This window comes from Ostrea edulis, chromosome 7 (genome assembly GCF_947568905.1).
Source record: "Ostrea edulis chromosome 7, xbOstEdul1.1, whole genome shotgun sequence".
Taxonomy (NCBI): Eukaryota; Metazoa; Mollusca; class Bivalvia; order Ostreida; family Ostreidae; genus Ostrea; species Ostrea edulis.
Window position 1 is genome coordinate 12380544 of NC_079170.1, and position 288358 is coordinate 12668901.

Sequence of the window (288358 nt, forward strand, 5' to 3'; positions counted from 1 at the left end):
GGTATGTTTTCTTTTAAACTAGTGGAATCGGTGATAAATGTACGCAATCACACTAGCTGTCCCATTCAAAGTTGACAAACCATGTGGATCTAGTAAAACAACCTTAGAAACAAAGGTGTATAACAAAACAGTTATTGACTGGGTCCTCGGACAACAGCTGTGTTGTTGGACCCTCGAACAGACCAGTTGTCCTCAGCCTACGGCTTCGGGCAACAGATCCGTTCTTGGGTCCAACAAAACAGCTTTTGTCCTCAAGCCCATGCAGCCAATAACTGTATACTGTTAAGATTTACTTTGCAAGGAATAATGTTCTTCATGGTTATCATTATGACAAAATATGTAAAATGAAAAAGAAAATAGGAGCATTGTGCATTCACTGGAGATATTTTGATTTTTTTGAGAATTTTCACTAGCTGTCAGAGTGTACATCAAGTTGTTACTGTCAGTTTGTGTTCAGTACTGATTTTGACTTTTTGCGTGAAAAATTTGATTTTAAGTGACAATACATATACCTGTAATTTTTCATTTGTATATGATATTAAGATTAATTTTTGTAACTCACATTCTCATTACTTAAATACTTAATTTGATTGTAAAAAGAATACAGGGAGGGGGAATTGCTATAGATGAAGTTTTTGACATCGAAAACATTCAATTTAATGTTTTAAAGATATACTGTTTTTATACGCCCGTCTTAAGACGGGACATATTATGGTATGGCGTTCATGTCCGTCCGTCTGTCCGTCCGTCTGTTAGCTTTTTCATGTCCGACCCGTAACTTAAATACTACAAGGCCTAGAATCATCAAACTTTGTCTGTAGATACATCTTGGGTAGAAGGTGTGTCGCACATTAAAACCAGGTCACTGTGACTTTTCATTAAGAAGATATCCGTCTGTCTGTCCGTCTGTTAGCTTTTTCGTGTCCGACCCATAACTTAAATACTACAAGGCCTAGAATCATCAAACTTTGTCTGTAGATACATCTTGGGTAGAAGGTGTGTCGCACATTAAAACCAGGTCACTGTGACTTTTCATTAAGAAGATATCCGTCTGTCCGTCCGTCTGTTAGCTTTTTCGTGTCCGACCCGTAACTTAAATACTACAAAGCCTAGAATCATCAAACTTTGTCTGTAGATACATCTTGGGTAGAAGGTGTGTCGCACATTAAAACCAGGTCACGGTGACTTTTCATTAAGAAGATATGGCCATATATGGCAAAAACTTGTCCGGCTCATAACTTGAAAACTATTAGACCTAGAATCACCAAAATTGGTCGACTAATGCATCTTAGGTAGAAGGTGTGTCGCATCCTACTTTAAGGTCACTGTGACATTTAATTAAGGTGATAAAAAAAAAATGTTTTAATGGGTACAATCTATACTGTTAACAATATGTGACGGGCGTATCATGTGCCGTGGCGGTGCACTTTATTTTTTAATGCTCGGCATCATAAGAATACATTATTATAGTTCAATTCAATCAAATCTAATTTACATATATGTATACGTGCAATCAGTTCAAATGAGTTGCTTAAATTGTGTCATTGCTGGATATAGTAAGGGTAAATAAAAGTAATTAGTTGTGCATGAGCATATGTCAATGTTTTCATTTGAAATAAACTTCTGCAAAAAATACAAATTCTTGCAAGGATTGTGAATATTGGTATTTAAAGTCCACTTAAGGGAGATCAATCCTCATGTGATGTCATAGGTTTTTGCAAAAATCTTTATTATTTTAAACTTTGTGCATGATAGAAATATATCTTTCAGAGGAATTTTATTCACTGGATAAAATAAAAAATCTGGTAAACTATTGATAGTGAAAAAGTTGTTTTCCACAGATAATTGATTATTCATAATTCAAAAAATATATTGTCCAGGGCAAAAACTCCTATGCTGGTATTTTCTCTACCGTATGTCTATTGTACGTTTTCCCTAATATTCACTATAAATTAATACATATCTATAATTAAGCAGTTTTTCTAAACTGTTGACATTAAAATGTTGTCATTTAAACAAGTTTTTATCTATTTTTAGTATTCAGTTTTACAAGAATGTGTCATTTTTTTTATATTTTGATCGATACTTCTGTTTTTGTATGTCCGACATCTTAAAAAAAAAGGGGGCAACATACATACATGTATACATTTCGTTGGTTATCAATTAAATTAAGCTTTATTGAGTGGAAATTAATGCAGTTTTTCCACTTTCAACCATTAATATTAGTAAGTCACATAGGGTGGAACTACCTTAATTAATTTGGAATGGTAAAGTAATGGTCACTGATTGTACATGTAGCTATACTAAATGTATCTACATTTGTAAATACAATTGTGTCCATACCTTATAATGTAGAAGATGTCTTTGACATATATATATGAAAAATTGAAATATGAACATTTTCTGAATGTGTACAGTTGTCCAATAAACCTGGGATCTTCTAATATCTTTAAGACTTATACAAAAAAAAAAACCCACCACCATGACCGACAGAATCCCAGATGGACTGTAGACAAATTGTATGATCAGTGATTTATATCGTTGCAACCAAATGCAAATCAGGATTTCACAGCTTTCATTAATTTGAATATATAGAGATAATCTAAAAGGTCAACATTGCATTTTGTATTCTCCAAGTTGTTAATTTTTCACAGATTGAGATTAATGTTCTCTGTTGGTTGTGTCCAGCAGTCCATGCCATGCTTGATTCCCGCCCTTCCCTGGTGTTAATGAAAGCCGGATTACAGAGTGATTCAAAGTTTAACATTGTTAGCGAGGGAACATGACCTTGCTTGATCCAATACTTGGTACAATTTGAGCCAGTTTTAAAGACTTTTTTACACAATACACTTGGGATTTAAAACTAACTAAATTTCACTTCTGTAAAAGCTTTTTTAAAGAAATGAACAGTACTAGTAAGTTGTGTTTTGAATAAGGGTTCAGTTTGGGGATCTGAAGAGGAATAGAGAAATAGAATAGTCCTCACATTTGGATCTATGATGGACTTTTATCTGTTCATTCATTGGAAGATTTAGTATGTTATATAGACGAAGGACTAAGAATTTGGAGAAAGAGAGGAAAAGAAGAAAACATTTTGGGTAATTTTGCTAAACCAACGATTTGTTTTAATAAGAAAGAGAGAAAAGAAAACCTCACCAAGATGACTATCTGATTATTTGTGGTTTCAGAAATAAGTAGTTATGATTGCCAAGATGATAGGCTTCAAGGCACTATTTGTCTTAGTTCACTTACATCTAACAGTGGAATAAAATTCAAATGATAAAATTAATGAACTTGCATACCATAGTATATCAGACCAGTTTTCTTAAAATCATACTGGAATTGTCTCCCACACCTATACGAAAGTTACTATGGATATTGAATGTAATATTTTTTCTGCACAAGTAATTTTGTACAGGAAGTGGAAATGAGTAAAACGAAATAGACTATCAGATGCCACCTGAAGTATTTTTGAGGAGTCATCGAGTGATGGTTGTAAACCTGCCCTTTTAGATTTGGGAAAACATTGTCGTACATGTTAAGTCCCATTACCAAGACCCAATGCTTCTGGTCACATTGAGTTTTGCTTTCTCGACAGTCAAATTCCATTACAGTTTTTGGGATGTCATAATACATCCCACAAACCCATTTATTATGGTTCCAAAATTTCGATGTCTTGTTGGATAGAATTTTGAACTTGAATTAATTGAAGTCCGTTTTATTTTCCACATGGCAGTGAATACGCTCGTGAACAATGGATATGGAGCACATGCAGGTTTACGTGAATACGATGTCAATTACACAAATTCGAGTATAAAATCAAAGGAGTTGCATTTTAATCGATTATTTAAAAACAAAACCAAAATTCACATAGTGTATATTTCATGAAATTTGAAAGGCAAAATTTAAAGATTAGATTATCACATATTTATGATAATGGTTATTCAGCTTTTAAACCTGGGAAAATTATAATTCTGTTGTCGTCATGATGTTTAATGCCATAAAAAAATTGAAAAAGCTACACCCCCAAGTGCAAAAACCATTAAACTAAACGAATTAATTTAAACGGTCTGACTCACTGCCAAGCCAAATTGACCCTAGATTTCTATGTGATTTTGTAAATATACATTGTAACAGAGTTTAGTTGTGTTTCTGTCAATATAATTAATACCTCCTTAAACATATGTAATTATACAGAATGATCTAATTTATAATTAATGAATATTCACTAAGCTATACCATTACATGTGCATAACGTTCGTGATAGCCTAGTGTTTAGGGTGCTGATCAGAAAATTCTAGGTTCGATCCAAGGACTAACCGCAGCAAACCTAAAAAACCTGAAATAGAGAGTGACTGTTCCTTTACCAAATTTAGGATCTTTCAGATGAGACGTTAAAAACAAGGTCCTTTAAAACAATAGGGATTGACATAACTTTTGCAATTCTTAATCTTGTGAAAAACTTATGTATTTCTGTTTTGTAATATTGTGTTTTATGTGATTGTATACCAACATGTTTGGTCAAATCAAATAAGTAAATGAATAAATATGATAAAAAAAAAAACCACTAGAAAATTCGTGACACTGCACCTACAGCTGATAGCAGCTATGCATGAGTGAAATGAGACTTAAAGCAATAAACACATTTGGTCATCAAAATTGGTACCGTATATAAAGTAATCATCAATAAACAATGAATATTTACAGTATGTATGTAGTTAGCACACTGATTTTGACTACGGATAACTCCGTTTACCTGATCAGGATATAGGGCTCACGGCGGGTGTGACCGGTCGACAGGGGATGCTTTCTCTTCCTTGGCACATGGTCCCACCTCTGGTGTGTCCAGGGGTCCGTGTTTGCCCAACTACATGTATCTATTTTGTTGTTTATAGGAGTTACGAGATTGATCACTGTTCGTTATCTTCACCTTTCACGTATGATAAAGTACAATCAATAAATATAATGAATGTGTACAGTATATATGATAAAGTATACTCATCAATACACATAATGAATGTGTACAGTATATATGATAAAGTACTCATAAATACACATAATGAATGTGTACAGTATGTATGATAAAGTACTCATCAATACACATAATGAATATGTACAGTATGTATGATAAAGTACTCATCACATCAACATAAAGACTACATACATACAGAAAGCTAACTGTAAACCATGCTTATATACTACTCTTCAGGGATGTATAGGTATGGAGACCAAAAACGATCTCCGCACACAGGTACATTTACTATGTAAATCAACAATCCAGAATGTCTTTTGTGGGTTATACCTATGTATTTCATTAAGGTCCTAAAACAATTGTAGGGTTATTTCACTAATGACCCTCTCTGTTGTGACCGCTTTTTCATATGAACAATCCGCTACCCCTTAAAATAGTACCAATAGGTATTGCGGGTATCCAGGTTCATTCGTTATTACGGTTTATGGTCTTCTTTGTTACATTGGACTGAGGTAACCCTCTATTATCGACAAAAACTTGGTCTGATTTCCCAAAGGTCTTCTAAAAGTGGACCTGTAATTAAGATCTTCTGCATGCTTTCCTCTACATCCAAGATAGCGGCGACACGTGATCTGCTACAGCTATTGATTCATTATTAATGCTATCTTTTCATCCAGTCGCCTTGTTCCGGGAAAATTATTTCATTTCTTGTTCTGAAACTGTTGCAGTATGCACTCTTTGCTATCTGAAATGCACATGAGCTGCAAATGGATAAATGAATTTGTATGAAATTGAGCAGGAGACATTATCTATGTAATTGGATGCTATTTGTTTATAGTTCCCATGGAAACCATTACAGCGTTTTGGGAAATTGATTAATGGTTACTTTGTTTGAATTTTCTTGACGTTCCTAAGGTTCGCAAGGATGTAAGCTTTATTGCTTCAGATATAGGAATATCCTTTACATTATGATGGATCGATGTTCTACTGGAGCACAATTTATTATGAACTTCTTCAATCATAAGGCTTAGCTAACTGGTGTGAAGTTGGTGATTGTATTACTTTATGCAAGTACGCATGCAATGTTGTACATTGCCTCTTCATTATAATCGGCAAAAAGAAAAAAAAATCCACCTCGCAATGGATCCCGAAAGTGGCATTTAAATCTCCTAAAGTTTATTATTGATTTGAGAGAATAATTTAAGAAAATGTTTACGGTTCCGTATCGACCCATGCCTACCAGCGATGTTTATATGGTCTTGACGAGACGCCTGAAAAACAAGTCATCAGGTAAAGTTATTAAGGTTTAACCCATACACCTTATCAAATGCTGGTCATCAAATAGGAAACAATTTCATGCCACCTGTCTGGATATTTGTTTCATAGTGAAATTTGCAACTGTAATATTGCTCCTATACAGTTCCATGGGCTTTACATATTTTGAATTGGAATGAATAATCAATTACTCGGGATTGACAAAGAGATTTTTATTTTGGTTTAGTGAAACGGACCCTACTGCTAATGGGATATTTAAGCCATCAATGTTGTTGTACCAGATTTAAAGTCTTCTGAATAAATGCAGTGTATTTATGTTTATACGAAGGAAACTATAGTGCTTACACCGCTTCCATAAAAAATTGATGTCATGTATGTGAATTCGTTCTGTGAAGAAAACTGCATTTGGTTTTAGTCATATCGATTTTGATTTGTGAATATCAGTGTCGTCTTGGTCAGAAGCAATAAAACAGAGTCAAAAATGTAAAGAAAAAAAGAAATGAAAATGAATGTGCATCAAGTTATGCATTGTTTAACCGCAATACTGGGACTTCTCTATTCACTTGTTAGTGTTAATTTTGCAAATCTGCGACAGCGTACCTGCAATAATGTGGATGTTTTTATTTTATTGGTAGGACCTTATGCTCAGAGCAACACTGATATGGTTCTGAAACGCCATAAAACCAGACTGGTCAACCAACAACTCAAAGCGAAAGTCATCTCGGAGCTGGATGGTAGGTGTTTCTTTACAGCTTTTCATGAAGAGCTACTGCTATTCAAGGAAAATGGTTTAGTGATAGAAATGCCCTCTGTGATTGCTTCAAAATTGAATTGAAAATGAAATCGTTTGAAAATCCATTTCTTATGAAGTACATGTACTAGGTTGTGTATGGGTAATGTTGATTCTAGTATAATTTCAGAACTCGACTGAAGGTAGTTAATGTACCATTAGCAATTAATAATGCTTTAGATATAAAACATAGCGTTACTTATTGAATTAAATTAGGACAGGTTGAAAATTTAAAAACCTTGCCTAAAGTATTCCTTGTTGATAAACGCAAATTGGAGACGTGTATTTTGGATTATGCCTATTTCAAAATATATTCGGGAATATCTGTTACCTTTGTTGAAGCCTGGCCATTTAATCTTTGACCTACATACATGTAGGTACTAATCACAGAAACCAATTTCGCAAAAATCTTATTGATTTCATTTCTAAGCACGAGTTGTAAATATTACGAGACGATAAGAGTGTCTATTAATCCAGCATCATTGTGTGTCAAGATGGTCATAAACACACATAAAACAAAGTTGCTCAGTTTGTTTGGTCTAACTTATATCTAAGTAAGAGGGAGGGTTTGGAGCCTCAATATGAAATGAAATGCCCTGTACTCGACCACAACACGATGCATCTGAATGCCCTCCCTGTAATCGAACCAGCGACATGACTAAATGACTGTGACCACAGAAGTCACCCGCCCCACTGTACAAAATAAACACTGATTATTAATGGTTCCAAAACAATATCTTATCAAGTTCCCAACTGATAGCCGCAGTAAAACAAGGGGAGGGTGGATTGATTTTTAACACTAAGCTAATATTGCCGTCGGAAATAACCTTGTTTCCTATAGTTTTAAGATTGTATATCAAGATTATGATGGGCCAGTCAAACAGTATTCATTTAAAATAGATAAAACACGTAATCAGTTTGAGAAATAAATGCATACGATTCATAATTTAGATACATGTATTGAAAACTGTTAAGGAACGTAAGTAATCCATATATAAGATCAATACAACAATCTATGAATTAAAAAATACAGTCAAGGACTTCAGGAGAAATTATTTTCCCCCTGGGCTATTTGATTTAAAACAACAATGAATTACATAATATCCTTCAGCGAGAACAAAACACTAAGAATTTCTTAACAATGATGCAGTGTTCAGATAAACCCGTATTATTAAAAGCATTTAATGTGTTTTATCTACAAACTAGAAGTGTTGACTTTATCGTTCTAGGTTTTTTTTTATCTATTTGCCAGAAAGTTCAAACAATATATTTTTACAGATAATAACAAAGCTAAATCAAGAAGAAGGGGTATTTAAACATTGTGTTGTCTGCTAATATGTTGAATATAGCTTTATATTATGTGCATGGCATTGTCTTTATGACCTAGTTTAAATTTGCCATTATTATCACAAACGTTTTTGTTTTAGTCTAACTGTCACAAAATGCATGTAAATGTATATATACTAACTGCATGTAAAGTGTGTTTGATAAGAGTATTGAACTTTGACAATACTGTTTGTATTCTAGATTTCCCTGGGGATCCGGGTTAAAATAGGTTCTCAGTACCCACCTGCTTGTCGTAAGAGCTAATTGGGGCAGTCCTTTGGATGAAACCGCAAAAACATAGGTCCCGTATCGCAGCAGGTGTGACACAATAATGATTTCACCCTGCTCAATGGCCATAAACGCCGAGTATAGGCCTAAATTTTGCAGTCCTTGACCGGCATTGGTGACATCTCCATATGAGTGAAAACGTCTGGAGGGAGACGTAATAAGCAAATCAATCAATCAATCAATCAATCAAAATCCAGATATAACCATAGTAAGATGCATTTAGATCTTTGGGATAAATTTGGTTTTGACAGTGTGTGACTAAAGAAGTTTAAGAAAATATCAATGTATAAAAAGAAGTTAAGGATACTCATCGATTGCAGAGTAACCTCTACCACGAAAAAGTGATTCACAATATCCTCTCCTTTATTGTATACTTACAACATTTGAATAACCTCAGATAATTTCATAACCTGTGCATTCTGCGTCCAGAAAGTGTTCAGAGTATTGTACCATATTTTGATTTAGTGTAAGATTTTGGAGGGTAGTCAGTAGCAAATTCCTTATCAATAGTAGAACTGTTACCGAGTATATGATGTTATATGTTCAAGATAGAGGGCTAAACGTCGGGTGGGACTGATCAACAGGGGATGCTCACTCCGACGAGGCACCTGATATCACCTCTGGTGTGTCCAGTGGTCCGTGTTTGCCCTATTCTTATTTTTGTATTCTTGTATTTATATATGTATATATACTTATCTAATGTGATGGTAGCAATATGCAAGGTGCAATGTGTAAGGTGATCTGTTGTGTTTTATGTCAGTTCCAGAAGAAGGGGTTACCAATAGCGAAAACCCCGATAATTCTGAGCCCCAGTCCAACAGTAACGGAGGTAATGATTGGCCAACCCTAACCTCTAACCCCCAATTCACTGGCGTATTTGTCACAGAATGATTGTAATCTCTTTTGATTCAAGTAGTCGTTTGTTTCGAATTCATTGATGCTCGACATAGCGAGATTTATGACGAGTAACTTGCACATGTATAAAAAAGAAAGAAAACAAAACATGCAACTTCACTCAGCAAAGTTAATTTTAAAGATAGAAAAAAGAGTTGATCAAGGAAATAGATGCTTCATTTTTGAAAATGGAGAATCTTTGAACTTTCTTTTCATTGTCAAAAATAAATAAATAAAAATAAATGCCCGAATGCCTCTGAACAACAGGGTATTACTTCATTTTCTCTAGAACTTGCAAACTAAATCCACAACACTTGAAATCCGTGACATCAATTGTTTTGCAGTGTATCTTTTTACAGTCTTGAATTCTGAAAGTGTGTTGCGTTTATTTGATGTTGTCGATTTTTCTATATCTGTGACAAGTATGCATGACTTCAGATTAATCTTTGTAAATCCTGTCTACGTGCTGGATGGTGTATTATTTAACCGACAAGTGGTTTTTAACAAATCGTTAACTACATTTTTGCGTCTCATTTAACACTTAAAAAGTAAATTATGAAAAGATAATAAAAATCACAATTTGTTTCTCATTTAATATTGCTTCAGATGTAGATTTAAGCAAATGAATAATACCAGTCAATTTAATTTCACTGCTTTTAGGAATCTTATATCTGTTGAACAACGCATGCTTCATTTGTTCACGCACATAAGAAGGCAAGAAGATACAACTTAATAGCACAAATATTTAATTATATTAATTATGTTCTGTTCGGTATATGAATTAATCAATCTAAAAAAAAACATCTGTCTCACACTTGCATGTACTTCCAGTTAAAATTATGCTAACTGCATACATGTAAATTCGCATTTTATCTCACAAATGCTGTAACCAATTATCCACCCATATATAGGTGATTCTTAACTGAAGATGAATGGAACTGTAGTCAAAATTTAATTTCCTTTACTATTGGATATCATGATTTAAAAACATTTCCGTAAATATTTTTTTTATAGCTTGATTTTTATTAATATTGGATTCCTCAAATTAGGAAATTTATTAGCAACCGGAAATCAATATTCACGCTAGATAGACTAAGGTGTTTATTGAACTAATCAGGTATTTTTGGGTGTGCAGATCCGGAGGGCGATGTATCGGGGTCCCTGTCTAGAAGCAAAACTATGCCGTCCTTGGGGCGACCTAAGATCTCTCGAAAACTGTCCAACATAAACTGTAACTTTAACACTGATCGTCTGAAGGCAGCAAAAGAACAGGCGGAGAAAGCCATCAAGGTAAGTAAGGGATTTGGGTATTTAATAGCTAAGGAGATTGCTGAGAGACAGTACAGAATAAAATGATAGAATTGAATTATGGGAATTTATCCTTTTAATGACAACGAAATGGGTAAAAGTGCATTATGGACTTAAAGATCGGAGAAAATACCAAGGTTAAATTTAGAGAGAAGATGGAACTTCTTCTTTGGAAAATAAAACAGTCGGAGAAATTGATGGTGACAGAAAAAATAAGCCTATATTGTTAGTAACAGTGCAGAAGTTGCGATATATAATTTGCAACTGATTTGCAGTAATCAAGTGTTGAGGGCGTTCGCAAACGGGAGGTCTGGGTTCGATTCTCAATCCCAGCGACGTGTCAGACCTAAGATATTTATCATAGGTAGTGACTGTTTCTTCCCCGAGCACCTGTTGTTACAATAAGAGTCACGGTTCTTTATATGACCTTAGAATTGGAGGTCTCGTGTCACGGTAGGCGTTGGCATGAAAAAAAAACCCACCACTGCCATGACCATAATCGCCATGCATTGGTCAAAATATGTGGCACTTCATCAGTAGCTGGTGACGTCTAGACATGCATGAAAACATTTCGAATTGGACGTAAACAGTATGTAAAGAAACAACAAATTCGATAAATATTTTAATCGATACAGAAAAAAAAAATTACAACAGTGTATAAGCTCTTAAACGCCCCCACCATTTACAGTTACAAAGTTATAATACAGCCGGTATGCATACTAGTATGGATAGTGATAGTGAAAGGTACATTTCAAAATAAAGAAAAGAAGGGAAACACATGCAATAGAAGAGAAAACATACAAGGAATACAAACAAAATATTCAAGGAATACATATTTTATGTCATATGATTTAAGAGGTTTGAATACTAGTAATAAGTTTAATTAGAGGTTTTACTTTGGAATGTATTGGTATAACTCATGCATGCATCAACCATGTTTTGATAAATGTTTACTGACAAATCATCTTTTGCATGCAGAATCATTTGAATAGGTATTGGTACATCACATGTACATGTGCAAACAATTTAGTATCTTATTTCTTTGAGGTGTAAACGCAGCACAATGTAACCATTATTTTTATGATATACATATAGGCCATATTGACTTATGTTGTAAATCCTATTCCATTTGGTCAATTGCCATACTGACAGTTGTAAAACCTATTCCACTTTCTCTGTAAATTTGACATTTAGATAGATGTGTACTGTGTTAAAAAGTCACGGGGTATCTATATTTAAATTTTTTGCAATTCAGACTAGTAATAACTTGCTTTCACGAATGATATATGCCAGCGGAATAAAGTACTTTCATATCAAATTTAATAGAACCGGAAAGTGTTCACGATACAAGGCGGATACAACGCTGTAAGACAAAGCCTCCGGAAAAGGGGATGGGTAGAAAAATTTTACAAAATGGCCACCCCTCCAAAGAAAACACCAAGAAAACGTCGTAAAACGGTTGATGACAGCGATGATGATGATGATGACGACGATGATGATGATTATGACGATGATGATGACGATGGCGATAGTGATAGTAAGTTTCTCGTATCCATTCTGCTATGAATGTTTGATTCATTTCTAGGGATTATGTGCATTCATGTGTTTTACATATCGTTTTATTTTCACATTTTCATATCATTGTTGCAGATGATCAGCCGAAAACTCCGCCGTGGGAAGAGGACGATGGAATTTACGGAATAATGGTATGCAGTTGATGAATTCCTAACATTTTGTCTTAAAACAATTGCAGCAGGAAAATAAAATAACGACTCACCCGTTTGTGTATTTGTAGTCACGCATCGTGAGGAACGTAAACCCTACCTTTATCTGGGTATTGAAAAGAGATATCGTTGACTACAGATTTCTGACACGGGACCAGATGGTCAACCACTACGTAAAGGCAGGGTCCTTCACCACTAAGGTAGGATTAGCCAGGTCTTCTACAGTGCATACCATTTTACACCCACCATCCTAAAAATAACTATACAGTAGAAGTAGATATCTCCATTTGAGTAAGGAAATTCTCGAGAGGGACCTTAAACAATATGCAATCAATCAATCAATCAATTACAGTATACATGTACATATGTTCGTACCTTTTAAAAATGGTAATGACTCATGTGGGGTTGACGACACATACACTTATATATAAACTCAGGGAGTGTTTTAGGTGGGGCTATGTATAAACTTATTCATAAACATGAATGATGGTTTTGTAGTGGGATTATGTATAAACATGATTAATGTTTTGCCGGTGGAATTATGTAATGTTTCTGTATGTGGGATTGTGAATAGATAAAGAATACTATATTGTAAGTGGGGTTGTTTAGAAATATGAGGGATAATATATTGGTGGGATTATGTATACATGTATACTTGAGTACTGAATTTTGGGTGGGATTATGTATAAACATGGTGAATGTTTTGTAGATGGGATTATGTATAAACATGGTGAATGTTTTGTAGATGGGATTATGTGTAAACATGGTGAATGTTTTGTAGATGGGATTATATATAAACATGGTGAATGTTTTGTAGATGTAATTATGTGTAAACATGATGAATGTTTTGTCGATGGGATTATGTATAAACATGAGTAATGTTTCTGTATTTAGAATGAATGCTGTTTTAGGTGGTATAATATATAAGGAGTATATGAATGTTTTGTAGGTTGGATTGTGTATAAACATGAGGAATATCCCCTGGTTCGACAATTCAGACCCGGATACCTTTTATCCCCGATGTTACCGCCTGAGTCACGAGGAGGAGAAGAATTCTTTCATTGGTATAAACTGCGGCTTAGCAATATACATCATTACATGGAATAAATATCAAATACCAAAAAAACTCGATCATTTAAAATGTTGACTAGAAATGTTGAGAACGCTTAAAGCAGTTTTAGAATAAGGACCTTTTAATGAATATTTGAAAAGATAATGATAAGACTGTAATTATGATTCGATGAAACGAATGTAAAAAAAAAAATCCATCCCCTTTTTAAGGTTGATATGAAATTTTATTAAATCTTGAATTAATGTGAATGCTGTTACAGAAAATTCAAAGAAATCAATTCATTTATTTTTTCCGTTTTATTACAGATGACTATAGGTTGACAATGTGTGCAAATATACTGAAAATAGTATCTAGTCAGTACAAGAATGAAACTATATCTGAAGAAGAGGAAAGTAGAGAAAATGGAGAGGAAAAAAAGGATCTTGGATCAGAGAAAACGGAAAGTGAGAAGAATGAAGAAAATAGTGAGAAAAAAGACTCCGATTCTAACAAAAAAGATGTGTTTGTTTGCACTAACCCGGAGTGTACTCGATCTAGGCCTGGTGTGTCCTCTGGCAATATCTGTGCTCATGCTAAGGAACGTTTAGAAAAGCTAGAAAAAGAAAAAACGGACAGTGAAAATAAGGAAAATAAACCAAAGGAAAAAACTCCAGATATAGTTAAACCCATTGAAAGTGCTAAAACGCCATGTATGTAGTCCATATTACATATTTGGAATTTTTGATAACAAATATTTTAGGGAAAGAAAAATTAAACAGGAAAAGGTGTGGTTTGTGGCAAATTTATAAGGGCATGGAAACTTATCTAACTTTAAAGAGTTCAAATCTTGTTTACAGAATTCTATGTGCAGTAAAGTTATTGAATTATTTTTTTCCCAGCATCTAGTCGATCTCTAAAACAGAAAGGAAACAAAAAGAAGAAGAAAGTAACGGTACCTATGACGTGTCTGGAGAGAGCCATAGAGCAGTGTGACAAGTTCATACAGGAGAGATGCCATGATGATCTAGACGTTCTAAACGATGTAAGTTTCCTGACATGTTTACGATATGTCCCTTTCATTGTCCACGGGATTTAAGTAAATTTCTATAGGATATAAAAGACGGCCTTATTTTCGAGGTTTCTTTTATTACTTTGAGCGTATTTGAAATGAGAATTGCGTTTGCTCTTGATGTGTTTTTAAACGATTGTTGAATTTATTTCCTTTACCGTTTACAGCCACATGAATTAACACAGCAACAATGGGATGAGACTTTGAAGTGGTACTACCAGCTCGTAAAGTGAGTTCTTTTGAATGTTATATGAAGGTTACAAAAATTGACAAAATATTTGTTTTAATATTGGAAATTTACCACAATTTCCATTTGATGTACACTACTATATACATATAACTGTGTATATGGACTCTGATTTTACATGCTAGCGAAAATAGTTCTTTCATTTCATTATGACATGTGAAGTACTCGACTCGAGCAGTAGGCTATACAGGTTCGTTATGCTTTGATGACACGAAACTTCAGTTCTTAAAGCCACATACGAGTTGTCAAGCGTTGTAGTGTTAACTGCTGAGAGCAGTTTTAACCTACACCAACGTGTTGATTCGCCGGGTACAAATATTTAATCCACCACCTCCCGCTTACAGAGTTCGTGACTGGTATGAATAACAATGCTGAAAAACATTCTAAATTTGTAAAATATTTGTGTTTATTGTTTTTATTTTACTTACTCCATAAATATTGCAAGTGAGGTATTTTACTAAACAACGTGATAAGTATATTCATTGCAAAACATTTATAGGTGATTTTTTTGCGTATCCAATAAGTTAGCAAAATTGCGAAAAAAATATCTTTAGGCAAATACCAGATAGTGGTGATTAGATATTGCATTAGGGTACTTCTAGAATACATTATGAAATTTGTTATGATGGGATAGAAAGTAAATGAAACAAACAAGCATGTTGACTTTGATTAACAGCGATGGTGGCCAAATAACCAACGTGTCCGGTAGTCAGTTAGCAGAAGTAGATAGGCTTTTATACAACCTTAAACTCCACATGCCTCAGTATGAGATGGATGGATATAAAAATATCTGGATTGTCAAACCTGGAGCCAAATCAAGAGGGAGAGGTACCATTCTTTGACCTTCACTGTATAACAATTAGAAAAATTAGAAATTATTGATGTCAAATGAGATTGTCTCAAATCAGATATGCTTAATTGCCAATTTCCAAAATGTATTTGGTATTTCAAGAATTTTTTATTACATTATGAAAGAAACAAATAGCTAAGTCTCTTTTAACTACCCACGCCTGTTTAATCTTGATTCTTTAATTTACTTTAGGAATTGTGTGTTACGATAAACTGGAGGACATGCTGAAATTAGTTAGTAGTCAAGTTGTACGCAAGGACAACAAATATGTAGTGCAAAAATATATGGGTAAGTATTTCTGCTTTATCAAAAATGAAACACGTAAATTATAAAGATATTAACGAATGAATATTATGCTGATGTCTGTATGGCATGTATTAAATTCTATTGTTCAGTAAATAAAACCTTCAAATGACCTGGATTTGTTTTCAGAACGACCATTTTTGATATACAACTGCAAGTTTGACATCCGTCAATGGTTCCTCGTGACTGATTGGAATCCTCTGACTATCTGGTTTTACCAGGACAGCTACCTCAGATTCTGTTCTCAGGAGTACACGTTGGAGGACTTCGATGAGTCCATACACTTGTCTAACAATGCAATCCAGAAACACTATAAGAACGGCCCCAGGCACCCACTATTGCCGCCACAGAATATGTGGACGCACGAGGAGTTCAAAGATTACATCAAGTAAGATATCTGAGTGCTACTATTGAAGAGTGTCTATAATGATAAAGGCAAACGTTTTGATAGGTTCAAGTAACGATTTGAAGTCGAAAATGCATGTCAAAAAGGAAATGGATATCACGTGTCTGCATTTGAATAAGAGAAGCCAGAGATCAATCAAGCTAAAATATTACTGTTTTAACTTTGAAACGTGTTTCATTACTACTGTGGGAATAAAGATAATTTCTCCTGATGAGAATGAAAAAAAAATATTAGAAACTTTGAGAATGTACGTACCTGAACTAACAGTGGTCCTTTCTTTTTAGGGGTCAAGGTCATGGTAATCAGTGGGAGGAATTAATTTATCCTGGCATGAAGAAGGCCATTATCTGTGCCTTATTATCTACACAAGATGTCATCGAATACAGAAAGGTACGGCACTTTTCCTTACAAATGTATCATGGGGTGATGGTGCCATTTCCTTAGCCAATCTTGTAACTGTGATTTTGGGTTTAAATTAATACCAGGCACTGTTTTTTGTGACGGTCAGGTTTTCTCTTAATCGGAGTTTTTGGTCTATCTGTCTGCCTGTCTGTCCGGAAAAAATTGACCTTGGCGATAATTTTTGAATAGATGGCTTTCATATAAAAATTTTACATTTGTATTTCTTGTTACAGGACCTTTTTTAGCAAAACTTTTGACCTTTTGACCTTGATTTCGGAGTTTGGCCTATTTTGGAAAAACTTAAATTATAAATGATTGACGATAGGGCTTTTATATTTCATAGGTATATTCCTTTTGACAATACTAGCAAAATGTATGTCCACATGGCATTGACATACTTTTAAAAAATTAGGTAATAACTTCTGAAAGGTTATGATAAATTTATCATACTCTTCATTGAGTACCAGAATTACCTGGCTGCCGTACGGGGGCATCTGTGATTCACAAACACGTCTTGTTCATTATTGAAATTGTTTTGATGAATGTCAATCCTGTGCTTTGTAGTTATGAGCGTGAAATTCATTTTACAGTTCTGACAATTCGGTACTCGCTGTCAGTTTTTCAGACAAACTGATATGATCATTTTCATGTTAATATGCATTGAATGTACAAAATAAGCAAAGGATTGACATATTTGATGTAGCACGCATTCTATGTTTTAGCCGTCTACATTTAAGGTGAGTTGTAAAGCACTTTTAGGAGACGTTTAACATGATTAGCTTTCGAATACTTTACCTACTAGACAAGTATTTTGTTAACTGATATCGAATACGAATATCAAAAGATTTATTGTTTCATAATTTACAGTACACTAGTTTAATTGTTGAAGTATTCGGTGCCTGTACATCCTCATTTTAGCGTATTTCATGAATCTATATAACAGCTGGAATTCCCCCCTTTTTAGATTATTATTTTTGAACACCCCATCCTTCTATTATAGTTAGAAATGTAATCACACTTTTGAAATTGCACTTAGAAAATATGCTTTCAATTTCACTGGAGTTTGTGCACGTGAGATTGTTGTAAAAATTAAAACTAAAATATTTGATTATTCTAGAAATAACACTCATATGCCATAGAATAGATTTAAAAAAAACATTTAAAGTTATTTTAAAGCGGATTTGCATGTCAACTAATCATTAGAAAGGAAATGATTAGCAAAGAAAATAAGCACGCGCATACTTGTAACGAAGCATGTGTTACAGCTTTAACGTTTCCAATTTCAGACTTTCGTCCATTGATACTATTTCAGGATGAATTGATAATTTATTGTTGTATTTCTTTGACAGTCATCATTTGAATTGTATGGAGCGGATTTCATGTTGACTGAGGACTATCGTCCATGGTTAATTGAAATCAACTCTAGCCCGAGCATGGAGAGCAGCACGGAAATAACTCGTCGTATGTGTACAAACGTGTTGGAGGACTCCATCAAAGGTGGCTCAATAAACACGCCAATCCTATCACTTCTTAAGTGACATTAAAAAGAATTCGGAACAAAAAGTGTCATTTATTTTCGTTTCCTTGTTTCTGATTTTAGAAAAATGAAAACAATTTTGAAAATTGAAAAGGAATAAACATTTTTAGAATGGCAGAAAACTTCTGTGTTGTATGAGATTGCTATTTAGGAGAAAACGAAAATTTATTCCATCTTGTTGTTAATGTGTATATACCTTTTTTTTCAGTGGTGGTGGACAGGAAATACGACAGAAATTGTGACATTGGGAGGTTTGAACTGGCGTACAAACAACCGTTAGTAACAGTGCCCCCCTACATAGGCATCAACCTCTGTGTAGAGGGACAGACAGTCAGGAGACCCAACGGATTCAATTTACGAAAGAGCATGGATAACGATGCATATTTTACTCCACGCAAACCCCCGGCGTTCGCCACAGAAAGCAAAGAAATTAGCATCAAGCCAACACCCCCCACAGCAAAGCGACCTCAAAGCGAAAGTTGTGATGCAGGTCACAAGAACACGAACGCATCCAATAGCGCTCCTGCGAAGGGTAAGTCCGCGCCCGGCGAAAGTCAGGATCATCAGCACAAAAATAACACACAAAAACGGACTAGTCACAAATCACAAAATGATCAAAACCAAGTAACACCGTCTACTAGTCACTCTAGTTGTAACTCAGAAAGCAGTGACAGGACCATTAAGGGCATGAGGGAAACTAACAAAGACAACAAAGATAGAGATAACTGCAGTCAGGTCTCCTTGTCTCAGCCACAGACTTTCCCAAAGGCAGAAAAATCAGGTTATCTGCCCATCTCTAGCTGCAGTGCTTGGACTGGTAAGAAAATGGTCTCCACTACATCTGTGTCCAGCAACTATACGATTCCCAACTTGGACAAATTCGACCGACCCACCTTGGCTGTGAATAACGTGGAGTCGACGGACCTCCAGACCATTAAACCAGTGAATACAGCACCACCTCCAATGTCGTTGGCCGGTGCTATCACTAAAGGTAATGGGGATGTGCAGAGCCTTTACAACCTGACAGCCCTTCCTGTTACAAAGCCTCCCCGCACTTCAAAAAAGCGAACCCATGTCCATAGGCCATTGGGGCATCAGATTCGAAAGCAAAAGGATTATAGTAAACGACCTGAAGTTATGATAAAGTTCCCTCGCGTTCCCTACGCTAGCATAAACGTGAGCTTTAAGGGACTGCAGGACCAGGCACCCAAACTAAAGTATTTCAGTATTAATAGAGAAAATGAAGAAAGCTTCCGTCCTGCTCTGACGCCAGTATTATATAACTAAGATATTGATGGTAACACTTTAACAATGCATGTTTGTCTGCATGCTCTGAAAAATCAAGATAGGCTAGGATTATGCTAGACAAAAACTGTAAAGGAAATGAAAAAAAAAAATAACCCATTTACGAAGCAGATTTTAAAACTTAACGATGACAAAGTGAAATGAATTTGATATTACTTTGTTTTCTAGTGTTAACATTTTAAGTCTTGTTAACTTTTTACTCTACTTCATTTTGATATAACCTTGACTAAGGGAGAAAAGTTTTGCATGCATGCACTGACTGTTTGTACTTCATTAGTCTCTTGAGTGTTTACTCCACCCTACACACGAAAAATGGAATTGGTCAACAGGAAAATTCACGTTGGAAATGTGTTGTTACAGTTTGCTAGAATGTCAATCATATATATATATACAAACGTATAAGCTTCACTTTGTCATTAACATGCATGGCGTCATGATATCCCATGTTGTACACGCCGATTTTTAAAAGAAACATCCTTAAGCATTAATATGGTAACATTCATAGATTTAACACCACATTAACACTCTCGTACTAACAGCAATGATCAAATAAATCACTTTTGTTTATTAACATATTTATTTTATGTAATTTATCGATATGACACGAGGTGATTTCATGATATTAGGAATTTAGTTTCGGTCATTGATGACCTTTCGTTCTGAAAAAAAGAAGAAGAGATGATGGCAAGGGAATACTGGTATTGAGATGCGCTAATTTTCAATATCTCGTGTCATTACTAATCGGAGAAGTGTACAACATGGGTCACCCCCACTCATCTGTGAAATTGAAAGAACTAATACACTTCCCAAACCTGGCCCCCAACATTTGTGACTATACGCGTTGCATAACAATACATGGAAGTTATATTACTTGATGAAATATACAAATATCTCAGTATCGTTTTGTGAAACTTTAAAACAATATTCAATATTTTTAAAACACGTGTACATATATTTTGCAGAGCTAAATGTAACAGTTAGGTACATTTTGATTTAAAGAATGAATCTTTTTGAAGGAAAACGACGACGTAGAAAAACTGTGAATGGTTTGGGGAGTCCTCCACATCAATCCATCACGTCCAGAAGACTTTTCTCTCTTCCACAGTACGCTAGGAGCCCGGTCAAACTGAATATGACTAAAGCATCACCATATGTTATGGTTCAAAAGCTTCCCGTCATCAAGGTTAACGTCATAAACCAAATTCAGGGTTTAGACTAGGGCTTTAACTCCATTACCCGGTCACAGTATGTTACTGCATTGGCTTAAGTCTCACCTGGGTGGCGGCGTCTTTTTCTCTGTGTTTTATCATATTTTATTTTGAATTCACAGCTTTTATGATACCGTCTTTTAGACCATTGACGTCTACGTTTCAGGGGTGTGATTTTTCCTCTTTTCAGAGGAAATCTTCTGATTGGCTCAATTTTCGAAAAAATAAAAATAAAATAATGAAACACTCTAGGCTTGATCTAAAGTGAAATTAATATTTCCCAGGTAGGGTGGGGTGTTTTCCTCCCTTTTTGACCAGTTTTCCTCTGATTTCTGAGGAATTCAATCACAGCCCTGATGTTTTAATCGTTTACTATCAGGTGTTTAATAAATTGGATCTTGTAGAGATTTCACTGTCAATGTTTGGCTTTCATTGCTCCAAATTAAGAGGATTTTTAAATTTATCTTTACTTTGTATTTATAGCCGTTTAAATTATTCCGAATTTTGTAATATGGAGTAATAATTTCATCTTTATCAAGAATATTTTCATGGAAATATAAAAAATTGTTATCTATTTCGACCATATATGGTAGCTATTTTGGCTTTCAGATCAATATGTTTGTTGTTTTCCTGCATCTTCATTTGTCGCCTTTCACCGGTGTGTGTATAACGTCATCACTTCACAAAAATATTCTTCAAAGACAATTTTACTTTTATTTCAGCTTCAGATTTGTTAATTGTTAAAATATTTTCAGATTATATATCCTGCTGTTTTTTTTCCCTTTAATTTCTGCATAATTACTCTGTAATACTGTAGAAAATGGTGTATCACTTCCTAATTTGATATCTAAAGGAAGGGCAATAATTTCAACAAGTTTAGTAACACACCTTTTTCCCGGAGTGCTCTTTCTTGCTCACTGCTTGTTGAAAATACCCTTTACTGTGCATGCATGCATTTCTTACTCTTCCCTCGTTATATATCTCTTATAATCGGGATTAAATTTACAATTGCATGTGTTAAAATTCTGGTGCCTATCCTCAACTGTATAAACTTTAGCCTGCCAGACTAGCTGCAATGCTGTGTTAAATAGCTTATTTTCTACTAAATATTGTGTAATTATATTCTTTTGATCTTTAGATGTTGCAATTTTATCAAATATCGTATTTTTCTTCAAAATACATTTAACTTATTTTGTGGTAAATATGATTATACATGGTTGCCTAATATTTTCACTAGTGAAAGCTGTGTTTCTTCAGTCTCCTACGATTCTCGTTTGGTTTTTGTTAATACAACCAGTATTACGCTGAAGTAAAGACAGTTTAGCTAATTTACGATATAACAATTTGATTTGATGATAATTCATTGAAGTTCTGAAACACTCACAAAACTAATGAAAACTGATGTTTTAATATAATGTGACAGACGCTGCTTATGTGATCTAAAAAAAATGCAATAACTTTGACTTTAACAGAAATTCAATGAAACTTTGCCGATATTAATCACGCTACAGTTTTGATATTCTATAAAACTATTGGAAGTTTGATACAGTGTGTTGAAGTTTGGGATGCGTATGAAAACATGAGCACATCTGTCTAATTTTGCTACAACTAACCCTTTTTGAATCTGGCGTGTTATAATGTTTTAACAGGTTTGAGTCCGCTAATCGATGGTGCTTGGGGGCGTACCTGTGCCGAGTGTGGCAATGGAATGAATTTACACCTTGATAACAGCAATCCTCAATGCATATGTAAACAAGATAGCCTTTGTGTTCCTCCAGGATACTCCAGTAGCGAATCATACCGCGCGGCGCGGGGATTCCCCAGCAGACCCAAAAGTAGTTACTCGCCTCGCCCTCCGAGTGCTTCTGCCTGCTCGTTAAACTCCACTGGAAGTTTCAGTTCGACTACCACCAGTTTCGGCGTCATGCCGAGCAGGCTGAGAGCTGATAAGAAGCTTCTCCGCTACACTGATGGGGGGATTAAGCGGCCTGTGACGCCAGTGAATTATCCTGCTTCTAATGCGCTGCCCCGGCTTGTGCGGCGGTACATAGGGCGGCGCTCCATTCAATGCCACGAGCTGCCGCTTGTGAATGCGTCGTCTGCTGTGTTTATTGACACGTCACAACTTAATAACCCACTGTCTATCACGCCACACGGATTCCCTAACAGATGAAGACAGGACTCGCTATCAATTAATTTGAAATACCAAAAATGTTGTAAGAAAGATTTGTTTTTAAAAATATTTGAATTGAAGCATTTTCTTGCTTGAAGATGAAATATAATCGCTGGTACGACTCCTTGCACGTGTATTTTGTTTGATCACTTTTATACTCTTGTGATCTGATTAATATTCAATGTTATTGTAATGTTAGTTACACTGCATTAATTAACCTAACATGATTATTTACAATAACAAAGCACTTTCTTTGTTACTAACATATCAGGAGAAGACAAGATAGGAATTGGCGTTTGCTGTTGTCATAGAAACCTTTCTTGATCGCCCTTTAAAAGCAGCTAGCCCTGGATACTATAATTTCGAGTGCCAAAATTAGAAAATTTAAACAATGATTTTGTTAAGTCTGGTGTAGTTTTCAGGATGATAACGGGGGAAAAGCAGAGCTTTCTCTTTATAAAGACCCCTTTTGCATTTGAAATTGAATGAAGAATGTTTTTGAGTGTTGCTGGATATTCATATCCATAACAAAATCATATATACACCACGCTTTCGCTTGATTTTGAAGATGTGACCAACTTTATAATGTGTTTGTTGTTAAATTTCTGTGATATGAATAGGACATTGTCATCAAGCCATATATTTTCAAGTGATTTTGTAATGCATTTTTGTATTATTTTTCTATTGAAGAATTTTAGAATAATATGTATCTATATATGATTGTTGCTTGTTATAAATTTTATTTGTTATGATCTTATTTAATTGCTTGTTTTTAATGTAGTCGTTGTTGTATACACAGAAATATGCATTTAGCTCCTAGAACTGCACAGCTGGTTGTTTAAGAGTGTTGAGAGGTTTTGAACTCTGGTATACATGTGTGAAAGGATGTAATTCGGACAGTATAATATTCAGCTTTTGTTTGCATGTAATGCAGTCCTCGAACAGCTTGAATACCATATCATGTTCATAGTTTATAAAGGGCAAAAACTAATATGAAATATTTTGTAAAAGAGAATGTTGAAGTTTTGCTCATGCTGTACTGTGATAACGTGAAATTCATGCATCGGATACAGTATTTTAGTGACATTTATATCTTTTTTCAGTCCACTATTTTTTGAGAAATTCAATAAAATGCTGGTAAATCTTTTATGTTTCACTTCTAAATATATTTTCTAGAGCTGTAGGAGCTATCGAAATTCCGTTGTACTTATTGTTCATGTTTTGGATAGCAGTATGCGGCCGCGTATATTACAGATATATATAAAGTTTTTGAACTGATGGCACGCCTTAGCGTGCAAGAACGTTCACCTGTGCTCTGAACGTTTCGATACAGATCCTACTATTTCATGAAAAGTAATGGCTTAGGAAGTGCATGCTAACATTCTTTAGAATGTATAGGAACATTTTACGACTAAGATATTAGCTACATATATTACTGAAGGTGATATTAAGGTCAGTTGCTTCAAACAAATCGAGTTTATCTGTTGAAAATATTTCTAAATAAAATGTGAATAAAATATGCTAAACGTGTAAAACGAGTTAAGTCAAGTTAATCAAATTATTAGAGTTTATTGGGTATTAATTTTCAAGCTTTTCCGTATAGATACACACTTTAATTGCTTGAACTCTTCACACATTTATTTAAAAATTGCTCTAGGTGCATCATGTTGGTAAATGAAAGGTGAAGATAACGAACAGTGATCAATCTCATAACTCCGAGAAACAATACAAAATGAGTTGAGCAAACACAGACCCCTTTACATATCAGAGGTGGAATCAAGTGCCTAGGAGGATTAAACATTCCCTATTTACCAGTCACCCCCGCCGTGAGCCGTATGTCTTGATCAGGTAAACAGAGTAATTCGTAGTTAAAACCGGTGTGCCAAGAACGGCCTAACAACGGTATGAATAAATATAAAACGACTCTACAATAAAGAAACTTTCAAACATTTTTGTCTACTTATGTAAAAATTGGAACTCTTGAGGAGTTACAATGTAAAACTTATACGGTACCAATTTTGATACACCAGATGCGCATTTCGACAAATAATGTCTCTTCAGTGATGCTCAACCGAAATGTTTGAAATCCGAAATAACTATGAAGTTTTAAAGCTAAAAATAGCCAAAAACAGCGTGCCAAAAAAGTGGAGCCAAATTCGTCCAAGGATAAGAGCTATGCATGAAGGAGATAATCCTTAATTTTGAAATGAATTTCTCAAATGACAGTATAAATGTTTTTGTATCAAATGAAGCAAGAAACGAAAACGTCAATGAACAAACCGATGTCCAGTTCGAATATTTTGCAATATGAATTTAACTGATCTTTTCTGTAACTCTAAAATAAAGCAGCATGGAATTTGCAATATAATTACGAATCGCAATATCTTGCTTGCTTTGCTCACTGCGACGATTATAGACTGTAACGTACTATACAGCATCCGATTACTAAATTAAATCCATGTGCTCAGGAAACCGAAGTTTGATAGACGCGGCGAAAGTTTCCACAACTTAACAAACACGTGTAAGACACGACCATGTGTATAATAACAAAACAAGCAACGACAATGGTCACGTGGACAGGAACATGCCCGTAACGTAACATTACACTCGACTCTTGAAAACAAGCAGGATAATAGTTATCAATACCATTCAGAGTCTTCTTGTCTCTTATACTAGCACAGCATACAGAGATACCACGAGTGTAGCAGAATCTGGCCTTAGTTCTAGTATTTACACAGAAAACTTTTATAAGTTGGTGATATACTGTAATATTATTTCCACATCGACTTTATTATGCCTGTTTCTGATCATTAGAACTCTGTGACTTTGGCATGCTTCATACAGTTTCTCTGTGAACAATAAACTGATTAAACTGTTTTAGTGCGTGTTTTCCTGTTGGATAATAAACGATAGGGTGACTTAATGATCTAGTATTGGGTACTGGACATTAACGATGGAATATTCTGATGCCAAGGACGAAGATGGAAGTTGCAGAACAAAATGTTTGGCTAGTGAAAATGGCTATGACAAGGCATGAAATCCCCCACCACGCAATATACTGTAAACGTATTATATTTGGCGTGTACGATATTTGGCGGAAACCATTTTTTCAACAAGTTAGCGTAGATTTGATTTAGCGCATTCCTGAATTACTTTAAACATCTAGATTTACGGATGGCATTTAGCGATGTACTTGATTTAGCGGAAGCTGCGTTCCGCCAAAGGCGCTAAATAGAATACACAGCCAAATGTAATACATTTACAGTATGTTAACATCCAGGGCCTTTGAACATCGCAAACGTTCCTATACTGTGTTTTGTTATTAGTGATACATCTTGGTACACTGGTTTTGACTGTGGATTAGTCCGTTTGCCTGATCGAGATGTGGGACTCGCGGTGGCCGTGAACGGTTGACAGGGGATGCTTACTCATCATAGGCATCTGATCCCACCTCTGGTATATTCAAGAATCCATGTTTGCGCAACTCACTCTTTTGTATTCCTGAAAGGAGTTATGAGATTGATCACTGTTATCATCACCATTCATACAGTGGACATGGGCAGTTGCTACATGTCACTAATAAAAATACTAGATAATAGGAACTCTTTGATATCAGGAGATAGACAATTGCCTCATGGGAGTCCCCATTGGAACGGAAATTTAGTAATTGTTTTCATTTTGGGATTTTTGTACCTAGACGGTACACAATGCAACAAGAATAGTAATAAAGAGTTAGTTCAAGAACGGATTCACTTATTTGAAGTGAACTTCCGTGTCACCTTAGTGCACACCAATTACTAGAACCAGTCGAAGTTGATTATAAAGTTTCAGACATGAATTAGGAAGGATTGTTCCAAGATTCAGCGAAGAAGTCAGTCCAAATATCCAGTTGAACAGAATCTCGGCGGAGATTAGAGGAGATGATTACTCCTCCCAGACACCTAATCCCTTCTCTGACATTTCCAGTGATCTGTGTTTGCCCTACAACTAAAATTGTATCTTTATAGGATTATGAGATTGATAGCTGTTTGTTATCTTCACCTTTCTCCTGTATACGATTATGATTGCAATATAAGCACAGCAGTATAGGAATCCTAAATTGATAAAATACATGTATTTAGTAAGTCTTATTTAAATGTATCTCATTACAGCAAGTCTTAAAACATGTCAACTGAAAATTATGTTTGATTTGAAAATTGAATACAAAGATATACTGGGACGAGTTGTCTTAAAGTTTATGTTTTAAAATTGCGTTTCGAATGAGTATCTTATTTTATCAGCATTGCTATACGTTAATTCTGGAAATTGAAAAAAAGGTATTCGTACACTTTTCGGACTGATGTACAGCGAAGTATGCATTGCTTACCCAGACAGGCATGTGGATCAGAAGTGCGTTGTCAGTGTGAAGCTTTATGGACACCTGTTGTATAGGTAAATACTTTAATCCGTGCAAGACCCTCAAATTTAAATCTTCATTCGAACCGGCATTAAGAGGAGTGATACCTAGAATAAAGCATGCCTCTAACAGCAAGAGGGGGATTAAAATTTTTTCGGCGGGTTCAAAGTTGTGCCTAGATATCTGTATTATTCCTAATCGACCAGGATAATACAGAGAGTATTTTTTTTTATTCAGAAATTCTTTCCCTATCTCATCAACCTGGAAAGTTCCATTATAATGTTTTGTGCAAACAATACACTGAATAACTGATACGTTTTTAGTGATCTTTTAAAGTTCACGTAGATTGCGTGTGAAATTTACAGTGAACTATATCATTGCAAATTATGTGATTATCGCTATAGTTTGTCATGAACTTGTTCGAATTATGAAAATAAATGTTATTTATATAATAGAGTTTGCTGAAGCAATTGTTAAACTATTTAAAAAATATTATCACTGTTCGTTATTTTCACCTTTCATTAATGAGGTCCCTCTTGAGAATTTTTCACTCATATGGAGACGTATATATATATTCCTAATCGACCAGGATAATACAGAGTGTAGTTTTTTATTTAGAAATTATCACTAAGTACAACAGTGTATCACTCTTGTTACCAATGTAGATTATTGATACTTGTCGTTTTTTCGTGTTATATGTTTATGTAATATATGTGTTTTGATAAAGACGCGGGTTGCGTCGAAAATTTGAGTTTTAAATAACCAACAGTGTCGTGGCCTTTTCATTGCTTTTATAAATTTCTTTACTGGCCTTGTATCTTCTCAGATCCGACACTTTAAGAAAGTAGGGTGTTGTTGGGTTTTTCTGCTCTTATATATATATATATATATATATATATATATATATATATATATATATATATATTAGGCCCCGATTCGAAAGCTGATATTTTAGAAAGTAATGGACATATCTAGGCCAAAGCTAAGTTGCCTGTTATATATATACATTGTAAACACTTGTATACTGGGGTATTATTTTTTTAAAGGAAGACAGCCAAGCACTGTGTATATTGCTTTTAAAAATTTAGATAAATGCCGTAATAGTTTCATCTGACATATTAGTATCTCAGTGTTATTCTGTTCCATATCAAGATATCTTATTCTTTGACGAAATATTCTGTCATTTCATTTATATTCAAAAGAACGCAGGTGATGGCCCCGATTCGAAGCTGATATTTGAGAAAGTAATGGACATATCTAGGCCAAAGTTAAGTTGCCTGTTATCTGTAATTTCCCGTCTTTTAAAAAGTAAACTGGTACGGCTAGCCTTACAATCCATTCGACTCTTATAATGCAGGATACGGGAGGAGTCCGTTACTAGAATGCAAATCTTTGTGCAGATAATATCTGCAATTTGTTTTCAGTTTATTTGGCAATGTGTTATCGCTAAAGTAAAGAGAAACAGAATACACGCCAAACTGTATCATTATGAATACGTTGTTACTTTTTATTTGCATTATTAGGACCGCTGGTGAAAAAAGGAACGATTTATGTACATATTCAATTCTGCCAGGAGGAAATTTATCTTTTTGACCTACCGTGTATTTAATTTCAAGCCGGACGTTTGACCAACAATAGTGGGTAAATAATCCAGATATGAAGTAAAAAAAAATGCTTTTTTGTATTGCGTAATTCAAGCATTTAAATGATATAACTGACTTTCGGTCAATATCGTGCAAACACGTAAGAGCATTACAGGGAAACCAACACGTATTTTTGTGGGACTGGTTACACTATTGCTGAATGAATCCACAAAACACGTGCTAGCTTGTAAGCAGCGCTCATCAGTCGAGTAATTAGGATTCGTAGATTAAAAGTGGACAGAGACAACTCGCTGTGTTTGCTGACCGGAATATGTCCTCGTTTTGAAGTGCGTGTATTAACTTAAACAAATTTTTCTTGTGGGTAAAGTTGATGTGTGCGGTTTTATATGACAAATGGAGGATAACGGGCGATTACAACCAGGCACGGTGTTTGAATCGACGAATTTAAAACATGAGGCGGAAAACGAGCTCCTCGTCAAACTGGGAGCTAAGGAAGAGGAGGTATTCAATGTTAACTGTATTATCAATGTTAGCTTCATTATCAATGTTAACTGTATTATCAATGTTAACTGCATTATCAATGTTAATTGTATTATCAATATTAATTGTATTATCAATGTTAATTGTATTATCAATGATAAATGTAGTATCAATGTTAGGGGAATATTGTAATTTATTTCATTTTTCTGGTGTGAAATATCGTAAGGACAAAGGACGTTATTGGCTATATACCGCCGAGATTTTTTTCATTTTTTCAACTTTCATACTATGCTTAATTAATCTTTTTATTTACACAACTAGGATGTTCTTTTAATCCCACTTACATGAAAATGACGTAATATTTTATTATGACGTCATGCATATACGCTAAAGATGAGCTGTTTAGCGGAATCTGTTGATTTGAAATAAATTATGAATAAACTTTAGCAAAAACAAATACTTTTGCATGCAACAACCAGATTTATATTTTACATGTTTAATTATCCATTGATATTCTTCTTTCATTATCAATATGGTGTCGGTTGTTGGCTGCAAACAATATGAATTTTGAAAAAGAATGAATGCGGAAATCGGCCGTTTTCGTTATGCAAAGTCAATATTTTGCATGTTATAGAACTGAAGCAAACTGTTCCATCATTTAACCTCATAAACTTTTACTTACTTTGCGATTTAATAAATACATGTATGTCCAGTCAAACAATTAATGCTTTCCCTAGTTTGCCATAAAAATCTGCACCTAATAAATGCAGATGATGTCTGCCTTTCGAGTCACGGAGGCGGATCAAAAATCCACCGCATGATGAATGGAAATTATTCTACTTTCGTTTTTAAAAGTCACGGGAATATGTTTGGACGTCCTATCTTTTCAAAAAAAGATTATTTAAGAATAAATTGCATTTAAAAAAAAAAAAATCAAAGACACGCATAGACCTTTAATAACTCGAATTTATTTTCTTTTTACAAAAATTGGACCAAAATTCGTTCATTTTCGGCAAAAATGGGTACTGATACGTTATATCTCAAGAGCTAGAGAGTTGGGATGTTTATTACTTTTTTTCGCTAAATTTTAATCTATCTTTAATACAAATATATCAAATATAATGCATTAAACTTATTGCTAATAATATTGACGTGTTTGTGCGGGTTTTTTTTCTTGTGTTAATAAACATCAATTTTAACGAACATGCATGTATGTATATATGATGCATGTTGAAATTAAATATTACTACATTAGATATTGATTCCAAAGGTTCTTAAAACGGTTTAGATTAAAAATAAAATAACAGCAAATCATTATTTATATCTTCCAACGAGATGTGGTTTCTTTAAAACGTCGAAAACCTGTGATCAATTTGAAACTTGTGGCAGATTTTTTTCTATATCGCATATGATTGATTGGTTGAATATTGTTAAACGCCCCTCTTAAGAATATTTCACTCATGGATACCTCACCACTGCCGGTGAAGGGCTGCACAATTTATAGGCCTATGCTCGGCGCTTATGGCCATTGAGCAGGGAGGGATCTTTATCGTGCCACACCTGTTGTGACACGGGACCTCAGTTTTTGCGGTCTCATCCGAAGACCGTCCCATTTAGTCGCCTCTTACGACAAGCAAGGGGTACTGAGGACCTACTCAAACCCTATTAAACGACAGGGTTAATACGTTGTTAGCAATGAAATGTTCCTTCATGTTGGAAGATTTTAGCGTGTAATATTTTCGTCAGTCATGAACACCAACTTTTTATGGAATGATAAGTTTGGTATTTCTCCATATTGAATATCGTGTACATGTCGTTTAGAGATGTTACGTGTACATAAAATCCTTAAAAGCATGTAAATCTTAGTTTCTTAATCATTTACAATCACTCTTGCTATGAGATGTGAATTTGCTAAACACCGACGTTGAATATGACGTCACAATGCACTGTTTACATCAATTGCGTTATGTTTCCCGCGTTCAATGAATATGGCGGATCAAATGTCTCTTAAAGTTAGGAGGATGTTTTGATAGAGTTCTGTCTTCACACTTTAGCTGCTAACTTCGGGATATTTTTTGTTCCTGTTACGGATATAGATTCTATAAATGCCACAATACGTTTTGTTTCGCCCTCAAAAACGCTCACACCGTTAGACATATTATAGCTAATAATTTTTAGCGATAAAACGTTCCTTAATTTCAGAGAATTCTAGCGTGTAATATATTGTTGAACTAAGACTTTTCATGAAATGATAGGATCTGCATCGAAACGTTCCAAGTACAAAATGTCTGTAAGCAAAGATGGCGGACCAGTTATGGTGGCAGGGGACATTTGTCTTTTATTCTGAAACATGGGGGTAGTTATCTACATCAAAGAACTAATAAAAATTCATATTTCCCTTTCATGTCAATATATACGATATACGTGTATTTCATATTGGTGTTATTAATGGAATAGGACTCTAAATTACAATATATGCATGTAATCCATACATACTGGTGCAGAAAACATGCTCTGAGGAGATGCACCTTTTTATCTACTATGCACCAACGAATTTTTGCAATAAGTCGACCTGACTTACAGTTACGTATCAGCAAAAATATGTTGTCGGAGCGAGCGCATGTATTAATCAACGGATTGAGAATTTTCCCGAATGGATGTGGGTTCTTCTTTATGTAGTTTTAGGGTTCCAGTTGGAACTAATGACTAACATGTGGTATTTTACAACTGGAAATAAATTCATTTTCGAACTAGCGGACCCTCTATTCCCTCATATATACCTACCTAGCATCCGCTTGTAGAATTAAGATATATGATTTTTTTTAAAACTGGATAAAACTGTAATGTATTTAAAATTGCACAATTGGATAATTAAAAAAAATCATCAAGACTGACCATGTCATAGTAAAGCGGTGATTATCCTGAAAATTATTTTTAAAAATCCCCATGTATAGAGTGTAGCAATGATATATTTTAATTTAACACACCAATAAGATATTTCAGGCTTCCCATGGTAGTCAATAAAATCATCCTATTTTTGTGTTTATAATGATACATAAAATCTATTCACAAACCCAATATTAATTAAGTTGATCACGATACGATCATTTAATGTCAAATGTTTTCACAGACATATGTACAATAATGAATTTCGTTCAGTTTTCATAATGGGCGTGCATGTTAAATTCAATGTCCAACTCCAAATTTAAATCTGTCTTAGTGGCATTTAGGTGTATTGTGACGTCAAAACGCAGAGCGTGGTGTCACGTATCTATCATCTTGCCACGGTACATACGGGCATAATGCAGCGAGCTGCATTGTGTAGAGAACAGCAAGATTTGGATGAAATGGAGATAATTTACATACGTTCGTAATATCAGATGAAGGAGTTGTGACTTTGCGATACATCCGTCAATATGATGAGAGACTTCTGATATTCGTAATCTGAGATTCTGACAAAAGGTTTTTTTTCTACACGGTTGTGTAGCTTCAGCTCGGATTTTTCGTACGTTTAGGACATTAGAGCTCGCGATACATTGTACGAGCCAGCTCTGACTCACTATTATCATTCACAAATTGATTGGGTGGTTGTAAATAGGCCAATGTCTCTCTCGATATTTTTTCACTGATATAGAGACGTCACTATTGCCGGTGAATGGCTGTAAAATTTACGGCCTTTGACCAAAGACGAATCTGTATCGTGCCACACCTGCTTTGACACGGACCTCATCCAAAAGACCGACCCATTTAGTCGCCTTTTACTACAAGCAAAGGGTACTTAGAACCTATTATAACGCGGATCCCCTGGGAATTCATCTTCAATTTTAAACAATTCACAAGCATTGATCGATGCAATTGAATGAACGTTGAAAACTTGCGTAACTGTAATATACATGCATATTCATATATATTTAGGCTTTTTTAAGAAAGAAAGAAAGACAATGATTTTTGACCAAAAAAATGGATCAATGGAATGTTGTAATCAGTCAACCAAAACCTTATCTTGCTAAACACCACTCTGATTTTTCGAAGAGGTACTCTGAAGTTGATTTTAAAAAGCTGCAAGAGTTCCTATTTTCAATATCTAAGTAATCTTTAGTGATGAAGTCTTCCAACAATCTGTTGGAATTCCCATGGGCACGAACTATGTTCCATTATCAGCAGACCTGTCTCTATATTCTTACGAGACAGAATTTTATCAAAACTGAGAAAATATCTTACTGCCTACTTGAACTCGACATATAGATATATTGACGCTGTTTTATCAATAAGAATACTCATTTTCATTCACATGTCTATTCGAAATATCAACTTGAATTCGGAATAAGACACCACGGAGTCTTCCATATTTGCTTCATACCTGAATATTTCATTTAACATAGATGTTTAACGGCAAACTAACAACTAAGCTGTATGACAAACGGGGTGACATCATCTTCTCCATCGTCAACTTTTCACATTTTTGCAGCATTCCATAATAACCTCAATATGGTGTTGGTTTCTCTCAACGGATTCATCACACATGAGCATGTTCTGCGTATAATCTGTTTTTAAATCGCTACTGAAAAATATGCTGAAGTTACAGGGGATTCAACAGTTGTATTAAAAGTCAATATTTCCTAAATTCCATGATCATTTGTATGTCTACATATAAAAAATGGTAATGTATCCAACATTTCTTCACAGTTTGACTGGCACCCGGACATTTTATACAGACGACCAGAACGCCCCAGGTCAAGCATAAGTCTAGATTATCCTCTAGATCTGAAAGTAGGCCGACCAAAAACTGGAAATGCAATTCAGAACAGTAAGTTAGACACTCAGCAGGGGACTTAAGAGATAACGTGTTCCTATAGTTACTGTACATTTTCACATCTGAACTGCACAATAATTGTTATTAAAACAGAAAACTGCAGTTATGGGATTGATCACTGTTCATAGTATTTTAAAAAAATTTGTTATCAATATTTCATGATCAGGATTGGGCAGGATCGTGATTTGTAGTTTTAGCAATACTTACAGTGTACACGGTTAAACTATCATGACTGGATATGAAAGTATTCTGCCGTAATGTAGAGTCAAGGCAAACAGTATACGAAATTCTGAATAGTAGTGGTTGACAAAATCTATGACAAATTCTCAAAACCACAATAATTGGGGTCTAAAGTTTTACATCGAATAAAGAGGAAATATTAGTTCATGTTGCAGGGGTTTCAGTAGTCCCATCTAAAATCAACAACTCGTCAATTAGATAGTCTTTTTGTGATGGTTAGGCCGTTCTTTGCATACTAATTTTGACTTCAGATTTCTCCATGTACCTTATCAAAATATAGGGCTTGTAGTGGGTGCAGCCGGTCAACAGGGGATGCTAACTCCTTCTAGACACCTGATCCCATCTCTGATGTTTCCATGATACAACATTAAATATTAAAACGTATAATTCGTATCTGAATCTCAGTTTCTGTTCACTTCATGTACTTTCCTATTGGGCTCGAAATCATTGTTATCATCATGTTTTGTAAATTGAAAATATGTCTAATATTACAGGAAATCCTTGGATATGCAACAACCAGGCCATGAGACAAATAACACTGGTAAGGGTGATTAAATGGGTTACATTTGAAATTAAAGACACCACAGAATCGTCCACTTCTGACAGATACCTAGATATCTTATTTTCTAAATAAGTAGATAGAAGTAGATAAACTAGGCAAACTAACAATTGAACTCTATGACAAACGGGATGATTTCAGTTTTTCCATTGTCAACTTCCCATATCTATGTAGCAATATTCCATTATCATTCGCATATGGTGTTTATATCTCTCAACTGATTCGATACAAAAGCGCTTGTTCTGCGTATGCTGAGTTTTTAAATCGAGACAGGCTACTGACAAACAGGTTGATAGTGCAGGGGATTCAGCAGTCTTGTTTGAAGTCAGTATTTCGCAAAGTCTATGGTCGTTATAACAATCTTGTTTGCCAATACAACCTATCATTGGGTCAAATGCTGTCTGACGTGTTTCATACCGATTGATAGGCCGTTCTTGACACACTGATGTTGACTAGGATAACTCAGTTTACCTGATCAAGATATAGGGCTCACTGCGGGTGTGACCGGTCGACAGGGGATACTTACAGTGTACTCCTCCTGAGCACCTGCTCCCACCTCTGGTATATCCAGGGAGCGGTGTTTGCCCAATTCTGTATTTGTATCGCTGGTAGGATATTTAAGATTGATCACTGTTCGTTATCTTGACCTTTCGTTTGAGGCATGTTACATGTGCCACAACGCTTACCTAAGTAAACTTTGTGAAAGAAGAATAGAGTTCTAAACTATAACTGACACATACCTAGCCAATTGTGACCATTTCTAAAGCAACCTTTTTCCAGGGGTCCTTGTTTGCACTATTCTCAATTTGTTTTAAGAGATTGATCACTTATCGTTATATTCAGGTATTCATTTTTACTTGTTTGAATTATGTTGTTGAAAAATTTTGCTACATCTAACCACTAAAACATTTACGTATAACATACCTCTATAATGCTGAATAGCACTGTGTAAAAGTACCTGTTATCACCAAAAAATATATACTACTCAAAATTTGATAAGGATCATATATATTTTTTCTATTAAAAAAATTAATAACTGTATAACTGGCAATATTGTGTCCAAGTGAAATAAAAAATGTCTTCAAAAAACTTGCACGTGCATTTCATGCCATGGGAAATACGTTTCCATCACAGTTTATGCTTTTGCTACCATTGCACGATTTTCACTCAGGCATCGGTGTCTGATTCGTTCTAAAATTTCAAACTCACTTGATTGTTTACACTACGTTTATCAACACAATGCCCCCTCAACGTGTAAGGCGTGGCCTGACGGCAGAACAACTGGGCAGATGTATTGGAATGCTTGACGCTGGCTATTCACAACATGACGTTGCAAATGCACTAAACGTCAGCCAGAGCGTTGTAAACAGGGACTGGAACCAACAGCAAACTTTTGGTACAGCAGCACACCGACATGGGGTGGTCGTCAGAGATCAACAACCCAACGCCAATACCATTTTGTGGCTCTTCAGGCACGACGCCATCCCTTCTGGACAGCAACCAGCCTACGTAACGACCTCCTGAACGCCTTGGGGGTGAACGTGTCCACTCAGACGATACGGAATCGGCTTCACAATGCAGGTCTCAACTCGAGAAGGGCATGTGTTCGAGTCCCTCTGACTGTTCGACACCAGCGGGAGCGATTGGACTGGGCTGAAGATCATGTCACTTGGACATAGAACGATTGGGTTCAAGTTCTGTTCACCGATGAGTCCAGGTATTGTTTGGACTTTACAGACAGGAGGCACCGAGTGTGGCGACGACAACGTGAATGTTTCCATGATGCCAACATCAGTGAACATCACCGTTATGGTGGTGGTTCCATCATGGTCTGGGGTGGAATCAGCAGGGATGGAAGAACATATCTTCATGTCCTGGAGAGAGGAACAATGACGGGGGTGCGGTACCGGGATGAGATCCTCGATGTTTACGTCAGACCCTACGCTGGTGCTGTTGGCCCTGAGTTCATCCTGATGGATGATAACGCCCGTCCTCATCGCGCCAGGGTGGTGGAACAGTACCTTCAGCAGGAGACAATTGTTCGTATGGACTGGCCAGCGCGCTCGCCGAACTTGAACCAGATGAGCATGTGATGGAACATGCTGCAGTTTGCCCTTTCACGCCGTAAAGCACAACCCACGACTTTGGCAGAGCTCGGAAACGCCCTCGTGGAAGAGTGGAACAACCTTCCCATTGGAAGCATCCGGGTGCTTATTGACAGCATGGCTCGACGTTGTCAAGCCGTCATTGATGCCAGGGGAGGCCATACCCGGAATTGACACTTCATCGACTAAGTAATGATGGACTATCCCTAAAAACTGTGTAATTCTTTCTCTGGTTTGCTGTTAACTTTTTGTAATGAAATGCCTTTTGGTGTTGTTATCAGATTTCAAGCATTTTGTATTGATAAAAGTTCATGCCGTTCATGAATTTTCATTCATAACCTGAGTAAACACGTTTCTGAATCAAATTTGTCTTTTGTTATGTTAGTGGTAAATTACACACATATAACCTAGTGATCCTTATCAAATTTTGAGTAGTATATATTGAAATTGTGAGTCAACACAAACATTTACTGAATCAGTAAAGTTGCATGTGCATTAAAACAGCTTCTTGCATGATAAAACGATTTACTAAGATAAATCTTTGGATTTCATCACTAAGCAATTATAAGAGTATAGTTTGTTGGCTGCTATGCATTTTCATATAAATTCAGTATTTACGGCTTGGGTGGTTTATGGTTAAAACATCAGTGAGTAAGGTCCAATCAAATAAGAGCTGTCTGTGAATGACGTCGGCGATAAAGCAGCCAATGAAAACCACCCAAATCCAGACAATTTTTGAACGTAAATGCGACATAATTTAATATACGACCATTCGGCTTCATGTAGTGCAATTGTGTCGTGTCATTACAACAAGAATCCACAATCAACCAGCCTTTGTTATTGATTCAAAATAGTATTATTGCAAGTGATATTAGACATGTGCGTACATTCTCTACAGTGTGTTTACTGGTACATGTTCTTACTATGTTATTAAATTGTGATTTTCTCGTAACAGGTGACACGTCACGGCCCACGGCAGAGATTCCTAAACAGAGCACAGTTTTCTGCTGGCCCAGTTTCTTGTGTCCATATTCATAAAAGTATTCAATGAATTCATTACTAGTATCTAGTAGGCATGTAACGAAGATATTTTGAACTACGCCTAAGATATCCGACCTTAGATTGCTTTGTGAGCTTCCTTAACTTATAACATGCCTTCAATGTCCATCAGGACATCACATATCTACAGTCACCCGAAAACTTATGATCTGTATTATTCCTCTGAAAAACATCACCTTTTTTGTAAAAGATAATTTCCATTCAATTAAGGCTTGAACTTTCCCATAATCGCAAAGCTGACTACATTTAAAATCGTCAGAGGAAATATAAAATATTGAGAAAAAATATTGTTCAACAATTTGTAGGTTTCAAATGGAATATTTCTGAGGTGGAAACTGATGAAATGAATAAATGATATGTGAGTTCAGGAATTTTGTCATATGCGAAAACCGTGTGGACATGTTACAACGTTACAAAAAAGTCGTTATCATATAGCTTTAAGCATTTAATCAGCCCATGTCGCTGTATTATCTTCCATGTATCATTTATCAGTTTTAAATCTTGAAAGGGAATGTCTGTAATTAGATTCACTGCTAATGTCGCTTTGGACGATTAATTTGGTTTATTTGTAAAGGTCCGTCATGAAAAAAATGTAGCTTTTCCGCAATTACATACACCCTTATGTATTTCTTACATTTCTTGATCTTATTTTTGTTAGACCATTTAAAGCTCCATTTGGATTTCCTAACGTGTGAGTGGGTGTATTAAGATGGCTTTGATTGAATGAGATAATAGAACATACAGAGGTAAAAAGATGGCTTTGATTTACACCTTCAGAATAATCTTTTAAAAAGCTTTCCATGTTTCTAATTCTATTTTCATAAAACCTCCAAGAGAAGTTTTATTTTCATTAACATACCCGCTGGCCTCATCTAAACAGTAAAAAATTGAATCGTGTTTATCTTTGAGATATTCAAGTCGATATAATGTATTTGAGAATATGTGTGGTTTTAAAATAAATCGCATTATTGTATTCATGTTACGTCGACAAGTTGTTTTCATTTATATTTGCGTCCATTGTATAAATATCATTTCATATTATATGACTTGTATACTAGGTACTGACACATACTAAGTCTCAAGAAGGTTCATATCGTTTATTTTTAGAAATGTGTTTTGAAGTGTAAACACGTCTATCGTTTGTTATTTGTAGAATAGAACTCTACATTTTTGTGTTAGTATATATAAAGTATAGAAAACACTATGGCATTTATAATGATTAGTGCTGAACATTTCTTTTTCATCTGTGAAATGGTATATACGTTTTACTATAATGGTGTGCATTGTGAGATAACTAATTGCAATTTGTTGTTGAGTACACATTTTAAATGCATTTAATCATGTTTTGTTAGGTTCTATTGTGTTATGTTTCTAATGAGACTGCATGATGATATGCAAACATAGACTATGTATATCTTGTCACCTCATGCATTTGTTTGCATAGGGTCTTTCTAGGCGAATAATTTGTCTTGATTTTAAACGAATTTACACGAGAATTCTATCAGAACCAGGTAGATTATTAAAGAAGCATTTTGAAGTTTCAGCAACAATAAAATGAAAACAAACGAACAACTCACCTTTATAAAAACGGGATAGCTTTAGTTTCACCATCGTCAACGTCAGAAATTTATCTATAAATATTCCATTGACACCTGCATATAGTGTTGATTCGATTCAAAAGAACTTGGTCTGCGTATGATACGTTTTTAAATCTGTCAAAGAAATTGATGTTAAAGAGGTTTCAATAGTAACCTTGCAATTCAGCATTTCGCAGATTGTAGGGTCAGTATAATGGTCTAGTTTGCCAATACACATGTCATTTGGTCAAATACGGTTCAACGTGTTTCAGAAGATGAAAGTCTTCAAAACCATGCTTCAGGTTTAGGCACATTTGGTATCCCAGTCGGTGGGTCGAATGAATATGAGTTACCATACCTATTCTGAATTCCTAAAATACACAAAACCCTCACAAAGACACATCACTGGATCAAGTAATGCTCTACCAAGCCCCTATCTTTGATCTTCGCTAAAATATTAACAGATGTGAAGGAGAAACTTCAAACTTACTAAAAAATTCTAAAGAACTTTTAGCCAACTTGAAATCGCAAGCGTTTTTTCGGATCAACAACATAAAAATCTATGACTTTTCAACACTTTACACGACCATTCTTTACGATGAAATAAAGACTAATCTTTTTGAAATCATAGACAGTTGCTTCTTCAACAAAAATGGAAAACTCATACATGTATCTAGTGATCAGTCATCCAAAAATTACTTTGTTAAACACTATTTTCAATCAACGCACACGTATTTTGAAGTTGAAATAAAAAAAAAATATGCTAGAGTTCCTCATTGACAATATCTTCCTGGTCTTTGGTGATCAGGTCTTCCAACAATCTGTCTGAATTCCCATGGACACGAATTGTGCTCTTTTGTTAGCTGACCTGCTTCTATATTCATATGAAGCAGAATCAATTCAAAAACGTCTACGTGAAAAGAATAAAAAATCTTGCGTCGTCCTTCAATTCGACATTTAGATATATCAACGACGTTTTTTCTATTAACAATAATATCTTTCATTCATATGTCGATTCAATATATCCTTGTGAGCTCGAAATAAAAGACACCACAGAGTCGTCCCCTTCTGCATCATATTTAGACATTTTATTGACATTAATGGCAAACTGACAACTCATCTGTATGACAAACGGGATGGTTTCAGCTTCTACATCGTCAACTTTCCATATTTATGTAGCAATATTCCAGTATCACCTGCATATAGTGTGTCTATCTCTCAACTGATTCGATACGCAAGAGCTTGTTCTGTGTATGGTCAGTTTTCAAATCGTGGTAAGCTACTGACAAACACGTTCACGGTACAGGGGTTTCAACAGTCTCGTTTGAAGTCAGCAGTTCGCAAACACTGTGGTCGTTATAACGATCTAGTTTACCTATACAACGTAGCATTGCGTTAAATGACAGTCAAACATATGTTGAATTTGCAAGAGAAAAAGAAAAGTTATTTGATCAGTGGTTGAGATCTAAAAGAATTAATGCCAATTTGAACAACTTTCGTCGACTCATCTTAGTAGAAGAGTTTAAGGTGTGTGTTCATCAAGATTTGAGAACATATTTAGAAGATAAAAATGTGAGAACTCTTGAGGAAACCGCAGTTATTTCAGATACTTATATTCTTTCTCAAAAGAACAATTTTGTAGCAAAATATCAAGCTACTAGTTCATGAAAAAGTGTAGACACAGATAAAAAGAGCGCTGCAGCGTTTCAATCTAGTTCCCTGTCACCACCTCTCAGTGGTTCTACGTCCAATGCAAGGTCAGGACGTTATGAAGGTTCCTCTAGTGTAGAAACGCTTCCTACTTGTACTTATTGTAACAAAAAAGGTCATCTTATTAGTGAATGCTTTAAGCTTAAGAGAAAAAAATGACCTTGACAAACAACAGCGACATGCATGTACAGCATTTAGAAATGATAGGAAAGCCTTTGTTTCGTTTAGTTCTGACACTTCTGATGCTAAGGGTTCAAAGTCCTGTTAATTCTATGGAGGATTATAAACCCTTTTTGACTGATTTGTTTCTTACTCAATGACTCTAGTGAAGTTAAACCTGTTCAGATTTTGAGAGATACTGGTGCTGCACATACTTTGTTGTTAGAGAATGTTTTGCCTTTATCTGAACAGACTTCTACTGGTAGGTCAGTTTTATTAAAGAGTGTTGAGCTATGGGTCATTGATGTTCCCTTACATATAATTTATCTGAAATCAGATTTAGTTACTGGACCAGTTATCGTAGGTGTTCGACCTGCTTTTCCTGTTCAAGGCGTTTTGTTGTTGTTAGGCAACGATTTAGGTGATGGCAAAGTCGTACCAGATCCTATAGTTTGTGAGAAAATCATTTCCAATGCCGCGTCCTTCGAAGAAGACGACGACCTATATCTAGTCTATGCCGTTACTAGGTCAATGAAATCTTGGACAATAAATATTGGGGTTGTGTATCGACCACCGGGTTCAAACACCAAATGGTTAGAAAATTTGAAGGAGTATATCAAAAATATAACGAGTAGTGGTCACGCACGTGTAATAATCGGTAACTTCAAATTTGACAAACTGAATACATTAAATTTCAAACGATCCATGGAAACTTTTGGCTTAGAGCAAACTATTACGAAACCCAACCGAGTAACAAAAGATTCAAGCACGTTTATCGATCACATCTACGTAAACGTGCGTGAAGTTTACAGCTCATCTGGTGTAGTGCCAATAGGTCTGAGTGATCATCACCTGTTATATGTCGTCCGAAATACAAATAAGCGTGACACACAAACTGATGATATATATGTGAAAGACAATGATCAGAAGGAATTTGACAAAATGATTTTCTCAGGGATCTGCAGGATGTTGATTGGATTAGCATTAAATCTTTTAACAACGTAAATCAAATGTACTCAACATTTAAGAAGCTTCTAATGGAAGTAGTTGACGTACATATGCCAGTCAAAGAGCGCTGTATCCGGGCCGATTCCGAAAAATGGATTAACGATGACGTTCTATCTGAAATTCGTCAAAGGGATTATATCCATCGGAAGGCTTTAAGATCCCGCCACGAATCGGACTGGGCCATATATCGATCAGCAAGGAACCGCATTGTAAAAATAATCGGTGATGCTAAAAGGGAATTTGTTGACAATGCGATAAATCAATTCAGTGACAAACCTAAGGATACGTTGAAAATATTCAAACAATTTCTACCATCTAAATATGTAGGCGCATCACCATCCTACCTAAATGGATGGCGAAGTAATTTCAGACTCCTATAAAATTTCAAATGCCTTCAATAATTTCTTTTGTGGCATGACAAATTTTGATGATTCGCTCCCGAAAATTGAACAATTAATGCCGAAAGGCTCATCCACAATTCCAAAAATACAATGTGATTTGTCTTGTTTTCAGTTGACTGATTTACAAGGTATTCTACCAAACGAATATTTAACTTCATGGTCTAGTGACATTAAACGTATGCCAGATATCTGAAACGTTACAGTTGAATGACATGAAAAAAAGTATTAAATTTACCTGTACTAAAATCTATAATACTGTTAAACATGTTATTTTCTGTTAATAAATAATATATGGTACTGTTTCCTCTAGAACAATAAAATGTGAAATCACCTGTCTCATCACCTGTGTGTCTACCATTTACAATTCTTAATCCTGATGATTTACATAAATCTAACAATTGTCGACCAAAATTATTCATTTGTTTATCCGAGTTCTAAATTTGAATCAGATAGTATGCGATTCAGGTAATCTATTCTAATAAAATCATCTCTTTCACCTGCTCGGGCGTTTAAATCACCCCTGATATACACTGAACCTTTGTCTTTATATTTACAAACTGAATTTTCCAATAATTGAAAAATACATATATATCAATATCATAATATGCATAAAAAACGCTATTCTCTGGTGGCAGGTAACAAAATGCCAGGTATAGAACATTAATTTGTTCTGTCGTTAAAATTTTAAACCATATGATGCTGTCATGTACATTTTCAACAACACAAATATCACGTGTTAAATAAGATATACAAAAGATTACTATACCTCCTCCCTTTATCAATATTCTTGGAAAAACAAATTTATCATATCCGTTAAGTTCCATAATATCATCATCATTTAACCAACACTCACTCAAAAATATCAAATCATAACCATTAATTGTGGAGATAAAATCGGAGTTTGTCAATTTGTCACTTAGTGATCTGTAAATGTTCCATGCGATAATGGAAATGCCACTCACCGATTGCCCCTATGCTTCGGACGGACCCTCACGATTAGTTGGGGTGTGACTTTGTGAAGTACGAGCGGAAACACCTTGGTTAGCACCGTGTGCCAATCTATGCGGATCAACAATGTCAATATGTGGCGCGGGTATTGTCGCTTCACTGTATGGTCTACCTGGATGAACACCTTTTGTGGGCTTACTGGCACTTGCTTATCCATTACTGCCATTACGTGGCGCGGATCTAGCCTCTTCACTATGCATCGTGCTTTATTTGAACTGCGTGCATCATCCATTGGTTCAATATCCCTATCCTGATGGAGTTGTCCGTCTATATAAAGCTTGTCCCTCACCATTTTAGTCCTGTGTTTGGCTTGTTTGTGTCGTTTCCGAACAGGGTATAGGTTTCTGCGTCTATCCTCGATTTCAGAAGGAAATTGCTCATGCACTCCAAAAGGTTTTCCTTTGAGTTTATAAGCACTTCGTTTGACATTCAACATATCACCATGGTAGAGGAATCGTACGACTACGGGGCGATTTTTTCCTCGATTAGATAATTGTTGGTAAATGGGTGGTAAAAACCGGGCCGGGCCGGGTCACCTTCGTAAACCGATTTCTTTAGTTTTCTTCGTCGATATATCTTTGCTTGTTTTGAAACATACAGAATATATTCTTTATGATACATTTAGCACATAATATTACCTACAGACAAAGAATGCAATGATTGTATAAAATCTGGTTGGTAAAATGGGTAGCGAGACCAGAACACACATTATTGCATATTTTCTATAAACTATGCACATACTGCCGAAAACCTTGCATTTTTTCAATTCATAGAGAGTTGAATTTGATACTCAATGCATTACTTGCCTTTTATTTTACTTGTCGGCGATTTTCCAAACCCGGGCCAAGAGGAACCCGGATGCGGTTGACCCGGGCCGGCGTTATTTATTCCGATTTAGTTGTTACTGTTTTTGATTTATTAACCGTAATTGTGAGATCAAAGTGATATCCATTCATAATTAGTAATTGACGGGAAGCTGAATTACGTTCAGGATGCGTCGAAGATGAAAGTGACAGCTAACATCTTCAGTTTATTCGGAATTTTAATATTCGGCCATGGGTTATCCGTGTCCGGTTTACTTTTGACCCGGATTTTAATAAATCGTAAATATCAAATATATAAGACTCACATAACAGGTACTGCAACATTTTGATGATAAATTGTCATAATATTTATCTAAATTATGTCTAGTTTCATTGTTGTGTCACATATATTAGTTGTAATCACAGAAAAATGTGTATTTTTTCTCGCTACCCATTTTACCAACCTGAAATAAACAATCGTTAATATTTTCACAGTGAAGCAAAATTATGTCGTAATTTTTGAAGCGAAGACCCAATGTATCATCCAGATTAAGATTAAGAAGTTTCACATCAAACGAAAATAAAGTAACGAAGAAAACTAAAAAAATCGGATTACCAAGGTGACCCGGCCCGGTTTTTACTAACCATTTTACCAACTATCTTAAAATATCCAAACCGGTGTACATTCCCGAATTCTATAATTTTATGTGTTTCTATTTCCAGTTCATAATAGATGAACTCGTGTAATTTTTCCTCCGTATCCTCATTGCTCGTTTCACCACCTAGACCGGTAACCACCAGATTGTTTATCATGGACCTACATTTTAGATCCAAAACAGCCTCGTTCAAATAATTGATTTCACTGTTTTCATTAATCACCTTATTGAAACCCCAACGTGCTGAATCTGCTGCCCGTTTTTGTCCCTGGCTATAATTTTGCAGCTGGGTGAACATATCGCGAAATTTATAATCAAACTCGTCCATTTTTTGGGACAAAAATTCAACATTTGTTTTTTAAAATCTTCAGATTTTTGCTCAACTACTTTAACCCGCCTCTCCATTTGTGAAACTCTCGAGTCCATTCGATTCATGACTTCAACAATCCGGTCTAAGGTGTCCAATTTCTTCACAATGTAATGAAGTTTTTTTTATCAAAATCTTGAGCGCCAGCGGCTGGTAATTTCGTTGTAGTTGACATGCATGCATGTATTGGTGTCGAAGAGGCAATCGGCACATTGTCGTTGCATTTCCCTAGATTCATATAATTATTCTCTTATAAGACGTTATTTGCCTCATTTAACACAGCTTACGTCTGGAACCTCATCTGACTGGGACCTCCATGCAACATCGTCCTGTCGGTTCGGAACATGAAACAAATATTTTGTAGATTCATCTCTAAAGATGTATTTTTCCCAGTCTTCAGCCGTCAAATGGCAAATTTCAATCTCTTTTGCCCCTGTTTTTTTGTCAGTAGTTGATTTTTCGATCTTTCAAATGCCTTCCATTTTTTAACTTTTCGCAAATAATTATAAAGAGTTACATGACTTACATTAAAGCTTGAGTTCTTAAGTTCCTTGCTGCATTTTCTTGTTGATTTTCCTCTTTTATATTTTATGTTCTCCACTTTTTTCTTTACTACCCCCACTATTTTCGATGGCCGACCGGATCTCGGTTGATCGGTTAGTTGTTTATTTTGCTCTCGCCTTCCTCTCCACTTTGTTACCCATTGCTCACTTAGCCACATCCTTCACACTAATGCCTCGTTCACACGAAGAATTTAATTCGTATTAAACGTAAGTTAATGCGAATTAAATCTGAACCGCGTTCACACGGAGATTTTTTAAATGCGTATTAGTTTACTTCGAATTAAAATTGACGTCGCGATTTAATGCGAATTAAATTTACTTCGCATTAGCTCCGTGTGAATGCTAAGCGAAGCTAATTCGCATTAAATGTACACGCATGCGTAATGGCAAATTTGGGTCACATGCATCATACCCATGGTCAGCTATATATATTTATGTCAGTTTTGTACGAAAAACGAAGCAAAATGATGATATTCACTAAAAATATGTATAAACAGCATGTCATTAGATAATGTCATACGTAAATATGTGCTCTGCATAGGCATACTGAGTAATACATGTGGAAGGAATTGTTTTTAAATGCGACAAAAATGTTTTAAAAAAGTGATATGATTTTCTTTTTTACATTTTTTAAAACAAATATGCCGCTCATTGTTATTTTTTTTAATACCATATGATGTCATAGTAGACTTATAATACGTATTAGTATTTAAAAATTGCGTCACAACAATAGTCAGCGGAATGGTGAAAAAGACGTTCCGAAGTTTTAAAATTGGGCCCATGAAGAAACAATATATTGTCTAGATTGAATGCTGGTCGTCAGAGGAAATAACAAGTAATTTCTTAGGAACATATAAATAAACACGGCAAAAACTCCTTATGTGTAGATCAGCATGTAAATTCACGCTTCCACGCCATGCCCACCGATGACAACGAACGTCACATGTTTTCAGACTCCGTCAACTTGTGTAAACAACATGGCGGACGAGGCACCTGATCCCACCTCTGGTGTGTCCAGGGGTCCATGTTTGCCCAACTATCTATTTTGTATTGCTTGTAGGAGTTATGAGATTGATCACTGTTCGTTATCTTCACCTTGCATCTTATACAGGATACATTTTCAATCGCCTCGTTTACTCGTGAATTTTCACAGAAAAGTCCGTCAAAGGGTCTGACATACTTCAGAGAAGGTTATGTTCACATAATTTCAGTGAATAAAAACGCGGACGAAACAGTAATTATATTATAACTTATTTGTTAGCTCTAGATGCTTTCGTTGCATTTGAAGTAAAGAATTCGAAACACCACACCGTCTAACCATCGAATAGCAGGATCCGCTGCCATCGATGCTTACTGTTCGTGCACAGCTGGGTTAATTACGAAATGTTTTCCGAGTTTTGAATAATTGTTTTGTTACGGAATTGACGATGTTTGTTGTCCGGTTGAAACTGAATAACTATATCATATATGCTGAGTTGACCGGTTCAATAAAATGTTTCATCTGCTTGCTTGCTTTTGCATCTTTTATTTTACTATTATTTATGATTTACTTATTTACCTATTTTTGTACATTTCTTGCAAAGATAAAGATAAATTAAGTCTTTTATTACATGGGTTAATATTTTTCATTAGATAATCAAATGTAATTTCATAAGTTTAATATATTTGGTTTGCTGAAACTGACCGAAATATCTTCAGTACCTACCAGAGGGTCACAGTTCTATAGCATAGCTTGACAATTTGAGACAGACCTCTCAATACATGTACCTGGGCAGATTAAGAGTAAAAGGTAGCTGGACATTACCTGAGCACATGCAGGAAGCAGAGTTGACAGGTGTTAATAAGTATAGGCTGGAACCAGAGATGACCAGTGTGCCTGTTATTGTTATGAAAACATCACCAACCAACCCCCTCAAATGTTTATTCAACAGTTAAAATGAAGATTAATGAAACAATACTTATAGGTAGTTCTTGTTAAACTAAGGAATTTGAACAGAAATTTTTACATCATCCCCAATTCAACAGTCATTGTATACATTAGTTATTTAATATTATGACTTATAAGTATATTATAAACTGATAGTGCGTGTTATGAATTACAGTATTTACCCAGGGACCCTATATACTAACTAGTTAGTATATAGGTCCCTGATTTACCATAATGGTCACTTAAACATTTAAAATGAATAACACATACTATAATGACCAAATAATTTTCAATCGACCAGTATTAACCACTATTGACCGGTTTTAACCAGTATTGACCACTGACCCGGTCAATACTCATATTGACCACTTTTTTGCCAACCCTGCACCATCAGTTAACAAAGGAGTTTGTAAAATCCACTATTCTCTGTAACAGCGACATCTGACATTGATCCAGTAAATAATTCACTAACAAATATGATAATAATAATAGCCTTTATTTATCCAGGATAACACAAATTAGCATACAGCTAGTTTCCATTGTGTCCCCTAAAGGATCACAATCCACAAGTCCCCTTCAGGTTGTAACTGATTTGTAGTCAGAATGTATAATTTGTAACTGCAGTTTTAAAGAAGATGGTTTCTGTGATTTCCTTTCTGCACAATCAATGATAGCGATGGTTGTTGGGAATTGAGCTTTTATTCAGTTGTCATGTTGTTAATATCATTCCTATAGGACTATATTGAAACACAACCTAACACAATATAAGGTCAATTCAGGCACAGAATATATCACTGATACACTGAGTTGAAATACAAAATCTTGATGCCAAGTCCTTGATTTCAAAATAATGTCTCAGCCTCATCAGTGTTAATAACAACTGAGATTGTTTTGTCATATTTGTTATGTCCCTCCTTTTTTACACACTGGGGAATTTACTCAGATGTATATAAAAAAAACCTCTTAACAAAGTACAAAATGTGGCATGTCTCAAATTGATATAATATGAAAACAACCCTGGTTTATTTTTCTTTTGCTGTAGAGTACTGTTAATGTCAAAAGGGGTGGCCTGTTGGTGGGGTTAATCTTGGGCTTCCATTGATGACTGGAGTTGCAGATGATGATTAAGTATGCTCTTTAGATGAAAGACATTTTCTGCTGTTGTTAACTGGTCTTGTGAATTCTCTGACTCGTGCTGCTGTTACAAGTATATCCAATGAATCTATAAAGAAACAACAATTTTTTTTTAGCATTTGGAAGTAAAACATAGATGCTGAGAGGGGCCATGGAATTTTTAAAAGGTGACCTGACCTATTATATGAAAGTTCCTATGCATACATTACACCCAACAATCTATTAACTACTTATTTCAGTTTGCTCTAATTATTATGAAATCTAAATTCTAATTTAAAACCATTTACATGTATTATAAAATATATATAGACATAAATTCTATTGATATTTAAAAACTTTGACCACTGAATCAGTCTGATTACTGAAACTTTAGAACTTTATTCCCTGGTATGATCTATTGTAGGAATCATGGAAAGAAAACTTTGAATATGGCGCTCTTACAGTCATGTTATGATATACATGACTGAGCAAGGAAAATTTAAGACACCAGACCAGAAACTGCCTATACATTGGTGTAAACATTAAATGAATTGACTCTAGATATGACTGAAATATTTTAGATATGGGATTCTTTTTAATAGATAATATTATAGTAAAAAAAAAAGGTATTGTGTAGCTCTTAGCACAGGTGCTTGGGTTCATGACACCGCCCCCCTTCCCTTGAATAACCTAGCTAGACGAATTGTTATATCCAGTGGGGGTAATTTTTAAAAAAGAGCTATTTTGGGGTATGCAAGACATTGTTGACATGCAGTAGTGAGATTTTCAACAAGAAATAATTTAAATCAAGTCGTGTAGGTTATTCGGGAGAAGGGGGGGGGGGGGTGTGTCTTAAACCCAAGCACCTGTAGCTCTTAGTACATTTATACACATGGCATGGGCATGTATTATTATCAGTCCCTGATTTAACTATTACTATTAACTAATACATAAGTGTCTGCTAAGACTAACTTACTTAGTGTGCCGGTCCATTCTGCTCTTACTGTGGGGCCTACCGCACGCCTTTATCCAACGTAAACATCAATCTTTTTGTGATTTTGGCTTTGGAAATGGGATAAACATCACTTTTAGTATCCTTTCTGGGTAACGTGAATCACTGTTGCATTTCCCCGACGCACAAAATTCCACCAATTTTATGAGAACTCGAAGTTAATCAGGCTAAAACATTTGTACCTCAAAACCTCCGTCATCACAAGTTTTGACGGAGGTAATGGCGGACAATTCTTCCGCGATTCTGATTGGCTGTGCGAAGATGATAACCGCACCTCCCCTGACGACAGTGGAAGCGTGAATTGTAAACATGTAGTATACTACATGTAATAGCGTTTTGAACAAAGAATTCTGTATCTACTCAATATTCATTAAAATATCTATAAAAATAATTTCAATACCATAGTCTATTCTTCAATTTATTTCGCGCACCCTTTAAAGGGACTGATTCACGATTTCCCCATAAATTTTGTTTTATCACTTTAAATGATCAAAATCTATAGTCTAATATGTTTAGAAGGTTTCACAAAAAAATGAAGGTTATTATTCAAGACAGAAGCTCATTACAGAGAGTTTATTATTTCTTTTGAAAACAAAGATTGAAGTGTGTTATTGTTTACGAAGTTTTCAAAATAAAGGGATATTGATCCAAGTTTATTAGATATATCACATTTCAAGTATACTTTAAGTAAAACGTATAATTTAAAAGTTAAAATTTGAGATTGTACAAAATGAATATGCTTTAAATTACAAAAATTAACGTTTCACTGGTTTGTTTGTTTATATAAAAAGACTCGAGTCTTTGTTTACAGAATCAAAGCTAAGATACTGCTCTTATCCTTGCATTTAGACGGTCCAAATTTTGGTTGTCAACATTAAATGAGTTATATTTTTAATTTTTAACATAAAAAATGATAAACATTTCTTTCAAAAAACGTGAACCAGTCCCTTTAATAGAGATGCATACGAATTTAATGCGCATTAGTTTACTTCGCATTAGATATTACCGCCGTGTGAACGCTATTTAATTCGAATTAATTAAATGCACAGTATTTTTATTCGCATCAAATTTGATGCGAAGTAAAATTTAATGCGCATTCGTGTGAACGAGGCATTAATCCTGCATCTAATAAAGCCAAAGCTTGAGCTCGTTCATTAATTGTATCGTCACTTGTACAGGACGTCTGCATTTTCAACGAACTAGGCATATTTATTTCATGACGTAAAAGACATTATATTTACATAACTCCATAGTAACACGAGAGAGTGCACATAGGGAAGGATAACTACAGATATAATGAAAAAAAAAATTCTAAAGTGTTACCAGTAAAAATTTGAAACAAAAATATTTCGTTTTTTCCATTTAATGTTTTAAATTTACAAAGGGAACAAATTTTCTTAACACCCTTTAGAACCGGTGACTCTTCTTGAGAACGACTCTAATCTGCACTATCAGCACTATTCCTTTTTTTGTTTTTATGTTTCCCCATATTTGTAATTTTCATTCACAGTCACGGATTGATAAAGTTGATATAAGTTCCGTCAGAAGTTAGCAGACATATAAGCATTCCGTTGTAAATGCTTGTTTTTTGTAACGAATTCTACGGAACAGTATCGAAACACGTTCAGCTACCTTGACTTCTACTCACACCACCTTTGAAGTTGCTATTTCTGTGTCAACCTTACATCCGAGAATCCTCCGTGTAACGCAATGTTTCATGCTGTGTTTTCACGGAGTCACACGGAGGATAAAATTTAGTTCTTTAATATAATACGTTTACAAAATACTAATAAAATATTGATAATTTAAACTTTCAGAATCTGTATTTCATGGGCGATTTTTAATTGTTTGGATGAAGTGATTTCGTTGTCAAATTAGTAATTTTGTAGATTGTCCTTCTTGCAGGAGGTGTATCAATCACTATTATGCTTTTACAAGAACCCTGTTTTGTATATTTTTATTTTATTCTACTTCATTAAAACTTTCATTAAGATATTCTTAAATTCACTCTTTCATTAAAAAAAAGGTAATGATACATATAACTTATCAAGAACTCTAGCTCTCTCGCAATTGTGATTTTATTTTATGAACAGTACTGGTTTCATTATTGTAATTCGTCTAACAGAAAGTAGTCCAGACTGGAACTTAGAATCAGTTGGTAATTACCAATCGAAGTTAATCAATAACGACAGAAACTGGCATTATATATAAAGAAAATCAATGTATGCATCCAGGGGTGCATGAGCCGAGTTGCATGGGATACATTGTAAAGTCAGGAATGATGTGGCATATTTATAATTGTGAAGAACTAATTTCAGTTTTAAACTTTTCGAGTTACTGTCCAGAAACCATATTTGTCTGAAGTTTTCAATCTATTTTTGGTCACTGTGACCTTGACCTTTTTTCCTCCAAAATCAATAGGGGCCTTGCTTTGCTGGTATCCAACAATATATCCAAGTTTCATTTGATTCAAATAATTTTTTTTTCGAGTTATCCTCCGGAAACCAATTTTTTTTAAATTTTGAATCTATTTTCGGTCACCGTGACCTTGACCTTTGATCTATTTTCTCCAAAATCAATAGGGATCTTCCTTACCTGGCTCATAACAATATCGTTAAGTATCATTTGATTCGGATTTAAACTTTCTGAGTTATCATCCGCAAACCAAATATTTCTGAAATTTTCATTCTATATTTTGTCACTGTGACCTTGACCTTTAACATTTTCTCTCCAAAATCAATAGGGGTCTTGCTTACCTAATTTCCAACAATATATCAAAGTTTCATTTGATTCGCATTCACACGTTATGAGTTATCATCCGGAAACCAAATGTTTTTGAAATTTTCATTCTATTTTCGGTCACTGTGACCTTGACCTTTGACCATTTTTCTCCAAAATCAATAGGGGTCTTCCTTACCTGGTACCCAACAATATATCAAAGTTACATTAGATTAGATTGTAAACTTTTCAAGTTATCATCCGGAAATCAATTGTTGACGCCCGCCCGCCCGCATCACCAAAACAATAGCCGAGTTGAACTTCGTTGCAACTCGGCTAATAAAACAATCATATATGCATTTTAGTCATAATTTTTTTTTTCATCCATAGAATAAGAACTGTTTAGCAAAGTATGGCAATTTTAATGGTAAAGACGGCAACCACCAACCCCCACCCCCAATTTCAGGAAGTTGGGGGGGGGGGGGGTAATTTAAAGGCAGTCATAACTGAAGACTCCAACCCAACTCAACCCCCCCTCCCCCGCCCCGATGATTTTCAAGATCGGGTTAAACACCAGGGGCGGGTGAGGTTTTTTTTTCTTGTCAAGACTTTTGAAATGTCACCCCCCCCCCGACACACACATTTGGAAAAACGATGATACGTGTCTGATTAGTAAGTACAGTTACATACCCATATGAGTTAAAAGAATGTCGAGAGAGACGTTAAGCACGATACAATCAATCAACAAACTTATTATTCACCAAGTGTATATAACTGGGCGTCATCCTCATGCATTGTAATAACATGTACGTACATACTATACAGGCCCGTAGGAAGCAATTTCACTTGGGGGGGGGGGGGGTACCACACCAAAGTAATTTACGACAAAAAGTGATATCGACAAAACCATTAGTAAAAAGATAACTGCATACATATGTGCAAGCATTGAGGTGTACGTTATGTACATAAATCTTGTTATGGGCCTTGGTATTATTATTGATGAAACTTTGTCCTGGAAAAGTCATATAGAATCACTTATGAACAAGATTTCCAAGAGAATTGGCATTTTAAGAAGAATAAGATATTTTATGTCAAACGATGCGCTGCTGAAGATTTTTAATACTATGATTTTTCCACATTTTACATATTGTTGTACTATATGGAGCAATCCAAGAAATGCTGAAAATGTGAATAAGCTTTTTATATTGCAAAAACGAGCTGCAAGGGTAATTCTTAACATCAGAAATTTTGAAACACCATCTAATGTCATGTTTACAGAACTTAACTGGTTGCCTCTATCAGATTACTTTGTCTATAGAAAAGTCATTTTAGTGTATAAAGTTTTACATGGTTTAATGCCAGATTATTTAAATGTTTTTAAATATGTATCCGAAGTCAGTCAGAGGCAAACTAGAAATTCTTATTCAAATATTTTGTATATACCCAGGGCAAAAACAGAATATTATAGAAGATCTTTCAGCATTTCAGGGAGCACAGTGTGGAATGCCTTGAGTCAAAACATAAGAAACTCAACGAGTGTTGCGTGTTTTAAGAGAAATTATCTTAGAGATTATCACCATACTTTTTAAGCTTCATTTTGTATTCTATTTATCTTACATTCATAATTATTTCTTAAGTTTATATGTATTCTACTTCTTTTAATCTGTGTTTATTTTACTAATATATGTCTGTATGTATGTTATATGCAGGACCATATTGAAAACTAGCGTTATCGCTAAATATGTAATCCTGGTTAAATAAAGGTCTTATTATTATTATTATTATATATTATAATCTAATTATTTTCTCAGAAAACCCCTCAACTTTAATTTTAAGTTTTGTTGGTTTTTCTGGAGGGGGTGTTAAGGATTTTTTAAAATCTTTTTTTTTGTTTATATCTTTATCATTTTGTTATCAATCATTTCTGAGTTTTAGTGCTCGGTAAACTTTCCAATAATCGCCAGTCTGTGTTTACTTTCACTTACGAACTCTTCAACTATTTTTTTCTGGATTCAGTTCATCAGTCTCATTTTTATGAACATGCAATAAAAGCAAATTGTTTATTCGTATTTGGCTCATTGTTGATCTCAGTGATGTTTTCAATCTTTTCAAGGCGCTGAATGAGCGCTCGCTGGTAGCGTTAGTTGCAGGAAGTACCAAAATTAGTTTGAGAATTTTGAGGATCTCGGAAAACAGACTTTTTTCACTTGAATGTCTGAAAAATTCAACCACACTTGGAATATCTGGCGTAAAGTCTTTTGGCAAAACAGTCTTTAACATTATAAACTGGCAGTGAAGATCCTTTGGCTTCAAATCTGTATCATATAGGGTCGTGACAAAATTGAATTCTTCAAACATTTGACCTCTGCAAGCCTTAATGACGAGGTTGTCACGATTAACATAAGCTTTGTAACCTGGCTGGTCAAATCTTGATTTTATGCCAGCTAAAAGCAGATCTAATGCCTCGTAGAAATCTTTCCTATACATATCTGCACACGATGAAAAAGTATGTGCTGTTGTCCCATCATCAAGTTTACGAGGAATTTTGCGTTTTCTAAGAAGAACAGGATCATCGATGTTCATCTGTTTTGCTTTTTCAACAACTTCCTCGTAAAACTGAGTGAATATTGTCTCATCTCGGAGACTTTGCAAAGCACTCATTGTCGTTGATGCCATTTTTTGACCATCACTCGCCGAGAGATTTGGAGCCCGCAGAGCCCTTGCTAAATTATCACTAAAACGTAAAAGGTTTTCACTCAGTAAACACCCAAAGAAGAAATCAAACCTGCACATATAAGCAGCCACTCCCCTAATTCTGTTTCTCATTTCTACCTCATGCACGTATTGGAGGCTTTCATCCCAAACATTTCTTAGAGTTTCATAGTTTGACAAAATGCTCAAAAATGTGTCGACTTTTGTTGTCCATCTTGTGGGACACAAAACCCTTATTCCCACTGACGTTTTCTCTAGATTTTGGGCATTTTTTAATGTTTTGAAAATCATCTCCCTTCTTGGAGATTCTTTAATCAACTTTGTTATATCCTTTGCAATGTCCAGGGTGTCTCTAAGCAACTTACATCCCTTAATAAAATCACTGCAAGCTAGGTTAAGAGCATGACCATAACAGTGTATGTAAAGGGCTCTGGGTTCAAGTGCATGAATTTGTGTTGCAACACCTGTCTTTGAACCAGCCATAGAAGCAGCCATGTCATAACACTGGCCTCGTACTTTGTTGATAGGCAGATCGAACCTCAAAAGGGCATCTTTAATTGCTAGGGTTATTGAATTAGCCCCTATGTCAGAAAGACAGCACATCCCTAATAAATCTTCGTGAGCGGTAAAATTTTGATCAACCCATCGAATGCATAAAACAAGTTGCTCTTTGTTGGAAATATCTCGTGTTTCGTCTGCCATTATTGAAAAGAATTCAGACGATTTGATGAAAGCAACAATTTGTCGCAAAACCTGCAACCCCATCACCTGCAAAATTTCATTTTGTATATCTGGAGCAACATACATATTTGTCTTGCGTTGTAGCCATTCATGAAGCTGGGGATCGCGTTTAGCCTCTAGCATAAGAAGTTGATTAAAGTTCGAGTTTTGCTCGTCTTTGTCACCCCAAAGAGCAATTCCTTGTCGAGCAAGAAACTTCAAAATGTTTGTGATTTCAAGCAAATTCTCTCTGTTAGACTTTTTCTCCACTTTGAGCGTCTTTGAAAGACATTCTCCAACATCTTTAACCTCCTCCTTTATCGTAAACTTCCTTTCCATTGCCTCTTTATGGCAATCACTTTTTTCGTGTGCGGCGAATTTTGTGGTTGCTTTTTTCCAGTTTTTAAAACCACTTGATATGAAAGCTTTTTCTTTTTTGTGACAACTGAGTCTTCTTCTGAAATAATTTTATGCAAGGAAAACAGAATACATCTTTGATTTCTACATAATGTAACCAAGACCACCGATCAAACCAGGAGGCATTGAAAGATCTCATCTTTTTACCAAACTTTTTTGCTGGAAAGAAAATATTCCTTGGCTGATTTGGGGTACTACCGATCTCTGGTGTATGCCATTTTTCATGTACAACCTGGGCCTTTTGAACTGGTATTTCTGAGATATCATCTTCTGAAGAAGAAGAAGAATCAATAAAGGAAGCAACCCTAACATGTTTGTCTGTTTCTTTGTTTGCAGTTTCCCCCAATTTGCCTGTTTCAATAGACTCCTCATTTGTGTTAGACTCCAAGAGTGGGGAAGGACTATCTTGTGATTGTTTTGGTTCAAATGAGCGATGAGATTCAGAATCCTCAAAGGATAACCTCGAACACTTGAAAGAGGTTCCTCATGCTTGTGAATACAGGCAACAAAATGATTAGGTGTCCAACCATCTATTTTTGTAGCAATTGTTTGAGTCCACATGATGTGGTTAGCATCCTGATATTCTTTAGCATCAGCACGGTCAAGAGGAACAATAAGCTGATTATGATCTTGTCTGTTTACACCAGGGTTTTGCACCTCGGGGAAAATCGACATAATTGGTTTCTGCAAAACGTTAGAAGCTACGAACATATGTAAAAGGTTTGAATAGTAACCGTTCTAGGTTGTTTTTATTGTTTCCTTTTGTAACGAAGCAATCAAATCACCAGTAATTAAACACTCTTCTGACAGGGAACTTTCAAAGACATATTGAAGTGAACTTTTGTTTGTAGACATGGTCACAAAAGTGTTTTCATTCGTGTAGCGCTTCAGATTTGAAACAAGTTCAAACACAATTCGTACCCTCATTTCCTTAAAATTGTCCTCATGTCCAAACACTAAAAGAGAGAGAGTTCTGAATAAACAATTCCCATCACCATATATCTGAATCGGAATAAGCCCAGAAGGAGCATCATTTGGATAAAGCTCTGAGGAAACAGCATCTTTTCGAATATTCGAAGTTGGGATATTAGGTATGCTTGTTGGAAGAGGATAATTCTTAAAAATTTGCCCTTTGAGTCTAACAAGAAAATTTAGTGCTCCCCATCCCTTTTTTCCTGCATTCCCTGCTTCTTCGTGCACTTTTTCGAAAAATGCCTTTCTTTCGTCCGTCTGGGCATACATTGTGAAATATAATCACAGTTAAAACTGTGCGGAAGGTTGATCTTACACTGATACGATAGTGTGAAACAGGTCTTGACAGCCTGAGACTTTACAAGCTTTGGAAAAGTTGTTACAAGTCATGACCTACGTCACATTGGGGGTGTTACGTCACTGATAAATAGTACTTCACTCATTGTCGGGTTTACCTTTACCATAAAAACTGTGATTATAAAAAATTCAACAATTCATCATATTAGCTTTACAAAAAGATTTTAAATATATACAAACGTTGAACTGGTATTAGGGCAGTTGGGCATAGACATTTTTGTATCAAGACGAAGTTTCTATGAACAAGCTATCAAATGAATTATTAGACCTTGAAAGTTAGTCAAGGTCATACATATTATATACCTTTTGATCAGTCGTCCCTTGCGAGATTTTTTCACTCGTATGAGTCGTCAACAAATACTGGTAAAGGACTTTAAACGACACTAGTGCCGGGCACTTGGCAAAGGAACAGTCACTACATATCATAGGTTTGACGCCAGATGCGGAGCTGGGAACGAGAACCGAACTATTACCTGATGATTACGACCTTTTGGGTGATGCCTTAAGAAATGTTAAGGCATTAAGTGCTTTTCATAATACATTTTTTTTATTTAACCTAAAGGACAGTCACACTGACTGACTCTGAGTCTCATTGAATTAAATGAACTTTCTGTTTGAAAATAATTATAAATTACACTATATGTGGATTTTACTATATGAATTTTTTTAAAAAAAAATATTGGGGGGGGGGGGCATATATAGAAATGAAAGCGCTTGCGTTAAATTTTTAACTTTGTGTACTGTTTATTCTATTTCAATTTTTATATATATATATATATATATATATATATATATATATATATATATATATATATATATATATATATCAATGTTATCTTGCTATCAAGACATGTCTTGAACATTGTAAGGACACTTTGAAATATGAATATACTATTAAAATTAAAAAAAAAATAAAAACTTCTTTCATGCTATCAAATTTGAGAGGATGCCTTTGATTGACTATTTCATTTATCGAGAAATTATTCTTATGTTTAAAGTTTTACATCATATGACTCCAGAGTATTTGCATGTTTTTAGATTTGTGAATGAGGTAAACACAAGAAATACAAGACAGAGCTCTACTAATTTTATTTATGTAACAAGAGCCAAAACAGAATATTATAGAAAATATTTTATCATTTCAGTAGCAATTTTATGGAACTCATTACCAGATTTTATGCACAACTAACACATCTTTTAAATCAGCCTATCTAAAACATTATTTTGATCCTCAATGATACTCGTGTGTTTATTGTCTCTTTTCATTTAGTTCTTATCTGTATGTATATAAATTGTGATATTTCCATGCTTTGTGATTTATATGTTCTCGATATGTATATACGTTATAGACAGGGCCACAATGTAAACTAGTTTATATAACTAATTGTGCGTTCCTGTATAAATAAAGGATATTATTATTATTATTACCAGAAGGAAACAAGTCGAGGCTGACCATGTACAACCCTTCCACACAGTTGGTTCATCTCATGATCAGTGACACTTTCCTGTTTGACATTGATGACAGTTCATATGAAAACTGACAGCCATATAACAGTGAGTCTCCACTGAAAACCAGTTACAATGATAGTCCCAACATACGGTTAGACCAGGGCAAGGATACCCTCAGTAGAGAGCAGCTACTGTCTGAGCAAAATAAAGACCTTGATGTTATCCAACTGAGCAAGAGGGAGCTTCCACCAGACGAGGCCGCCAAAGTTGGATAGTTTTTCTATATCAACAATGGGATCCTTATGCTAAAGTGGCGACCATCTGATACACCACCGGATGAAGTATGGCGGGTCGTTCATCAGATAATGGTCACAGTGATATATCTTAGGGACACCATGAGTTTGCCTCACGATATACCCATGGCAGGTCATTTGGAAGTCAATAAGACTTGTAACAGGATTTGAGTCATTTTTATTGGCCCAAGTTAAGAAAGAATGTTTCTGAATTTTGCAAGTCTTGTCATGTTTGTCAGATAGTAGGTAAACCTAATCAAACAATTCCATCTGCCCCTCGACAACCTATTCCAGCATTTGAAGAACAATTCAGTCGGTGTTAATAGATTGTGTAGGACCCTTGCCAAAGACTAGGTCAGGGAACCAGTATTTTCGTATTATTATATAGCTAATAAATAGTCTATCATAAAATCTGTGTAAAATCTAGAGAATGTTAGCGTTCTATATCCTGAGAATTTATTGAACGCTAACTTTGCATTGCGTAAATTCTGTGCGCCCGAAACATTCCGAGTATGAGCGTTCAATTTTGACCTTACCGCAAGGTGGCAGGGGACAGTTTCTTTGGTTCTGAAACATGTGGATGGGGGTTATGTAAGGTGAAGGTAACGAACAGTGATCAATCTCATAACTCCTATAAGCAATACGAAATAGATAGTTGGGCAAACACAGCGGACCGCTGGACACACCAGAGGTGGGATCAGGTGCCTAGGAGGAGTAAGCATCCCCTGTTGACCTGTCACACCCGCCGCGAGCCCCATATCCTGATCAGGTAAACGGAGTTATCCGTAGTGAAAGTCAGGTCCACACATCAAAGTGAGATTATGACAGACTAATGAAAAATCATATTTCCCTTTTATGTCCATACTTGTATTTCATATTGGTGTAGTTAATCAATTATGACCCTAAATTACATGTAATCTATAAATACTGGTGCACAAAATATTGTCTCAGCAGGTTCCCCTTTTTTCAAACACGGTCAGGCCGTAAGATATAATAATAATATCAATGAAATATATTTCAGATTCATTAACTTTTTTGCTTTCATTTTCTCTCATTTGGAATAATCCGCACCCCCCCCCCCCCTAAACACCATCACAGTACCAAACATGGGGAATTAGACATTGTGCATAATCAAGAACCCTATCTGCCCTTCTCAAAAATCTACCTTTCATATGGGGCCATCCACCTTCCCTCTCAGCTACAGAGCTTTTGCTGGACCATGCATGTTTTCACCGGAATTTCTTCAGCAACTGACCACGTGTCTTAGTTTCGTATTTGCACCCATCTATATGCTAGGGATCATGGTGACACCTACATGTTGTACATCAACATTTTTATTAAGCACTCAGCTACATTTGATATGCATCCTAAAATTATTGTATACATTTTTACACATGTAATATCACTTCAAATATGGGGCATTTCCATTTTTTTAAAAACGTTGACCGGGCCTATAGTGCGAAACTCTCCCAAGCTACCTAACGACGTAAACAAGCCAAAATGGCAGACAACGGTCATCCGAATCTGACAGAACCGGTGTTATAGAGCCAGACTTCCCCCATAGTGAAACTTCCCCCAGGAAGTATGGCTCTAAAGCCAGGCTTCCCCCCAGAGCCAGCCCCCCGCAAAAGTCTGGCTCTAGAGTGAGCCTTCCCCCTGCGGAAGTTTGGCTCTGGAGTGATCCTTCCCCCCGGAATTCTGGCTCTAGAGTGAGCCTTTCCCCCGGTAGGCTCGCTTTAGAGTGAGCCTCCCCCCAGCAGAATTGCTCTAGAATAAACCTTACCCCCAGGGGGGGAAGACTCACTCTAGAGCCATAGCACCCTCTTGAAGTCTCGCTCTAGAGGGACATCCCCGCTTTCATCCCCTCCTGCGCAAACTATGAAATAAATTTTAGTTTATCGGACAGGGAATTACCTACCTACCTAACCTTTCTACCTACCTACCTACCTACCTACCTGAAGTTGTACAAGTTTAAAAGCATAACCGATATTTGTACGCAGATGAGAAGATTGATTGATTAATTGTATCTTGCTTAACGTCTCGCTCGAGACATAAATTCAAAATTTCCTCATTTGATTTTTCAAACTTCTAAAACTAACCAAAGCATAGGTATTGTGTGGGTCAAAGTTCAAGGACTATGGGTCAAACAAAATGACTTATCAATTCTAATGTGTTTAATTCACAATTTTCTTCTCTTGGGTTTAAAGAACGACTTAAGGAGGTATGCTACACCAGAGAAATTTGATATGGATGAAAAATGGAGGATATGTATAACAATATTTTGAAATTGTAAACTTTCAAATTTACTTTAGTTAGTCAAAAATGCAGTTTTAGTAGAAAGCAATCTGGGAAAAATCTAAAACCCATGCTGAACTCGAACACACGATCTACAGTTCAGCAGTCGACGTTCTTTTTCTCTCTCTTTTATTGCAGTCGATGTGCTAACCTACTGAGCTACTTAGCTAGGTCAGAATTCTTTAAATGATTAGACAAATATTGCTGATATTTATATTTCCATCCATGTTTTAAAAGGAAGTCAGCCATTATGACGATGTAGAGTACTTCCTTAAGCAAAATAATTTAATGCCCTGCGGAAAAAGGTCTTGGTATCTAAACAATCTCCATAAAGTGATAGTAGTTTACCAGGAATAAATGAAGGGGGAAGTCCTGCTATGGAGGGAAGTCTGACTCTACAACTAGTGATAGAGTAGGTCTTCCCACGGGGAAGTCTGGCTCTAGAGTGAGACTTCCCCGAGGGTTATCATGTTCTAGAGTGAGCCTCCCCCCCTCCCAGGGGGAAGGCTCATTCTAGAGCCAGGCTTCCGGGGGAGGCTCACTCTAGAGCCAGGCTTCCGGGGGAAGTCTCATTAAAGGGGAAGGCTCACTCTACAACACCGATATTTGATTTTTACTTAAAGACCGAGAAAATAAGCACCGCTTTCAAATTTACCTGACCTGTGAACCCTTGTCAATCAGGGGAAATTGAGATTCAAAGTGGATGCTAGAAATTGATGGACATTTAGTTACTAGTCTTTGTGTATACCTTATCTATCTTATCTGGCGATCGAGGTGTTCGTGCAATCTTTTGATGCTTACCGCGTAATACAACTGGAGAGGGAATTTTCATGTAGAGACAAGGATACAATAATAGTAGTAAATTTTGCATACAATTACATCAATTATAATAGAATATAGTAGGTTATGCTCAGGAATGGGTACGATTGATAATAATTATGAGTTGTTAGAATATGATTTACATGGACATCGATTTTATGCTAAATAGATTAATTATGAGTAAATACATTGTCCATTAATGAAATTTTGTAGGCGTAATTTCCCCTCGAAACATGGCGACAAACGTACAAATTAAAATTAGATGTTAGATCCGCTCGCGTATTCGCATACATATGTATGTGAGTACGCGAGCGGATCTAACATCTAATTTTAATTATATTGATGTGCATGTAACTGTCAACTTATCGGAAGAGAAGTTAGCCGCTATAAGGGCTCTTTCTTGCGTATAATGGTTGGAATTGGGATCCAGAGGAAGAACGAATTCTTCGTCTGGACCAGTTATCGGAAAATCCGAATGTCCTGACTGTTTTGTAGGTCATGCGTTGTGGACGAGTCACACAGACAATTTTGGTAACCAAAGAATTCTGGATTGCCGTCCAGAAAAAAAAACTAATTAAAACTGAATACAACTTTTTGAGTAGTTTTGGAATATATACATGTGGTCATCACGGGTCGTGGCACGATGATCAGCTGTACATAACCAGAAAATCTACCGCAGTACGCAGGAACGGAAACTGTATGTTTGGCAGTCCCTCGTCGGATACCGGGTATCTGATCATGACAGAGAAAGTCAAATGGATACAAGAAAACTTAGAATAAAGAATATTCTGCCTAATTTTTCAATGGCTAACGTTCTCATTTATATAAGATAAATTCATCGAGCTTTAATTTTTACATGTTTGATTCATTAGATTTAATTATCAACCTTTTGATTAACTTGCACAAGAAAAATGACTACTATGAATTTTTCAATCTTACAAAAACGTACAGGTAATGCAGGTAACACAGGTGACATACTGTGTATTTGGGAGGGTATATACAAGGTAGCAGGGTTTCCTCGGGCTCGGGGCTTCACGCCTGCCTTAAATTAGCTCCACCGCGCACTTGACTTACCTGATAACAACCGACCCGTTGAAAACCTCGAAGTTAAACAAAATGTTTTACTGTACATAAATTATGTCCCCATTCCCAAAATCAATTTGCTTCATGCGTCAATGACAGGTTTAATATTGAACAGTTAAGAAACGCATGCTGATTACTGCACACTTTCACCTTACATGTAGATGCCAATATAATAATAATAATAATAATAAAAGTACACTTATATAGCGCCTTATCTAAAAATACTCTAAAGCGCTGTACAACATACTAAAATTTACAATTGATAATTAAAAGAAAAACCATAGAATACACAACGAATAATCCTTACACATATAAGCATGAATGCAACATTATGTCATAATGGATAAAAAGTACAAATCAAAATAATTTAAAGTATGAAATATGATTCAAGCATACAACGTCCTAAATATATGAAAAACAAACAAGTAAAACCACTCAAAGGAATCTAAAACACAAATGTGCCCAAAGTTCATTAAATTCAACAGTACATAGCTATTTAAAGGTTATAGGATTGAGAGAAAAGATGAATTTTTAAGAGACATTTAAAACATTCAAGCTTTTTGGCGTTTCTGAGCTGGCTAGGCAGATTGTTCCAGAGTGTGAATGCAGCCTTGTCGAATTTGCGTTCACCGTAGGTCTCAGTTCTGACTGATGGTACAGTTAATAGATTTGCGGTTTCTGAACGCAGGGCTCTTGTTGGGTTGTATGGAATAAAGAGTTCCGTTAGATATCCTAGAGCCAGGTTGTGGAGACTTTTAAACACATAAAGGAGAATTTTGTACTGGATACGATAATCAACGGGAGACCAATGAAGATTGAACAGAACAGGTGTGATATGATCGTGTTTGCTAGTCCGTGTAATTATCCTTGCAGCGGTGTTTTGAATTCGCTGGAATTTGTTTGTGAATTGTTTGTTGATTCCATACAATAAAGCGTTACCATAGTCCAGCCTCGATGTAACGAGAGAATTCACTAGAATTTTACATTTTTACATTCCTCACGATAAATTAAAGGCTAGACTTTTTGACATCATAGACAGTTGCTTCTTCAACAATAACGGAAAACGGAAATATTCATATCTAGTGATCAGTCATTCAAAAACTTACTTTGTTAAACACCACTCTGATTCCACGCACAAGTACTCTGAAGTTGAAATAAAAAATATGCTAGAGTTCCTCATTGACAATATCTTCGTGGTCTTTGGTGATCAGGTCTTCCAACTGTCTGTTTGAATTCCCATGGGCACGAATTGTGCTCCTTTGTTAGCTGACCTGTTTTTATATTCATATGAAGCAGAATTTATTCAAAAACTTCTACGTGAGAAGAAAAAGTCTCTCACTGTGACCTTCAATTCGACTTTTAGATATATCGATGACGTTTTGTCTATTAACATTGATAGCTTTCAATCATATGTCGATTTGATATATCCCTGTGAGCTCGAAATAAAGGACACCACAGAGTCGTCCACTTCTGCTTCATACTTAGATATTTTATTGCAAATGTACATTAACGGCAAACTAACAACTCAACTGTATGACAAACGGAATGATTTCAGCTTCTCCATCGTCAACTTCCCACATTTATGTAGCAATATTCCATTATCACCTGTATATGGTGTTTATATATCTCAACTGATTCGATATGCAAGAGTTTGTTCTGCGTATAGTCACTTTTCAAATCGAGGTAAGCTACTGACAAACAAGTTGATGGTACAGGGATTTCAACAGTCTCGATTGAAGTCAGCATTTTGCAAATTCTATGGTCGTTATAACGATCTAGTTCGTCAATACAACCTCGCATTGGGTCAAATGCTGTCTGACGTGTTTCATACCGATTGTTAAGCCGTTCTTGGCACACTGATTTTGACTGCGGATAACTCTGTTTACCTGATCAGGAGATAGGGCTCACGGCGGATGTGACCGGATGGATCACTGTTCGTTATCTTCACCTTGCATTCACATCGTATGTCGAGCGTTTGGCGATGAAACTGTCACTACCTATTTTAAAGACTTAGTTCTGTCGCAGCTGAGATTCGAACCCCGGGACTTCCGCAATCGGGGCGAACGCTGTAACCTCTCGGCCACTGCGGCGGGGGTTTGTTGTGTACATGTATAATGAAAGGTGAATATAACTAGGAGTGATCAATATCAGAACTCCTACAAGCAATACAAAAAAAAGATAGCTGGGAAAGCACGTACCCCTGGACAAACACTATTTGCACTCAATTGACCTGGATGGTTCTGGATAGCTATGTTTATTTGTCATTGACACCTGTGACCGAGATTGTTCTAGAACATGCTAGTTTTAGTAGGAAGTTTACATAATGGTTGCATCATCGTCTTCCAAGATTGTACTAGAAAATCCATTCCAATTATATATACACTGAAATTCTTTTGATAAAAAAGCTCTGGTTAGACATTTCTATTCGTTCAGATTTTATACTGGGAACTACGATTTTGGATTATTATTTTTGTGTGTTTTGGATTTATCATTCAACTACCGTAAGTGAGTATTTTTCTATTGTTACAATTATCTTTAAATTATTAATTGTAAACAAATCTCATTCATTGTGTAATTGTTTTTTGTTAGTAAATTCTTCTGCGCTATATTAAGGGTTTGTTCTGACCCATAGCAAAATAGAGTGAAAACAATGATCATTAGTGCTTTATTTTCATTATACCTCAGATACGTGTTCATAAGAAAATCGTAGTGATTGTCAATATTAAAAAAAAATGTTAAGATAAATATTTGATTTTTAAAGCTAGGTTATGTTATTTAGCATTAAATGGACATAGGATTAGAAAGATAGTTCACTCAAAATGTCAATGACAACTAATCAACTAATGGTCCTCTCATTTGTTTTTGCTCAGGAACGCTTTTATCAGATGCCCTTTGCACGAATTGGATCGCTCTTTCCATAATTTTCCATATGTTGTATAAGGTTATCAAATCTTTCCCTACAAAAGAGGTGGTCTCATCGCAGTGGTTGGCCTGGGGTAACACATCGTCCAGAGGAACTCCAAGGACGGAAGATGCTATTTCGCAGCACTCCTTCACTCGTCTATCGTAGCACACCTGCACAATGTGTCTGATACCAAGTCGGTCAATCTTTGTCAAGAGTACCAGCTGAAGAGTACCTACAAAAAGCAAGATGAGAATACGAATATGACGAACATTTATCAATCTCATAACCCCTATAAAGGATATACAATTAAGAGTAGAGCAAGTACTGACCCATGGACACCCCAGAGATAGGATTAAATGCTAAACTTGTCGACCCCTCTGATACAACCTGTTAGTGGGTAAATGCTGTCTGATGTGTTTCATACCAATTGTTAAGCTAATTTTGACTACGGGTTATCTCGGTTACCTTAGTAAAATTTAGGGCTCATAGTGAGTGTGACCTGTCGAGAAGGGTGCTTACCTCTCCTAGTCACCTGACCCCACCTCAGGTGTTTGTAGTGGAGCGTGTTTGTCCCTCTCTAAATGTTTTAATCTTAATGAAATTGATTACATTTATAACTATGTGTTATCGTGACCTTTTCAAGAGGCATTCGATCTTGTGTGACAGTAGGTGTTAGGAAAACAAGGAACCCTCATTGTGATACATTTCAAAGTTTTTTACCCTTTACCTAAAACTTTTGACGTCTCAATATGAATGCAAAATCGTCAAAAAGACTTAGCACTGTCATACAAGGTAATGATAATGAAGAGTGGTCAATCCCATAACTCCTATAAGCAATACAAAATAACGAATTAAGCAAACACAGTCACTTGGATAGAATCAAGTGCCTAGAAAAAGTAAGAATCCCCTGTCGACCGGTCACACCCGCCCTGAGCCCTATATATTAAAGATATAGCCAAAATATATTGTTATATGATTGCATAATTCCTAGTTCTCTAATTGGCTGAGATACAACAATGTAGAAATCATACTACGTTATGTTTACCTGCACGTGACCTTCCAGGTGAAGATAAAGAACTATTTTTTCCACATAGGACCAAAAATAGGTCGGACACTTCGAATTTGATGCGGTCGATTATACTTATTTTTACCGTCCAATGAAATTCCGCGTTTCTCACTGGGTTCGGCTAAGATTTCAGCAGGTTTGTTTTCCGGTCGTCACATAACAATCTTAAAGGTTTTTTTTAATCATATACATGTAATAAAACTTTTATTGCTGTTTTTGAGGTCAATAAGATGATTTAGCCACCTTTGAAGTACAATATTCACCTCGCCCTTCGGGCTCGGTGAATATTGTATTCCTCAGGTGTCTAAATCATCGTATTGACCTCAAAAACAGCAATAATTGTATATTATTATAGACACTGATATATATGACATTATTGCAAAGTTACACATTATGTAAATAGTGCATGTAGTTGAGGGTAACATTAAAAATTTTCACCCCGCGAAAACCATTGTCAACCGAGGCGTAGTTTGGATGCAATAACTGAGGTATATTTATAGGAAATACAGGATGTAGACTTCATATTGAAAGATGTTGGAATACAAAATTAGTCTTTCTATCAGTAAGGTTATCTCTGGTATTTCCTTCTTTACCGTTGCTGATCAAAACTATGTACATATTTTCGATTTGATCACGTGACTAAATATGTGTGATATATCCCTCTATATTTTTGAAATTATTTATTGCTGAGACTGGAGAACACACTTGTTTGTCTCGTATACTTTATTTCTCCGGATGTGTCTTCGGGTATGTTATATCATGCTCTCCATTTTGTATATTTTCTAGTGTTTATGAGATTGATCATTAATGGTTATCTTCTGTTTTCATACCTCTTTGATATTATAAACTTACGTGAAGTATGTAAGTACTCCTTCACTTTTTTAAATTGCTCTTTAACAGTTGACCGTACAAAGTTGTCTCCACTCTGAATTTTTTTAGCATCTAAAACGTATACAACACAATGCATCTTGTTCTTTTCTCCTGGGTTTTTAAGGAAGTTTTCGTCGTTGGGATTGATAGGAGTCCCAGGTTGTATCTAATGAAATGCAAAAACAAAGTTAAAATGGGTCATATCTTTCTCTTGAATATTAGTATCTTCGCAAGTTAACCATTTGTAACAATTATGGCACAAGTCGGGTCTGGTGGTTGTAAAATGAATGATATCTAATGTGAAATTTCAATAAAATATTTGGGTTTCTGGTTTAGTAGCACTACGTCTAATTTTAAACACCAACACTATTTTCACTGTTTCTTTAAAATCTTCTATTTAAAGGCTTTTGTCTGAATTAAGAACCGAATCTCTTTTATTTTATTTTAAGTTTGTGCCAGGTTTGATTTGAACAGGATTGGTCCTGTCGGTTTTGGAGGATATGGAAACGTGCGAAAACATGCTAGACAGATTATGTTTATTATGCGCAACGGTTTAAGTAATAATGTTCTCATTGAAACTCGCGAAGAAAACGAAAATAACACCCATAATACACTGTTCAATATTATGAAACAGAAGCAAAATCAATACTGATTCACTAATAGGCTAAGCGTACCTTATAATTGTCTTGTATGTGGCCATCACAAATACTTATGATATCCTCAGTTTGCACTCCTCTTTTTTTATCCAACAGTCTTCTACAGTAAAACAGTCGAACAGGTAAATGTGTATGTGTATCGCCATCCTCGATTTCCAGGTCATATGCTGTTAACTAGAAAAAAATTGCACTAATGATGAATAAAATGCATTGATATAAGCAAGTCATACTGTAATTAATTTCAGTTCCGGGTAAAATGAATCTTCTGTTGATAAATCCCTGGTGGGAAACCCACATGTTTTGTTACAGAGTCCGAACATCCTTTGACAACATCTGCTATTTGAGAAGTGGTAACATTTCGTCCTAAAGCAGTTTGACAGGACTTTATGAAGGAAGACGCTCCACTCGAGCCTTCACCCAGAAGTAGAATATTGAGCTTTGTGTCTATTTCACGGCAGCCGTCACGTATCTTTCTCAGGTAGAAGTCTTTGTTCTAATGAAATATATAATGCATATAAAAAAGTAATGTATTTATATTCTAAATCATGCTTACTGTATGCAGTCTACTAACATCCCTAATTGATCATTTTTGTAAGCTGTACAAGTATGTACATCTACAAGAGAACATTCAAAGTTAGAAAATTGAAATTAATGTTTCCATTCGTATTCTGCTTTAGCATCATTTGTGCATTGTACTCCATTTCAATTTCATAATTTTCCGCATGATCTGTCCATATATATTTATAAAAAAATCGTTTCTTAATACTATCATTTACGTTTGTAGTCTATATTTCTCATTGCACACTATACCTTTTCATTTTGATCCGTATTCATCAATTTACATTCCATGTGAAGGTTTGTCATTCCTATGCTACAATTTTCCATTTATATTTCCAATTTTTTAAAAAATACTTTCCTTGTTTGAATATGTATATGGTATTTAATGCGTTTGTTTTCTTTGTTACGAATGAAAAGAGTGGTTTTGGAGTTTTCGATTGTGACGTAAAGTGTAAACATTTTGTGGGGTATTTTATGAAAACAACACGTAAACCTCACGCGAAATGCAAGATTGCATTAATGCATTAATTAATATTGGAATATCCATCTTCTCAATTCCTATTTTTTGACCGTTCAGGTTGGCACTAACGTCATTATTAGAATTTCTTGATTAACAATCCTGCATAATTTAAGTGAAGTTTATTAGAGTTGTTTCGCTTGTATTATTAAAATTCATTGCCAAAAGGGAGACATTAAGGCTGTCACCTTAATTACTTTTTTCACGAGACCAGCCCTCGACGAATGCAATTGACTGTATTGTTTTGGATAATAATTCGGATAAGAATTAAGATTGTCGTAAATATGAAAATAAGATGATTTAAACATGTAACAAAATCCCAGGTCTATCTAATGCAACAAACAAAGTTTATGAAAGTGACCTGACATGCTGATGATACTAACTTCTTAAAGTTGTATGATTCGAATTTCAACAAAGTTATTCGCCTTGTAAAACGCTGTTAAATTATTGCATGAACATATCTTGATTGATCACTGTTCGTTATCTCCCCCTTGCATCTATGAGGCTGTACGACATGTTATACATTATTTCACCTGTTTTAACCAGAATTATTGGTTTTAAATCGGTGTTTACAAACAACCGTCACTCAGCCATTCACAGTCACGTTACCCGTTCAGATCTGTGTGAAACTGTGCATTTTGGTACAACAGTATCCTGCCATAAGTTTAAGAGAAATCAAAATATTGAATACCTCTTAGCAATCCCTTGTTTTACGCTCTTTCAGCCTTAAATTTAATACATTTGCTTTTGATTTATATACCTCATGTTGGGATTCCCCTGAACCGCGTGGAACTATTTATACACGATGTATGATTTATTCGTACACGCTACTATTTACTTTTAATATAATCGTCACACTGTTTTCTTTTACATGTACATGTTTTCAAATGTTTTCAAGCATGTAATTAAAGGAAAGTTGATAACTTTAAAAACTAATGAATCAGCTTTATGTACAAAAATTATACATGAACATCGGATCATACAAGCTTTAAAAGCTTACAGAAACTTATTTTTAAAGGAGTCTTTATGTTACAATCAATAGGGTAATATCGATAGGGGGTGTTTACTACTCTTAAGCACCTGATTCCATCTCTGGTATATCCAGGGGGACGTGTTTGCCCAATTCTTAATTTTGTATATATTCCATATAAGAGAAATGATATTGATCAGTATTTTTATCTTCACCTTTGCATGCTAGTAAACTGGAAACAAAAGACACCACAGTCTTCCACATTTGATTTATACTTAGATTTAATTCAGCGTAGATGTTAACGACAAAATAACTTGATAACAAGCGGGATGACTTCAGCTTCTCCATAGTCAACTTCTTATATTTTAGTAACAATATTCCATTATCATATGTATATGGTGCTTATGTCTCTCAATTTATTCGATACGCATTAGATTGTTCTGCACATGATCGGTTTTCAAATCAAGCAGACTACTGACAAACAAGTTGATGTTACAGGGGTTTCAACAGCCTCGTTCAATGTCAGTATTTCGCAAATTCTATTGTCGTTATAACGATCTACTTTGCCAATGCATCATTTCATTGGGTTAAATGCTGTCTGACTGTTTCAAATCAATTGTAAGTACGGATTACTCTGTTTACCTGATTATGATATAGGACTCACGGGGTGTGTGACCGTCAACAGGGGATGCTTACTCCTCTTACTGTGAGAACTGTAATGCTATACAGGCTCTAGGAGTATTATTTCCTTGTAGCCTTGACTTAAGTGATAATAAATTTTTGTATTTGATCCCGGCCAAGTTCACTTTCAGCAGGGTACACAATCTCGTCTACATAATGATAATGAAATCCTAAATCCAATAATATGAAATTGATGCTCACAAGCTTGAATGTCCTTTCTCGTTTCGTTCATTCACGATATGAACAACAATATATTACTTCCTTTGACGAGATCAATCTATAACTATGTATAAATTAATGAATGAATTAGAATTCATAACATTAATCCTTTCCATAAGTAACACAAAAAAACCAACTGTTTTTTGCAAACCAGCAAGAACGTTTGATTAAATTCTCTTGAAAATTGTTTATGAAACATTGCTGATTTCCGATATAAATGTATTTGTACATGCGGAAGTTCCCACCGCAATTGTGTACGGACACTTGCTACCCTGTTAGGTTCCAATATAGAAATAAAAGTCACGTCATCGAGCTTCTAAGCAATATGAACATCGGTCGGTCTTTTCCGTCATTTCGAGAAGAAAAACTTGGTTTTAATCAACTTGACGGAAAAGACTGAGGGATGTTCCGATGGGATCCGTTGAATAGTAGTAATAATGATACTAACTAGTGATCCTAGTTGTTCGCGAACAATTAGAGGGTTTTCCACTCTCACCAGTTTTAAAAATCATAGAAATGTTTTAAGTGATGTAAGAAACTTTAAAAACTGAAAGCATTTTGTAAAGGAGGCGTGATTTTGTTAACCTCGTAACCTCACAATTTCTATTTTGAAATTCAAAAAGAGCAGTACAAACTCTTGATGTCCATGGCCTTTGAAATTGACCTAAAATTCAAGGTCAGCGATTTATAAGCGAAAGTTGATACCTTTGCAGATTGTCTTTAATAATATCAAAGATAATAAAGTTGAAACATAAAGCATTAAAGCATAAAGCATATTTTATTGAAAGTAGACATTAACGGCAAACTGACAACTCAACTGTATGACAAACGGGATGATTTCAGCTTCTCCATCGTCAACTTCCCACATTTGTGTAGCAATATTCCATTATCACCTGCATATGGTGTTTATATATCTCAACTGATTCGATATGCAAGAGCTTGTTCTGGGTATAGTCAGTTTTTAAATCGAGGTAAGCTACTGACAAACAAGTTGATGGTACAGGGATTTCAACAGTCTCGATTGAAGTCAGCATTTCGCAAATTCTATGGTCGTTATAACGATCTAGCTTGTCAATACAACCTCGCATTGGGTCAAATGCTGTCTGACGTGTTTCATACCGATTGTTAAGCCGTTCTTGGCACACTGATTTTGATTGTGGTTAACTCCGTTTACCTGATCAGGATATGGGGCTCACGGCGGGTGTGACCGGTCAACAGGGGATGCTTACTCCTCCTAGGCACCTGATCCCACCTCTGGTGTGTCCAGGGGTCCGTGTTTGCCCAACTATCTATTTTGTATTGCTTGTAGGAGTTATGAGATTGATCACTGTTCGTTATCTTCACTTTGCATTAAAGGGGAAGAAAATGTGTCCAAAATGATCTAAAGGTCGATATAGGGTCAAATAACATTTATTGTGTTTGAAACATTCTAAAATACCTTGAAAATGACTAAAATTTCATTTTCATGAAGTCATGGGGCTTAATGTAAGTGGTCCAATGTGTCTATTTATATTAATGTAAAAGGTATAAGCTTTAATGATGATATTATATACTTTCAAGGGCAATAACTATGTTTAAGGGTTCTTGAATGCTTTCGGTTAACCTCTGACTGAAAGGGTGTTTGAATGTCAATCCATCATCAAAGGTTTTGTGATCCTGAGTTTTGGTTTAGTAGTGAGTCATTGTCATTCGCAGAAAGGTCAAAGTTCAGAATTGTAATCAATTATATTGAAATCAATAACGAGGTCAATACTTATTATGCATGTGATGTTTTAAAGGGTACCTCCTGCAAGAAAAAGGACATAAAATGCTATTTTGTCGAATTTTAGGATGACTTTGACCTTGACTTTAATTTGAAGATCAAAAGTCATGGAGCTTAATGTCTCCATCTAAATTAATGTAAAGGATATAGGGTTAACGAAAGTGAACATGAAAATGTAACAAATGGTTTTAATTTGTCATTTTGATGTATATAATGAATACTGAAATCCTTTTAAGATGTAACGTTCTTCAGTAGGGAGATATTTCATAAAGATTAACTAATCTTTTCAATCCATGGGAACCGCCATATTGAAAAAAGGTATTCCCTTCCTGCTGGGCATCTCTTAACATCCACCAGAGGGCAACACTGATGCTGGCGTCAGAGGGGCACATTGTTTATTTTTGTCACATTGTAAGAATCAACGTTAAGATGTCATCAGCAGATAGTGAATTAAATGTGGGATATGAGTTTGAACCTGATGTTACAGAGGAAGAAATTATTTCTCAGAATAACACTTCCTCACGAGCATTTTATTTCAATGAGAGAGGACTTTTCTTTGATTGGTGTGCTTGTGGAAATCGTGGCTATGTAGAATTAAGAAGTGCCTTTGTTGTTATGAGCTTGAACATTTTGTGTCAGATTACATAGATATACACATAATTTTGACATGGTGTGTAAGGTGAAGATAACGAACAGTGATCAATCTCATAACTCCTACAAGCAATATAAAATAGATAGTTGGGCAAACATGGACCCCTGGACACACCAGAGGTGGGATCAGGTGCCTAGGAGGAGTAAGCATCCCCTGTTGACCAGTCACACCCGCCGTGAAGCCCATATCCTGATCAGGTAAACGGAGTTATCCGCAGTCAAAATCAGTGTCTAAGTCCTGTTATAATTGATACATCTTACATTTATCCATGGATTTATGTATACAGAAAGGAAGATCCCCAGAGGACTTAAATAACAACTTGTTTAAGAAGTAAAAATATCACGAACATGAAAAATACCTTCTGTATTCACAAGTATTAAAATCTAAACATAATATGGCATTTGTGTGTAAACATTTCCAATTACACCACACGTGATAGAATACAACAACAATTCTGTTGCAGAAATGCTATCAAGATTTTTGGCCTACAGACAGTTTATCAACTACGTCAGACGCGGTCAGCCTCTAGGGGAAACAATCAGTGTAGTTTTACCATTATTTATTGTGGCATACAGTCTTCACGAAAACATTTAAAACTTGCTGGCCAGTCAGACCAGTGAACTGTCTGAATTTACTGTCCCACAGTGAAATTCACTGCCCCCCCCCCCCCCCTAAATTTTCATATGTTTATCACATACATTATAGAATGCATTGTAAAATTGTACAATTAATTTACTGAAACTGTGGTTATTACTCGTATTTATATCCACCCTAAGACATCCTTTCTGTCGATTCCAGAAAAAATAACACCATACACGGTATTTTCTCTCTCTTCACCTGCAAACAACAACACTACATCTTCACATATTTTTCAACCATGAAAACAGGCCGAGTGCACCTTAGGAAGTAGCCTTCTCTACCAACATCAAAGTAGTCTACTCTACTAACACCAAATGTAAATGATTAATTCTATAATTATAGAAATTGCATAAAATCAGAGATAACTGCACTTGACGAAGTTTGTTTTAATTGGACAATGCAATAAAGCAGCAATTACTGGCGTGCTGTGCGATATAGAATGTGGCCATTTTTGTTGTTTCAACAAGTTGTTCGTTTAATATTCACATGATCAACGTACAAGTTATCTTGACAATGACAAGTATAGTTATCGTTCTTTACGAAATAAACAAACCACGATGTCCAAACACTAACTTTATGTGCTATTTTTTATTTATTTTTATTTTGATACTAAATTTAAGCAAAGAATACTTTAGAATATCTAAATCCAACATTATAATTAATGTGACTTACAAAAAGTCTACAAGCACATCAGACTTCCTGATCTTTAATTTTTACTGACCCGACCGTAAAATTCACTGGTCTCGGTCTTCGGACCACTGAGTTTTCGTGAAGACTGGGCATAGATTAAAGGAACATTGCAATTAAGAAGGATTTCCTAAAACTTCAGACTTTAATACAGATTCTGAACAAAGTTTAAAAAAAATAAATAAATGATACAATCGTACATGGCATATCCAAAAAAATTGCTGTGGTCCATGTATTCAAGGTGAAGATATCGAACAGTGATCAATCTCATAACTCCTACAAGCAATACAAAATAGATAGTTGGGCAAACACGGACCCCTGGACACACCAGAGGTGGGATCAGGTGCCTAGGAGGAGTAAGCATCCCCTGTTGACCGGTCACACCCACCGTGAGCCCTATATCCCGATCAGGTAAACGGAGTTATCCGTAGTCAAAATCAGTGTGCCAAGAACGGCTTAACAATCGGTATGAAACACGTCAGACAGCATTTGACCCAATGCGAGGTTGTATTGACGAACTAGATCGTTATAACGACCATAGAATTTGCGAAATGCTGACTTCAATCGAGACTGTTGAAATCCCTGTACCATCAACTTGTTTGTCAGTAGCTTACCTTAATTATCAATTATTGTAAGATATATAAATTACATGCCAATATTGCAATACTTTTATATGACACAGTCACCTGAATTATCTCAAAATATTTTAAAATCTAATAAAAGTAATTGATTTGGAATCTTCAAATATACAGTGCTTCTGATTAAGTTCAGAAGTTGGAGGAGCTGAATATATTTTGTGTTTCTTAATGCATTGTAATATTTAATATGATTTCAATTCTTTTTGCTCCAAAACATTATTCATCCCTTTTGATATGCATCTTTAGACTTCTTCTGCTGCACGGTCAAGTTTTATCTGTTTTACGTAGGAATCGTAAAACATAAGTGGCAATAACTCTCAAAATTGGACATTGAATCCTTTTGTTTCATGTACCTATCAAGTTTACTGGATGACCTCTATAGTTCAGTAAATGTTTGATGTTCATTGCATTTACGGTTAAAGAGGAGTAGTGCTAATAAATTTTTTAAGTAAAGTCCAATAACTCCGCAAGGGACAAAGTTCAATTACGTTGCGTGATATGTGATCGATTCTGGAGAAGTACTATATGATGAACTATAAAGGTTTTCGATAAGTCTTAAGGCAGTTATTTAGAAGACAGGAAAATAACAATAAGAAGCAGAACAACAACAATAGGACTTTTCACAGAAAGGTGAAAAGACCTAATAATAATAATAATGAAATTTACATAAGGCCTTTAAAAAAACAAATTACTCTAATGCGCTTTGTAAGGGTAAGAAGAGGAATAAAAAGCAATAAACTACAATTAAATGACAGTAGAACATGAAACCTTATATCTGTAAAATTATCAAAATAAAACACTATGATTAAGATCAATAGCGAAATCTTTTTAAAAAGTTTTTTTTATTTTGTTTTTGCTTTGTTTGTTTTTTTTTTTCTTTGTTATGGATTTTTTGGCTTTTTGAATATTAAGCACTATGCAAATAGTTAGATATGAACAAAATCATTAACACTATTTAGAAATGTGCATTAGAAACGGTCATTGAACGCTCATTAATGGTCACAAAAAGTCAAGTAAATAAATTTTAAAAAGTGGGTATTAACTGGCTGCAGTTCAACGTGCACTCACACACTGACTTTTCTCCATAACATCCAGTTTAACCTCGCTTATTTATTTTCTACGTGGACCTCAGGGTTCATGCAATAAATGATATATTGAAAAAACAATACCAAGTTGCATAATAATTTGTGGAGATAGATTACAAATGGGATTTTTACGATGAAGATTTGTGGAATACAAATGGAAAACATCGCATGCAACAACGCTTATTATGTGATGCATTTACGTAATGAATTGCTCAGTTGATTAGTTAAATTAATGTACATGTATATCGATTACAAAGTTACCTCTGAATTGTCTGTCTCTGTTGGGTGGATTATACGCCATGGTTCAGGAAGCAAATCTAAAGTAAATCTGAATTTGTATCAACAAATGTCGTAAAGTACATAAGGAAGTGTTTGTATATCTGTTGGTTGACCCGATAGAAGAGTTTAATACGTATCATGTAATGGGAACAATAGGTAAACCCTAATGCAAATATATCTAATAATTCTATGGAAAAGATAACGGCCTAGAAGTGTATATTTTATCAGAAACTAACACTAAACTACACTAGAAAAGCTTAAGAAAACAGAACGTCTACCTGTTGAAATTATCGAGTGTAATATGGAGGTATAGAGAACGCCTGTTCTGAAGGGTAATGCCAGTTTGCATTCTTATTTCATATAGTTAGATTTCATTTCTATGTACGTACTGACGAACGGTCAGGTCGTCCACAAAATGCATATTTTATTGAAAGTAGACATTAACGGCAAACTATCAACTCAACTGCATGACAAACAGGATGATTTCAGCTTCTCCATCGTCAACTTCCCACATTTATGTAGCAATATTCCATTATCACCTGCATATGGTGTTTATATATCTCAACTGATTCGATATGCAAGAGCTTGTTTTGGGTATAGTCAGTTTTTAAATCGAGGTAAGCTACTGACAAACAAGTTGATGGTACAGGGATTTCAACATTCGCGATTGAAGTCAGCATTTCGCAAATTCTATGGTGGTTATAACGATCTAGTTGGCCAATACAACCTCGCATTGGGTCAAATGCTGTCTGACGTGTTTCATACCGATTGTTAAGCCGTTCTTGGCACACTGATTTTGACTGCGGATAACTCCGTTTACATGATCAGGATATAGGGCTCACGGCGGGTGTGACCGGTCAACAGGGGATGCTTACTCCTCCTAGACACCTGATCCCACCTCTGGTGTGTCCAGGGGTCCGTGTTTGCCCAACTATCTATTTTGTATTGCTTGTAGGAGTTAAGAGATTGATCACTGTTCGTTATCTTCACCTTGCATTGACGTAAGATAGCTGTTATAAATAGATCACGAATGTACCTTAATAGAAAATGAAAATGAATAATAATAATGATAAAATAATAATAATAATAATACCATATTAATATAGCACCCTTTTCATACACTATGTACGCTCAGAGGTGCTTTACGATGCATATATACCTTACAACAGAATGTTATACACATAATACATAGAAAATAAATAAAACATTAAAAGTTGTACCTATCTTGATTGTACATATAAAACATGAAAACACCATAAATATGCTAGATAAGAATAAACATCAGTTTCAGGGCGTATCAAAATAGTAATAATAATGAAATACACACACTCACACACAGCATATAATGTCTCAGGTATAATACATTAAAGCATACAATTCTTATTTTTTTCTTTTAATAAAACATCACAAAATGGTACTCGAAAACTAAGACACGCAGTCTTTAGTTTTCAGTTTTTCGCAGAATCTAACCTACAGGAATGTCCTGGAAAACTTGTTGGAAAAATGTGTTTTCAGTGAGTTCTTGAACGCACACAATGTTCTACAGTCATTTACATGTACTGGAAGGGCATTCCACAGTTTTGGAGGTATTGTTCTGAAACACTGATCCCCGTACGTTACGGTTCGACTTTTTGGAACAACTAAAGTGACTGATTGTTTTATAAACCTAAAATTTCGGGTAGGCTTATATACATCTAGTAATTGTTTGATATAAGTTGGGGACTCATCATGAAAGGCTTTGTAAGTATAAGTAAGTATCTTATATTGTGTCTTATACTGCACAGGTAACCAGTGTAGTTCTCTTAGTAAGAATACCATTACCCCAAGTTTAAACATTAATCTAACTGGTGATGGGAACGAGAAAATACGTGGTGGCAAAACTCCGGTGGTTGCAAACCACCGTCCATATGTGTTCCCTACCCAAAAATTGCACTTTGCACTCTTCACTGACGAGTCAAGATTCACTTTTTCCTATTTCTCGCCATTAAAGCATGTGTGGGCCGTATAAAATCGACGCATTTCAACGTGCCCAACTATACCCAAGAATCTACCCACTGTGCGTTAGGTACTTCAGGAACAGTAGCAGATTATATCCATGGCGGAAATAAATGCGTAATGATCTTTATGCATCGCATAATTTGAGCAAGAACAAATGTTAATAGGGACAGATTCGTTATTTAGAAAAATGTAAATGGCGGTATCCTCTTCAGCCTTGATATTTGTTTGTCAACGTGATGATGGCTATCTTTATATTCATTGTATTATCCAGGCGAATATATGTATATGTTCTATGAGTTGTAAAAAGTATAAAATGCACATTTAAAATAAAAACAGGATTATTACTGAAAATGGGTGGTTGTGTTTTTTTTCCGTGTCACTGATTAGAAAGTAAGAATTTGATTTCAGAATATGCATTACGATCTAGCTTGTTTTGTTCTTTTGCATTTTACTTGCCGTACCGTTTCAATATATTTCACATGTTTACATACGTCGCTTTTTGTAGGTGAAGTCTCACTAATTTTGAACTCTGCATGCAGCTTATAACGGTCCAAATGAGGATTGCTAATGGTGCCAACACCCACCGTGACACGTCACATCCGAAAGAACCGTGACTTTCACTTTTCATGCCGGCCACGTGCCGAAGGAAGTGTCACTATAGGACTTTTACGAGAAGGGCTGACTTCAACAGTCAACGGATGTCTTGGACATTTGAGCTTGAGTATTGCGTGGAAACATGATATTGTTAAATATATCATGTAATATCGAATTGTTGGTATATTATACGGTATGTCTGTTATGTTTTGAACTCGATTTATGTGTAAATTTTACAAAAAGTCATTTCATTTCGAATGTAACTTTATCATGCAGGAGCTTTATGTTTTCTTTTATCATAAAAATGTATAAAGTTGACTTATAGCTTTATTGAATCAAACACTTACGAGTACAAGAATTCAGAATTACATATAACATTTGTATTAGCTGCAGATTTGTACCTCTCTGAGAAAATATTGGGACAGACCAAACAGCAACATACTCACTCCTTATGAAAACCCTTGATTTAAGGCGCAGAAGATTTTATGCACGGTTGAGGCCTTATATCGCTGTGTTTTTTTTTTTGCAATGGCGTCTCAAAATATCAAAAAAATCACAACATAGTCCACTATCCTTGTGTTCAGGCATTCATTAAAACCTCATTGAGACAGGCTACTGACAAAAAACAATGGTACAGGAGTTTCAACAATCTCGGCTAAAATAAGCATTTCGCAAGTGTTATTATCGGTATAATGATTAATTGTGCCAATACAACCTATAATTGAGTCAAATGCTATCTGACGTATTTCATACCAATTGTTAGACCGTTCTTGATACACTGATTTGACTACAGATTATTTCGTTTACCTGATCCCACCCCTGGTATTCCTTAAAGGAGCTTTGAGATTGATCACTGTTCCTTATCATCACCATTTATTAAGTGAAATCTCAAAGCTTCAAATATTTGATTTGATATCTATGCATTGTATTCAGATGAAATATACACTCGGTAATCATTGATAATGAACAGTAATACTGAAATAAAAATCTTAAAATACGTTCTTGAGTATTGAAAAATAATCCTGGTACATCATGAAGCCTAGTCTCATCCCCAAACCCCGTTAATCCGTTTTCAATAATGGCATGCAAAACAGAACTTGGACAGGAATGAAGACCAGACAAAAGAAAGCCGTGAATCTAATTCAATATTCACATCTATTCAAACAACTATCATTTTTCGATTTTTAACCGAACTGGAATTGTTTCATCCAAAATATTTGCCGAACAAGTATTAACAAATATGCTATTTAAATGCTTTATAATCATATAATCATTATATAATAAGCTTGACTTTGCCCTGGAGTCAGAACATTTACCCTGGCGATCATAAAATTTACAATTGCGGTAGAGGCCTTCCTGTTTTACATGACTATGCGTTTAGTTTCTCACAGATGTGACGTTGCATAGGAAATTTATAAAGATTCGTCAATGCGGGTCATTGTCCTAAAGATGCTTCATACTAATTTTGAAAAGAATTGGAATGGTTGTTATGAAGAAAAAATTAAACTGTTCAATTGTTAATGAAAGACACCGGACACTGACAAATTCTGTAGGTCACCCGTGTGGCTAAGGTGACCTAAAATATTTGTTGGGATACTAGTTCACATAGAATTTACTGTTTCAGAATAAGTACGAGTATGGAAATGAACCGGGGTTCGAATTAACCGGCTACCAAAAATGGCTACATCAACAAACAAAATCATTTGAAACTACGAGTTTTCAGTTCCCATGAGTCTTTAATGAATGTTTGAAGGTGTGTTTGGACATAAGTATAATGGGAAAGTATATTGAAATTTTTTACATTAAATTTTTGAGACGGCGATGCAAGAATACAGTGATTTATGACCTTAACCGTGCGAAGAATTTTCTGCTCCGTAAATGGAAGGTTTTTATCAGGGGTAGATCTGATCTTCCCAGTTTCACTTCAGATATGCAGCTACATCTGTATATTCCGAAAAACATAAATTTTTCTTCTTCAATTAATTACGAAAAATCACAACTTTTTATCTTCACAAATGATAAAAAAGAAATTTATTAAAGATTTAAAACAAACCATGAAGTGATAGCTACTCTGCCATAAAATGGACGAAAAAAATCAATTACGAAATTCAACCAAATTTAACCTCAATTCGAGAGAGAAAAATTCACAAAGTCCAATGAAATGACTCAATTTCCAATTTTTCTAGACACGAGATCAAATATTCGTCGTTGTGCATACATCATTAACTTTTCCAGGGTACTTAAAGGACACATCTCGTGTTTTCAAAGTATACAGAATTATATGCATTCTGTCTTCCTTATGCTTATAGAAATTAATTGTAATAGTTCGTTCGCTGAAGTATTGCGATAATTAGCCACAATACGGACTTAAATCTAAGCCCCGATTTCAAAAAGCCTAGTTAATTAGATAGGTAGTCACGTGGTACAGTAACGTCATATGCGACCTTCGTCGATCAACTTGTTGTAAAAGTAGTGTTAGATATTTTTAAAAACTCGGGTTTTAGGGGCCTAATTTATTTACCATTGATAACATTTATTTCGATGTTGACAAATTTCCCGAGTCTTATATCTTTTAGCCACCAGTGCATACAAATAGCGACCCAAATGTAGCGAGAAAAGCGAGTATGAAATCTGCATAAATTTGCGAGTATATAATGTTTACATGGGATCACTGTCTAAACACAATTTGGTAATGCCATTTCTGTAAACAACTGTAATTAGCGTAGTTGCTTTTCTAAAATAAACAGTGCAATTATTATTAAATTTATTTTTGGAGAAGTTAGATAGGCCTAAATTATGATACGATTATGTATCATTGACAACTAGGCCTACTGCCACGGGTGCATTTCGAAAAAAAAAAGAAAGAAAAATAATAATAATGATCAAACTTAATTTGAAAATCACAATACATTAAATTATTTTATTAAAGCAATTGTATTAGGCCTAATCATTATCTTTTGTTATCAACACGTTGTTACTTAGGAAGTGGGAGCGCGGCGTGCTGTTGTTGTAAACACGTACACGTTCCTTAAAAAAAATGAAAGCATTATAATTCAATTCAAAGTCGGGAAATATTATATTTTATCATTTATAATTGAAAGATCAATTATCTTTTATTTTTAAATTTCTCTTTTTTAAAACTACCAGTTGGTAGACACTGCAAGCAAAGTTCTGCCTATATGTTGTTACAAGGTGAAGGTCAGTTGGTGCGAGTGTGTATTGAATTCGAGAGCAAAACGGAAAGCATATGCCGTAGGCCTATATGTAACAGTGCGTAGCTTCGATAGAACCATTTTCTCGCAGTTTATCTACGTCTTTGTTCAAGTGCTTGTTTGAAAAAGTACAGGGATAAATTCTACTGGGGGGTTTTATGGCAAAGTCGTTGTGCCGACAAAATATATTCACGTCTTGTCCCTCATACCTTCCTTCGAAAATTGAAAAAAACACAGTCGAAATCCTCTCTACTGACAGCAAGTACACCCTTAAACGGCACAAAACACCCCAATGCAGTGTTATTTACAAGCTGTTAATGTGATAATTGTTTGTTTGTCAATTAAATCTAATCTGTTTATGAAATGGCTTTCAACTGTTTTCAAATCTTCTCGTTCGAGGTCGCATATGACGTCACAGATAATGGCGCGTAAAATATCGAAGAAAATATGCATATCACAAGATTTGAATTTCATCGCTTTCAAGCTCGAAAACTACGCAAACTGTTTCATTTAAAATACATGTAAAGTAGTTTTAGGCATGAAATGAATTAATTTTGCTGAAAAAATTAAAAAGTTTAAAAATATGCGATGTATCCTTTAATCACTTATGTACTCAACAAACTTGACACTGATTACTTATATTTTATACATTTGAAATAAAAATGAAGGTATGCATTCTTTAAGATTTGAAATACACGTTACATTCTTTGTACATTTCAACAGTAAGTCCTATACTGACTCCTTGACACGCGTTTATTTATAAGATGATACCATTACAACTAGGCATCTAAGGCCTATCACAGAATATACCACAGTAGGAAATGTAAATACAACCGAGAAATAAACACGTAAACGCAGAAAATCGGCGTATGTGAGGACTGAGTGAATACTTAAGAAATAAGGTATCATTTTAAAATATTTATCGGGATATAAATACGGGTTGGTCACGTGATCAAATTCCATAAAGCCCGAAAATTTGATCATGTACCAACGCGTATTTATATCCCGATAAATATTTTAAAATGATACCTTATTACTTATATTTACATTTTTTGGTCGGTAACATTGCTGAATTGTGTTAACAACACGATTTCATACATTTCAAATTGTTGACGTCCACAACGAAGCGTCATAGATGTTCAAAATGACGACAACACAAAACAAAGTTCCATAAAATGAAGAACTCTCTTAATTATTAAGACGGCAGAAAGCAAGTATATCAACATATACTTATACATTTACTCGGGAGTATATAATGGGAAATTCTTTCATATGTCTAAATTTAGGGGGTGGGGGAATTATAATTTAAATGGGGGGGGGGGGGTGCGCAATGTTACACTTACAGTTGTTATGCGCTTTCACTTTTGAAAAGTGAAAGACGTTGAAGACCGACTTTGAAAGATATTCTGTGGATATTACGGAGTTAACACAAGACTGAGATGGAGGAACATGAAGAACAGGTGGAGGGGGGGGGGGGGGGGAGAGGGAGTCGTCAGGTGTAGGCAAATCATTTATAGATATGACAGAGAACGCAGCTCAGATGAATCTCCGGAAAGAACTGAACATCGCAGAGAATGTGGAACTACACGAAGGTAAGGGACGGTTTGGATTTGGATTATAATTGTTGACAAACATGAGCTAACTGAACGCTTCTTTTGACTCGATAAATTTCTTTAATAGGTTTTTAACGACGCCTCGCTTCGATGTCCCGACATAAACTTGGAAACCGACATCAATCACCTATGGCTGCTGTGGCACGGAAGCAGTGTGGTGTGTGTTATGTATTCACATAGGAATTTGAGTTATCTCTCTTAGACCATGTTAGTAATCAAGGCGATCCGTCTCTGTTTGAACGTTATTGGTTCCGTAATTTATAATTCGTAGTTCCTGCGCACGAGATTTGCTTGCTCCAAGCACATATGTAACAAATTATGGATTGATGCCTCCCTGCACTATGTGTAAGTTGCATTTTTTCTCAACAAACATTTTTTCATGATATTGTAAGGTATGAAGTCTTTTAGCAATATATATATATATATATATATATATATATATATATATATATATTGGTGCAAGTGGTTTACTATGCTCAAGGCTAAATATTTGTTCCATGTCGGTAAAGTTAACTTTCATATACATTGTTTACCAGATTTTGAACCCAAGTTTATCATACCTAAGATGCCTTGTATAAAAGTAACTCGGGGATTATATGTAGAATATTTTGATTATTTATTTTAATTATATCTTTGTCGATGTAACGTTCATGTTATTGTCTAAATTGGAGTGTCTTTGTATCACAAATACAACATATTGTGAACAATTTTTCATTTTGTGTATTTCAGTTATTTACCACAATGCACAGTACGACTTATATAGTAATAAACTTCATTGAAAGAAAAAACATGCTGACTATATTGTGGTTAACATCTGCAAAAAGGCAGAACAGTAAATAAACATAACCAGGATCATTGAAGATATGACACTATCTTCATGATGGCAACAGAGACACCTGAAACCAGGGATCCCGAAATTCAAGGACTACGGATGGTGCGGCATACAGAGAAGGCTAAAATATTGTTTGACGAACAATTTGTTAATCTTCGGGATAAATTTGTGACATCATGCAGGGATATAGAGGACATAATCGATTCGTTTGATAGTGAGTGTTTTGATAGAATATATCTTCGTAAGATGGAAGACAATATGAATAGTGCATTTAAGCGATTCATACTTATGTCACAGAATTTCATGAATTTCCTAGGAAATGCTCAAACAGAACGATCTTTCAAGGAAATGGACGCACATGTTAAGACATATAACAAGTATTCAGAAGCAGTACAGATTTTCCGAGATAGACTTTCTCAAATTTTACTGGAAGTTGTCGAACGCCTATCCGATCAATTCGAGACGAGGTCAGCTATTTCAGCATCTAATCGTTCTAACGCCTCTTCAGTCGCAAAGCAAAAAAGGATCCATGCAGACAAGCAACATGTACGTCTAAAATTTTTTGAGGAACAAGCTACTCTAGAAAAACAGAAAGTGTCAGCAGAAATAAACATAAAGCTCTCTCGTGAAAAGGAGGCTGCTGCAGTTGCACAAGCTGAGGCAGTTGCATTTGAGCAGTATGAAACTGATAGTGTTTGTGACAGTTTTAGAATTAAAAAAAGAACTTGATGCTACGTGTATTAAAACTTCCCGAACTGAAGACTATGTCAAAAGTCAGGCGACATACGCTAGTGATTGTGCTTCTCACCCCGACACCAAAGACATTCCTCGGACTTCATCTCAAAAATTGAATCCTAATGCTATTCCATACGAAGGACCCATTACAGAGAACCAGCATTCCGTTATTCAGGATATGAGCAACTATTTGCTTAAAAAAGACTTATTAATACACAGATTTAGTGCCTTCGACGATTCCGCCATAAATTTCACAGCTTGGAAAGTAAGTTTCCTTTGTATTATTAAAGAACTTAAGGCTACTCCCCTTGAGGAACTTGATTTACTTACCAAGTGGTTGGGCCAGGAGTCCAAAAAAATTGCATTGTCTATCAGAACAGCGAACGTGTGCGATCCTCAAAGAGGACTTGATTTGATATGGAACAGATTAGAGGACAGGTATGGGAAACCAGAAATGGTTGAAGCATCATTAAAATCAAGTTATCAAGATTTTCCTAAGATAACGGAAAATGAGCCCCGTCGGCTCTACGATTTGCTGGACAATTTATACGAGATCGAATCAAACAAGAGTGACACAAGCTATTCATTACTACTCGCATATTTTGACTCATCATCAGGAGTTTTACCTATCGTTACCAAACTTACGCATCAACTCCAAGAAAAGTGGGCTTCCAGAGCTTCTCAGTACAAGCGAATTCATAAAGTAGCCTTTCCCCCATTTTCATTTTTCATCACCTTCATTCAGGAAATGTTTGATCTTAAAAATGACCCCGGACTTTCAGTAAATCAGAAAATTCAGAACGAGAAGAAGACTACTCGTGTCATTACTCGTGATTCACACATTGAGGAGGAAACTTCACCTCCAAAGGCTCATGGTAAACGATGTCCCATACATAAAGCCGATCATGCTTTAGACGAATGTAGAGTATTTCGTGATATGACTTTAGATAAGAAGCGTGAAACTGTCATGCACTACAACTTGTGTCTTCGATGTTTCAAGGGTAAACACAAGGCAAATAAATGCAAATCGAATGTGAAATGTGAAAAATGTGGCAGTCGTTTTCAAATGACAATTATGCACTACGACAGTGAGCGAAAACCAAAAGTAGATCATCAGGATCATGGCGGGGAGACTACTCCAATGGTTATAAATCAAACCATACAAAATCGTTGCACACAACTTTGTGGGAAAATCGAAGGAGGAAGATCCTGTGGAAAAATACTCCCAGTGAACGTATATCCGTCAAATGAACCTGAAAGGGCTAAAAGAATGTATGCTCTTATTGACGATCAAATAAAACACTTGCAACGCCTAAATTCTTTGATTCATTCGACTTGGAAGGACAAACATGTATGTACACACTATCATCATGTAATGGAACCATAACCATTACTGGAAGGACAGCAGAAGGATTTGTTATAGAAACTGTATCGGGAGATCAAAGACTTAAGTTACCTAAAGTCATAGAGTGTGACGAAATTCCAAATATTTGGTCGGAGATACCTACACCTGACATCGCAGAGGCTTACTTTCACCTTCGAGATATTTCATCACTCATACCCGAATTTGACAATTCTGCAGGAACTTCATTGTTGATAGGAAGAGATATGACTCAGGTTCATCATGTTTTGTCACAGAGAATTGGTGCTCCAAACGAACCATTCGCACAGAGGCTTATTTTAGGATGGACAATTATTGGCGAAGTGTGTTTGGGAAAATCTCATATTCCAAAGTCGGTCAACGTAAGAAAAACAGTAATTCACGATGGCCGTAATACCATGTTTGATCCATGTGACTCTCAATTCACCATTACAGAGAAAACATCATTTCATCAAGATGTATTTGCAACGACTCCATTTGATGAAACACCAGGACTTTCAACAGACGATCGAGTCTTTCTTGATATCATGAGCAAGGAACTGCATGTAGGACCAGATGAAAAATGGACCGCCCCTTTGCCATTTCGACCTGATAGACCTGCATTACCTAGCAACCGTGCTCAAGCCTATCGAAGGGCTGTGATATTGGACAAGTCATTTCAGACGAACCCGTCAAAGAAGGACCATGCTATAGAATTTATGAACAATATATTTAAGAAGGGACATGCGGAGATTGCACCCCCTCTACAACCAGATGAGGAACATTGGTTTTTGCCAATATTTGGTATTTATCACCCGATGAAACCCGGAAGGATTCGTATGGTTTTCGATTCGTCTGTGAAATATCAAGACTTGTCTTTGAATACAGTGCTTCTATCTGGACCAAATATGACCAACAGTCTCATTGGAGTATTAATGAGATTTCACATGGAAAGCATTGCAATGACTGCAGATATTGAACACATGTTTCATTGTTTTGCCGTATCCTCACACCATCAAAATTACCTTCGTTTTTTCTGGTACACGGACAATGACCCAGATAAACCCCTTACAGAATACTGAATGTGTGCCCATGTATTTGTCAATACACCTTCCCCAGCTGTTGCCACCTTCGGCCTTCGACAAGCAGCTATCATTGCAGGACCGGAATTTGGAAAGGATGTTTATGAATTCATACAGAGGAATTTTTATGTGGATGATGCTCTTGTTTCATTACCAAGTACACATGAAGCAGTGGATCTATTACAACGTACACAACAAGCACTGAACCCATGGAGGACTTAGATTGCACAAAATTGCATCAAGTAATCCTACGTTGATGCAACATTTTCCTACTAAAGACTTAGCAAGGGATCTCATAGATCTAGATTTTACCAAGGAGGAGCTACCTGCGCAAAGGAGCTTAGGTCTAGTATGGGATCTGCAAACTGACTCATTCGGATTCAGATTGAATTTGGAAGAAAGGCCATATACTCGCAGAGGGGTACTTTCATGTGTAAACAGCCTTTATGACCCTCTTGGCTTTATCGCTCCGATAACCATTCAAGGGAAAATACTCTTAAGAGAGATGATGCAATCACCATGCATAGATTGGGATGCTGACTTACCCGAAGAATATCTTTCGACATGGCTTACATGGACACACTCGCTGAGCATTATTGAGGATTTGAAGGTTCCCCGGAAATACTTATCCATTGGATTTTCAGAACTTGGGAACAAACAAGTTTTGATATTCTCGGATGCATCAGAATTAGCTATATCGGCTGTAGCTTACCTACATGATAACAGAGACAGCTCCCTAGGATTCATCATAGGAAAATCTAAAGTTGCTCCAAGGCTAGCTTCTTCTGTGCCACGTTTGGAATTATGTGCTGCAGAGTTAGGAGTCGAGATTGCTTGTATTATCCATGATCAATTGGACATTAGCGCTGATCATTTCCAGTTCTTTATTGACAGTAAGATAGTATTAGGATACATCCACAACCACACTAAGATATTTTTTTTTACTTATGTGAATAACAGGATTCAGCGCATCCTCAACTTTACCTCAGCAGATCATTGGAACTTCATTGCAACCAATCAAAATCCTGCCGATCACGGTACTAAGCCTACCTCTGACAGAGCTGTCTACGACTCATGGATTTGTGGACCTGTAGAATGGCTACAATTTCAGGACATAAACTCAATTCAAGCTCCAATGTTTGAACTTGTAGAACCGAACTTGGACAAGGAAATAAAGCAAGAAGTTCTCATTAATAAAGTGCACTCATCTAGTCCACCATTTGGTACTCACCATTTTGAAAAGTTTTCTTCATGGAGGAATCTTGTACATGCTATCGCCTCATTGAAGTTATTGGTCAGGAGAAGGAAACGGCGCAGTGAGAATGACAAACAAATAGGAGATACAGAGGAAGTCAAGATACATGCTCGCAAGGACGCGAAGGAATTCATAATTCGTTTAATTCAGAGTCAAAATTTTGGAAAGGAAAGAGATGCACTTAAAGATGGCAAAATACTCCGTAAGGATAGTTGCATTTCTAAACTGAATCCATTTTTGAACAATAAGGATATATTGCAAGTTGGTGGCAGACTGCGACATTTTGAATTTGACCTGGGTGAAAGAAATCCAATTCTTATGCCTGGAAAACATCGTGTTTCAAGCCTGTTAGTTGTACACTATCATGAGGAAACCCATCACCAAGGTCGCCATATAACCGAAGGTGCCATAAGAAATGCGAGATGGTGGATTACAGGTGCCAAACGTTTGATATCCTCCATAATACATAAGTGTGTGAAGTGTAGAAGAGGACGCGGGAAGTTTCTCAACCAGAAAATGGCTGATCTTCCAACTGAGCGTTTGAAATCATCGCCTCTTTTTACTTATGTTGGAATTGATTGTTTCGGTCCATGGAATGTGACAACGAGAAAAACACGTGGCGGCAGCGCAGACTCCAAGATATGGGCTGTGCTCTTTACATGTTTGTGTTCAAGGGCTGTACATATAGAAGTGATTGAACAAATGAGTACACCGTCATTTATTAATGCCTTAAGACGTTTCTACGCAACCCGTGGTGCTGTAAAAGAATTCTACTCAGATAGAGGAACGAACTTCATTGGAGCTGTCCGTGAACTCGGAATCTGCTCAATAAATGTGGAGGATCCCCCTATTCAGAACATGTTAACAGAAAGAAACACTGTGCGGAAGTTTAACACTCCCTACTCTTCACATATGGGAGGAACATGGGAACGCCTCATAGGAATCACACGTCGCATTTTAGATGCCATACTACTTGAAGTAAAACACACCAAGCTAACACACGAAGTGCTCTGTACATTTTTTGCCGAGATTGTTAATATTATCAACAATAGACCTCTCGTACCGGTGTCCAGTGATTCCGATTTACCATCCGTACTTACTCCAAATGTTTTGTTAACACAGAAGATTGGGGACTTGTCCGATGCCCCTTTGAACCTTAATGTGCGCGATTTATACACTTCCCAATGGAAGATTGTCCAAGTCCTTGCTGACAGGTTTTGGGAACGTTGACGCAAACAGTATTTACAGTCTCTACAGTCGAGCAACAAATGGAAGGTCAAACCAAATATTCAAGTTGGTGATGTCGTCATTCTAAAGGACAATGAACAGCATAGAAACTTTTGGCCTCTAAGTCGCGTTACCCGAGTGTTCACTAGTAGGGATGACCTAGTTCGCAAAGTGGAAGTTGTCACCTTCGCAGATGGAATTAAACATACTTATGTCCGACCAATTACTCATGTGATTCCACTACTTTGACTTTACACAGACTAGATGTATTCATCGCTTTACGTATTTTGTTGTAATGTTTCACATTGTGTCTTCACATGTTTCATGTAAATTTGGGAAACTTATGATATTTCATATCAGGCGGGGAGTGTTATGTATTCACATAGGAATTTGAGTTATCTCTCTTAGACCATGTTAGTAATCAAGGCGATCCGTCTCTGTTTGAACGTTATTGGTTCTGTAATTTATAATTCGTAGTTCCTGCGCACGATATTTGCTTGCTCCAAGCACATATGTAACAAATTATGGATTGATGCCTCCCTGTACTATGTGTAAGTTTGCATTTTTTCTCAACAAACATTTTTTCATGATATTGTAAGGTATGAAGTCTTTTAGCAATATATATATATATATATTGGTGCAAGTGGTTTACTATGCTCAAGGCTAAATATTTGTTCCATGTCGGTAAAGTTAACTTTCATATACATTGTTCACCAGATTTTGAACCCAAGTTTATCATACCTAAGATGCCTTGTATAAAAGTAACTCGGGGATTATATGTAGAATATTTTGATTATTTGTTTTAATTATATCTTTGTCGATGTAACGTTCATGTTATTGTCTAAATTGGAGTGTCTTTGTATCACAAATACAACATATTGCGAACAGTTTTTCATTTTGTGTATTTCAGTTATTTACCACAATGCACAGTACGACTTATACAGTAATAAACTTCACTGAAAGAAAAAACATGCTGACTATATTGTGGTTAACATCTGCAAAAAGGCAGAACAGTGTGTAGGTCTTAATGTACTTTGACGACTTATCGGCCATACATCCTGTGAATGACCTTTTTACTAAAACCTAAAGTTTAGCAGTAGGTACAATTCCGATGACCAGGGTGAAGTTGTAGCAGACGGAATTTTAGACATACAATAATAAAATATTGTTTACAGAAATGCTTTTATCAATTATGGATGAAAGTCCACTGCTTGGAATATAAATAAAACCGTAAATACATTTTGTGATGTTGATTTCATCTATTGATAGATTTCTGTAGTAAGTGAGAGCATGAATGGTATTTTACATGGTTCACGGTGTATTAGATTCAGGCTCCTAGAGATCGGTTGGTGTCCGTTGGAGTTATGAGATTGATTACTGTTCGTTATCTTGACCTTGCATTTAACCATCGAGTTTGTATCTCTGCTGGTGGACAGTCTGTTCCCGAGGATATTTGTCGCTCGATGAATGTACACAATAACGAAACAATACTGGCCGACACTATTAATAATTGTGTATCCTGTTGCATATGTGGGCCTTTCAATTAATTCCAACATTATTATCACCACTAGCTATATCTGTACAATGTAATTATAAGCCTATACGTATTTCTGTGAATATGTGTGTTGCATCATACATGTGTAGAAGACACGTAAATCAATATATAATACTTGTATATATATGCCAGATGTATAGTGCTTGTGTATAATATATAGTGTATAACATATGCTAATTTATGTGTTGAATACGTGTGCTTATAATTCAGTGATGTATAAAACATTTAAGTGTATCGAAAATCAATATATACATCTACTTATTGTATATCAGTTGTTTGCGTAAGGTGTTTTAATAATAATAATAATAAAATACTGGCTGACACGTCGCCCAGCAATCTCTCACCAGAGGGCGTTACGCTACGCTCCACAACACCTCTGTTATCGTCTAATTTACAAGAATTTTGTAAAACAGAGCGTCTTTGAAAATGAAATAAATCTGCATCATTTTCATAAATAAAGCATACATTTATGAGTTAAAAACACATTGGTAGGTATCGAAACGCTGCATTACGTTTGTGCAACCTCCATATTTATGGAACTATTTTGTCTTGTCAAATGTATTATTTCATTTTCACTTCGTAACTATGGACTCTACATTAAAAAAAAAACTAGCGAGATTATAATGATGAAAATCTGACATTGCACAAAGAACAGAAACGTACCTTTCTGTTCGAGTCAAAGACGTCATTTTGTCCGTGCGAGATCATGTGGTTAGCCGAACTATTTATCAGACGATAACAGAGGTGAAAGTGAAGCTTGCGTAGCGCGCCCTCTGGTGAGAGAATGGTCGCCCAGTATAAAAAGGTACCACTCTGTGGAGTTTATAAGGGACGCAGGCTCCTACAGATCGGTTGATGTCCCTCGGAGTTATGAGATTGGTCATTGTTCGTTATCTTCACTTTGCATTTTAATAAACGATAACTGGGTTAAAAGAGGAAAATTATACGTACAAGGTCTCTCACTTGGGAAGGACTTTTCTGCAAAAAGAAATATGTACACCTTTTAAGCTGACCGTGATGAATTTAAATTCGATGGTTTTATTTCTTCTTTCTTCTACCTTACAGGTTCGTAATAAACTGATTACATTTTCATCACACAAGTAATTGATAGATAAAGGTTTTTTTTTTTTTTTTTTTTTTTTTTAGATAATCATGGATATAATATCTCTATATGAGAAATGGGAAGAGGGAAATTGAAATGTATCGAATTTCTATGGAATATGCTAGTACCAAAGGAAATAATTCATGTCAATCGTTCTTAATATGTCTTCACAGTTTGATTATATAGGTTTACCTCAAACCGAAAACTGAAAAGTTGTGCAATATACAAAATTATATTCATAGTTGCACTAAAATATGTGCAAAATCCCTTTTCGCATCGAACCTATTTCTATCTTGTGAGAAGAACATTTTGTAATTTTTCATTACTAGCATTGCGATTTGGAATAATTCTAATGATTGAAAGAGATTTGTGTAGCATATGAAATAACTATTTCTATAAACTATCTCCACCCTAACCTAAATAAAGTAAAAAAAAACAACAAACAAACCCCAAAACCCCAAGGTACTGTCTCCACTGCATTGCACATTCAACGATATAATATGGAGCTATAGAGTTGAATCATAACTTTCTCTTCGATAATTTCTGATTTCTAATTTTCTTAACAATGACAATGCAACCTGTCATTAGGTAAGTTATTGTCTGACATATTTCATACCAGTTTAGACCGATAATTACATCACTGTTCATACATTTTACCTTTTCACAAATGTTGTCATACATGTACATTTCATGTATCAAATATCCATTGAAAACTTGACCTATGTTAAAAACAAATCTTGCGCCAGTGACATTTTGGAATTTACAGTTTATGTACGACTTACTTACATCCTTTAATCTAATTACGAATAGTTGCTCTCTCGTGTTAGAAATTATATAGGAAATGAACTTTCATCCTGTTACAGAACATTTACTCTTCCTATGCGCTACAGCACTAAAATGTTATCATGCTTTTGGGAAGATCAACAACAACGCATTCTCATCAGCAATAATGTTTAGTAATATCAGACGATTTGATAACTTTGTACATAAAATAGTGCCATCTTACTTTGCATCATATAAACCAGAAACAGGAATGCTCCACCACCCACTGCTGCACCAATGACCCGAGCTGAAAGTTATTAATGTACATGTAGAACAGTAACAACATTCTATGCATCTCTCGTTATCGCTCTATCTCAAGCAAAATTACCGTAGTTGTGAATGCGAGCGAATGCATTTAAAGAGGTGCGACATGATTTTCAAATTTGGAAGTACAATTGTAATATCTGCATTGAGAGGAATTGTCAAACGAAACAATAACACTGGGACACAGCTTGCTTTTGGGCTAGAGTGAGTTAAAATTGGCCTGTTGCACTTATAAATCTACTTTTAATGTCGACATCATTCAGCATAAAATATGTCTTTGAGCCTTTTCATCGCCCATGGCTTACGTCTGTCACGCAGATTACTGCGGTTTGTGTTTATTGTGATGTCATACACTGACTAAATATTGCGTCACTTGGTCAGACGAAAATGCAAATAACAAACAAATAAGAATCAAAATATGACACAATGTTTTCAAATACATTTGATTAGAATAATTGGAAATAACTTAACTTGTATTGTATCTGTCTCTGATTGGTCAACTTCCAAGTGAGAAACGCAGGTTATTTTTATATAGCCTGGTTTGGTATGGGGACACACACCCTTGGCAACCATATTCCGGACTTACTTCTCTCTCTCTCTCTCTCTCCTCTCTGTCTGTCTGTCTGTCTGTCTGTCTGTCTGTCTGTCTGTCTGTCTCTCTCTCTCTCTCTCTCTCTCTCTCTCTCTCTCTCTCTCTCTCTCTCTCTCTCTCTCTCTCTCTCTCCCTCTAACTTTACATCGCAGCACTGTGAACGTCAACATGTACAATACGTTTCTTCGATTTGATGCACATATTGTTTTCTCGTTGTCAATATTAATATCTACTTGTATGCTGTTGTAAAACATCTTTCTCTGTATGATGGTCGAATAACGAATAATAAGATTAAAACAAAGATATTATATTCGAATTAATAATTTACCAAGTAAGCATTGCCCTATTCCTTTGGAAATATATTTCTCAAGAGAGGGGGGGGGGGGTGTTTCATTGCTTCATCCGTCTTTCAACAAAGCAAGCAAAATGCATACGTCAGATTTTATCACATGACGTCAGTCATCTTGACGTGTGGATCGCAATTTGTCACTTGCTTATAAATATTTTTGTGTGTCGGATTTACTATTAGCAACAATGTTGCGTGCAATGGTAAGTTTTCATTTAGTAAATGTTTTCACAGAGTTAAAAGCCGCAAATTATTGCATTTTCTGATATTTGAAGATTGATTTTGGGTAGGCCTAAACAATGCAAATTTCCCGTATTTTCTCAATCTGTCGGAGATGAGCGACTTCAAAGTCGATCTCTATCTCTATAGGGCAGCGAAATACGCATTGCATGCATAGTCTAAAGATATTTTCTATCATGTCAAACTTCACATTCGATAAAATATTTTGATAAATAGATTAGGCTCCGTAGAACTAAGATTAAAGATGGCGACCTTCACAGGTAGATGCTTTCTCGTTGTTGCGAAGTGAATCATTGAGCGGCTCAGTCGACTTGTATTTTTCTAAGTTAATGTACATTTTTATAAACGAATGTTAGTATCTTTGTCTCTTTCATTAAATTATGAGGAATCACTTTAATTATGGGACAAATTATACGAGTATAACCTAGTTTACGCTTGTTTAATAAAGTTTCAACTGACCCAAACTAGGTTATACTCGTACAACTTGCGCCAGAATTAAAGTCATTCCTTAAATAATAAGAAAAATGTTTCTATTCATTACTTTTATAATCTTTAAATATTTACAAATATCAATCAGGATAATGAAGAAATATTAATAATTGATCGTGACTTCGTACATATCCAATCCTAGCACGATGTATGTCTGGTCATTAGCAAATATTACATGAAGCTGACTGAATTTCCAAGATCTTCTCTCGCATTCATGTTGAAATTGAATTAATCTATTACTTTACCGTTATTTTGTAGAAATTTCCTCACTGAAAAGGTACAAAAATATATAAATCTACAGTCATTTCAAAGCCCGAAAGATTATTTTTGCTATCATCTGGTATTCGTTCTTTTTATATAACTAGCGATGTATAGAGACAGATGCAACATCAAACCGGGTTAACCCTTTCTCTACCGGCACATTTTAGAGGTTTTTAAAGACTAAATGACAATATTTTTAAATCGAGTTACCTTTACATGTATCACGATTTTAGGTAGGCATGTGACATTTAATTTTGTTACGAATTGGATAGGAAACATTTTTTTAATAACGTTTGTCATGTTATCCCATGACCCCAAAGAGTTATACGGGATCAAAGGTCATTTAAGTGCACATTTTTGCTAATTTTTTTTCTCTGGAATATATATATTACGACCCTACTCACTATATTCAAGTCAAAAATAGGAAATTCTAAATGTATGAGCTGATGTGTCTTTTAAAGTACTACAAAAACATCACAATCAAATTAATTAATTTTATTGAAAAACAAATATTTTTGGTTGCTAAGTAACAGCACTCATTGTGTAATTTTAACCATAATTTGCCTTTCTACATCCATTCGACACAATTTAAACATGATTGCATTGCATGATGATTAGTAAATGTCACATTATTTTAAAAATATAATCTTTGACTAGATCTCAATCATTTTAAAAGGTTTTTAACAAAAACATGGAATGAAGGAAATGAAGGTCAAAGGTCATAAAATGGAAATTTCGTACTTCATATACGTCTTCATCATTTTCTAATAATATGACGTTTTGCCATTATGTTTCACTAAATAGTATAAATATTACAACATTAAAACAAAGATCTTTACTGTTAAAATCTAAAATAATCTATTTTTTATATTCAAATATATTTGGTTGCTAAGCAACAACACCATTATGATATCAAATGTTATGAGAAAGTAATACCCGTTTTTCCTCCCCAAGTTCATTGTATACGAATGTTCAAGTACTTACTTTCAATCACTAAATTTAAATATACTTGCATTATATTTAACAAAAATGTTCTTCTTATATTCAACTTCTTAAAACATATTTCTAGACATAATTCTTGATACTGGGTTGTTCTGATAGGGGCATGCTTTGACCAATATCTGTTTATCGACTGGAACTTCTCAGCAGACATGTATAAGATAATGCCCAAAAATCTGAAGGAAAAAAAAAAGATTTCTTTATACTTAACCTCAAATACTGATGTTTTCTCAGAGCTTTTGAATACTCAATTGGCTCTGTAAATGTTTTCTATAATCAAGGCCCTTTGAAAATCATGCATTTAATTACTTTTAAAATTTTACCAGGAGTAATTGTAATACACATTTAATAGATGTGTTAGATGCACAGCCAGATTAATTTTGGTAAAGGTAATCTTATCAAAATGCATTTTATTATTCATTTTAAACTGGAAATCACTGTTACAATATCGGTACTTTAAACTAGTAATATATGTACAGTTTCTCTTCAGTGAGAGGTTGTGAACTTCCTTGGGAAGCATAATGACAATCCTTCCTCCTAGATTTGACCATCTCAGCATAATGGTTGGTGGCAACACAGATGGAGAAAACCAAATCTTTTGTCAAAAACAGCTTCATAAAATCTGCGATTCTCTGAATAATCAGGTCCCATATCTGAAAGAAAATTGCAAATAAAATTAGCATTGGCCATCATACCTTATTTGTCAGCATTTAAAACACTTATCATACCTTATAATTAGAAACAGAATAATGATGTTCCATGTTTGTCTCTTTTTGTGTGCATGTCATATCTAGTAATGTAACGATAAACAGTAAAATGGTACAGGAACACGCATATCAGTGCACCATGATGTCATGATTCCATTTGTGAATGTATTATCTGGATTCATTTGAATGTTAACCAAATGTATACGGATTTAACCCTATATTCAACCTCAAAGAGTCCTACCAACTGAATGCCAGGTTGTCACTCCGAATGAAATGCCACAGTTCTTGGATCAGGTGTCCCTGTGTCCTCCACATCAACAAGCTTCCAATGCATGTCTGGATTTGCCAGTAAACTGTCACTGGCGGAAGATACCAGGAAGTTTCCCACTAAAGATTGGGATGGCAATAACCTTTTTAAAGATGAAAAAACACAATTAAGAATTATTGGTTTATATTTTAAAGCAAAATATAATCTTTATGATAGTAAGGGACAGTTTCGCACGAAAGTACTGGTCATATTTATCTAAAAATAGAGATGTCCTATATTTAAAGTGCCATTTAGTAAGGGATATTACATACATGTGTTAGAAATCAAATGAATGGAATATTTCATTATACATTGCGAGTGTAGCAGAGTGCCTATTGACAAAAATGCATCATGGAGGCGTTAGTATTATGCCCAACATATAAATGGGAGCAAATACTGAAGAAATTCAGGTTAAAACATACAGTGTCCAGCGAAAATATTGTGCCTCTGAGGGAAATTGAATGGCCCCTGATTTAAAGTAGAATTAAATTGGTTCTTCATTGTACACAGTGTCTAAATCCCCTGGCATGGTACTCTGATGGGGTGTGGATTTAGTCGAAATTAGAGAAATCCAAGAAGTGGGCACATGCCCATCAGTTCATAGCACACCAATATGTATGGATCATATAATTAAATGATTTTTCAATAGCCTGTCATAACCAGATTTTGATTGATGATACCCCCCCCCCACCTTTTGTCCCAAACATACATTTCGTTTATATTTCTGTTACAATATGAAGAAACAACTCCAATTATGGTAATAAATTCTATTATTACGATAATACAATAATGTAATATATGCTTTCCTAACAGATTGTGATTTCTTCTCATAGAAAGATATTTTTTTTTTATAAACATAGAAAAATCTTGGAAAGTAGCCTACGCATCAATGGTCACGAATGCCCAGTCTGATTAAAACCATCCCACCCCTTCTCATCGTACACTAAATCCACCCTCTACCACAGGGTTTTGACACAATAGGAGCAAATTGGTACATATAGTATAATATTATATTATATATACCAATTTGCTCATATTGTGTCAAAACCCTGTGCCCTCCACTTACACTCGCGCGTCAGGTGAAGATATACTCTCCCCCAAAAGAGGGGGGGGGGGGGGGAATCAGACTGACTAATGCCGGGCCAGGAAATATTAATTGATGTAAGATATGTTCAGCTCTTAATAAACAATTGGGTCTTATACACTTGGTTTAGATATCATTAAATATAAATATTTTCTTTCATGAAACGATAAAATTATGGCATCAAATCGCGGATTTTTCATAACATGACCGCGAACATTCTTTTTTTCCTAGTCGGCCTATGTGCCTACATCAACTTACATGTTTATACTGAATGCATGATCGTGTGGGTCATCCTGCAACAGGATATCCAGGCCAGGGTATCTTCAGACTTCTTCATCTGACATCAGGTCGTTTTCAAGATGTAAAATACATTACAAGCGTTTGTTGTGTTGTTTTCGTTGAAACGGAAACACGTGTGTTGCCCGTGCACACAGTCAGAAAACCCCGCGGCCACGATCCGGATCACGGAAAAAAAAGTATATATACAATATATGCAGACTGATCTTTTTGTTTTCTTTGTTTGACAGAAAAAAAAAATCTATTTCTATTCCGAACAAATATTACATAACGTTTATATTTGAATATGAAGTTTTTTTTTTTTAATTTACTCTACCGATGTAACATTCTCATTAGCCCAAGTGTTTTATGAAGTTACAAGTAGGTGGAGTAACTGTTATTACTTTACCAATAATGGTTTTATACTTTAAAAAAAAAGCAGAGAATACCTGGCTGATTATTTGATACATATATGTGTATATTGTTTTAGTGTATAAAAAAGTATTTTACCAATAGAGGACAACACAGATAGTTTTCACTACTTTATTGTGCGACGTGCGTCGATCACTTTCAGAGACGACGTTTTGTCGCTAATTTTAAAGAAAACCCCGTAGCATGTCCCAATTTCATTTTATCGTAATATAAAAACTACCAAGAATTATAACACGAATAAGGGCCCATCAAAAAGAAAATTTCCTTTACTTTTACAGGCTGTACTTACTTTTCCCTATTTCCATATATGAATATTGGTAAAACGCCGATCTATTTAAACATTGAGAAATAAAATCGTAAGAAAGCGTACATGTGCCAGAAATTGCTATTTTCTCATAACTTTGCCAGGCATTAAAAATAATTTTTATATGTTCTGAAAGCAGGGAATATATGCTTTTCAAAAATATGAAAAATAGTGCATTCATACGGGAGATTAAAAAAAATCGTATCGAGAGGGAAAATGGCCTTGCGACACAGCGTTGCGTCATATTTAGACGAAGCCATCCTTCACTTTAAATGCTTTTTTTAATTTAATGGCTTTATTTACTTAAGGGGATATGATTGTGACGTTTTTGAAGTCACTGCGCAACTCGAACTAACGTACGTAGGTCATGATTGTCGTGACATATATTGATTATGACTTTGACAATAGTAGATATTTTCGAAATACAAAAGCATAAATTATAACAGTTGGGGCCTTATTTTGATTAAATAATTCTGTATGAATGCCGTTATGACGTGCTTTTAGGAAATATGAGGTAACGACATAAGCGTGTGATTTTTGACGCCATAGTTATGTTGTTTACGTTGACAGCAAATAGAGTTTGACAGATGTCGTGGTACCGCATGTTATTATATATTTCTAGACCTGTGTATTCTGTTCAAAATAGACTCGAAATAGAAATGAAAGACGGAGTCTCAACACGTCGAACAGAATCTCTGCACAATTTTAAAAGTACATATAGCCAAATTGAACGACAGGTAAAACAGCTAAAACATTCTGCAAAATTTTTATCATGCCAGAGTAATAATATATATTTTGTTTTATATTCCGAGATTTCGTAAATAATAAAAACAAGTGAAAAAATATGTTTACCCGAGGACTAAACATTTTGTCGGCACATAGGTACATGTGGTACCGCTCACGTATATACATTTGTACCTCTACCGGTACATGTATATGCTGTGTCTGCGTCTTGTGAATTATTTAATGCAATTCATTGGTTCATCTATGATACATGTAAGCAGAGATATACAAAGCAGGTTATGTATTATTTAGCACTGATTTCTGGATATACATGGCGGAATTTAATTACCGATGAATTTACTCATCAGAGAAAATGAAGTCCAAATGAGGTGTGCATGCATGCATTTTTTTGCAAAAATAATTGAAATGTACGTAAGTTTAATTAATTATATGAATCAAAATTATATATTGTTAGATGTTTGGATTTGAAATTAGATCGGCCGGTACGTGTCGATACACCTAGATGTCATAAAACGGAGGGAATGCGGAATAGGCAAAATCAAAACTTACTTTATCATCCTGAAGCTGCTCTCATCAAATAATGATTGTATACTTAAAATATAACATAGTAAATGTATTTTACTCATCTAATTTTCATTTGCAGATCAGAGAGGGGGTGGGGGGGACTTAAACGAGTGTTTTTGACTGCCTCTCCTCTACTTTGAAACGGGCATATTTGTTACGCAAATTCCATATTCAAATAGAGCCAATCCCACTCCCTCCCTAGATTGCGTAGAAAGAAAACCAAACATTTGATTATAATTCTTGTATACATTTTTTAAATAATAAAATAGGGGATCTAGAGGAGATGAAACACTAACACCCCCACCCACCCACACCCGCCCCCTAGGCATCTGATCTCACTTCTGGTATGTCCAGGGATCCGTGTTTGTCCAACTCTTTATTTTGTATTCCTTATAGGAGTTATGAGATTGTTCACTGTTCCTTTTCTTCAAATTTCATTAATAGTTTTATGAAAATGTTTAGTGCGCCCAACTTCTTACACCCCCTCCCTTTTCAAAACATTAATAGGTTTCCCCACAATATAAATTGAAACTTTAGAATAGTTAGAATCAATAGCAATCAAATAATTTACACATACATCTAAAACAATATTTGCAGTTTAGAGAGGTACATAATGTAGATCTGCGATACGTAATTCCTTTACGTGAATATCTAGTTGAATCATTAATGATCTAATTAGTATGTGTCCATCATCCGTTGATTCATGTCATTTCTATTGTATTTTTCACAGTTTACACTTTTACTATAATGAATTACATGCAATGATTCAATTACAACTAATGGCACAAGACTATCTCAGATGATTAAATACTAAGGCGCAATTACGATATCAATATCGGATGTCAGATTGCTACTTGTTTGAATTGTTTTTTCAAAGCAAAATAAGGCTGTGTTCAAAACAATTCGAGCCAAACATTTGATTATTGTGGTTAAAGATTCACTAAAGTATTAAAGTTTTAATGAGATCAGAACATTTAGGTTGGTCGGTGATATTATTTTAATATGCTTTTAAGTGGTTTTTTGTTGTTTGGTTTGGTACCTTTATGCATTCCTTATATGAAATTTCAAAAATTCTATATACATTCATACAGGATATGATTTTTTGGTGTTTATCTGAGGAATTTAGGCTCAAAATGCAAAATTTAAAAAAAAGACAGAGGAAATTCAGACTGTTTTCTTTCCAAATTGAATTCGTTTTCATACCAACTAAAATATTTTCACAAATTAACCACTTTTAAGAACATAAGATTTAAACGTTGTGTTTGATGTTTTTTTAAAAAAAGTTTTAGAGAAAGAAAAAAAAATCAGTCCGATTTATTTGTAACATTTTTCGATGACCTCAAATGACCTTCGGTTCATCATATCTTTTTATCAACTTCATTGACATGCCAATATTTTTAGTACTCATGTAGCTATGGATGCCATCTTTAAATCATAGTAAAATAATTAAAATCTAATTACATTCAGTAAATGTTTTTGACCATTTTCCTAGAAAACTCTATCCTCAAAAAGATATTTTTTAGAGACGCTGAGGAAATCCGGACTGAATTTCTGCCACATAGACTGTTTGTATGGTGACCATTAAATATAGCCATATCACAACCTGTTTGCTTGTTGTACATATTTTTTGGATCTACTACTGCTAAATTTTGGCCTTTTGTGTTTTTTCAACATTGTTAGGTTCAGGGGTTGTTTCCATGGAAACGAACTCATTTACATATATAAAAATTGTCATTTTTCAAACAGGAGAGACCTCCTTTCTATGATAAAATGATTTTCAGAAAAATCTAATTACTTTCATCTCAGCATCATATCCCCTTAACTGATTTTTACATAGTTAAAAAAATAGAGAAAATTTCCAAAAATATGATATATAGATCATATATCTTATGGCCGTAGTTTCAAAGATTTAGAGGCACTCTGTTTGTTCTGCCCTGTTTTTATGCGCCACCGGTCAATTTGACCGGTACGGTAGAGAGGGGGTTAAAGTGTACTCGCATGTGGGCATTTCGTATAACACAATGTCTGTGAAGGCTTTTTTGAGTCTTTGCAAAATCTCTTGAATTCTAAAAAATGAAGAACATAAACGGAATAATCGTTCGTCAAATTTAGTATGAAAACAACGACATAGCAATATGTTGAAACACGTCAGAAGATATTCGATCCAGTGGCGGCATTTATTTGCAAATATGATCATAAAACTACTGACTTTTTTTGAAATGCTCAGCTTCTCCGAGGTTTATCGAACATCTTTTACATCAAGTTATTTGATAGTAGCTTACCTCGATTTAGAAATTTATCACATCCAAACATGCTCTCTTATATCAGTTCAGAGGAGTAAACAATATAAGCAGGGGATAATGGAGTATCTCTTCATGAATGTGGGAAATCGACAATGCAGAAGCAGAATTCATCTCATATTTATCATAACGTGGAGCTCTTTTGTGGCCGTTAGCGTCTATGTTGAGTAAAATACATCAATAGTGACCTGGGCCCGGTTTTTCGAAAGCTGGTTAACTTTAACACAGTGGTTAAGTTTAACGCAATGTTAACTCCTATCCAAGTGATTAGCTAACACAATGGTTAAATTCTGTTTATCGAAAGCAATTTAACACATTGGTTAGTTAACACTGTGTTAACCGAGTTAACCACTTGCTAATCATTTGATTACCCATAATGCACATGCACTTCTTATGTAAACAATAAGAATGGAGGAGTAAATAAAAGTCTTGTTTGTGGGATATAGCTGATAAAATGTTCATGTATTGGTTAGTTTCGAAATACATGACAGTGACTGTGAGCCATGCACTTATAGCTGTATAAATGCATTCATTAGTCTAATCAATTTGAATAATCATAGAGGTATTAGTGCATTATATAATGATATATACTATAGGCCTTGAGGAACCTAGTTAAGAAAAACGGTGCTTATGTTGTAGAAAGCAGGCTCATTGCATAGTTTATCAAAGTGGGAGTAGAACAAGTTGACTTCACAATTGTCTGAAAATACTTGAGAAGCCAAAACAAAATAATTTATACGTACACCCCTAAAATGAGTTGTTCTGTACGGGCCGAACCTAAAATCCTAAGTTGCGTGATGGGGGAGGGGAGGGGGGGGGGGGTCGGTTTCATCCTTTATCAGTAAAATATACGGGTTCAGTTCAAGCTTACATCTCAACTACCAATCACTGGTGTTATGATATGAAAAATCGGGGAAGGGGGGTGTCAGACTTTGTATGTAAAAATAACAGAAAACGTATGTTGTCAGAATAAGGGGGTGGGGTGCTCCATGTTTTGACCTAGGAAGTAAAACAAATGGTTTTTTATATTGTTTGATTCTTAATTGGACAAATTTTATTGGAGGGGTTTAACGACGATGCTAGCCTATAAAAAAATTCTAAATTTCTAAGAATATATAACTTTCTTTTTTATTATTATTATTATAGATCTAGGCCTATACTCTTAGTCTTATTTTCCCCAAAACAGTTAAAAATATTCACGAAGAAAATGATAAATTAATTTACCTTATGATAGTCTGTTCACATACCTATCTATAGCATTTTATATCTATGTTCTTTTTATGCATTTATTTATTTTAATATTCGTTTTATTTCAAACATAACACTTGATCCACCACTTCATTTCTACTAAGGGAGATTAATCTGGAATATCAACAAGGAAAAACTCTTCTTCCTAAGTTTGTGTTAACAACTATTCTGTATTAGCCTGAATTGAATACTGCTCATATTAGACAACCTTAAAAAAAGAAAATACATGTATGTACGTTTCATGCATGGAAATCTTCATTTGAACCAGTTTTAAATGATACAAGAGATTTTCAAAAGGTCAAGGCCAGTGCAGACGATAGTGTTTTTAAAGTTGGTGTTTCAATGAATATTATCATCATGACCTAAGGGCCTGCATGCACTTTGACATTTGGAAGCCAAAAAAATAGGTAAAATTACATCTTAAGCATGGGTCCTGTTGCAGGACTTCATATAAGTGAATATAATATGAGTTTTATTGACAACCCCCGCCCCCCACCCTTTATTGAAAGTTTATGGCGAAAGTATTTGTAGATGCGTGGAAGATATTGCCACTGACAGAAAAGTGTAACACCATCATCCAACTGTACTAGTTTTTCCATTAGCTGTTCCCCTTAGGTAAATTTCATGAAATTTGACGAATATATCTATTTATGACAACATAAACAACACACCGTCATAGTTCAGCATCAATACACACCTCAGAATATCTGAGCCTTTGAAATTTTCATGATTTTTTGTCTGAGGCGGACAGAAAAGGAAGTTTACGGCCATTTTTAACCACTGTGTTAAGACTTAACACAGGTACTGGAGGTGGATTAAAGTTAACACAACGTTAACATAGTGTTAACGCAAACTCGCATTTTGAAAAACAGTTAATCACATGATTAACTTTAACACAGAAGTTAACACCGAGTTAACACTGTATTAAAGTTAACCAGCTTTCGAAAAACCGGGCCCAGATGTAAACGTATTGGTAGTGTCTTTTACTTTGAGTTTCATAGGGGTATATGAAATCGACATATGAATGAAAAAGTCCTTAAAGATAAAACGTTGTCGTTGCATGTAATATGGAGTTGAAGACCACGACAACACTTTCTTCTGAATAAGTTTTACCTCAAAGGATTATAAAAGCGGGTCGACATATAAAGGGGCATAATTTGTCCCTATGGATACTCTAACACAACATTGGAAGAATAAGTTATATGACTATAAACTAACAAGAAACTTACGTAAAAAATCGATATTATATATGTAGTTGACTCGTTAAAATCACGCTCATAATTTATTGATATACTGAATCGTTTCTAAATTATACTCTCATCTGACTGATGTTTTATGGATATGTCTATTTGCGAATTTGACTTCATTATGGTAATAATGTCCAGTCTTATAAGACTGCACAACTATGTGAATCTCCATGATCAGCATCTTTTTAATATCAATTCCACGTAGAATTAAAAAAAAAAAATGCAAAGAAATTATTGTACTGATCTAAAAAGAAATATTTCAGAGTTCCATTTTAGTGACGAGGCAGCTGTCTATGCTTATCAAAAAGCTTATTCTGTGTTAATCGTGAAAATGGTTACTTAAAGTGTTGAACAGATGCTGTAAATTTTGGAGGAGATGTGAGTTAAAATCTCAATGCGGATTTCGAGAATGCAAATTTGATTTAGACATACATTTAATCAATGCTAATACATAAATGTATATTGACAATTTTTACATGTTAAACCACAAATTCTAATAGTAACAAGAGTGTTTTGTACATATATTAATTAGCTCTTATCCTTAGATGAATTTGACTCCACTTTTTTGTCACGCTGTTTTTGGCTATAATAGCTCTAAAACTTCATTGTTATTTCGGATTTCAAACATTTCGGTTGATCATCACTGAAGAGATATTATGTGTCGAAATGTGCATCTGATGCATCAAAATTGGTACCGTATAAGTTTTATATTAAGCTTATAATTGACTATAATAACGACAGTAAGACATTGCGTCTTAGTTGATGATTGTAATTTCACAACTGTTCTTCAGTTGAATGAATTCAAAATCGAATGCTGTCTCATTCCCTCTTGAATGTTGATTGATACTTACCTTTAAATTGTTCTTGCGTTTTCTGTAGGACTATCTGTTCTAGACCTAAGTAGAATATAGGAAAAAATAATAAGTCACAAAGTATCATGAGCAATATATGTTTCATACAAAAGGATGTGAAGGTGAATATTAATCTCGAAAATCACCCTGGAGAGATGAGAGATGGGATATTAAGAAGAGCTGTGCCAAATATTCCAAAAGTAGCCTATAGAAATGGAAAATACATAGGTCATGTGGATATCTATTCCGCAAGGATGTACGCCTACTGAAAAAAGGATATTCTCATGTGTAGAAAATTGCTGATCACTGCACTTCGTCGGAAACGAGAAGGAAATTGTGCCACCAATACTTTTTCGCATTTACTTAGATTGATGAGAAGTTATTTTGGTATTTGGCAAGCAACTCTTACATTTCTGTCAACTCCTTTGTACAAGATTATTATACACATTTCAGCAATGAAAGGTAAAGATAACCAACAGTGATCAATATCCTATAAGGAACACAAAATAGAGAGTTAGACAAACACAGACCTCGGGATATACACGTACCACGCGGGTATGTTAAGGCAGGTCATGCTTCATTTATGCACGTAAACTGCATAATTTTTAAAATCTGTCTTACATAGAGAGAGGGAGCTACTAACTCTTAAAAACTATTTTGGTTGTTTACATGAGAATATTTTGTATCATAACAACATGACAAACATGCGCTTCCGTATGACGTCATTGCATGACTGTTATAAATAGATCATGGAGGTACCATAATAGAAAATGTAAAAGTAACACATTATCCCAAGGTTTAAATATTGGTCTAACTGGCGATAATGATGGTAAAATACCCATAGTATATAAGAATTACTGATAGAATCCTACCACTTTCAATAAGAAATAATCATTGAACATTGAAACACGAAACCATCTAGCCCATGTTTTACATTTTGCACTGATGCTATGTAGTTTTCTTTTAAAGTCTTCTTAACAGACGATTCTATCAGTAATTTACGTGTGCACTAGTTTATGACCTTTCAAACGGTGTATAAAAAGTCTCTAAAAGTATGCGGCCTAATGTGCTACTTTTGCAGTTTTATTTCAGTGTGTGACAGAGGAAAATCGGATCGACATGTTAAATGGAATGTTTTCTCCGTTAAACAAAATTGTCAATGAATGATATCAACATACCTTCTTAATATCAATAAATTCTCAGCGTTTCACATATATATTCCATATATCCCATTTCATATATTTCAAAAACTCCACATTTTGTCGATATTTGCATGGTACACATAAACAAATTCCTTGCATGTGTCAACGTCACTCGATGTATAGTCATGATGTCATCAGTTTACTTTCATATCAATCAGAGAGAAATTACACAACAGCAGTATAGCATTTCTAATTTCGTTGGATCTTAGTAGCTGCATGGTTTATTTTATGCATAAATAAAACTTAAATAAAAAATCAAATTGGAATTTAATATATACTTAGTGATATACTTAATTCAATTATGATGTCACCTAGTTAGCGGATTTCATCCCAGTAAAAATTTTCATAACCTGCCTTAACGTACCCGCGCAGAGGTGGGATCAATCGCCTAGGAGAAGTAAGCATCTGCTATCGACCGGGCACACCAGCCGTGAGCCCTATATCTTATTCAGGTAAACAGAGTAATCTGTAGTCAAATTAGTGTGCCATGAACAGTCAAACAATCGGCATGAAACACATCAGCAAGCATTAACCGTGATAGGTTGTATTGTTAAACTAGATCATAATAACGACCATAGAATTTGCAGAATGTTTGCTTAAAACCCTTGTACATGTGTAACATCATCTTGTTTGTCATCCTGTTTCTTAGTAGCTTCAGTAGCTGATCATACACAGTTCTCTTGCATATCAAATCAGATGAGAGGGATAAACATCGGGTAGAGGTAATGGTGGAATATTGCTACATAGATATGGGAAGTTGACCCCGTTTGTCATGAAGTCGAGTTGTTAGTTTGCCGTTGATATTTATTTTCAATAAAGTATCGAAGTACGTAGCAGATGTGGAGGAATTTGTGGTGTATTTCATTTCGAAATCCTAGAGATATATTAAATCAACATGTGAATGAAAATCATTATTGTTAATGGATAAAATGTCATCGATATATCTAACTGACGAGTTGAAGGTCATAACAAGATATTTTTTCTTATGGTGTAGGATATTTGAATAAATTCTACCTCATCAAAATATAAAACTGGTCAGCTAATAAAGGAACATAATTCGTGCATGTGGCCATTGAAATTACAACACACTGTTCGAAGAACTGGTCACCAAAGACTACGAAGACATTGTCAATAAGGAAATTCAGTATATTTTAATATCAACTTCAATACAAGGTGAAGATAACGAACAGTGATCAATCTCATAACTCCTACAAGCAATACAAAATAGATAGTTGGGCAAACACGGACCCCTGGACACACCAGAGGTTCAATATCAACTTCAGAATACGTGTGCGTATAATCAGCGCGGTGTTTAACGAAGTAATCGTTTGAATGACTGATCACTAGATATGAATATTTCATTTTTCCATTTTCTGAAAGAAACTTTTGTCTATGATATCAAAAGTTTATTTTTTTATTTATTGTGACGGATGGTCATGTACTGTTGAAAAGTAATATGTTTTGATGTTGTTGATTTGAGAAAATTTTGTGATTACAAATTTAATACAAGTTTCTGATTTTTTTAAAATCCACATGGCATTTACACTACATCTGTTGTGGCACATGTTGCTTCGCTTTGAGCGAAATATATCAATAACCTGGAGTATTTGCAGGAGAGAATGGTAGAAAAGGTTAGCTGGGAATATATGGTTGTAATATGATGTGTTTTGACTTGAACAAATTCCAAATGATCAGCCAGTACTTCAATGAATGATAGAGAGGTATGGGTGAAATGTATCTGAAAAACTGTTTATTTTTTTTTAAAAAAATATGTTTTCCAACACCTTTAAACAATATTATCAGTGTTTGAAAATAGTTTTTGAGAAGTTGGCAAACATTGGATTCAAGCTAAAACCATTAAAATGTGCATTGATGAAGTTTTTCCTTCACATTTTGGATACATCATTGTGGAAGTCGTATTTCAAGAAAGATATCCTTAGGAGATACCCGCAGTCAAAGATTAGCCGGTGTCTATCAATTTCAAGGAACTCGGACAGTAGTTTAGGTTCATTGGCTACAATGGACGATTCATTAAGGATTTTGCCACTGAATGCCTTGCTGAAGGAACATGACACCAAGAAATGAAAGAAACTGCAGAAATCCAGCAAAGATATAGGTCAAGGTAAGAATAAAGCCGTGGTTGTGAAGCATAGCACGTGATTGTATACAAGCTTGCGTATGCAAAAATACATGTTTATCTGGTTCGGCAAGGTTTCGTATACAATTTTTGATAGAATCAAAGATAGTTTTTCCGTATGGTTTGTGAAGAAGTTTTCTTGTTCTTATTAAAACGATTAATACTATGTGGTCTAATTGATTTATTTATACATAGTAGATGACACATCACCGAGGCCAATGTGATGTCCGTAACACCACTAGATGGTTACGCGATTGAAAATTACGATCGTTGATCTTGTAATGATAAATGATTACTCTTCCGTGCTTCACGTTTCCATGAATATAAAAATGGAATTGAAGAACTCAACCATACAATATATTGAAATAATTAGGGTAACTGTAAAAAACAATGCCCGTAACTGATAAGAAAACCCAGATAAAGAATGTAGATAACTGTTGATTTGTGTTATTTTTGTGCCTTGGTATTGTCGATTCGAAGTCTCATCTGTAGCACAATGATATATACATGCCAAAATATTCCAATACAATAAATGTAAATTAGAGCGTTAGTGACGTTTTACCGTGTAATTGCTCCCGAAATGCCCGTGATTCTCTGGCTTGTTTCTCCAACTGTATTTGTAGTCGATCAAAGTAATCTGTATGAACATTTCACTTTTGTAAAAAACATGTATGTGCTAAAAATGACTACTAAAACTAATTGTCTTCAAGAGTGATCCTTTGAAGGTTCTACATTTTGTAAAGTTTGAATGTTTACATTTAAAGTAGATTATCACATTCTTTATACTAAATAATGTTGCTATCCAATGATTCAATGAAACAGAAACACAATTGCATTGCTTGTCTTTATCCTATTTGACTTCCTCACTTACATTTGAATGTAAGGGTTTCTAAAAGAAATATATGAAAGGTGAAGTAAGTTTCAACATGTGAATAAAATGTCGTTATTACCTTGAGAAGACCATCCGTTCCCCATTGTAGCCTTTGAAAAAACAAAGGTATATATATATATATATATATATATATATATATATATATATATATATATATATAAGCACTAAAGTTTCAACAACACCCGATACCTCAAAGTGTCGGATCCATAACATGGATACAAGGTCAAATACAAAAAAATATACAAAGCACTAAAATGACCAACGACACGAACAACGAGATTGTCAAATTTTCGGGACGACCCGTCCCTTCTTCAGGACAAACGAAAACAATTACATAATGTGGTCAATATCAACAGAGCATAATAACAAAAACTACATATAAATACATCTAGCACTACAACTACACTAATCTACAAACGTATTTACAACGCAGACTACATGTTTTTGGTCTTTAGGCTTGCCAATCAATGTTAAAAGTGGAGCGAATTAGGACATGCCTTATTCGTCCAAAGAGCTGATCCAAAATGTTCGAAAAGAAAAACAATAAACTTGATTAATCTCAAGTGGAACGAGTTAACCCAATTACGTTGACAAATAGTAAAGCTAACTTGTACCCAGAGAGATTCTATTTTAACCATGCATAATTTATAAAAGATAATAGTAAGTAACAAATACAAAAAAAAATAAAAATAAATAATGAATAAATAAATAAATGAAAATAAGCTATGTAAACGAAGTAAGAGATGAACAAAGTTTGAGAGAGAGATAATGTAAACAACAAGTTTGAATAAGTTAACAAAATGGACCAACTCCAAACAAAAACAAAGAATAGGCAGCCCAGGAAATTGAATCAACATCAGACATTCCCGTACTGATCATGTCTAGGGTAGATGTGTAAGAAAAACATAGAATCACGGAAACTGATAAATGGGTTTTACATGTAAGCAATCGGTTATGAAGTTCAAACAAATTAAAAAAGATGGACTGATTGTAAACAGAATTGGAAAGAGAAAACAAATGTGTTCAAAAATGGTCATAGTACCACTGTTAGGGACATGATCAGACGAGTAGGTCTAGATGATGCTTAAAATCTAGTAAGGGTTTAGCCCGTATTCATCCTGGTGAAGTCAGTAGGTTTGTTGATACCATGCGGTTCAAATGACTTCAACCTGTACATCCAGAATTTTTCCTTCTGCTTTCTTTCGGTATCTGACCAACTAGGGTCATGATCAATAACCACTACTGTCATGTCCTCCCATCGGTGGTTATTGCCATTGAAATGTGTTGCTACTGGCAAATCTTTTTTGGTGCTGATGGAGGACCGGTGGTTGTTGACCCGTCTGCGAAGGTTTGTTGTTTCTCCTATGTACCGCTTCTGGCAGATATCGCAAGTGATGAGATAGATGCAGTTATTGGTTTTGCAGGAAAATTTTCCCAATATTTTATAACTGCGACCCGTGACAGGACTGCTAAAACCCTCAGTGTCTGAGCTATATTGGCATAATTGACATCTGAGGTCTGAGCATATTTTGAAACCTCCATTGGGTAAAGGGTTATCCAGTTTGGTCCTTACTATCATGTCCTTCAGGTGTCTTGGACGCCTGAAGGATGCCATTGGTGGTTCCTTAAAAACACCAGCCATTCGTTTGTTGGCATGCAGGATGGGCAGGTGTTTCTTCAGAATACCGTTGATGTTCTTGAGGGCTGGATGATACGTAGTGACCAATGGAACCCTGTCATTTTGAGGTTTTTCTTTATACTGGAGGATGGACTGTCGGTCCAGTAGTGACATCTCATCAATCGCGGACTGTACCTTACAAGGATCATATCCTCTGTTAGTGAGATGAGTTTTGAGGATTGCTCCTTGTTCTTGGAAAATAGTAGGAGTGGAGCAGATGCGGCGGATTCGCGTAGCCAAACATTTAGATACACCTTTGGAAGTGTGGGGTTGATGACAACTAGATGGCATAATGTCCACTTGAGATTAATTAAGTTTATTGTTTTTCTTTTCGGACATTTTGGATCAGCTCTTTGGACGAATAAGGCATGTCCTAATTCGCTCCACTTTTAACATTGATTGGCAAGCCTAAAGACCAAAAACATGTTGTCTGCGTTGTAAATACGTTTGTAGATTAGTGTAGTTGTAGTGTTAGATGTATTTATATGTAGTTTTTGTTATTATGCTCTGTTGATATTGACCACATTATGTAATTGTTTTCGTTTGTCCTGAAGAAGGGACGGGTCGTCCCGAAAATTTGACAATCTCGTTGTTCGTGTCGTTGGTCATTTTAGTGCTTTATATATATATATATATATATATATATATATATATATATATATGTATATGAATGTATGTATGTATGTATAACACAGGCACATCAACATTAAAACAACATTGTCTTCCTGTTGTAATCAAATTGATCATATTGTTCCTAGCTTGTAACATGTTTTGAAATAAGATAACCATTGCGTATGACCACACTTAGCCTAATCAACATGCACATGCAGGCTAACAATCAAACGATAAGAATGTAAATAAAAAACATATAAACTTTCAATTGTATATGATGTGATCTAAACACCGAATTCTGATGAAACCGCTAACCCCGAGTCCGCATGTCACAGTAGGTGCGACACGATAATGACCCCTCTCTGGTCAAAGACCGTAAGTGCCGAGCATAGGCCAGGATTTTTCAGCCCTTCACTGGCAATGTCCATATTCTCGACCTGGACGTTAAACAATATACAACCATCCAACCGACATATATATTCCATTGCGTGCTGGACATATTCCGGTAAGAAGATGTTTGAGGCATGCCAATGTTGTAGCATAGACTTTATCTCGTATAGAATTTCCCTAAAAAAAGGGATCAATGTTTTACCCCTCCTAGAAAAATGGACCCTATATAGAATCCCCCTTGGAGAAATAATCCGAGCTTCATTTTCTCCTCTAAAATCCCCTTCTCCGTTTTGATACTAACCAACATTGAAGTTAGCTGCTCCAGCGTCTATACTACAAAACCACAACGTTTACAGATATATTCTAACTTTTTGAAAATGTTTATGGATATCGGCATTTATATATATATGTCTAGCCATGCTAGTCTTCATTATGTCAATTGACATTTCAAAACATATGACATGAAAATAACGAATATGGATAAATCTCATAACTCCCATAAGTAATACAAAATATACTAGCGGAAAAAAGAAACTGCATTATTAAATTTATCATCTTTTTTTTCTATTTTTATTGATTATGTTTATAGAATCTAAAAACTCGATGAAGGTGATGTTTTTGAACAATATCGGATAGTACCCGACTCAGATACACGGACCTTTTCATGGTTAGTGAACACATGTTGTTTATTGAAGTGTTCGTACGCTCGAGTTTTACTGGCCAATACTGTTTGGAATAAGAAGTGTAAAAGGTTTGTTTGGACACTATTCGTTAATGAAGGCACGTTAGTTTTGACAAAATTTACCGTTCTGTCATGCCACGACTCAGTGAAAATCAACGTACTCGTGCTGTTGGGATGCTTCAAGCTGGAATGGCAGAAAATATCGTTGCAAGACACTTTGGAGTTCATCGGAACACCATCAAGTCACTATAGAGATGTTTCTAACAATCTGATAACACTCGGGGTCGACCGCGTTCTGGGAGTCCTCGTGTGACGTCGCGTCGACAGGACAACCACATTGGACTTGTGCACCTGAGAAATCGTTTCCAGACAGCAAGTTTGACTGCTCATTGCATTCCTGGACTTCGACCAATCAGTCCAGGAACTGTTCGTAACCGTCTGCTCGAGCACAACATCAGACCAAGACGTCCAGCGGTGCGCCCAATACTGCTTCAACGTCATTGTATCGCTAGACTAGCGCAGTGTAGACATCTGCGACTGAGAATACAGGACTGGGCCAATATTCTGTTCACTGATCAATCCAGATTTCATTTGGGTAGCAGTGACAGCCGATATAGAGTGTACCGTCGCGTTGGGGAGCGGTACCAGGACGCTTGTGTTGTGCAACGTCGACAATTCGGTGGAGATAGCATTATGGTGTGAGTGGAATAAAAGCACGTGGAAGGACCCCTCTACAAATTGTCAATGGAAATTTCACCGGCGTACGCTATCGATACGAACTTATTCAGCAGCGTGTGATATCCCTCATACAGAGACAGCAAAATCGCATTACTCTACAGCAAGACAACGCAAGGCCACATTTTGTACGTGTAGTCAGGGACTTTTTTGTTCAATAGAATGTCAATGTCTTCCCTTGGCCAGCTGTTTCTCCCGATTTATCGCCGATCGAGCATGTCTTGGATGAAATGGAACGACGTCTACGCCGTTTATCAAATCAGCCAGGCTTTAACCACGCAACAAGGTTAAGGGCTTCCATGGTAAAATGTACAATAATCATGGGGTGAAATTACACCTCAAATTCACAGGTATCATTACACTTGTTACGGTTAAACACTGAAACGATACTACCCATATGTTGACTGTGACTGAACTACCATAAATTCCCTTCAAGGTAATTTCCCGTGACGTCGTTTGAATATCACGTAACACTTTATTTTTGGAAAACAGCAAGAGACCCTACTTGTGAACAAAAGTTCAGGTTCATACGGGTAACCAGTTGAATTTTTAGTAATATACTCAGAAAGAAATAAAAATCCCTAACATGAAAAGCGTTGTGAACAAATGTATACTTAAACTAAACATGCTATAAGTTATCAACATATGAACAGTCATCAGCGAATTACCGAAGTTGTCCACATTCCTATGTATTACGTGTTGTTAATATACAAGACAGAAATTGCTCCCCGCACTTTTCAAATGCATAAATATATCGAGATTATATTTCAGAAAAATTCATATGTTTATTTTTTTTATTGCAGATGAACTTGAACTTTGCCACTGTTTCTGTAGTATGAGATTATTTATGTACATGGGGGAATTTTTAAACGCATTGGTCATTCAGATTAGGAGCGATTTCAAGGTCACAATATAATACGGATATCACCTTCGTGCATACTATATATTAAAAATGGAGAATGAATTGATATCATAAAGGAATGATATATAATCATTTGACAAGAAATGTTTTCACGTATACAGCTGATTACTTGATAACAGTAGTAAATATCGACAGAATATTATGACATTTTCCCCGCGAAACATCTATCAGAACATGTACGCCCGCGACGTACTTTTACATTGTGACGTCTTATGGTGTGAAGTGCACAGAGGTGCAGCACTGTGATTTTTCTTGGATAGCCTTAACTCAGCTGCGCAACATCTGGAACAACATCCCTCAAACATTTCTGAACACTTTAGTGACATCAATGAGACGCCGTTGTCAAGTATGCGTGAATGCAAATGGTCGTCGCACGCGTGATTAACTTTGTTAATTCAAGTTCGAATATCAGTGTCTTTAGAGTGTGCAGAAATTGACGTCATTCGACGTTAACATTAATGGGTTATGAAATGTTGTAACGAATACCTTTGTTAACATTATTACAAAAAATAAAATTTGTTCATTGTTATTTTTAGCCACTTTTTCATATATTAAATAAGGCACAGTTTCTTATTCCCGCTAGTATATATAGTTGGAGAAACATGAACCCTGGACACAGATTCATTAATTTTCAATGACCTATGCAATCACTACCTTAAGTAATTTCTCCATATTGTGGGTAGTATACCAAATTTCAAGATGAACTTTGGTAATAATGTAGATTGTGTAAATATACCGGAATACAGAGTAGAATTTTATGGACACTCAGATAAACTGCTGGGAATTGCTTATAAGGAAGCTACATGTAAGCACAGCATAAACATTATGTTCTGGTCCGTATGTTTTCACAAAATTCACACTCGCACCTTGGGGACAAGATATGAACTTGTAACAAAATACAAAATACACATCTGCTCAAAAGGCAAAAGGTCAACTCGTAGATTTACATAATTGTTAATATAGAATATAGTTGAATTTGTTTTTTGTAATAATTAGTTGTAATTCAAAAATTAATAGAATGCTCACAAAATGCGGTCGAAGTTATTCTAAGAAATGAACTCAAACAGCAATTTGTGAGATTGATGACTGTTCGTTATATTCACCTTTCATCAAATAGAACAGTATGTTCACATCTGCCAATGACGTTCTGATCACATTAGAAAAAAAGAAAATTATATTGCTTCTGTTCATAGTAAAGAAGTTTGGTTTGTACTTTAAATTGGACATATATGCATCTGTGACGATAGATGACAACGATGGTATCATGGCATTTCCCCCGTGAATGCTTAGTTATTGACATTTTATATTACACACATTGCTATGATCGGGTGTGATATAAAACGAGTAAATAAGAACAATGGGCTATCTCATAAATCCCATACCCTACTGTTAATTTTGTGTTATTCATAGGATTGATGGAATTGATCATTTCATTTTCGTCATTTGTTATATACCAGTTGTCACAAATCGGCCAGTAATTCCAATCCAATCCCAATAATTCAAAACAAAATGTAATTCTGTACAGTGATTACTACCAGGAAATTTATAGTCTATTTATACTAAAACTAAATTCTTGAGCATTCATTTTCTGGGAAGTGAACAGTACAAATAAAAGGTGTTACATCATCATTCAAACATCGTTCTAAAAATAGAACGCCTACGAGACTAGATCACACATATCAGTCAAGTACAATGCATTACACAAGACTCTCCAAAAATGAATAAAACTCAGTTCTAATCCGAGCCCGGAATACGCATGCTTATATATAGTTGTATATGTCTGTATAGATCATCAAAGCTTGTTTCCGTTCAATGTGTACTGTCAACACATCTAGAAAACCAAACACTGTTCTAATATACATATCACTGTTATACTGTAGTTAAATTTATAGGCGTTCATATAGTGAAGTACTTACGTTGTGTTCCCTGTCATCAAAACAGTACAGAATTATATCGAGAGGACATATACTTTACATCACGAGTACAGTGTATATGCGTTATCTGGAAATCGCGTGATATCTACTGATTAGTGAACTTATTCACAGAGTAAACATAAAATTGATAATCATACAACATTTCTCTGAACCGTTGCGACATGGGCTGGTGGTCTGATGTATTATGAAGTTATATAATGTCAAGGTCGTATAATTTGGGCTTTGGTGCAATATTAACAATTTCTGAGCATCTTTACTTTTGACTTTTATATGAGATATGAATTTTACTATTACCGTGTTATGTTATATCAATCCCACTATCGAGTTGACAAACTCTGTGTACATGACGGGCGTAACGTTAACAGCAGTGTAAACAGTGCAATCGTCTTTATCTGTTCACTATTAAAAGATAAATTCACAAATTCACGACTATTCTTAAATGATATGACACTAAAATTAACTAGTTTGTGTCCACAATCAAAGTATTTAATGTACTCATGGGAGTTGAACGTTTTAGAAAAAAATGGAAACAAAAAATAATTACCGTAAAAAGGTGAAGCTGACAGTGCTCAATCATATAATTCCTGTATAAGAATAAAACATAAGTATAACAGCCACACGTCATATCTAGTAAATGGATGTAGGGATTTTGGAACCATGGTGTTATTTTGAAGGGTTCAGCAAATAAAAATAATTCACCATAGGAATTATCAAAATTTTGTTTACTACTTGATTTATTTTACATTGAAGTGTATGGGTAAAGCATGTTTTATCAAAGTATTTTCAAAAGAAATTATATATTCATACAAACCTCTTGGTAGAAAGTCACATACACCTTTTTTATGAAAATACGAAGCATTTATCAGTTACTGCACACATACTTAGAAAAGTAGATTGTTTTAATTTTTGTAAAGGACAGAGAGTTCTTTAAAAAATCTCAAGTGTAAAAAAGTAAACTTCTGAGCATTTATCTATTATTGTGTTATGTAATATCAGTCCCACTATCGAATAGACATATGGTGCTTTTGCTTTTGCTAAGTACTTCGTAACTAACTTGAAAATACGGATGCATATTTAATTGCTGGGATAAAATTCAGAAATTTATTTCAAAATTAAGGATTATCTCCCTTATGCATAGCTCTTATCCTCGGACGAATTTGGCTCCACTTGTTTGGCACGCTGTTTTACTTTTAGCTTCTATAAGTTTATTGTTATTTCGATTTCCCAAAATTTCGGCTTGAGCATCACTGAAGAGACATTATTTGTCGAAATGCGCATCTGGTGCATCAAAATTGGTACCGTACAAGTTTTACATTATGGCCCCTGGGTCGAGGCCTCTGTTGGTGGACTGTTAGTCCCCGAGGGTCTCTACAGCCCAGTAGGTAAGTACTTCGTTACTAGCTTGAAAATACGGATGTATATTCAATTGCTGTTATAAAATTTAGAAATTCATTTCAAAATTAAGGATTATCTCCCTCATGCATAGCTCTTTTCCTTGGACGAATTTGGCTCCACTTGTTTGGCACGCTACGCCACTCCGTAAATCCGTCATCGTATTTATTTATACGTATGTATATTTAATTGCTGTTATAAAATTTAGAAATTCATTTCAAAATTAAGGATTATCTCCGTCATGCATATCTCTTATCCTTGGACGAATTTGGCTCTATTTTTAGCACTCTCTTTTTCCTTTTAGCTTCTACAAGTTTATTGTTATTTCGATTTCCCAAAATTTCGGCTTGAGCATCACTGAAGAGATATTAATTGTCGAAATGTGCATCTGGTGCATCAAATGTTGTACCGTATACGTTTTACATCAATGGAAGTTTCTCTTGTTAATGGACAAAACGTTGTCGATAAAACTAATTCCCAATGGCACGAATTGTGTTCCTTTTTTAGCTGACCAGTTTTTATATTCATATGAAGCAGAATTTATTCAAAAACTCCTATGCGAGAAGAAAAAATATCTCGCTGTGACCTTCAATTCGACTTTTAAATATATCGATGACGTTTTGTCTATTAACAATGATAGCTTTCATTCATATGTCGATTTGATATATCCCTGTGAACTCGAAATAAAGGACACCACAGAGTTGTCCACTTCTGCTTCATACCTCGATATTTTATTGAAAGTAGACATTAACGGCAAACTGACAACTCAACTGTATGACAAATGGGATGATTTCAGCTTCTCCATCGTCAACTTCCCACATTTATGTAGCAATATTCCCTTATCACCTGCATATGGTGTTTATATATATCAACTGATTCGATATGCAAGAGCTTGTTCTGGGTATAGTCAGTTTTTAAATCGAGGTAAGCTACTGACAAACAAGTTGATGGTACAGGGATTTCAACAGTCTCGATTGAAGTCAACATTTCGCAAATTCTATGGTCGTTATAACAATCTAGTTCGTCAATACAACCTCGCATTGGGTCAAATACTGTTTGACGTGTTTCATACCGATTGTTAAGCCGTTCTTGGCATACTGATTTTGACTGCGGATAACTCCATTTACCTGATTAGGATATAGGGCTCACGGCGGGTGTGACCGGTCAACAGGGGATGCTTACTCCTCCTAGGCACCTGATCCGACCTCTGATGTGTCCAGCGGTCCGTGTTTGCCCAACTATCTATTTTGTGTTGCTTGTAGGAGCTATGATATTGATCACTGTTCGTCATCTTCAACTTGCATTTAAATGTCGAATTGAAGACCACAACGATACATCTTTTCTTCTCACGTACAATGTAGAAGTTTTTGAATAAATTCTGCTTCATATGAATATAGAAACTGGTAAGCTAATAACGAAACACAGTTCGTGCCCATGGGAATTCCAACAGACGGTTGGAAAACCTGACCATCAAACATCACGAAGATATTGTCAATGAGGAACTCTAACATGTCTTTTTATTCCAACTTCAGAGTACTTGTGCGTGGAATCAGAGTGGTGTTTAACAAAGCAATTTCTTGGATGACTGATCACTAGATATGAATGTTTCCGTTTTCCATGTTCGTTGAAGAATCAACTGTCTATGATGTCAAAGAGTCTAGTCTTTAATTTATCGTGAGGAATGGTCGTGTAAAGTGTTGAAAAGTCAAAGGTCTTGATGTTATTGATTTAGGAACAGTTTTGCGATTTCTGGTTTACTAAACGTTTATTAGAATTGTTTAGAATCCACATTGCATTGACACCACTTCTGCCAAATGTAGTCGAACTGTTAGTTTAAAGGTTTTCCTTCACAACCGTTAATATTCTCGGGAGGAGCAAAAAATGGGGTTTGGTAAAGCACTTACTTGATCCAACAATGTATCGTTATTTGTAAGAATTGTATGTAGTTTAGGAATCCAGTATAGGTACGGTAACTCATATTCATTCGACCCAATGACTTGGATATTAAATGTGTCTAAAACTGAAGCATGGTTTTGAAGAATATCATCTTTTGGAAAGGGAGCTGGAGTACAGTTACGATTACTATATGTAAAAGTGGAATTAATGCGAAATTCGTCTAAAACACAGTTGTAATAATGAGCCTTAGAAACAAAGACATTTTTGTTACATGCTTTGTCAGCTGAAACCAAAACATATTCCTCATGTAACCTACCTAATTGTTTTGTAACTTCTGGTCTATTAAACAAAAGAGGATAAATGGTAAGTGCTTTTGTTTTTATATGTCTTATGCGGGGTTTTATGTAAATGTACTACTCAATTTTTCATCGCTTTTCAACAATAAACATTTATTCTGATTTGAATTAATCGAAATTGCTTATTATCCTTTAGTTATACATTGAATACTCTGAGAGCAGGATAAACACGGACTGTGGATATAAGTACTGTTCAGCAGAGAATAATATGATGTAACCGTCTTCAGAATTTTTAAACTGTAAACAAGTGGAATTGCATGTACGTTGTTACTGTGTATAGAAGACAGACAACTGTTAAACACACATGTATCTTTCACACATGTGAATTTTTCAAAAATAAAATTGTCAGGTGCCTAAGAAGAGTATGTAGACCGGTTACATCCCCCGGTAGACATATATCTTCCTCAGGTATATGGAGTAATCTGTAGTCAAATTCAGTGTGCAAAGAAAGACCCTATAATTGTTGTTAATTCGTATATATTAAAGTAATTTCACCGTCTTTTTGATTAAGTATTGATTTATGTTTCTTTGCGCAGGTAGCATTGATTTAATGCATTTATTGCATGGACACCGAGATCCATGCAGATAACGTATGAGGGAAGTTAAGCCGAATGCACAAGTGTATACTATTTGAATCGGGATTCATTTGCTGTTATGAGAAAAACTTTAGCTAGATGATATGACCTCTATTTCTAGATTAGAGCCATAATAAAATTTGTTGCTGCCGTACAACATGGCGAAGAAATCAGCTTGGACATACACACGTATCTATGATGCGAATGCTGGACAACTCGCCTCCTCTCATGACAAATCGCCTTCTCTCAGGACAAGTCGCCCTTTCTCTTAAGCAACTCGCCCCCAATATTATATATATATATATATATATATATATATATATAGTGTGTGTGTGTATGTGTGTGTGTGTGTGTGTGTGTGTGTGTGTTTGTGATAGTACAAAAAACTACACTTAAAACCCTATAAAGATTTGAATTTCCATCTTATACTTTAACACAAATGGTAAATTCTAACAGAAAGTATACATATATTTAATTATTGCATTTGCGAAAAAAGTATATTTTTCATAATTAATTTGGCAAAGTAAATTATATTTACTGATCTTCAGGTAATTGGCTAAATGTCTCCAATACTGAGAACATTTTTTGGGGGATGAGAGGTGTATGTGTGTGTGTTTTATCGATACAGTATACAAAGTGTAAATGTGAAACATGGATAATCTGATACATGTAATTATCTTTTGATGCGTTTCTCAAGTAATTTCCGTTGAAAACTCATACGATTCTCATGTTAGAAATTTTATAACGGCTTTACTTTACTGATTCTTTTTACGCAACGAGTTCAAAGTGTAAAGTACTCTGGTGATGAATTCCTTAACTTTACAAGTAAATTGATAACAGCTTGGGGGAAATCAAACAATTAGATTTAACAACAGACGCAGAATATAGATAATCATACTACGTCATCCATAGACCAAGCTAATACTCTTCCTACCAAGAGCGTACTTGCTTCCACTGAACTTATATATTTTACATCTACATAAAGGTAATTTGAAGATAGGTTTGACATCATTACGTTTCGAGCTAGTGGCAGATGCAGTCATATGTCTTAATCAAATAAATAGAGTAATTCGTAGTTAAAATCAGTGCGTCAAGAACGGCCTAACAATCGATATGAATAAGTATCAACAAATAATCTACGATAAGGAAACTTCCAAACGTGTTCCAATTTTGTCAACAAATGTAGACATTGGGAACTATCGAGGAGGTAGATATGTTTTTGTATCAAGTGCCTTTGAAGCAAGAAACGAAAACGTCAATGAAGAAATTGACGATTGTTCGAATATTTTGCGTTTTAAATTTAACGGATCTTTTTTGTAACTTCACAATAAAGCAGCATGGGATTTGCAAGTTAATTACAAATCGTAATGATATCTTGCTTGTTTTGCTCACTGCATCTGATTGCTAAATTAAATCCATGTGCTCAGAAAACTGAAGTTTGATAGACGAGGCGAAAGTTCCAACAACTCAACAAACACGTGTAAGATACGATCATGTGTATAAGAAGAAAAAAAAACAAGCCACGATAAAGGTCACGTGCACAGACTCGATCCTTTAAGACAGAACAATATTTACCAATACAATCCAGGGTCTTCCTTTCTCTCACAATGGCACAACAAACAGATATACCACGAGTGTAACAGAATCTGGTCTTAGTTCTAGTATTTACACAGGAAAACGTTTATAAGTTAGTGAAAAACTGTAATAGCATGCCCACAGCGGCTTCAATATGCTTGTTTCTGATCATAAGAATGCATGTCACTTTAACATGATTCGTACATTTTCTGCGCTATCATTGAACCGGCATTAAACATTTTCTAGTGTCTGTATTCCTGTTGGATAAGAAATGATAGGATGATGTAATTATTTAGCATTGGGTACTGAGCTTTAAGTGTGAAATTCTAATGCCAGTGAAGATGGACCTGACCAGGCACAAAAAGTTCATCATGCAGTATTTGTTGAAATCCAGGGGCTTTTAACAACGCTAATGTTTTTCTTTATACGTGATATGGACAGTTACTACATATCACCAATAAAACAAACATACCATAGGAACTATCAGGCGATAACAATTACGTCATGGGATTCCCCATTTGAACGGAAATTTAGTGACTGTTTTTTGTTGTTGAAATTTTGGGGATATTCATACCAAAACGGCAAACAATGCACCATAAGTAGTAATAAATAATTAATTTGACAATAGAGTCACTCATATGAAGTGAATCTTCATGCCACCGAAGTGCACATTAACTACTTATTTGGAGATGACCTGACTCATCCACGTTACATATGTACATTGCATATTTGAGTTTTCATTGTCATTCAAACCTTTTTAAGGTGGATGCTGTGTACATGTATAATATTATTTGAACTCAATTGACCTGGATGGTTCTAAATAGTTATGTTTACTTGTCATTGACACATGTGCCCGAGATTGTTCTAGACCATGCTAGTTTTAGTAGGAATATTACATAATGGTTGCATCATTGTCTTTCAAGATTGTACTAGAAATCCATTCCTATTATATATACACTGAAATTCTTTTCAATCAAAAGTTCTGGTTAGACAATTCTATTCATTTTAATTTTTATACTGGGAACTAAGATTTTGGATAATTATTTTTTGTGGGTTTTGGATTTATTATCCAACTACCGTAAGTTAGTAATTTGCTATTGTTACAATCATCTTTCAATTATTAATTGTAAATTAATCTTATTCTTTGTATAATTGTCTTTTATTAGTAAATTCTGCTGCGCTATATTAAGGTTTTGTTCTGACCCATAGCAAAATAGAGTGAAAACAATGATCATTAGTGCTTTATTTTCATTATACCTTAGATGTGCTTTCATAAGAAAATCGTACTTATTGTCAATATTGAAAAAAAAGGTTTTAAGATAAATATATGATTTTCAAAGCTAGGTTTTGTTATTTATCATTAAATGGACACTGGCTAAGAAAGATAGCTCTCTAGAAATGTCAATGACAAGTAATATTCTTCTCATTTGTTTTTATGCAGGAACGCTTTTATCAGATGCCCTTTGTACGAAATCGTTCGCTCTTTCCATAATTGTCCATATGTTGAATAAGGTTATCAAATCTCTCTCCTCAAAAGGGATGACCTCATCAGAGTAGTTGACCTGGGGTAACACATCGCCCAGAGGAAATCCGAGGAAGGAAGATGCCTTTTCGCAACACACCTTGACTCGTCTATCGTAGAACATCCGGTCAATGTGTCTGATACCAAGTCGGTCAATCTTTGTCAAGAGTATCAGCTGAGGGGTACCTACAAAAATCATGTTGAGAATGTGAATATAACGAGCATTTATCAATCTCATAATTCCTATAAAGGATATACAATTAAGACTAGGACAATTACGGACCCCTGGATACACCAGGGAGAGGATCAAATGCTAAACTTGTCGACTATTCTGATGCAACATGCTAGTGGGTAAATGCTGTCTGATGTGTTTCATAACAATTGTTAAGCTTTAATTGAATTGAATACGGGTTATCTCGGTTACCTTAGGAAGATTTAGGATTCACAGTGAGTGTGACCTGTCGAGAGGGGTGCTCACCTCTCCTAATCACCTGACCCCACTTCAGGTGTTTGTAGTGGTTCGTATTTGCCCTACTCTAAATGTTTTAATCTTTATGGAATTTATAGGAATTATCTGTCTGTTATCTTTTTCAAGAGACATTCGATCTTGTGTGACAGTAGGTGTTAGGAAAACAAAGAACCTTCATTGCGATACATTTAATTTTTTCTATCCTTTATTTAACATTTTTGACTTCTCAATGTTAATGCCAGATCGTTAAAAATACTTTACACTGCCATACAAGGTGAGGATAATGAACAGTGATCAATTTCATAACGCCTATAAGCAATACAAACAAGAGAGTTAAGGAAGCACAAACTCCCGAATAGGATTAAGTGCCCAGGAGGAGTAAGAATCCCTTGTCGACATGTCAAACCCGTCGTGAGCCCTATATCTCATACATTGCTATTGCAGAAATATATTATTATAATTTAATTCTTATTGTATCCTTGTTTCTGTTTGGTCAAATTCCAATACTTCGTTCTTAATGAGTTCCTCATTAATATTCATAACTAACCGAAAACGAGGCTATCGGGTTTATCGGGTGTTGTCAACATATACAATATGGCGGAACATATGAAAGCGTCTAACAACTCGACCCGAGATTTGCAGCTTATTCCTGACGGTATAACATTCGGATTTGTAGAAGATTCCATCAAATCGACATCTTCAAGCCTGGGACAGAAAGAAATAAACAAAGGCTACAAGTATTTCAGTGAGAAATACATTTCTGATATAAAAGGTTGGTAGATCGATCGATCGATCCCTTAGTCACTAAGTTAGTGAGTCTTACTTTCACTAAAGTGTTTGGTAACGTACGCTTCGTAGCGACAATTATTTTGCATTTAAAAGTTTAGATCTTCAAGAACAAGTCACGTATAAATTTCTGCTTTGCCAAATTTCTCCTACACCCTAATTTATAACCAAATATTGCATATGTGATTATGCAAACAGCTTACCAGATTACATTAAAATGCCTCTGGAAAATCTTTTTCAAAAATCTTTTGCATTCCTATTTGTGCAAAGAAAATAATAATGAACTTTTCAATTTTAGAAACTGTCAATATATATAATACATAATGTACATTGTCAACTAAGAAACAATGCAACTAACTTGAAAGTAGATCTATATATCATCACAGTTTATCAGATACTCCAATGTGTACAAATTGTATTAATTCTGTTGAAAATGCCTACCATTACTTTTTTTTGTTTATCCAAATTATACACATTGCAGAAATGCATTGTTACAAGCCATACAAAATATTACAAATTGCTATTATCCAACAACCTACACTTGAACTGCTGTTATTATAGGGTAGTCCTAATCATGGAAAAAAGAATTAATATAAAAATATATGAAGCATCATTGCAACTAAACGTTTCTACTTCTACTATTGTTTTCCTCTTTCATGGTTATTTTCTTATTCATATATTAGATCTACATATGTACATGTGACAGGAGAATGTACATGTGACAGGAGAGGGCTGAAATAGGCTATGCCTGTTGACCAATCTCATTCACGTATTAGTGAATAAAATATTGTTGGTTTTTTTAAATCAGGGTACTGTATATAAAGCATAAGTAGAATAATGATTTATCGTAGAAGAAATATTGTTGATTGGGTTGTTGGCTTCACAAAAAGGCTCAGTAAGCAAAATAAAAAAAAGTTTATATGCCAATATTACATATATGTATATTTATATTAAAAATGTACGAGAGTCTACATATTATGTACAGGTATATATATATATATATATATATATATATATATATATATATATATATATACATGCATTACATATACATTATGGTTTTCAATCTCTTTTTTACAAATGTATGAATATTCTTGAATCCCAACTTTTGGTATGAGGTGGATCAAATCTGTTTACCTTTTTATGATTTACAAATAGTTGTCATGATTGAAAGGTGTATGCAAATAGATTATATACAATAATGATATTTATGACTATATGACAGTATACATATTCCCTATGCATAGTCCCTTGGTACCTTTAGTTGTTGATCAAACATATCTTACTTAATTGCAATGTTTATATGCCCCATTATTTGGCAATAAACTATCTGTATCTGTATATAAAGTGTAAGTACTCTCAAGGTGAGATCTGCCATGCGTGCAGCTAACCAGATACCTGGAAGGGGTCCCACTAGTGTGGACGTTACCCGGAATTCTGCACAGAAATAAAAAGGAACCGACAACAACAACTCTCCGGGGGGTGTTGGGTGTTGGGGGGGGGGTGTTGTTACCCAATATATTTTTCATTTGGATTACAAAATAACAAATAATATTTGAATTGTCAAAAAGGTGACTCTATGTGCCTGTACTTACATAGAGCAAGATCCTGCAATTTAATTATTCCTCCCCACACCCCTCCAAACACTATCCTGTTGCATCATTAGAATGGTTCTAGCTGATTCTGATAAATGTATTTATATCAAGTATTTTCAGTACTTCATTTTTTATTAGGGAGAGATTTAGAATAGGCTGTGCCTGCTGCCCAATCTCATTGATTTTGAATAAAATATTTTTTATGTGTGTACTATCAACATGATCAAGTGAATGCTTTTCTCTCAAAGATACGTAATATTGTTTGTACATACAATATATAATTGATTTCAGGATGTTTGGATACTAGGGTGCATCTATCAGTATATTATGCAGTTATTTCTGTACATGTTTAGTTTTTTGGGTTCACATTAGATTACAATTAAGTTGTTCATGATTATATTTTGTTCAGAAATAATATGAAATCTAATGTTCTTATGAAAACATAGAAAATTTACAATTGATTTTTCTTTACTCTTTAGTGTACCCAACAGACCTTGGCTGCTTGATACGAGCTAAATCCTATCGCTCACAAAGGAAAAATGAAGCACCACATGATGTAGAGGTATACATGTATATTCTTTTCAATGTCATTTGATAAGGGGCAGGATCAAAAGATCAATGTCGGTTAAAGATCTAAATTCAAATAATTAAAGGGAAAGAAGGAAAAAATCCTGTAAGTTTCTGCCATTCAAAATGGATTATATTTTAGTGGAAAAGGATGAGTGACTGTTAAAACCACAAAATAATATTACATTTTAATGAACATCTAATAGTGTTAATGTGTGAGTAAACAATAGAAAAGATATAGTTTTATTTATACTCATATGTTCTTACTTGTTAATTTATTAGTTTCAGGATTCATCATTTAGTTTCGGGGGGGGGGGGGGTCTTGGTGAAAACTATGTGAATTTAGTTTTTTGTCAGACACTAAACTTTTGATCTCACCCAACTGTGAATTTTTACAGGTTTCACATTTTATTTCATTTGATCATTCTCATCTCTCAATTTAGACTTATTACTATATATCAGTTATATATCTTTTGAATGTAATGAGTGTCTTATGTTATGAGTTCAGGGAGTAAATTTCTAGCATGACACATATACTGTGGTTCATGATAGTTGCACAAGTTACAAACCAGAATTATGCTCTCTGAACTAACAAAATAAGACATTCATTTCATAAGCATGCATAAAAGCCCTTATCTAATTTCATGTAATTGTAATATTTTTAACAAAATTTTCAATTTTACTATACAATGTATATATGCATGAGGTGCTTTGTAAGAATTACTGGGAGTGTTTTCTTTTACATGTGTGTACAATATTTCTCTATAATGTTATTACAGGTTGTAATCAGGAATGGTCCATCATATGACAGCAAAGCCAGCAACTGTTCTTGTGCCATTGGATCTGGAGGATGTTGTGGACATATTGCTGGTCTGCTATATTCGATAGCCCACATGAAGACAACTGGAATGTCAGCTATTCCATGTGATGTGGCCAAAACATCCCTTCCACAAACATGGCACATTCCAAGAGGTGAGAGGATTGCTGGGTCAGTGTCCGATGATGTCACAGTCCAAGGATATGACACAAAATTTCCACAAAGACAGACCAGAGGACTAAGATCTACTCTGTACAACCCAATTCCATCTAGTGCAGAGAAACTTGATGTTTATAAATTGTGTGAGAACTTAAGTGTAGTGGACAAGACATGTTTATTTCTCTCTAATGTCTCCTTAAGTGCCCAAAATAAGGATGTGGATACAAGATTTGGCAAATTCCCTAAAGGCTCTCCACTCGCCACACAACAAAAACTTCACAGTGACTATGTATTGAGTATTTTGGATGCAGGGGATTTTCCAAATATACCCATGAAAAATCACATGGATAACGAACTTCAGGTAGTCCTCAACTACAACAAGAGCATCCAATTCCAATCATTAACTTTATCAGAGAATGAATGCTTCGAAATAGAAAAAAGTACCCGTCTTCAATCCCAGGATCCAAAGTGGCACAGGATTCGAAAGGATAGAATCACTGCATCAGTAGCAGGGGACATCATAAAAAGAAGGAAAGGTAACTTGGGACAGCATACAAATAATTCTGTAATATATTTAATCAAGAAATGATAAGTAACTTGCCATATTATATCCTATAGTAATTTTCCCTGATTTACACCCATGAATCAAATTTGATAGTTATCTGTATTACACCATGTGTATTGTTACTATTGAAATGAAACAGATGAAATTTAGAACGATAAGAATTCTAATTTGATGATCTTTATGTTTATAATATGATGGAAATGTAGTTTTACTTTTCAGAGTATGGTCCACTAGTTGAAAGACTACAGTCAACTAGAAAGGTTGTGACCTCTAGCATGCGACATGGGATAGCCTGTGAGCCTCTTGCAGCAAATGCCTATGTTGAGGTATATAAAGACCTAAATTTAATATTTCTCTCACAATAGTTAGACCGACTTGCTAAAAACAAATTTCATTTCAATTTACTTTTCAGAAAATTGATGATAGCTGTAAAATGTTTTAAAAGTTTAATTTTCATTCAAATTTTTTGTCTTATAACTTCAGAAATGTCAGATAATATATGGATCTACTTATACAAGTATATCCTAATGCAAGTTCTAAAATTTGTTTTTAAAAAGTTCAAATTTCATTTGCAGAAAATGAACAATGACCTCAACATCTACCCTTGTGGATTAGTGGTGAATCCTTGGTCCCCATGGTTAGCTGCTACTCCAGACCGCAAGGTGTATTGCCCAACACTGAACCCCAAATATGGACTCCTGGAGATCAAATGTCCAGTAAATCCTTTGTCAGAATGCCAGTACCTCACCAAGGATGAAAATGGATACAAACTCAAGGAGAACCATGCCTATTTCTTTCAAGTCATGATGCAAATGGCAGTGACAGGAATGGAATGGTGTCATTTCTTTGTGTGGACCTCAGAGGAGAGCCATTTGGAATTGATTTGTTTTAATATAGACACTTGGAAAGTAATGAAAGCAAAGCTTGATGATTTCTTTTTCTACCATTATTTGAATTAAATATAATTGCTATTCAGCTATTTGATACTTTATTTTTGGTCAAAGCTTAATATATTTACTAGTAAATTACAAATGTACATGTTGATTCTTAGGAATTATATTATTACGGCAATACATGAGCAAATTCAGATGGCTGATAAAGACTTTGTTCGTTTTTATGGAATACTGGTTTTGACTGTGGAGTATTTGACTCATTTAGTGACCTTGACATTAACGATGACCTTATTAACCTTGACATTAACGAGGACCTTATTAATAAACTTCACTTGGGGATAAATTGCATCAGAATTGACCTCCCATACAAGTTTTATGGAAATATGCATAGTGCTTGACTTACATATAATACATGATTAAGTAATATAAATATTTAGGGTTACTTTGACCTTTACATGTACATGGTTTTGAATCTCTTAACTGACCTTCCTGCAAGTTTCATGAGAATGTGGTTCATTAATGAAAATGTAACTGACAGGCAGGAAAACAAAAGTGATTCCTTTGTAAAGATACTTGTGCATTACTTCAAGGAATCTACTTAGACCAATCTTTCACTAGAGGACCTTTAAACAATGTTAGCAAATTTGCTACTGTCCACAACTGGTTAATAGTACCAACCATTGATAAGGGTATAACACTATCAAAGAGATGGTACTCTTTGACCCGACGGATGTGTCTTTCCACATGTATCCTCAATTTTGCAATGATTTGTGTTTGTTCTACTTCTTGCTTTGTGAACTGGCCTTGACTCATAAGAAAGGGTGGGGTGTTGATTGAGATTCGAGTACCCTCTAAAACTTTGTTAAGAACAAAGCCTTTATCAGCCATGATAGAATCTCCACTTTCCAAAAGATCTATCAAACCACTGAGTTTTGTTATCTCAACATCTGACATAGACCCTGTAAACAAATTAGAAACAAAACTTAGAGCACCATGAGGGGCTATGCCCACTAGACCTTTCCATGTGTATGCACTTTTATAAGAGGAATAACATTTAGAACCAAGTGCAAGAGACGATGGTCTTTCTGTTTTGATCTCAGTACAATCAATGATGACGCGGGTATGTGGGTAGAGCGATTTAAATGACTTTGGCATTTTTTCATCTATCTGTTGTCTACTTGGCCATATGTTGATGCATCCCAATGCAAAGTATAAGAAATTTGCCCAGGTTATAATCTTCCTACTAACAGTTGAAACATGACAATTAAATCGAATGGCAAGATCTTGTTCCATAAGCCCACACTTCAGTCTACACAAGAACATAAAAAATTCATCAATGAGTAACATGTTTCTTTGCCTTCCCACAATGCTTTGCTCATTTACCTTCTCACTAGCTTGGTAGTAATAACTATGCAAAGAATTAGCTGCTGGTTTGACATAATCAAAAACTGCTGTAAACATTGACAAAGAAACAAAGCCAGTGTAAAAAAGAATCATGGCATTGTCAGCAGAAAATCTTTGCACCCCAAATCTTTCTATTTCAATTTTGTCTTTTAAACCTCTTATTTCATCTTCCCTTTTCTTTAATAGTTCTTCTAACTCCTTAATGTGCTCACTCTTCTTCTGTAATTCCTCTGTTTTACTATTTATAAAAGATTGATTCAACACTTTCAATACATATATATAAATAATACATATAGATTGATATATATACTCACATGTCATGACCTAGATGATCCAGCACCCAACTGTCCAGCAGTAAATGATCATGTTGTGAGTTAAATCATCCAAAATAGCTATTTACAATGACAAACTAATGCTCAATTTCATAAAGTATGTCAATTGCATAACCATCTTGAGAATGATTCATAATGAAAAAACATTCTGAATAAGTAATAAATCTGGAAAATAAAAAGCTAAAATATTGTGTCATTTGATTTATCAGTAGTATTTATATGACCTGTCATATACATTTTGTAATTGTATATAAGTAAGTCAGTACTATATTTTCTCAAACATTTCTCACATTAAACTTTTACATATCAAGAATAAAAGTATTAAATAATACACCTCATCAGAACTTTAGGCCAGTGAAAAAGATAATTGTTTCTTGTAACAAAAACAAAGAAAATAAATTATATAAAATTGTATTATATGTCTGTGCTGATACTCCATATGAATATTTTACTGTCAATTTCATGACTAACTTGGTAGACAACAAAAGGCTTAATGTATAGATTGACATTTTATAGAAATTACCCATCCTCATTTGTAGTCCTGTCCAAAGCATCTGTGTCAACCTCCATATTGTCCTCATTTTCAACATCATATGTTAGTTCCCTCCTTGCTCTTTTCTCTGGTAAAGGATGCTTGGATATATCCCGCCTTGGAGTTGTTTCATCTGTCCAGTTGAAAATGGATGGAACACTGCCTGGTTTCAATGTTTTTCTTAATGGTGTCCATTTAAAATCTGTATTCTTGAAATGTCGTGAACACACTACTGTATGCTCAGTTATCTGCAATGATAAGTCATGCTGGGTTCCTCATGTCACTTATGCTATTTGACCTAGTACTGAAAAGATTGTTCTTTAATTGCCAAATGTGATTATTATTAGGCACGTAGCTGCCTATATTTAACGCAAGTACACAATTGTGTACACACCATCTGCTAGAGAGATATACAATTGAAATATCTGTACCTCAAGAATACATCAGTCATTCAGAAGTCCAGTTTGAATTTCAAATCATGTCGAATACCACTTTAATGTACATCATATATGTACATGTCGTAGACATATCTAGGCTATTCTTTGTTATCAATGATATTCATATAAGTAATTTAAGATACATGCATAGCTTTATAAAGTTAATGTTTATATCAAATCAATTTTTTTTAAATTCTATGCATTTGCAATTACAAATTCAATGTAAACTAGCTTAATTAAGCTATTTCCATTAAGCTTAATAAAGCTATAGGCCTATAACTAAAACTATTGAGATTGTCCTGGACCTGTAAAAACAGTTCTGTATCAAGTGAAGTATGTGGATTATCATATAGATCTCCGAAATTTGGAACCTCAACATTTACAGGAGCGACCATGACCATGAGTAATCAGTTATTGAGCAAGTTGATCTCAGTGAGTGAAGTGCAAAGTTCTGGCTTATGTGTGATTCCCCTACATCAGATTATCAGCAACATCATCAGCTGATCATGAGATAATATTATGTAATTTCATTGTAAACTGAATTGTAACATTTGACATCATGGATCTATGTCCTCTATGAAACTTTCGTGCAACTATGGGCACATCCAGGTACAGTGTATTAGGCTATTATAAAAATACCGGTTGAATGCATGGTATGGTATACGCCTATATCGTAAACTTGCAGTTAATATTACGCCAAACCTTAAACAATGGGCCCGGGTCCCTCCTTATAGCATATATCCACGCCTTCTTCGTTTCATCTTGTGAAGGAAATCTGTGAAATGACAGCTCTGGATGGAGTTTACCGTTGCCGTTACACTGCGGAACACAACAGTGTTTCCCAGTCCATGCAGTCGCCATTGTTTACTGCGTAACCCTATAGCCTCGTTTTCGATTTTCTGGCGCGGCTTATGAATATTCTTCGAGAATGGAGTATTGAGGAACGCAGGTTAATTTTGTATAACTCGGATTGATATGGGGACACACCCCCTTGACAACCAGATGCCGGAGATATTTTTGTCTCTCTAAATTTACATCGCAGCACTGGTTTTTTTTTAGAAAATGAACGTGTACAATAAGATACTTCGGTTTGATACATATATTGTTTTCTCGTTGTCAATGTTAGCATCTACTTGTACACAAACCAGTGTTGTGAAACATCTTTCTCTGTATGATGGTCGAATAATAAATCAAAACAAAGATATTATATTCGAATTAATGATTTACCAAGTAAGCATTGTCCTGTTCATTTTGAAATATATTTCTCACTGGGAAAAGAGGAGGGGGGAGGGGATATTGCTTGATATGCCTTTCAAGAAAGGAAACAAAATATGCATACGTCACGTTTTATTGACGTCAGTCAAATTGACATGTTGATCACAATTTGCACTTGCTTCTGCATATTTTCTTGTGTTGTATTCAGTATTAGCGACAATGTTGCATCCTAGGGCAAGTTGTCATGAAAGGTGAAGATAACGAACAGTGATCAATCTCATAACTCCTATAAGCAGTACAAAGTAGATAGTTGGGCAAACACTGACCCCTGGACACACCAGAGGTGGAATCAGGTGCCTAGGAGGAATAAGCATCCCCAGTCGATAGTAGTAGAAATTTTCACAGAGTTAAAAGCCGCAAATTATTGCATTCTCTGATGTTTGAAGATTTATTTTGGGTAAGCCTAAACAATGCAATTTCCCGTATTTTCTCAATCTGTCAGACATGGAAGATGGATGCGGTGAATAGGAAGGATCTGTGTTCGCCCTACTCCTAGTTTTTTATTTTTTGAAAGATTTATGAGACAAGTTGATGGTACAGGGGTTTCAACAGTCTCGATTGAAGTCAGCATTTCGTAAATCATATGGTCGTTATAACGATCTAGTTCGTCAATACAACCTCGCATTGGGTCAAATGCTGTCTGACGTGTTTCATACAGATTGTTAAGCCCTTCTTGGCACACTGATTTTGACTGTGTATAACTCCGTTTACCTGATCAGAATACAAGGCTCACGGCGGGTGAGACCGGTCAACAGGGGATGTCTACTCCTCCTAGGCACCTGAACCGATCTCTGGTGTGTCCAGGGGTCCGTATTTGCCCAACTATCTATTTTGTATTGCTTATAGGAGTTATGAGATTGATCACTGTTTGTTATCTTCACCTTGAGTTGATCACTGTTTGCTATTTGCATTTCCATGAACCCAAAAATACTTTCCCCAGCAACACCGAGGATCCTTTTCTCTCTTGGCATCTAATACTATCTGTATTATTTCCTTGAGTTCATATTTCTCCTACTGTAAATGTTGTACTCCTTAAAGGATTTGTGAAATTGGTCAATTCGTTTTCTTCATCCTTTTTGATATACATGAATGAAATTTATTATGATGAGATACATTTTAATTGAAAGGCTAAATAACGAACAAGGATCAATCGCATAACTCCCAGAAGGAATCCAAAATATGGAGTTGAGCAAACACGGACCCCTGGACATACCCTGTCGACAAGCCACACCCGTCATGAGGCTTATGTCTTGATCAGATGAACGGAGACTGTTGAAACCGTTTTAAGATCAATTTGTTTGCCAGTAGCCTGCCACAATCTAAAAACTGATCATACGCAGAACAAACTATTGCGGATCGAGTCAGTTGAGAGATGTAAACACCATATGCAGGTGATAATGAAATCATGTTACATAGGCATGGGAAGTTGGCGATGCAGAATGTGAAATCATCCTGTTTGTGATAAAGTTATTTTGCTAGTTGGCCATTAATATCAATTTGCAATAAGATATCTAAATACTAAGCAGATGAGGACTCTGTGGTCCTTTTTATCTCTTTCACAGTGGTGTATCGAATCGACATATGAATGAAAATGACTATTGTTAATATATATAACGTTTTTCAATATATCTACATGATGAGTTGAAGGTGACAGGAAGATATTTTTTTCTTCTCATATAGAAGCTTTTTAATAAACTCTGCTTCATCGAGTATAAGAAGAGGTTAACTAACAAAACAACCGCAATTAGTGCCCATGGGAATTCCAACAGAATGTTGGATTGATTGATTGATTGATGGATGTTTTTCGCCACACTCAACAATTTTTCAGCTATCTGGTGGCGGCCAATTTTTATTGGTAGAAGAGAGAACCCAGATACAATGTAGCTGGGAGGAGACTACCGACCTTCCGAAAGTAAACTGGGAAACTTTCTCACTTACCGGCGCGAGCGGGATTCGAACTCGCACCGACAGATGTGAGAGGCCGTGTGATTTTGAGCACGATGCTCAAACCTGATCATCAAAGCAATTGTCAATGAGGAACTTCAGCATATTTTTTATTTTAAATTCATATTACTTGTACTCCACGTGATGTGTAACAAAGTAATTTTTGGATGACTGATCAATAGATACGAATATTTTCTTTTTCCATTTTTTTTTTTGAAAAAGCAATTGTTTTTCATGTCAAAAAGTCTGATCTTTAATTCATCGTGAGGAATGTTAACAATTTTTTTATGTTGTTGATTTGAGAAATATTTTGCAATTGAAAATCTACTAAAAGTTCTTGAGAATTTTGTTAGACTTCACATTTGATTTACACAATCTAATTTAAATCAGATCCCAAGATACACTCACAATCGCTGCAATAGGATCTGACATAATCCCATACGGGGTCATTCCTACATGACTTTTCGCTTGGAATATTCATGAGAACTATCAGCCAGTCAGATTGCGCCATACAAACAACGATAGTTATTCAGGCGGTTCACGGCAATTCATAAATAATTAGCAGTAAAATCTTTCCCACGAAGTTTATTTCTCACTATAAAATTGTTTAATTTTTAACATTTGGAATAATGCCTAATCCATTTCGTCCAAACAAACAATAAATCGTACGATATAAAATACACCCAAATTAAATTAATTATGTAATGCGATTTATGTATGAATAGGGATGGGTACGATTTGAATAGTTTTCAAGATGGTTTATTTAATCAGCGCGAGGAATATAACGCCAGTCGACGTAAACGGTACATTGTGACGTCACATCTATCATCATGTGCTTTCTTTTAAACCAAACAATCGGATCCATTTTCCTTGAATTGTTAACGTCGACGATTTCATTGGCGATGCGCTAATTGGCTAACATAAAGTTCAAATGAACATGACCCCTAGTCGGGTTATGTCAGATCTTTTTAGGCAGTGTATACGGCGCACATCTAAGAAGTCTGATTTTAATTAGATTGTTGATTTACACCACTTCTGGTATATATGATAGCTCAGTACCTTTGCACTTTCTCATTTACAGTCGCTAATATTTTCTTGTAGAGTTAAGATAAGGGCTTGGTAGAACATGTACTCGATCCAGCGATGTATCTCCCTTTGGAAGGGGTTTCGGAATGTGTAGAAATACATAATTGATGCGGTAATTCATATTCATCCATCCGATTGACTGTGATATAAATGGGTGTAAAACTAAAGCATGGTGTTGAATAATTGTATCTCTTGAAAGGACAGTTGGAATATCAGTACGTTTACCAAATGTGGAATGAATGCCAAGTTCGTTTAAATTACAGTTGTAGTAATGATATTTTCAAAAAAACAACCCACCAATGATGTTACAAGCTTTGTCAGCTGGAACCAAATCGTACTCCTCATGTAACATATCTAATTATTTATTTCTAAAAAAACCCAGAATAATATATGTTACGTACTTTTGTTTTGATGTTTCTAAGACGGGATTTTAAGATCCCTCTTATACCTTTACTCTATTCTTGCAATGTATAAAGTTCTTCTTTTTCATATTTAGCCCATAGTCTGGCTTAATCTGCGACATAATTTATAACAGAGATGGAGTTATGTCACCAATTGAAAGGCCGAGGTTATCTGTACTTAAGACCTTTTAAAATATGTGATTTCAGGTCCTCATTTTCAACTATATCAACAGCACCAGTTCTGACGTGTCCAGCTGGATTATAGTTGAAAGAAGACGAAGAACAAAGAACACGTTGGTGAATTAAAGGGACTGATCCATGACCCCTCCCTCCAATTTTGTTTCTCACTTTTAATGACCAAAACATACTGTTTAATGTGTTTAAAACGTTTCGCAAAAATACGGTTATACGTTATCAAAAAAGCTCATGTTAGAGAGTGTAATATTTGTTTAGTAAACAAAGATTACTGTATGCTATTATTTACGAAGCTTTCAAAAGAAATAAATATCGGTCTAAGCATGTCATATTCATCGCATTTCAAGTATTGTTAGGTGAAATGTATCATGTAATGGTTAAATGTATGATTGTGCAAAAATGAGATGCTTTAGAATACAAAATTTATAATTCACTTTGTAAAGTGAAAACGACTCGAGTCTTTGTTAACATAACACAGAGTTAAGGCTAACATATTGTCCTTACAGTATCCTGGTCTTCAGAAGGTCAACATTTTGTTGTCAACATTAGAAATAAGTATTTATAAAACGAAAAATATTTATTTCAAAAAAGGTAAACCAGTTCCCTTCAGTTTGGATACAATAGTTGAGAAATGCAGACTTCACAATGAAAGATGTTGGAATACAAGATTGGAGTGTATATCAGTAAGATTATCTCTGGTATTTCTTTCTTTAACGTTGTTGATCAAAGCTATATATATATTTTCGATTTGACCACGTGACAAATTATGTATGATATATCCCTCTATATTTTTGAAATTATTTAATTCTCAGACTGGAGAACACATTTGTTTGTCTCGTACACTTTATTCTTCCTGATGTGTCTCGGGGTATGTTATGCCATGCTCTCCATTTTTTATTTTTTCTGGGGTTTATGAGATTGATCATTGAGGGTTATCTTCTGTTTTTCATACTTATTTAATATTGTAAACTTACTTGACAGAGAAGTGTGTAAGTACTCCTTCACTGTTTCAAATTGCTCTTTAACAGTTGTCCGTACAAAGTTGTCTCCACTCTGATTTTGAGCATCTAAAACGTATATAACACAATGTATCTTATCCTTTTCTCTTGGGTTTGCACGGAAATGTGGGTTGTCCGGACTGATAGGAGTTCCAGGTTGTATCTAATGAAATGCAAAAACAAAGTCAAAATGGGTCAAATCTTTCTCTTGAATAGTAGTATCTTCCCATGTTAACCATTTGTCACAATCATGGCACAATCTCGGGTCTCGCGGTGGTAAAATGAATGATATCCCCGATGGTCTCTACAGTCCAGTAGATAAGTACTTCGTTACTAGCTTGAAAATACGGATGTAAATTTAATTGCTGTTATAAAATTTAGAAATTCATTTCAAAATTAAGGATTATCTCCCTCACGCACAGCTCTTTTCCTTAAACGAATTTGACTCAACTTTTTTGGCACACTGTTTTTACCTATAATAGCTCTAAAACTTCATTGTTATTTCGGATTTGAAAGATTTCGGTTGAGCATCACTGAAGAGACATAATTTGTCTAAATGTGCATCTGGTGCATCAAAATTGGTACCGTATACGTTTTAAATTATGACCCCTGGGTCGAGGCCTCTGCTGGTTGACTGGTAGTCCCCGAGGGTCTCTACATCACAGTAGCTAAGTACTTCGTTACTAGCTTGAAAATACGGATGTATATTTAATTGCTGTTATAAAATTTAGAACTTCGTTTCAAAATTAAGGATTATCTCCCTCACGCATAGCTCTTATCCTTAGATGAATTTGACTCCACCTCTTTGGCACACTGTTTTTGCCTATAATTGCTCCAAAACTTCATTATTATTTCGGATTTGAAAGATTTCGGTTGAGCATCACTGAAGAGACATAATTTGTCGAAATGAGCATCTGGTGCATCAGAATTGGTACCGTATACGTTTTACATCTAATATGAAATTTTAATAAAATAATTTGGTTTCTGGTTTAGTAGCACTACATATGATTTTAAACACCCAACATTATTTTCACTGTGTCTTTGAAAGCTTCCCTTTAAGATTTTTATCTTAGCTAACAATCAAATCGCTTTTATTTCATGAAGTTTGTGACAGGTTTGATTTGAACAGGATTGGTCCTGTCTGTTTCGAAGGATAAGGAAACGTGCAAAAACACGCTAGACAGAGTAACAAACGCCAGAAAAATATATATAAGAATTAGAACACATTCACACACACACACACACACACACACACAGAGAGAGAGAGAGAGAGAGAGAGAGAGAGAGAGAGAGAGATGATCTTTTGATTTATCTATTAACAATGCACACATACACCCCTACCACACATAGACATGACCTCCGGCTTGACGTACAACATCCAGAAAAAAATAGTAAATCACGATCAAATGTCCGTATATGAAAGAATATGAGATCGATTAATTCAACATATGCATTGTCAATTGTAGAATTGCCCAATAATGATATATAGACTGAGGAGGAAGCAGACGTAGGGATGTGAATTGGTATTTTTTTGTTTGGCAGAAACTATCAGATTTTAGATTTATTTTACCTTTAATCTGATTACTTTCACGGAATAAATGTGCATCGATAATCCAAACATGTGTTATAACGTTGTACCTGCTAATCATCGATGGGTTTAATTATCATTCATCAGAATATGTTGTGTGAATTAAACCGGAAAAGAGTAATATATCTTAAATATATACTATACAATGATGGATTGTATCAAATTGTTGTGTTTATGTGATATTTCTATCAGTGTTAATTAACATTGATATCCATGTTTGTGCATTTTATTAGACTATAACAATGTATGCTTAACAGAAAAACTCATTAAAACATGCATGTACTGCAACCAATTATGCATACAACTTGTGCACCTATTTAAAGTGGCTTGAGATATTTATGTTTCGATGTTGATAATTAAAATAAAATAACATTCATATTTGATAGCAAATAATTCGTTATAAACTCATTCTGCTGCGTGTTTATTATGTGTAACAGTCCAGGTAATAATGTTCTTATTGAAACTCGCGTAGAAAATGAAAGTAACATCCATAATACAATGTACAATAGTATGAAACAGAAGCAAAATCAAAACTGATTCATTAATATGCTCAGCGTACCTTATACTGGTCTTTTACGTGGCCATCACAAATATATTTGATATCCTCAGTCTGCACTCCTCTTTCTTCATCCAACAGTCCTCTACAGTCAAATAGTCGGACAGGTAACCGTATCTGTCCATCACCATCTTTGATTTCTAGGGCATATGCTGCTAACTAGAAAACAGTTACACCAATAATGAATGAAATTGTATTGATATAAACAAGTCATACTGTAATTAATTTCAATTCCGGGTAAAATGAATATTCTGTTGATAAATCCCTGGTGGGAAACTCACATGTTTTGTTACAGAGTCCGAACATCCTTCTAAAACAGCTGCTATTCTAGCAATGGTACCCTTTTGTTTTAAAGCAGTTGCACAGGAGTTAATGAAGGAAGACTTTCCACTCGCGCCTTCACCCAGAAGTAGAATATTGAGCTTTCTGTCTTTATCACGGCAGATGTCACCTATTTTTCTCAGGTAGAAGTCTTTGATCTAATGAAATATATAATGCATATCAAAGACTAACGTATTTATATGGTAAATCATGGTCAACTAACAACCCTAGTTGATCATTTGTGTAAGTTTTACAAATCTGTAGATCTACAAGAACACATTCAAAGTTAGAAAATTAAGATCACTGTTTCCATTCGTATTCTGCTTTAGTATCATTTGCGCATTGTACCCCATTTCAATTTCATAATTTTCCACATGATCTGATCAAAAAGGTTCATAAAATTCATTTCTTAATTCTATCATTTACGTTTGTAGTCTATATTTCTCATTGCACGCTATATCTTCTCGTTTTAATCCATTTTCATCAATTTGCATTCCATTTGAATGTATGTCATTCCTATGCTACAATTTGTCATTTGTATTTCCAATTGTTTGCAACACTTTTCGTTGTTTTAATATGTATATGATTGTGGATGCGTTTGTTCTCTTTGTTACGAATGAAAATGGTGGTTTTGGTCATATCCGATAATCTGGTTTGCATTCAAGATCACGGTGAAATCACAGGATATTTTGATAATATATATTGGGATGGTATATGTAAAAGTTCAACTTAAACACGTCACTTTTAGATACCGGGATACTTTTCCGAATATAAATATTACACTGTACATATCTTTTAAAACCTCCTGTAAATATACTCACTTGCCAACACCGTGTATGCCACGTATTTTTAATTAAAGGACAAGTTGCATAAAAGTAAAAAAGCCGGAGATAAAAGGTCTTTTTAATCTATGTTACCCTCAGCTGCTTGCACAAGTTGTTTAATTACTCTCAATTACATACATTGTACAGTGTATGTGTTAAGGAAGCAACACTCTGGAATTTGGGGCAATTGAGCGAGCATTAACGATACGGTGTTTTCGATTTTGACGTCAAACGTGAACATTTCGTAAGACAATTTATAACAGAAGATGTAAACATCACGCGAAATGCAAGATTGCATTACTATTGGAATACCCATCTTCTCAATTCTGTTTTTGACTGTTAATGTTGGCTATTAAAATTTCTTGATGAACAATCCTGAATAATCTAAATTAACTGTATTGGAGTAATCTCGATTGTATCATTGAGATTCATTGTCTAAAGGGATATATTAAGGCTGCCACTCTGCATGTAACGGAGGCATCACGAAATGTCCCCCTTCACGTGACCAGCCCTCGACCAATGTAATTGACTGTATTATTCTGGATGATAATTCGGACAATAATTCAGATTGTCAGGGATATGAAAGTGAAATGATTGGAAACTGGAACAAAATCTCAATTCTATATAATTTTGCAAACAAAATTCAAGAAAGTGACCTGATATGCTGATGATACTTAAAGTTTTATGGTCCGAATTTCAACAATTGTATCCGCCTTGTAAAACGCTGTTAAATCATTGCATGTACACATTTATGAGGCTGTATGACCTGCCATACATTATTTCATCTGTTTTAACCAGAGTTATTGTTTTTAAATCGGTGTTTACAAACAACTGTTACTCGGCCATTCCAAATCACAGTCACCTGACCAGTTAATACTTTTATATCATCTGTGATCTTTTCTTTGTGAAGCTGTGAATTTTGTTACAACAGTAATGTGGCATGAGTTTTAAGAGAAATAAAAATTTCAAATACCTCTTATCAATTCGTTGTTTTACGCACTTTTAGCCTTAAAATTAAGACAGTCGCGTTTGATTTATATACCCCATGTTGAGATTCCCTTTAACCGCGTAGGACTATTTATAGACGATGTATGATTTATGCGTACCCGCTGCTGTTTACTGTTTAAATAATCTCATTGCTGTTTTCTTTTACATGCAAATGTTTTCAAGCATGTGATTAAAGGAACGTTGATAACTTTACAAACTGATTAATCTGCTTTAATGTAATTGTGTAGGAAAATTACACATGAACATCGGGTCATACAAGCTTTTAAAGCTTACATAAGGCTATTTTAAAAGGAGTCCTTATGTTACAATCAATAAGGTAATATCGATAGGGGATATTTACTCCTCATAAGCACCTCATCCCAACTCTGGTATATCCAGGAGGCCTTGTTTGAAGAATTCTTGATTTTGTATATATTCCTTATAAGATATATGATATTGATCACTGTTTGTTATCTTCACCTTTCATTGATCAATATTGGCTATCTTCACCTTTACATTCCAGTAAACTGGAAACAAAAGACACCACATTCTTCCACATTTGCACCACACTTAGATATCTTACTGAACATCGATATTAATTACAAACTAAGACCTCAACGTTATAATAAACGGGCAGACTTCAGCTTTTCCATAGTCAACTTCTCATATCTTAGTAGCAATATTCCATTGTCACCTGTATGTAGTGCTTATGTCTCTTAACTGATTCGATATGCACGAGCTTGTTTTGAGTATGATCAATTTCTAAATCAAGCAGACTACTGACAAACACAATGATGTTACAGGGGTTTCAACAGTCTCATTTAATGTCAACATTTCGATCATCTACTATCGCTACATAGCAGATGAGTGGATCATAGGATCCAATTTTATTTACATTGTATCATAGTGAAAATTACAAGTTCATGATTTTTTCTTTATAAAAAATTTAAAAATCTGTGTTAAATATAACTCCAATAACAATTATTCAGGTTCTATCATGCATAAATCCAAATGACTTATTCATTTTTCAAAATATGGCTGCACATTAGGGTGGAATTACTTTAATGTCTTCATTTTCTCTAGGTAATAATTAGCATGAAGAACCCTTTTACAAATTGTTTTTATTTTCCTCTCTCTCTACAATATATAAACTTGTGTCTGTTGAAAACATGACATAATTTCAGACTTGTTTTAAAAGACTATAATACACTGTGGCCGTTATAACGATCTAGTTTGCCAATGCATTCTGTCATTGGGTTAAACGAGTTTCGAGCCAATTGTAACTACGTATTACTCTGTTTACCTGATCAATATATAAGACTCACGGTGTATGTGACCGTCAACAGGGGATGCTATACAGGCCATAGGAAAATGAATTACTTGTAGCCTTGAATTAATTAAGAATTATTTTTGTATTTGATCCGGATCAAGTTCAAATTCAATAGGGGACACAATCCGGTCGTGATAATACGTTCTAGTCTCATACCTAAACTCAACATATAGGTCTGGTATTTATTAAAAAAATCCTAAATCCAATAATATATAATTGATGCTTACAAGCTTTAATGTCTTTTTTCGTTTTGTTCATTTAATATAAAGGACACCACAGAGTCGTCCACTTCTGCTTCATACTTAGATATTTTATTGAAAGTAAACATTAACGGCAAACTGACAACTCAACTGTATGACAAACGGGGTGATTTCAGCTTCTCCATCGTCAACTTTCCACATTTATGTAGCAATATTCCATTATCACCTGCATATGGTGTTTATATATCTCAACTGATTCGATATGAATCAAGAGCTTGTTCTGGGTAAAGTCAGTTTTTAAATTGAGGTAAGCTACTGACAAACAAGTTGATGGTACAGGGATTTCAACAATCTCGATTGAAGTCAGCATTTCGCAAATTCTATGGTCGTTATAACGATCTATTTCGTCAATACAACCTATCATTGGGTCAAATGCTGTCTGACGTGTTTCATACGTATTGTTAAGCCGTTCTTGGCACACTGATTTTGATTACGGATAATTCCGTTTACCTGAACAGGATATAGGGCTCACAGCGTGTGTAACCGGTCGACAGGGGATGTTTACTCCACCTAGGCACCTGATTCCACCTCTGGTGTGTCCAGGGGTCCGTGTTTGACCAACTATCTAATTTGTATTGCTTGTAGGAGTTATGATATTGATCACTGTTCGTTATCTTCACCTTGCATGAAAGACAATATATTACTTTCTTTGACGAGTTAAATATATAAATATGTGTAACTTAATGAATAAATTATAATCCATAACATTAATCCTTTTTCTAAATAACACAAAATACCCTTGTTTCTCACAAACCATCAATAACTTTTGATTAAGTTTTCTTGACAATTGTTTATTAAACATTCTGATTTCCGATATAAATTTACTTTTACATGCGCAAGATCCTTTCATTTATTGTGTACGGACAGTTGCTACCCTGTTAGGTTCCAATCTGGAAATAAAGATCACATCATCGAGCTTCTATGCAATCGGAACAACGATCGGTCTTTTCCGTCATTTGGAGAGGAAAAAGTTAGTTTTTATCAATTTGACGGAAAAAGCTGAGAGATGTTCCGATTAGCTCCATTGAATAATCATAATAATGATACGAACTAGTGATCTTAACTATTCGCGAAGAATTAGCGGGTTTTTCACCCTCTGTTGATTTAAATATGATAAGAATGTTTTAAGTGACGTAAGAGTCTTTAAAAACTGAGAAGAATTTTGAAGAGAAGGGTGATTTTGTTTTAACCTTACAACCTCAAAATTTCTATTTTGAAATTGAAAAAAGAGCAATAAAAACTGTTGATGTCCTTGACCTTGTATTTGACCTAAAATTGGAGTTCAACGATTTTTGAGCGAAAGTCTAAATCTTTGCTGATTATCTTTAATAGTATCAAAGATGATAAAATTGAAACATAAAACATTAATAGGAATGTGAATGTGTCATATAAGGTCAAATGACATTTATCGCAATCTATGATACCTTCAAAATGAATGAAATTTCATTTTTATGATGACCTTGACCATGACCTCAATTTGAAGGTCAAAGGTCATTGGGCTTAATGAAGTGATCCAGTGTATATATCCATATTAATGTAAAAGCTATAGGCTTTAATGATGGTATTGGATACTTTCAGGGGCAATAACTATGTTTAAAGACCGAGGAAATAAGTACCGCCTTCAAATTTACCTGGTCTATGAACCTTTTTCAACTAGGATAAATTAAGCTTCAGATTGGATGCTAGAAATTGATGGACATTTAATTATCAGTCTTTGTGTATACCTTATCTATTTTATTTGGCGATCGAGGAGCCCTTGCAATTCTTTGATGCTTACGGCGTATACCAGCTCGAGAAGGAAACGGTTTTGGCTGTTTTATGTAGGAATAGTCACACTGTAACAGTAGTATTTTGCATACAATTACATAAATTATAATATAATACAATAGGTCATGCTTAGGAATGGGTATGATTGATTATGATTATTATGGATTGTTGAATATGATTTACACGGACATCGATTTTATGGTAAACAGAGTAATTATGGATTGTATTAATTGTACATTAATGAAATCTGGTTTACATTGAGTTGAAAATTTAAAAGCGTAATTTCCCTCTCGAAACATGACGACAAAAGTACATGTAACTGTCGACTTATCGGCAAGAGAAATTAGCCGCTATCAGAATAATATCTTCCTTTAGACCAGTTATTGAATGAACTGTCTGTAACCTTAAGAATTGATTGTATTATCACTTATATTAGCCTTGCATTATCATTATCGATTATATTAGCCTTAATTACCGATTATATTATTAAATTTACAATGTATGTGAGTGATGCAGGCCTGTGGAATCGCACTGATCATATTTAGTCATTTTAGCTGATGTAAGCCGCATTGCAAAGAAATACATAAAGGTCACCATGTTTTGTACGACCTTTATGAGTAAAACTTGTGATACTGTTATTCCAGTACCTGCATCACCCATAGATGATTGGCAGTTGGGACAGTTTTGTTACCAAAAATGTACACTACTGCAGCTGCGTTTATTATAGCGCATTAGTGTCAATAATGTTAATCACATACCTATTTCATGTATATTTACGTTTGTAAAGAGCAAGGTACGTTAAGGCCCAAATTTCGCCACAAAATTAGGATAAATTTAAAATGTGGTTTCACTTGGTTTAATCATTATGATTATGCACTAGGGCATTGGCCCTGATGATACATGTGGAAATTAGTGACGTAATATGTTCTGTGACGTCATTTTCCTTATCTCCGATTGACACGATTTACCGAAATCGCCGAAATTAGCCGTTTTTTTATGCATTTGAAACCATTTTTAAGATCGAGCACATGCAACAACCACAAAGATGTTTTGTGTACAAATTAATCATGTTGAAAGTCAGTAATGAGCAAGATTTCGACTTGGTTGATAAATGTGCAGACTATTAAATTTAATGTTTAACCATTTCCCGCGTTCATCTGTAATACAAATTTCAACGTTGATGGTGTTCATATATACAAGTTTAATGAATAAATATGCATGTGTACAGCTTGTTAAATTTTATAAGACTCTACGTAGTTTGCATAGAAGAAGATAGTGTGTAATCAAAGAATTGACACATATATTTCCGATTCCAATTTTACTCGTTTTATGTTTGATATAGATACGCAATGATATCAACGCAATTAATGTAACACATGACAAAGTTCAATCACATATTCTTTTTTATCATATATAGTTTATGATATGAATTATCCCTCTAAATTGATATACTGTGGTGGCTACAATGCGTATCTAAATATATGTCTAAATATGCCTTGCCAGTCATAATATTCTAACGTACATGTAGGCTAATTATAACTTATTGGATATATTACACGTGTAATTTCAAATGCTATTCTAATATTGTATTAAGCAATATATCAGACACATCTAATGATTGTCCATCTGAATAAAAAATCCACTCATGATACATAATATGTATGTTATTAAGTAAGAATTTTATTATTGCTTTGGCTTGGCTTTTTAAAAAAATGCACGTCTGCAACCGAATGCAATATTTGTTTATAAAATAAAAAGTTTAATAATATCGAAAATGAAAGCGCGATAGCTCAATCGGTACCTTTACATCCGAGCATAATAGTGCGAGAGTTCGAATGCAAAATTCGGTTATATTTTCCCCGTAAAAATTGAATTAGTAGCAAGTCAAACATACAGGCTATAAATATATACACTTGAAAATCAATTCATTACAATATCTTTTTCATAATTTACATGCTGCAGTACCTGTAGTTTTATGACATGCATGCTTCCTATCAAAACAATTCCAACTTCATCGATCTGTCGTTTATTTTACGAAGTCGTCGAACTCATTTAGGAGAGGTTACTCCATGATTATATATATGGTAATGAAATATTCGCATCTACCCTGCTATAAGAGTGAATGTTGGTAGTTGATAGATGAACGATGTAGTATCTAGATATCTAAATTATTACATATTTGTAAGCTAAAAGATAAAGTATACATTTGTATTGTGTGTTCCAAGAGGACAAAACCCGGTGAACCCCAATCATTACATGTAAAAAAAATAGATAAAAAACATTTCTTAAGAAAACATTTTTAGTACAAACGAACGACTCTGACTGCATTTGCAATCAATGTCAACAGATCTACAACTCTAATCTTTTCGCAAGCATTCAGTACTACCATAAAGGGGGGGGGGGGTAAATCAAAATTCGCACGTAAAATTTATGGAAAAACTACATTCTCAAAACAAAAGAATGTGTGGGCCAAATTCCCCTGTTGCTACGTCGCTGTAATAATTATTTGTTTATAGAATCACCTTACGTTTGTCGATAACTGACGCACGTGTTCTGTGACATAGTCTTATTTAAAAAGACATGATAGCTAGTCATTGGTTACTATTTTCATCATTAAATCGTGGAACTGGTGTTGGAGTATTAGAACGCGATTTTCAAACATAAGGAGAACTTTCTTTTCGTGCATTTACACTCTAACCATCCCACTAACCGTCGGTCACTTAGCATTTAGTGGCATGTGCACAAAACATCGCTTAATGACTAATTCGGACCTCCACTCTAGATCCGCGCATGATTCGGATATAGTGATTATATCCGAATCATGCGCGGATCTAGAGTGGAGGTACGGACAACCCCTCCCCTTTGGAATTAAAGTTGCATGTAATTTGTGCGCAAAGTAATGAGGACTAAAACAGAGCACAATGCTATCATTTGTATAAAACTGGAACGATTGTTTGATATCCTTTTCCCATTTTACATAATTACCGGTGATTAATGTAAACATTCTAACCAAGCAGTATTCTTGTTTTTTTTTTCAATTTCATTTTCACTAGAAATCTGTGGAAATAATGCAAGTTCTCAACAAAGCACAGAAATTTGGATACAGCGCAGTAATAATATATTAATTTTAGCAAAGCATGATATTTTGTAGCATTAAAGTTTGAACACTCGATATTTTCTTTGTTTAAACTTCAAATAATTCAAATAGCCGACGTTATAGAAATAAAGTAAAAATATTGAGCAATTGTTCAATGTGTTGTAATCGTACACTACCATTATTTGGTGACGGTAGTGAAATGAATTCAAACATAACTCTCCGAAATTTCGCTGCATTTAGATAGATGAAGTATGTCAATCGTATGTCCTTTAATACAAAAGAAAATCGTATATTTCCAGATCCATGGAAATCGTGCAGCATGCAGAAAGTACCCTGAATAGGTGTCTGACAAAATCAAGTGACGAAGTCCTTGTACACAACGATGGCTTCGAAAAACATGTACCGGTCATGGTCACTGTCTGATGATATCGTGGCACTTTTGCACGATGATGAATATCTAATATGAATGTCAGATCGAATGAAACTTAATTGGCTGTTTTATAATAATTTAATTATGTACATATTGTTAAGTATAATATTTTATACAATTTTACGTTCCGTAGTAATTTTCTTTAAAAAAAAGTGTTTATCACATTCGACAAAATACGGTACTATGCTACACATCGACGTATTCTTCATGATATTCAAGCATAAATATGATGGTTTGATGAGAGAATCAGGAAGAAGAGGTTAGATTTGGTCATAAAATTTTCCTTTATTTGTCTGAAATGAACACTTTATATCTAGATTTTGAATTTCCCCCCGGATCCCCACCCTCTTTAAGAGGAGACAAGCCCCTCCCGCACTCGTCCCCTCATGGTATCGCGACTCGGCCGTCTACTTTCAGCAACCGGACTAGTCACAAATCAGCAGGACTTGTAAATTATAGATTCTAGTAGTCTTTTTCACTAGTATAGTGGGAAAAACTTAGTGTCAAAAACTGATTAGATCTTATACACCTTTCATTATTTTGACAATTGCTGGAAAATATAAATATTTTTGACTGACGGCGTTGATGCACTGTCATAGTGATTGACTTTGGTATTGTTAATAGACAGTCTCTGCTTCATTCATCATTAGAAACTGGCGGAAAAGGAATTGTTGAATGATTTATTAGACAGGAAAACCAAGGTTGTTTTCATATCTCCGACTAAATCGGCATGTATCAAAAGGTAGAAGGGGGGGGGGGGGGGGTTGTTGGGTTTCAAAAATATACGATCCTCTCCCATGCGGACTTCGGACGTGGTTTGAGACAATGAATATGATTTATCATTCAAACTTTTTTCCTTTGCGTAAATACTAATGCATTGAAAGATTTGTTATATAAAGATAATTGTCAGGAACCTGTACATATTTTTTCAAATAAAGAGTCTAATTCATAGATGCAAGTGTATATGCTAAAACATTGAATATAATACCGACACGATTATTTTTTGTTAGGTTTTTCATGGTGTCAGTGTCAACTATTGTGTAGAACTTATCACATTGTTTATAAATCTTATCACATCCTATAATGTTCACATTCGGTCCCATTGTCATGTGTTGAATTTAAAAAAAAAAGTTCGTTTAATAATATTTCTTTTCACATATTCTGAATGGATTTCATGTTCTTTTTACTACATGTACAATCCAATGTAGCATTGGTTAGTGCGTGTTCCTTCGCTGAAAACATTCAGTGCGCTCGAAAAAAGAACAATATGTTGTACATATACACACAAGAATAACTTAAGGTACGCGCTACGTACATATATGATATTCGTTTGATTTAGATTAAAACAATGCAAATCGGATGCAAATGTAAATACAATGTTAAAATTGAATGAATATATATGGGTTGCCCTACAATTCTTAGATACAATTACACCAATCTTCCTTCAAATCACAGCATCCGCCGCATCGAACCATCTACAATTGATTAAAACTTTCCGAAAAAATCAATTAAACTTTTCAAATAAAAATCAGAGTGCACATTTGTTTAATAAAACTTTGAGAATATGGCGACATAAATTGGATTATTTTCATATTGAGTTCATGACATAGCTTTCTTGTTCATGACGTCGCATAAAGTAACGTCAAAATGGCACAACGTTATCGTAAACTATACTGTATTTATATATGTTTTATACATAAGTAAAGCTTTTTATGAAGACATCATAACCATTTTATGGAAGTATACACCATATGAAAGAATTTTGAGAAATATCATTTAATTTGGACGTAGGGCCAAATTTGGCCCCAAACGTACCTTGTCCTTTGTTAAAAGGAGAAGAGAATAGAACCTGGTATTGTATTTGAATGTTGCTTAGTTTGTGTTAGAAATAAACTCTAAAAACACAACGCGAGTTGAGTATAATTAAGACTTTGTTGGTAAAAGTCTTAGTTACAAGACTTTGTTAGTATAAGTCTTCAAATTAAGACTTCATTGGTAGAAGTCTGGTAATAAGACTTTGTTAGTATAAGTCTTCAGGTTAATACTTTGTTGGTAAAAGTCTTAAACAAATAATCCGGTTAAATATCGGATCTACGAATATCCTGTTATTGTAGGTCATGCGTTATTGACAAATCGCACAGGCAACTTTGGTAACCAGATAATTCTGATGTGACGTCCAGCAAAAACAAAATCAAACAGAACAAAACTTTCTAAGCTGCTTTGGAATATAGGCATTATGAGGCGTGGGACGATGATCAGCACATCAGCTGTACATAGCAAGAAAATCTACCGCAGTACGCAGGAACTCCCGTCGAAAACTGTATATTTAGCAGTCATATATCCCGGTATCCGACGGAGATAGCGAAATGTATACAAGAAATCTTGGACTAAAAAATAGTATGTCAGTTTTCAATGGCTAGCGTTCTCCTATATATAAGATAAATTAATCGAGCTTTAATTTCTACATGTTTGATTCATGAGATTTAATCATCAGTGTTTCAATCAAAAGAAAAATTACTACCATGAACATTTCAATGTTACAAAAACGTACAAGTATTGCAGGTAACACAGACAATACCCTGTGTATTTTGTGAGGGTATACACAAGTTAGCAGGGTTCCCTTGGGCTCGGGGTTTCACACCTGCCTGCAGAAAACTGACCGGTTGAAATCCCCGGCCTCTAATGACTCTTAAATACCTTCGGTTAACCTTTGACTCCAAGGGTCTTTTAATGCCAATTCATCATCGAAGGTTTTGTGATTTTATAACTTTTGGTTTAGTAGATGTATCGCTTTTTGACGCAAGTCATTGTTATTCACAGAAAGATCAAAGTTCAAAATTGTAATCAATTATATTGAAATCAATTAAGAGGTCAATACTTGATATGTATATTATTATAGGAGTTATGAGATTGGTCACTGTAATTATCTTCATCTTGCACATAATTAATTCTGAAATCATTAAGATGTAGTTTTCTTCAGTAGGGATATATTTCATAAATTTAACTAATGAAAGGTGAAATACAAAATAGATTGTTGGGCAAACACGGACCCCTGGACACACCAGAGATGGGATCAGGTGCCTAGGTGGAGTAAACATCCCCTGTCGACCGGTTACACACGCTGTGAGCCCTATATCCTGTTCAGGTAAACGGAATTATCCGTAATCAAAATCAGTGCGCCAAGAACGGCTTAACAATAGGTATGAAACACGTCAGACAGCATTTGACCCAATGATATGTTGTATTGACGAACTAGATCGTTGTAACAACCATAGAATTTGCGAAATGCTGACTTCAATCGAGACTGTTGAAACCCCTGCACCATCAACTTGTTTGTCAGTAGCTTACCTCGATTTAAAAACTGACCATACGTAGAACAAGTTTTTGCATATCGAATCAGTTGAGATATATAAACACCATATGCAGGTGATAATGGAATATTGCTACATAAATATGGGAAGTTGACGATGGAGAAGCTGAAATCATCCCGTTTGATATACAGTTGAGTTGTCAGTTTGGTGTTAATGTCTACTTTCAATAAAATATCTAAGTATGAAGCAGAAGTGAACGACTCTGTGGTGTCCTTTATTTTGAGCTCACAGGGATATATCAAATCGACAAATGAATGAAAGTTATTAAGAGGCTGTCTACGATAGAACCATGCAAATGGCTATTGATAGACATGTGTCGGAATTTCATGAAACTTGATATATATCCTTTAGATAACATAACTTGAACGTAAAAATAATTATTTTCATTGCACTCGATCGGTAACCATGGAAACGAGAGATACTTGGTTTTCCCCTATTTCTATATTTAGATCTCTTGAAAAAAATCAGACAATGTACTTTCTTTTTGGTTTATTGCAAAACCCATGTCTTGCAATTTAATGATACATATTTCAAATAGGAATTAATAACACATAAGCAATCAAAATTTAATACACAGTGCAATAAAATATCAAAGTTTCAAAATGAAGGAAATGCTGAAATTTTACTTAATTTCATCTATTTGCACTGAAACAGGTATAGTTGCCTAAGAAACGCTTCAATAGACATAATATTTAATACATGTGTAGAACCTATCAATTTCTAATACATGTTAAAGGGAATTTGGTTGCAAATGAAATTTAGTGGTATATTGGGGGAGGGGGATTTATGCAAGAAAAAAAAAGGGGTGGGGTAAGAATGTCGGTTTTGTAGAGTTAAAATCTTCAGATAACGTAATAATATCATTGCACATGTCATGCATGAGCATTAATGAAGGGTGAAAATTATTTTTTGTTGTACTTTGACCCAATATTGGAGGGAGAGGGGTTATTTTGAAAACATCTTCCACCATTACCTTCCACCAATAAATAGTACATTTATTGTAGCCATGTAGAAGAATAGTGTATTCAAAGCGTGTTTGCTTTCTATCAAATTCAGCAGGCAATTACAACATATGATATATCTTTCATGTTTTAAATTCACTCTGCATATGTAATTTTATTGTAAGTAAAGCCATAAAGGATGGGGGGGGGGGGTGTGATATTACACTGTAAGTCAGGTAATGTAAAAAAATTCATGAACGTCACATACAAGATCATGAAAGACACATTCATTATAAACATACATATTTAATCATTGCAATTTTTTTTCTTCTTTTTTGTTGTTGTAACTTTCAACTGAACCTATTGGCAAATATATCCCATAGAAGAACATTCACTTTTTCTGTACATTTATACCAAAAAAAAAAAAAATTAAAGCACAACTGTGAGTTTTAGGAAATCTGATATCTAGAAAATCCTGAGAGATGTAAAATAACCTCCAAGCAGTAAAAAAAAAATTAAAACAGTTTTCCTTAACCACTTATGAGTTCAGTCATAGATAATATATATTGGATAATAATTGGTTACATTCAATTGCAACAATATCACTGATGACATTCTGGAGGTCTTTGTCATTTTCTGGACCCTCCCCATTTTTCACCATGTCAATACAAGGAAAGTAGTTGTTTGGTTCCTTGGAAAGCAGGGGTATTGCCGTCTTACTTCAGAAAACATCTGCAAAATAACAAAACCATTCTTATTATTGCATGAGTTTGCCTCTTGTCAGGACCCCGGAACCCCCCCCCCCCCCCCGCCCCCCGGTCATATACATAACCCAGACATATTAGCATCACATGTGTTTTGGACGTTAAATAACCAGAAAGTTATTATAATATTTAGAGGTTTTATGGCTACGTTTAACCATAAATTACAATTTCAGCAGCTCACCCTTTGATATTAAAATCCTCCTTGCAATTTGTTCACTGTTTTTATTGCACAATAATATGCATCTCTTTTAATCATTAAATTTGAATTTAGAGACCGAGATAAAGATTTTCATTTTATTGTGAGAATTTTCGTTCTCAAATGAATATGCACTGATATACTCTTTGTGATCTAATAAAATTTTAAATTTGATAATTAATTGATTTATAGATGGTGTTTCCTTTTCTAATGTTCTCATAAAAAACAATATTTCATGGGTCAAGTTGTCTAAACAAGGGGTGGGTTGTCTAACCAAGGGGTTAAGTTGCCTAAACACGGCTTGCCTGAAGCATAAAACTGAAAGTAACACAAGATGTGAAACACTAATGGCAACAAAAAACTATAAACAAGGTCCAAAATTTTGATTAGAAAAGAGAGGTCTTGTCACAGGGATTGTTAATATGAAATATGACAGCCTATCATTCACCCAGTTTTAAAATTTCGGTCAAATTCCAAAATTAAGGTCACAAGGTCAAAAACTTTAGCACAAAAAGTAACTTGACTTGTAACCCATTGATATAAATGCAGGTGTATGAATTTTCAAATTAATAGTTGCAGACACATTGCCAAAAAAGTCATGAAAACTGTTAATGCACAGATTTACACACAGGCTGAGGCCTGAGGCTAGATAAAATAATATGTGGTTCTGGCTACACTCCCTTGAAAAATATGGTAGATGGGTAGGTATTTTATTTCATTTTTTTAAATTTACTTTTTTAATGATATATTTTAGATGGAAACACAATTTTCTTTTACTTTCACTTCTTTGCATTTACCATTTATATATATACCTATGAAAATTGGTAGGGATCACCCTAGTTTTGACAATTCTTATATATTTATTTCAAATAAAAAATAAATATAGGGGAAAAAAATCAGTGCAATTGCCTAAATTATGTTTTTTGAACATGAAAGTAGGAATGATATTTCAACTAGAGTACTGTTTTCAAGCCCTTCCAAGTTTTTAAATCTATCGAACTTTTTCAAAAATAAGGAGGGTGATCGCTTAGTATATTCAAGCAACCTGAAATTTGCACTATTGTTTATGTAAGCACTCTTTAGTTCTAAGTCACTTTCTGTCTAATGTTAGATGACTTGTAATAAATGTTTACAGTTTAGCATTTTAGTGGTATCTATATATTGGCTGAAGGAAAACGGGTCAAAAACCTATATATATATATATATATATAGTGTGGTATATACTATACAATCTTGAAAAAAGGTGTGCATTATATTCGGCAAAATACGGTAACTGATTTTGGAAATGGTCAAAAATGTTTAGGGTTGGGGGTAAAAACTAGGGACGGTCGGGTAACTGGAACCACACGTGTTCTTTAATTTGGCCTGTTCAGTGTAGGGCTCTTGACTATAGGCAGGTTTTTAAATAAAACAAATATCATATACTCTTAAGTTTTTTTTTATTTGGCTGCAGAGATATTTATACAATACTACATATACATATGGTATATGCTACATCTATAATGTGAACTTGTTGTCTTACATAAAACAAAATTTTATTTATCGAAATCACAGGAAAGTTTCAAAGTGATTAGAAGCATTTCACATTACCTAAACCTACATTTATTATTAAGTATGCAATAAATATGATACAATGTAAATAACAGAATCATTAATAAAATCTTACTTCTTTCTGATTTTCAATTCATTAATCACAGATCTCACAAATATCTCCATAGACTCATATATAAATATTTAATGACATTTGATTTTATTTCAAAATTGATTTTTAAAATTATCTTGATTCCAATATGCACTGCTAAATAAATTTTCTGTTTATAGAACAACAACAAACAAACCTAGTAGTTAAATTACAGTTACATTAATATTTATGCACACCCCCTCCCTTCAATCATTTCTATTATCGTTTTCTTTAAAAGTTAAAAAATGTCTAAAAACTACAATATAAATTGCTCTAACATTCTCCAGAAAAATCCATAATTCTATCAACTTATATGTTAGTTGTTAACCTAGAAGGTGTCACTTAAATTCCTATTAGATTTTATTCAGATATTTGTTTGCATCATACCTTTCAACTCTTTCTTTTCATCTGTCTTAATATGGACACAATTTTTGTGTTTCTCAATGCATTGTCTTGTCTGCAAACACCAAACACATATATTTCATTATATTTCCTAAATATATTGTGACAGTATTTTAATCTAGAAAAGTGTGCATTGAGCAAATTAATATCTTAAAAATTTCAAATAGAAAAATAGAAGTAAAATCTTAAAAATTTCATTCATGAGTATTTATTCATAAGCGCATATTTCAATATCTGTTAGTGCAGGAAGATATAAAAACAATTTAACTTACCAGAATCAATGGAACATGTGTTGTCAGCTTGAGCAATGTGGCAGATCTATCGGTTTTGGAGTCACGGAGTCAGCCCCCCCCCCCCCTCTTTCACATCTGAGTTAAGATTTGTCATGTAATAGGTGAAAACATGTTGTTCTTTATTCAAAGTGAATGTCCATGATTGGTATAGGCATGATGATGTCTGTTAAGTCTAGATCATAGTTAATGCACACCAGCTGTGCAGTGCAGTGAACAAATATTCTGGAATTCACACAATTTCGGATGGACATTTAAAGATCTCAATTGTGCTGAAGTATACTTCTTGCAATCCTGATGTAAATAAACACCCTCTTTCCTTGAAATTTTCACCAAGGCTATAAATTCATCTTCCATCACTTTCCACCCATTCCATATTGTTGTCATCTGCATTATGAATCATTCCTCCTTACCTTCTTCCCATGAGAGTTCCACAAAGGGAGATAATGTTTTGATAAAATTTCCGAATTTCATACCCAAATAAATGACTTTCTATTTATTTGCAACCAAATTCCTGTTTAGTAGTGATAATTTATGCATAATTCTGTGTTTTAAACCACGAAACTATTTATTTTAAGCGTTTCTTGGAGTTTATGACACACTAAAAATAGCATTTAATTTGAAAGTTACATAATCTTACTAGTTCAAACACTATACGACTTGAATATGGAGAATGAATTTTAAAGTTATGTTCACCAACTAAAAGATAGACTATGCGGAACTGAAATTATATGTGATTATTCTGCTTTTGATATTCTAATGACTAGCTGAAAATACACTATTTTTGCGTGAAATTGATGTGTATATTGTGCTAAAAATAGAATGGCCCATTAGGTGTTAGTTCGGGAGGTACTCATCGATTTTGCCACAACATATGACATAACTAGTAAAATACTATAAAATATCATAAAAAGGTCTGAAAATTTGACAACACCTTCCATAATATTTTTTGGTTTTGCATGGTTCTATCTTAATGCTAATAGACAAAACGCCATCGATATATATCGAAATGTCGAATTGAAGGCGACAACGAGCGACTTTTTCTTCTCACGTAGAAGTTTCTGAATAATTTTTTAAATTTTTTCTGAATAAAATCTTAATAATCCCTAGGAACTGCCATATTGCAAAATTATTACCTTCCTGCTGGGTTATCTCTTTGCAATCACTAGAGGGCAGCACTGATGTTGACGTCAGTGGGGTACATTGCGTATTTTTGGCACATTGTACAGCATCAACGTTAAAATGTCATCAACAGTAAGTGGATTAAATGTGGGGCATCACTTTGAACCTGATTTTACAGAGGAAGAAATTGTTTCTCCGAAAGATACTCTTTCACCAGCAGTTGATTTTAATGAGAGACGAATTTTCCTTCATTGGTGTTCTTGTGAAAATTGTAGTTATGTACATTCAAAGAGTGTCTTTTTCGTCATGCATTTGAACATTGTGTGTCAGATTACATAGATATTCGCATGAAGTGCAATTCTCTACACCCATATTGTGACATGGTGTGTCTAAGTCGTGTTATAATTGAAAGAGCTTACATTTATCCATGCATGTATGTATCCCGAAAGGACGAGCTCCAGAGGACTTAAATAACAACTTGTTAAACAAGTAAGAAAAACAAAAACCAAAAAAATGAATAATACCATCTGTAATTACAAGTATTAAAATCTAAGCAAAAGATGGCATTTGTGTGTAAACATTTCCAATTACACTACACGCTAACGAATACACAATATAATTCTGTTACAGACATGCTATCCAGACACATGGCCTACAGACAGTTTATCAACTTAGCCAGATGCGGTCTTCTGCTGTATGTAATGTAAAACTTATACGGTACCAATTTTGATGCACCAAATGCGCATTTCGACAAATAATGTCTCTTTAGTGATGCTCAACCGAAATGTTTGAAACCGAAATAACTATGAAGTTTTAGATCTAAATATAGCCAAAAACAGCGTGCCAAACAAGTGGAGCCAAATTCGCCCAAGGATTAGAGCTATGCATGAGGGAGATCATCCTTAATTTTGAAATGAAGTTCTAAATTTTATAACAGCAATTAAATATACATCCGTATTTTCAAGCTAGTAACGAAGTACTTAGCTACTGGGCTGTAGAGACCCTCGGGGACTAACAGTACACCAGCAGAGGCCTCGACCCAGGGGTCATAATGTAAAACTTATACGGTACAATTTTGATGCACCAGATGCGCATTTCGACAAATAATGTCTCTTCAGTGATGCTCAACCGAAATATTTGAAATCCTAAAAAATTATGAAGTTTTAGATCTAAATATAGCCAAAAACAGCGTGCCAAACAAGTGGAGCCAAATTCGTCCAATGATAAGAGCTATGCATGAGGGAGATCATCCTTAATTTTGAAATGAAGTTCTAAATTTTATAACAGCAATTAAATATACATCCGTATTTTCAAGCTAGTAACGAAGTACTTAGCTACTGGGCTGTGGAGACCCTCGGGGACTAACAGTCCACCAGCAGAGGCCTCGACCCAGGGGTCATAATGTAAAACTTATACGATACCAATTTTGATGCTCCAGATGCACATTTCGACAAATAATGTCTCTTCAGTGATGCTCAACCGAAATGTTTGAAATCCGAAAAAAACTATGAAGTTTTAGATCTAAATATAGTCAAAAACAGCGTGCCAAACAAGTGGAGCCAAATTCGTCCAAGGATAAAGCGATGCATGAGGGATATGATCCTTGATTTTGAAATAAATTTCTAAATTTTATAACAGCAAACAAATATACATCCGTATTTTCAAGCTAGTAACGAAGTACTTAGTATAACAGTTAACAACAGCAAAGTGTCTCATCTGATGCATGTTGGAAAATGATGGATGACCTCCGTAAACCTTTAATTTCAATGTTGAATTGGTCAAATCACGTTATAGAATCAAACAAACACTATTTAGTTTGGAGAAGTATTTTAATTTTATTTTGCATCAAATATGTTTTCATGTTCAATTCCTTTAAATGATAATATTGGTGAATTTCAGAGAGCAATAGCTATGTTTTATGACCCTCAGATCCTTCATATGGTTTTGATATGGACTTATCATTAAATATTTTGTGTCTCTATGATTTTTGGTTTAGTAGGAGTAGTGCTAACAAGCTATTTGACGCGATACATTATAATTCACAGAAAGGTCAAAGTTCAGAATGGTAATCAATTTTATTGAAATCAATTACAATGGCAATACTTATGTATATCATGTTTCAACGCTATCTCTGTTAGGAAAGATAGTAAAATAATGCTATTTTCTAGTACTTTTGGATGACCTTGACATTTAACCTTGACCCAATTTTAAAGACCATCTGTCGATAATCGCAATTCAATTGGTCAAGCTCGTACAGCCAATCGTTTTTAAGTTTCACCTGTTTTACGTAGAAATAGACAACAACTTTCAAAACGTTTCATTGAATCCTTTTGTTTAATCAAATTAATGTACCTATGTTCATCGCATTTTTACGTAAGGTCAAATAACAAGGCAAGGGGTCAAAGTTCAATCACGCAGGGTGATATGTGATCGATTCTCGAGAAGAACTATATGATGAACTATTAAGTCTTAAGACATTTTTTTTGACGGCAGGAAAATAATAATAAACAGAACAATAACAATATGACTTTCCACTAAAAGGTGGAAAGTCCTAATAGCAATAATGGTAATGATGATAACAATGAAATTTACATAGCGCATTACAAAAAACAAATTACTCTAAGGCACTTTGCAAGGATAAGAAACGGAATAACACAATAAAACACAATTAAAAGGTGTCCGTGTTTGCCCAACTATCTGTTTTGTATTACTTATAGGATTTATGAGATTGATCATTATTAGTTATCTTCACCTTTCAATTAACAAAATATCACATTTAATGTCGTATCTGTAAAATCATCAAAATAAAACACTATGATTAAAAGGACAGGGGCACGATTTGAGCTAAAATTTTCAAGTTTTATTTTTCAGTGTTTATTGTTTACAATGCTTAACTAAAGTATTTCTAATGGTCAGCCAAAATTTTGACATGAGTTGTTGAGCTATAAGCGAGATACAGCCCTCACGATTCTTTGATATGTAAGCAAGACTCGTGCCATGTTTTCGTTTACATTAGACTATTTGATAAAATAATAGCGTGTTCAAAACAAAATGAGATGTGTCAAACACTAGAAAATATTTAATTGTGTTGATAATTCAATTATAACTTGGAAAAAGAGGTACTTTAAACGAAATTTTTACTAGTTTATTCAACATATGAAAAAAATGGCACGAGACTTGTTTACATAATAAAAACTTGTGACATCTCTATCTCCCATGTACCTTGACTATGATATCCAGATTTTTGTTGATCATTAGTAATGTCTTAGTTAAGCATTCTAAACATTAAAAGTCAAAAGAATTGAAAATTTTCAGCTCAAATTGTGTCCATATCACTTACAGATTAATAGCTAAAGTTAATTTTTTTTTTTTTTTTTTTTTTTAATACGGTTTTTTGTTTTTGTTGCTTTTTCTGTTGTTTGTTTTTGGGCTTTTTCAATGTCGAGCACTATGCAAATAATTACAAATGAACGAAATAAAACAGTACGCATGCAAGGTGAAGATAATGAACAGTGATCAATCTCATAACTCCTATAAGCAATACAAAATAGATAGTTGGGCAAACACGGACCCCTGGACACACCAAAGGTGGGATCAGGTGCCTAGGAGGAGTAAGCATTCCCTGTTGACCGGTCACACCCGCCATGAACCCAATATCCTGATCAGGTAAACGGAGTTATCCGCAGTCAAAATCAGTGTGCCATGAACGGTTTAACAATCGCTATGAAACACGTCAGACAGCATTTGACCCAATGCGAGGTTGTATTGACGAACTAGATCGTTATAACGACCACAGAATTTGCGAAATGCTGACTTCAATCGAGACTGTTGAAATCCCTGTATCATCAACTTGTTTGTCAGTAGCTTACCTCGAATTAAAAACTGACTATACCCAGAACAAGCTCTTGCATATCGAATCAGTTGAGATATATAAACACCATATGCAGGTGATAATGGAATATTGCTACATAATGTGGGAAGTTGACGATGAAGAAGCTGAAATCATCCCGTTTGTCATACAGTTGAGTTGTCCGTTTGCCGTTAATATCTACTTTCAATAAAATATCTAAGTATGAAGCAGAAGCGGACGACTCTGTGGTGTCCTTTATTTCGGGCTCACAGGGATATATCAAATCGACATATGAATGAAATCTATCATTGTTAATAGACAAAACGTCATCGATATATCTAAAAGTCGAATTGAAGGTCACAGCGAGAGATTTTTTCTTCTCACGTAGAGTTTTTGAATAAATTCTGCTTCATATGAATATAAAAACAGGTCATATTTAGAAATCTGTAAACGGCCATTAAAAGTCAGGAAAGGTAATTTTTAAAAAGTTGTTTTAACTGGCTGCAGCCCAACGTGCACGCATGCGCAAGCTGACTTTCCCCCATAACATCCAGTTGAGCCTCGTTTATGTATTTTCTACATGGACCCCAGGGTTCACGCAATAAATGATAGATTGAAAAACAATTACCGAGTTACATAATAATTTGTGGACATAAATTACAAATGGGATTTGTTACGATAAAGATCTTTCGAATACAAATGGAAAACATCGCATTCATTGACGCTAATTATATGATGTATTTACGTAATGCATTGCTTAGTCAAATTAATATACATGTATATCAATTACAAAGTTACCTTTGGAGTATCTGTCTCTGTTGGATGGATTTTACGCCATGGTTCAGGAAGCAAATCTAAAGTAGATTTTACTTTGTATCAACAAGTGTCGTAAAGTGCATAGGGAAGAAGTATTTGTATATTTGTTGCTTGCCTCGCTGAAATTAGTTGAAAACGTATCATTTAAAGGGAGCAATGGGTAAATCGAAATGCAAATATATCTAATATTTTTTTGAAAAAAGAACCGCCACGTAAACTAGATGTTAGAGCGTTCATCCCGCATGCGGAGGGACAGGGTTTGAATTCCCGTGACGACAGACCTAAGTTGTTAAAACAGGTAGTGACAGTTCCATCGCCAATCGCTCGGCATCAGGTTTGAATGTCACGGGTCCTCGGAGATGACCTTAAAAAGGGAGGCTCCGTGTCATAGTAGTTGTGACACGCCCAAGAACCCTCACTGTTCAATGGCCGTAAGCGCTGAGCAAAGGCCTCTATTTGAAGCCCTTCACTGGTCTCCATATGAGTGAAACAAAATTCAGTGAGACGTTAAACAAGATACAATCAATTAATCAATCAAACAATCTAAGAAGAGGATAATGGCCAGGACGAGTATATTGTATTAGAAGCTATCACTAAAACTGTGCTAGATCAGCTCATAAAAACGTTCTACCTATTGAAATTATCGAATGTGATATGGAGCAATAAAGACCGCCGGTTCTGAATGGGTAATGCCAGTTTGCATAGTTTATATAGTTAGTTTTCATTTTTATGTAAATATTATGTCGTACTGCGAAGGGTAGGGTCGTCCAGAAATTGATAATTCCATATTGACTTAATATGGCTGTTACAATTAGATCACAAATATAACTTCATAGAAAATAAAAAGGAATAACACTATCCCAAGGTTAAAACATTGATCTAACTGGTGATGAGAACGAGAAAATACGTAGTGTCAAGACTCCGGTGGTTGCAACTCACCGCCCATGTGTTCCGTACCCAAAGATGGCACCTTGTACTCTTCACTGACGAGTCAAGATTCACACTTTCCTGTTTCTCACCAATAGAACATGCGTGGGTCGTGTTAGATCGACGCATTTCAACGTGCTAAACTATACCCAAGAATCGACCCAATGTGTGCCAGGTGCATCAGGAAAAGCGGTAGAACATACCCACAATGCAAATGCATTGCATACTTTTAGCAAGAATAAATGCTAATGGAGACAGGTTCGTTATTGAAGTACAAAAATATAAATGGCGATCTCGTCTTCAACCTTGATATTTCGTTGTCAATGTGATGATGGTTATCTTTACAATCATTGTATTATCCAAAGGAATAGATGCACATCTTCTTTGAGTTTTAAAAAGTAAAACAAAATACATATTTGAATAAATGATTACTGAACATCGGTGATTGTGTTTGTTTTCCGTGTCAGTGTAATTTCGAAACCAAGAATTTGATAACAGAATATGTTGCATTTTAAGATCTAGATTGTTTATTTTTTTATTTTGCTAGACATCTCATTCGAATAATTTCACATCTTTACAGACGTCGCTTTCTGGAGGTGAAGTATCCCTAATTTTGAACTCTGCATGGAGTTTATTGCCGTACCAGTGAAGATTCCTAATAGTGCTAACCCCTACCGTGGCACATCACATCCGAAAGAACTAAAGTCGTTATAACGAACTAGCTTGCCAATGCAGCCTATCATTGAGTCAAATGCTATCTGTGTTTCATATCGATTCTACGCCATCCTTGGCACACTGATTATGACCATGGATAACTCCATATACTTGATCAAGATTAAAATTCTCATAAACATTCGACAGGGGATGCTTACTCATCATAGGCACCTGATCCCACATCTGGTATATCCAGTGGTCCTTGTTTGTCCAACTATATATTTTCTATCACTGATAAGAGTTAAGAGATTGATCACTGTTCTCTATCCCCACCTTTCATGCATTAGGTGCGTAACTATATTTTTAATGTTTGGACAACTTGATCGCTTCTGTCAATTGAATCGGTTGATGATATAATTCACGTATACGGGTATGTCACGAAAAGGTATGATCGTGTCCAAGTCAGCCGTTAACTGTAAAAATCATCACATCTCTTAAAGGCCCAATAGTCAATATTCGAGATTATTTGAGTTTATATCAAATAGTCCGTATTAATTTTGATACACCCTGTAGGTCGGGTCTACGTGACTTTAGCGGATAGATGGTACAAGTTAATTTGTATGCACTACGTCACACTCGGTACTCCCTGTGATCGAACCCATTCATTACACTTTTTCCAACCGAAGCAGCAACGTGGTTCTTGTATTAGAGCGGAAACCAAGCACGTGGCCGAAGTTTTTCTCTCCCCTTTTTGGATTTATTCCCTACACATAGCTTTTTGACAATTTTTCCTGCATTAGGAATGCCACCTATAAAACGAGCAGCGACCCAGAGATCCCCGGCCAGGGGGGTCGGGCTGAAACGTAATCGTCGGACAACAGCTCAACTCCGGGAACGAAGTCCAAATCACACGGCCACACCTTGGAAGGATCGACTAGCCCCTGCAGAGGGGCAACCACAGCCCCCTGAGGAGGTCCCTCGATTCCCAATCGATAATACATGTACACCGGATAACCCGGGTGAGTCTTGCAATTTTTTGTTGAACCAAGCGTCATATTTACCCTTGGCTTTACCTTGTCAAATTACATCTGCATGCGATGATATCGGCAGTCATGTCTCGCTTAAACTCAAGCAAAAAATATGGGAGGGGGGATTTATTGATCTGTCTGTCCTACTCAAATCTGCTACGGAATTGGAGCAGTTTGAGTCCCACGGGGATTTACAACTTGTCAATGGCAAGCTATGCGTAGTCAAGCGCCAACTTAACTCCTTTTTGAGCATTGAAAAGTGGACATCAGCCTTCATGATTTACATGAGCATTGTACTTCAACATAGTCAAACGGTCCAAGAAATGCTTAAGTACATGCGAGATATAAGGCTTGCAGCTAATCGTTCACAAAATTGGCAAAAGTATGACGACCAATTCCGACTCCGTAAGGCCTCCAACCCTGCTATGTCTTGGGGCAAAATTCACAGCGAATTCTGGTTGATGTACATAAACAACCAATCAAATTTCTCTCATCCCTAGAAGGTGTCAAGCGGTTTATAGGTGTCTCAATATATCAAGACTTCCTATATCTTATTATTTTCAGCAGCCTTTTCATTGGCATTTTTACGGTTTGCGCAGTCAGTAAGTTTTGTCATCGTCGATTCCACAAGTTTCTCAAAACCAGCTAGGTCAAGCGTTGATATTTTCACGTAGGTCCAAGACCAACCAAACCGGCAAACCCCTAGTTTGTCAAATTATCTGCCCAACACTACTAATTAAGGCATATTTATAGCCCCCCCCCCTCCCATTACTTATATATTGCTCTTTTCATGCAGATGGCACTCCTACGACACGTTTGCAGTACCTAGAACATATTGGCATGATGCCCATAGTTGCATGATAAAAATTCATGGCTAACCAGGTTAGAGGTTTGTACATTGGACACAACCATGTCATCAAGGCTACTGAGATTGAGTTGTTCCGAACAGATGGCACTCGTCTGTATGTCGGTCCTGGGAAATCAATTATTTCTCAACAATATCAAGCGGCCTTGGAATTTTTTCTCTTTTTTTTTTTTCCTTCAAATGTTAAGGTTTTTCTTACCCGCCGCACAAGTAATTTATCATTTCGTGCTTGTTGCTGTTTGTCAATTGTGCGTTTACTGTAATTTTTGTGCAACTCACTCCAGTTTCAAGTAAAAAGAGGGGGCATATTGTTTTGCACCTGTCAGTCGGTCGGTCGGTCGGTCTGTCGGTCGGTCTGTAGACCACGTGTTGTCCGCTCAATATCTTGAGAACCATTCACTTGATGATAATGATATTTCATATGTGGGTCAGTTATGAGTAGAAGAGGATCCCTATTGTTTTTCAGGTCCAAAGGTCAAGGATCAATCTACTCTGGACATAGGAATATAATGTCCGCTCAATATCTTGAGAACCCTTTGCTTGAAAGACATCAAACTTGGCACACTGGTACATCCTAAGGAGTAGAGGACCCCTATTGATTTTGAGGTCACATGGTCAAAGGTCAAACTGAACATAGTAATATACTGTCCACTCAATATCTTGATAACCTTTTTGCTTGACGGACATCAAACTTAGTACACTGGTACATTTTCAGGAGAAGACGACCCATATTGATTTTGAGGTCAAAAGTCAATTGTTGAACTGGACATAGTAATATCTAGTTTCCTATATTTTAAGAATTGTTTGCTTGATTGACACCAAACTTGGTACACTGGTACAGCATAAGGAGTAGATGACCCATACTGTTATTTAGGTCACATGGTCAATTCACTCTTGACGTAGATAGATATTGTCTGCTCAATATTTTGAATTGATGATACTACTATCAATTAAATGATGTGTGTGTATAACCCTTTTCAATTTTGCACCATGGGGGGCATATGTGTTTTACAAACATCTATTGTTGTATTTTGTGTTTCACTCTGTTTTTAATCCTACAGGTTTTTTGTGGGGGACATTGTTCCAATGTCTGTGGCCGAACTGGGGAGTCGGTAATGGTATGTGATGACTGTTTCTGCTCCAAAACCTGGTTGTTTCCCCCACCTGCTTCTAAAGCAGGGGGTAATTTACAGTACTAAAAGTCGTACAAGTTAAAACAAGTAAACTAATAGTGGGGCCACCACCGGGGACGGTTGGGCCCACATCCACCTCACTTCAGTGAGGGGATGCTACAGTCTGATGCATGTTTGGGGCTTATGTCCAACATGATAATGTACATACCAGGTAGCACTGCAGGAGACAGGGTGAGAAGGGCGGGTCTCGCTTACCTCCTTAGAACGCTGGCGTCCGTTCACGTCTGGGCACTGAATGTTTTACTCGGGCCCCCCAGCTTACCCCTTACAAGTTAAGTTAAACTGACTCACTGGGCGACTCCCCAGTTACCCCACAAAAGTTTCACATGCGGCCGATATTGTCCATTTCAGTATATCCCGGATGTGTCATTGCTGTTATATGAATACATTGGTAAACGTTGCTTGTATCTGCTATTCACTACAATGAGTCATGGACTGTTATTACAGCCAGTTTTTTGGTTTTATCTATCAGGCGGATTCTTTAATTAATAGGTGTGGTGTTGCATCACGATAAGTATTAAGCACGGCGCTTCTGATTTTGAAATGAATGCACTTACTAAGCTACCGGGACCAATGAGATTTAGATTATCATTGCACTACTGTACATTGTACTACAATACAGAACTGTAATGACAACGTTACAAACAACAACCTTTCAAATGCCAGTTTAGTATCGCCATGTAGGCAAACAAATGCTAGTAATGCAGGGAGGTAAACAACAACGAGGTTCCTGCATTGTCCACGGTCATCACCTACAACATGTTCTTGCTACCCCAAGACATATCATGTACGATTATTCATGATATAGGTAAATATGATATGTTTCAGTGGTCCATACAAGTTCAATTTTAATATGAATCTGTTATATACATCTTTACAAAAAACAAAAAACAAAAAACAACACACACACACCCAAAAAACCCACCGTTTACATGGGAAACATATAGCATTAATGAATGGTATTCTACTTGGTTCACGGTATATTAGATTCTAGTAAACGAGAAATGGATTCAAAGAGGAAAATTATACGTACAAGAACTCTCACTTGCGAAGAACTTTTCTGCAAAAAGAAAAGATGCAAACATTTTAAGCTGATAATTGATAGATAAAGTTTTTTTTTTTAATATACATGGATATCATATTTCTATATGTGAAATGGGAAGAGGAAAATTGGAATGTATCGATTTTCTATGGGATATGCTAATGCCAAGGGAAATAATTGTTGTAAATCGTTCTTAATATGTCTTCACAGTTAGATTATATGGGTTCACTTCAAACCGAAAACTGTAAAGTTGTGTAATATACAAAACTATATTCATAGTTGCACTAAAATATGTGCACAATCCCTTTTCTCGTGGAACTATTTCTATCTTGTGCGAACAACATTTTGTAATTTGTCATTACTAGCATTACGATCGAGAGTAATTCTTATGATTGAAAGCGATTTGTGTAGCATATGAAATAAATATTTCTATAAACTATCTCCACCCTAACCTAAATAAATTAAAAGATAGCAAGGTATTGTCTCCACTGACTTACACATTCAACGATATGATATGGAGCTATAAAGGTGAATCATAACTTTCTCTTCGATAATTCCTGATTTCTAATTTGCTGAAGAACAACAATTATAACGTAACCTTTAAGCAATCATTAGGTAAATAATTGTCTGACATATTTCATACCAATTACTTGCACTACTGTTCATACAATTAACCTTTTCACAAATATTGTCATACATGTGCATTTCATGTATCAAATATCCATTCAAAACTTGACCTATGTTAAAAACTAACCTTGCGCCAGTGACATTGTTCAATTCACAGTTTATGTACGATTTACTTACACCCTTCAATCTAATTACGAATAATCTTTCATCCTGTTACAGAACAATTACTCTTCCTTTGATCATGCTTTTGGAAAGATCAACAACAACACATTCTCTTCAGCAATAATGTTTGGTAATATCAAACAATGTAATAAGCTTACACATAAAATACTTCCATCTTACTTTTTATCATATAAGCCCCAAACAGGATTGTTCCACCACCCACCACTACTGCACCAATGACACGAGCTGAAAGTTATTAATGTACATGTATATCAGTAACAACATTCTCTGTGTCTCTCGTTATCGCTCTATCTCAAGCAAAATCACCCTAGTTGTGAATTCGAGCGAATGTATTTAAAGTGGTGAGACATGCATTTTCTAATTTGGAAGTGCAATTGTAATATATGTATTGAAGGGAATTATCAAACGAAACATTAAAACTGGGGGATACAGCTTGCTATTGGGCTAGGGGAGTGAAAATTGGCCTGTTGCACTTAAAATCTACTTTTAATGTCGACATCATTCAGCATAAACTATGTCCTTTGAGCCTTTTCATCGCCCGTGACTTACATCTGTCGCGCAGATTACTTCGGTTTGTGTCTATTGTGATGTCATACACTGACTGAATAGCGTGTCACTTGGTAAGACGAAGATGCAAATAACAAACAAATAAGAATCAAAATGTGACACAATGTTTTTAAATGCATTTGATAAGAAAATTTGAAAATAATTGAACTTGTATTGTATCTTTGCCTCTGATTGGTCAAATCCCAAGTGAGGAATATATTTGTATAACCTGGTTTGGTATGGGGACACACCCCTTTGGCAATCCGATGTCGGACCTCAATATTTTTTGTGTTGGATTTACTATTAGCGACAATGTTGCATGCAAGAGTAAGTTTGCATGTAGTAAAAGTTTGCACAGAGTTAAAAGCCGCACATTATTGCATTTTCTGATATTTGAAGATTTATGTTGGATAGGTCATCTCAATCTGTCGGAGATGAGCGACTTAAAAGTCAATCTCTATCTCTACAAGGCAGCGAAATACGCATTGTTTGCATAGTCTAAACATATTTTCTATAATGTCAAACTTCACCTTCAATACAATACTTTGATAAATAGGTTAGGCTCCATAGAACTAAGATTGAAGGTGACGACACTCACAGCTAGATGCTGCGTCGTTGTTGGTAAGTGAATCATTGCGCAGCTCAGTTGACTTGTTTCCGAGTTAATGTACATTTTGATAAACAAAGGTTAGTATCTTTGTCTCTTTCATTAAATTATAAGTAATGCCATTAATTCTTGTGGAAATTATACGAGTATAACCTGGTTTGAGTCAGTTTACGCTTTTTAGACGGGGTCACGTGACCCGTCTCTTAGTTTACTGTCAATCGAGGCCTCACAAGGGAAGTCGTTCCTAGAACACATGAATTGAGTCTACGTGGAAGAAAAGAGTACATAAATTGCTCTGATCATTTTGTACACATATTTCAAAAGTATAAAATGAATATTTCGAAAACAAAACAATCTTGTTATTCTTCATTGATTTATTAGACGAATTTGAATCATCTTTCAAACAGAAACGACTGTTGTTTTCACGAGCAAATATTATTACTCTTTTTTATTCTTACTTTTTTAAGGAAGAAACCGAGAATATGCGAATATATCCGGAGTTTGTCTTGTGTTGTTATTTATTCTATGCAGGCAAACAATGGTTTAATGCAAGCCAACAATATTACCTCCGATATCCGTACAGACGAGTTCTTTTGGACGTTTTTCTTCTTTATTTTGAGATCAAAAGGTCAAAGTCTCTTTTTCACTAAAAACTTTAGATTTGGGTTTGCCTCTAACTTTTATACATGTACTTGCTGGTGCATGTTTATCAGATTTCAAATCCTGATGATATTCAAGATTCATGTTGCTTTTGAAATCCAAAGGCCAAAGGTCAAGGTTATTACCACACTAAATACATATTGCAGCCACTCAGAGCTTCACATTTATAAAATATATAAAATGTGTACATGTTTTACTTCGTGAATGCAAACGTGAATAATTTGCCAAACTGCACTCAAGGAAAGGCATCTTTGATGCATAGTATTTTGAAATTATATAATTTACAGCTCTTTATATTATATTATTTTTTTTAAAAAGTTGTCCTGCTTGTGGACTTGTATATTTATGATTGACTATCACATGTATATATTTTTCATTGCATAGGAAATTTCTAATCCTAATGTGTGTCAAAGATTTGAAATTATGTAAATAATCTATTACAATGTTTACAATTTACATGCGCATATTTACAGGTCTGGTAGTTTAGAAACTATTTTTATGCCCCCTAGATCGAAGATCAGGGGGCATATTGTTTTTCTCCTGTCTCTCATTCTGTAATTCTGTCTGAAACTTTAACCTTGCTAATAACGTTTGAACAGTACGTGATAGAGCTTTGATATTTCATATGATTATTCCCTATGACAAGACTTTTCCATGGGTATAAACATTTTTACCCTGTGATTTCCACCTTGGAGTTTGACCTACTTTTTAAAAACTTTAGCATTGCCAATAACTGTTCAACAGTAAGAGCTAGAGTTTTGATATCTCATTTGAGCATTTCTTGTGACAAGAACGTTTTGTGGGTAAAAACATTTTTTACCCTGTGACCTTGACATTTGAGTTTGACCTACTTTTTGAAAACTGTAAACTTGCTAATAAATTTTGAACAGTAAGAGCTAGTGCTTTGGTATTTCATATGAGTATTTCTTGTGACAAGACCTTTCTGTTAGTACTAAACATTTTGACCTTGAGCTTTGACCTACTTTTAAAAAGATTGACATTAGTCATAACTTCTAAATGGTAAATATTAGAGCTTTCATACTGCACTTGAGCAATTCTTGTGACAAATCTTTCTACTGGTACCAAGATACATGTATGGAATTGGCCATTATCGGGGGAATTCTGTTTTTCACAAACACGTCTTGTTTTATACAAGTTTGGAGTGTTTACATATCCATCTCATTATAATCTTTTCTGTGATACTGAAAATAGCGATGAAAACCCAGCATTGCAATTTACTTAACCCTGATTAGGCATCAGTATGTATTATTAACTCAAAATCTCACATTGCAACAGTATTGCATTCTTTACACAATCATAATTCACTGTTCTGTATCCATGTTATTACTATTCAACAGTAATGTTTTTACAATTGTTACTTGTCCAGATACTGGTACATTGTATGTTCATAATGTTCTATAATGACTGAATTTGCAGCAATTCATGTTACATTGTTTTACTTGAGAAGACAGTTGTCTGGCTTGTGGACTTGTTAATTTATGTTGGACTGCAACATGTAAATATTTGTCATTGCATAGGAAACTTCTAACCCAAATGTACATTAAAAAATTGAAATTACTACGTTTCCAATTTTGCTACAATGTTTACAATCTACATCTTCTTGTTTACAGTTATAGCCGTTAAGAAAACTTTCTATACTAAATAAAGAATTGGAATGTTTACATATCCACTTGATTTTAACCTTTCATGTGTTATTGACAGGTTTTATTGTGCACTCCCAAAGCATGCCATTATCAATTTTATCTTTAACATTTGGTTTCATTATGTTGGTTCATAAAAAAAAATGAGCTATTAACCGCATGCTGTAATGCATCAACCTATCATATGTTATCTCTCTGTTCTGTTGACATACTAAACTTTGCTCTATGCCTTTATTTATCTTTCTTTTCATTTACTTTGTTATAGCATTCATGCATTTTTGACAAGAGTCCGCACCTGCTTTAGCTATGAATAGCTGAAGAGCTAAATGCACAAGTTAAAATGGTGACCCTCACTATACGATAAAAACCAAGAATATTGAGATTAAATAAGGAAGGAACTATCACGGCGAAATGATAACTAAGAATATCGATTTCTGGATCATAGTGTTTAAACAAAACAAGACTAGGAGGTCACAATACAAGCATTCCTTTAGATATTCGTTTCGGCCTCACAACCATAAAACAGGAACAAACTTCAAGAAAATTTCGATTTTGAACATTTATTTTCTTGTATCAAAAACACGAATAGGAAGATGTACGTAAATCTGCAATTCAAGACTTATGTCTGATTGAAGTATTTGTGTGAAGAGTTTTCATATGAATTGTAATATCAGCATAGCTGCACCATTTCTGAAAGTTATGCATCTTTCAGTGCTTTGATTTATAATCCGCTTCGTGGATTATAAAGATTAAACTTACCCAAACCAGGTTATACTCATATAACTTGCCCCAGAATTAAAGTCATTCCTTAAAAAATAACAAAAAACGTTTCTTTTCATTAATTTTATAATCTTTGAAAAGTTACAAATATCAATCAGGATTATGAAGAAATAATTATAATTGATGTTGACTTTATACATGTCCAATCCTAGCAACCATATATGTCTGTTCGTTAGCAAATATTACATGAAGCTGACTGAATTTCCAAGCATACACGGGTACGTTAAGGCAGGTCATGAACATTTTTACTGGGATAAAATCCGCGAAACAATGTGACGTCATAATTGAAATAAGTATAGCACTAAGTATATATTACATTCCGATTTAATTTTTTATTTAAGTTTTATTTATGCATAAAATAAACCATGCAGCTACTAAGATCCAACGAAATTCGAAATGCTATACTGCTGTTGTGTAATTTCTGTCTAATCGATATGAAAGTAAACTGATGACGTCATGACTGTACATCGAGTGACGTTGACACATGCAAGGACTTTGTCTATGTGTGCATGCAAATATCGACAAAATGTGGAATATTTGAAATATATGACATGGGATATATGGAATCTATATGTGAAACGCTGAGAATTTATTGATATTAAGAAGGTATGTTGATATCATTCATTGACAATTTTGTTTAACGGAGAAAACATTCCATTTAGCATGTCGATCCGATTTTCCTATGTCACAGACTAAAATAAAACTGCAAAAGTAGCACATTAGACTGCATACTTTTAGATATTTTTTATACACCGTTTGAAAGGTCATAAACTAATGTACACGGCAATTACTGAAAGAATCGTCTGGAAAGAAAACTTTTAAAGAAAACTGCATAGCATCAGTGCAAAACATGGGCGCAGGGGCTAAATGGTTTCGTGTTTAAATGTTCAATAATTATTTCTTATTGAAAGTGGTAGTATTCTATCAGTAGTTCTGATATACTATGGGTATTTTACCGTCATTATCGCCAGTTAGACCAATATTTAAATCTTGGGATAATGTGTTACTTTTACATTTTCTATTAAGGTTGCTCCATGATCTATTTATAACAGTCATGCAATGACGTCATACGGAAGCGCATGTGTGTCATGTTGTTATGATACAAAATGTTCTCATGTAAACAACCAAAATAGTTAGTAGCTCCCTCTCTCTGTGTAAGACATATTTTAAAAATTATGCAGTTTACGTGCATAAATGAAGCATGACCTGCCTTAACATACCCACGTATTTTCTTGCATTTATGTTGCAATTGAATTAAGCTATACTTACCGTTATTTTGTAGAAATATCCTCACTGAAAAGGTACAAAAATATATAAATCTACATTCATCTCAAAGCCCGAACTATTATTTTTGCTATCATCTGGTATTCGTTCTTTTTGCAAAAGTACGTCTCAAATTCTTTAGAGGAAATGCATTTGCAGCTGAATAATCCTAAAATATCATTTGTAAACGTGCCGAGAATTTCAAGTTCTATTTGAGGAAATTATGATTATTGCCTTGAACGGTAAAATATTCAGATCCAATTTAGAATATTACAGGAACAGTTTAGATTTATTTTTCTTGAATACGACATGTTTATAAAATTTGACAAAGTACAAATAGACCCAAAAAGAGAAACACCTACCTTTAATTAATACAAATATTTCAGCACCTTGATACCGATGAGTTCTATGTGAAGTAAACTTACAACTGGCTTTACCAACAAGAGCAGAGTAATGTCTCTTATTACACTATACATGACATTGTTCTTCATGCGAATGAATCATATTAGCATGCTGTGTATTGTGATTCATCCTAGATTACTAATGAAACCTTACCGTCTTGAAACAGCCTTACAGTCTTGTATTCTTCGGCAATCTTCTGTTGTTCTTGAATTAGTGGACAGATTAATAAGTCACAAAATATCATGAATTTGTTTCGATGAAACAGTTATGAAATAGTGAAGAAAACGAGCAGTGCGTGATCAATCTCGAACATCCTATGAAGAATACAACATTATAGATCATTGGCTAGTAAAGGTAATGGGAAACCCTAATGATTTTTGCAAACAAGTATTTTTTGAAAGTACATAGTCCCTTGATTATAAATCAAGTTGTTTGGATTTTCTATGTGGGGCCGTTTACAAGTGTGGTGGCGAAAACATGAAATTTGTAAAAAATGATGGCCGAAAATTAGAAAAACTCTCCAGATACGATGTAGATGTCAATGACATTTGCAAACAAGTATGTTGTGAACGCATGTGACCCTTTACCCCCCCCCCCCCCCCCCCGCGCGCGCCAGCATACATTTGTCAAACAACCTTCATTTACCTTTATTTTATACAAACTTTCAAAAAATCATAGTGTAGATAAATCCCTAGATGGGGAGGTAATGTGTTACTGGCCTATTGTCTATTAAATGTTGGGCAAACACGGACCTCTGCAGACATCAGGTCCCGGTATCATGGAACTGTCTTAAACTTTAATCTTGTCTTAAATCAATAAACTTGCACTTAAATCTTAGGATTGGTCTTAAAGTTGATCACAAAAAATGACTTAGACTTAAGATTCGTGTTTTGTCTTAAATTTGAAAACTGCGTTAGAGCCGTCTTACCTTTCTAAGATTGTCACTAAATTCGTTTAAAAAGGCTGCACTGATAACCTTTTTAAGGCAAGTAAGAGAAAATGAGCGTGATGTCCGTCGGTAAAAACTTCTGCTCCAACCAAGAAGAGGACAAATCATTTCTTTAACAAAAATTAGACCGTCGGTACATCGTAAAAACAGTATCTTAACGTTAAAAATCATATAATGAAAAAAAATATATAAGACCACTAGCACGGAAAAATTGAGAGCAGATGTATTCAAGCATATACGCATTTATAAATATGACTTCTTATGTGAGCAAAATTACGCAGGATTGATTGTCCGTTTCACTACCTGTTTGTAGTTCGTAAAGTAGATGTAAATGTGAAAGTAGCACATACACGCATTGTTGTTTCACTAAAACGTTTCGACTACAAAAGTACATGTATTTACTTGACTGAGTTTGTTGACAATTTGGAAGAAGAAAACAATCATTACTTGCAGTCTGCATTTGCACACGAATAATGCGGAGTTCGAGCCCGAATTTGAAATAAATTAGAGTTATCCTTCTTTTCTACGCACGTAGTCGACAAAATAATTACAGGCATTGGATTTAATAAAATTATCCCTTCAGTCACTCTTACATTTCCACTTTCATTCATTATCACATGTACTTTTAAAAAGAGGGAGGCGACGGAGTCAATACATGCATGTGCCTGCGTCAGCAATAGTGATCATAAATTAGACGTTTTAGACACTGACTATGTTGTTTAAGTCGTTTATTTTGTATATCATATTGTTACCTCTACACAAAAGAGTCTCTTGTTGTCATAATAACAAGGAACTCTAGACTTAGAATTAAGTTAAGACAATCTTAGGTAATATTTGCTTCAGTTCGTTTTGTGATCCATTAAAGTCAGCAATCTTAGCTAAGTTCAAATCTTAATTTAAAGTCAAAATTTTCAATTAATTTTGAGATATTTTCATGATCCCGGAGCCTGGAGTGGAATATCATAAAGAGATGGATCAAAATATTCAAAGTATGACTTATGACTTTCGAAAAAAAAAATTAACCATTTGCATGCATGTACAAATGTGCACTCATGGTTGATACATTTTTGCACTTTTATGATGACACACACACACACACACACACACACACACACACACACACACAGATATATATATATATATATATATATATATATATATATATATATATATATAAGCCCTAAAGTTCCAACAACACCCGATACCTCAAAGTGTAGGATCCACGACATGGATACAAGGTCAAATACAAGAAAAAAACAAAAACAACACGAACAACCAGTTTCTTTTTTTTCTGGTTATTCGTGTTGTTGGTCATTTGAGTGCTATATATATATATATATATATATATATATATATATATATATGCACTGAAAAGGCCACGACACTGTTGGTTATTTAAAACTCAAATTTTCGACGCAACCCGCGTCTTTATCAAGAGACATATATTACATAAACAAATAACACGCAAAAACGACAAGTATCGATAAACTACATTGGTGACAAGAGTGATACACTATTGTACTGGGTGATAAAAATGGTGGTGGTTTCGTTTTAAAGCGTGTTTACTGAATATGGTTTAGAGAGTTTGTACCATGGTCGGGTCGGGATGAAAATAAAATTATTCTTGAAAAATTACAGAAATCAGATAAATTTAAAGGGAAAACTTACAAAAGAATGTCATTATGGAATAAAATGGTGGGAAGATAATGATATGGAGTGATTAAGTTCAAAACAATATTAGGTAGTCCGTACCATTGATGATTCGGATATGGTGAACAGCGAAAAACAATGATTGCCAGAATAACTCGATTTAACAACAAACAAAGTCAATCAAAGGACACTGATCTAGCATTAAAATCAACAATCGAATAGGTGAATGGGAGAGAAGTCTAAGGAAAAAGATTCAGTATTATTTTTCAAGGTAATATATTTTTCAAGGTCAGACAAATTGAAGCCGCTTCTAGAAATTCTGATATCGCAACATAAAGAGCTATGCGAATCCGAATTTATGTTGATTTAGAATAATGTTTTACCATAGTTTAGAGGTCTTAAGATGATATATTAATAAAATACTAGTCTTCAAGGTCAATATATTTTTCCCCTTATTATCATCCCCCCTTTTTTTTATTTCAAAATTTTAAAAATGAGAGGGAGAGAGAGAGAAAGAGCTATATAATTTCATAATTGTAATGATGTCTTATGATGATCTAACATAATTAGGAAGTATTATGTATATATATATGTATTATATATATATATATATATATATATAAGCACTAAAGTTCCAACAACACCCAATACCTCAGTGTCGGATCTACAACATGGATGCAAGGTCAAATACAAAAAAATATACAAAGCACTAAAATGACCAACGACACGAACAACGAGATTGTCAAATTTTCGGGACGCCCCGTCTCTTCTTCAGGACAAACGAAAAGAATTACATAATGTGGTCAATATCAACAGAGCATAATAACAAAAACTACATATAAATACATCTAGCACTACAACTACACTAATCTACAAACGTATTTACAACGCTGACTACATGTTTTTGGTCTTTAGGTTTGCCACTCAATGTTAAAAGTGGAGCAAATTAGGATATGCCTTATTCGTCCAAAGAGCTGATCCAAAATGTCCGAAAAGAAAAACAATAAACTTAATCAATCTCAAGTGGAACTAGTTAACCCAATTACGTTGACAAATAGTAAAGCTAACTCGTACCCAGAGAGATTCTATTTTAACCATGCATGATTTATAAAAAATAATAATAAGTAACAAATGCAAAAAAATAAATAAATAAAAAATAAATAAATAAATGAAAATAAGCTATGTAAATGAAGTAAGAAATAAACAAAGTTTGAGAGAAAGATAATGTAAATAACAAGTTTGAATAAGTTAACAAAATGGACCAACTCCAAACAAAAATAAAGAATAAGCAGCCCAGGAAATTGAATCAACATCAGACATTCCCGTGCTGATCATGTCTAGGGTAGATGTGCAAAAAACATAGAATCACAGAAACTGATCAATGGGTTTTACATGTAAGCAATCGGTTATGAAGTTCAAAGTAATTAAAAGGGATGGGCTGATTGTAAACAGAATTGAAAAGAAAAAAATTATTGAACCATTTTTGAACACAATTTTTTTCTTTTCAATTCTGTTTACAATCAGCCCATCCCTTTTAATTACTTTGAATTTTATAACCGATTGCTTACATGTAAAACCAATTTATCAGTTTCCGTGATTCTATGTTTTTTGCACATCTACCCTAGACATGATCAGCACGGGAATGTATGATGTTGATTCAATTTCCTGGGCTGCTTATTCTTTATTTTTGTTTGGAGTTGGTCCATTTTGTTAACTTATTCAAACTTGTTGTTTACATTATCTTTCCCTCAAACTTTGTTCATTTCTTACTTCATTTACATAGCTTATTTTCATTTATTTATTTATTTTTTATTTATTTATCTTTTGTATTTGTTACTTATTATTATCTTTTATAAATTATGCATGGTTAAAATAGAATCTCTCTGGGTACGAGTTAGCTTTACTATTTGTCAACGTAATTGAATTAACTAGTTCCACTTGAGATTAATTAAGTTTATTGTTTTTCTTTTCGGACATTTTGGATCAGCTCTTTGGACGAATAAGGCATATCCTAATTTGCTACACTTTTAACATTGAGTGGCAAGCCTAAAGACCAAAAACATGTAGTCAGCGTTGTAAATACGTTTGTAGATTAGTGTAGTTGTAGTGCTAGATGTATTTATATGTAGTTTTTGTTATTATGCTCTGTTGATGTGACCACATTATGTAATTCTTTTCGTTTGTCCTGAAGAAGAGACGGGGCGTCCCGAAAATTTGACAATCTCGTTGTTCGTGTCGTTGGTCATTTTAGTGCTTTGTATATATATATATATATATATATATATATATATATATACATATACTTCTCCAATGCAAAAAAAAACAACAACGCCAGAGTTCTGTAGCGCTAAAAATGTACTAATATTACCATGCGTTGTAGGTAATCATAAGGTTATTTGATTTTATCAAATTTTAGGGGCCGAACCATTCATTATATGATCAAGTGGGGTCTATAATCTCATAACTCCTATAAGCAATACAACATAATTAGTTGGGAAAACACGGGCCCCTAGATACACCAGACGTGGGACAAGGTGCGTAGGATGAGTAAACATCTCCTGTCGACCGGTCACACCCGCGGTGAGTCCTATATCCTGATCAAGTAAACGGAGTTATCCGTAGTCAAAATCAGTATAATGGCTATATAATGCATATCAGCACGTAAATATTTGATACCCTATTATGACCCTATCCTATACCTTGGGGTATGATAATAAAACAAATGAACCTGCACTGTGTCAAGAAGCTTTCATGTAAATTTACACTTTTCTGGCCCTGATGGATTTTGAGAAGATTTTTAAGGATGTATCTTATGTATCCGCACACAAAAGTTCATTCTACCCCCACCCCTCTGGAGCTATGATTGGAACTTGAATTTGTAGTATGTTAGGAAGCTTTAAAGTAAATTTGAACTGTTCTAGTCCAGTGATTATTGAGGATATTTTCAAATGACCCACCTTATTTTTGCCTTTTCTTTATTATCTCTACTTTGCAAGGGGTATATATCTTTATTTAAACAAACTTAACGCTTATTTGCCTTAGAATAATTTGTACCCAGTTTGATTGAGGTTTGCGAAGTGATTGTGGAGAAAAAGATACAGTTGTGAAAAGTTTAAAGACGGACAGACAGACAGACAAAATGCAACCAGAAAAGCGTTCAGCTCAGGTGAACTTAAATGTCAACATGACACTACTATGATTTTGTAATTTACATTACATGGTGAAGCAAACTATTTTGTATTGTTTTGTTCATATTTCGATTTGATGTAGATTTCTGGGGGACAGTTTTCATTTTAGAGATTTACTCACAGTGTGAGCCATTTCGGGCATGCTGTTATTGTCTGTCTGATTAGTTGTTGGATTTAAGTTCAATGGTTTTGCAAATGTAGACTTTTCTAAAAGCTAGGAACGTGATGCGAAAAATGTGAGTAAATTGTCCTTCATTTTGTTTGCATGTGGGCTAGTGGAATGCGCCCCTGGAACAAGATTCGTTCTTTAGAACTCGACAAAGTCTCGTTCTAGACTGTAAATCTTGTTTCTTCGATGGAATTTTCAAATATTATAGTCGTAATGATCAAGATTACAATCCATTTTTCATGAATATTGATTGGGATTTTAGGATTACCCCTGTAGAAATAATGGGCATTGCTCAAAATACATTATCGGCATGGGTTACATAAGACACCTTAATTGCAACGTTGGAGTTTAAGAAGCAACTTTTTTTAAATTGTAAAAGAGCACATAACTTAAATTACTGGTTGAATAGTTTGGAATCATGGGAGCACCTTTTGTCGTACATTTATTATATGTATCAAAAGATAAGTTAACTTCTTTGAGTCACACACCACATGTGGAAGTACAGTGCACCTCATTATTACAAGAGAGGGGCTGATTAACAGCTAAATATTTCACTTCAATGTAAATGAAAACACATGATGCCAAATGAGTTCTTTTTGCTTTTATTTAAAATTGATAGCATTTCTTTTCACTCCTCTGCGTAGTGATACTGAGAAGTATTTCTGATAACATTAATTTATTAAAGTGTCCAGGTGATTGATATCCTAGCAGCAGATTAAAGTATTCCGTTCTCATAAAGGGGAGAGCATGGCAAAGGGATATATTCAATATGGCTGCAGTTAGAAATCATAGCATTTTCAAATATGGACTATTAGATTTTATGAAGATATATAAACATTTAAAGACTTACGTAACATAAGATAATATCGAATATATCGTGACTTACTTGAATGTGACTTCTATAATTTCGGATTTGCAGTCTTACTTTCATAAAAAAGAATCATTTTGACGAATTACAGGTATGGTAAAAGTAGGTTTTAATCTTCCAAGTATCTGATACGTGTGATATGTAAAATACAACGTTTTGAAATTAAAGGATTCATTACATCGAATGCTTTCATGTAATTCCCACCAATTGTAGGTTTTACACACTAATTTTGAATACGAGTTATTCTGCTTACCTGATCAAAACAGAGGGCTCACGGCGGATGTGACCGGCCGACATGGGACTCGTATACCACCTAGTTACAAATGTATAGGCACCTGATCCCACTTTGTATGAAATGATATTGTCATCCAATGATTTTATAAAATAAGTCGAAACACATTTGGATTAATTATCTTTAACTTACTTACTTCCGGTTATTTGTGCAATTCAATAACCGAAACGTTTCAATGTAAATATATTCCTAAAACGTTTCATTGGAATATTTTACTTCAATTAAAGGTGAAGATAACGAACAGTAATCAATCTCCTATAAGCAATACAAAATAGAGAGTTGGGCAAACACGGACCCCTGGATATACCAGAAGTGGGATCAGGTGCCTAGGACGAGTAAGCATCCACTGTCGATCGGTCACACCCACCGTGAGCCCTATATCTTGATCAGGTAAACGGAGTTATCCGTAGTCAAAATCAGTGTGTCAAGAACGACCTAACAATCGGTATGAAACACGGCAGACAGTATTTCACCCAGTGATAAATAAATAAATGTGTATTCTGTATGTGCATACATACAATGATAGATACATAAATACCAAGGATAAGCCGTCAAAGTGCAAAAGCTTATTGTCAATGGGATCCTTCGACGCACGGATGTGTGCACTAGGGGTTTACTTATGGTGAAGGAAAAACAGTTTATTTGTTGGGTGGAATTGGCAAACTAGATCGTTATAACAACCATAGATTTGCGAAATGCTGACTTTAAACGAAACTGTTGTAAACCCTATTATTAGGAGCACATGTGAATTATTAACATGCAGTGCATTCTGATTCTATTAAGAGTGTTGATGTTATCTTACCTGTTAATTCTTCTTGAAGTGTCTGTATGATCATCTTATTTTGATCCATTGTCTGGTTTACTTGTTCGTTGTTCCCTACATGTATTTTACGTTAGTAGAAAGATTGATACGTCACAAAGCTAAACTAAGATTTTCGTAAACTAATTCTAAGCAATCAAATACATGTAAGTGGACTCACTAAGGAATAAACGTTTCATATTCATTTCGAAATCTTCAGGTAACCAATAACATAAGGATGCAAGGTTGCCGTGAAAACTAACAAAATTAACGATAACCACTCTCTGATTCTACAAAATTTGATTGGAGTTTATTGATTATTATTCCATGAATATATTTGATGTTTGTCTATAATTTCAATGCTTTTAATGTTTTAATGCTATGAAATGCAAGTATACATATCCAGGCATCATAGATTGAACAAAAAAAATATGAACGGAATTAATTAAAGAAAAACTTTACTATTTAACTTATATGAGGAAACACAAGTACTGAATTTGCTAAATTTGACAGATATAAAGTATCAATCGCAAGACGAACTGCAAATAATGTAAGTTATTCTGTCAAAAGATGAACATATTTTATCATACAATTAGCACTGATTCATATGCCATGAACTTTTTAAGCATACATGTACATCTTCTTTTCCAATATTTTGAAATATATTATCCATGATCTGTAAATCTGCACTTCCTGATATCTTTGTGACGTTTATAACAGTAAAACAATACAGCTGATATACAGCTGTTTCCGAACCCAATATCAACTATTTAAAGAATTACAAAAGTCCATGGCATTCGGATAGTAAACATCGAATTTTGGAATTTTTAAAATAGATATAAAATAAATATATCCAAATTTATAACGTTAGTATTGTCCATATTTTTGTGATTTTACCTTCTTGTTGTGTTTCAGTCATTGTGTTCAACATTGTTGTTGATCTTACCTTTTTGTACTGTAATGCTGCATGTAGAGGTTTTAGTGATATAAAAAAAGTTTCAAGTTTCAAAAAGTTTTTAAAGATGGACTGGGGGTTATAAACCTTTTTTGAACACGTTTTCATACTCAAACTCGAACTCTGTCCTGGGGGTTATAAAACTTTTACCGCACTCATACTAAAAATCAGCCATGTTCGTTTTGAGTACAACTTTGAGCAAGCTCCAAAGCACACTTGAAAAATCTTGAGCATGAACTCCACTTGAGTAGGACAATAATGTTATGAAAGTTTTATAACTTTCACTTCTGAGTATGATTACGATTTGGAGCATGGCGTTTGAGTTCGAGTATGAAAAAGTGCTCAAAAAAGTTTTCTAACATCGAGACCCGATCTCTAAATCGTATTTTTGTAATTTAGTAACATTTAAAATGCGTTTTCGTCTGCAATTGGAGTACATGACGATAATGAATTCTACATGGAAGATCTACGATTGAATAAATTATTAGCATGGTGTACATTATTATTTTATTTAGAGTGTTACTGGAGCCTTACCCTTCATTTGCTCTTTTAGTGCCTGTATGACGACGTCTTTTTGTTCCATTGTGATTTGTAGTTGATCATTTTGGCCTGCATGAAGAAAAATTAAGAATTACGACAATAATGAAGTTCGCAACTAGCTGAATAATATGGGACTTTAAATGAAAATATAAACCTACAGTGTAATTAATCGAAACGTTTCAACAAAAACATATAAATGGAATATTTGACTGCCATGAATTATACAAGTATGATCTACGATTGAATAAATTATTAGCGTACTGCATATTCTGATTATATCTAGAATGTCATTGGAGCCTTACACTTTACTAGCTCTTTAAGTTCATCCACAGTCATGCTACTTTGGTCCAGTGCGTGTCGTAGTTGATCATTGTTCCCTGCAGGAATATTTTACATTCGTAGAAACATCTATGTGTCACAATTTAGTACTAAATCTATTTTTTTGAACAGTTACGTTCTGTGTTTCGTAAAGTTTATTAAGCAAGATACAATCGTAACCTTCAACTGTGTAAATTCAAAGTACAATATCATGATCTTTATACTCATACACAATGTTCATATCCAATGAGTTTATGAAATAGAAACACAATTGAATCCATTGTCTTTTATTTGTTTTTATTTCCTCTTTAAATTATTCGAGTGTAAGGATTTCCACAAGAATGATATTTAAACTTACTTTGTAAATTAGTGATATCTTCACTATCAGTTGACAGAAGACCGCCCATTACAGTCTTAAAAATATCATAAATGAATATTATTACAGCAAGCACATCACCGTCATAAACACAATTTGTTTCGAATCTGTTAATATACCCGCCTACCCGCTGTCAAATTGATATACATATATTAACTACCAATTAATTATTAAATATGTTATATGCACTTAAATGTATATTCCATATATTCACATTCAATTTAACGACCTGAAAATGATAGTTAGCTTCTTATAAACTTTTGAAATACGGTAGTCTATGCGTGTGAACACACTTGACCTAATCTGAATGTATGTACTTTACCATTTTCTATTTCATTTTTCAGAAGACGTGGAACTGAAAACGTTACCACATTCAAGTCGACTTGTTGCAAACATATTATCTAATCTAAATGCATTACTAAACCAAACGTAAACTTAGTTTACAACATACAAAACCCCAACGTGTACAAAAAGAATATCTTCTGACTTCTTCAAATATTTCAGAAAAAATATTCTTTTCATACCTAAACAGGGTAGTTTGCATTATGTCCATCAATATTTCAAAGCACATCTATTTTCTGCACATTGACAACTGTTCGTTATCTTCATCTTTCACAATTATTTATATTTCATTCAGTTTATTACTTTTCAAGTTTTAGATGATGGCTATTGCTTCAAAGGGGGTTACTGTATATACATGGGAACACCGGCGACAGAAATTTGCAGACAAAAAAACCATGGAAGTGGAGTTGCTTTATTATCAAAAATCATATGTGTATGATTGTAAACAGTTTTTGGGAAGTTTTTTTTCAATAATATGTTGTGCTATATACATTATTAAATAGTTTATGTGCACTTAAATGTATTTCCCATATATTCACATTCAATCCTAGTTTTTTTTTATAAACTTTTAACTTTTGAAATACGGTAGTCTATGCGTGTGAACACACTTGACCTAATCTGAATGTATGTACTTTACCGTCTATCTATTTCATGTTTCAGAATATGTGGAACTGAAAACGTTACCACATTCAAGTCGACTTGTTGCAAACATATCATAAAATCTAAATGCATTACTAACCAAACGTAAAGTAAGTTTACAACGTACAAAACCTCAACCTGTACAAATAAAATATATTCTAACTTTTTTCAAATATTTAAGAAAATAGTTTTCCATGCCTAAACAATGTAGTCTGCACTATGTCAATCAATATTTTAAAGAACATTTATTTTCTGCACATAATTGTTTATATTGTGGATATGCGGGCGCGATTCACAGAATTTGCCTCAAATCAAAATCCGTTCATATTGACGATGAACAGCTCAAAAGTGCTGTTCATTTCTTTAATGTATATTCCCGTAATAGGAATTAACACGGTATCAATATAAACTACCACATATAAATAAATATACCAAACGCCATTTTTCAAAACAACACTAGAGCAACAGTAGTTGTTTTATTCACATTCAATGAATTTAGCTTCTGCGCATGCACAGGGATCACTCTAGAGTTACCCGAGTTTTCCCCGATCAAACGAGCCCTAAAAGTCCTTCATGTAAGACGACATGTCCATTGAATGCTCCGGTGTATATTCATGGCATCACACGGAGTACTAAATTTTACTCAATGGGTATAATGTACATTATATTTTGTTTTTGCAAAGTACTGTTAAAATATTGATTATTAAAAAGTATAAAGATCTATTTTGCATGTACAAATGAGAATTGTTAAATGGGGTGAATTTCTGTTTTAACTTTGTTTTAACTTTCAAATTATTTGTAATTTGAGGAGTAATTCATATGATATTAATTGGCATTGGTCTTTGTAAGACATTCATGATTTGTCTGTTGGTTTATTTGAGGGTATCAAGGACGATGTTTGAACTAATGCTCCAACTTACCAAGCCCATCAGATCAAATCTACATGAGGTGTTTTTCTAAAGCAATTATCCCATCACCTCGTGAAATTCGGTGTCTTTGATAGTATACACATTCCACGAAGCGGTGAGTTTCCTCCAGCAGAAGATAAAGAACCGCTAGTTATACTATCATTATTATTCTATGTAAGTTGCGTGGATAGTTCAAATCAAAACGGCATCAATTGGTCAATGTTGATAACGGCAACAATTGCTTTGAGATAGCATCAAAACAGTAATTGGAATTAGCTGGAATCACCACATTTGTTGTCCACTTACTAAACTCAAGAACCTTGTTCGTGAGTTCGACAATGCATGTACATTCATCTATTTTAATGTTGAAACAACCGGGTACTTTCCAAACTTTCACCTGTGAATTGAATTGAATAACTGCAATAAATATATTTTTGTGCCTTCGAGAAAATTTGTAATAAAGAAGTTAGAAAAGCCCATCACATGCTATAGTATTTCAGTTAATTTAAACATTTCCCCCCATAAGGCCATGGCAAACTAAACTTCTCAATCAACAAGTGTCAGCTGATTGTCAAATTGAGCACGTGGATCCCGTGTATAAAACAATCGGGAAAACTTTAGTTGCCTTTTGCTAAATAGATAGATTAAACTATTTTGCTGTCTCATCATGGAATTCGAATAATGACTGTAAAATAATTTTCCATAATACTTAGTTAATTAATATTCAACTAGACATGTAAATCAGATATTACAACACTCATTCTTTCTATCAGCACTAAATGATATGAAAACAGCTTTGTAAATACGTACATCGATCGTTTACCTACTGTTTCGTTTTACATATGTACTACAAAGTCACTGATTAATTACATTGTAACATACAATGTTTTTACGAATTGAATTGATAATAGTATACAGTTGTAATTGACAATAACTTTGTTTCAAGGACCCGCTGATCTTCAATGTTGAATAAATGTTTGTTGAATATACTATTGTGCCAAAGTCTTTTCTGGTCATTAACAACATTTGGTACACAAGCATTTGTATAGATTTACATTTGGGTGAAAGCAATTTAGATTCTCTCTCTCTCTCTCTCTCTCTCTCTCTCTCTCTCTCTGTATTCTGGATGCATCGTTTGAAATCATTCCGTCCAGGTGGAATGAATAATTTGAATGATTTCACGTGCTTGAATCCAGGATAAAACCTTAGTTAAAATCAGTTTCCACAACCTAATCGCCAAAATTCACCCGATAAGATATCTTATTTCACCGTGTCAAACCGCTACTTTGGGGGAGTCGCAAAAAAGAACAAGGGGGGTCTCTTTTAACGCCAGAGGGAGTCGATTGTCTTCGCTTCGAAATTCGCCGAAAGGTAGGTCACAGTTTTTTTGTTGCATTTATAACTAGTATTTGCACAAATGCTATATTGCCCGGGACAATACGATAAATAAGCTACATGTACATCGAAAGTTTGCAAGACTTAACCACCCGGTATGCTCAAACACTTTGGATCTATTTTGCAGAATTCATAACTTTTAATACATTGATGACAAAAAATATGCATTAATGAATATTTAAGCAGTATGACTAGATAGTAGGTGATCTAAATGTATGATTATTTGACAATCTTTATTGTTTGACAATAAGAATTTGGAAAATACTCGTTTAAAGAATGCACGGAGACGATTTCTTATTGCAATGCAAAGGTAACGGAGGGGGGAGTAGAACTTTGTTAATGATTAAGAAAGGGGGAGTCGCAAAATACTTTGGATTCAAAGAATAAAATATGGTGCACAATATACTTTTACCTGTTAATTTGATTTTAAGATACTTTTTAATTTATGTTTGCATGGATTATATGATGATATAGATGGAAGAGCATCCAAATAAGATTATCTTAAAATTATTAATTCCTATCATTTGATCTCTCAACAATGTAAATTAACTAGATATATAATTATGAAAGAAAATACAGATATTTTGGGCGGATCTCATTGCTTGTTTTTCTTTGTTTCTTGATCTCAATGAATTTGAATAGAGATATTAGTTTATATATCCCGGGGAAAAAGTCGATGTATTTATATAGTCGTTCCAATATATAATGTATAATGTGTAGTAATCGGTGTTGATGTCATGTTAAAGATATCATCTGCAAATAAGATACTACTGTGTTTATGTATGTGTAATGTAACATCACTCAGTGCATACACGTAATATTATATCAAATATCGTTTATCAAAACAGGTGTCCTCCCTGTGCTTCTACAGTTATCACGATATATCCAGTGTGTGTATGCAAGGAGTATAAAGTATTTGCGTGTAGAACAATGGTAACCAAGCACCAATAACGGATACACTGGACAAGGGGGCCCACAGTAGGCTAATAATTTGCATGTACATTGTCGTCTATCTATTTCATTTTTCAGAAGACAATTCGACTCTGTTATCCTAGTATTTTTCTCCCAAACGGATGAAAGTGCCCAGCCCAAACGATTCAAATATTAATTCTGATCAATATTAATTCAACAAAGCACATACACTATCCTAATAATAAGTCTGTATAAAGACACACCGCTCTTTATATGGTTTTATCTGCACCATAATAGCACAGTTGTTTAACTCATTTCTACATCTCTTGAGCAGTATACGGAATTTCGGGATGAACTTTGGTAATAATGTAGATTGTGTGAATACATCAGAATACAGAGTATAATTTTATGGAGACCCAGATGGACTGCTAGGAATTGTTTATATTGAAGTTAAGTACAGCATATGTATTATATTCTTATCCGTATCATTTCACAAAATCCATACTCGCATCTTGGGAATAAAATATGAACTTGTAGCAAAATACACATGTGCTCACATTTCCTACCAACTTGTAGAGTTACAAAATTGTTAATATAGAAAATTTTTGAATTTGGTTTTGTAATAAGACATTGTAATTTGTACATTAAATAAAATCTTATAAAATGCGATCGAAGTCATTCTAAGAAATCTACTCATAACATCAACGAGAACGGTATGCTCTCAGTAGATAAAAGAAGAAAAATATATTGCTTGCGTTTAAAATAAAGAATTATGATGTCTACTTTAAATTCGATATCTATGCATCTGTAACGATAGATGTCAACGATGGTATGACGTCTCCCTCTTGAATAAGTATTTATTGACGTTTTATATTACACACAACACAATGGTCGTGTGTAATATATAACGAGCATATAAGTAGTAGTTACCCCATATACTATTGTTGGTTATGTGCAGATACCCGATGGGAGTGGTCATAATGACAAGAGGGAGCTGCGCCCATCGGATATCTGAACATAATTAACAATATTATATGGGGTAAGTCATTATATCTTAATTTAGATTTCTGAAGCGCGGTCGCCTGTTAATAACATGGTGACGATTTTTTGTCTTTACATTACACTTTGATCACTATATATTTCTATTGAAATGACTTTATATCACCAAAACTTGTATGAACGTTAACTTTTCTTTTAAAAAAAACGTTTTTTAATAAATGCATCTAAATGTTTGGACTGTTGGTTTTTAATATTTTTATTTCATATTTACTCATTTTCCGACTACTAGTACCAGCATTTGCTTCAAAGAATTGAAAATAAATACAATTAAAATTCTAAGAAACCATATTTATGCATTTTTCTGTTTAAAAAATTAGCAACATATTTAATTGATGATGGTAGTTACTCTTAATTTAAAAATCATATTTAATAGTCTTCAATGTAATAATATTGTGACTAATTTGGTTGATAAACATTTACATGTATATAACATAAATTTTTAAAAAATCGGTGAAAAATAAGCGAAACAAAACAAAAAATTAAGAATTGTATAGCGTGAAACCATAAAAGAAACACGACAAATATGATTGGCCGCCGCTGTTCTCTCGAACGCGTTCTTATCACGTGGCTGGGTCTTTTATAAAACCTTCATAAATGATACTCATATTTTCACTTACACGTGTTTCTCGACTTGTTCGCACACGTGGAGGAGAATAGGGGAATAAAAAGTATTTGGGACGAAACCGTTGACGATATTATTTTGTCTCAAGCTACAAATGAGATTGAGTGTGAATATCTATTTGGAGAACTTAGTCCGAGTCATTTATCCGTGTTTAATATGGGCAATTTTGATCTCGAGGAACCTCATACAGTGGTCTGGACAGTGATGTTTTTTTCGAGCTTGTGGCCGGAGTTTGAAGGAAAGTGTACAGATAACCCACACTTTTAACAAAAGAAAGCCATCTCATAAATCCTATATATCCTACTATTAATTATGTGTTTTTCATGGGATTGATGGAATTGATCATTTCATCATTTGCATTTATTATACGAAATTCTAAACTGTAGGGTAAACACGAATGACTGGAAATACCTGTGTAACCAGGTGCATAGGAGGAGTACCCCCCCCCCCGGTTTACAATACAGAACGCCGTAAGCCGTATATCACGAATAAGATAAAGATTGATCACTGTATATAGCAATAGAAATCGATTCCCAATGTGATTTCTTGTTCGAGATCAGCATAACTCAATCACAAACAATTCAAATACATAACTATGTGTTTTCAGTTATTTACATTGAAATATGAAAACTAATCAACTTGCAGGCGGCCTTATCACAGTTCACAAAGCGGTGTTCGATTTATGTTACCACCCAGCTAAATTCTCATAGGAATATCAGTTGTCAACAATCGGCCGTTAATTTCAATCCAATCCCAAAATTTCAAAACAAACTAATTCTGTTCAACGATTACTATCACAAAATTTACAGTCTTATATACATATCACTGTTATATTGTAGTTAACTTTATAGAATTCGGAATTAGTTAATGTGTAGTGTAAACACATTTAGAGAACCAAACACATCACAGTTACATTGTATGTAAATTTATGGAGATTCATATAGTGGAGTACTAACGTTGTGTTCCCTGTCATCAAAACAGTACAGACTTATCTCGAGAGGACATCTACTGTATATACTTTATATCACGAGTACAGTGTTTATGCGTTATCTGGAAATTACGTGATATCTACTGCTCAGTAAAATCATTCACAGAGTAAACACAAAATTAATAATCATATATCATTTCTCTGAAAGGTTGCGACATGAACTGATGTTTTATCAAATTGTATAATATCAAGGTCGTATAATTTGGGCTTTGGTGCAATATTCTGAGCATCATCACTTTGGACTTTTTTATGATATATGAATTTTACTATCACTGTGTTACGTAATATCAGTCCCACAATCGACTTGACAAACACAGTCTACGAGACGGACGCAACGTTAACAGCAGTGTAAACAATGTGATCTTCTTTATCTTTTCACTTCTAAAAGGTGAAATAACAAATCCATGATTATTCTTAAGTGATATGACACTAAACATGTAAAGTTTTTGTCCACAATCAAACGACGGAATGCACTCCTGGGAGTTGACCTTTTGTATAACAAAAGGAAAAAACAGTGCTCAATCTCATAATTCCTGTATAAGAATAAAACATAAATATAACAACCACACGACATATCTAGTAAATGGATGTAGGGATATTGTAACCATGGTGTCATTTTGAAGGGTTCAGCAAATGAAAATAATCCAGCTTGGGAATTTTCAAAATTCTGTTAACCATTTGATTCATTTTACATTGAAGTTCATAGGTAAAGCATGTTTTATCAAAATATTTTCAAAAGAAATCATATATTTATACAAATCTCTTGGTAGAAAGTATCATACACTTTTTCTTTGTGAAAACACGAAATAAAATTTATAATTTACTGCGCACTTATTTAGAAAAGTGCATTGTTCTTATTTTTATCAAGGGCAGGTAACTCTCCAAAAAGTTTCAAGCGCAAAAAGTAAGCTTTTAAGCATTTACCATTCATGAAAGGTAAAGATAACGAACAATGATCAATCTTATAACTCCAATAAAGAATAAAAACAGATAGTTGGGCAAACACGGACCCCTGGACACACCAGAGGTGGGATCAGGTGCCCAGGAGGAGTAAGCATCCCCTGTCGACCGGTCACACCCACCGTGAGCCCTATATCCTGATCCGGGAAACGGAGTTATTCCGTAGTCAAAATCAGTGTACCCAAAACAGCCTAACAATTGGTATGAAACACGTCAGACAGCATTTGACCCAATGATAGGTAGTATTGACGAAATAATTTGTTATAACGACCATAGTATTTGCAAAATGCTGACTTCAATCTAGATTGTTGAAACCCCTGTACCATCAACTTGTTTGAAAGTATCCTACTTCAAATTAAAAACTGACCATACGCAGAACAAGCTCTTTGCGTATCGAATCAGTTGAGAGATATAAACATCATATGCAGGTGATAATGGAATATTGCTACATAAATATGCTAAGTTGACGATGGAGTAGCTGAAATTATCCCGTTTGTCATACTCTTGAGCTGTCAATCTGTCGTTAATGTCTACTTTCAATAGGATATCTAAGTATGAATCATCAGTAGATTTCTCTGTGGTGTCTTTTATTTCTAGCTCACAGGGATATATCGAATCGACATCTGAATGAAAGTTATCACTGTTAATAGACAAAACGTCGAATTTTATCTAAATGTCGAATTGAAGGCTCCAACAAGAGAATTTTTTTCTCACGTAGACGTTTTTGAATGAATTCTGATTTATATAAATATGGAAACAGGTCAGTAACAAAGGGTCACAATTCGTGCGCATGGACATTCCAACAAACTATTGGAAGACCTGATCACCAAAGACCACGAAGATATTATCAAAGAGGTAATTTAGCGTATTTTTATTTCAACTTTAGAATACTTGTGCGTAGAATCAGGGTGGTGTTTAACAAAGTATTTTTTTGGATGACTGATCACTAGATATGAATGTTTCCGTTTTCCATTTTTGTTCAAAATGCAACTGTCTATGATGTCAAAAAGTCTAGTCTTTCAGTTATCGTGAGGAATGGTCGTGTAAAGTGTTGAAAAGTGAAAGTTTTTGATGTTATTGATTTGGGAGAAGTTGTGCAATTTCAAGTTTGCTAAAGTTTTGTTTTAGAATATTTTAGAATCACTTCTGGCATATGTTATCGCACAGCAAATTTGATGTTTCTCCTTCACAGCTGTTAATATCTTTTGTTAGGAGCAAGGATATGGTTTGTTAGAGCACTTACTGGATCCAACAGTGTACATATGTATCTTTGTTTGGGGGTGTGGTTCTTTGTAGTTTAGGAATCCGGTATGGGTAAGGTAACTTATATTTATTTGACCCATTGCCTGAGATATTAAATATGTCTAAAACTGAAGCATGGTTTTGAAGAATTTCCTGTTTTGAAAGGGCGGTTGAAGTATACGAACGGTTACCAAAAGTGTAATTAATGCCAAGTTCGTTCAAAATACAGTTGTAATAATGAGGCTTAGAAACAAAGACAATATTGTTACAAGCTTTGTCAGCTGGAACCAAAACATATTGCAGGGAAATCAGCCTGGGCATGCACACGTATATATGATTCAATACAATGAGTAAATGTTGAAGATAGGTGTGATATCATTACGGTTCGAGCTAGTGGCAGATACAGACATATATGCTATATGTTTTAAACAGGTAAATGGAGTAATTCGTAGTTAAAATCAGTGCGCCAAGAACGGCTTAACAATCGGTAGAATAAGTATCAACAAATACTCTACACTAAGGAAACTTCCAGACGTGTTCCAATTTTGTCAAAAAATGTAGAAATTGGAACTCTTCAGGAGGTAGAAATGTTTCTGTAGCAAGTGTCTTTGAAGCAAGAAGCGAAAACGTCAACGAACAAATTGATGTCCGGTTCGAATATCTTCAGTTTTAAATTGAACAGATCTTTTATGTATCTTCACAATAAAGCAGCATGAAATGTTCAAGTTCATAACGAATCGCAATGATATGAGAGGTGAAGATAACGAACAGTGATCAATCTCATAACTCCCACAAGCAATACAAAATAGATAGTTGGGCAAACATGGACCCCTGGACACAATAGCGGTTGGGTCAGATGCCTAGGAGAAGTAAGCATCCCCTATCTAGCTTGTTTTACTTACCTCGACGATTATAGACTGTGACGTAAAACACAGCATCTGATTACTAAATTAAATTCATGTGCTTAGGAAACTGAAGTTTGATAGACGCGGCGAAAGTTTCCACAACTTAACAAACATGTGCAATTATGACCATTTCGATAGCGGTGAGCGTGAAGTGTTGATTTGTTCACATTAAGAAAATTTGTCAGTTTTCTATTTTCTAATTTGTTTTATTTGTATGACACAATATACCGGACGTACTCAAATATTTAGTGTGTACTTTGGATATGTAAAAATACGACTGTCACTGTGGAATTATCGGGGGTCATCTGTCTGTGTGCTGTATGGCTCGAGCATGTGCTTGTAACTTGTAAATACTGCGGTGTTTGGTGGTCAGTGTTTGAAAACGACCTATTTGCACAATAGCATGACGACTACAGAGACGTTGATTGAATTATGGACAAAGTCTAGCAACGGTTATGAAGACAACTAACAAGTGTGTTGTGGGAAGTATGGTCATTCTTTGATCAACGTACTTTGTTTCGCCATCCTGCGTAACTTATTTTGATTTCATGAGATAAGTCTGTTGGTTTCCTTACATAAGGCAACATAACTAAACATTTAGCTTTGGTCGAGTACACGTGTAATCGTCTTTAAATTTATTTTTTGTTATATATGAGTGGTGTATGTTTGCGTATATGTGTGCATGTGTGTAAATGTTACTTGCGAAACAAAGTTATTTACACATACTCTTTGTTTTTCTTTAAATAACGGTTTACAGCGAGGAATTATTTCCATGTCATTATCACAAATTGTGACAATCATAGTGTAGAATGCACAAAATGATCATTGGTGCTTCATCTTCATTATCTATTACATACTTGTTCATATATTGATCGTAGTGCTTGTTAGTATTTAGGGGAAAAAAAGCACAAACCTAAATATATTTTCTCAAAGTTGCATTTTATTATCTAGCATGAAATGGTCATGAGATAAAAAAAAAATCACTGATTATTGTATCAGAAGTATGTCAAGTGCAACTAATGGTTTTCTCGTTCGTTTTTACATAGGAACGCTTTCAGTCATAGCAGATGTCTTTTGTACGTAACTTTTTGCACTTTCCATAATTTTCCATATGTTGAATAAGGTTATCAAATCTTTCTCTACAGAAGGGATGACCTCCTCGCAGTAGTTGGCCTGGGGTAACACACAGCCCAGAGAAAATCCAAGGAAGGAAGATGCCATTTCGCAGCACTCCTTGACTCTTTGATCGTAGAAAATCTTGTCCATATGTCTAATACCAAGTCGGTCAATCTTTGTCAGGAGTGTCAACTGAGGGTTACCTACAAAACGAGGATACAAATATGAATATAACGAACAGTTTTCAACCTCTTAACTCCAAAAAAGAATACAAAATCAACAATAGGGCAATCATGGACCCCTGAACACAGCAAATGTGGGATCAAGTGCTACCGATGTCGATCATGCTAACCTGCTCTGAGCCCTATATATTCAAACCTTGAGGAAATGGAGTGATCCCCAATCAAAATTAGTATGTAAAGAAAGGCCTAATAATTGGTATGAAACACTTAAAACATTCGACTTAATGGCAGGTCATATTTTGTAAATTAGATCGATATAATGATGATAGAGTTTGCGAAATACTGACTGTAAACGAAATTGATGGAACCTTTGGCATTAATACGTACGACTTTTGAATCACACCAACATTCCTTACGTAAATTTAAAGACAATGTATTTCAACTTTATAGCCAACAGCGTCTCCATAATGGAACTTTAATAAAAAAAAATACCTAATGTCCGGTCATAAAAAGTGCTTCGATATACATATTTCTGATTCTACGCATGATTGAAGGGCGAAGATAACGAACAGTGATCAATCTCATAACTCCTACAAGCAATAAAAAATAGATAGTTGGGCTAACACGGGCCTCTGGACACACCAGAGGTGGGATCAAGTGCCTAGGAGGAGTAAGCATCCCTGTTGACCGGTCACACCCACCGTGATCCCTATATCCTGATCAGGTAAACGGAGTTATTCGCAGTCAAAATCAGTATGCTAAGAACGGTCTAGCAATCGATGTGAAACACGTCAGACAACATCTGACCCAATGATAGGTTGTATTGACGAACTAGATCGTTATAACGGCCATAGAATTTGCGAAATGCTGACCTCAATCGATACTGTTGAAACCCCTCTACCATCAACTTGTTTGTCAGTAGCTTACCTCGATTTAAAAACTCACTATACGCAGAACAAGCTCTTGCATATCGAATCAGTTGAGATATATAAAGAAAATATGCAGGTGATAATGGAATATTGCTACATAAATATGGGAAGTTGACGATGGAGAAGCTGTCATACAGTTGAGTTGTCAGTTGGGCGTTAATGAATTATTATTATTATTAATGAATATTATGAAGTTGATGTTGCAGATATTTAAGGAGTTCATCATTCAAAGTATCTACATAGTCTTAAGAGATAACATAGCCATTCTCTTTGAATTTCCATGGGTACAGATTGTGTTCCGTTTCCCCCAGATATATTTCGTGTACTCTTATGTGCCATATTCACAAGCTTTTAGATAAGAAGCAAAATCTTGTTTTGGTGATAGACATTTAGAAGTGTCGATCAAGTTTCATCTATTGACGGTATTCACTTTCATTCATATTTCAATTCGAGACCTGCCAGTGAACTCGAAATAAAAGGCACCATGTGGTGATTATGAATAAGTGGGGAAGTTTTTACAAATGTACTCAAAACACATGTAAATTTATGTACGCTTAGCAATACAAGTTTGTTTCCTATTGGTATATTGTTAATAAAGAATTATTTTGATTCCTGCCCATATAAAGAAAAGTAAACCATGCTGCAGCTTAGAAAAAGTTAATTAAGATGTAATAAACTTTCTGCCACATTGACCTTTAAATGAAAGGTGAAGATAATGAACAGTGATCAATTTCATAACTCCTATTGGGAATGTTTGCTTTAAAATATACGTAGACGTTAAAGGCAAACTAACAACTGATCTATACGACAAGCAGGGTAACACCAGCTTATATATAATAATGTAGCAATATTCCTTCATCACCCACTCATGGTAATTTTGCATTTTGATAGATTTGATACGTGAATGCACTTATGTGTGTGGTCAAATGTTAAACCAAATTCTACAGTCGGCATAGTCATTTTATTTGCTGATATATCCTTCATTAGGTCGAAAACTGTCTAAGTTGTCTATCAATTGTCCGACCGTTCTTTAATCGATGTGCGCTACTGATAAATAAATTGAGGTTACAGGTGTTTCAAAAGGTTCAGCTTTTCGCAAATGTTATAGTCGTTATAACTATCTAATATACAAAGATAACCTGTCATTAGGTCGAAGACTGTTTGATGTGTGTCGTACCGATTGTTAGACCGCTCTTTACGTATTGATGTTGTCTACGGGTTACCCCGTGTAGCTCGTAAAGATATCGGACTCACAACGGATTTGACCGATTGACAGATAATTTCTACTCCCCCTAGGTGTTTCCAGATGCACGTTTGTTGCCCTACTTTAAAGTTTGAAATCTTTATCGAATTGATTAGGTTACAACCATTGATACATTGCTGGTCCCAGTATATGAAGGCCCTATCTTTGCTCCTTGCGAAAATATATACAGCTGTAGAAAACATCAAACGTGTTGTGTCACGACATATTACTGAAGTGGTGTAAATCAAATATGAATTCTAAAGAATTCTAAAAACTTTTAGGAAATTTGAAATCACAAAGTGTTTCTCAAATCAAGAACATCCATGGTTTTCCACCAGCGCTATGACAATAAATTAACTAATAAAAAAAAATAAAGAACTTTTATCAAACGTGAAATCACCAAACATTTCTCAAATCAACAGCATTAGAACTTATGGCTTTTCAACGTTTTACACGATCATTCCTCACGATGAATTAAAGAGTAGACTTGTTGACATCATAGACAGTTGCATCCTTACTCTGTTTCTACGCACAAGTGACAAAACTTTTCTCAGATCAACGGGATTGAAACATACGAATTTTCAACACTTTACACGACCGTTTCACAAGATAGATTAAAGGCTATTCGTTTTGAAATCACAGACAGTTGCTTCCTTTTCCTAATTATGTGCACAAATAGTTTGAAGTTGATATGAAAAAAATGCTAGAGTTCTTTCTTCACAATATGTTCGTAGTCTTTGCAAAACCTGTCAGAGTTCACATAAACACGAATTCCGCTCCCGTATTCTTATGAAGCAGAATACATTAAAGCCTTATACATTAGAAGAATAATGATTTTCATTTATATGTCGATTCAATATAATTCAATGAACTCAATTGTATGACAATCGGGGTACCCCGACTTCAGTTTCTCCATCATCAATTTCCCATATTTATAAAAGTAAGATTCCATTCTAACATGCATATGGTGTCTATGTCTCTCAAAGTATTCGATACGGAAGAGCTTGTTCTGTGTATGATCATTTTTTAAATCCAGACAGGCTACTGACAAATAAGTTGATGTTAAAGGGGTTTCAACAGTCTCCTTTAAAGCCAGCATTTTGCAAATCCTATGGTCGTTATGATAATCTAGTTTGCCAATACAAAATTTCATTGGATTAAATACTGTCTGACGTGGTTCATACCGATTGCTATTTCGTTCTTTATACACTGATTTGACTACCGTTTACTTCGTTTACCTGCTTATGACACGTGGCTCTCTGTGGATCTGACTGGTCAACAGGGGATATTTCTCCTCCTAGGCACCTGATTCCACCTCTAGTATATCCAAGGATCTGTGTTTGCTCAACTCTTAATTTTGTATTACATGAGTACATATCTGGTGTGTCCAGGGCTCCGTGTTTGTCCAACTATCTATTTTGTATTGCTTGTAGGAGTTATGAGATTGATCACTGTTCGTTATCTTCACCTTTCATGAGTACTTACAGGAGTAATGATATTGATCATTGTTCGTTATCTTCCCACACACGTTCAATTTTATGTCGAATGTGTTGGCAGAGTAAGTAACCTTCCTTGTGAAACATTTCAAATTTGTAACCTTTCACCTAATTTTGTGACGTCTGTATATGAATGAAATATTGTTAAAGGAACTTAGAACTATGAATAATCAAACATGTTATTATTGAAATTGTTTACCATGTTTAACGAAATCGTAGCATAAAGCGATATTTCCAAACGTTTTACTGCATGAAAGGTAAAGAAAACGAGGAGTGATCAATCTGATATATTCTGTCAGGAATACAAAATAAAGAGTTGGACAAACTCGATCTCCTAAACATACCAGAGGTGGGACCAGGAGCCTAAGAGGAGTAAGCATCCCTTGTCGACCGGTCACACCCACTGTGACCCCTATGTCTTGATCAGGTAAACGAAGATATCCGTATGAGAAATCAGTGTGCAAAAACGGTCTAACAATTGGTATAGGCAGCATTGGACTTAATGACTCTATTGTCAAACTAGATCATATAATTTAAACGAGACTGGTGATATCCCTGTTACATCAACTTGTTTGTCAGTAGGCTGCCTCGATTTGATAACTAATCACTTGCAGAACAAGTCCTTGCTTATCGAATCAGTTTAGAGATTTCAACACCACATGGGAGTGATAATGGGATATTGCTACAGTATAAGTTTTACATGAATATGGGACGTTGATAATGAAGAAGCTGAAATCATCCCGTTTGTCATACCGTTGAGTTGTTAGTCAATTTTCGTTAAATATCTAAGGACGAAGCAGATGTGGAGGACTCCATGATGTCTTTTATATCGAGTTGACTGGGATATATTGAATTAATGCTGGTACATGAATATTCATTAATCATGAATTGTTCATTACAAATCCATCTCTTATAAAGTCATTTACTTGGTGTTAATGGTTATGCGATGGTTTATCCAAGATATACCAAATAAAGTATAATCCCAGCTCTAAAATGTAGATAATTAAGGTAGCGTCGGATAGCAACCACGTCATAAGGAAATATTGTGTATTTTCACGTGAATGTATTTTTCGGAATTCATTACTCCGTCATAAAATAGTTGGAAAAACAAAAAGGGGATTCCGAAAGTGTTTTGTTGCAGTGATTGACTCGACGACAGTAGGCTGAGTAGCACATACCACATTAGTATACGTCAATGTCCGTAATGATAGTAGATCAAATGTTTCGTCCGTCTGGTACTTTTTACCAAACGAAATGTTAAACCAACAATCCACGCATAGCTGTGCTACGTAAACAAAGTTGTTGATTGATATATCGTAATGTCCAAGCGATGCAAGATTAAAGGCTGTTTATACATTCAATGAAAGTTTCTTCAGTGAAGGGGAATTTGGTGGATGCATTGAACTTGGACAATATATGAATATAGAAACAGATCAGCTAACAAAGAAGCACGATTCGTGTCCATGGGAATTCCAACAGATTGTTGGAAGACCTGATCAACAAAGACCACGAAGATATTGTCAATGAGGAACTCTAGCATATTTTTTATTTCAACTTCAGAGTACTTGTGCGTGGAATCAGAATGGTGTTTAACAAAGTAAGTTTTTGAATGACTGATCACTAGATAGGAGTATTTCCGTTTTCCGTTTTTGTTGAAGAAGCAACTGTCTATGATATCAAAAAGTCTAGTCTTTAATTTATCGTAAGGAATGGTCGTGTATAGTGTTGAAAAGTCATAGGCTTTAATGTTATTGATTTGGGAAAATTCTGCAATTTCAAGTTTACTAAAAGTTCTTTAGAATTTTTTTAGAATCCACATTTGAAATGTTTATCCAAATTGAGGTGGGGTGGGGTTTGCAACCCCCAAATCCCCTCTAAATCTACCACTGATTTTGAATTCATCAATCAAAAGCAATTAACCAATTTCATACACAGACAAAAATTATTATATTTTTCGTAATATACATTAGAAACTGCAAGAATATTTTGCATGGTAATCAAGAATGATATTTTGTCATGATACGCCTCAGTAATATATAAAAAAAAGAAAACAAAACAAAGTTTGAAAAACAAAATCTAATTTGAGTGTCTGCAGATTTGTTTCAATTGTTTTCTCATATTCAAAGTCAGTAACTCAGAGATACATTTTTAGCGTTATAGGGTTTGATCACTTCATGTCATCTCCCAATAACATTCAAAAATGGTATCTTATTTCTTAAATAACTTCAATTCAAGTGATATACATTTATGGTTACTCTTACATGTATATGTTGAAAAATAATACACGCACCAGAGGATTTGAACATATTACCCTCTGTTTGCAGAACAAGTGCGTTATCCACTGCGCCATCGTGACTTGTTCAATAATGTGTATGAATTATATGTAATTGTTCGTTAAGCTACAAGGTATATAAAATATGTGTGTAACATTCAACAAGACATTTTTGTATCATAAACATTACATTATAAGCAGGTATTTTGACATTATTTAAGAACATACAACATTAATTTCATATCTATATTTATCGGCACGGCTGAGTTATAAATAGGCTCGTCTTGCAACTTCAGTCGTCTGCGAAGTCATACATGCAGCCTATCTTTATGTACACTAACTCGATATGTTCTATATTTGGGGATGGGTATTAAACATGGGAAAAATACGATACTGTACTTTACTCATGACTTCAAAATATAATTATTCGATGATCATAAAACTAGCCCATGTACTGAACACGGCATGTTGACGCCCAGTCCCGGCCATTTGTTTACATGATCTGTCAAAACAGTGACGGATCTGTATTCTTTGTTGATCATATGTTTACATAAAGTCAAGTCGTTAGATAATGCTATCGTAAAGTCCGCGGATCAAATAACATGGTTATCCATGTTTTTAGAAAATCAAATGTAATCTCTTACCTAATAACCCTGGAATTCTGGAAGAAAAAAAATTGGAAAAATTCGTGCCGCTGAATCCGGCCCATTTACAATTTTGATTTTGTAAATTGTTTACATAACAACAACTATTTAATTAATTTTCGATATGAACAAGATTACAAACCACGAACATTTTTATACAGAAAAATATTATGTATTCAGACAACTCATTGTCCATATATCGTCGTGGTTTACGTTCTTGCTCATAGTAAAACACTCAATACAAATGCTTGAAAATCGATAAATTCCCATGATTTTCCAAATTATGCTAAAATTGGAGCCCAATATCTTGTTAAAACAAATAAATTGGACCCCCCTCCCATCCACCCCCCTCCAAAAAAAAATCTTGTTACAGCAAGGTAGGATAAAAATTAAAAGATTTCATCCATTGATTATAATTTTTACACATGTGAAATTTTCAAGGAAAATGAGGGCCATTTTTTGTAGCTTGTCCTATCTAGTCCTTTACGGGTTATGTTAATCGACTTATCTCCCTTTGATTGCATTGCGCTTCAATGGTTACGGAATGCATGTGACAGTTAAACATCAATTCATCGGCGAAATAAAAGCAATAAGAGAAGATAATTGTTGTCAAGTCTTTTAACTACATGTATTTTATTTGCAGATTCAACATTTGAGATAAATTGGACCTATGTTTAAAAGCAAAGGCATACAATGTTGTTGATTATTGTCATCACAGATTTTCGACGATGATCATCCGAAATCTATAATTCATTCCTCGATCAATTATGTACATAAAACTTTTCAAAATAATTGAGATATATGCTTTGAGATCCTATGTAAAAATCTATCATTTTATAATGTTTTATAAGGACACGTCTATTTTCAAGATGAGAAACTCATCATTCGTGCATAAATTATGTTTGTGAAAGACCTAAAACAAGATATTTACGTATGGCCCCTTTCATCGAACAAATTAAATCCAACATTGATTTGTGCAGTTTTCATTTCTTTACCCATGTTAGAATTTTTAATTTGTTCGTTTAATGTGGCCAAACTGAAATTTTGAATCAAATTCGATCCAAAATTTGTCATTTTTAGAGAAATTTGTGCAAACATCACGTGTAATGACATCTACGGCGGAATTAACATTTTGATATGAATACATTTACTACGATGCATATTGACAATATTTAGTGCAATATTTGTTTGTGAAGTTTCAGATAATTTTTCATAAAAATACCAACCGATTTTGATCCTTCGTGGCTCTAGCTCTTTAAAAATGTTTTATCAAGTTCCGAAGATAAAAGAACTACTGCAAAATTTGGGACTTGGATGGAAAGCATTAATGCTCTTATTAGTTCAGAGCAATGAATATTGTACAACATAGTTAAATTGTGAATTTAAGGGAAAACAAGTACATGTACTCATGTATTACTTTGTACACATGTATTACATAAGCATGCATTTTGAAAGACAATAACATTGTATAAATGTTAAGGGGATTTCAGTGTTGTCAGATTATCCTTTCTTTGATATATATCAGTAAAAAAATGTGCACATGATAGAATATCAATTTTATAACTTCAATCAATGTGTTTGAATGTTCCTTTTTAATCAAATTTAATTGACACATACATCATTGATACATTAATGTACATGCAAATGTTTAAAAAAGTGTCATAATGGAACTTATTCAGCCCACCCCCTATATATTACAGTGAACATAGACCTTCACCTGGAGAAAATTACAGTTAGTTAATGCAATATGAATGCATTCTCAGTTATCCACTAGTGAGTTTTTGGTTCATTATGAAACTACAATTAGATCTCTTAAACTTATGAAGGACATATCTGTGAGGGCAAGATGGCTCAGATGGACTTAGTGATCCATGGGCAGTCCATGGGTCTTTTTCCATTGATATTAATTATTTATTGAAATATAAAATGGTTGTTTAAAAATATTTTGTCCGTGTTTGCCCAACTATCTATTTTGTATTGCTTGTAGGAGTTATGAGATTGATCACAGTTCGTTATATTCACCTTGCATTATACTGTATAATGATACCAATCTCTATCAAGAAATGTGTATAGGTAGTATACTGTATCCAGTTATTAAAAGAAATATTATGAAAAATAACTAAATATTTAGGCAGTCATTGTGAGTGCAAAGAGGTCAACTGCAAGAGCACATATTATAAATCATTCTTAAAAGGCGCATAGAAATTCTAGTATTGTGATGTTGGATGCTCTAAGATATAAGTTGGGGATGATTAAAAAATTAAGCCATATAATGTCAGTATTTCATCTCTGCTGACTGTATCTTTTAAAATTCATTTCTGGGAGGGGGTAGGGTTACAAATTTTGACATAGTTTCAGATTTAACCTCATTTGATATATTTTTTTCTATGTAATATTTTAGTTATGATCATAAAGGGAAACGTGGCTCGCATGTTTTCCATGCGTTTTCCTTTTATGCGAAAATCATTTAAAAATCGTGCGAAAAATACTTCATGCGAATTTCATGCGAATGTGTTCATAAAATGCAAAATTCATTCGATTTTCATTCGACTATAATTTCCGGTTTAACTTTAATTTCAATTTGCAGATATGTGTATTTCCCCTTATCTAAACCACTACATGAATAAGAATGATGTACATATATCGCTGCATAGATGTAGTACGTCAAATGACCAAAAATTCATTGTGAAGTCATCAACGGTCAGCGATATTCACAGTGATATGATAAGTGGTAAAAAAAAATGTTAAAATCAGACAAAATAATACTGTTGAATTTTTAAAATGAAACATCCAAAGAGATAAAATTTTAACCACAAATACATTTCTGATAAAAATTTATAGCAAATATGAATATAAATTATGATTCTAATAAAGTATCTAAAACATCGATCAGGAGAAAGATACAGGTTAGTCATTTTATCAAATCCTAAACAATCTTGAATTACTTATTTTAAAAAATGAATATTATTTCTTTTAGACACATTGTTCAAAGAAAAGCATTACAAATAATAATTATTTAAAAAAACAAGAAACATGTCCATAGGACATGGATGCCCTGCCCAATGTTCATTAGTATTGCAACATGAAAAACTAACAGGGTAAGCTCAGGAAAGTATGACATGATTGAATATATCTCATCAATTCTAATAAGTTTATGGCGTGTGCTAAAAATTATTGAATACTTTCTTTGAAACTGAAATTTGAAGGCAACAAATAGTATCATTATTCCTCAGTATGAGAATTCTATGCAACGCGTAATCTGATTGGTCTAGACGGTCACATACCAGGGATAACAAAACTTCATATCTCCCCCTCAAACATCATATCTCCCTATCATATTTACCGCTTGGGTAGCCTCGTGCAATTTCCATAAATTTAACGTCAAAGGCGACGAAATGTATTGTGACGTCACAATAAGTCCGAGTCATTCTACTTCCATAATTCGTAAGGCACAAAATATGCGGGTCTCTGATGCACTGTTAAATCCCCTGGTTTTGGTTGATACAAAAACAAGCAAGTAAATCAGCATTCAAGGAGAATTGTAAAACAAAAACTGGTTATCATATCACTGTATTTTGCTGTTTGTACCTTCTGATTCGTTGAAGCGCGGTGTTACCGTTAGGGCAATCTCAGCTACATACATGTAAAATGTATAGATGAACGGACTCCAATCTCAAATGCAATTTTGTGGTCTTGCTTTGTTTCGGTATAATAAACAACTTATTGCATGAATGTTCGGGAGATATGAAGATTTATTCACCCAAGAAAAATCATATTCCCCTCGGGCGTTGTCCTTGGGAAATATGATTTTTCTTGGATGAATGTAAAACTTAATACGGTACCAATTTTGATGCACCAGATGCGCATTTCGACAAATGATGTCTCTTCAGTGATGCTCAACCGAAATCTTTGAAATCCGAAATAACTATGAAGTTTTAGATCTAAATATAGCCAAAAACAGCGTGCCAAACAAGTGGAAGCAAATTCGTCCAAGGATAAGAGCTATGCATGAGGGAGATAATCCTTAATTTTGAAATGAATTTCTAAATTTTATAACAGCAATTGAATATACATCCGTATTTTCAAGCTAGTAATGAAGTACTTATGAATAAATCTTCATATCTCCCTCACTATCATGCAATAAATGTATAAAGTCAAGGACCACAGGGAATGTCTATTAAAAAAAAAAAGAAAATGGACACATTTGCTAAGTTCGCATCATTATGTATCAGTATATGTGTTTAGATAAAATATCTTGAAAAATTTCTTTGAAATTGAGTGAACACATTTAGAATAGTATGGTCAACACAGAGTTTTATGAAACTTTTCATTAAGTTTTTTTAAAAAAATTCAAAGTCCAAATCAAGTCCTAGCATTGAAATGCATATACTACACGAAGTTCATATGCAAAATATAATGATATCCGCATAATATTTGCATGGATATCTTGTGGAAAACCTAAATAGTAGGTAACAATAATATTAGCATGGATATCGTGCGAATTAGTTTTCATATAATAATTTTGCAAATTTCTCATGAAAATCGCATGTTTTTTTTATGCGAATATCATGCGTGCCAATTTCACATGAAGTTCATGCGAGTGACTTGTTCCTGTGTAGAAGCATTGTAAAAATGAAATAAAAATTGTTGTAAGAAAATTTATGCATGATAGTCTCTGAAAAACTCCATATTTAAGGTAAATTTGGCCAATTACCAAGTCAAATCATCCCAATGTTTTCCTTCTATGCATTTTTGATAAATAATTAATGTTGATTAATGTTGTATATTTGTGTTTATCTTGCATAACTATATATGACAGGCAATATTTCTGGTGTCAATGATTTTTATTGGCCTCTTTGTTAATTTGCTCACTTTTGGCATTATTTTCCTTTGGGGGATACAAAAGAGGGGATTTCAATCTTACTTTCCTCGAAAATTAACCTGATTACTTATATTGGTTTTTTTAATATGTTTTAGGATAAAGTCTAAACATTATGATAAATAGAATTGAAAAAAAAAATCAATGAGTGGTTTTTAAGTCCTCGCTATCAGTAGGTACCTGAAAGTGAAGATACATAGATACATATAAATGACCCTATAACGCAAACATCCGTGCATCAAAGGACCCCATTGGAAATAAGCTTTCGAGCTTTCATGGGTTATCATTGGTATTTATTCATGTATGTCTGTATGTATGTATATACCGAATACACATTTATTTTATTTTATAGACATAGAAATAAATTTGAAATCACTACATAATTTGTCAAATTGAAATTTATCTAATCAGCTGAAATCGAGGTAATTGGTGTTGCTAAATATCACATTGTCAAGATAATTTGCCATACCCTTCATAGAGATGTAGATGTTTTGTTTGTTATCTTCACCTTTCATCATTTTGGTAAATTAGGCGTGTTGCCTCTGAACCTATTCAATGTGTCTATTAAAAGTTTAGTAATGATGACAATAACTCATTGAGCTATTGTATCGGTAAGATTATCTCTTATTTTTTTCCTTTCTCGAATGCAATCAAACTTATTAAACCGGCCCAACAATCGGTATAAAACACGTCAGACAGCATTTGACAAAATGATAGGTTGTATCAGTAAACTAGATAATTATAACGACCATATAATTTGTGTAATGCTGACTCCAATCGAAACTGTTGAAACCCGAAAACCATGAATTTGTTTGTCAGTAGCCTGCCTCGATTTAAAAACTGAGCATACGCAGAGCAAGTTCTTGCGTATAGAATCACTTTAAAGGTATATACACCATATACAAGTGATAATGGAATATTGCTACATAAGTATGGGAAGTTGACGATGGAGAAGCTGAAATAATATCGTTTGTCATATAGTTAAGTTATCCGTTTGCCGTTAATATCTACTTACAATGAAATATCTAAGTATGAAGTGGACGCCTTTGTGGTGTCTTTTATTTCGAGCGCGCAGGGATGTATCGAATCGACATTTGAATGAAAGTTATTTTTGTTAATAAACAAAATGTCATCGATATACCTAAATGTCGAACTGAAGGTCACAGTAGGTGATTTTTTTCTTCTCATGTAGAAGTTTTTGAATAAATTCTGCTTCATATGGATATAACAACAAGTCAGCTAACAAAGGAGCACAATTCGTGCCCATGGGAATTCCAACAGACTGTTGGAACACCTGATCACGAAACACCATGAAGATATTGTCAATGAGGAACTCTAGCACATGTTTTTTTTAACTTCAAAGTACTTGTGCGTGGAATCAGAGTGGTGTCTAACATAGTAATTTGATAACTGATGAATAAATATGGATATTTCCTTTTTCATTTTTGTTGAAGAAGCAACTGTATATGATGTCAAAAAATCTAGTCTTTAATTCATCGTGAGGAATGGTTGTGTAAAGTGTTGTGAAGTCATAGGTTTTGATGTTATTGGTTTGGTTTGATTATTTTACGTTTTTGAATATTTCACATCGGTTGTGTCCAGGGGTCCGTGTTTGCCATGCTTTTCATTCTGTATTGTTATTGCGTTCATGAGATTGATCACTGATCTCTTTATACTTCTTTGGTATTGTAAACTTACCGGATCTTGATAGATATCGCTTGACTTCCTCAAATTGGTCTCTAACCTTTTGCCCTACAAAGTTGTCTCCATTCTGATTTTGAGCATCCATAACGTAAACAATACAATGTATTTTGTCCTTCTTTCTTGATTTCTCTCGGTATTTTGGGTCGCTGATATTAATAGGAGTGTCAGGTCGTATCTAATGAAATAAAAACAAATAAGATGAAAATGGCTCATATCTTTCTCTGGAATAGTAATAATTTCCCATTTAAAATATTTATAACGATTACGGTACAATCATGGTGATTGTGGAAAGAAGAATCGTGTAAACACATTAAACGATAATGTTTGCCTATGCATTTGGGCTATGGAAACTGATTTTAACTAAGGATTTATCCTGGATTCATTTTATTCCACAATCACATTGTTTTGGAAGTTCTCCCTCTAAATTTATCTGATTTCTGTAATTTTCAAGAATAATTCTATCTTCATCCGGACCCGACCATGGTACAAACTCTCTCAACCATCTTTAGTAAACACGCTTTACAACGAAACGACACACCATTTTTTTCACTCAGTACAACAGTGTATCACTCTTGTTACCAATGTAGTTTATCGATACTTGTCATTTGCGTGCTATTTGTCTATGTAACATATGTCTCTTGATTAAGATGCGGGTTGCGTCGAAAAAAATGAGTTTTAAATAACCAACAGTGTCGTGGCCTTTTGCAGTGCTCTTATAAATTTCTTTACTGGTCTTGTAACTTCTCAGATCCGACACTTTAAGAACGTAGGGTGTTGTTGGGTTTTTGTGCGCTTATATATATATATATATATATATATATATATATATATATTAGTTACTTTTCGCAATGATCGGTAAAAGTATAGGTAAAAAATAAAAATGAAACACGAAGACGTTTAGTAAAGCTTACTAAACGTCTTCGTGTTTCATTTTTCACCTATATATATATATATATATATATATATATATATATAAGTTCAACTCCGGGTACGGGCGGAAGTGGGTATCCAAATAAAGTGCAATTTTCTGTGCTTTATATTAAATATTTCTTCACTTTGGGGGGTTATGTTCATTTAAGAGTTCATTGCTATTTCTGTGCTTTGTATAAAATATTTCGAATACAATGTGTATCATGTATGATCCTCTTAAATGTACGTTAAATAACTGTATCCCATTTCCATTCTCAATGACCGTGTAGCGTGTGACAGCGTGGCGAGAATTCCATCGTCATCGAAAGCAAGCTTTTTGACTTGCCTAGATGGTCGAGCGGTCTAGCGCACTGGTTACATGCTGCTAGGAGATTTCGTTTCGCAGGTCGTGAGTAAAACCCCGGGTAGGGGCGGAAGTGGGTATCCAAATAAAGTGAAATTTTCTGTACTTGATATCAAATATTTCTTCACTTTGGGGGCTTATGTTCATTTAAGAGTTCATCGTTATTTCTGTGCGTTATATATATATATATATATATATATATATATATATATTCTTGGCACACTGATTTTGAGTGCGGATAACTCCGTTTACCTGATCAGGATATGGGGCTCACGGCGGGTGTGACCGGTCAACAGGGGATGTTTACTCCTCCTAGGCACCTGATCCCACCTCTGGTGTGTCCAGGGGTCCGTGTTTGCCCAACTATTTATTTTGCATTGCTTGTAGGACTTATGAGATTGATCACTGTTCCTTATCTTCACCTTGCTTATATATATATATATATCGTTATTCATACAGAGAATTATTCTTTAACTGTTACATCTGCATAGTATCATATATTATGAAAGGTTTCAGTTTGTTATTCTGAATTTACAATCATAAAATTCTGTATTATAAAACCTTTACTGTTATTACTTTATATATAATGAATACCATAAAATTCTGTTTCCCTGAAAATGCACTACTTCCCCATCTGAGGATTACACCCTGTAAAATCAGAGCTACTACCTTGGAGTACTTCCTCATAAATATTCATTAATATTTTAACCAATCAAATTTTGCGGTGAGAGGAAATTCGAAGAATCTCGAGTTTGTGATGTAATGACATTACGTCAGAAACTGCTGATATGATGGACGAGGGTAGATTTGATCGTCTGACTGAAGAAAAACTACAGTCGATTATAGACAACAAATCGATTCTAAACACAAAAGCTGTTGTAAAAATTGCTTTAAATGTACTAACAATTTATCTCATTGAAAGAAATTTAGGAAACATTGCCGATTTGGTGAGTGTCAAACCAGAGGAATGAAATCAGTGCTAGCGGATACTTATGTTAAGAAATGCTGACGGCACCAAATATGCTAGAAAATTTATTGTGACTATTCGATATGGACTACAGCAACACTTTATGAAAGTACTAAACGATGATAGATACACAGCACCTCCGGTGAAATGTTCAAGACCGTTTTGGTCCAGCTCAAGAAAGCCGGTGTCGGTGACACTAAATCTAAATAACCTATATTTACAGAGGATGTGGATATGGTTAACCTTAAACATAACCCTCCAAGATAAAGTGGTAAGTTGTAGTCAACATTATCCAAGAAATGAATAAATCTGGTTTAACAAAACTTTTGAAATTGTTACGGTATAATGAAAGAGTTATGTAATGGGTACTCGAGAAAATAGCAAATTTATGGTCCACCTCGGTAGGAAACTATTTTCAACACACAGACATACGCACGCAATATGCCTATATTGGAAGTTGATAACCAAACAAGTTACATTCATATGTAATAATAAATAATTCTAAAAAAAGACCTTATTAAACTTTAACTTCATGTTTATCATGCGCAAATAATAATGTAATGATTGCAACTCGTGTAAAAAACTAACACGATACCCATAATACAATAATATGAAACAAGCAAAATCAATGTTGATTCACTAGTATGCTAAGCTTCTATACTTATGAACTAACAAATTTACCAATAAACTCCGAAACGCTTGCTCCAGAGTTACTGCTTGCACCTTTAATATTATTTCATATGTGAGGCGAAGTAGGTAAGCCATAATAGAATCTTACTTGGTCAGTAAATATCGTAAAATTAATATTAAAAAAAAACCACTTCCGTTTTTATAAACTACGCTAAAATAGCACAAAGGAGAGTATCGTGGCGGGATACGCTTAGGTGGATATCAGCCAGTTTTTTTTTTCTTTTTTGACAACTTAAGATAATACGATATGACGTAAATCCGTTGTTTATCGATGTTTGGATTTGATCTTACAGAAAAAATAAGTTTGATAATTGTTGAATAAATAAAGCATGCCTACTAGTTTAATCGATACATGCTTTTAGTTTTGAATGAGCCTTATGGAAATCTTCCGAACAGAGCGCCCGAAACGAGGCAACATCATAGCCACTTAGGTCTACAACCCATCGCACATTCTCGGGCATTTCCGGGAAGCCGATAAGTTGCGATTGTTAACATGATCAGCATAAAAAAAATGTGTAGGTGTTCAGTGTTAGTTGCACTTACAAAAGTTTTAACGAGGCTCATATTTATCATTTTATGAATATCGCTTATATACATCTCAATTAACGAAGGATACACCTTCCCACGATCAACGATCTGGCTTATCGATCAATTTTTAAATACGATATTCATCTAATATATTCGATATTCATGATTCTTTCCGTAATTATAGAAGTCACTGTTACGACTTTTTGTAATAATTTATTATCAATTACTGATATGTATAAGCACATAAATAAACACAAACAGTTTTGTTTTCGTTGAAAATGTTTGGCGATTACACATATTTTGAACGTAAGTAAAGAGTCGAAAGATGTTCAAAATGTCAGATATCGAATGGTCCGGGACTGTTCTGGGGGAATTTTCGTGTTATAAATGTTTAGCGTTTGACCAGAAGAAACGACATGTGTTCAGAATTTTGCCCTTGGATTGTCGCACAGGACAAAAATTACCACTAGAAACACATTCTCAATACCTTCATGCTGAATTACAATTGCATTTGTAAAATCATATAATTTTTAATACGGAAAATATATTATTGATGCTTCATAAATAACATTTAATTTGGAGCTGCAAGTAACTTTATATTAAACAGGTTTTATTTACCGTAGATGATATCAATGAATATAACGCAATTATTCAAACGTGTTTCTTAAAATCTTTTAAATTAAAGATATTTTTCATTCACTCCATGTGCGCAACAATTCAAACCCGCATTTGAGAAGTCCATCATATATGTAATGTTATTCAATTGTGATTTCTTGCGCGGGGTTTATCCAGTACCTCATACTTGTCTTTTACGTGACCATCACAAATGTTTATGATATCCTGCGTCTGTACTCCTCTTTTTTCATCCAATAGTCCTCGACAGTCAAAAAGTCGGACAGGTATATGTTCCTGTCCACCGTCATCCTTGACTTGCATGCCATGTACTTCTAACTAGAAAATAATTGCACCAATGATGAATGAAAATTTATTGATAGAAATAAGTAATACTGTAATCAATTTCTCTTCCGGGATTATGGATGCATTATGGATCTTCTATTGATAAATTCCTTGATGGGAAACCTACATGTTTCGTTACAGAGTCCGAACTTCCATCCAAAACAGTTGCTATTTGAGAAATACTACCACTTTGTCCTAAAGCAGTTTGACAGGAGTTAATGAAGGAAGACTTTCCACTCGCACCTTCACCCAGAAGTAGAATATTGAGCTTCATGCCTTTATCATGGCAGATGTCAACTATTTTTCTCCGGTAGAACTCTTTGATCTAATGAAATATATAATGCATATCAAAAAGTGATGTATTTTCATGGTAAAGCACGCTTGCTATATGCATTTTACTAACAATTTAATTGATCGTATTTATAAGTTGTACAAACATGTACATCCAAAAGATAATATTCAAAGTTAGAAATCTAAAGTGAATATACTCTATGTTCTCAATCGTATTTTGCTTTAGAATCATTTGCGTATTAATTTTGTTTGTGCATTGTACTCCATTTCATTATAACTTTACGTATGTAATCTACATGATCTATTTAGATGTTTGTAGAATTTAATTTCTTATTTCTATCATGTAAAACTTATACGGTTCCAATTTTGATACATCAGATGCGCATCTACGTTTATATTCTATATTTGTCATGACACATCGCGTAGTCTTCTCGTTAGATCCTTTATTCATCCATTTGCACTCCATATGTATGAAAGGTGAAGATAACGAACAGTGATCAATCTCATAAATCCTATAAGCGATGTAAAATAGATAGTTGGGCAAACACGGACCCCTGGACACACCAGAGGTGGATCAGGTGCCTAAGAGGAATAAGCATCCCCCGTCGATCGGTCACACCCACCGTGATCCCTAGATCCTGATCAGATCAAAGTTTGCCCTTCCTATGCTATAATTTTCCTTTGTATTTCCATTTTTTTTCAATAATAATCCTTATTTAACACAATATATATACGCTATTGGATGCGTTTGTTTTCTTTGTTACGAATGAAAATAGTGGTTTAGGTCATATCCGATAATATGTTGTGTATTCAAGATCACGGTGATAATCCTGTTTATATCCTCTATCGAGAAAACGATCCGTGAAGTTTAAAATCATGGATGAAAAGACCAGCATGCAAAAGGTATGAGGATTGTCTGTAAATCACAGGAGAATCGTTAATCTACATTGGGATGGGATATTAAAAAAACCCATAAACCATCATTAAAATACTTTCAGATGGCGGTATACTTTTCCGAATATGAATAATACACTCTGCATGTACACAGGGATGTTGTTCCAGATCCTGGTTTAAGTCTGGCCTAAATCAGCCAATGTCACTGGCTGATTTGGTAAATGACGTAGACGTCCTTCCATTTCATCCAAGATGTGCTCAATCGGCGATAAATCGGGGGAAACAGCTGGTCAAGGCAAGACATCGACATTCTGATGAAGAAAAAAGTCCCTGACTACACGTGCAACATGTGACCTCGCGTTTTCTTGCTGCAGAGTGATGCTATTTTGCTGTCTCTGTGTGAAGGGTGTCACATGGCACTGAATAATTTCGTCTCGATAGCGTATGCCGGTGAGATTTCCATTGACAATTTGTAGAGGGGTATTCCACGTGCTGTTATTCCACCCCACACTATAACGCTACCTTCACCGAATTGTCGACGTTGCACAGCACAAACATCCTGGTACGGCTCCCAAACGCGACGATACACTCTACAACGGCCATCACTGCTATCCAAATGAAATCTGGATTCATCAGTGAACAAAATATTGGCCCAGTCCTGTATTCTGAATCGCAAATGTCGTCTGCACCACGCTAGTCTAGCGATACGATGACGTTGAAGCAGTATTGGTCGCGCCGCTGGACGTCTTGGTCTGATGTTTTGCTCGTGCAGACGACTATGCACAGTTCTTGGACTGACTGGTCGAAGTCCAGAAATGCTACGAGCAGTAAAAATTGCTGTATGGAATCGATTTCTCGGGTGCACAAGTCTAATGTGTTTGTTCTGTTGACGCGACGTCACACGAGGACGCCCAAAACGTTGTCGATCCCGAGTGTTACGTCTCCATAATGACTGGGTGGTGTTCCAATGAACTTCAAAGTGTCTTGCTACGATATGTTGTGCCATTCCAGCTTGAAGCATTCCAACAGCACGATTACGTTGGTTTTCGCGGAGTCGTGGCATGACAGAAGGGTAAATTTTGTTAAAACAAAGGTGCTTTCCTTAACGAATAGTGTCTAAACAAACCTTTTACACTTCTTACTCCAAACAGTATTGGCCAGTAAAACTTGTGCGTTGTCACATTAAAATCTATTTGCATGTTCATTTTCAGTTTTGTTTTGTCAAATCAAACGTAGTTTTATCCTGCTTGGGACCTCTTTTAAATTGTAAATACCCATTTATCAAACCTCAATCTATTGGAGCATAAAAACCGCCAGTCCGTGCTCTCAGTAGGAACTGGGCTGTCCAGCGAGAAGGACGCATTGATAGAGCACGCTTCAACCAGAATGTTGCCATCAACTATAGAATAACTTAATTGTAGACACTTTGGCATTGTTGCAAATGTTGCCCGTGTTCGGCTTGTTCTGAGGTGAGTTTTATGTAACGATTTTTACAGAGTATTTTCTGTTTAAAGGTCCTAAAGCTTCCAAGTATCTTTATTCATACTTTGTGTTTTGTACTTGTTTCAATACCAGTTTCCTTTTTCAAAAACGTGTTCACTATATAGTCCTGTTTGTAAAGTTACGGCGTGTAGTACTGGCCATAATTGTTTCGCTGTAAGAAACATTGTGTAACTCATATGCATAGAATTGCTAGAGTTTTAGTGTATCTTGTTATAATATGAAGTAACTTATATGTATAACAGTGTATGGTATATATATCCATGGATAATGTAAAGTAAGGTTTCAACCTGAAAACCCGTGTGTATGTGTACGTTTATATAGTATAACTTTATTGTCGTAGGTGCTACCTTGTAGTGTGTACCAAGTAACCACAGTATCGAAACCAAACACTGGGGAGCATCGACATGTGTGATATCCACGTATGACAGCAGTCATCAGTGTAGTGGATCCGTGTTTAAGCCAGAAACACTGAGGAACTTTACGCTCAACGCCATAAAACCGGGACCAGAAACTTAAATATTTGTATACCAAATAAATATGTAAATTGTTTTCTGTGACTTTATCATTTTCACATTCTTGCACGGTTATCCGTGACAAAGTGGTGTCAGAAGTGAGATTTGAAGAAGAATGTGATAATTGAATATATTGTAATAACCTACTTTAAAAAAAAAATGTATTAAAAGTTTCTTACTTTTCTTTGATGTTCAAACTTTACGTTTTGCAATTTTTTTTTTTGCATTTTGTTTGCTGTTTTCATATTTTCATTGTTTCTTTTCTTGAATGTTGTAGCTTCATCCGGTACATGGTGGTTTTGGACCTCAGAATAAGCGACGGTGTTAGCAGAAATACATTTCAGTAGTAGGTTTGGTCATGGGCGAGATTTGCAGCAAAAACCACAAGTGTGCAATTATCCTTTGTAGACAATGTGAAATGAGGTTGCGTCAAAATTAAGAATAGTATATCTAATTTTGAGAGGTACAAGGTTCTATTACAGCATCATGGATGTTCTGAATCAATTGCGAAAGTATGGCGAATCCTTAGGTCTTGCGGGTGTTGACTTGCAAAATTTCATTGAAGAGCAGCAAGCTATTCAGAGAGAAGAACGAAATACAGAGAGAGAGAGTTAGAGAAACAAAGATTGAGTGCTGAGGAAGTGAAAGAAAAAGTCATGCTAGAATTAGAGAAAGAGAAGCTTTGGCATGCAATTGAGAAAATGAGAGCTACATCAGACTTTGAATTGCAGACTTTAGATATCTCGAGTGGGGTTAGAGGGTTAGACACTGGTCAAGGTCATGCTAAGCCTAAAGCACCAAAACTTCCCGCTTTTGATGATAGCAAAGACGAGATGGATAGCTATCTTCTTAGATTCGAAAGGTACGCCGAGGCGCATAACTGGGTGGAATCAGAATGGGCTTTGAATTTAAGTGCTCTTTTAAAGGGGAAAGCGCTAGACGTTTATGCTCTTATGCCCAAAGAAGACGCTCTCGATTACAATGCACTTAAGACCGCTTTACTTCGACGATTCGAATTGACTGACGACGGTTTCAAGAAAAAGTTTAGATCATGTAGACCTGACACTTATGAAACATTTTCTCAATTTGCGGTTCGACTTAGTAGTTATTTCGATCGTTGGATAGAAATGGCAAAAGCGCCAAAAAACGTACCATGGTTTATACGATCTAATGTTACGAGATCAGTTTATTCATGTTTGTAACCAGGACTTAAAATTGTTTTTAAAAGAACGCATTTCAAAGAGTCTTAACAATATTTCTGAACTAGCTGATCAGTACAAAGATGCGAGAGATATCAGCGCAGTGCAGACTACCAGTACGAGTAAATGTATTCTAAAGAAACCCGAAGTGAATTCAAAGTCGGATAAAACGGAACCTAAAGACAAAAAAGTCAGGTTTGTTCCCAAAAATGAACGGAAATGTTACAAATGTCAGAAAATAGGCCATATTGCTTCTGAATGTAGATCAAAATATGTGGTGAATAGTGTAGCTAAACACAGTTCAGATGAAGTACAACCAACATGTTTTGTAAGTACAATTCCAAAGGATTCTGTGGTAGATTCAAAGGTAAGTATACCGTCTACTATTATGACGTCAGCATGTCACAAAACTGTACATTCTACCATGCCAATATCTGCAGGCTATGTGGATGGAACACCAGTTACTGTATTAAGAGATACTGCCTGCAATGGTATTGTTGTCAGAAAAGGTACAGTGTCAGAAAAGAGTTTCATAACTGGGAAGGAACAAATATGTATACTAGCTGATGGCTCAACTGTCACAGTTCCTGTAGCAGAGGTGTGCATTGACACTCCCTACCTTAAGTGATTACATGAAGTATGGTGCATGGAGAACCCAGTTTATGATCTTATTGTTGGTAATGTACCCGACGCAAGACCTCAAGATAAGATAGATCCTAATTGGCAGGTAAGTGCTGTAGAAACAAGGCAGCAAAAGAAAAACAAAGACAAACCTTACCCTGCTCTGAAAGTTCCCAAAAGTATTTCGGATACAGTAGATCCACAAGCTATGAAGTTGGCACAAGATGAGGATCCTACGTTATTGCGAGTACGTGAGTATGCTGTTCAAAACACAGTTCATGTGAAAAAGAATGGAAAAGTAATCTGGCACAAGAAACATGGTCTATTGTTTCGAGACTTTTCCATGAGTGATGGTAAAGTACCTTCACAGTTAGTTATACCACAGAAGTTCCGTGAGGATGTCATGAGAATAGCACACGACTCCTTGTTGGCAGGTCACTTAGGAATTCAGCGTACAGTGACAAAAGTAACATCTTAATTCTTTTGGCCAGATGTGCAGAGCAATGTCAGACGCTACTGTCAATCTTGTGATATATGCCAGCAAACGTTGCAGAAAGGCAAAGTGAGTAAGGTTCCTCTTGAACGGATGCCACTCATAGATGAACCATTTCAACGAGTTGCCGTGGACTTGGTGGGATCATTGTATCCAATAACGGACAGAGGTAACATATATATTTTAACTTTGGTTGACTATGCAACCAGGTACCCTGAGGCAATAGCTCTACCCAGCATAGAGACGGAAAGAGTAGCGGAAGCCTTGATGGACATATTTTCACGCATTGGTGTACCGAGGGAGATGTTAACAGATATGGGCTCCCAATTCACATCCTCACTGATGACCGAGGTAAGTCGACTCGTATATCTTAAACAATGGACAACAACACCCTACCATCCCAGTTGTAACGGGCTAGTTGAAAGCTTTAACGGTACGTTGAAAATGATTTTAAAGCGCCTCTGCTCAGAAAAACCTAAAGACTGGGATAAGTACTTAAGTGCAGTGTTGTTTGCATATAGAGAGGTACCACAGGAGAGTCTTGGTTATTCACCATTTGAGCTTGTATACGGTAGAGTTGTTAGAGGCCCTATTTCGATTCTCAAAGAGTTGTGGACCAAAGAGATTACAGATCCGAACGTAAAAACAACATATCAGTACACTTTAGATTTCAAAGACAGACTCGAAACAATGGCACAGCTTGCAAAGGAGAATCTGGAAAAGTCAGCGACACGATATAAGAAATATCATGACAGTAAGGCAAGAATTCGAGGCCTAAAGGTAGGTGACAAAGCGTTAGTATTATTACCAACAGATAACAACAAATTCTTGTTGCAGTGGAAGGGACCATTTGATGTCACAAAGAAGGTGAATAGAGTTGACTATCAACTTAATATGCAAGGAAAGATGAAAACTTTCCACATTAATTTGTTGAAGAAATATGTGGAGCGATCCAACGCTGAAATTTCACCAATCTAGTATCTAGTGTTTTCTGTTTAGTTGGAGCAACGGTTGTTGACTGTGCGGAAGATGAAACTCAGGAAGGAAAGCTTGCTGAGTACCCACAAATCAGTAGAGAGAAAGTAGATATTAATCCTCATTTATCCGCAGAACAGAAAGAACAGCCAACAAGTGTTTTACAGAAATTTGAGGACGTACTCCAAAGTCATCCAGGGCTCACAGATGTCTTGGATCACGACATAAGGATGGTTAACGAAAAACCAGTTCAGGTAAGGAACAGACAAATCCCGTACAAGATGGAGGACAGCATCAATAAAGAGGTAAGTGAAATGCTTTAAATGAATATCATTGAACCTTCCGAATCTCCATTTTGCTCACCAGTTGTCATAGTGCCAAAGAAAGACGGTACAAATCGTTTTTGTGTTGACTACCGACTATTTAAAAGCCAAACCATATTCGATTCCGAACCAATGCCAGACTCGGACGAAATGTTTTCTAAACTCTCTGGGCACAAGTTCTTTTCAAAAATTGATTTGTCCAAAGGTTATTGGCAAGTCAAGTTAACGGAATCCTCCAAACCAAAAACAGCATTTAAGACGGGAAAGGGATTGTTTCAATTCCGGGTCATGCCATTTGGGCTGGTTACGGCACCTGCCACATTCTCTCGTCTTATGTGCAGGGTTCTTTCTGGTGTGGAACAAACATATACTTTTATCGACGATATCCTAGTGTATACGATGACTTTTGAGCAACAGTTAAAAGTTCTCGAGAATCTTTTCCAACGTCTCCGAGACGCTGGTTTGACTGCCAAACCAAGCAAATGTTCATTTGCGTATTCAAGTTTGAATTGTTTGGGCCATATAGTTGGTAATGAGCAGTTGAAACCGGACTCTGATAAAGTCTTATCCATTAAGAATGCCCCGAGGCCTAGTACCAAAAAGCAGTTGAGGTCGTTTTTAGGTCTTGTCAGTTTTTACCGCAAGTTCGTACCAAACTTTGCCCACATAGCATTACCGCTTACAGACCTTACGAGAAAAGGATGTCCAACTAAGCTTGTTTGGGAAAATTGCCACGAATTAGCTTATCAAAGTCTGAAGTCATCTCTCACATGCTCACCTATTTTGAAATTGCCCAATCTCAATGAAGTTTTAATTCTTCAAACAGATGTATCAGACAGAGGTCTAGGTGCTCTTCTTTTTCAATTTGAAGAGGACAGGAAACTTCCTGTCGATTTCGAATCCAAGCTATAAAAGGCAAGGACAATATCGGTGCCGATTACCTCAGTCGGTTGTAAATACATTTGTACATTTACTGTGTGCACTTCTTCTGAAGAGCTTTTAACGATTTTAATGTGTTGTAAAAGTACTGCGTACTTCTCAAAATGGGAGGGTATTTGTCACATTAAAATCTATTTGCATGTTCATTTTAATTCAGTTTTGTTTTGTCAAATCAAACGTAGCTTTATCCTGCTTGGGACCTCTTTTAAATTGTAAATACCCCTTTATTAAACCTCAATCTATTGGAGCATAAAAACCGCCAGTCCGTGCTCTCAGTAGGAACTGAGCTGTCCAGCGAGAAGGACGCATTGATAGAGCACGCTTCAACCAGAATGTTGCCATCAACTATAGAATAACTTAATTGTAGACACTTTGGCATTGTTGCAAATGTTGCCCGTGTTCGGCTTGTTCTGAGGTGAGTTTTATGTAACGATTTTTACAGAGTATTTTCTTTGTTTAAAGGTTCTAAGGCTTCCAAGTATCTTTATTCATACTTTGTGTTTTGTACTTGTTTCAATACCAGTTTCCTTTTTCAAAAACGTGTTCACTATATAGTCCTGTTTGTAAAGTTACGGCGTGTAGTACTGGCCATAATTGTTTCGCTGTAAGAAACATTGTGTAACTCATATGCATAGAATTGCTAGAGTTTTAGTGTATCTTGTTATAATATGAAGTAACTTATATGTATAACAGTGTATGGTATATATATCCATGGATAATGTAAAGTAAGGTATCAACCTGAAAACCCGTGTGTATGTGTACGTTTATATAGTATAACTTTATTGTCGTAGGTGCTACCTTGTAGTGTGTACCAAGTAACCACAGTATCGAAACCAAACACTGGGGAGCATCGACATGTGTGATATCCACGTATGACAGCAGTCATCAGTGTAGTGGATCCGTGTTTAAGCCAGAAACACTGAGGAACTTTACGCTCAACGCCATAAAACCGGGACCAGAAACTTAAATATTTGTATACCAAATAAATATGTAAATTGTTTTCTGTGACTTTATCATTTTCACATTCTAGCACGGTTATCCGTGACATGCGTTCGAACACTTCAATAAACAACATATGTTCACTAACCATGAAAAAGTCCGTGCATCTGAGTCGGTTACTATCCGATATTATTAAAAACATAATCTTTATCGATTGTTTGGATTTTATAAATATAAACAATAAGTATAGAAAAATTATGCCAAATTTTATAATGCAGTTTCTTTTTTCTGGTAAAATAATTTGCCAACACAACACATCATTGGGTCGAATACTGCTTGGTGTCTTTCAATTTAATTATAACTACGGATTACTCTATTTACCTGATCAAGATATAGAACTCACGACGGGTGTGATCGGTCAGCAAGGAATGCTTACTTCTAGGTACCAAATCCCACCTCTAGTATATCCAGGAGTCCGAGTTTGCCAAAATCTGTATTTTGCATTACGGATAGGAGTTATGAAATTGGTCACTATTCGTTATCTTCACCTTGTCATGCAGATATTTCATTTTATATATGATTTTCTTGCTAGGCCTTATGGATGCCGGTTCGGAATAGTGGTAACTTTTACCTTAAACCTCAGAATTAAGAATCATTCTTGTATCTTATTTGGATCTTCGAGTTCAAATTCAACATGGGGTACAATCTGACCTACTCGATAAGAACGTTCAAGCTTCATACATTAATCCTATGATATAAATCTGGCATAAAAATCTTAACCCAATGATATAAAATTGATACTCACAAGCTTAAATGAACAATATATTACTTCCTTTGACAAGAGTTGCTGAGATGAAGATATTGTCGTATAATTATGTATATTAGACTCCATAAAATTCATCTTATTTTATTAGTAAATCCGAAAATGGTTTTCCACAAACAGTAAAGAACGTTTTATTTAATTCTCCTCACATTTGTTTGTGAAACATTGCTGATTCCGATATAAATGTACTTGTGCATGCGCATCCGAATTTTGTACCGTCACGTGCTATCCTGTTAGATTGCAATCTAAAATAAAAGTCGCATCATGGAGCTTCTGTGCAATTGGGACATTGTGCGTTGTTTACCGTCAATTTGAGGGGGAAAAACCGCAAAGGCAGAGCGATACTTCGAATCGCTCTGTGCACAAGCTGGTTTTCCCCATAACGTTCAGTTTAACATCCACATATATATCTCTGCATTTATACATCGAAAATCAATTAGCAAGTTGTAGAATAATCTGTGGACATAAAAATGGGATTTTGTACGATAAACATGGACAAATTATGGAATACAAATGGAAAACATCGCATTCATTATTTGTTTCTGCGATGTAATTCTTAATTTCATCTACGTTTCGCTTCTCCGAAGAACACAGATTTTCATTAAATTCGACAGTGGATGCTTACTCCTCCTAAACACCTGATCCCATCATTGGTGTGTCCAGGGCTCCTTGCTTTCCCAACTATCTACTTTTTATTGCTTATAGGAGTTATGAGATTGATCACTGTTCGTAATGCTCGGATTTCATAGCTGACCCAATATTTCGTTATTGGTATAAGATGTGTCATTACCCTCTACATTGTTTTTCCAATTTCATTATATGATGTATTTACGTAATAAATTGCTTAGTTGATTGGTCGAATTATTGTACATGTATACCAATTACAAAGTTACCTTTGGAATGTCTGTCTCTGTTGGATGGATTTTACGCCATGGTTCAGGAAGCAAAACTAAAGTAGATTTTAATGTCGTAAATTACATCAGAAAGTGTTTGTTTATTTGTGGATTGCCTCGTTGAAACTAGTCTAATAGATATCATGTAATAGAAACAACAAGTAAATATTTTTTTGAAAATGATAATGGTCAAGAACTGTCTAGATGTTGGCGCTAGGGGGTCATTATGTGGAAAGAGACCGGAGTACCCGGAGGAATCCCACGTGTCCGATTGTTCGTAAAATTTAACCTCCCCACAAAAAAGGAAAACTATCATTGGACACAAAATACAAATAAGTAACTGTAATAGACACAAGAATTTCAAATGACAATTTTGCTTAACCCCAGTATATTCAAACAGATTACTGTTATCACAGTTGATTGAAAATAGTTTGTGCAAGGCTGGGTTAAAATCTCAAAATAAATTCTATAAAATCTGACGCGTACAACGATAATGTCTTTACAGACAACATGATGCCACTTGCTTATGTTAGTACACTTTATTTTAAAACAAACAACTGGTTCTGAACATACATATGTGTCAAATGTTTTCACGACGATCGTTTCCAGGGAAGAACTTCTTCCGACGTTATAGTGGAAACATACTGCAAGGGAAATATCGGCGACGAGAGCAACAATGAAATTCCGTATAAATATGTGACGTACAAATCAACCTCGAACTCAAAATTGTATTTGTAATATATATATATATATATATATATATATATATATATATATATATATATATTACAAATACAAATATATATATATATATATATATATATATATATATATATATATTGTTTTGACCTCATATATATCTGGATATATTTATTCAGATCCGACACTTCGGATGTTGAGTATTGATGGGATTAGTGCTCTCTCTCTCTCTCTCTCTCTCTCTCTCTCTCTCTCTCTCTCTCTCTCTCTCTATCTATCTATCTCTCTCTGTGTATTAAAAGGTGCATTCTTTTTAGTACGTGGAAATATAAACGATACATGAACATTACTGCATAATTCTGTACTTCGGTCTGAACAAAATGATTTAAGTGTTGACAACTACACTTAAATTGAAAATATATGCATATGTTGTAGAATGTCTTTAAACAAGAAACATATAATTTCTACTGATCTGTAATGTAATTCTAGAACAATTAATACTAACTCTGTACAGGTTCAGCAGAGGGATGCATTGGTAGACTTCTAGGCTTATCTTCGAGGCTTTTGTTTTGTAATCTATCTGTAAGAGATAATGTAACATATTGACTACAATACCACATTTCTATGTTTGAGAAGTATTGTCAGGATTAATGACACAAGTGGTCATACAATACTAATACAATCCTTCATTAATATGAGTGCAGGGTAGGGAAATCCCTCCTAGGGAACAACATTCGCAGTCTAAGACGAGACTTTGCTGAGTCCTAGACAATATGTCTTGTTCCAGTGGTGGAATTTCCCTATCCCACACAAAACAATAATGAAGAATTATTTTTCTCACTTTCATCCACAGATTAATGCATAAATGCAGGAACTTTGAGAAAATTCAAAACGATCAAAATCCTCATTTGCACTTTAAGACAAAAACTAATTATACAGTCAGAAAGAGCATACCCGGAAATGGTTTACATTTAAAGTGTAAACTAAAAAATCCAAAATTGTCCATCAGAAAGCCATCTCGAATTTATTTTGCTGCTCCCCATTAACTCACGCTTCAGCATAGTATATGTACGCCGAAGGCGTCTTCTTTGTAATATACAATTGCGTTAGGGATTGCCAAATTATGAAAAATAAGGTTTTTTTTTCGTGTTTTGTAACCCAAAACTTGATTTCTTTAACATTTTGTCATGTTAAAAACTTCGTTTTAACCGATAAGTTTTGACTGGATTTTTAAATACGATCAATAAATAATGATATTTACACGATTCTTTATTGTGTTGAAAAAAAATGTCTGCATTTATGACTTTTGACAATTCTACAGATGTGTAATGTAAAGAAATATATCAATAAAACTCAAACATCTTGTGAATATATGTGATTCTTTGTCGAAGATATTAAATTGGTTGATAAAATATGTTTTGGTCTGAATCTCCGTTGCTGTATTTGAAAATGTTGTGGTTTTGGAGTGTTTGGATTGCCGAAGGACTCCTCTTACAGTAGCATTAGCCACGTTTGCAGATACAATAACAAGAAATGCAATATGAAAGTATCAATTCGAAAATCGTAGTGGTTTGAAAATCACAATTTAACATTGAAAAATCGTTTTTATCATGTATTTTGAGTTAATAAATGTGCTAAAGATTTGGTAATTAATGAATTAGATATTTCTCTAAGAAATATAACAGATTGGTATAATTTTGTACGAGTATTGTGTGACATTTATTTGACAAAATACAGCAGGCTAAGAAAAAATGTTGACATCGTTGAATCAAAATTTGGGAAATATATTTTATTGCTACAGTAACTTGATCCGAAGAATCGGATCACATCGAGTTCACAAGCGCGGATCATCAGGTCACACAAGACGCGAAGCGGTGAGTTTGATGTGATGATCAACGCCTGTTATCGAGAAGTGATCCAACTCTTCGGATAAAGTTACTGTAGTAATGATAAATTTATCATATACCCCCATATGTATTTTCAAATCCGCAGTTTTAACATGATAAATGTATTTTAAATTATCAAAAAATTACAGACATATATTGAAATTAATTCTTTTTTACATTTTTGTTATTGACGCGATCAATATTTTCCACACAGAAACATTGTGTTCATACATAGTGACATGATCTGTTTCAGGGGATACTGATTCGGTATAAAAAAACATAGGGGCACCGCAGGGTCGTCCGCGTTTGCTTCGTGCTTGGATGTTTTGTTGAATGTGGACGTTGGCGGCGGGCTGGTGGCTCGACTGTGTGGCGGGCGGGGTGATTTCGGCTTCTCCATCGTCAACTTCCCACATTTATGTAGCAATATTCCATTATCACCTGCATATGGTGTTTATATATCTCGACTGGTTCGATGTGCAAGATCTTGTTTTGGGTATAGTCAGTTTTTGGGTCGAGGTGGGCTGCTGAAAAACAAGTTGATGGTACAGGGATTTCAACAGTCTCGATTGAAGTCAGCATTTCACAAATTCTATGTTCGTTATAACGATCTAGTTCGTCAATACAACCTCGCATTGGGTCAAATGCTGTCTGGCGTGTTTCGTGCCGATTGTTGGGCCGTTCTTGGCACACTGATTTTGACTGTGGATGGCTCCGTTTGTCTGGTCGGGGTGTGGGGCTCACGGCGGGTGTGACCGGTCAACAGGGGATGCTTACTCCTCCTAGGCACCTGATCCCACCTCTGGTGTGTCAAGGGGTCCGTTTTTGCCCAACTATCTATTTTGTATTGCTTGTAGGAGTTATGAGATTTATCACTGTTCGTTATTTTCAACTGGCATATATATCTTAACAGCATCGGACTTCCATCGACCCATTCGCTGTATCGCATTTTCAGAAAAACCTAACTTAGCTGTATGTGTTGCTGCTCCGATTCGAAAACTGTGACCTTTGTACAATTTTGGATTCAAACCCATGAATGAAATAGCTGCCTCTAATTGTTTTGAAACAAATGAATGTGAAACTGGGGCCCCGTTAATAAACTGAAAAAGGGGAACACTTGAATGTTTGAATTTACGCAAATAGTGAAAGAGAAAACTGAGCAGAATTCCTTGTTAGGCTGGACCTCTAAACAAATAGTAAATGATTGGTCAGCTTGCATATTTTTTTGCATGACGTAAAATTAAGCGTAGACTGCTTTCCCTTCTTTTGCTTCGAAATGGACGTCTGACCTTTGTATTACTTAAACTATAGCCTGTTTTGACTTGGTAACTAATTTCCCTAATCTGAAAAATTCGAAAAAGGCAGTGAGAAACAATGCTTTCAATGTAACATTTATACGGTGCCAATTTTGATGCACCAGATGCGCATTTTGACAAATAATGTCTCTTCAGTGATGCTCAACCGAAAAGTTTGAAATCCGAATAACTATGAAGTTTTAGAGGTAAATATAGCCAAAAAACAGCGTGCCAAAAAAGTGAAGCCAAATTCGTCCAAGGATAAGAGCTATGCATGAGGGATATTATCCTTAATTTTGAAATGAATTTCTAAATTTTGTAACAGCAATTAAATATACATCTGTATGTTCAAGCTAGTGACGAAGTACTTAGCTACTGGGCTGTAAAGACCCTCGACCCAGGGGTCATAATGTAAAACTTATACGGTACGAATTTTGATGCACCAGATGCGCATTTCGACAAATAATGTCTCTTCAGTGATGCTCAACCGAAATCTTTGAAATCCGAAATAACTATGAAGTTTTAGAGCTAAATATAGCCAAAAACAGCGTGGCAAAAAAGTGGAACCAAATTCGTCCAAGGATAAGAGCTATGCATGAGGGAGATAATCCATAATTTTGAAATGAATTTCTAAATTTTGTAACAGCAATAAAACACGTTGAAGAAAATTGGAACAAGTATGATGTATTGCATTGGTGAGTTTCATGAGAATTTCCCCTGTTATTGGGAGTCGCGAGTATGCCCCATGACATGATTTTTTACAGCCTTTTAACAATTTTTGTACGAGAATGTTTTTTGGGATGGGTCTGACAAGTTTAAAATTTTATGAAGAAATGAAATGGCGGAAACTTGTGATGCTACAATGTAACGTGCTTGCCGAATAATTGTTTTCATATAGGTGAGCCAAAAAGCTACAGATTGTAGATATTTGTAATGGGAGAATAAGCTTTGATGCTGACCAATGGCACAACGTATCCCATGTATGTAGATATACCTTTTTTGTAGCAGGGTTAAGAGAGACTTGTATTAAGTCGCATGCCATCGTTGTCAAATGTGCAAAAGCTGGCATGGAACGTGTGCTGGTTGTTTTGTCAAGTATGGAGCTTCCCTGAAAGCTTCCTGTATTAAATATTTGGTTAATTAAAGTAGTGTCAGGACTATTCGGCTGATCCACAGTGCCCCAGCACTGAGCTACAGTTGACTCTGCTGATTTCTCCGTTTCTACATGGTTTTAATTCTTGCTGTCAATTTGCTGTTTCAAAATCTCTGCAGCTAATTTCTCGTAATCGATGTTTAGTGGCTGATTGACTGCTTTCACCGACTGGTTATAAATTTTCGTTCTTTTTGATTTTTTATGCAGACTCGTTTGCGGCTGGCCGCTTCTTCGGCATGGTTACAACTGAGTGAAATGCAATTATTATTATAGTTACAATGTATGCATGAATTCAAAATTATAAGGAAAATAGCCCCTGCTACAATTACATGATATTTCCCAACCTAAAGCTTTTGCCAAATTTAGTTGCTCTTAAAATTAATAGCGTAAACTATATCTGTAACAGTAAACTGACTTACTTATAGATGATGTACTGGTACACAATGAACTAACATTTTAGAAACGATGCCTGTAATTACTTAAACAGCTCGTATTGGCAGTCCAGAAAGTAACCAATTACATAGAAACAGTAACCCCGATTACTAATAGAACATATGCTGGTACCTAGTGAACTCGCGTCTCAGAAACAGTAAGATCAATATAGAATGTAGAGAGTATATACCGTCAGATCACATAGTAAACCATTTTTTATTTACACAGTAACAGGAATAACTTGAGATATAGTACTAAGGCATGTGAACAAATCTTAGAAACAGTAGTATGAATTGCTTATAGATCATGTACCGAGACATAGCGAACTAACATATTGGAAACAGTGCTTAATTATATCATGTATTGCCAGATCACATAGCAACCCACTTTCTTAGAAACAGTTACAAGAGATACTAGCGAACTAACATCTTAGAAACAGTAACATGAATTACTTAGAGATCATGTACTGAGATATAGTGAACTAACAACTTAGAAACAGTCACATGAATTACTTAGAGATCATGTACTGAGACATAGTGAACTAACATCTTAGAAACAGTAACATGAATTACTTAGAGATCATGTACTGGCAGTTCACAAAGCAAACCAATTTCTTAGAAACAGTAACATGAAATACTTAGAGATCAAGTACTGAGATATAGTGAACTAACATCTTAGAAACAGTAACATGAATTACTTAGAGATAATGTACTGAGACATAGTGAACTAACAATTTAGAAACAGTAACAAGAATTACTTAGAAATCATGTACTGAGACATAGTGAACTAACATCTTAGAAACAGTAACATGAATTACTTAGAGATCATGTACTGGCAGTTCACATAGGAAACCAATTTCTTAGAAACAGTAACATGAATTACTTAGAGATCAAGTACTGGCAGTTCACATAGGAAACCAATTTCTTAGAAACAGTAACATGAATTACTTAGAGATTATGTACTGAGATATAGTGAATTAACATCTTAGAAACAGTAACATGAATTACTTAGAGATAATGTACTGAGACATAGTGAACTAACAATTTAGAAGCAGTAACACGAATTACTTAGATAGCATGTACTGGCAGTTCACATAGCAAACCAATTTCTTAGAAACAATAACATAAATTACTTAGAGATCATGTATTAGCAGTTCACATAGCAAACCGATTTCTTTAAAAAAAGCAACATGAATTACTTTGAGATCGTACACCTGTACATTATAAACTAAAATATTGGACAAATAATATCGATTACTTAGAAATCCTTATTCTAAATGTATTTCGAGAGCCAATTTCATATATAACATTTTAAGTGTTTGTATTGTCATTGACCCATGACATTAACATTATTTATATCACAATCTAAATGTTATTAAAACTATAAACTTGTCTTGCAATTTGTAAACTTAAGAGCTAGAGCGATACAAGACTATGAAAGACGATGTCATACTTCAACATAATCTAATTAATCCATTTATATACCGGCCTCAGACGCCTGCAAGTGTTGATTACCGCATATTTAATGCTGTTCAAGTATTTGACCATAGGCACTGGTTCATTGTTAAACGATTTTCTAGACAGATGTACTCCATCGGGTCCAAGACCCCCTGTGTATCCAAAATGCCACATTTGATAAGGATGCACACGCAGAGTTCAGGATCTGGTTTATTTCAACGACCGCGTCAATATATCCAGGCAGTGCTTTCTTGGGGTCTCGACGAATAAGTTGACTTACAATCATGTGTTTAACTCCCGTACCATGAATCAGAAAGTCCGTAAGAGAAATGATGTCTCTTACAATCCTTGGAGGTGAATGTAGTAACACATCGTTGCCCCCGATTTACAAAAAAAAAAATGTCTGGGGCTCGGGAAAATTTGCACAGCGATTTAGATGTTGCTAAACCTCTCACTGTTAATCCTCCTTGACCAAAAATCATTACAGAGAATCGACTTTGATCTAAACAAAGATTTACATAACCCGAAGTAACTTTTCAAAACGTGTCAAGTCTTCTGATGTATGAATGTCCAATCACCGCTACCACAGTTAGATCTGCCATAATTAATGTAAAACCTTCCCAGTACCCAGGTTCTGATGAAGAAAAAACGAACCAAAACAGAAAGATACCAGCACTTACACGTTAAAGTGTTATCTGAATCCGCTACTTTTCTTATCTTTTCTTATGATTCGCTTAAAACAAGTGAAACGTCTAACGATAATAACAATATACTGATAACGTCATACAGTAGTTTATTACGCCAAGAGATAATATAACATCACACATATACTAGTGCATTGTTACGTCACAAAGCCAGCAAAATAATGTACCGGTGTATTGTTACATATAAATGCATAAAACATTATTCACAATAATATCACTTTATAACTGTTACTTTGCACCGCATTGTGCGAGGGAAGTATTTCTAAATGGATCTATCGATCCATTTCTTACTCTCTGTCAAATAATCAAAGAAGTATATAATCTGGAATCCGCAAAATCAGACAAAATCAGACTTTGTAACGGGCACAAAAACCCAAATCCATCCTCCAACCTTCCCAAAATCAAGAAAACATTACCTTTTACAGACATTACTAGCGCATAACAGCATGGGTGATTTTCAAATATAAGGTAAGCTATTTTAATATCTTTATTTGGACCTGTGTTATTTTAGGTGGACAAAACAAAAATGCGTCGAAATATGTATGGGTCGCGTAAACTTCTGGGGGAAAATCAAAATGTTATTATTACACACCTAACACGAAATCATCTCAGTGTTCTACATTTTACGTTCTAGAGTTTACGCGCGAAAAGTCCGACCTAAATCTGTATATTTGTCTACAAATGTTTCTCTTACAATAACATAATTCCCTGATCAAAGATGGTGGATTCCAACAGTCTCGTTTAAAATAAGCATTTCGCAAATTCTATGATCGTTAAAACGATCTAGTTTGACAATACAACCTATCATTGGGTCAAATGCTGTCTGACGTGTTTCATATCGATTGTTAGGCCGTTCTTGGCACACTGATTTTGACTACGGATAACTCCGTTTACCTGATCAAGATATAGGGCACACGTCGGGTGTGACCTGTCGACAGGAAATGCTTACTCCTCCTAAGCACATGATCCCATCTCTGGTGTATCGAGGGGTCCGTGTTTGCGAGCTCTGTATTTTGTATTGCTTATAAGAGTTATGAGATTGATCACTGTTCATTATCTTCGCCTTCCATTAAAAGTATTAGAGGAATATTAAAATATCGCATTAGATATATTAAAACATGTACCATATATCAATATGTGTTTAGTAGACCTAAAGTGATAAAGAATTAGATAGGTTACATATGAGAAATATGTTTTGGTTACAGCTGACAAAGCTTGTAACAGCATATTTTTTTTTTGTAAGGCTCATTATTACAACTGTATTTGAAACGAACTGCATTCATTGCACCCTTGGTAATCGTACTTAACATCCAACTGCTATTTCAAAAGACGAAAGTCTTCAAAACCATGCTTCAGTTTTAGACACATTTAATATCCCAATCAATGGGTCGAATGAATATGAGATACCTTACCTATAGTGGATTCCTAAACTACATAAAACCCCTTACAAACACAGGTAAAATGCTGGATCTAGTAAGTGCTCTACCAAGCCCCTATCTTTGCTATTCACGAAAATATTAACAGCTGTGAAGCAAAACATTTCTCAAATCAACAACATCAAAACGTATGACTTTTAAACACACAACCATTCCTTACGTTAAATTAAGGACTGGACTTTTAGACATCATAGACAGTTACTTCTTTACCAAAGTTTGAAAAAGGGAATATTCGTAATTGGTGATCAGTCATCTAAAATATTATTTTGTTAAACACCACTCTGATTCCACGCAAAAGAACTGTGAAGTTGAAATATAAATATGCTAGAGTTCTTTATGACAATATTTTTGTGGTCTTTGATGATCTGGTCTTCCAACAGTCAGCTTCATACATGTACCTAGATACTTTATTGAAAATGAATACTAACAGTAAACCAACAACTCAACTCTATGAAAAACGGGATTGCGTCAGCTTGTACATCGTCAACTTCCCATATTTATGCATCAGTATTCTATTATCACCTGTATATGGTGTTTTTATCTCACAGGTGATTTGATACGAAAGAGTTTGTTCCCCGTGTGATCAGTTTTTAAAATCGAGCCGGGCTACCAACGAACAAGTTGATGTTAAAGGTGTCTCAACAGTTTCATTTAAAGTCAACATTTAGCAAATTCTGTAGCGTTAATATGCTCAAAATTGCCAATTCAAACTATAATTGGATCAAATGTGTGATATTTTGTTGATACCGATTGTTAGGCCGTTCTTGGCGCATTCATTTTGTCTGCGGATTAATCCTTTTACCTGATCAAGATATAGGGTTATCGACGGGTGTGACCGGTCGATAGGAGATGCTTAATTATGCTAGACACCTGAACCTACCTCTAGTATGTCCAGCTCGAGAATATTTCAATTATAATGAGACGTCACCATAGCAAGTAAAGGTTTGTAAGTATATGCTCGGCGCTTACGGCCTTTGAGCAGGGAGGTATCTTTATCGTGTCACATGGAACCTCGTTTGTTTGTCTCATCCGAATAACCGCCCCATTTAGTCGCCTCTTACGACAAGCAAGGGTTATTGAGGACCTATTCTAACCTGAATCCCCAACGGTATCTATAAATGTGAATTAAAACTTTCTCTTCGAAGATTACTAATGAGGAACAAAAACGCATATTAACATACATATACCGAGATAATTCCTTTTCATGTATCATCTTGACATATTAAAAATAAACCTGCATCAGTAACATTGTGTAATTCAAAGTATATATACGACTTAATTAACACTTTTTAATCCAATTACGAATAGTTGCTCTCTGGTTTTTTTTTTTTTTTTTTTTTATAGAGATTACTTGTGTGTATTCATTGTTTTTAAGTTTAGAGACCAACACGCAATAACTTTCATCCTGCTACTGTATCTTTATTGAAAGATGAAAGCTAAAGATAGCGAACAGTGATCGATCTCTTAACTCCTATACAAAGCAATACAAAATAGGGATTTGGGCCAATGCAGACCCATGGATATACAAGAGACACTACAGCGCTAAAATGATTGATTGATTGTTTTACGTCCCGTCGAGAATTTTTCACTCATATTGATATGGCAACAGTTGTAAGTTAAGTATCTCAAATTTAAAGCTATGCCTAACAGTCAGAGTTGTAGCAGTGAGGGGTCCTTTCCGTGCCAACGCCTGCTGCTACACGAGACCTCTGTTTTAAGGTCAAATCCGATAGACCTGTGATTCTGATTTGTAAATTGCATACGTTTGGAAAAGGATTAATTAATCCCTATGTTAACGTATTGGGTTGGACACGGTCATGACACGAACGGGACTTGAACCCACTACGTCCAGTTTACAAATGGAATGCACTACCACTGAACTACCGCAACTGTGGCACTAAAATGTGATTGTGCTTCTGGAACGATGGACAGCAGAGTAATCTCTGTAATAATATTATTTGGTCATATCAGAATTTTTGATAAGCTTACGCACAATATACTACCATCTTACTTTTTATCATATAAGCCGTGAACAGGAGAACTCCGCCACCCACCAATAATACTCCACCAATTACACGACCTGAAATGTGTATATGACTCATTAATGTACATGAATATCAGTAAATACTGAGTAGCATTACATCTCTCCCTTGCATTACCTGTATTTCAAAGAAAATTACCATAATTGTTAATTCAAGCGAATACATTAAAAGAGGTGTGACATCAGTTTTCTAATTTGTTTATATAATGCTTGTCATTGAGCTAGATTGTGTTAAAATTTATCTTTTGCACTGCAAATCTACATTTGATGTCGACATCAGCATCGACTAGTTTTGTCTGTTGGTTTTCATACATTATGATTTGCCCATTGCGTATAGACGTATGCTGATATTTTCAATGAATCCCCGATGACATTCTCCAGATGCTCCAGAAATATGAAGGACATAGTAGTAAGAACTAGACTGGGGGTTCAAAACATGCAGTCTTGTCACAGGTCGCAGTTACGAAAGATTAGGAAACCTTTCCTGCAAATCTAATAACTACATTTAATTCATCAGCTGCGATGTATGTCAGCTACAGTATGGAAGAGAAACAACCACCAGTCCTCTGTCAGAACCCGGAAACATTTGCCAGTAACAACATAATTCATTGGTAGTAATGACCAATGGGAGAACGTGATAGTAGTGGTTGTTCAACATGACTTAAGTTGATCAGATAAAAACAAAAAACAAAAAAACAGAATGATAAATCCTGGCTGCATAGATTAAATCATTGAAACTTCATGGTATAAAAAAACTTATTATATAACTAATAAATAGTTTATTATAAAATCTGCGTAAAATCTATAGAATGATAGCGTTCAATATCCTGAGAATTTATTGAACGCTAACTTTGCATTGCGCAAATTGTGAGCGCCCTAAACATTGCGAATATGAGCGTTCAATTTTGAGGTTACCGTAACATTCCTCACACTCTGCCATTTTGGCAGACGAAGGTCCTCCGAATCTGACAGAACCGGTATTTGATATCATATTCATTTATTTAAACAAAATGCTCTACCGTACATAAATCATGATGTCCTCATTTACAAATCAGTTTGCGCCATGCATTAATGCATGCTGATATTGCACACCTTCACCTTGGATGCCAATATTGATGACTTTTAGTCTATTTAGGAGTATTTTGAGTGAAAAGGGATATAATTTAACAACTAAATACTTTAGCTATATAAGTTCAATAACCATATAATACCGACTTCACCAGGATGAATCCGGTATAAACATTTACTAAATTATGAGGCTCATTTAGGCCTACTCGTCTGTTCATGTTTCTAACACTACAGCCATGTTTTTTTCAAGTGATTGCTAGTAAATATCTTTGTTTACAGAATTATTCTTTTTTGACAAGGACATAAGCAATTGGTTATGTGTAAAACCAGTTTTTAGTTTCCGTGATTCTATTGAGTCAGCATTTCGTAAATTATATGGTCGTTATAACGATCTGGTTCGCCACTACAACCTATCATTGGGTCAAATGCTGTCTGACTTACTTCATACCGATTGTTAGACCGTTCTTCATACACTGCTTTTGACTACGGATAACTCCGTTTACCTGATCAGGATATAGGGCTCACGACGAGTGTGACTGGTCGAAAGGGGATGCTTACTTCTCATAGGACCCTGATCCCACCTCTGGTGTATCCAGGGGTCCGTGTTTGCCCAACTATATATTTTGTATTGCTTATAGGAGCTATAAGATTGATCGCTGTTCGTTATATTCACCTTTCATGTATATATTTATTATAAAATTCTGCTCTCAGTAATTTCTCTTGCAATAAAGAGTATATATTGTGAAATTTGAAATTCATGCGAAAATTCGTTCTAATATAATTTTTATTTAGATTGTTTCCGCCCAAGGTGAGAAATGTTTCGCTATTTTTGTTTCTGGTTTTTGTTTTGTCTCTGAAAACAATTAAAGGGAAAGGCAACCCCAAACGGTTTTACATGATAAATGATAGGATTTATTATATGATAAAGATTTGTCATACTATTCTGTTGATATACGGCCTAAATAAGCCTCAGTACTAATTTTAAAACGTTGAAAATTGAAATCCCCGTCATCTATAGAGGCTGCCATGATGCTGCAAAAATCTATAATTTTGACGTCACAGCGTCTATCTCGGTTTTGATGAGATTCTAAGATATATTCTGTGATATATTTTACGAATACATGGTAAATAGGTGGATGCATTTCTGTCAAGCAGTTAATTACTCTAATGCGAAGGGGATATGTGAAAAAAAGTTTTTTTCCCGAAACTCCTGACCCAACCAAGTCATTTAAATAGAAAATACTATGTAAACTGTGGCTTCATCATTTGCGTAATGAGAATTTGAAGTTTGAGACAGTTACATGTATGAAGAAACGAGTACCATCTGCTTGGTCTGCGACTCGACTGAACGTCTTCTTTTCTTAAATCCTTCTTGCAAAAGAACGGGATCAAATATATACGGCTCCAAACTTAAATGTTCGTGACTTGTCATGTTTACAGTGCTGCTGATGAAGTAAACTGGAACCGACGGTGTGATGTAATAAATTAAACTTCAATGCCCGCTCTCTTAGTAGCGAGTAATTTGAAATATAAGATAGATTAATATTGATTTAATTGTTAAGTAAGACTTTCTGTTGTTCAAGATTGTCATTTACGATATCAGTATGTAATACTTTATTCATAAGGGCAACAATGTGGTTAGGGTTGCCTTTCTCTTTAAAAGTGGGCGATTCTTAAGATATGTTACTTTGAAATCACATATTGACCATGTAAAATTGATATGAATACAAATTTATTTCTCAATTTCTATTAGAATATAAACTTTGAAGCGTTTTTCTTTTCTACATCGTCATTCATCACGAACATTAACATCCTACATAACGAAACCGGCACGGAATGGACTCATCAAATCGGGATCTGTATCTCAAACAGTAAATGTGTAATTTGAAAATTCATGTTTTCATTTTGAAATGGAGTACAATATGATAATTCAGTTTTGAAATTAACGCGCATTTGAAATATTGTATATCATTATGAACTGAGGAAGTAAAGTATTTAGAATCAATGCAGAAATATTGTTACAAAAGATGACATCAGAGACATTGTTAAAAGTGTGATGGTAGATTTTAAAGAAGAAAGAAATACAGCAAAACCTGGGATCCACAATAAATGGGGATATCCCCAAGGACGTGAAAATAGACATTGGTGAAGAGTTAAAGAAACAAAAACAGCAACACAACCATGAGGTGTCAAAATTCAGATGACAACTCACAGACAAGGTAGACGGACAACGAAACAAACATGGACAATGTAGCAAAACTGAAAAAACTGGCTCACAAAACTGGATGATCAGATAAAAGAAATCAATGGTCTTGCTTATACAGCTATATCAGCATGGTAAAGTTTAACCAGCAGCACTCACCGAAAAATAATATAAAGATTCTAAATTGACCGGAGCACTAAGGTCGGGAATTAAAAGAGGAATTCTGTGCAATAGTTTTAGAAAACGCCGGTGTAGAACTGGACCAGAGATACATCCTGGCAATACATCGGATACCATCCAGCAGCAAAAAAAACCCATCCAAGACCAGTGACTGTAAAGTTCCTAACCAATGATCTGAGGAAAGTGGTCATCACAGGGAGGGAAAATGTTATGATTAATTTCATTCTAGTTGATCACATCACTAACATGAATGAAATTGCTGAAAAAATTGAGAGTAGAAGAACAAGGACGCGATTGATAGTACATGGTGCTTTAACGGGTACTTTTTCGCCATGGAAAAAAGCGGGAACAGACATAAAATTGATGTCATCGATGACATTGACAAAAACCATATCTGAAAGAAGGGGTTAAGAAATGAAGTGACCACAAATAGACAGGAGTTTCCAGAAACATGTGACATTTGAATTTAGGCTATAAGGTATGCCTAGACTTGAGGATGCAACATGTATATCTCATAGTGTGTGTTTGGGGTGTGTTTGCGTCTCTCTCTCTCTCTCTCTCTCTCTCTCTCTCTCTCTCTCTCTCTCTGTGTGTGTGTATGTGTGTGTGTGAGTATGTACCTTTATTTCAGCAATTCATAGATATGTATAATGTTTGTTTTTTTATTTGATACAAAAACAAATGTCTAGCAAGGCAGAATGTTTAAATATATTATGTATGAATGTTAGAGGATTTGCATCAAAGTAATCCGAAATACCATTTTTGGTACACTGATTTTGACTACAGATAACTCCGTTTATCTGATAAGGAGATAGGGCTCACGGCGGATGTTACCGGTCAACGGGGGATGATTACTCCTCCTAGGCACCTGATCCCACCTCTGTTGTGTCTGAGGGTCCGTGTTTGCCCAACTATCTATTTTGTATTGCTTATAGGAGTTATGAAATTAATCACTGTTCGTTATCTCCACCTTTCATCAAAAGCGTAATGATGTATTTAAATGTGTAAGATATAAAAATGCATCAACAATATGTACACATAGTACCTGAGATGTTTAAAATCATGGGAGTCAGAATGGGGATACAAATCTATTTGAATACTTATACTAGGTATTGGTATCATTTTTCGAAATAATTTTGATTTCACTATTCACTCTTTTCTCAAGGACTCCTCTGGTAGATTTATTATTTTAAATATAACAGTAAATCATACTAGATTTGCATTAGTTACATGTAACTTACATGGTCCTAATTTGGACAGCCCCGATTTTTTTCAAAATATTCTTACTGGGGTGAATGAGTTAGAAAATATATCGATTGTTTTGTGTGGTGACAGGGATGTTGTTCAAGATGACGAACATGACACATTTAAAAAATAAAAAATTCAAAGGCACACGAAAAATACTAACTAGAAAGACAAAACTGGAAATATATGACCCATGGAAAATATGGAATGAGGAAACTCGACACTTTACCTGGAGGAGATTAAAACCAGGAAGTCAATCTAGAATCGATTATTTCCAAGTTTTGGAATGTATATTTAGTAAAATGCTTGACATTAAAATAATTCAAGGCTATACAATAGACCATTTTCCACTTTTTTGAAATTTAAAACAAGTGAAAGTAAGATTTGACTTCTTCAATTTTGGTACATCAATAAAAAACTGGATAAAAACTTCTATAATGACATAAAATCTTGTGTCATACAAAATGGAATAACCTCAGAGTATCTTCACCCAAAAAGAGGCTGTAGGCAAGGCGACCCCATATCACCTTGTCATTTTTTTGCTTTGTGCTGAAGTCCTTGGAAAAATCACCAGAAATAATAAAGATATAACAGGAATAACAATTGAGGGGGAGGAATACAAATTATCACAGTATGCTGATGATATCTCATTGTTCTCAGATGGATCACCTGAATCCATGGACGGTATCCTTACAGAACTAGATTACTTCGCCAATGTCTCTGGTCTTAGAATAAATTTCCCTAAAACTAAAATGGTATGGATTTGTACATTTTGAAAAAGTAACGTAGAAACAATTGATCATTTGTTCATAGAATGTTTTGAAGTAAAGGAAATCTGGTGTGCTATTGAAGACTGGTTTCTTAATAAATTTAATAAACCAATTATATGTGATAGACAAGCCATACTATTTGGCAAATACAATAACAGAAACTTATACAAAGTATAACATTTACTAATACTTATTGTCAAGTATTACATATTTGCAGAAAGGTAAAAAATGGCTCCAAAACTAAATATATGTGCTGTCAAAACATATCATTGATATATTCTATATAGAACAATCTAAAAGCTTTAAATGTACTGAATATAACAAGTACTTGCAGAATATATGTGATTTGCTTTAATTATGTACTGTTAACAGAAAACAATTGCTTTATATGAAATGATTGAGACTGATCAGTGAACCAGGCAAAATTCTTCACCTTACTCCCCCCCCTCTCTCTCTCTCTCTCTCTCTCTCTCTCTCTCTCTCTCTCTCTCTCTCTCTCTCTCTCTCTCTCTCTCGGATTATTTTTTTAATTGGAAAAACGAAAGTTTGTAAATAAAACTATATCCGAGCTCAATGGCTCAGAGGGAAACCATATTACAGAACAAACGCACATTTCAGCAGAACAAGTGACATTTTCTCAGATCTACACAAAGTAAATCAAGAAATAATAGTTGTACAGCCCTCTATGGGAATATCATTTTTAAAAAATGATAAATTAAATAATTTACAGGAAAAAAATGAAGGTGTACTGAGACAACAGGAGTGCAGCGAATCATTAAGATATGAAAAATAAAACAAATCACCAGGTTCGGACGGTTTTACAGTTGAGTCTTACAAATTTATCTGGAAAGACATTGATGCGTTTGTGAATCGTCCATTAAATGAGGGATACCAAATTTGAAATTTGTCCCAGTTTCAATCCTAAGGTGTAATAACTTGTATTCCCAAAGAAAAAAAAATAGACATTATATAAAACAATGGCGACTCATTTCACTATTAGATGTTGATTACAAAACTGGTTCTAATGCCATAGCAAATCGTTTAAAGAAAGTACTAACAAGTATCATAAGTGACACTCAGATGGGTTTTATAAAGGGACGTTTTATTGGTGAAAACATTAGATTTTTAGTATGATTTGACTGATTATATCAAAAGGCAAAATCAGCCAGGATTGATATCATCATTAGATTTTCAAAAAAGCATTTGATTCATTGGAATGGAATTTTATTGTAAAGGCACTCAGGTCCTTTACTTTTGGGCAATATTGTGAAAAGGTTTCTTACTCTCTGAACCTCTGGTACTAGTGATATCATTGACAATGGAAATTTATCTAAATTATTTAGTCTTGAACAAGACTGTAGACAAGGATATGCATTAGCACCATATATCTTTATTATTACAGTAGAAGTACTGACAATAGCACTTAAAGGAAATCGAAATATTACGGGTATAACTGTGGTTGGAATAGAAAACAAATCAGACCAGTATGCGGACGACTCTTTTTTTAACGTTAGAGAAAAATCACTTGGAGAATATAAGACAGTTATAACTTGTAGGAGTTATGGGATTTATCACTGTTCGTTATCTGCACATTTCATTGATATGCTTAGAATGATTTCTGGACTACGTTTAAACATTTCAAAATCACAAGCAATTTGTTTTTTGCAGCAAATCAGGTGTAATGACCTGAAAATAAAAGGGGGGAAATAGCACTTTTAGGCTCCTTGGAATAGTATTTGCAAAAGTCTGGAAGATATGTTCAGGGGTCCGTGTTTGCCCAACTATCTATTTTGTATTGCTTATAGGAGTTATGAGATTGATCACTGTTCGTTATCTTCACCTCGAAAACTTCATGTAACTATCAATCTAAAATCAATGCCTTTATCAATTGCTTGGTTTGTGGACTAAACGAGATTCAATTCCAATAGGTAAGATCACAATTATCAAAACTTTAGGACTCCCAAAGCTCATACATTATTTATCATAATTTATTTGAGGATAGAAGGTAGAAAAGGTGAAAAGAAATGCAGTCGTGGGTAATGATGATGAAGGTGGCTAAATATGGTATATTTGGCATCTTTTATATCCTATAGTAAGCTGAAATGGGTCAAAATATACATTGCACATAATGAGGGTATATTGCAACATATGTTGCATAGTATCTTAAATCTTAAAATTGTTGATGCAAGGTGAAGATAAAGAACAGTGATCAATCTCATAACTCCTATAAGCAATGCAAAGTAGAGATTTGACCAAACACCTATATCTTGATCAGGCAAAATATTTATAATTATCAATCAAGATAATTATATGTCATGGGAGTGGTCATTGTTCGTTATCTTCACCTTTCATAATGAACAAATAATGATAATTTATGTTGACTTCATACATACGCAATCCTAATACCATGTGTATGAGTTATGAGATTGATCACTGTTCGTTATCTTCACCTTGCATGAAGCTAACTGATTGTCCATGCATCTTCTCTCTCATTCAAATTAATTAAAGCGCTAATACTTACGATTCTTTGGTAAAGATGTGATCACTGGAAATGTAAAGATATACATAAAACTACATTAATTTCAAAGCCCGAAAGTTTATTTTATAAAGTATCTGGCTTTTGGTTTTTAACAATGCGTCTGGAATTCATTAAAGGAAAGGAACTTAAGCCTAATTATCCTAAATATTATTTGTGTACGTGCTAAAAAAGTTCTACTTGAGAAAATGATAAAGGTACGTGTAACTCTTTCTTTCCACAGTAAAATATTAAAATAATTATTCAAATACAATTTAGAATATTACAGGAACAGTTTAGATTCAATTACCTTGAATACAACATGCGTATATAATTTTACGAAGCACCCCAGAAGAAGAAACACATGCTTTCAATTATTGTAAATGAATGTCTTGAAAATAGCAATATCTTGAAACATAATTTCCATTAGTAATACGAGTGGGTTCTATGCATATTGGGCATAAAATGGACTTTAACAACAAGGGTAAGACAACGTATCTTCTTTTGAATTTACATGTAATTATGATTTCACAATTGTTCTTCAGTTGATTGATTCATTAGCATGTTGTTCTTTTAATTCCCCATAGAATGCTGGTGGAGCCTTACCGTTTATTTGCTCTAGAAATTGCTGTAACGTACTGTTTGTTATCTTCTGGTGTTTTTGAAGTCCTGGAAATATTGAAAGGTCACAAACTATCATGAACAATGATGTTTCTATGCAGTTGGATGAAAAGTAAAGATAACGAACAGAGATCAATCTCGAAAATCCTATGAAGAATTCAAAATTAAGAGGAAAAACACGAACGCCTGGACATACCAGATGTGGAATATCACAACGAGATGGGTGAAAATATTCAAAATATAGCCTATCAGTTTTAAAACAGATCACCCAAAGCATTGGAATGCATAAAAAGATGTGTACGTATTTTTGACAAATAATTTCCACATTTGTATAATCATGGTAGTTTCATAATACCAGACATTTATAATAAATATTTATTTGTCAAAATCTGCCATGGTATGGAATCATTTAGATAATTACAATCTTTCTCAATTTGGTCTTAAATGTGATACAGGACGCAGTTGTGCATACAATTATATCAGTAGAAAATAAGAAATATATCATAAAATATCATAAAATGAGTTTTCAATTAATATTTCCCCCCGCAAGATTGCACCTTATTGAAGAAAAAGAAACTACTGCATATAATAGATTGTCTAGTGTATGTGCATATATATAAGGGTTCGAGCGTAGTGTTTGTTATTCTGGAATATTTCCGCTTTGACAAACTCTCTCTAAAATTAGCGCATGATCCATGCTTCCTCTCTTGAATTTTCGTTAATCTGGTTCAATTTTGTAAGCTATACTAAATTATGTCTTTTGAAATTACCCTTGAAAATTAATTTTAATATCGTTACAATGTGTCGATTTTATTTATCTATATATATGTTATGAATGCTTTAGCCTGGAGAGATTGTCATTGTCGATACATTCATTTGATTCAGTCAGATTTTTATTCCATTGTGCCATTTCTCATATGGCTACATTCTTTATGTGTGCCCTTTTTGCCACGTAAATTTTTTGTGTTGTATTTTTATGGGAATATTTGTTTTTTTTCCCTTATTTTGTCACATCGGGGTACAATTGGAAGTTCAATTCAACACTTTCGACTAACAAGGCTGCCAAACCCTTGTCAGGGTTTCGTGGGACACTGGGATATGATCAGCAGCAAATCCAATCCACGAAAACCACACTGGAACCACGAGGACAAGACATAAAGACACCACCGGTGGCGCCAATAACAAGGAACCTCCAAAATCATCCAGGGCATGGGTATGTCTCATTTATCCCCTTAATACACCCAAAACATTCAAAACATTATTTTACCTAGTAGGGCTAGGCTCTGCCTTAATTCGATCGTATTCCAATCAGATACCATGTTGATCAATCAACACAGCATATAATTAAATCCAGAGTTAACTTTTACTGGTGAGAGACCCAAACAACATCTACATATGTACTTTTAGTAATGGTTCTTAGGGTAATATCCCTACTCAATTCAAACACGCAAACAAAATCGGGTCACTTGATGGGTGGACAGGCACTATTCTGATTTATTGTCACATCTACATCGCATCACATCCACATATATGGAACATTAATTGTTGAAATACAAATATGACCGTTTAGGGACTCGAGTGGGTGGAAGTGATTTTCCACACCCAATACAGGTCCCTTCTCTCTCAACAAGAACTGGTGTTTCTGAATTCAAATTGCTTTTCGCCAAATTTACTTTAAAGCGCATTTGTCACTTAAACAAAACCTCGTATAGGTATTTGAGATAATAACAGATAATTTCCAAGTGTTGAAAAAGACAAAGTTACAAATGTGTGACTGTTATTTTCAATTCAAATTAAACCAGTATCTTTAATATGCTAAAATTACTTATATGATGTACTTTACATGTCAATTAAAGTTAACTACATGCTGTTATTTTTCTACAATTTGATAAAAATGTTGGATGCTTTCTTTCCAATCATACAGGCCCAGGCTCCTTATGAAATAGAAGAAAAAAAAAGAAATACCTGATGGCAATTTATGATGAACTGTTTCGTCTGAGAAGAGCGCGCAATTCTTTTCACGATTTTTGAACGATGAATAATTGATTGATTGTTTTGCTGTTTCCGCCACACTCAACACTTTTTCAGTTATCTGGTGGCGCCCAGTTTTTTACTGGTGGAAGAGAGAACCCAGACTTTCTCACTTACCGGCGCGAGCAGGATTCGTACCCGCGTTGACCAGAGGTGAGAGGCCATGTGATTTTGAGCGCGATGCTCTTACCACTCGGCCCCGGTGAATAATGAACTTTGATATAATGAACTTTGATGAATTTAAATGACCCCCACGTTCAACAACCTGCCATCAATCTCTCTCGAACCAGTCGCGATAGCTTAATGATAAAGCGTTCACTTCGTAACCGGGGAGGTTGTGTGAGTTCGAAACCTGCTCGGGTCATTGCTGCGTTAAACCTAAGACGGAAATATGAGCAGTGATTCCTTTCACGCTAAATGCTCGGCATTTAGAAGTGAGAATCACGGGTCTTTCGAATATGATCTTTAAAACAAAGGTCCCCTGTCCCGGCAGCCGTTGGCACGTTGAAGAGCCCTCGCTGCTAGGGCTCAGAGTATTAAAGATAGGTCCATATCTACAAAAGTGGACGCAACTGACTTCTCAATAGCGAAGATTTCCCGATGGGATGACAACATCGCGGATCAATAACTAATTTTACGCCGCAGTTCGACCACCTTGCAGACTTTTCAATCTTCAAGCAGGTCCAACACAACAGCCATGGTTTCGAACTCCAGTCCTGGCCAACACTAATATATTTTTTGTCATATGTCATTCCCCCATAATTCTTCAGGACTTTGGACACTTAGCTTAATGTTTATATTGCGTCTCGAGCAATTTATCAAAACAACACAAAAGCAACTTTCAATTTGTCCCCCAATACGCCCTCTTCTGGGAGGAGACATATTAATGCGCTTTGCAAAGACAATGTTGTTTAAAGCTTTGTCAGCTGGAACCAAAACATATTCCTCATGCAATCTATAGAATTCTTTTATCACTTTTTGTTTACTAAACACGGAAGGATAGATGGTGCATCCTTCTGTGTTTATGTTTAGCCCATAGTCTGGCATAGTCGTCGACATAATTTATATAATAAAATTGAGGTTATGTCGCCAATTCAAATTAAGAGAATGATAGAGACGGATCTCAGTACATACCAACTGTGGAATTAGGTACTTAGGAAGAATAAGTGTGCTTTCTTGAGAGCATTCAATAAGAATACAAATAATTTCGGAAATGGTGCCAACTTTGGTGATCACCATTACTTTTTCCGATATTCAAGTTCAAAGTAGAACATTAGGTTTTTTTATACGAAATTGTTTTCATCCAAAAATTTCATGCAAAAAGTCGCATTTGGATTAATTAACTTGAGTTTTTTTTCTTTCTGGTTATGTGTGTAAAATAAGCAAAACATTGCAATGAAAATATATGCCTAACAAGTTTCAATGAAGACATATAATTGGGATACTTGAATGCAAGGAAGATTTCCGTTGAACAAATTATTAGCATGCTGTATATTCTGATTCTATCTAGAGTGTTATTGGAACCTTACCATTCATTCCTTCCTGAAGTTGCTTTATTGCCTTGACAAGTCCATCACCGAGCCCTTCTGCACAAACATTTTACTTTAGTAGAAACATCTATGCGTCAACGATTAAAACTAAACCTAGCATTTTCCTCAACAGTTACGTTCTCAAGTATCTGTATTTCATATAGTTTAACTGTGTGAATTCAAAGTCGAATATCATGTTCTTTATACTAAACAATGTGTTTTTCAATGATTTTAAGAAATAGAAACACAATTTCATTGATTATCTGTATCTTGGTTTTACTCCCTCAATGTAAGGATTTCCACACGAAAAAAATATTTCAACTTACCTTTCAAATCATGGATTTCTTCATTAGGAATTGACTGAGTACTGTCCATTGCAACCTTCATAAATAAGATATGAATATGATTAAAACAAGAACATGAACAATACACACACTACGTATTTTATCTCTTAAAATTGCCTTCATACTGTCGATATTCATATATACCCAAGAATAAACTTTTAAATGTTTACGTGTACTTAGATGTATATTTTCAATAACGATCCGAATATATATATATATATATATATATATATATATATATATATATAAAGTATCTTTTTTTGGAAGTTAAATACAGAAAAAACTCTAAACACTTTGTTGAAATATTTCGACCGTGTTACCGGTCTTCTTCAGTCGTGTTTATATCTCTTCTATATATATATATATATATATATATATATATATATATACGTATATATATATATATATTAGTGGAAAAAAGAAACTGCATTATAAAATTGTGTAAACATTTAGTATAATTTTGGTATATTTATTCTGTCCTGCTACGACTCAGCGAAAAGCAACGCAAGTGTGCTCTTGTGATACTTCAAGCTGGAATGGCACAAACTATCGTAGCAAGACACTTTGGAGTTCTTTGCAACACCATCTAGTCATGATGGAGACGTTTCCAACAAAATGGTAACACTCGGGATCGACCACGTTCTGGGCATCCTCGTGTGACATCGTGTCGACGGTACAACCACAAACCACAATAGACTTGTGCACCTCAAAAATCGTTTCCAGACAGGAAGTTTGACTGCTCGTAGCATTCTTGGACGTCGAACAATCAATCCAAGAACTGTACCTAATCGTCTGCACGATCACAACATCAGACTAAGACGTCCAGCAGTGTTCCCAATACTGCTTCAACGTCATCATATCGCTTGACGTGGGGCAGACGACATCTGCGATTCAGAATACAGGACTGGGTCAGTATTTTGTTCACTGACGAATCCAGATTTCATTTGGATAACAGTGACGACCTTTGTAGAGTGTATTGTCACGTTAAGGAGCGGCACCAGGACGCTTGCGCTGTGCAACGTCGACAATTCGGTGAAGGTAGCGTTGTGGTGTGGGGTGGAATAATACCACGTGGAAGGACTCCTCTACAAACTGTCAATGGCAATATCACCGGCGTACGCTATCGAGGCGACTTTATTCAGCTCTATGTGATATCCTTCATACAGAGACAGCAACATCACATTACTCTGCAGCAAGACAACGCAAAACCACATGTTTCACGTGTAGTCAGGGACTTTTGTGTTCAATATAATGTCGATGTCTTGCCTTGCCCAACTGTTTTCCCCGATTTATCGCCGATCGAGCACGTCTGGGATGGAATGGAATGACGTCTACGGCGTTTACCTAATCAGCCAGTGACAGGCTTTAACCAACATCTGGAACAATATCCCTCAAGCATTTCTGAACACTTTAGGGGCATCAATGAGGCGCCGTTGTCAAGCATGCGTGAATTGAAATGGTGTTCACACGCGTTATCAATTTTGTTAATTCAAGTTCGAATACCAGTGTCTTTCAAGTGTACTGAAATTGACGTTATTCAGTGTTAACATTAATGGATTATGAATTGTTGTAACGAATACATTTGGTAACAGTATTACAAAAACTAAAATTTGTTCATTGTTATTATTGTTGACATTCTTGCTGTTTTAAAATGTCAAGGAATTACAAATCGAAGATATATTGATACATATATATATTAAAATACAATATAACAATATATATATTTGTAGCTACCTAAATAAGCAGGGGACCGCGCCTAGACATACAAAAGACACAAAACACGTGCAGCAGGTAGGAAGGGAAGACTAAGAGTGAAGACCTATTCCCGCGGAACGTCTTATACGTCATGGATCATGACCGGTGGCAATATGGAATATCGAACCCGACCACACTCCTCCCCGTTTTAAAACCATTAAAAATCATTCGAGAACACTATTTACATAGATAAAGCAACCACCTCTTACAAAATACCGATTAGTAAAAATTGTACATGAGCTCTCAGCCATGATTTAACATCATGAATAACCAAAGTGAAAATAGTGTCATCAAATCAACAAGATTACCTATTTACAAACATACTATAGAGAACAGCCAATACTAATCCACTTCACAGCGCCATCAATCACTCACCATAGATAATTACTAACAAAAACAGTTAAAAATCCACAGCCTTCTCAATTTTTTCTTAACAATACAGATAAATACCACAAAAAACTGTTAAAATCCACAGCCTTACTTCCTAAATTTAGACAACTACTGATACAACCGAAGACCATTTTCCAAGGATCGCGAAAGTACCTCTTCTACTGACAAACCTAACTTATTTGCAACAAAGCTAACAACTTCTGCGGTTTGAGCTTGGGTGTTGATAGTCGATTTCATGGAAAGATAAAGCGAGTCAGTTTCTATCAGTAACCGATCCCTGGGTATAGATCGGAAAGCCTCCACTTGTGGATGATTGAACGTTCGTACCAGTCCTGTGAATCCAAAGTAAACATCTGGATATGAATCTAGCCATTCCATCACCAGTTCCTTGTCATCAGTAAACAGTGGATATGACTAAACTGTCTTCTGGTCACTGGCGTTTACGACAACACCGTATTTATCTGAAGAGTTCCCTCTTAAATGTAAAACGATGCATTTTCCTGGACTAGCGCACTTCAACACTTTCGTCAAAACAGCTTCCTGGGGTATACATTCATTAACAGGAACTGATGGAACCAATCCTACTTTTCCTAAAGCAGATACCGTTGGAAGTTTCAATAATTCCTGCAATTTATGAAACTGGACATCTGACAGCTCATTATGTTTTGGGTGGACTTCAACTGCTAACTTTCACACTACTGATGTTGTTGGGATTTGATGATAATTTGAGGGTTCATTGAAAAGAATAACTCCATCACAAACATTCACAAGAAAAGCAGGAGAACCAGTTTCGGTGATAATATCGTCAGGAGTATTTCTCACTACCGATCCCCATATCTTCGCACATGTTCGATCTTCGCACATGTCCAATCTAGATGAAAATGACTGTCAAAGGCCGATAATTACTTATTATTGGCCCATATACATAACATTGATATATAACTGATACTGCACACGTTCAGATAAATACTCAACTCAAAATAACTACATACCCTTAAATTAGCCAAACATCCACAGCTATAACTGTATATATTAACAAAAAAAAACTAACTGCATCCAAATATACATCAATCACCAACCCGCAGCCAAGAGACTGTAGCATTGTAACGATCTGTATCTCAGGACACAGCAATCACCAAATCCACAGCTAAAGAGACTGTATCATTGGAATGAACTGTGCCATGTACAAAGCTCTCTCTGCAGAATGATAACCATCGACGAGGAGTTTCACTCCCTCTGTACAACCCAAAGTCTCTACGAGAGGTGTAATAATTGATTTGCAAAAACTCTTGCTTTTGCATCTTGGTTGTCAATTTCTGTAAAGCCCTGTGTCTCTACTAGAGATGCAGCAACCCTGGTATGAACTTATAGATTGTTGTTGGTTCTAGAGTGTTAAGACATGAAGGTACAGTCGAGCACTTGTTCTCAATAGGTAAGCCTGTGCTATATTCGGTGTGTGTATATAGCATAGAACACAAAGGATGTGTGTGGGACCAAGTGTGAATGCCCATAGACTTTGCTGTTGTCTCATTGACTTGTGGCACTGGCATGGCTTCACCATCGTGAGCCATCCCCTAAATGGTTTTAATACAAAGCTTAATTGCAGGAGGCACAGTCATTACGGCCATTTCCCCAACAAACTCTGGAATTTTCTCGCGGTGGTCACCATCGTCATCATCACTACGTCTTGCACCAGTAACTGGAGATGAAGGCAACATGGCCCTTGTCCTATTCAAATGTAACATTGACAAGGACCTTACTATCACTATCATTATCCACCCCATCAATAGTTTCAATGCAAAGCTTCGTCACCGGAGGAATAGTCGTTACGACAATCTCCCCAGCGGACTCTGACATTTTCTCATTGGTGCCATCAGTACCATCACTATGTCCTGGAGATCCAGTCAACATGACCACCGTCTCATTCAGCTGTGATACAGGCGTAACCTTACAATCTCTATCCACCCCTCAATAATTTCATTGCAAATCGGAGTTACTGGAGACATGGCTCATATAGCCATTTCCCCAACAGACCCTCACATTTTCTCATGGGGGTACTCAGCGTCAATAGTAGGTCCTGTACCAGTCTTTTCATTATTTTTAAACAATGCACCCCATTTTGGATCTAATCGAAAAGGTGCTAAAATGTCTAATTTTACTGTTGCGCCTACCCATGATTTAGATTGTTGCATCTGAACAGCTTGATCCATATTTTAAGGGATTTCTTTCATTGGATGCACTGGATTTAATCAAGCCTGTGCATCTGGCACCCATGCATCCAACTGCGATTGCATTTTATACATCCATTTTTCTAGATCATTGAATCTGTTGTTGAATGTATTCATCCATTGATCTATTTTAACGAATCTGTTGTCGAACTTTTGTTCTATCATGTATACGATGATTTCTCTTTTTTTGTCTAATTCCTCTAACAAATGTTCAGGTAGTATGTTCTTTGTCTGAGGCAGTATCTGTGTTGGTGCCAATTTTCGGGGATTGTGATGTTGGTGTCATTCTCATATTTACAGACATTTTGGTATTAGCTTTGTATATGTTGCCTAACACAATCAAAACAGTTTGTATTAGGAAACAAACGTACTGTTACGAGACAGCTTCTAACAAAATTATTGTTATAAAGTGTCAAGTACAACATGTGTTTGATGAACATCTCCTATTTATTGTTTAATTTTTTTAAATATTGTCTAAAACAATCAAACAGCTTATATTAAGAAACAGACGTAGTGTTATGAAACAGCTTTATCTATTATCAAAATCACTGTTGCAGATTATCAAAGACAATATTAGCATGGAAATACTTTTCAGTTAAAATGTTAACCTGGAAATTGTATCTACAATAATATCAATGTTTTGTATACTCAAAATTATCATGTTTCAGACAGTCAGACTTTTGACTATTACCTATGTTTTAATTGTTCTAGTTGGGAGAAAAACAGTATTTGAGTGCTTTGGTACTAAATTATTTTCCCAAACGTTAATTCTACATCCTGAAAATAATATGTTTTGATTGATAGCTAGATAATGACTGAGTACTAACTCATGTATTGGTAACCACTGACTGACTAAACAGTGCTCACTAACTAATGCAAGGTGAAGATAACGAACAGTGATCAATCTCATAACTCCTATCAGCAATACAAAATAGATAGTTGGGCAAACACGGACCCCTGGACACACCAGAGGTGGGAGCAGGTGCCTAGGAGGAGTAAGCATCACCTGTTGACCGGTCACACCCGCCGTGAGCCCTATATCCTGATAAGGTAAACGGAGTTATCCGCAGTCAAAATCAGTGTGCCAAGAACGACTTAACAATCGGTATGAAACACGTCAGACAGCATTTGACCCAATGCGAGGTTGCACTGACGAACTATATCTTTATAATGACCATATAATTTGCGAAATGCTGACTTTAATCGAGACTGTTGAAATCCCTGCACCATCAACTTCTTTGTCAGTAGCTTACCTCGGTTTAAAAACTAACTATACGCAGAACAAGCTCTTGCATATCGAATCAGTTGAGATATATAAACACCATGTGTAGGTGATAATGGAATATTGCTACACAAATATGGAAAGTTGACGATGGAGAAGCTGAAATCATCCCGTTTGTCATACAGTTGAATAAATCTAATAAACTATTAATCTGACTACAACCTATACAGTATACTTCCTCGCCACTCCAAAAATGATTTGCTGAGGAAGGACATATCCATTGTTAATATTATTCATAACAATAAAAACAGCTTCTATCAAACATACTTTTCGTAATGGAACAGCTTTATCCGTTTACAAAATTACTGTTATAGATTATTAAAGACAATATTCATTTGAATATCTTCTATTTGTTCTTTAAACTTTAAACAACAAAATATGCCAAATAGAAGACAGAATGCGTATGGCATACAAAAAAGCACAAAGTTAAGATATTTTGCAAGCGAAAGATATCAGTAAACTGCTACCAACCCCCCCCCCCCCCAAAAAAAAAAACCACAATAAATTGTCGTAAAAAAGATATACCCTATGACCGTTACTATAGTAGCAAGGCACGCTCAAAGTTCGAATAAAACTCGCATCGCCAATGCTGACATTCTTGCTGTGTTAAAATGTCAAACAATTACAAAGCGAAGGTATATTGATACATATATACTAATATATAGTGTAACAAGACATAGCTACCCAATCAAGCAGGATACCACATTGGGACATACAAAACACACAAAGCACGTGCAGCAACTAGGAAGGTAAGACTCAGAGTGAAGACCTATTTCCGGAACTTCTTATACATCACGGGTCATGACCGGTGGTAATATGGAATATCGAACCCGACCACATTATTCATTATTTTTTTCATATATTAAATAGTGCACAGTTTCTTTTTCCTGTAATATATATATATATATATATATATATATATATATATATATATATATATATATATATATATAGCTGAAATTGCTAAAATGAGATATTTGCATTTTGAATAGTATATGCCATGAAATGTTAGATGTATGTAATTTACAAACTTTCATCAGTTGGTTTTCAGTGGGTTTGATGTTAAGATTTGGAAATATATGGAATTCACATAGTATTAATGAAACGCATTTTCTATTACTAGTAAACAAAGGTTGAATGACGTGTTTCTGCAAAAAATGTAGTTTTTGGATAAATTCACCAACATGTTACTTATACAAATATGTAAATCATAGATTTAAGTTACAGTTTTGTTTAACAATTCCAAACACTTATGTACAATATTAGTAAATATCGTAGGTCATCACATAGACTACATGTAGAGGTTGAACAAGGTAGATAGTATAATGTTTCAAGAAATAAAAAAAAATGTAAATGTGTTCAAATGTAGCAATAGAAGATGAATTTCACTTTTCATTGGTCTGCCAATTTGGAAATAAATTCAAAAAAAAGTATATTAAGAAATATATTTAAAAAACATCTATACTTAAAAACTAGTTTAGTTGTTATCAACATAAAATATTGCAGAAGTATGTAAATTAGGAAAAATTTTCATATAAATGTTCAAGCATAAGAACAAAAATACACGCATGATGCTGAGGTTATCCTCAATTTTACCATATGCAAAAGCTGGTTCTGCGTATGGTCAGTTTTTAAATTGAAGCAAGCTGCTGACAGACAAGTTGATGGTGTTTCTACAGTCTCGTTGGAAGTCAGCATTTCACAAATTCCGTGGTCGTGATAATGATCTAGTTTGCAAATACAACCTATCATTGCGTCAAATGCAATTTGACGTGTTTCATAGAGATTGTTGGGCCGTTCTTGGCACACTGATTTTGGCTACGGATAACTTTGTTTACCTGATCAAGTCATAGGGCTCACGGCGGGTGTGACCGGTCAACAAGGGATGCTTACTTCTCCTAAGCACCTGATCCCACCTCTTGTTTGTCCAGGGGTCCGTGTTTGCCCAACTATCTATTTTGTATTGCTTATAGGAGTTATGAGATTGATCACTGTTCGTAATCTTCACCTTTTATAATTCAAATTCATTATGTTACCAACTTTTTCATAATCCCACAGACATCAACTATCTATACATTGAATGATTTGTCAATTTATCTAATCTGCATTATTTTCATTTGATGCATAACTTTTGTTTATATTCATGGTTTTTTATTATTTGAAAAATCGTTGGTAATAAACAACACCATACGCGCAATCATATGTGGCGCAATATGTAACCCCGAGCGAGGTGTGAAAACTGTTGTTGGTCATTTAGATATAATCGACAAAGAAACCAACTATCACGTGACTGGATTAATTTCGTTAGGATAATTTGTCCCCCCCAGGTTTCGAAGGAAGGTGTGATGAAAATGATTTGTATAAATTTTGTCGGCGGCAGGACTTGCCCTCCATCATAAAGACAAATGTTTTCCTTGCAATTTTCAACATAGAAGCTTCACATAGACGTTGATAAACCGCTAGAAAATGTATGTGTCGAAGCTAAGCGCAGTTAAAGCATATGTATTCTCTTCTGGACCCTATCATTTCACAAAATCTACACTTTCACATTTGATTAAAAACGGAACTTGTAATAACATTTACACATGCTCACAGTTTCTACTAACTCGTAGAGTTTATTTTGTATGCTCAACTCTTTTATTTGCATTCGTTATAGGAGTTATGAGATTGATCATTGTTTGTTATCTTCACCTTACACATCACCATTATAATGTAGTTAATTTTATAGGTGTTCATACTATGGAGTACTTACGCTATATTCCCTGTAATGAAAACAGTGCAGACTTATCTCGAGAGAACACCTACTTTATATCAGAAATACAGTGCTTATGAATTATCTGGAAATCACGTGATATCTGCAGATTAGTAAAAGCATTCACTGGGTAGATATATAATTCGTAATGATATTTGTCAATGTAAACACATCTAGAAAACCAAACACTATTCTAATATACATATTACTGTTATGATGTAGTTAACGTTATAGAGGTTTATACAGTGGAGTACTTACGTTGTGTTCCCTGTAATCAAAACAGTACAGACTTATCTCGAGAGAACATCTACTTTATATACTTTATATCAAGAGTACAGTATATATGCGTTATCTGGAAATCACGTGATATCTACTGATTAGTAAAATCCTTCACAGAGCAGAACATTCTTTATCATATTACTTTCCTCCAAAATGTTGCAACCTGAGCTGAGATATTATGAAGATATAAAATTTCAAGGTCGTACAGACTCTTTATTTTTCCCTTTCTTATGAGAAACGAATTATACTATCACTATGTTATGTAAATCCCAGTCATACCTCAGACATAAAAAACAGTGCACCTGATGAACTGAACGTTAATAGCAGTGTAAAATGTACGACCTTCTTTATTTTATCATTTTTAAAAGATTAAATCATAAATTCAAGATTATTCTGAAATGATATGACACTAAACAAGGTATAGATTGCATACACAATCAAAATACGGCATGTACTATTTGGAGTTAAACCTTTTCAAACATTCATTAATGTCAATAAGTCAAAATAAGGAACAGTAATTAATCTCAGAATACAAAATAAAGAGTAGGGCAAACACGGACCCCTGGAGATACCACATATGGTATCAGGTGCTTAGAAGGAGTAAACATTCCCTGTTGACTAGTCAAAACCGCCGATAGCCCTATACATCTTGATCAGGTACACATGCAAACATAGTAATCTGTAGTTAAAATCAGTCAGCGAGAAACGACCTAACAATTGCTAATGAAAATATATATTTTAAGGTAATTCCGGGTGTTTTTTTTTTTTTTCAATTTAGATTTTCACTTAATAGTCGCAGTGAACATCGATTCAATAAATTGATATTTTCAATTATTTATTATATGCAGTCACTCTGACATGTGATGGAGCGTTCTTAACCTTAAACCCCTCCATTCAGCAACGAATTCATCCATATAGTGCCAAGCGTGAAATGCTCGTTTACAAATAAAAAAAGAAAAAAACTATAATATATATTTTCCTATGATTATGTAAAACAAAAACATCTGTTAGGTTAGTGCTAAAATTGAACTGTTCTTTTTCTTTTAAATTCCAACTTGCAAATATAGAATCATATTTGTTTTGGAACTCTTTCTGGGTAATTCGTTATTTCAAACAAAACGAGAGTATGAAGAGGTCAACACCAAGGTCCTATGTTCAATGCATGGTAGTCTAAGGAAGTGAAGTAAAGGCAACTCCCAAACATGAAAAAAAAAATCATATAACTCTCGATCAGAGCAGGATTCATTTTAAAGATTGACAAAATAAAAGCCATGTAATCAAGATCAAATGGACGACTAATTTTCCCTCCAAACCGAGAACATTTGATTAAAATTTGAAATTCTTATACGCATGGATAATTTCTATGAATTTGTACCGCAAAACATAGTATCATGAAAGGTGAATATTACAAACAGTGACCAATCTCATAACTCCTCTGAGGAATACACAATCAAGAGTTGGTCAAATCAGACGTGGAATCAAGTGCCTTGGAGGAGTAAAAATTCCTTGTCGATTCCAGTGTCTTGATCAAATAAACGGAGAAATGAATTGTATATTATACTCGAATTATCACTCTTTCCTATCATTGTAAACAGCTTAACAATATTACGTCACATGGCAGGCGTTGATAACGAACGGTGATCAATCTTATAAACCTCACAAGAAATACAAAATAAAGAGTTGGGCAATTACGAACTTCTGAACACACGAGAGGTGGAAACAGGTATCTAAGAGGAGTGAAGATCACCTGTTGACTGGTCACACTATGGTGTCGAATCAGTTCAGTGATATAAACTCCTCATGCAGGTGATAATACAATACTGCTGCATGAATATGGGAATTTGACAATGGAGAAGTTGAGATTTCCTCGTTTGTCATAAAGATAAGTTGTTATTTTGGGGTTGATATCCCTTCTCACCGCGGTGATATAGAGGCAGCACGTTCGCCCAGTATGCGGAAGGTTGGGGTTCGAATCTCGGCCGCGATAGATCTAAGTCGTTAAAACATGTTATTACAATTCCATCGCCAAATACTTGGCATCAGGTGTTAATGTCACGGATCCTCGGATATGACCTCGAAAACGGATACCCCGTGTCACAGTAGGCGTGGCAGGCTAAATAACCCGCACTGCTCAATAGCCGTAAGCGCCGATCAAGTTTGAAGCGCTTTAGCGGTATTGGTGAAGTTTCCATGTGAGAGATAATTTCTCGAGGGAAATGTTGAATAAGATACAATCAATTGATTCTCGTTGAGAACTTTTCTGTCCAAACCTTTCCTTCTACAATCAAAACAGTTCATTTTCAACCCGTTCAGCGCTCGTTCATCGTTCCATTGATATATTTGTATACTTCAGGGTTTATACCAATACTGTTACAGTGGGAATCCGGGTTAGAATATGTCCTCAGTACCTTTTGCTTTTGGTAAGAGGCGAATAAATGGGACAGTCCTTCTAATGATACCGTAAAAATCGAATCCCTGTGTCACAAAAGGATTGCCACGATAAATATGTCTCCCTGTTGTAAGGCTGTACGTGCCGCGTCAAAATCTAAATTTGCAGCCTTCATCGGCAATAGTGACATCTCCATTTTAGTGGGAAATATCTTGAGAGGTACGTTAAACAATATACAACCAACGAACATGTCGCATTACTGACTTGCTGTTCCCATACATAGAAAGGAATATAGAGAAAATTATACAATATGCATATTCATGAAATATTTTCTGATATCGGTTCTTTCCGAGTCATGCAAGGTGAAGATAACGAACAGTGATCAATCTCATATCTAATGTTTGTTCAAGGCTGGCATGCTTTAATTATTTTTTACATTTTTGATAAGTCAAACATGTCTGCAAGAAGGTGTATTAGAACGAAGTATCTAAAGAAAATCGGTTACATCAATTCTTAATTAGCTATATATTGACTTTTACATTGAAGCTTCTACCTATTTACACAATCCATACGATAAATGTAACCGTTGTTAAATCACAAATTACGAATCATTATACAGTTTATTAGGATCGCAAATTTGTTTTCTCCCTGCGTATAATGAATTATTAGGAAGCAAATTTCACTGTGCTGTGATGTATGGTTTTCTTTGTATCCAATGATATATCCCTTGATTTTCGTGTAAGCGTTGTCTCTTAGTTACTAATAGGTAAACAGAATATACCTTAAAACCGACTAGATAAACTTTATTGAGTTTCCATTGCTATACCTACCTTGTTGCAGCTCCAGCTATGCGACCTCGAGCGAGATGTGAAAACAGCTGCTGGCCAGTTAGATTTTATCGACCAAGAAACCAACTAACATGTTATCGGATTCATTTCATTATAATGTTTTGTTCCCCTTACAGGTGAAAAAGGAACTAAGTTTTTCCCTAGATTTTCAAAGTGACGGGAAAAACTTGGATATATTTTGTTAACGCGGGAACTTTCTTCCATTCAAAACAGTCACCTCATTTTCCTTGCACTTTTCAACATAGACGATATAAGGACCCGGGTAATCTGCTAGAAATTTGTTTTGTAAAACTAAGCGCAGCTACAGCTACATCATATGCATTCTGTTCTGGACCCTATCATTTCACAAAATCGACACTGGCACCTTGGAAAAAAACCATGAACTTATGACAACATATACACATGTTCACAGTACATACGAACCTGTAAATGTACTACAAAAATTAAATTGAAAATGATTGAACAACCGTTTATGATATTACATTGTAATCCCTTCTTTGAATTGAATGCTTTCAAAATGTGGACCAAATTAATTTAACAAAAAAAATAACCGTAACATGAAGTAAAACACAATTGGCCTAATTGCAACCAATGCGCTGATCCCAATTGAAAAATAGAAAATGAAATTGCTTTGGTTTTTATCAAAGTATTTTGATTTTTACTTTAAACTCGATAGTTATGCACCTGTGATGGTAGTTGTCATCGATAGTATCATGAAGGTTTTCTCCTGATCAATGAATACATATTTATTTCACGTTTGATATTACACAAAGAGGCAATATGCTCGCACTTGTTGATTTCACTTTCGTTTCCTCACTACTTTCGTTGGTATTTTACATCGATATATTTACGCAATTGTGGCACTTGTGGTTCAAACATACATAGTTGAATTCGGTATTTTATATTTACAGTGTAAAAACATTTAGAAAACCATACACATCACACTTACAATGTATGAAACTTTATTCGGGTTTGTACAGTGTAGTACTTACGTTCTGTTCCCTGTCATCAAAGCAGTACAGACTTTTCTCGAGAGACCATCTACTTTATATACTGTATACATTGTATCACGAATACAGTGTATTTGCGCACATGATGACAAACACGTGGATCTGATTAGTACAATCATGATACATACAAAGTTTGTAATCAGATTACTTTCCTCCTTTGACCTGATATTTTATGAAGTCATAAAATATCAAGGTCGTTAAACCTATGAAATGTATGGTTCTTAATGCAAGGTGAAGATAACGAACAGTGATCAATCTCATAACTCCTACAAGCAATGCAAAATAGATAGTTGGACAAACACGGACCCCTGGACACACCAGAGGTGGGATCAGGTGCCTTGGAGGAGTAAGCATCCCCCGTTGACCGGTCACACCCGCCGTGATCCCTATATCCTGATCAGGTAAACGGAGTTATCCGCAGTCAAAATCAGTGTGCCAAGAACGGCTTAACAATCGGTATAAAACACGTCAGAGAGCATTTGACCCAATAATAAACAATACAATACAATTTGTTCTTTTGTGCATCATCCACAAATCCTGAGCAGGATAATTCTTGACTTTTTATGAAAAATATATTATACTAGCACTGTGTTACATAAATCGCAACTCCACTCCCGACATAAAAAAACCCACTGAACATTAACAGCAATGCAAACAATGCAACATTCTTTATCTTGATTTGACTGCGGATAACTCCGTTTACCTGATCAGGATATGGGGTTCACGGCGGGTGTGACCGGTCAACAGGGGATGCTTACTCCTCCTAGGCACCTGATCCCACCTCTGGTGTGTCCAGGGGTCCGTGTTTGCCCAACTATCTATTTTGTATTGCTTGTAGGAGTTATGAGATTGATCACTGTTCGTTATCTTCACCTTGCTTTTCATTTTTTAAAAGATAAAATAAAAGAAAATCAGGGTCATTCTGAAATGATATGATCCTAAATAATGTACAGATTGTGTACGAAATCAAAGTACAGAAAATACTACTGGGAGTTAAACTTTTTCAAATATTCATTACTATATACAGGTCAAAGTAAAGAACAGTAATCGATCTCAGAATTCTTATAGAAATGAAATGATAAAGAGTAGGACAAACACGGACACTGTGACAAAACAGAGGTGGAATCTGGTGTCTAGAAAGGGTAAACATTCCCTATCGACCGGTCAAACTGATCAGGTGCATGGAGTTATCTGTAGTCAAAAATGAATTACTTGTTAGAAGGACTAAGACCATGTTTAGCTATATCGGCCCTGTGGTGTGTTAAAAAATAAAGTAGAATGAATTGAAATAAACTTGTTATCATTTGATAATATAATCTTTATATCATCGCGACGTGCCAAGATTTCCCCGCCAAGACGTCCTCTTGTAAAATTCTATACAAGACAAAACCGGTATCGGTCTGGTTTTCTGCAGAAATCTCCACTTTTGTCAAATTTAGTCATATAATTCATATAAAACAAAATCTTCGATCCAGAAAGTGACTGTAGCCTATCAAAATCTATCAATACAAATAAATTTTGCACGAAAGAGTTTTCGGATCGAAAGGTGTGCTGTTGATAAGTATCAACTTTGAATTAAATCGAGAGCAATCCGGAATTATTTATTATTGTGAGAGTTGTGGGTATTTTATTAATTATGTTGCTTTGAAAAATTAAAACAATGTACTTATGTGGAGTCTATATCATTTTCATGCAGAATACACCCCATAGTGGTGTTTTTTTTATCACAAGTTTGTGCAGGAATTCTGAAAGCTATAGAATCGGACCTTCAATGCTATAGAAAGTTTTTATTTACACAACACCAACAGAATTACTAAGATCAAAATGAAAAGAATTTATAGAACATGCATTGATATAACTAAAACGATTGCCGATACATCGAAAGTATAACGTTAAAGTGTCCCGGAATTCAAATATACATTTTGGTTCATCTTATGTATTTTTAATGATAAATACCGATTGTAAAAGTCTTTCATTTATTTTTTAATCAATAAAAGATATAATGGGCAAAAACAACCTTTTTCGTAAATTCACACCTTTTCGATACCGAAAACGAGACTGAAAATATGATACCGGATCTGACGTCACAACCCATCATTGGCGGTTTTTTCACAGCAAGACGAGAGTGCAAGAGAAGAAAATATTCGAAGAGAAATGGCAAGTAAAAGTAAGGGACGCATGTGTGTAGTTGCAGGATGCAACAACAGGCCCTCGGACATCGTCCTAGGCACCTGATCACACCTCTAGTGCGTCCAGGGATTCGTGTTTGCCCAACTATCTATTTTGTATTGTTTATAGGAGTTATGAGATTGATCACTGTTCGTTATCTTCACCTTGCATGGACTCGATTTGTGAGACTGGCCCGTGTGGACTGGACAGGATCGTCCCAGTATACTGTTGTTTGTAGTGCGCCTTTCACGGACGGGTGTTTCGAGGCTCAGTTTTCACTGATGAGAGAATTTGGAATTCCTGCGAAAAAACGCATCTGCCCTGGTGCGATTCCATCGCTTTATCCTAAGAGGAAAGTGGACGACCTCAATCTTGCCTTCCTCTCTTTGCCCGAGCCTAAACCCAAGCGCCAGGCTGTCGTCAAACAGGAGAAAAAAATAGGGTAGGTCGTGTGTAACTTTATTATGAAGATTCAATCGGTAAGAAAGTCGATAATTTTTATTGTAGTCTGTGACGTTTATTTAGCTTTATTCACTTTATAATTTACAATACACGTGTCATATGATAGGTCTCTTACATGCCACCATCTGGTCAGGACCCTGGATTAGATTGCTGTTTAAACATGTTCTGTAATATAGATCCACTGACCTCTCTTAGTAATGTGATCAAGAACTTTACATAATTTAAATATACGTAGACTTCTACTACTCTTTTAGTGGGCAACATTATTTTTCCAACACGATTAAATGTTAACATAGCAAAGATACCAATTCTGATTAATCAATTGAGGCTGAGGGGTGTAGAGTGGGTGGTATGTAAACCCTGTTATAACCCCTACATGTACATCCTTTGGAATTATACATTAATGAAAAGTAAATCATTTCCAAAAATGACTTATTCACTAATTTAATTTCCACAAATAATGGGCAGATCCAGGAAATTTGGAAAGAGTGGGGGGTTCTACCGATATTAAATTTTAGCTGTTAAAGGGCGTTCCACCATCTATATGTGTGGATGCTTTCTTAACAAAATTTTCTGATGAAAGCAGGATTCCGACATTCAGATACCCCCCCCCCCTTCTGGAATCCCCACTGCAAATTATTTCAATATTTACTTGGGGACATTTTATTTCACCAATCAGGTTATAGTGTTGTGTAAATACACCTGTTTTGTTCGCAGTCGTTCACCAGTTCTGACATGTTCTTGTGGGTTATATATCAGAATATGCATTTTACATCGGGATCAAAGTTTGATATATTGTACATGTTGTATGAATTGCATTAAAACAAAGCTACCATTGATGATTGACTTGAATAGTCTGTTTTGTCACGAGAAATATGTGCAAATGCCATGCATTAAACTGGGAAAGAGAAATTTGAGTATTTGCATATTTGTAGATATCAGAATTGATACCCGAGAACGAAAGTACTAGTAAGGCAGTATCAGAGAATAGGATGGAAGTTCCTGAGATTGAAAAGATGGAAGTAGATAATCCAGAACCAGGTGAAACAGTGAGTATAATAAATGGTACAAATTACCGTAACACTTTTTGTATAAATTATTGTATAGTAGCTGACACAGGCAATTACATCTCTTGGGGTCAAATTTGCTATTAAAGAGTAAAGGTATAGAACTCTAGATATAGGGTACCCAAGTAATTTACTTGGGGACATTTTATTTCACCAATTACACAGATAAACATTTATTAAGATGTGACAGTACACCCACTATTATTTACTGGGTTTTTTTATTTCAACGATTTCTCCATTTATTTTGACAGAGAAAGGTAATAGCCCAGAACAAGCAATCATGTACAGTATATACTGTAGTTGGTATTGTTAAAGCTACACACACATACAACTTTGTCCCCATATATTGGGCTGGCAGAAATAATTTGAATGTGCATTGGACTATGAATTATATTAATTTTTGGACCTCTAAATTAAGATCACGTTTTGTTTTATACTGTTGCTGAACATTAGCATTCACCTTAGATATTCATATCAGGAAATTTTGTCATAGATTCCATAGCCCTTGGGAATAGTGATACTTTTTCACTAGTGCTCAAGTGATCGATAAGGCCTGTAGGTCTCTTGTTTGTTTAAAAAGAAACTCCTTCCCACACAGTAACACACTTGCATGTATATAATTTGCAGATTTACAGAAGTTAATATATTGGACTCATAATTTTCAAAATTTGTTTCATTCTAAAACAAATTAATACGCAGTAATTTCTCATTATCCAAGACAAAATATGGTCAATGTAGAGGTAAGCAAACTAGTATGCACAGAGCAAAGACAGACTCGTAGGTAAGGTTATTATATTTGTTGGCGCTAATGATCACAGCTGCTCATAACTAGTGCAAGTACAAGGAGAAAAACCATAACCTGAAGTGAACCCTGGGACCAGACGTTCACCCAGGAAAATATTAGATAATGTTCATTTATACTTGGAATTTTAATTAAACAAATGAAAAATCCAGGCGAGCTCTACTGGCAAGCTAAATATCGCCACTAGACTATGCAACCACTGCAGAGGCTGCGCCACCAGTAAAGTCAACCGTCCCCAAAGCAGTGGCAGTAATGGAACAAAAAGATGAACCCTCTTAATAGGATGGCGCTATCAGTCCCAAATACACAATATGTAAAACTAAATTGTCTAATAAAAATCTTTTTATGAGCACCCCAGCGAAACTAGTAAGGGATTACAAAGTAATTGCCTCATATAGATGTCTGTAAGCAAAATATGACAAGTGAATACCACAACAACAAACAATAGCAAGTATGAATTGCTTACCATGCACTATGTAAATGCAAAAAAGGGGGCAACCACAAATTGCTTGATTGGGCATCCCCCCTAAATAAAAATGATCATGTCATCAATCAGTGAATGCTACAAATAAGAATGAATGCGCAATAATGCAACGAAAGGTGTCAATAATTCTACTTCAATAGGCATCCCTAAACAAAATAAGAGCTTGTGTCAATCAGCAAACACTGAAAAATAGCACAATATGCAATATATACAAACGGGAGCCAGCAACAATTTTGCTGAAATCGGCGTCCCTTAACAAAATGTGATCACATCATCAATCAGTGAACATTCAGATACAATTTAGTGTGTAATATATACATAGATGCAAAACATGGGACCGGCAACAATTTTGCATAACAAGGCACCCCTTGACATGTTAGTGCGATACATCATCAATCAAGAACACCACAACTAAAAACCATGTAAGAGGCAGTTGCCAAAAAATAAGGTTTAACTATTACTCCAGTGAATGAGTACTCATAGTTTCCTATCCATGAAATAGATAAATGTTTGCAAGAACCCCCCCCCCCAGAAAAAAACCCTCTAGATCAATATTAGAGCAGCTATGGATTAAGTCCGCCAACATTGAGGGTTACAGATTCTAGTGGATCCGACAGAAAATACTGAAATGCTTGTTGTATTTGGTGGAAACACTGACAATTGCCCAAAATACTTAAATGAACTTGATCCCTGAAAAGATCAGAGCTTTGGATTTTTAGCTCTGGGTATCGTGTGTACTCCCCTCCCCTGACTTGAGTATGAAGGTTGCAATGCAGCTATTAAGTCTCACCCTAGCCCTCTCTCCAGCGAGATAGTCCCGTTTCCCTCGCGAATGCACCCTTGGTAAGACCTGAGACCAGACTATTGTAGTTGTAAGTAGCAAGTTGTGCAGTTTGACCTGGTCCTTTTTAATACGATTGCGAAGCATTACACCTGTATCCCCTTGCCCAATGTCATCCCCCGCAATATATTAGCATGTAGTGTGGTGATTCCTCGATTTTCAAAAGAGTCCTTACCTGGGGGTATTTTGCTTCCATTTCATGCCCCCCTTCCTTTGCGAAAACACTGAAGCTTTGTGTCTAAGTAATTGGAGATTAGCCCCAAATGAAGAAGAGCGAGTATGCAAAAAGCATGTTTAATTAGTGAGGATCCTAAAATCCAAATCCTCTTGTAATCTACAATGAAATATAAAATTTAAATTGCTTACAAAATGAAGGCAAAATAGTAATAAAAGGGTAAATATTGAATAAGGCATACAACAATTAAGCCAAGAGACAACTTCAAGATCCGATGTATTTGTACATGCATTTTGACTTCCACCTCCCTCCTGCTGTGATCTCATTTTCAGTCTCGTCTTGAACCCAAGCATTTGTGGCAGCACCGGTGTGAAAAGAATGAATGTTGTACACTTTATTATCTAAATCCAACTTGGTGATTAGCATAGGAAGTATCACCCTAACCTGATATTTAGTGACCAAACAAGGAAGCAAATCAACCAGGCCTAATTAGCATAAACGACTGCAACGATTCAACTGGACAAATAGTCGTAAATGTTGGGCGCAAGGTTATGATTGCCCCCTTACCTTGTTGGTCAGTTTTTGAATGCTTTCGTGAAATTATGATGGTGTTACATGATGCTATAAACCCAACATATTCAAACCGAATAGCATGCCCGACTTCCCTGCCACTATTTTGAACCAGCTCGTCCATGCGAAAACAAACTTCACCAAAATGCTGTAGTGAAGACAGCATAAAAAGAGTGGCTTCATACTGTGATGAGCAAACTGATGGGAGCCTGTTGACCATTCTGTGTAGCATGTCTATAGATAAGGGCTTTCGCTCGTCTACTTGAACCTTAGTGCGACATGAGCCTGAAAGAATTTTCTTCACTACAAAGGTTTGGGTTGTGTCTGTGATGTTGGAAATTTTACAATAAAAGGAAATTGCAGCCAGATAGGACTTGATGGTATTGGAGCTAAACTTGCAAAGGGATAAGAATGCAATGAAATGGGCAAGTTGGCATGTGGTCGGAGGCCAAGTAACCTGGTAGTTGTGAGTTGTTCTAAATGCATTGACCGTGTGAAGATCAGAACTGTACAATTTCTTAATATTGTCTGCTAAGGGGTGGCTCAGCAATTATTGAGATCTATGCTGCAGATCAGCTGATGAAAAGCCGGAGGCTCCTCCGATGGCAGTTTGTCGGCCCCTTGAAATGACTCTATGAATCTTGACCATTGCTGTCGGGAAAGAGAATCTGCTTGAATGTTTTTACGCCCTCTATATGTTGTCCCCTGACTAGTATGCTATGTATTAATCCCTGCAAGACTAGGGTTAAAGTAAATGCATTATGAGCTTGGATTTGGAAGTTTTAGAATTCACTATTGATACCAAACCGTTATTATCAGTGTGTAAGATTACCTTTTTGCCTTGGAATCTATCACCCCAAATGGTGAATGCCATAACTATGGGAACTAACTCTAGAAATGTGACCTGTTTGAATATGTTGGAATGTTTCCATTCCTGCGGCCATATCATATAAGCCCAATGAGAATTGAACACGGCGCCACACCTAAGGTCTGCACAACCGGCACTGTTTGTAAACAATTGCAGGTCAAGGTCAGAAGTCCAGTCAACCAGCTGATAAGGAGTTATCCCATTGAAGAAATCCAAACACAGTAGCCAAGTGTGAATGTCTTTTTCCATTTCATTTGTAATTCTACGTCTGTGGTGTGGCCTTGATAGGCCTCGGGCAGCAGCATACAGACGACGAACAAATGCCCTGTTAGCCGGTATAGCTCTAATGCAAAAGTTCAACAACCCTATACATATCTGATCATTACAAATATGTAGTAATTAGAAGTAGTTTTTGCTTTGAAATGGCACAGAAATAGAAGTTTTGTTTAGTGGTATTAAGAAAATTAAATGTAATTGAATAATAATTGAAAAACAGTTAAAAGGCAGTTGTTTAAAATGAAAATTAATCTATGCAATTAGGCGAAATGAAAAAAAAAATGTGTGGTTCCGTTTACCCCACCATCCCTAGTTTTTACCCACGATGCTAAACATTTTTTGACTATTTCCAAAATCAGTTACCGTATTTTGTCGAATGTAATGCACACTTGTTTCAAGATTGTCTTTTATGAGAAGGGGTGTATAATATATACCACTCTACATATCGGTGTTTGACACATTGTCCTTCAGGTGAAGCTTGACTGTAAGTTCATCCATAGCCATTATATAGATACCGCTAAAATGCTAAGCTGTGAAAAACAAAAGTTGGATAGATTTAAAAACTTGGAAGGGCTTGGTATTCTCGTTGAAATATCATTTCCTACTTGGCACTCTCGTTGAAATCTCATTTCCTACTTCGTACTCTGGTTGAAATATCATTTCCTACTTTCGAGTTCAAAAACATGATTTTGGAAAATGCAATGATTTTTCTTGTACGTATTTATTTATTTGAACAATATATATGATATCAAAGAATTGTCAAAACTAGCGATCCCTACAATTGTGATAGGTATATATCACACCATATATATAAATGGTACATGCAAAGAAGTGAAAATAAAAGAACATTGTGTTTCCATTTAAAATATACTATTAAAAAAATAAAATGATACACTTACCTACCCTATTTTTCAAGGAGTGTAACCGGAAAAACACATGCTTTTATTTGGCCTTAATACAATACTGAATAGCAAGTAGTGTGGTTATTATATGTTATCGACGTAGTCACCTTTTCATGCAAACTAAATGATCAATTTCATAAAGTACATTGTGTTGATGCATTATAGGACTGAAGAAGACGATTGTGGCGGCCTCAAAAAAGAAGGACTGTGGGGAAACTCTCCAAGTAGACGAAGAGTTTAACAAACCACTTATACTGGGTTGCCGCTTCAACACCCGACAGAAATGGTGGAGTGATATGGGCAAAATGGGAGTCTGTGGACAAACACATTCACAACGTCCATGAGGGTCATGGCCAACTATTCCCGAAGTGTGCCCACAATCAACTTGAGAGGGAAGAGCAGAGAAAGAAGTGGTTAAAATCAGGTATATATATGACCTATAATCTCAAATATCCCGTGGGGATCTGGGTTAGAATAGGTCCTCAGTACCTCTTGCATGTTGTAAGAAGTGATTAAATGGGACAGACCGCAAAAACCGAGGCCCTGTGTCACAGCAGGTATAGCACAATAAAGATCCATCCCTGCTCAAAGGCCGTAAGCTCTTAGCATAGGCTTAACTGCTGCAGCCCTTCACCGGCAATGGTGATGTATCTACATTAGTGAATCAATCAATATAATCTCAAACAGTTAAGTTGAAATTTTTCACAAATAAAAAGCAATTGAATGCGCGATCAAATTTGCGAAGAAGAAAAAAACAGGTATGCAGTTACTATACAAAATATTTTTTGTCACCTATTCATGATTTGCTTTGCAGGTAACAAGGGGAGTGAGAAAATGAGCAACATCATATTGTCAAGCCAAATGAAGAAAGATGTGCCCAAGCTTTCGCCATTGTTTCAAACTTCCCAAATTGAGGCTTTCACAGCACAATTAATAACTTTGCTCCAAAGATGATATCTTTTTCTTATCATGGAATGTATTGTAGGTATGGATGTCTATGTGCTTCTTGTCATACACGTAGCGACTAAAGCATATTGTTAAGATTCGAAGTATTTATGTTGAAAAAAATGTGTATTTATTTTATCCTTTTTTATTGGGAAAGGTTGATGATTGCTGCTCTTCATTTTAATGATAATTCCTCAAGGCCGCATGTCATAGCGAAGGAGCGGGACCAACAATTTAAAATCAGCTTCCCAAAGTTCAAGCATGGTGAATGTAGTGTTCGTAGGAAGCCTGTTGATCCTACATTTAGTAAGAATGTACTTCTAAAGATAATCCACTATCATAATTCATATCCAAATTAATTGGCATGGCGTTTTTACTATATTTGCATTTGTCACTTTTCTTTCAATCAAGTTTAAAACAGCAATAACAACCTTAATGATTTTTTTTTTAATTATTTATCAAAATACAATACATATCGTAAAGAGCAATTTATTTATAAAGATATAAAGCATACATGACGTTTTAAATAGTGTCCATTTTTTCCAGACTATGCATCAGTCCTGATGAAGGAGACTTATTTGGCTTTTCAAGAGTCATCATAAACATTACCATGCTCATTATCAGCTCAACCACCTCCAATGTGAAGTGAATTTTTCCATCCTGACAAAGAAGAAGCGGTTCTATATTTTAGATCGAGGTTCAGTCGGAAGGAGACATCGGTGTGAATGTGAACAAAACGTGACACAAGCTCTTTGAACATTCTAGCAAAGCAGATAAAAAATATGTTGGTCATACAGATGTTCCCTTTTAAAATCTTGTTTAGAAATGTTAAATCATCGTGAAACATCTTTATCTTCGGGTTTTGTTTAAATATGAACCAAAGTCATTTACAGCAGTAGGTTGTGAAAACAAATTATTTTTTACAAATAAAAAAATACCTGGGACAAACATGTTATAGGGTCTGACTGTTAGGTAGCAATAAGTTTGGAACAGTGTGTTTTTGTAAATAATTTATAGAATGAAATATTAGCATAGTATATGTAGTATTAGCTTAGTATATAGTTGTAAGAGTTAAAAATGATAAAACTTTTCTTTTTTTAAAAATGGGAGCATGGAAGCAGGGTCCTCGTCCTGTTACTGAATGCAGAAACATTTTATTTAAAATATTGTTTGTGTAGCTGATGCTTTCTAGAAAATTGATAGTTTGTAGTATTCTGTTTTGCCAGTATTTAGCTGATTTATAATTATGATATTTTTACTACCATTATGTTCATAAATGTATTATGTTTGCGCGATTTCTGTTAGAATGTTATGCTTGAATTATTTTGTATACATCATGTATGAATCGTACATTTGTTTTAAAAATTTTGCTTCATTAAAATCATATCATCACTCAGGTGCATTGAACCCTTGATACTCCTCAGAGGCAAAGGGATTCCGTCACAGCACATGAGAGTAGAGGGACTCGCACCTTGTGCCCTAGGTATCCTTAGCACCATCAAACAAATTGCCTGTGTGATGTGTATCTCTTACACCTGCAATTCCAGGAAATGTTTGGAATTATTCACTAATGATAAACTAGTAATGGGACCCAATGGTCATGTGCATTGTGTATTGATTAGATCAATAAAAAATTGACTTCCTCTTCAATTGTTGCCCTCATTTCCCCATACTGGGATCAGTATTGGTAGTATGCCGTCTCGAGCTCATACACATATAAACACACTGATAGAAACCCAGGGTGTTCAGTAATGCGGGCCAGTTCCTTGTTGAATGACACCCTCTTATCAACACTTGGCAATTCGGTGCAGCTGACATATGGGAATATAATCCACATTGGCACCTAAAATGATTTGTAAACCATGTAAAGTGAAAGAATAGAGAACTCAATCATGGAGAAAAGTACAAATATAACAGTGTAAAGGTGGTGTCACATGAGAGGATAGCAAAATCAATGCTATTTTTATGTTCATGAATTTCAGCTCTTTCTCAATGAAATAATGAGCGAAAATACACCACAGGAACACGTAATTTCGTCTAATAATAGTAGGCCTATTGGTAATTGAGGGTATATACCATACCACTCCCTAATAACTAAGGGGTGGTATGGTATAGACCCCTGATACTATTACAGACCCTATATACAATACCACCTCCTAATTATTAGGGGTGGTATGGTACAGACCCCTAATATTATTACAGACACTATATACTAATTATTGGGGGTGGTGTGGTACAGACCAGTGAGACCACTAACATTGGAATTACATAATATTGTGAATACGACGTGGACAGGCATAATATGGTGATTAGACATCTGTAATTTATCATTAATGTAATTAAGAATGATGTGGAGTTAAAAATGATTGATCAATTTCGTATTTCCCAAATTCTATTTTATAAACAAACAGTCTAACGGCGCCTTACCATTCCGTGCTTCCGAGGCGATGTTCAAGTTGTTTACATTCAGCATTCTCCCCATTTAACTCGTCAAAATAGTCAGAATCCGTTGCAGCTGGCTCATATTGGTAAGGGAAGATGCTTCAAATGATATGTGGAGGTTGATTTCGTCCACAAAAACGAAGGTATCGTTCGCATTTGCCATACTAGCCTGTTTGAGACTGATGGGTTGTGACGTCACGCGTCATTATAACTAAATATAGTAAAACCGGAAGTTCAGTTGATTTATTTCGGGCAGGTGCAAAAATAGCCAACTTTGACGGTGAATATCTCGGTATTGAATGCACGCACAATCACAATTTTTTTCCTTATATTTTCAAATGAATTTCTGAACCAATTTACCACTTTCCTTTACATTTACATTACTTCAAATATTTGATGATATTTTGCAGATTTAGAATAATTCATTATATTAGTGATTGACTGAAGCATTTGAAACATTGCTGACAATCAAATGCAATGAATGACTTAATAGATGTGTTTCCTAACATTGATGAATATTGTGTGTACTTATATTACTGAATAATTAAAAATACAGAAATAATTTTTCTGCTATTTCTTTAATATCAGTATGTTATGTAAATGTGTAATGTAAATTCACTCTCAAGTAATGTAATGCATTATATTTCAAAATAGGGGTCATGGCAATTGTAATGTGAAATTTTCTAGGTAATGTAATGCATTACATTACTATGTTATTGACCCAAGGCCCGGATAGAACACCTTCTCATGCATATCTGCAAGTGCCTTGGACCCCAACTTGTCGTTTCCTCTTTTGCAAGATTTTCAGCATTTCTTCATAGAGATCATAATTCCAACTGTAAGGTATCCAAGATGATGAATTCAGACCTGGTGTTTTTGACAATTTGTTAACTTTGGCTCTACACTTGTCATCAGGACAACCATTCTTGAGCTCATTCAAAAAGTACATTATGCCATTCATAATTCAACATGCAGATTTCCATTTGAACCATAAACTATGAATTATTCCAATTAATACCCCCCCCCCAAAAAAAAAAAACAACTTTAAAAACCTCCACAGGTATATTTCAAATGACACAGAACCATGGTATCAGGATGTCTCTTGGAAGTTCCATGGGTTAATAAGAGTTAAACTTCAGAGTCGACATGTTTCTTCTAAGCAATATTTTTGTTTGGATCCAGTTTTTCCAGTTCTGATATAACTGCCTGATACTGTAGGTGTCAATATGGTGTCCTTATTGTGGGAATGTGTTTCCAAATAGCTGCTGTATAATCTGATACCTTCCTACTGGCAGACACAACAAGGAATCTATTCCTGCAGTGATGACCAACACTGATCCGCATGTGTCACTGATGCCACTATCATTGATGAATTTGATGGCAGTGATGATATCATTATTGAGGAGTAGGAATATGGAATCTTGTCATTCTGATTCATTTCACCCTTGCCGTCATTTTTTGCTGTACATATTATATCATCCTGAAATTCAAATCCCTCCAGTATCACATCATTATCAAAACTATATCATATTAAATGTATCATAATGTTCATAAGGTTATACGTTGATGCCCTCATGTATTTTCATTGATATAGAATTCAGGAAAAATACATTTAAGTATTCGGTGGGAGACATGTCTCCAACTAAACAATAGAGGACTGTTTAGCTACATGTACATTTCTGCATAAATAATTGTATACACAAACATTTCATTTGAATTTGATTCCCCCATCTAATATTTTTTTTTGTAGCTAATGTTGAATTATTATCTTACTTCAGCAAATTCACAAACTATTTTTATCTATTTTTATCTTTTATACTTTTTCTTGTGGTAGATGTATGGGAAAATTTAATATTGAATATAGAATATAGACTGAACTCTATGATTATGGATGTTGCCCATCACAGGCTATTTAAAGCAGCACGGGTCATGGATGATATTCCTTCCAAATCATGCCGCCAGTTCCTTAAGTTCCAATTTACAAACAAAGGGATAGATGAAGTCAATATAAGCAACATTCTTCGTCATAAAAGGGTTCAGTCGTGTATTCCAACTTATTTCAATTTCAAGTCTACACACTGTATTTCCTACAGCTATACTTCTACTATTGCATCCAAACTTTTTAATTATAAATAAACTTTGCAGTGCCTATATATAGACCATCTTATACGTAATCCACCAACGTGTTCTTGTTCTTCATCTTCTTTCAACTATAGTCTAGCTGGACATGTCATTACTAGTGATGATATAGTTGAAAATGAGGACCTCAAATCACTTATTCTAAAAGGTCCTAAATACAGAAACCCTCGGTCTTTTAATTGGCGACAGAACTTCATCTCTATTATGAATTCTGTCGAAGATTATGCCAGACGACGGGCTAAATATGAAAAAGAAGAACTTGATACATTGTCAGGATGTGTTAAAAGCATAAGAGGAATATTAAAATCCCGCATTAGACATACTAAAACAGAAGTACGTACCATATATCCTTCTGTGTTTAGTAAACAAGAAGTGATACAAGAATTACATGGGTTACATGAGGAATATGTTTTGGTTCCAGCAGACAAAGCTAGTTACAACCACTGCACGAAAAATTGCGTTTAATATAAAATTAAACACCAATTATTCCCCAATTAAATGTCAAATTTTGACGTAAAATGCACATTTAATAGAAAATTAAATGTCAAATTTACTTTGCGTATCCAGTGGCGTATAATTTTCCGTAAACGCCGAAATTTAATGACGTTTAAAGGCAATTATATGCCAAGTAAATGCCATGTTTAAATAAGATTAAACGTCATTTTACGTCTAGTTGAGAATTTAATCATCTTATTTTACTCCATTAAATTTCACATGTAAGCAATATTAAACGTCAATATACTCGAAGTTTGGCGTATAATCCACCCATATTAAACTTCATTTTACTTGAAGTTTCACGTATTTTCATATTTATACTCCATTAAATTTTACATTTAAGCAATATTAATCATCAGTATACTCGAAATTTGGCGTATAATCCATCCATATTAAACTTCATTTTACTTGATGTTTCACGTATTTTCATATTTATACTCCATTAAATTTGACATTTAAGCAATATTAATATAATTTTACTTGAAGTTTCACATATTTTCCTCCATTGAATTTCACATTTACAGCTGTAAGCAATATTAAACGTCAAATTACGCAAAATGTGGCGTATAATGCATCCATATTAAACTTAATTGGAGTTTCGCAGAATTATTCTGCATCTCTATAAAGCTTCCATATAAGCTAGAGTTAAACTTCACTTTAGGAGAAGTTTAGATAAGTATAAGCATACGAGCTATATAGTAAGCTTCTTTCTGTGAAAATTCACAAAAGTTATCATGAATTAGTTGCCTTAGAAAGAAAAGGCATGAATAATTAATATTTTTATTGCATTTTTTTATTTCACATAACATCTTGCCTTGGATGTAAATTCACATATAAGAAAAAATATATGTAATGAACAATATTACGATACAATGTGAAAAAATGGTGCTATTAAAAATATCAAAATAATACAGGAATACCAAAAAGGATTACATCAGAAATATGTCCCAGACATTTAAGAAATGTATGAAATGAAGACAAATACCATCCAATACAATGCAATCATACTATTAAAGCCTATCACAATGTTGAGTCCAACATCTGCACACATGAGTAGAAACTACATTACTAAATAAATTGAAGGTAAATATGACTACACACACACACACACACACACACACACACACACACACACACACATACACACACACACAATATGCTATTACACAAAAATCCTATAAAACTCATGATAGGAAATATATAAAAATATATATTTTGATACAAAGCTAGCATTGCACTGTGATGATGTAAGATTGTCTTGGCATAATATAAAACTACTTCACACATTGATGGGTATGTAACCTGGAATTTTCCCAGTAGGCTGCCCTAAACATTGCTTCTTTCCTCTTTTGACACACTTTTTCTCTAACAAAGCAGTGAAAGTTAATGGGGAGAAGCATGTCGATTCAATGAAGACAAACTATTCCCGAAAAAGTAATGTTTTCTTGGCTTATTCCTTTGAAAAGCAAAATGAACAAATCTTAATGACATATGCAATATATATTCATCTACAAGTATCATGATATATGTACATAATAACTAGAAAACTGACAAGTCAGAAAAGGACCTGTAATATATATTTCAGAGGCAGGAATGACATAAAAAGTACATATTAAAAAGTTAAAAAGTTCCATAACTCTATACGGCATGACATAAAATATTAAATATAAAAATGAAGTCTCAGAACTCTGCAACAACAAAGTTAATAACTATTCAAATTGAAAGGGATCTTCATTTGCCTAATATTTTATTAATGTTTGGTGTATTACTTTAAAAGAGTTAAAAAATTCAGTTACACAAATGAAAGAGAAGGTATCCGATACAATTACAAAATTAACAAGGAAATTGTTCATATTCTATTACATGTAAGTATTGAGAGCGGTAATACGCGTGTTACAAAGAATCTATTTATTTATTGGTCTCATCCTCAAGCTCATTATCATTCTGTTCCGCTTGAATTTGAATTTGAAGTTTCTTTTCCTCTGCCCTTCTCCTTCGTCCCCCATCTCTATCACAAGCAAAGCGAAACCAGTCTTTTGCCACGTTGAAAATGTCCACGTCTAGATCTGTTGCATTAGCACAGAGGCGATTCTTCCTCACTGTTTCTGATTAAAATAGATAAAAGAATGTTCATCTAAAGTGTTTATTTCTCAAAGTTTGTTCATGAAATATCTCTCTCTCTCTCTCTCTCTCTCTCTCTCTCTCTCTCTCTCTCTCTCTCTCTCTCTCTCTCTCACTTTACATACCTTTCAATATTTCCTGTAATTTCAGTGAAGAGAAGGCAATTTTTCCCCTTTTCCCATCCAGTTGATGTTTACTGCTAGTTTTGTGGTGATCATGTGGGAAAGTAGTCTCCTTACTGAACTTTTCGTGTTTTCACCACCAATAGTTTATAATGATCTCACCTGCACATTGTAAATATTGATAGAGAGTCAAGTGTATATACTATTCCATGTATTGATAATTCAAAATACGATATCTTAAGATGAACATAATTTTGCAGGGGTTTTTTTTTAATAAAAAAAATACATGTATATGTTTCAATAAAACAAAATGATTAGTAACCTACCAAAGTTTTACACGTGTTTTTACTCTGCAAGAGGTCCTCCAGCTTCTGTATATATCTTCTTGTTTTCCCAGAGGAAAACATACATCTAACTGCAGTGTAGTGTCGGGCTCCTCTGTACCAAGAGCAGGACAGCTTTCAAGTCTATCGATCTTTGTGATTGTGGCCTGCAGAAGCTGCGTATTTAGGTGGGTCTGTACTTTTATTTCCTCCACGTTTGTCACAAGTTTCTCCAAACAGTTTAGGATTTTCTTTTCTGTTACTGTATATTAAGTCAGACATGCAATTAGTCCAAACTGTATATATGGTTTTGATATCATTTATTTAAAAAAATGGAATCAGCACAGAATGATATCATATAAGTACCTGAGCTAGTGGGGCTTTTGTCAAATAGTGAAACTGTAGAACTTGATGTTGCTTTGTTGAACACGTCTTCTAATTGACCAATATGACGTCCCTTTACCCCTTGAGTACTTGTTCATTTTCTGTGAAAAGAGATAGTCAGCAAAATAGATTTTTAAAAAACCCAATATGAATAATTTAGAAAGTGTCTATGAAAAATTTGAATATGCAGTGGCGTGGAAAAAAAACCAAAACGGAAAGATTGACCTGCGATGAAAGAACACTTTTTAAGCCTTTTGTGTACATTGTTTTATAATACATGTGCAATTAAGACAATAAAAATATTCAAAAATGATTTTTTTTTAAATTCAAGCACTTTGTTAGTCTGGTTTTAAAAAATCTCAAACGTTTATTTTTAAACATAGCGCAAACCCTGTACACGAGTTTGAAATAGGGCTTAGCCTTATATACATTATTACTTTAGATAAATACAACATGATATACAGCATCATATATATTGCGATTGATTTATCTCAAGTTTCTTTTGATTACTTACAACTGAGAGGTGAAAAGCAATATTTTACAATTTTGAAATGGGGCAAAATGACAACTTATAATTTACTTCACAGCCAAATAATTTTCCAGCCCCCCCCCCCCCCCCCCCCCTCGCATGCACAAGATAAATGCATTCAAAAATTGAAAATTTCAAATATGTGAGAAAGAAAAAATCAACATCGGCCATTACTAAATCATGTGACCGGCAAATCACGTGATATCTTAAAAGGTGAGGCAGAAAAAGACGAAAGTAGTAAAATTGGAAAATTGGGACATTCTTAATGATTTACTTCGGAAAACAGTATAAGTAAAGTATAATTCATTCTTTGAAATTGTACATCATATTAAAAAAAATTATATACTGTAGATACAGCCCGGAACGTGTATTTCAGTAAAAAAAAAAGTTAGAAAAATCACACATTGAATAACAAGATGTACTTACATATTGTCTTGCAAAGTAGTATATCCAAATTTCTTTAATCCAACAAAAATTTCCGTGTGCACCAATTAAGCACCTCAAATGCGAAATTTGTGAAATGGATACACGTGCTGACCATCTCGATATATTAGATTTCGCAGTTACCAAGGAAACTGGACAGTCTCCTGCTGTGAGAAGCACTGATGATGTTGACCTAATTTCTTAAACAGAGAAACTTTCTCTTATCTCAGAATGTGCCCCCTAAAATCGGCACTTTAGCGAAATTATGTAATCAATCTTTCTAAGATTTTACAGGTTAAGTGTTTGGCGTCTTTTCATTTCTTTAATTTTAAGCCAACCCCAACCCCCACTTATTTCATGTTCTAGCATATATATAAAAGATATCCAATCATTGTGATATCACATATATATGTATTTAAAATATTTTTTACGTGGTAATTTATCGTAACTATTATATGCGATTTTTAAAATAAATGTATGCCGATATCCTGTTTAATGTCAGTTATCAAGTACATTTCCAGCGTTGGGCCAACGTTGGCCCAACATAACTATTCCAACGTAAAAAAAATACTCTAGGGCGCACATTGCTAACATAGCGCCGTTGTTGGGCCAACATTGTCTTCCCGACTTAAGTGTGACGAAAATTAAAAAGCAGCATGTTAGCATTGGGCCAACGTTGTGCCAACGTTGTATGCCCAACGCCAACCATCGGCCAACAATATAACCATTTACCAACGTTGGCCCAACATAGTCATGCTATCCGGGCTAGTATAAAACTGGTTTTCCTACTGTAAAGACTTTCCCTTAGCTCTAACCTCTATTCTGTTATAAAAGTACTGGTATCATGTATATATATATATATATATATATATATATATATATATACACTTACTCTTATGTGTGGAGGTACAAAGAGGCTGGTTTTCGGGTCTTTTCGGGTATTTGTTTTGTCTGCTTCTTAATTTCTTTAACTTCCTTTGCCAGATCATCAATTGTTTTTTTTTCAATCAGCATAAATATTGTATGATTTCATTGTATAAAAAAATAGATGCAAGCTTAGTGAAACACTTTCATAAATATATAAATTGCTGTATGATACTGGTAACCATTTTGTATTTGCAAATGAAGGACAGAATATGAAGAGAAATATTTGTCACATTCAAGTTCTCTCGAATTTCACAAAAATTTGTTGCGAAAGAATATTAGTTGGTTTGTCCTACCCTTGATTATAAAACTAAATGTGAAGTATCAAATCAATCGAATCAGTCCTGTTGATACTTTCCCCCCTCTCACAATAAATATTGTGGGGGATAATAATGGAGACTCATGATGCAGTGCTATGTACAGCTGGTGATACATACAATATTAAAATAAATGGCAGTCTTCTAGTTTATAGACGCATTATGTTGAAGTATATTGGAGATGATCATTAAATTGCAAGGATTTATACGTATCCAATCCATTTGTATGTAGCTCTATTATACAATAGAATAGGTTCAAATCAAAATAAATGGAGAGAAGTAATTTACGAATTATCATTTTCGAGTCACATGCATGCCTATTTACTATAAATAAGCTGTCTTGAATACTTAGGGTACATGTACAAGCCTTCCAGTCTGATTGACTTGGCAGTTGGCCCAGGCACTACCCTTGGTACCCTCTGTGTTCGGGACAACATTTTATACTGTTTCAATTTATTTCCCATATATAGCATACTTGTTGTGCAGTGCATTTGCCATCGTATTATTATGAGCAATGTCCAGACCAATGTCAATATAGAAATCCTTATAAGATCATATGCACAAAGGATATACATTTGTATGGTATCATGTAGTTATAATCTTTAATTGTTGGAATTGTTTATCCTCCCTGTAGACCAGATTAATAAATAAATATACCTCTTGACCTATATGACACTTTTGGACCATCCGCATTTATTCCTGTGCAGAGAATCAACTGTAAATATATTTGTGCAGATGGAAGGGTTCAGAATAAAGATGTTTCTTACATTTGTCCCAATATCAAAGATGTGTCACAGGCGCGTAGCCAGACAGAAAATGAAGTGTACGCAAAGTAAGGCAGGGGGTCTGGGGGCCGCCTTGAGGCCCCCAGTGGGTCCAGGGGGCGAAGCCCCCTGAAGCTCCTGGGTTTTATTGATTACAATCACCAATTCTTTTGAGTATAAAACGGGTATTTTGGCTGTCAATTTTCCAAACAAACGAATTCAAACAATAGAATAGACATGATGATTGGAGTTAATCATAAATCGGAAATACATAGCGCAAAGTTACACTTAAGGCAATGACATAAAAATGTAAAAATAATTTCTCTTTTTTTTTTTTTAGCAAATAATGTGTACGCAGTTGCGTACTTGTGTATAGGCAGCTACGCGCCTGTGTGAATATATGATGTTTTAAAGCAACATTTCATAATGTACATGAAGTGTGTTCATTTCAGTAACGTATACTTGTTTAGCATGCACTTGGCAAATTTTTTAAGTTAGTTTTGTCATTTTGTGGTAATTGACAATGTAATGTTTGAAGATGTTCATGTATAGTCATCCGCCGGTTAACTAATATCTCTGGAAGGATGTTTCGTCCTGCACTAGATGATAAATATCTCTCGGAAGGATGTTTCATCCTGCGCCGGTTGACAAATGTCTATCTGGAAGGATGATTCGTCCTACGGTGGTTGAGTAAATGTCTCTCGAAAGGATGTTTCCGCATGCGCCAGTTGACTAATTAGTGTCTCTCGTAACGATGTTTCGTCCTTTGCCAGTTGAATGGAAGGATGTATTCTGGGAATTTTTCATATCAATACAAAACTTTTCAAATGATCTCATTTGAACATTTACACTTGTGATTATTAACGATTAGTAATTTATACTTATGATATATATACTTTTAAAACCTATTGAAATGTGCAGTAAACCATTGTTTATACTTGTTGTGATGTGATTATTACTAACAGGGTGAACATTTTTGAGGAATATGAACACTAATGCTGAACCCATTGCTAAAGCATATGGTGCATGAAAAAGTGCATGTAATGAACAGTGATTATTCTCATAAATCCACAAAGAGTACTAAGAGTAGGGCAAACGTGTACCTCTGGACACAACAGAGGTAAGGGCGGGTGGTTATTGAATCAGGAACACGTATCTCCTCTTGATCGATTGCACGGGGGAATAACACACATTGCAAATAAACACTGAAACCAAGGCCTGTTCATTGTGAAATTGATATAGAAAAACTGTACTTGGATTCTTGCTAGAATTATAAACTGACAACAGGGTTTGAATACTCGTTTATATTGTGTATAGTTCATATATACATTCTGTAGTATTTAATATTTTAAATTCTTGTATTTATCAAGCGGGGGTACATGTAACTTATGCGCAACATTTGCGTAGTGCAGGTCGGACTGTCTGGACAGTAGAATATGAATATTGTACAAGCAGTGCGCGTGTATAAGATCTACTTGAAACCATACATATTTCATAGAAACGTATACATTTGTGTCATATGGGATAAAATTTAAAATGGTTATTAAATTCATATTATATATGAAATTTACTAACATTAAATCTGCATTATACATGAAATAAAATTGGAAATTAAATTTCATTTTACGGACACCTATAAATTTACTGTAAACTCGAATTAAATCTGAAACTTCACGAATAATATAAGTTTAATGAAATATATCTGTAAACGCCAAATTTCATGCAGTGAACGTTGTCTTTGTTTGTAAGGCTCATTATTACAACTGTATTTTCAACGAGCTTGACATTAATTCCACTTTTGGTAATCGTACTTATACACCAACTGCCCTTTCAAAAGATGAAGTTCTTCAAAACCATGCTTCAGTTTTAGACACATTTAATACCCCAGTCAATGGGTCGAATTAATATGAGTTACCGTACCTATACTGGATTTGTAAACTACATAAAAAACCCTTACAAACAAAGATACATTGCTGGATCCAGTAAGTGCTCTACCAAGCCACTATATTTGCTCCTCACGAAAATATCAATAGCTGTGAAGGAGAAACTTCAAACTTACTGTGCGACTTCATATGCCAGAAGTGGTGTTAATCAAATGTGGATTCTAAAAAATTCTTACAAACTTTTAGTAAACTTGAAATCGCAGAATTTTCCCCAAATCAATAACATTAAACCCTATGACTTTTCAACACTATACACAACCATCCCTCACGATAAATTAAAGACTAGACTTTTTGACATCATAAACAGTTACTTCTTCAACAAAAACGGAGAACGGAAATATTTATATCTAGTGATCAGTTATTCAAAAACTTACTTTGTTAAACACCACTCTTATTCCAGGCACAAGTACTCTGAAGTTGAAATAAAAAGTATGCTAGAGTTCCTCATTGACAATATCTTTGTGGTGTTTGGTGATCAGGTCTTCCAACAGTCTGTTGGAATTCCCATGGGCACGAATTGTGCTCCTTTGTTAGCTGACCTATTTCTCTATTCATATGAAGCAGAATTTATTAAAAAACTTCTACGTGAGAAGAAAAAATCTTTCGTTGTGGCCTTCAATTCGACATTTCGAT

General features: G+C 35.0%; 6 protein-coding genes and 3 long non-coding RNA genes across 27 annotated transcripts in view; 3 read left to right on the forward strand and 6 right to left on the reverse strand.

The window, feature by feature from the left end:
- LOC125657095 (tubulin tyrosine ligase 3-like) overlaps positions 1–24274 on the forward strand; it is a 28807-nt gene extending 4533 nt beyond the window's left edge. For 2 of the 19 annotated variants that reach the window (XM_048887729.2, XM_056143339.1), the window contains 18 exons: positions 6883–6981; positions 8316–8345; positions 10681–10835; positions 12180–12390; positions 12504–12559; positions 12649–12777; positions 13527–13641; positions 13955–14338; positions 14528–14670; positions 14865–14926; positions 15621–15772; positions 15987–16082; positions 16227–16485; positions 16788–16893; positions 17628–17642; positions 18255–18402; positions 18651–19433; positions 22605–24274. In XM_048887729.2, the coding sequence (XP_048743686.2) occupies positions 6883–6981; positions 8316–8345; positions 10681–10835; positions 12180–12390; positions 12504–12559; positions 12649–12777; positions 13527–13641; positions 13955–14338; positions 14528–14670; positions 14865–14926; positions 15621–15772; positions 15987–16082; positions 16227–16485; positions 16788–16893; positions 17628–17642; positions 18255–18402; positions 18651–19433; positions 22605–23128 (3467 nt within the window). In that variant the 3' untranslated portion in view covers positions 23129–24274. Of the gene's footprint in view, positions 1–5682; positions 6263–6882; positions 6982–8315; positions 8346–9411; positions 9481–10680; positions 10836–12179; positions 12391–12503; positions 12560–12648; positions 12778–13526; positions 13642–13954; positions 14339–14527; positions 14671–14864; positions 14927–15620; positions 15773–15986; positions 16083–16226; positions 16486–16787; positions 16894–17627; positions 17643–18254; positions 18403–18650 lie in introns of those variants that run through there. The other 17 variants (XM_048887727.2, XM_048887731.2, XM_056143345.1 and 14 more) reach the window with 14 other exon arrangements.
- Positions 24275–28901: 4627 nt separating this feature from the next.
- On the forward strand, positions 28902–39950 carry LOC125656245 (uncharacterized). The gene is made up of 4 exons (XM_048886860.2): positions 28902–29629; positions 34295–34415; positions 35156–35202; positions 38281–39950. The coding sequence occupies exons 1-4, from the start codon at positions 29522–29524 to the stop codon at positions 38374–38376; spliced, it is 372 nt and encodes a 123-aa protein (XP_048742817.1). The 5' UTR covers positions 28902–29521; the 3' UTR covers positions 38377–39950.
- Positions 39951–49042: 9092 nt separating this feature from the next.
- LOC125657417 (uncharacterized) lies at positions 49043–50981 on the reverse strand. The gene is made up of 2 exons (XR_008796629.1): positions 50653–50981; positions 49043–49785 (listed from the first exon to the last, which is right to left on the reverse strand). It is a non-coding gene; the product is annotated as an uncharacterized LOC125657417 (long non-coding RNA).
- Positions 50982–67177: 16196 nt separating this feature from the next.
- Positions 67178–196331, reverse strand: LOC125654246 (interferon-induced protein 44-like). Its single transcript, XM_056143347.1, has 14 exons — positions 196273–196331; positions 189422–189476; positions 189048–189122; positions 188740–188814; positions 187254–187328; positions 179489–179539; positions 178940–178963; positions 173576–173641; positions 172598–172624; positions 166880–166935; positions 144730–144927; positions 144452–144607; positions 69347–69530; positions 67178–67660 (listed from the first exon to the last, which is right to left on the reverse strand). Exons 2-14 carry the CDS (start codon positions 189468–189470, stop codon positions 67356–67358), a joined length of 1341 nt encoding a protein of 446 aa, XP_055999322.1. The 5' UTR covers positions 189471–189476; positions 196273–196331; the 3' UTR covers positions 67178–67355.
- Positions 94563–120567, reverse strand: LOC125654233 (uncharacterized). Its single transcript, XM_056143352.1, has 6 exons — positions 120516–120567; positions 113639–113669; positions 113251–113325; positions 109350–109394; positions 96279–96341; positions 94563–95148 (listed from the first exon to the last, which is right to left on the reverse strand). The coding sequence occupies exons 2-6, from the start codon at positions 113661–113663 to the stop codon at positions 95051–95053; spliced, it is 306 nt and encodes a 101-aa protein (XP_055999327.1). The 5' UTR covers positions 113664–113669; positions 120516–120567; the 3' UTR covers positions 94563–95050.
- Positions 97058–102584, reverse strand: LOC125654459 (uncharacterized). Its single transcript, XR_007362363.2, has 2 exons — positions 100234–102584; positions 97058–99938 (listed from the first exon to the last, which is right to left on the reverse strand). It is a non-coding gene; the product is annotated as an uncharacterized LOC125654459 (long non-coding RNA).
- On the forward strand, positions 128874–133907 carry LOC125654283 (uncharacterized). The gene is made up of 5 exons (XM_048884135.2): positions 128874–129090; positions 131179–131261; positions 132046–132778; positions 133027–133133; positions 133383–133907. Exons 1-5 carry the CDS (start codon positions 128913–128915, stop codon positions 133764–133766), a joined length of 1485 nt encoding a protein of 494 aa, XP_048740092.2. The 5' UTR covers positions 128874–128912; the 3' UTR covers positions 133767–133907.
- A 4003-nt stretch (positions 196332–200334) lies between the features above and the next one.
- Positions 200335–261011, reverse strand: LOC125654236 (interferon-induced protein 44-like). Its single transcript, XM_048884094.2, has 12 exons — positions 260971–261011; positions 252288–252342; positions 251962–252018; positions 248387–248449; positions 247787–247810; positions 239770–239838; positions 229901–229975; positions 228697–228752; positions 218419–218616; positions 218130–218285; positions 213871–214051; positions 200335–200730 (listed from the first exon to the last, which is right to left on the reverse strand). The coding sequence occupies exons 2-12, from the start codon at positions 252334–252336 to the stop codon at positions 200450–200452; spliced, it is 1209 nt and encodes a 402-aa protein (XP_048740051.1). The 5' UTR covers positions 252337–252342; positions 260971–261011; the 3' UTR covers positions 200335–200449.
- A 19672-nt stretch (positions 261012–280683) lies between these two features.
- On the reverse strand, positions 280684–283422 carry LOC125654260 (uncharacterized). Its single transcript, XR_007362286.2, has 4 exons — positions 282808–283422; positions 282445–282703; positions 282122–282280; positions 280684–281980 (listed from the first exon to the last, which is right to left on the reverse strand). It is a non-coding gene; the product is annotated as an uncharacterized LOC125654260 (long non-coding RNA).
- Positions 283423–288358: the final 4936 nt, after the last annotated feature.

Bases quoted from the DNA above. Each gene is read 5' to 3' on its own strand.
- LOC125656245 (XM_048886860.2), top strand. From the start codon at position 29,522: ATGGAGGATAACGGGCGATTACAACCAGGCACGGTGTTTGAATCGACG. The intron at 29,630-34,294 runs GTATTCAATGTT...ATTTCTTCACAG, and splicing joins TGGGAGCTAAGGAAGAGGAG to TTTGACTGGCACCCGGACAT. The intron at 35,203-38,280 runs GTAAGGGTGATT...TTCTCGTAACAG, and splicing joins CCATGAGACAAATAACACTG to GTGACACGTCACGGCCCACG.
- LOC125654283 (XM_048884135.2), top strand. From the start codon at position 128,913: ATGGCGGAACATATGAAAGCGTCTAACAACTCGACCCGAGATTTGCAG. The intron at 131,262-132,045 runs GTATACATGTAT...ATGTTATTACAG, and splicing joins AAGCACCACATGATGTAGAG to GTTGTAATCAGGAATGGTCC. The intron at 132,779-133,026 runs GTAACTTGGGAC...TTTACTTTTCAG, and splicing joins CATCATAAAAAGAAGGAAAG to AGTATGGTCCACTAGTTGAA.
- LOC125654233 (XM_056143352.1), bottom strand. From the start codon at position 113,663: ATGGGGAACGGATGGTCTTCTCAAG. The intron at 96,342-109,349 runs GTAAGTATCAAT...AATAACTTTCAG, and splicing joins AACGCAAGAACAATTTAAAG to CTCGGGTCATTGGTGCAGCA. The intron at 95,149-96,278 runs GTAAGATGGCAC...TTCTTTTTGCAG, and splicing joins TCTGGTTTATATGATGCAAA to AAAAGTCCTTCCCAAGTGAG.
- LOC125654246 (XM_056143347.1), bottom strand. From the start codon at position 189,470: ATGGGCGGTCTTCTGTCAACTGATAGTGAAGATATCACTAATTTACAA. The intron at 188,815-189,047 runs GTAAGGCTCCAA...TTCTTCATGCAG, and splicing joins ACTTAAAGAGCTAGTAAAGT to GCCAAAATGATCAACTACAA. The intron at 178,964-179,488 runs GTAAGGTTTCAT...GTACCTTTTCAG, and splicing joins TGTAAGGCTGTTTCAAGACG to TGAGGATATTTCTACAAAAT.
- LOC125654236 (XM_048884094.2), bottom strand. From the start codon at position 252,336: ATGGACAGTACTCAGTCAATTCCTAATGAAGAAATCCATGATTTGAAA. The intron at 252,019-252,287 runs GTAAGTTGAAAT...ATGTTTGTGCAG, and splicing joins AGAAATCCATGATTTGAAAG to AAGGGCTCGGTGATGGACTT. The intron at 200,731-213,870 runs GTAAGTTTACAA...CTCGTTTTGTAG, and splicing joins GCGATATCTATCAAGATCCG to GTAACCCTCAGTTGACACTC.